General features: G+C 40.1%; 17 protein-coding genes and 2 long non-coding RNA genes across 39 annotated transcripts in view; 10 read left to right on the top strand and 9 right to left on the bottom strand.

Annotated features, from left to right (window-relative positions):
- LOC131140522 (creatine kinase, testis isozyme-like) overlaps positions 1-1,708 on the top strand; it is a 3,335-nt gene extending 1,627 nt beyond the window's left edge. The window contains exons 5-8 of the mRNA XM_058091020.1: positions 59-230; positions 957-1,080; positions 1,147-1,336; positions 1,415-1,708. Of these exons, the coding sequence (XP_057947003.1) occupies positions 59-230; positions 957-1,080; positions 1,147-1,336; positions 1,415-1,593 (665 nt within the window). The 3' untranslated portion in view covers positions 1,594-1,708. The remainder of the gene's footprint in view (positions 1-58; positions 231-956; positions 1,081-1,146; positions 1,337-1,414) is intronic.
- A 2,100-nt stretch (positions 1,709-3,808) lies between these two features.
- On the bottom strand, positions 3,809-32,430 carry LOC131140566 (CAP-Gly domain-containing linker protein 4-like). 2 transcript variants are annotated; one of them, XM_058091107.1, is made up of 15 exons: positions 32,351-32,430; positions 30,051-30,197; positions 29,249-29,388; positions 28,732-28,825; positions 28,367-28,528; positions 27,288-27,406; positions 22,242-22,484; positions 19,592-19,727; positions 17,997-18,119; positions 12,261-12,443; positions 12,038-12,172; positions 10,142-10,265; positions 7,745-7,809; positions 7,544-7,622; positions 3,811-6,381 (listed from the first exon to the last, which is right to left on the bottom strand). In XM_058091107.1, the coding sequence occupies exons 2-15, from the start codon at positions 30,175-30,177 to the stop codon at positions 6,021-6,023; spliced, it is 2,091 nt and encodes a 696-aa protein (XP_057947090.1). In that variant the 5' UTR covers positions 30,178-30,197; positions 32,351-32,430; the 3' UTR covers positions 3,811-6,020. The 2 variants fall into 2 exon arrangements, with proteins under 2 accessions (XP_057947091.1, XP_057947090.1); XM_058091108.1 differs by lacking the exon at positions 32,351-32,430 and having other exon boundaries at positions 3,809-6,381; positions 30,051-30,193.
- c13h2orf50 (chromosome 13 C2orf50 homolog) lies at positions 13,455-35,533 on the top strand. Of its 2 annotated transcripts, XM_058091110.1 has the most exons (4): positions 13,455-13,618; positions 32,740-32,961; positions 33,037-33,076; positions 34,470-35,533. In XM_058091110.1, the coding sequence occupies exons 2-4, from the start codon at positions 32,741-32,743 to the stop codon at positions 34,665-34,667; spliced, it is 459 nt and encodes a 152-aa protein (XP_057947093.1). In that variant the 5' UTR covers positions 13,455-13,618; position 32,740; the 3' UTR covers positions 34,668-35,533. The 2 variants fall into 2 exon arrangements, with proteins under 2 accessions (XP_057947093.1, XP_057947092.1); XM_058091109.1 differs by lacking the exon at positions 13,455-13,618 and having other exon boundaries at positions 32,505-32,961.
- Positions 35,534-35,960: 427 nt separating this feature from the next.
- On the top strand, positions 35,961-40,870 carry slc66a3 (solute carrier family 66 member 3). The gene is made up of 7 exons (XM_058090386.1): positions 35,961-36,182; positions 37,946-38,028; positions 38,288-38,357; positions 38,472-38,529; positions 39,783-39,903; positions 40,064-40,105; positions 40,290-40,870. The coding sequence occupies exons 1-7, from the start codon at positions 36,037-36,039 to the stop codon at positions 40,388-40,390; spliced, it is 621 nt and encodes a 206-aa protein (XP_057946369.1). The 5' UTR covers positions 35,961-36,036; the 3' UTR covers positions 40,391-40,870.
- Positions 39,396-74,683, bottom strand: evla (Enah/Vasp-like a). 4 transcript variants are annotated; one of them, XM_058090381.1, is made up of 14 exons: positions 63,931-68,576; positions 54,352-54,520; positions 53,089-53,269; positions 51,217-51,274; positions 50,070-50,131; positions 48,496-49,347; positions 45,521-45,774; positions 45,333-45,448; positions 45,170-45,197; positions 45,022-45,061; positions 43,759-43,819; positions 43,609-43,666; positions 43,250-43,307; positions 39,396-42,013 (listed from the first exon to the last, which is right to left on the bottom strand). In XM_058090381.1, exons 1-14 carry the CDS (start codon positions 64,017-64,019, stop codon positions 41,976-41,978), a joined length of 2,064 nt encoding a protein of 687 aa, XP_057946364.1. In that variant the 5' UTR covers positions 64,020-68,576; the 3' UTR covers positions 39,396-41,975. The 4 variants fall into 4 exon arrangements, with proteins under 4 accessions (XP_057946364.1, XP_057946365.1, XP_057946366.1 ...); XM_058090382.1 differs by lacking the exon at positions 63,931-68,576 and adding an exon at positions 68,592-68,913 and having other exon boundaries at positions 39,399-42,013; XM_058090383.1 differs by lacking the exon at positions 63,931-68,576 and adding an exon at positions 74,232-74,683 and having other exon boundaries at positions 39,401-42,013.
- Positions 74,684-76,835: 2,152 nt separating this feature from the next.
- eml1 (EMAP like 1) lies at positions 76,836-123,648 on the bottom strand. Of its 8 annotated transcripts, none has more exons than XM_058090194.1 (25): positions 123,514-123,648; positions 92,621-92,803; positions 92,441-92,494; positions 90,830-90,968; positions 89,792-89,839; positions 88,547-88,675; positions 88,390-88,418; positions 87,122-87,148; positions 84,388-84,517; positions 83,625-83,774; positions 83,039-83,108; positions 82,844-82,951; positions 82,668-82,763; positions 81,867-82,001; positions 81,696-81,795; positions 80,723-80,874; positions 79,445-79,570; positions 79,231-79,362; positions 78,976-79,043; positions 78,789-78,877; positions 78,517-78,614; positions 78,318-78,405; positions 77,907-78,002; positions 77,701-77,831; positions 76,836-77,603 (listed from the first exon to the last, which is right to left on the bottom strand). In XM_058090194.1, exons 1-25 carry the CDS (start codon positions 123,539-123,541, stop codon positions 77,478-77,480), a joined length of 2,532 nt encoding a protein of 843 aa, XP_057946177.1. In that variant the 5' UTR covers positions 123,542-123,648; the 3' UTR covers positions 76,836-77,477. The 8 variants fall into 8 exon arrangements, with proteins under 8 accessions (XP_057946177.1, XP_057946180.1, XP_057946175.1 ...); XM_058090197.1 differs by lacking the exon at positions 123,514-123,648 and adding an exon at positions 122,229-122,351; XM_058090192.1 differs by lacking the exon at positions 123,514-123,648 and adding an exon at positions 106,541-107,542.
- Positions 110,074-116,205, top strand: LOC131140092 (uncharacterized). Of its 2 annotated transcripts, XM_058090205.1 has the most exons (11): positions 110,074-110,620; positions 111,243-111,381; positions 111,463-111,625; positions 111,736-111,928; positions 112,145-112,216; positions 112,702-112,776; positions 113,076-113,150; positions 113,545-113,619; positions 114,947-115,052; positions 115,311-115,381; positions 115,456-116,205. In XM_058090205.1, exons 2-11 carry the CDS (start codon positions 111,273-111,275, stop codon positions 116,203-116,205), a joined length of 1,689 nt encoding a protein of 562 aa, XP_057946188.1. In that variant the 5' UTR covers positions 110,074-110,620; positions 111,243-111,272. The 2 variants fall into 2 exon arrangements, with proteins under 2 accessions (XP_057946188.1, XP_057946187.1); XM_058090204.1 differs by having other exon boundaries at positions 110,074-111,381.
- LOC131140091 (uncharacterized) lies at positions 116,220-120,276 on the top strand. Of its 3 annotated transcripts, XM_058090203.1 has the most exons (8): positions 116,225-117,494; positions 117,652-117,738; positions 118,392-118,442; positions 118,543-118,581; positions 118,691-118,741; positions 118,856-118,885; positions 119,138-119,191; positions 119,340-120,226. In XM_058090203.1, exons 1-8 carry the CDS (start codon positions 116,225-116,227, stop codon positions 119,582-119,584), a joined length of 1,827 nt encoding a protein of 608 aa, XP_057946186.1. In that variant the 3' UTR covers positions 119,585-120,226. The 3 variants fall into 3 exon arrangements, with proteins under 3 accessions (XP_057946184.1, XP_057946185.1, XP_057946186.1); XM_058090201.1 differs by lacking the exons at positions 118,543-118,581; positions 118,691-118,741 and having other exon boundaries at positions 116,220-117,494; positions 119,340-120,276; XM_058090202.1 differs by lacking the exons at positions 118,856-118,885; positions 119,138-119,191 and having other exon boundaries at positions 116,220-117,494; positions 118,691-118,796; positions 119,340-119,384.
- Positions 123,649-133,242: 9,594 nt separating the features above from the next.
- Positions 133,243-138,802, top strand: LOC131140153 (uncharacterized). Its single transcript, XR_009132365.1, has 3 exons — positions 133,243-133,557; positions 134,703-134,875; positions 138,529-138,802. It is a non-coding gene; the product is annotated as an uncharacterized LOC131140153 (long non-coding RNA).
- On the bottom strand, positions 135,213-155,415 carry pkdccb (protein kinase domain containing, cytoplasmic b). Of its 2 annotated transcripts, XM_058090317.1 has the most exons (9): positions 155,011-155,415; positions 153,017-153,065; positions 147,917-148,650; positions 145,920-146,033; positions 143,420-143,691; positions 143,073-143,152; positions 141,738-141,845; positions 138,504-138,680; positions 135,213-138,179 (listed from the first exon to the last, which is right to left on the bottom strand). In XM_058090317.1, the coding sequence occupies exons 3-9, from the start codon at positions 148,475-148,477 to the stop codon at positions 138,073-138,075; spliced, it is 1,419 nt and encodes a 472-aa protein (XP_057946300.1). In that variant the 5' UTR covers positions 148,478-148,650; positions 153,017-153,065; positions 155,011-155,415; the 3' UTR covers positions 135,213-138,072. The 2 variants fall into 2 exon arrangements, with proteins under 2 accessions (XP_057946300.1, XP_057946301.1); XM_058090318.1 differs by lacking the exons at positions 153,017-153,065; positions 155,011-155,415 and having other exon boundaries at positions 147,917-151,337.
- Positions 139,028-147,073, top strand: LOC131140151 (uncharacterized). Its single transcript, XR_009132364.1, has 4 exons — positions 139,028-142,634; positions 143,456-143,572; positions 145,616-145,894; positions 146,023-147,073. It is a non-coding gene; the product is annotated as an uncharacterized LOC131140151 (long non-coding RNA).
- On the top strand, positions 150,397-164,641 carry disp2 (dispatched homolog 2 (Drosophila)). 2 transcript variants are annotated; one of them, XM_058090315.1, is made up of 10 exons: positions 150,397-150,946; positions 153,510-153,660; positions 154,609-154,865; positions 154,939-154,968; positions 155,066-155,189; positions 156,769-156,884; positions 158,533-158,633; positions 158,937-159,034; positions 159,196-159,354; positions 159,464-164,641. In XM_058090315.1, the coding sequence occupies exons 1-10, from the start codon at positions 150,852-150,854 to the stop codon at positions 162,716-162,718; spliced, it is 4,386 nt and encodes a 1,461-aa protein (XP_057946298.1). In that variant the 5' UTR covers positions 150,397-150,851; the 3' UTR covers positions 162,719-164,641. The 2 variants fall into 2 exon arrangements, with proteins under 2 accessions (XP_057946298.1, XP_057946297.1); XM_058090314.1 differs by having other exon boundaries at positions 150,398-150,946; positions 158,530-158,633.
- Positions 158,767-167,577, bottom strand: rpusd2 (RNA pseudouridine synthase domain containing 2). Its single transcript, XM_058090316.1, has 4 exons — positions 167,482-167,577; positions 166,846-167,396; positions 166,175-166,471; positions 158,767-166,062 (listed from the first exon to the last, which is right to left on the bottom strand). The coding sequence occupies exons 2-4, from the start codon at positions 167,284-167,286 to the stop codon at positions 165,304-165,306; spliced, it is 1,497 nt and encodes a 498-aa protein (XP_057946299.1). The 5' UTR covers positions 167,287-167,396; positions 167,482-167,577; the 3' UTR covers positions 158,767-165,303.
- A 314-nt stretch (positions 167,578-167,891) lies between these two features.
- pcmtl (l-isoaspartyl protein carboxyl methyltransferase, like) lies at positions 167,892-170,490 on the bottom strand. Of its 3 annotated transcripts, none has more exons than XM_058090240.1 (9): positions 170,417-170,490; positions 170,108-170,291; positions 169,909-170,013; positions 169,800-169,831; positions 169,622-169,726; positions 169,435-169,555; positions 169,257-169,342; positions 168,688-168,857; positions 167,894-168,586 (listed from the first exon to the last, which is right to left on the bottom strand). In XM_058090240.1, the coding sequence occupies exons 2-9, from the start codon at positions 170,223-170,225 to the stop codon at positions 168,574-168,576; spliced, it is 750 nt and encodes a 249-aa protein (XP_057946223.1). In that variant the 5' UTR covers positions 170,226-170,291; positions 170,417-170,490; the 3' UTR covers positions 167,894-168,573. The 3 variants fall into 3 exon arrangements, with proteins under 3 accessions (XP_057946221.1, XP_057946223.1, XP_057946222.1); XM_058090239.1 differs by having other exon boundaries at positions 170,108-170,262; positions 170,417-170,489; XM_058090238.1 differs by lacking the exon at positions 170,417-170,490 and having other exon boundaries at positions 167,892-168,586; positions 170,108-170,401.
- A 76-nt stretch (positions 170,491-170,566) lies between these two features.
- On the top strand, positions 170,567-173,186 carry ccdc32 (coiled-coil domain containing 32). Its single transcript, XM_058090241.1, has 4 exons — positions 170,567-170,698; positions 170,887-171,147; positions 171,231-171,384; positions 171,610-173,186. Exons 2-4 carry the CDS (start codon positions 170,898-170,900, stop codon positions 171,797-171,799), a joined length of 594 nt encoding a protein of 197 aa, XP_057946224.1. The 5' UTR covers positions 170,567-170,698; positions 170,887-170,897; the 3' UTR covers positions 171,800-173,186.
- A 3,526-nt stretch (positions 173,187-176,712) lies between these two features.
- Positions 176,713-215,231, bottom strand: bahd1 (bromo adjacent homology domain containing 1). Of its 2 annotated transcripts, none has more exons than XM_058090235.1 (7): positions 214,897-215,231; positions 183,931-185,618; positions 179,836-180,254; positions 179,437-179,596; positions 178,396-178,475; positions 178,190-178,281; positions 176,713-177,260 (listed from the first exon to the last, which is right to left on the bottom strand). In XM_058090235.1, the coding sequence occupies exons 2-7, from the start codon at positions 185,513-185,515 to the stop codon at positions 177,068-177,070; spliced, it is 2,529 nt and encodes an 842-aa protein (XP_057946218.1). In that variant the 5' UTR covers positions 185,516-185,618; positions 214,897-215,231; the 3' UTR covers positions 176,713-177,067. The 2 variants fall into 2 exon arrangements, with proteins under 2 accessions (XP_057946218.1, XP_057946219.1); XM_058090236.1 differs by lacking the exon at positions 214,897-215,231 and adding an exon at positions 195,830-196,366.
- A 4,396-nt stretch (positions 215,232-219,627) lies between these two features.
- Positions 219,628-231,876, bottom strand: ivd (isovaleryl-CoA dehydrogenase). Its single transcript, XM_058091227.1, has 12 exons — positions 231,613-231,876; positions 229,951-230,040; positions 229,801-229,852; positions 229,562-229,731; positions 229,377-229,470; positions 228,050-228,180; positions 227,846-227,942; positions 227,669-227,762; positions 227,497-227,578; positions 226,659-226,763; positions 226,147-226,219; positions 219,628-221,060 (listed from the first exon to the last, which is right to left on the bottom strand). The coding sequence occupies exons 1-12, from the start codon at positions 231,742-231,744 to the stop codon at positions 220,927-220,929; spliced, it is 1,254 nt and encodes a 417-aa protein (XP_057947210.1). The 5' UTR covers positions 231,745-231,876; the 3' UTR covers positions 219,628-220,926.
- Positions 231,877-232,242: 366 nt separating this feature from the next.
- On the top strand, positions 232,243-245,595 carry itpka (inositol-trisphosphate 3-kinase A). Its single transcript, XM_058090986.1, has 7 exons — positions 232,243-232,726; positions 236,418-236,514; positions 236,600-236,813; positions 237,959-238,163; positions 239,466-239,567; positions 241,829-241,900; positions 242,026-245,595. Exons 1-7 carry the CDS (start codon positions 232,454-232,456, stop codon positions 242,242-242,244), a joined length of 1,182 nt encoding a protein of 393 aa, XP_057946969.1. The 5' UTR covers positions 232,243-232,453; the 3' UTR covers positions 242,245-245,595.
- ltk (leukocyte receptor tyrosine kinase) lies at positions 232,316-286,697 on the bottom strand. The gene is made up of 31 exons (XM_058090985.1): positions 286,522-286,697; positions 275,126-275,224; positions 272,192-272,344; positions 271,735-271,963; positions 268,379-268,515; positions 268,099-268,242; positions 267,461-267,610; positions 266,387-266,487; positions 266,153-266,313; positions 265,985-266,079; positions 265,613-265,684; positions 265,254-265,428; positions 264,554-264,704; positions 264,308-264,427; positions 263,564-263,720; positions 260,472-260,660; positions 260,228-260,326; positions 257,262-257,420; positions 257,070-257,180; positions 254,369-254,555; positions 252,681-252,771; positions 252,475-252,539; positions 250,272-250,401; positions 250,098-250,195; positions 249,927-250,019; positions 249,734-249,835; positions 248,576-248,710; positions 248,405-248,495; positions 245,958-248,283; positions 241,838-241,943; positions 232,316-232,657 (listed from the first exon to the last, which is right to left on the bottom strand). The coding sequence occupies exons 1-29, from the start codon at positions 286,568-286,570 to the stop codon at positions 247,303-247,305; spliced, it is 4,524 nt and encodes a 1,507-aa protein (XP_057946968.1). The 5' UTR covers positions 286,571-286,697; the 3' UTR covers positions 232,316-232,657; positions 241,838-241,943; positions 245,958-247,302.
- Between the last annotated feature and the right edge of the window lie 1,661 nt (positions 286,698-288,358).

The following is a 288,358-nucleotide window of genomic DNA, read 5'->3' as shown; positions in this document are numbered from 1 at the left end:
CTTCCATCATAGATTTGAGAACAATGTCGTGGCAGCAAATGTTTTGATCTTTCTGCAGTTCTGGCATCGCTAACCGGAGACCTGCAGGGGAAATACTACTCATTGAGGGACCTTTCAGAAGCTGAGCAGCAGCAGATGATTGATGACCACTTTATGTTTGACAAGCCGGTGTCCCCTCTGCTGCTGGCCTCCAGGATGGCCCGTGATTGGCCTGATGCCAGAGGCATCTGGTGAGATACACGCTGACATGGAAGGCCAAAAAATGGGGATGTCTAGTATTTATGGGTACTAGTGGTGTGTCGGTCATTAACAAACGGGTCAAAAGAACCAGTTATTTTTTGTGAACGGAATGAACGAGGTCACCACCCCTACAATACCCGTTCAGTCCGTTCAGTTGCAAATGCTTTGTTTTGATTGGTTAGCTGACTGAAAGACCGAGACCGAGAGATTAACCGACACTGTCGGTGACCTCGTTCATTCTGTTCTCAAAAAAGAACTAGTTCTTTTGACCCGTTCGTTCATGGCCGACACACCACTAGTCATCACGTGTTGCTGCGCTGTTGAGTTGGAACGAACATGAACGTGAATGAATGGACTGACTCGACATGATTGACAGGTCTATGCACAGGGGGATATCACAGGCTAACGACCAATTGACCAAAATGGCCGAAATGAACGGATCTTTTTACTGAATTAACCAGAATGCTCTCGGTACCGATAATTATTGGTCCAATATCAGCATAAAAATGTGATATTGGTTGATATTGATATCAGATTTTTTCCCGATCATTAAAACCGATATTAAAAATGCTGTTACATGTGACGAAAGCTCCAGTGAAGAATGCTTCACATGCATTTCTCATATTTAAGACATAATTATGACTCTGGCTATTATGAATCGGGCTTCATATTCCCTCCTGTAGATACATTCAAATGTATATGATCCTCTTTTACAGGCACAATGACAACAAGACGTTCCTGGTGTGGGTGAATGAGGAGGACCATCTGCGAGTGATCTCCATGCAGAAAGGAGGCAACTTGAAAGAAGTGTTCACTCGCTTCTGCACCGGTCTCACCGAGGTTTGGCAGAAGCAAGCTCATTGTGTCCCTGATTTAACGAGTCTTAATACTTCCTGCCCTTTTTAGATTGAGTCGCTGTTCAAGAACAAAGGTTTTTCTTTCATGTGGAATGAGCACCTTGGTTACATCCTGACTTGCCCATCCAACCTCGGCACTGGTCTGCGTGCTGGTGTACATGTGAAGTTACCAAACATGAGCAAGCACCCGGAGTTTGAGGAAGTTCTTAAGAGGCTGAGGCTCCAGAAACGTGGAACTGGTAAACAAAAATTCAATTTGGTCTAAATGCCACTGTTGCAAGTCACCAAAAGTCCCGCTCATGTCAATTGTCCCTTAGGTGGCGTGGACACCGATGCTGTGGACGGAGTCTTTGACATCTCAAACGCTGACAGACTGGGCTTCTCTGAGGTGGAACTAGTGCAGATGGTGGTGGATGGTGTTAAGCTGCTGGTGGACATGGAGAAGAGTCTGGAGAAGGAGGAGTCCATTGATGACCTGATGCCCGACCAGAAGTAGAACCGTACACAACCTCACTTAGAATCTATTGAAATTAATAACTCAGTCCTGCACGGTATACTTCTGTAATGTTGATGGCCTAAAATAAAAATGATTGAGCTTACTGTGAAAATAATGCAGCAAAATAAGTGGAACCCATTAGCGCCAAAAATTACATTTGTCACATGGGAAGTAATTTGTGTGGATTGGTTAAATGTGTGGAAAAAGGTGATTGTGGAAAAGGTGTGTGAGGTCAGTATCAGGGAAAATCTTGGGATGGGGGTCGGCTGTTGGCCAAACGACTTCCAATCAGGAGTTTGACCAATGAGATGCTATCCAGTATGTTCTCTCAGGTAAACAGGAAAATACTTCCCTGAAGTTTAAAAAAAAATAGCTAGGTTTGGTTTCCATTTGTTTACACTAGAACTGGATCAAACATAATGCTTTTTCTCAGAGCCAACATCACCATGCAAGGCAATCTGGTCTCCCTGGATGTGAACATGCCGCTTACTCGTCGCTTTTTCTCCATAGCAATAGTTTGTTTTGCAGCTATTTTCTTTAGTGGGTATGGGGGCAAATAAGTTTGATAAAAGTTGCTGACCCAGTAAAGGTTACCGACCCCACCCCCCACATAGTAACACCAAATTAAATTGATATATTACCCGTCATTGTAAATAGTGTTTTTAACACTACTCCACTGGTTATTACCCATCACATGATCAGTAATTTGACGAAAACAATAAGTCTTTGTCCAAGAGCCACAATGACTACAACTTGATGGTCTGCTGGATGAGATCTATCTGATGCATCCCCTATGAAAAATCGAGTCAAGCAATCATCCAATCATCCTTGAGTCACCTGACAGCAGAAAGAATCGACTGGCGCTCGTCCATGCTGTGTGGCAGAAAAGAACAAAAACAAACTTCCAAAATGGTCTTTCCACATGTCAACTCAAACACAAGAGTAATAACAGGGGGGTTCTAACATGAAGCAGATTTAAACTGCCTGTGTATACCTAATACCCTACATGGACTCTATAATAGAGTTTTGCATATGACATGGCTAATACCACCCTAGTGTGGAAGTGGTCATTAACATTAAGTCAACTCCAAAGCCATAAAATTAGTGTCAATGTCAACATCAAGTGCGGCGTAGCCTGTCCCTGTCCCAATTCCCCATCACCATGTCATAGTTGTTTGGCAGTAACATTGTTTACATAAACACGTTAACATTGGATTAGTTTTCAGCTCTGTGTGTTTTCAGACTCTAAATTGTTGTTGCTGTTTAAATCCCAAGTGATTTCCTTTTTTTTTTTTTTTTTACATTGTATAAGCAGCTAACTGTGAAAATGAGGCAACATTATTTAGGGATTTGAGTACACTTAAAGTAGCAAAGCAAGGCAAATAGAACCTATTTAGTTGAGATTCCTTTTCATGATCTTCACTTTCAAAACACAAGTAGACTCATTAAAGACAAAAACTGACTGCGGTCCTTTCTGACTGCTTTCACAGAAATAGAGTAGAAATGTTAGAACAAAAGGCCAAGAAGAGTCATTTGGGAAGAAAAACACACACAAAAGTTTTCAGAAGCCAAGCTACTTTTCACTGACATTTTCTTTGACCTTAGTTTGACGTCAAGAACAACTAAGTTTCTGAATAACAGCATCCTGAAATGTGCCTGGAAGTAAATGCTGTCAGGGTGTCAGCTTTATTCATTTAGGCCAGGGGTTTTGTAAGTGGGAGGCGCAAATATGCTAAGAAAATATGGAGTAAGTTATTGACCTGCAAAGGTTCATAAATGTTGACATGTTCATATGAACTCATATTAATGTTTTTCTTTAAGTTAAAAATTGCTTAGGAAAAGCAACATTGTAAGGATTAAGCGCATTGAGCTGGCCATTATCGGAACTAAACCATGGCGGGAGACCCCCAGCAGGATTATCTCTGAATTGCAACCATGACTTCCAATTGCTTGTAGAGCGGCCAATACATATATTTGCAAGCGATAAGCAAAGTGTCTTTTTTGGGTGCCAGCTGTGCTGCGCTATTGTCTTAGAAATATCATTTGTCTCCCATCAGGGATCTGTTTTGGAAGATTCTATATAAAGAGCAGATGGTGCAATTTAATGTACTGTGATGCAGTACACCAGAGTTTTGTTTCATTGTTTGCGGAGAAAAACAAAAAAAAATCTCATTTTAAACTAAAGATAACATGACTGTATATAAGTAGGTTATACAGTAATGTTAATTATATGGCAACATAGTTCATGACAAAGCCAGAGTCAAAGAATCATTGACGTTATTGTTGGCTTTATTTCACTTTTTTGCAAATATTATTTTGTAAATTGATATCAAACAGTGCTTCAATGCATTCATGCTTCCATCAAACATTAAAACCTCAACAAAACAAAATGGCAACTGTCATAACTATTGGAGATGGAATTATTTAAGTAAAGCAGTTGATTATGTAGTATAGACTACAGTCAAATAAATGCTTGCTTTAATTAATTCGATTTGTAGCAGTACACAACTTTGTTGCTTCAAAAGAAATATTAAATGGACCTTTCATGGATCAATACAAGCAATGTATTACTGTATGTGCCTTCTTGAAATTGAAGATGTTTGCACTTATTTTTACACATGAAGCTCTTGCATCTTTAGGTAAGAATGTGCCTCATTTGTAGAATTTTAATATGCTTTAAAAAAAAAAAACATGTAAAAGATGAGTCGGCCAATCATTGGTTTTGAAGCCCAATTGTTTTGAATTGCAGTGAGCCAGACCAGACAGATTAATGGCAGAACACAGCTGAAGATTCTCTTGCTACTATTGTGGCCTACACATCCTAATTGGATGATACATGAGCGTTTTACTAAATAGACGATCTGTTGCACACACACAATGGACCACTTGTTCTCTGCAAATATACCCTGACAGCTCTAATAAAAGAGGAAAGTACCCTGTTCAACTTCAAAACTTAACGATTAAGTGTTTCTTCACAAGCTGTTTGACTTATCTAATACAGTTATGCCTCATTCGGTGCTAACATATTGGTATTGTCTATTGCAGGGTGGGAAAACATTTTGACTCGCGTGACATCTATTTCAGAATGCCCGCAAGGCATGTTGGGTAGTCCAGCTGCAACATTAATAAGAATTATGAACAATAAAACACTGGCTATCAAGCGTATGTTAACTCCTATGTGTGTTTTGGATTGCTTTTTTTGTACAAGCTACAGATTGCTTCCAACCCTTCTGGCAACTCAAGCGTGCCACAATAGCGCTGCAAGTCATGTTGCTGGCTACATTTTCGCTCTTAAAGGTTTAAAAAGTTTGGAATTGCCCGGTAGGCCGGATTAAGATGCTTAGTGGGCCTAATGTGGCCCGCGGGCTGCAGTTTGCCCAACCGTGGTCTAATGAAATGCACGCAAGCATTTCCAAATTGGGTATCTTCTTTTTTTTCTGGACTGGTAGTGTAATTCATTCATTCATTTTCTACAGCTTTTCCTCACGAGGGTCGCTGGAGCCTATCCCAGCTGTCTTTGGGCGAGAGGCGGGGTACACCCTTGGCTGGTCGCCAGCCAACCACAGAGCAACATATAGACAAACAACCATTCACACTCACATTCATACCGATGGACAATTTGGAGTGCACGCATGCACGGGGAGAACATGCAAACTCCACACAGAGATGGCCGAGGGTGGAATTGAACCCTGGTCTCCTAGCTGTGAGGTCTGCGTGCTAACCACTCGACCACCGTGCCGCCCTTGGTAGTGTAATATGTAATTGTATAAAAATATGTTATTGTACATAAAGAAATGACGTGTAAAAATATGCATCATTTAAAGAAATGTTACATGTTAGCTGGTTGAATTTGAAAGTGAAATTTCCAAACAAAATGTGAGATTCTATTTTAGTAATCAAAGACGGAGTGCAGAGAACAAAAGCAAAAGCTCTGCCAGCTCGGTCGTTGTTATCGTTGTTTGACAGGTTGAACAATGAACACAATGTTGATATATTTTGTTGGTCTGACGTTATTGGAGTGGAGGAATCGATTGACTTCACACCCACCAATTATGTGTAAAACATAACAGCCGTGGGAAAAAATAATCGAATTACCCTCTTGTATCTATACACTTCTTGTTAGGGGAATGTACTTATATCATCCTACAGTTATCTTTAGTTCAAAACTGCTAAATATAGTATGTTCTAATTATTAAAAGTAGTGCAATCCTTTGTCTCTTATTCCCTCGACCACTTACTGCTGTTGTGTATTCAAAAGGGAATTGAATTGAGTGCATTATTTATGTCTCTGTTTAAACCCACATATTCCACATAAAAGCAGTGCAAAAGGAAAAATCGAGCATCGATAAATGGACAACTTATCGTTTGCTTAAACAGCAGATGTCACTGTACGTGTACCTGGAGTAGTGCTGGAAAAATTAATTTTCTCAACTGTTTTCATCCACCAGACGGGAACCGTTGATGCCACGATAGGTGACACGGCTCGGACGGACAAGCACGCCGTGGCCAGGGCGGCAGGTGAAGTAGCGGCGCCCGCCAACAGAGCCGTCATTCTTTCCCTTGGGGCTTCGGAGCTCTAGACCCAGCCATTGACCGGGGGCAAAGTCAGCCGTGCCCAAGTAACGGATGGAGGCCATCTCATTGGCACTGTTCAACAGGACCTGCATGCCCACATGAAGGCGGACCTGGCTGTCAGAACTGTAGACGGTCCCTGCAGTACTGGCCGTGACGCTGCTGCTGCCGCTACTCAGGGTGTTCCAGCGTCGGCGATGAGGGTTGGAACGACTCCTTTTGAGATGGAATGTGACAGCATGGGGAGAGAATAGCAGTGGGAATTCATTAAACTGCAGTGGGAGGATTAATCCCAAGTACAAGAGACTGGTGCAAACTCGGTACAATGGAACCTCTAAGGTGGGACAATTTGGAAAGCCAACCACAATTTGAGGTGCGACACTCCATGTCACCCAAGACTTTAATTAAAGACGAGAGCAGGGGTGTCCAATGTACAGCCCGGGGGCCCTTTGTGGCCCCTATCTTCTTTTTTTATTGTTCCGTGGCACAGCGTGGAAATAAAATTAAACCAAAATATTCAGCAAAAATGGTGAAAAATAGAGCAAAAAGTCAAACTATAAAGAGAAGAAGCTGACATGTTGACACTAATACACTGAATCCCAATTCTACCCCTTGGCCCTTGTCTTACCCCTTACCCCTCGGTTTTGTGTCTTTTGTTTTGTGCCCAATTCTCCTTAAACCGAGGGGTAAGGGATATGTGCTAAGAGCTACACACCCCTTGAAACCTTAGTATGGTTGGAGACGACACTTGAAGGCAGAGCTGCAACGCTTTCTGAGAAGACAAAGTGTGCAGACCCAAAGAAATGCACAAATGTATGTAATTATGCATAATTTTTAATAAATAAAACTGGTTTTGTTTTTGAATAACGAGCAAATGGAGGAAGGCTTTGCAAAACAGAAAGCTTCGCTACACCCCTTAAAATCAGCTACAGAGGAGCTGTGCTGTACGTTTTATAAACGTTTGTATTCAGTGTCTAGGTTGGCATGATAGCCAGTTAGCGACCATGTGACTGAAATGTTAGCCCTGCAGCTCACAGAGCCATGCTATTATTGACAGTGCGTAATAGTTCTTTTTGGAGCCACACACTCAGTTGGAAGGTATGGACCAACTCCGCTCATTAGAGTCACAGACACCAAAAACATCGCTGTCTAAATTCCAGCCCCAAAGCCACTTGCTAAAAAGTGTCCACAATTGGATTGTGTTCAACCTTGAAGCTTCCACTGTATTTGAGGGCCTGAAATGTAATCTCTACTTCACTTCAAATAACCATCCCAACAGTCATTTAACAAAAGGAATCTCGATATCCATTCCTTTGTGTCTGTGGTGAGCAGGTTAACTGGAGAAATATGAACATAGTGTAAAAAAAATAACACAAACCTGGTAACAGGGTTTCTTTTGCTTGTTTCCTTCGGTGCAGCAATGGTGGATGATGTGCTTAAACTGCGACGGATCGCCCCTGCGTAGCAATCACAGGAATTCAAGTATGCATATTTTTGCAAAAACCTCAAACTCAATTGGCACTTGATGAATGCAGAGACACGTTCCAGACCAGGGCCGCAACACGGACAGCATACTCACCGCTGAAAGGACGATTGAGATGCGATGAGGACAGCTCTGAGAGGCAATCAACAGATCCATGAATCCTTGGGGAGGACAAACCATTAAACAGTTGTAGCCTAAGTAATAAAACATGCACAAATCCACCAAGACACCAAAGACAATATCTGTTGCAAATTTGGTAACAATATAGAATAAAAGACTTCAGATGATTGCTCCTTCCCCTAACCGCAACAGAAAGTGCTGTGATGTGAATTTCTACACTGCGGGAGTAATAAAGGATTATCTTATCTCGCTGCTGCAAAACAAAACCTCTTTGTTGCCCTAATTGTTCGTCTAAAAGAACAGCAGAAACATGGTGCCAGATGGAGATTCTCCCCATGACAGAAGCATGTATGTATGTGAAAAAGAAAAGGACTTCGGTTTAAGTAGGGATGAAATGGAAATAAAAAAGAACAAACACAAGAATCTTTCACTTCATGGACGGCATAAATAGTAGAATGAAAGAAACAATGTGAGGAGACTGATGGAGGCAATGAAGAAAGACTTCCCAGTCTCATAGGGTCTGTGGAGAGTTGTCGTGGTGGAGGAAAATAAAACCAGGAATTTATCTTTGAAATAATACTGCAAGTATATATCTAACAATTTTTTTCAGGCGCTCCATACATATTATATTGCTAAATTTAAATTTCAGATGCATATGGAGTCACTGCTTTGTCTTGAGGCAAACAAGCTAAAACGTTTATACTGATAAAATGTTTTATTAAATTCTAGAAATACACATCCATTCACTGGCCATCGATGGTATGCACTAATAAAACCCTTGCAATGGATTCTGGGAAGGGCTCACTCAAACCTGCCAAGATCCTGGGGTACAATCAGTAAGAGTGTGACGCACTCCAATCTAAAGATGTGGCGTGACAGTAATTCATTCACACAAATCAGGAGCATACTTTTTATCATGATTAAACTCCTTCTCTTCAGTCCAAGACACAGAAGAGCTCAGATGATGGGTAATTCATAATTATATTCGGTTAAGTAACAATTAATTAACAGAAAGATGATATGATTAAGCCTGAACAGTGTGACTTGCGAGCAGTATAATGGAACATACATAAAGTTTGCTGAAAGATGCATATTTCTGACTAATAAAATAGGCCGTATTCAAATTTAAAAAATTATGATTTATTTGTATATTTTATTTATTTATTTTCAACGTGACAGAGTTAAAACGCAAAATTCAATACAATTGAATACATCTATCTAGGAATCATTTTAAATGTTACTATTCTTTTCTCATCCATGTCTACTGGCTGATAACAAATTAATATTAATTGGTAAATTGGGTTTGGTGTGTCCTTTATGACTATTATAGCAGTAACAGCTTAAGGATGTATGAAGTTACAGTTCAGTTATTTTAATCTATGATAATAAATGATAAAACTAACACACAGATAAAGTCACACATGGCACAAGCAGTTTAATGCTGTGAATTATTAATTATTATTAATTATGGCCTTGATTGCCACTGGATCTCGACTTTGAACTAAACACGCACAGACTCAAAACCTTTAAATACAAACCACGGTTATATTAGACATGATCTATGAATGCTGATTAGTGATTAGTGATTAGTGATCAATGTATACTTGGGCAAGCCCGCTAATTGTGGCCCCAAATCTTTACAAATGTGTGATTAATCACAACGAGGAGGCACAACACCTGCAATTAATTTACTGTGGAACCCCTGAAACAATCGAATTTGATAAATTTGACTACTGAAATAAATAAATAGCTTTAACTCTAAACTACATTAAAAAAACACAGTACTCACTCTAGGTTTCAAAAAGAGAAATAATGCTTGCTTACCTAAAGCTTGATGTAGAAAATGTATGCTCATTTTTATGATTTGAGATCATGCATGTCAGCAGCTACCAACCGTATGTTACTGCATAGCATACATAAGCCGCAGAAGAAATACAACATGACAACATTGCAGGGTCACCATGTACCTTATTTTGCTTATCCTGACAATAACTCCCTTTTCCATCTATGATTTAAATAATTGATGTTCACAGTATCCATAAGCCATATTTAAAAGGCAGGGCTGGCAGCAGCTGGCTCATTGGCTGCCACATTAAATTGAGAAGTCATGGTGAGAGGGGGGCCTTGGGCATCTCGACTGACAGGTCTTACTCTTGTTAATTACAAGCATAGACGACGACTGTTTGCCACACAAGGCAAAATCCAATATGTCAACGTTAGCACAAATGACGCTGTCAAAAGAGCTCATTAGTGGCATCAGATGTATTGATGAAGCCAACCTCGGGGTATTCCACAGCATAGTTGGACATAGTCAAGTATGACACAGGTTACGGTTTCTTCTTCCAAATGTAACTACCAAGCATGAGAACTCACCTTTGAACACGAGATGGAGGAGCAAATACTCCGTGTCTTGGTGGGCAGCTAAAGTATCTCACTCCACCCACTGAGCCATCGTTTTTCCCACTGGGTGTGTCAAGTGCAATTCCAAACCAGAACCCTACACGGAGAGACAGAAGGTAAAGTGGATCATCAACAAAACACAGTAGTAGGCTTCGGCTCTGGACTGTTGGCATCAACAAACATCCAGTTGAGTACTGCACCGTACAACGGCGACAACCAAGCTGTAGATGTGACTACTACCCTTGTGAATGAAGCCGTGGGTGATCTTGAAGCCAACATCTCTATGCCTGGCCAGCTGATTCTCTCTCAGTGGCCAATCTCCCCATTAGTCCAGTTTTGGTGTGGTACCCCTCATGGCTTGGCGGGTATATGTGTTCTCTAATATGGCTGGCACTCTGACACCAATATGATTTCCCTTGTTTATATATCTAATTTACATTACCGGGGGCTGCCATTGTGACTGGCATACAACCATTTTTTATTCATTTAAAATGTGTCAACCTCAATACAATTACGGAAAGAAATACCATTTTTGGCCCATGTTGAGATCATTGCAAGTCTGATGTGTGTGGGTCAAATATTTATTGAAGCAGATGGGTCTCTTATTTTCACATACAGTGATAATCAATAATCAATAAAAAGTACTGTACTGTATCAACATTCATTGTCTGAAACTTGACTTGCTGATGGGACTTTAAATCCCCAGCTAACTCAGTCATATCAGGTTAAATATCCTTCAACATGTATACATTTCTTGGTTTGATAACTAGAACAAACAAGAATAATTCCCCTATTCCTTGATCCCTGGACTGAGCTATAGTATTAAACATTTTTGCAATCATCTTCTAATACATTAACTTCTACCTCTGTCTCCAATCTGAGGTTATTCACTGCCATAACTGAATAAAACAATATAAAGACTGCACTCAGAAGCTATATCTGTGGAAAATTACAAAAAAAAAAAGTAAGAAAAAGTTATTAATTTACACCCAAACCGCCTATACGTGATTGTTCATCGCATCCCTTTGGCTAGAACACCAATGCTATGAGAAAAAAAACTGTAAAAGGCATATGTCCTTTATTAATGGGAAAATTAATATTTCAGATGGCCTTTGAATTCTTTGTTTTAGCTATTTTCTACATTAAATAAATTCCAGGTCACAAGTTTTTTTTTAATTGAAAGTAAAGATTATATGACATCATCTCATTTTTTTAAAGGAGAAAGGCAGGGGAAGCAGAGCTTATGGGAGGGTAGAGAGTGTATCTTGCCTACAGCGCACGCCCATATAAGGAAGCCTGCCCATCTGTGACATCACAGACCTCCAGTTTTACAACCCCCGCTAAAACCGAGGGTTTAGATCCATCCCAAACTTCTTTCAGGGCTCACTTCAAAATGCGCATCGTCATTATCTGAAACTATGGCATCGTTTAACACGAGAATACAACATTGTAACTACATTTATAGGGTCAGAAAAGCATAATAGGTCCCCTTTAAATCAACATGGCTGACACTTGGTCCCAATTGGGTGTCCCAACAGAACAATTATTCAAAACACTGGTTTTGGAATGGACAAAGCTTCTGGAATGGACAACATTTGTGGATTATGCTTAAAAGCATGGTCTGTGCCATAAAACCAACCAATTAAAATGAACTTTTTGCTTCCAAAAAGAGCAGTCCAATATTCAGCCAGAATCATACTAAGAGTTCTTTGAGGAGTCAAAAAAACATTATTGTCATTCAAAGAAAATAAATTGCTAGCAGTCAAAAGGAACTGACGAAAAATAAAGAGAAGGGAATAATGGGATATGAGTGAACACATTTTATGGTGCACATAATAAACAGGGAAGACAACAATTGTAAAATCTGACCTGGAGCAAAGCTCGTCTTCCCACCGTAATGGACTATGCCGGTCCTCTGGCCAACGACCAGCACTCTGTCCCCCAGGTGCACATTAGAGCCCCTGCACACAGAGCTACTAGCAGAGGGGGTTCGGCTACGAAGACCTGGGAAGGAAATGGTCAGAGTACCGTTAACATATAACGAGTCCATCATATGAGTCTCTCAGTGCTGCTACAGTAAGATAATGCCCACTTCCTGTTGCAGCCACGCCAGGAGAAGCACGGAGGCTTGGGGACGGTGTGGTACGGGGACTCTGAGAAACATGTTCCCATTGCTGCCTGGCAGAAAGACGCTTCTTGGCATGTGGTCGCATACGTCGTCCATGACGGGAATCAAGCGAGGATGATGAGGAAGACAGTGATTGGGAGACAGTGCCTGTTGTCAAATTATAAAGCAGAATAAATGACAGGAAACGGAAAGGACAACACCAATAACAGACAGACTTTGCCTTCACAAACCATTCAATAAATATACAAATTGTGAGGCCAGTTGTGGGATTCACTACTCTGCTGTCTAAAAGTTCCACGGAAAAAATGCACTTCATTTCTTAATACTGAAAGTAGTATTATTCATCCAAGCCTATATAAGCAAGTATTGTAAACCCGGTGATTGAACAATAAAAACCAGATGGTGTCTGCTATGTAATGTCTTCATGTTTCTTACAGATCCATTTGGATGCATCACTTGATTAAGCTTTAAACTTTCCGACTCAGCCACAGCCAATCAATACCAAGTAAACAACTTGGACACTAACTTATTTAATCTGTGGTAAAGCTCTTTAAGCAAAATGAAGGGTTCCAATTCACTGCTTAAAATAAGTTGATTTTCAACACTAGGCCTTAATTAGAAGCCAGCAGCAATACAATTAAATATATGTTTGAGCTGATGATTCTGTCTGCCTTACAAATGCAAACACGATACTCCTAACACTAATCTACACATTGACCAATTAGGGGTTTGCGTGAAGGACAATTAATTATAAAAAAAATAAATCCAATACCATTCACATTTAATGTATGCAGTGGATGCCCGTAGGAACTAAAACATCACGATCTGCATCTCAATAACCTCCAGATAGATTACTGCATTTCTTTGCTTCAAAGTCAGTTACACAATACGTAAACAAATAAGTTACTAGACTGCATTTGTTAAAGAGGACCTATTTTTGGTTTGTATTGAGTTGTGGATTCCTATAGAGCAGCTACACACAATAACCAGCACACAAAGCTTCATAGTTCTTCCAGAATCCGCACCTATTCAGCTGTATTTCTTTGAAAACGGTCTGTTTAATGTATTCGATCCTTGGCCCGCCTCCAGGTACGCCCAATCCGCTGTGATTGGTCACAGTGCCATGTACATAGAATCACTTCCAATGTGTGCCGCTAACTTTATAGGAGTTGATACATGATATAGGAGTTGTAATAAACATCGATTTATCTTTTTAAAATGTCAGCTTTTAACATGTTGGATCCAAAATCCAATCTGGAAGTAGAGGCTGGACAGTCTGAAATTTCTCAAGAAGAGCGGTTACTTCAAGATGTCTCTCAATGGTAAGTAGCTTTAGCATTTTAGCATTAGGTTTTGTACAGCATCGGTAACTGAATGTGGGAACGAGTTGTGTGGGGAAACGGCTATTCGCTACCCAGCTACCTGTATGAAAGCGCTTTTGCTCCATGACTTACACAAAATAAACACAGTTCGGACACCGATAAATTGTTACTCACAGCTTGCTAAGTCCACATGACCAAGTAAGGTTGGAAAGGCGTCAGCGAAAGGCGTCAGCGAGTTCATCTACATCCTGGCCCATGTTCACAAAACCATCCACTTTGAAATGCCGTGAACAGATTAAAATCCATTTATTTTGCTGGTAGGGAATCAGGAATTCCAACCACTTGTAAACAAATGTGGCTTTGCTAGCAAGTAAACTTGCTTGGGGGATGGCAGAGCGCTTATCTGGCTTACAGACACGCCCATACATGGAAGTCCGCCCCTGTGTGACATCACAAATGGGCAGTTTTACGACGTCTTTTGAAATCAAGCATTTTGAGCCATCACAAACCTCTTTTAAGGCTCACTTCCAAATGCGCAAACCTCATTATATGAAATTTTGGCATTGTTTAACACGGGAATACAACATTTTAACTACATTTGTAGTTCAAAAAGGGGAAAAAAGCATAATAGGTCCCCTTTAAGTGAAGTTTTAAAATAGTTTAATTAATTACCTGGTTCAACAAAGCTGGGCCCCACCAAAAGAACCAAACTGTTCCTGTACGTGTAAATTGTGGGAAATAATTTAACATGCAAGGTTCAATGTGAATTATACATTTGTTCAATTCATTGTAATGTGACGGACAAAGGAAAGTACAATATTAAGCTGACATTTGCTAATTGCCATCGTCAAAGATGCGTCATCTTACTGCTTAGAATATCAAATGTTTCTTGTCACTTGACCTTTAGTTTTCACAATGTCCCACCTGACATTTTGGGGTATTTTTTTCTGCGGTTTCAAAATGACCCAGCCAGTTTATCGACACTACAGCCAAGCTGTCTGCATTGCTGAGCCGGTAAGTCACAAAAAAACACAGGTGGCACTGAGAGACTGTAAATGTCTAATAAAAGCTCTGAGAAAGTTTGGTAATAAATTAGTCTGGTTCCTGGGGTGGAAGGAGGTGCTGACACACACAACCTCACATTCCTTACACGCCACGCATATATAAATACATACACGCACACGCACACACACACACGTAGTGATGAATTGCTGCCAAGACTATTCAGCCTGTCTATGCCCTGGTTATTAAACTCTACTTAATTGGACAATCAATCACAGCATTCCATTGGCTACTTTAAGGTCCACTATTCCAGTCACGTCAAGATCAATCAGCCACCAAAACCTCTGAATATTACCTCTGTACAATAAATCCATAAATCCCAGAGGGCCACAGAGCCACAAATACCCACAGAGACAAGTTTCAACAATATTCTCAGGTCACTAGACTACCGGTAAATTACAGGCCAATAGTACTGTCAGGAAGAGAGGACCTGGATGAAGCACTGGTCTTGTCATCAGTGTTCATCCTTGCATCGCCTTTCAATATCTGACAATGATTAATATGAAGACATATCCATCCACTATATACAATTATGCTGTACAACAAGGGGCTTCCTATAACAAGGCTGTGTGTGACACAGTATTCAGGTGTGGGGATGATTTGGGCTGTAAAAAAACAACCACATACAATCATTCATTCATTCATTTTATATGCAGCTTGTCTTCATTGGGGTTGCAGGGGTATGCTGGAGCCTATCACAGCTGACTTTGAGCAAGATGTGGGGACCAACCTGGACTGGATGCATTTGCATGCTTTTTAACTTGTATTTTTAAATGTTTGTCATTTCTTAAGTACATTTTATGTAAGCGTTTATTGATGTTGGAAATAATATGGGTTATTTTATTTAATAATAGTAGACAATTTATTTTATTCAACTTACTGGGCATGCACACTGTTACTATTGAAAACAAGCTTTCTCATGGGAATTCCCACACTAATGAGGGTCACGGGGAGAATGCATTCATTCATTTTCTACCGCTTTTTCCTCATGAGGGTTGCGGGGGGTGCTGGAGCCTTTTCCCAGCTGTCTTTGGGCGAGAGGCGGGGTACACCCTGGACTGGTCGCCAGCCAATCACAGGGCACATAACAAAACACAAACAACCATTCACACCTATGGACAATTTGGAGTCACCAATTAAACTAGCATGTTTTTGGAATGTGGGAGGAAACCAGAGAACCGGAGTAAACCCACGCATGCACAAGGAGAACATGCAAACTCCACACAGAGATGGCCGAGGGTGGGATTGAACCCTGGTCTCCTAGCTGTGAGGTCTGCGCGCTAACCACTCGACCGCTGTGCAGACGAGGGAGAGTGCAAATTCAACCAAATTATGACAACACCTACTTCAACTATAGTTTCATCAATTCCAGGTATGCTTATGCACCAAGACCCTTTTTGTGTTTATTGTTCTGTCATTTTGGATTAAATATAAAATGATCTATGGTTGACCTATAAGTCAGAAGGTTATAGATTTTCTTATTAAGAATGGGCGTGTAGGGTAACCCCCATACATGAGGGCGGCATCGGGGGAGTGACAAGAATTTCTCCTTTCTATTGTAATGTAATTCATTTGCATGCAATGGAGTATAAGAGTTCCCGCCAAGAGGCCACTTTTGGCCAAACACCTCCAGATCGCCATGCATACTGTTTGTTGTCTGACCCCTTTGTTTTGCAAAGGTAATAAAAACTGGCAAAGTTTTATTTCAGGCATTCTATTTCCTACTTAAGATGATATAAATGTTTTTCCACAACAGTCACTCAAGCACATCAAACCACATTATTATCATCATCTTTCCGGAAAACAAATCCCAGGCTTTGCACTGATGGTGAGTCAGAACCGGATATTCATTTTGTTTGGTTTATCCAGTGTTTTAGTTTTTGCCTGTCCATGAAGCACACTGTCCACTCTGAAGGATAGATTATTATATTTATTCATTCATTCATCTGTTGTCTGTGTAAATGTGTGTGTGTGTGTATAAAGTACAGTAGAACCTCAGTTTACATAAAAAATTGGCCAAAAATGGTGCCTCGGTTTGGGTCCATTTTCCATTTAACACATAATATGGCGTGTCTTGTGTTGTTATATATTCACTGCTTGAGTCAAAATACTGTATGTTATTAATGTATTTTTAATCATAAATGTAATTGTTAGCAACTTATGAGCTTGCATATACTTGCAGATACCAAATAAGAGTGCCGTTTGCCCCATGTCAGCGAGTGTGAAGCAAAATATCTTACATATGCAGTTGGTATTGCATGGGTGACTACATCTTCCTTAATCACAAGCACAGCCATTGCAGTGTGTTGAAGATTTATTAGCAATGTGTGCAAAGGCTGACATCCCATTAGAAAAGTTATCCAGTTTGTTACCAATAAATACATGTGCTTTACAATTTGAGACAAGTGCATTACATTATACTGTTCAAGGTTTGTAGGTTTTTATACTGAATGTAAATGTTGTATCATCCTATCATGATACATCCTAAAAAATATCATGATATACGGTACGCTAAGGTCCATATCACCCAAACCTACTCTGTATTTGTTTCACTACTAGTATGATATATCATGTTCAACTGTGGAGGTTTCACTGTAACACCTCTAAAATGCAACAATTCCTGTGGAAAACCCAATCTGATATGTCTATGTGTGTTGACAACTAAAGAACTGCTTCCTTTGAACACACCATGTTAACAACCTCTCACAGCAAAATGATTCATCAAAGTTATAGCATAAGACAATGCTAATTTACTTATGATACAGCAATGCAAATATGGCTTTTGTAATGATGCATCTTACTGTACATGTCACCAGGGCTATATAACTGTGGGGGAGGATACAGCGGATTACAGAGGATAGAACAAACACAGAGTGGAATGGAGGCTGATTAACAACACCTCTGTCAAGTTGAACACATCACACCACCAAAGTAATGGGGAGGTTGCTGCTGCGGCTGCTGCAGCGGTACTTCAGTTTATTTCTCAAACCGCTCAAGCAGCAGCACTAAAAGAGTTATTTCTTTAACTAACATAAAATATAAGGCCATCGTTTATTGCGCTAATGCAGTTACTCTTGAGATGTTTGTGCATGAGAGGTTTCTTACATAGTGTCATCTCTACTGATCAAAGGTTTTCACCCTCGGAACTCCACAGGCTTTTCATCTTTACAACTGCAGTGTAAATCAAGATTACCTAAAGGAAACCAGTTTTACTGTATGGTATGATAAACCAATCATGAAAACTGACAACAACTGTAAAACTAAACAAGTGTAAAACTCATGATTTATGTAAGATGCATTTTGGAGGCAGACATACCCATCGCTGTGTTAATCTTGGAAGGAATGCGACGATGGAGGCGTACAGGTGTGGAGTCTTTGCTGGTACTTGTTTTACATCTTTCCGCAGGTTTGCTTATCTTGGAGAGAGGAGCAAATACTCCTACAAAAAAAAACATTTTTAAAAATATAAAAATTGATTGATACAGTAGTACAGTAGTCCCTCGTTTATCAAGGTTAATCGGTTCCCGACTCGACCGTGATGCGTGAAGTAGGAATCCCTTTTTTCGTAGTTAGAGCATCGAAAAAATGGCCTTGTAAACAAAGCCCTCGAGAGATGAAATAACATCCTATAGTCTATCATTTTTCCACATATACTACACAAGATAGTAAACATAACGGAAACCTAATATAACATAACAGACTCATGCTTATGTGTGTTGCCGTAAATGTGTTCTGGTGCTACGGGAGCTGAGTGGGGGGCAGATAGGAAGTGATAGCGGTGGTTGAGCGTTGAGAAGGAGCTTGCCATGGTTTACGGATGCAACAGTTGCCCTTGTTAGTGATTATTGTGTGTTTTTATTGTCTGCTTGTGTGTCTTCAAGTGCTCCTTTGAATGTGTTGTCTGAATGCCCTATATTTGCATTTTATTTCATTTAGCCATTCTTCATTCATTCATTTTCTACCGCTTTTTTCCTCACGAGGGTCGCGGGGGGTGCTGGAGCCTATCCCAGCTGTCTTCGGGCGTAAGGCGGGGGACACCCTAGACTGGTCGCCAGCCAATCACAGGGCACATATAGACAAACAACCATTCACACTCACATTCATACCTATGGACAATTTGGAGTGGCCAATTAACCTAGCATGTTTTTGGAATGCGGGAGGAAACCGGAGTACCCGGAAAAAAACCACGCATGCACGGGGAGAACATGCAAACTCTGAGGGTGGAATTGAACGCTGGTCTCCTCACTGTGAGGTCTGCGCGCTAACCACTAGACCGCCGTGCCGCCCATTTAGCCATTCTTACGCTTGAAAATTATTGATTAATTTGGACAACAAATACATAAAATGTACTGAAAAATGCATTTTTTTAAAACTAATAATGGGCTGTATTCAACTATGAAACAGCATGATTTATTAATTAGTATATTTAACATTATTATAAAAACAACTCAAAACCCACCTGTTTAAATCAGTTTTTAGTGTCTAACTTTTTATACCTGACTGCTGCAACCCGCTCCGCTTTTAGCCTTTTTTTTTTTAGCTCTGAATGAATGTTTGGATATTGTATTTTAATGCATCGTTTACTCTGTTTTTACTCTACTCTATTTTTATTTCTTTTTTCTCTACTGTAAAGTGTCTTTGAGTACTCTGAAAAGCGCTATACAAATAAAATGTATTATTATTTTTATTATTATTTGTGTAATTCACAGCTCAAAGTAGCGAGGGATTACTGTACAATACACTAGATATACAATAAATACAATACAATACAATAGATATTCATGGTTAGTTGAATGAATGTGATAATGGCACACAACCCTAATGAAAATTTGACTCAAAACATTTCTCATATCTAATGGAAATGGAAGTGTGAGTGGATATGAATTGCTTAAGGGTTGGATGGTGGCATACCATATTTGATTTGACAGGTAAAATACTGGACGCCTGCTACAGAACCATCATTCTTCCCCTCTGGTTTGTCCAGCTCCACTCCAGCCCAAAGCCCTTCAGAGAACTCTGTGCTACCGCAAAATCGCAGGGTTCCAACCTATAAAATAATCAACATGCATGTTCAATTGAAGGTGAAAACAAGGATAAATGCAGTGGTTTATGTCTACAGTAAAACTAACGACAGCAAACACATTTCTCAAAATAAAAAAGCCTCTAGTGGGTCAATGTGATCTTGTTTGACCAAATTTCATTTCTTACGGACATCGGCCGGTTACTTTGATAAGCAGAAAACGTACTTGTTCTTGGCAGCCATACCAGAACAAAGCCAATATTTTCACAGAGGAGTGACACATGACCTTCAAACAGTCCAGCTAATTTACATTCCACCAGTAGGTCATAAGAAATTTGCATTCCCCAAATGTACTTTACTATTTGTTTGATTTAGTTTTGGAGCAACTGTCACAGGCATACGTTCATTACTTTTTCAATTACTTTAAAAAGGTACGCCAAAGTTTCATCAACCAAGACAACTTTAATAATGACAAACATTTTGATGCTCCTTGCTGCAATAGGTTGTCAAATGGAGTCACAAAAGAAAAAAAGATCAGTCAGAACCAAGATGGAAAATGTACTTTTGATTAGCCAATCTCGGCATGCTACTGTTGAAGCAGTGCAAATAACGATGGCTCCCTGTTTTAGAGAAGAGTTGTACAAGCCCTCAGTATAGGCATAGTTAGGGCTCGAGAACTGACAGTGTGAAAGCCCTAAGTCTCAAGAACCCACAGAACCCAAGAACCCATATTGCAAAACAAACAGGAAGTCAGCCATTTTTGATGGCGGCGGCGATTTTTGGGCCAGAAGTAGAGGTCCTATCTTGACGAACTCCTCCTAGGACCAAATGAGTCCATTGTAGCATCAACGGACACTACACGGATGGCCGACGTTAAATTGTGTAACAATGAAACGAGTTGAAAAAACTGAAAAAAAACGACATACCTTACGTTTTTTGTCAAAAATCACAACATTCAAACTCTGGCATTTTATGCCATTTTTGGGTGCTTCTGGGGCCCCTGTTGAGTGTGTGTGAGGGTTGCACTGTGTTTTTGACCAGAAAAGTGCATTAGAAGCAAACTATTCTAATGCATAAAATTTTATGCATAAAGTTTGAATTTTGTGATTTTTGACAAAAAACGTAAGGTATGTCGTTTTTTTCAGTTTTTTTTTTCAACTTGCTTCTAATGCACTTTTCTGGTCAAAAACACAGTGGAAACCTCACGCACACTCAACAGGGGCCCTAGATGCACCCAAAAATGGCATAAAATGCCAGAGTTTGAATTTTGTGATATTTGACAAAAACGTAAGGGGGGGGCGGGGTGTTTCGTTTTTTTTCAGTTTTTTTCAACTTGCTTCTAATGCACTTTTCTGGTCAAAAACACAGTGGAAACCTCACACACACTCAACAGGGGCCACAGAAGTACCCAAAAATGACATAAAATGCCAGAGTTTGAATTTTGTGATTTTTGACAAAAACGTAAGGGGGGGGTGTATCGTTTTTTTCTGTTTTTTTTTCAACTTGCTTCTAATGCACTTTTCTGGTCAAAAACACAGTGGAAACCTCACACACACTCAACAGGGGCCACAGAAGTACCCAAAAATGGCATAAAATGCCAGAGTTTGAATTTTGTGATTTTTGACAAAAACGTAAGGGGGGTGTTTCGTTTTTTTCAGTTTTTTTCAGTTTTTTTCAACTTGCTTCTAATGCACTTTTCTGGTCAAAAACACAGTGGAAACCTCACACACACTCAACAGGGGCCACAGAAGTACCCAAAAATGACATAAAATGCCAGAGTTTGAATTTTGTGATTTTTGACAAAAACGTAAGGGGGGGGGTGTATCATTTTTTTCTGTTTTTTTTTCAACTTGCTTCTAATGCACTTTTCTGGTCAAAAACACAGTGGAAACCTCACACACACTCAACAGGGGCCACAGAAGTACCCAAAAATGACATAAAATGCCAGAGTTTGAATTTTGTGATTTTTGACAAAAACGTAAGGGGGGGTGTATCGTTTTTTTCTGTTTTTTTTTTCAACTTGCTTCTAATGCACTTTTCTGGTCAAAAACACAGTGGAAACCTCACACACACTCAACAGGGGCCCCAGAAGCACCCAAAAATGGCATAAAATGCCAGAGTTTGAATTTTGTATTGCCTTAAATATCTCTTTTCATAATATGCTCCGGCTTCATAATACATACTCTATTCCATTTTATCTTTAGAACTAAAACAGAATTTCGGGAATTTTATTGCATTTTCATTGTTTTATAGATATATATTTTTCATATTCACACAGTACTCACTCATTACCAATTTACTGTGCATCTCAGATGGTATATATGTACTGTACTTGTTTTATTGGCAAGTTTGTGGTTTAGTTGGGGGATTAGTATTGAATGGTATTTTGTCTATATGTGCCTTGTGATTGGCTGGCGACCAGTCCAGGGTGTACTCCGCCTCTTGCCCAAAGTCCGCTGGGATAGGCTCTGGTGTATCCCCACTACCCTCACGAGGACAAACAGCATAGAAATGAATTGGGTTTTTATATGGACCACATACCTTCTTTCCAGCTATCGTCACACGGTCACCGAGTCGGATTCCCATGGAAGCAAGCTGTGTCCTGGCCTTTTCATGAAGAGGAGGGGGCTGGACTTGCAATGTACATGACAAGAAACTGGGCTGTGGCAATGCCTGTCTGAGTAAAGTGCTGAGCTCTTTGGCCGAGGTGGCAGCATCCGCCATCTCCAAGGGCATGTTGAGCGGGTCAGGAACGACATCAACTGGGTACTGGCCTTTATCGTCCTGTAACACAAGACCAGATGGGAGCTACTACAGTTAGGGCTGTCACACACATTAATAATGAGTTCACTCAAATTCTCTGTAACACATATTGTTGTTGAACTAAAGCTTGAGGAACATGAAGCGATTCAGCTGGAACCAGTTGTTGAAAAACACCCTCTTAGTTTGACAGACATGGCTATACCAAAGAAAAGGGCTTTATGAATGACAATATAGCTTTAAAATCCTGCCAAATCAAAGTTATTTGTATTCATTGTTGCTGCGAGCAGAGTCACAACAAGAGAACATTGAGTCTCTGTGAACAACAGCTTTATTTCTTATTATTTTGTGTTATAATGTTGCTTGTTGGTATATAGTTGGAATTATGGGCTTTTGGGATATCTTTTAATGCAGTAGTCCACTGTTTTAGCATTGTAGAGAACATTCTGGAACACATTCTTCTGGATCAACATTTGTTCAAAGCAAGCAACCGTCTACTCCTGTATTATTGTAATGTGAAAAATATGTCTTCAAAAGGAAATAGAACAATAGGTTTCTGTCTCTTCTTTAATCGTGCATTTATCATGTTTTCTCTTACCATATTTAATCTCTTAATTGAATTATTTTTTTAATTTGTTTATTCTACTTATCATCATGGTTGACTGGTTCCAGAACCAACTATGATACATGAAGTAGGATTCCTTATTTATAAATGGAATATTTTTGAGGTTAGAGCATTAAAAATACAGGTTTTTAGCATTGTTAGAACCTTCTAGACATGAAATAACACCCATATAGTCATCTGTACACTTGCATTACCCAATATCGTAGACATAATAATAGAAGATAAGCCTTTTAAGACATGTATGTGTATGTGTTGTGTAAATGCGTTTGAGTTTTGGACAGGAAGTGACAACCGCAACAGCAGCTTGTGTTTGGGATTATTGTTGCTGTTGTGAGATCATTTAAACCTGTAAAAAAAAGCAATCAAGTCTGGTGCTTGTGTGTCTCATAGAACATTACAGTAATATTAGTGATGTCTAGTGACCAGTGTAGAAGTACTACATGCAGTCTCAGTTGAGCGTCTTTGAGTGAGTCTTCTGAATGCCTGACATTTGTACTTTGTATTTTATATAGCAATTTCTATGCTAGACAATGCTTAATTTAGACAAAGAAAACATAAAATTTGCTTAATTTGCGTATTTTATTTACCAATAATCAGACGTGATTAACCACAAAACAGCCTGATTTATGAATTAATATTTAAATTTAATATCATTATTAATGTAATTATTATTTAATAATTTATTAATTATTATTACAATTTATTATTTTTAAAAATATCTAAAAATATTACAAAAATATATATAAAAACGTGATAGAAGCTGCAAAATTCAATGCGTGAATCGAAGTGTATTTCGTTTCTTCTTTTTTTCTTTTCCTTCATCACCGAATACATAACAATGTTATCTCCTAAACACATGAACACATTTTCAATGACAAAAGGTAAAATATATCGATATAAATAAAAGCATTGCCTTATCACCAAAATAATCAATCCTAAGGATTTGCAATCACAATCTCAGCAAGGAGACAAAGGCACAGTGATTTTAGACAGTGTGTGTTACAGGGAAGTTACTCCACAATTACCACAATAAATTCTCTTTCGAATGCGTGACCACATAATTCAGTGTTCGGCTGCTGATTATACAAGACTTGGCAAAAGGCAAATTTGTGTCAGCTCAACAAGCAGTAAAAACAAACTGTCTGCACTCTCTTGCAAGAAGTCTGCCAAGTGTTTATGTTGTTATTCTGTCTATTGCTGCCCTGGGCAGGGATAAAACATACTGATGGCGCAGGAAATATAATATAACAACTTCTGTGTTGTTTAGACAAGTCAATCATACGTTATGTTTCAAAGTTCAGAGTCGTCAGAAAAATGATGAACAGATGTGTAATCAGTTGTAAGGCATAAACATTATTTGATGCAAATAAGCTGCTGTATTGTTTCTTAATGGTGGTAGATTTCCATAATAATAACTCCAACAAGTGAAATTGTGAAAAAAACATATCAATAAATTTGTTTCAGTAACTGAGGTAGACAGTTTTTTATGATAGATGCATCATCCATCATCTTGATCTTAGCTAACCACTGTTGCCCTAGCAAAAGGTTTCTGCTATTATATGCCAAAATATGCTGTTCATGTTTGTGGCCAAGTGCCATTGTTCCTTGTGTCATTCACACAGAGGATTGGATAAGTGGATAAAAATAATTATAATGTAGGCTACAGCAAGGAAGTGATGCAAGAGGAGAGACAGACAAAGGAGTCAGAATTTGTGCAATGAAGTAATTGGGATTTTTTTTGTTCCCATCCAACCTAATAAGTGAAAAGGCTGTTCTTTTTGTTTTGATATAAAATACAAGGGGTACCTTTTTACCCCAAAACTTTTACCCCAAAATTTTGTACACTATAATACCTACAATATATTGTACTACTGCTGTTGTTTCAATAGTATAATATTAATACTGTTATGATTAATAAAGTACATCCAGCTATTGTGTACTGCCCAGGTTAGGTCTTGTCTAGTCAACTGAGTCGACACAATTAAGATAAAAAACAAAAAGCCATACCAGTGCATAAAGGAGACAGAAAAATAGTAAAAAAAAATATTCAAATCCCTCTCTCTGTGTTTAAAAAGGGGATGTTTTTTAGGACCAAGGACCATTACTTTTCACATTAACCATTGCTTGCTGGGTTTTTAATGATTTGATGCACTAAGTCGTTCAAAAAACTGCAGCTTTTGATGAGAGAGGTGATTGATTAAAGTGCAAAGTGCTTTAGTGCCACCCAGTGGAAAGTCGGTGAATATGTCAGCATTTGTGGATAAAAAGAAAAGCATGAGCAGAGAATTAAACTAATACATTTCTCAGCTCTGGTCAAAGAAACTATTTTATCCAAACTGGAGCTCTGACAGTTGGGATCAGCCATTTCTTTGTTTCTAAAAGTGTACAGTATTTTGCAATAAATATGAGGAAATTGGTTGCAACATTTTAGAACTCTATATGTAAGAGGGAAGACAGTGTATACAGTATATACAAATGATATATTCTAATCATAAACATCCATTTTCTGTGCCGATTGTCCTCATTATGGTCGTGAGGCTATGCTGGAACCTATCCCAGATGACTTTAGGAGAGTGTCAGGGTACACCTTGGACTGGTCACCAGCCAATCACAGGGCACATATAGACAAACAACCATTCACACTCACATTCATACCTATGGACAATTTGGAGTTGCCAATTAACCTAGCATGTTTTTGGAATAGCTGCATGGCGACCGAGTGGTTAGCGCACAGGCTTCACTACTAGGAGACCCAAGTTCGATTCCACCCTTGGGCATCTCTGTGTGGAGTTTGCATGTTCTCCCCGGGTACTCCGGTTTCCTCCCACACTCCAAAAACATGCTAGGTTAATTGGCGACTCCAAATTGTCCATAGGTATAAGTATGAGTGTGAATGGTTGTTTGTCTATATGTGCCCTGTGATTGGCTGGCAACCAGTCCAGGGTGTACCCCGCCTCTCGCCCCAAAAAGACAGCTGGGATAGGCTCCAGCACCCCTGTGACCATCATGAGGATAAGCGGTAGAAAATGAATGAATGAATGGTCTTTCCGATTTTCTGACTGTGTAGCCAAAATGCTAACCACTAAAGTGCAGTCTGAAAGGTCTGATGCAGGACTGTGGCCAAACTACAAAAAAAATCCAATCACGCAGCAGTCGTTACAATTTTTAAATGGCAGAAATTCTTCTTTAAGCTCTACACATCTGACTAAAATGTACAATTAGGGGAAAAATACACCAGCACATGGTGGTGACAGCATCACACGGGAGGTGTTTCTCTACTAAAGAAACCCAAAGACTGGTGAAAGAACAATGATGGAAAAATACAGCGACAACCATAAAAGCTTTGTTAGGAGTGCTCAGGACTCAAGATTGGCTTTCAATTCACCTTTCAATGACAACAATGAGTCAAATCACACAGGCAAAACAATTCAATGGCTTAGGAACAACTCAGCAGAAGCCCTGATTAAAATCGAACTAAACCTCTCTGGACGCAGAGCCTTGAAATTATTTCGAACCGACCAGATCTATCTAAAATAGTAAGATTGATGGATAAAATCTCCAAAGTCCAGGTATTAAAACTTAATGCATAATTACCAAAAAGACTCAAGGTGTTTCTACTGAGCAAAGAATAACATATTTCAAAATAAATTCTGTTTTGCCTTATTCCTTATGGGACATCCTATATTATAAGCAATGTTGCCATATACTCAGCTCACAAGACAAGACCATACACAATATTGTGTTCACAAGACAATGACAAAACTTCTTTACACAAATTTAACAAAAAAGTGAGAAAAGTTAAAATATTGAAGGTAGTTTCTAGCACTAATCATTTATGTTGATGTTATTTTAGTTATTTAAGAACACATGTAGAATAGATGGCAGATTGCAGTAGATTTGCTTCATGTTTACTCTATAGAACTACAGTTCCCATGATGCTTAGAGTGGGTGTACTGGGAAGTAATTGTGGAGTTAGACTCCACAATTACATGTTTTGACAGAAGTCGTATGCAGCAATCATGTTTTGATCTGACAAATCTTAAGTAACTTTCAGCAAATGTAGAAATTGCTAGTTTTCTGCTTGGTCATTAACATGGTGACAGTGTTGTGAGATTTAGTGACACCTAGTGGTAGAGAGGAAAAAATACATAAATTTAATTAATTTATTAATTTAATAAATAAAATTGAAATGACTAGCGTACCTTGAAAGCAGGATTAGCTCCTAGCTCCAAAAGGCATGTGACAGCTGATGTACACAGGTTGGATGCTGCAATGTGCAAGGCGGTGCCAAAGTCAAAGTCACTGCAGGTCGCATCTACATCTACGGCAAAAAGAAATACGGGTTAGTGTGATTGTTGTCGTTTTCATTTACAGAGTCTCTGAAAATTTCTACAAGTCAAGTTTAGAATGGTTTAAAACTTTTTAAGACCATAATGAATACATTTTAACACCTATTTCACATCTATAGTGACAAAAAAGTACAAAAGACCCAGAATTGATGCTCCATTTAAGTGTCACAAATCATTGAACGTACACATACCCACCTTATACAAGTTATTAGGTTTTGCAGTGGGATATCGTTATTTTTTCTCCACTGCTATACCCTGCTGTAACACACCGCAGCACGCACACAACACACTAGCTGGTTGTGTTCCATAATTTTGACCAGGGTGCACTTTAGATCCTTGATCTTTGTATGTTTAATTTTTGTAATATCTTCCTCAAAAATAATTGCCATTCATGCATATGTTTTAAATTTTATGAATTTTGAAGAGAATTTAAGACATTTTAATTCATAAATTCAAAATGATTGGATTTTTTTTACTTTTTGTGATCCCCACCTGTACGATAAATCCTGTACGATAAACGGCATTTTTTTTACACGCTTAAAACTCTGAGGCTTAAACAATTATTTCATTTTTGGAAGTTTTATGCAAGGCCACGGTGACCGAGTTATTAGTATGTTGGCTACACAGTCAGGAGATCTGGAAGATCTGGGATCGTATCACCGTTTTGGCATTGCTGTGTGGAGTTTGCATGTTCTCCCTGTGCTTGGGTTTTCTTCAGGTACTCCACTTTTGCCCCACATTTCCAAAAAAGCATGCCCTCCTTAATTGTCCCTTTGTGAATGTACACACATACAAGGACATGTGCCAGGCCAGCTATATCTGGTCATCCAGCTGTAGTGCATAAATCCACTAGCTCGTATTTATTAGTGTTTGACAAATAGGTATTCATACAAGAATTTGTTTGTTGTTGAAGAAATGCCCAGCATCCTTACCTCCAGGCTGAGACGCCTGTAGTACCACCCGAATAAGCTGGGGCACATCAAAGTAAGCAGCATAATGCAGAGCCCTCATGTTTGTCCAGCGGGAGCGAAGATTAGGATCTGCACCCAGGGCCAGAAGGTGGCGGGCAAAACCAGCTGCTATATATGCATCACCTAAAGTACAGAATAATGATATAGTTAAGTGTTTGTTTTGGTTACAAGCTTGTCATTGATTTGGTAGATACTATTAATACTAATGGTATTAGTTACACACTCATACAGGATTATGTTTATTTGAAATCAAACATGAATGATTTAAAGGTACACTCACTGTTTACACTCACTGTTTTTCTTGACATTCACTTTTCAATACTAACCAATGCCTGGGGCCCCTGCCTTGCAGCAGTAGTGCAGAAGGCTCATGTCTGTCAGACCATCTCGATCATTTACACCACAGCCTCTCTTGATGATCTGGACAAAGGCAAAGATACAGTATGCATTAAACAAATCCGAAACGTGACATCTACTCTTACTATTAATTTGAGTTCAATGGTAGGGTTTCCTAATACTGATCAGTTTTTAGATTTGCAACGTAGATGTAAGCAATAAACAGACAATTTATAAATGTCTATCATCGATTATTCAATGATGTAAGACTGGCAGAGAATAATGTTGGAACGTGCAAGTGCAGCACCAGCAGTAAAATGTCATACTAGTGTAATATCAATGTAATATCATCAAATCGAAACTAGGGATGTGCCATATCATACTATTATCATTTGTGACACAATGCAAAAACCTCACATAGCAACTATCACCGTAGTTCTGTCATGCTAACACATAACAAGAGAGACAACATGAGTGTATCAGTGTAAAAAAAAGGTCTAGAATCACCTCGTTGCCAATCAGGTCGATGTTTTTCTGAACCTGGGGAACCCATTGCCGAAGAACAGCAAACAATTCCGGTATGGTGGTGCTGGGATCTTGCAGAACCTCCTTGCATTGTGGCTCGTTTGGGTCGAAAAAGGAGAATTCTGTACATATTGGGTGAAGTTGAACAAACAATAATATAATAATTCAGAACTTTATAACAGTGTGTCTCGTTTCTACACAGCTCACATTCGCTCTGCAGGCAGGTTCGGCATGTCAGCTCCAAGAAATCTTATAGCCAATATTAAACAATACCGTATAAAACAACTGGCCTCTCAATATCCTTAGTTGGTCAAGAGATACATAAGGGATACATACTATTATTGCAATGTGTCCAGACTTACTTAAAATAGAAAATACTTCATATTGCATGAGATTGGATAACCAAGCATACCCTCATGCTTTTGTTTAATAAATCTATGGTCATGTGTTGAGTATTACTGTCCTTAACCAATGCTGCATGGCTTCATAGGATCTTCAGTTGTTACTGTATATCTGAAAATGTGGCCCCGTGAAAGTGATATTTGTACAACCCTGTCCTATGGGATTAATTAAGTATGTACCTAACCCAAATAAATGTCTGCCTCAATCAAAAGTCAGTATGGGATAACGCAAGGAATGCAAAAAGTTTGTGTATTTAATCTTCCTATTATCTGATAATAAATACAGTATAAACACACAGCAAATTTTGGTGCAAGTTGATGATCAACATCAAATGATCTATTCTGCATTACAAATGTGTGCGTGCATGCAAGCGTGTCCTCACCACAGTCGTTGGGCATGGGTGCAGAGGAAACCTGGTGGATGACTGGCCGCTGATGAGGAGAAACTCTATTGCGGGAACCCAGTGTAGAATCTCCTTCCACGGGCACTGAAACATCCTCTTTTGTCATCTCCCTCTCAAGGCCGGCGGCTGGAATAATATTAGAAACCCTATTCTTAGAAGCTAAGTGGGTCTAATCTCAGTAAAGCAAGAGACTACCCCACTGGCACTGTGAGGGGACATGACCTCATTGAAGCTTTTAGGTAAACTGGCACCAGTCAGGCTCCCAGGTAGAGCAAGGCAATGTATGGTATCAGTGATTAACAATAATATTAACATTTTAGCCATCATTTGAGAAAAAAAAAATTCCATCCATTATGGGTCAACGTGTGGAAAACCACATGCTAGATAAAGCTAAATTTTAAAAAAAAATCAGATTGTCTTACTGAAGCCTTTTGCTTTTGAAGCGGGCAAATAAAGCTGCCAATGTAATCATAAAAATGCACGGGCAAGCGGGTGGTAGGAAAGATGACAGTCGCACAGGAAATACAACTTCCTAAATCCACCCCAACAACACGGACACAGCCAGCTGGCTCTCACTGTCACTTTCAGCTGTATCCTCTTTTCCATTGAAATCCATAGGAGTATCCTGGTAGAGTTAAACTAATTCAAAAGGCACAAACTGGGTCAAGTAAAACATCTAACAACTAAGTAAAACATGGTGAACGCACTAATTAATTATACTCTGCTGATCCCCTGACTGCCTAGTGGATTTACAGTCTGGTCTCGTGCAAGACTTAATACACTCCTAATCAAAATTTAAAGACAAGCTGAAAAATGGCAAGAATTTACATTTTGCAATAACAAAACGGGAACGAGAGAAAAACATTTTTTGAGTACGTAACAACCATTACAGTGAAATCGGATAATGAAATGTTTAAGACCAGAGCCTTTAGAAGCCATAATCATTGCACAAATGTGAATTTAGTGTAATTTTCTGTCAGGTATTCACACTGCAATGATCGCTTGATGGCAAACACACAAAAAAAACTTTCTTATTTTGAATTGCATAAGCATGGCCTCTTGCTATGCACCATTTCTGCCGAGTTTGGACACAGTATGACGTTTTTTTTAACTTCTCCAAAGACCCTGAGTGTTACAGAACACAAAAGTCAAGTGGTGACCCAAGCAAATGTCAATGATCAGATTGGCCGTCCATCAAGACACAGAAAAATAAAAGGGTTTTAAGAACAACAAAGACCTTGTCTTCATCAACACTGCAAAACTGCCAATTTGGAATTTGCACGAGAGCACTAAATATGGGACATTGAAAGGTGGAAAAAAAAAAAGTTTGTTTCTTTGATGAGGAAAAATATGAAACCTTGATAGTCCTGATGGCTTCCAACATTACTGCCATGACAAGGAGATCCCACCTGAGATGCCTTCCTCACAGTACAGTGGAGGAGCATCAGGATGTGCAGGAGCGTGAAACAGCAAATAGCTATGTGGGTATTTTGTAACAGGAATGGCACAGCCATTCATTACTGGGTCCATTTCTTGACCATTTAATTTCTACAACGTTTGATCAGCTGATCAACTGCCTATTGCTGAGTTACATTTTTTCCTCAAGTTCCATCAAGTAGCGTTTGTTTGTTACATACACTGACGTTGCATTTTTTTTCATTTTTTGTGCAGCCCTTTGACAGATGCACCTAAAAAAGCATGACTTTATTTACAGTACTTTAAACCACATGATGAAAACACTGTGTAGTGTAACTCCACCCACTTTGACACATTGCTAATCCTCCACACTTAAGTCCTGTCTGCATCTCATCTCATGACATTACAATAAGCCAATTCCAGTATCAGCCATTAAAATAACAAATATCATATAAATTCTTTCACATGAATGTAACCTAAAAGTATTACTGGAACTCCAATTTAGCGTCTGTTTAGCCTTCATGTTTCATTACCTTACATTAATGTACTTGCAATGTAAATACTCCCATTCAACTGTGGCAATAAGGCGGATGGTGGACGCTAGCTCGCTTGAAATACCGGCTAATGGATGCTATATCATGGAATCCATGCTGCGTAAAAAGAAGGCCTAAGCAACAACGTTTACTTTAATACTACAACAGGACTACCATGATTTTCTAACATCAACGATAATATAAACCATATTCAATAATGCATCTCTCTATTTTAAAATGTTGCGGTCAAACCTCCTCCTGGTGCATTCAAATGGACACAATCAAAATAACCATATCTCTTCCCTATAAAAAATACTATCGTTCCCTTACCTTAATACAGAGAGATGAGATATATGTGATGGGAAATAGAATGTTCATCCATTCCCTCTCATGCTATACAGCTAAGGAAGTGTCTGTTTTAAATTCAGACTTCAGAATAAGAGCATGTATTTTAACGTGTGTTTTTGCGTGAACGTTACATTGGCAATCTTTTGGCGACAGGCATGGAAAAATTCAAACCTTGAACGGAACCCATTTATGTTATTTAATTGTTCTTTTTATTTATTTATTTTTTGGACAACGACCACACTTCTCGTTACCTTGGAAACCTAAACACACGGAAGTGCTGGCAATGATTTCACCCGGTTCTGTTCTAGTTACATAGTGTGTACTGCTGTAAATAAGACATTTCCTGATTGTGCTTGTTTCCTCCCGAGCAGAATGGACTTCGACAATCTTGGACGCGCATCATCTGCAGGCTACCGGTTCCCGGTGCAAGCAGGTAAACCAGTGGCAAAGCAACAATCACCTGCGGCTACAAGTCTGCGCAATACAAGAGACAGAACGTCCACAACGCCGCAAAGTGACGCAAAAGATCCAGTCAAACAAGACCAAGCGTGGAAAGCAGTAGTATGGGGTGAAAGGAGAGCAGTACTGGAATGGTGAGTGCATAAAAGAACTTGCACCATCTTTTTACTAACAGGTATGATACATCTAAGTTTCTAACCATTCACCAGGGAGAAGAATTGGAGTTTCCTCAAGAATTATGATCAGATGGTAAGTCTATCTTATACTCTTAAGATCAATAAATACTCTTAAAAGCAACCAATTTACTTCATTTAACTCAGAAGCCAACATTTGCATAGGGCTGAGTGGATTCCAATATTGATAGTATTGATGTCAAAGGTATTGAACTGATATTGATATGATGAGATTTATATTTTTCAGTTCCCTTCTGTGTTTTTTTTTTCACAAGTAAGAGTATTTTCAGACTGCAATTCTTTTCAGTTGTGTAAAACTGAATTTAAAATGTCCTTAGTAACTGTGCAAGGCATTTTATAGGGTGTTTTATGGGTGTGCGTGGGGTCTTCGAATATAATACCCATGAATAGAGAAAAAACGTGAGAAACAAAATGATATCAGTTCAAGTCAGGCATCGAGGTGTTCTGCTGTGAAATACATTAAACTGTTAAATTTGAACTGTTAAGATTGTTTACACAGGTCAAAAGACACAAGCCAGAATTTTTACCCATCCACTAATAAATGGACAAATGCAAATTAATTATCTTTAAGTACTGAAAATTACACTTGCGTGTGAACAAAGGCCAAAATGCAAAGATAAATGTGCTCTTTAATGACGAATAATGTAAGTCAGGGGTCTCAAACTCAATTTACTTGGCGGCCACTGGAGCTCGGGTCTGGGTGAGACTGGGCCGCATCAGGTTTTCCAAAAAAACAAAAACAAAACGCATTTATTAAAACAAAAAAATTCTAAAAACATCGTTTTGGTTCCAATTTTCTACAAGAAAAGCTCTGATAAAACATTCCACTGTTCTGAAATATCTTACTTTTTATTTTTCTACACAAAATAAGTAAGTATAATAAGTATAAATAAACAAATCAAGAATAAAGAAAATCAATCAATCAGTAATAAATAAATAAATATAATAATAATAATAAAACGGCAAATAATAAAAGCTTAAGAAACCACATAATTTTTTCTGGGTACATGATACCGTACAGCATCCATATCAAACTTGTGCGGGCCGCACTAACATTCAACTTTCATATCAAGGCGGGGGCCTCAAACTAGTGTCCTGCGGGTCACCTTTGGCACACGGGCCGCGTGTTTGAGACCCCTGATGTAAGTGATTTGTGTCTTTTACTCTCCCACAGTTGGTAGTTAAACATAAGAACACCTTAACAGTGATTACCAGTAACAACAACAAGTATTGACTGGAGTTAATGTCTGGCCTCTTTCAAAATAAGACAAAAACGCAAAGAAAAAGTGAAACTTAGATGAGACACAATAAAGTCTTGCCTGGTCTACTGACATTTCATGTGACGCCATGTACTGTATAAAAGCAGTTTTCACTCCAAAGTGCCCTACGATATTAACGCTGCACTAATGACAGCTATATTGTGATTTAAGTTTATTGTGTGTTTGCAGGGAGAGCTGAAGCCAGAGGAGCCTTTACCCAGCAATGCATCACACTTCTCTGATTGTGTCCCCAACACTACAAACAAAATATTTGGAAGCAGATTGTCGACTCCCCTGGGACGTGAACTGGTTCGACTGGACAGACTTTTATTTATGTCTGAAAGCCATCACAAGTGTAAACAGGATCCAGAGATGATACCATGCTAGATGAGTCCCTTATATATTTTAACGCCCTTACTCGGGCGCCATGAGTGCCAGAACTCTGCTTGGTAAGCTTTATTTGTAATGGCATAATTATAACCCTGCATAATAAAATAGCATGCAGTTATGTCAAATACATATTGTAGCGTCGCTGGGAACACTTCCTGGTTCCCAACGTGCTTTGCGGCACCGTCTGTGTAAATAGCTCTTTAGTTTGTAGTTTAAAGTCACATAGTCGTTTGTTATTGTTCTATTGTTCTACTGAACCTTTATTTGTCTGTTACATTACTGAGTGATGTTTTTAGTTTTTTTTGTTGTCACACCATGACTGAAACTGTCACCTGGTGGAATCTGACGGGCTGTGTTGTTGTTTAATGTAAGCTTTCTTAGCTGCTTTCGAAATAAAAGCCTTTCTCTGTTACGAGACCCTAGAGCGCCACAATATATTTTACAAACAGACATATACTTGTCTTGTAAGCCATTTAGTGCTAATTGCGATTCTCTTAATGTCTTCTTTGGATGCTCAAGAAGACTCAATGTTAGACAACACAAAGAAACTCCTAACTGGAGATCTTTAAATTAAATGGATGGATAGAAGAATCGACCATGGAAGAATTATTCTGTATTGTTATGCAAGAACATAAATTACCTGTCTAACTGGTTATTTGTCACAGTTATTCATTCACTTACTAAGGTTTCATTACGTTAAGTGATTTTTTTAGTTTAGATGTCTGTATTTTATTTTTTATTTTTTTGCTTAATTTCATGCTTTTGCAAACGATTGTTCCTTTTTTACATTCTAGCTGGAAAAGTGTGTCTTGTTTCTTCATTGCAGTGTAATTGTGACTTATAAGCCAGTAAATGAATTTAGCATCAACAGTGTAAGAAGTTGCATTGCATCGTGTAAGCATACATGAGATACATTGATACATTTTGCACAATAAAGATTCTAAAACTACTCCAATGTTGTACAATATATGCTAAGATATTAAGAAAAAATATATAGAAAGTGAAATGAAAACAACTTCAAAATAAAAGTTTTTTTTTTCAATTTCGGTCTTGATACACGTCATGGGTTTCATGAAGAAGGTTAGCTTGTTATACTTTGAAACGCGTAACGGAAATGATGCTCAGTCATAGTGATGGGAATTCCAGCTCGTTTAAGAGAGTCGATTATTTTGTCCGAATAACTTCGGCTCCCAATAGGCTCCGGAAAAACCGACGAGAGACAGAGCAAGCCTCGTTTACTGGTAAGATTTGCTTCTACAAGCTGGATCGTTGGCGAATGACCCACACCACTGCTCTGTTGACAGTAACAGCCCATTTTGAGTGTCATACAGATTCCGGAACTGTAGCTGATATTTATCCACACAAGATGACGACGGAGACGTTGTTGCACATTGCTAATGTTTCGACGTTGTTGGTTTGCATGGTGTTGAAATTCCCGCAGATCTTCCTGCTGATGCGAGCCAAATCCACGATTGGAGTTAGTCTCCAAAGTCTTGTGTTCGAACTAGTCGGGTGAGTAGTGATGGAACTGGAGTCCTTAAAAAATTACATAATGTATTTAATGTCTGAATAGAGTCTGTATTTTGCGAAGCCTGATATACTGATCCCGATTGCTTTTTTTGTCTTGAGTAAATCCTGTTTTTATATTTTTTTCCCAAAGGGCGTGTAAACATGACATGATTCATGCAACATATTTAAGGTTTAACATAAATGCAACCGCGGATTTGTTGGTAAATAAAAACATCTTGGTTGAAAACATTGCAGTTTTGGGGATGATTCATCTTTAAAGCTATTATTTCTCAGTACAATTTACACTTCTTCCCAGAGACCTCTACTGTGGTGAGTGATGTCACCTTGCATGCTGTAGTGATAAAGTCAACACTTACTGCAATTCAGACATATAGTGACATATCCTGTACTGTAACTTGGTTATTAATGTTGGGTGCAGTCTGTCATACATTATACTAATGGAATGCCTCATTAGTTTTCTTCTTGCTCCTTTGCTGGTACCACAGGATAGATACTAACGTGAGTAAGTACAACCTGTCATACCACAATGGAGGTGCAGAATGGCCTACATGTCAATGTACTGGACTGTGAAAAAGTCAGAGATAATCATGTTTTTGCAATGCAAACACATTATTTCTCAGTGTATTTCTAACAATAGGAAATATTATGTTAGCACGCAGGCAACACAGCTAAGAGACCCGAGTTCAATTCCACCCTCGGCCATCTCTGTTTGCATGTTCTCCCTGTGCATGCGTGTGTTTTCCGGTTTCCTCCCACATTCCAAAAACATGCTAGGTTAATTGGCAACACCCTGGACTGGTGGCCAGCCAATCACAGGGCACATATAGACAAACAACCATTCACACTCACATTCATACCTATGGACAATTTGGAGTCGCCAATTAACCTAGCATGTTTTTGGAATGTGGGAGGAAACCGGAATACCCGGGCAGAACATGCAAACTCCACACAGAGATGCCTGAGGGTGGAATCGAACTCGGGTGTCCGAGCAGTGAGGCCTGCGCGCTAACCACTCAACTACCGTGCAGCTATTCCAAAAACATGCTAAAATTAATTGGCGACTCCAAATTGTCCATAGGTATGAATGTGAGTGTGAATGGTTGTTTGTCTATATGTGCCCTGTGATTGGCTGGCGACCAGTCCAGGGTGTACACTGCCTCTCGCCCGAGGACAGCTGGGATAGGCTCCAGCACCCCCGCGACCCTCGTTAGGATAAGTGGTAGAAAATTAATGAATGAAGGCAAACTACTGTACTACTGTACCAACAGCTAGTATATGCAGGTTGTTCAAGCTTGCTGAAGTCCTATGGACTACAGTATATTCAATGGCATTGCTGTATCTGTACTTAAATTAAAATAAATAAAATGAGAAATATACAGTAAATACAATTTATAGTTTGAGTTGGTAGCTGCAGGGCTCATTGTACAACAAATAACACAATTATTGTTGACTGTTCATCATCATTGCAGCTTACCTGTGGATCTTGTTTTTGCTATCATTATGTCTGCATATGTCAGTGCATGTTTATGTAGTTGCATGTTGAGATATCAACATTAAAAATGAATGCTTTTAGCTATAGTGCTGTATTTACATTGTGCAGGTATGTCCATGGCGTTTAATAACAGAAGGATCATAATGTTTTACTACATGATACCATTTCCCATCTGCTCGTAAGCTTGATGTGTCACATAATGACATTCTTATCAGTCATTGTCAGTGCTAAACTTTCACCATCTACTTTTCAGATACATTGTGTTTGTTACATACCAGACGTATTATGACTACCCCCCACCTACATACCTGGAATATCCCATTCTCATTGCACAAGGTGAGTTGCATTTTTAAGATGTGCTTCTGAAAATGTTTGCAGTTCTGTGTATATGTCTTGAGGTTACCACCAGCAGCTAAGTCCATATGCCACCCATTGTTTTCATTCAAGTCTATTTTACATAACCCTAACCGTAACGTCAAAGTCAAAGTGAGTGATGGCTAAAGACTTTTGCACTGGAAATTTGTACAAAACATCACTTTTGCTTAAGACAAAATGCTTTGTATATTGAACTATTCTGTTCACATCACCTCCTCAGATGTCGTTCTTCTGCTGTTGATTCTGCTCTACAACAGCAGGCTGCAGGACAGCCTCATCTACACTGTTGCGTATCCTTCTATCGCACCGTTGCTTTTGATTTGACGGCTGAGAATATGAGTGACGCACAAGCCTGTGTTGATACCCCCTCGCCATGCACTACTACCTTAACATCACATATCCAGGTTTGTCGTGGGTTGGAGACTCTTAACGGTGGAGAAATGGGTCATCGATTTTGCAATGGTAAGACATGTCGTTGACATAACGGCTCTCAAATGTTTAGTGTGGATTGACACTGAAAGAGAGTTGGTGCAGTAGTGTGCAACAGCAATGTACTATCATACTCACATAAATAAAATATATTCTAGCTAATTCGCAGTTTGGCATTCGCAACCCAAAATCTAATTAACGGATTTCTTTTCTGCGATTTAAAAATAATGTCATCATTAATGTATTTATTGAAGGAAATCTCGACCTCCCTTACTTCGAGGCGATCTCCTTGTGGGTGTCGAATTGAGGATATGGGAAGACTAAATAACCAAACCGGTATATGAAAACCTTGAGTAACCTGAGTATTTATTCCTGATACAGTAAACCTCGGATATATCGGATTCAATTGTTCCCACTGGTTTTGTCCGATATAAGCGAAATCCGTTATATGCGAATACCGGAAAATGTCCGTTTTACGCATATATCGGATTTATATCCGGTATATGCGTAAATCGGATTTTATCCGTTATAAAAAGGCACTTCCTTGATTATGTTTCCAATGTACCCGGACGCGCAGGCAACGCTGCAAACGCTGCAAATGACGTCGTATAGCGGCCTGTGACGATTCAGCGAATCGGAGCGCCACGATGCGGCCATCCGATATATGCGAGGGAAATTCCACCCTCGGCCATTTCTGTGTGGAGTTTGCATGTTCTCCCCGTGCATGCGTGGGTTTTCTCCGGGTACTCCGGTTTCCTCCCACATTCCAAAAACATGCTAGGTTAATTGGTGACTCCAAATTGTCCATAGGTATGAATGTGAGTGTGAATGGTTGTTTGTCTATATGTGCCCTGTGATTGGCTGGCGACCAATCCAGGGTGTATCCCGCTTCTTGCCCAAAGACAGCTGGGATAGGCTCCAGCACCCCCGTGACCCTTGTGAGGAAAAGCGGTAGAAAATGAATGAATTAATGAATGAATGTTAGCTAGCCAAAATATGAGCAAATACCTTCAGTATTCACAGAATATTAACTGTAGGAATACCAACCAAACTCGAAAAATGCATGTTGAGCTAAAATAGCATTCAAACAAATTGATAATCTGAACAAATATACAAAGGTAACATTTCCTTGAGTGTCAATCACAACCGTATTTTTATCTTCCAAAGGCAGAATTTTGCATACGTATGTGCCAAATGTTGTGACAAGTGACTGTGTGTCTAAAGCACATTCAGTAAGTGTTTAGAAGATGGAAGGTGCGTTTATGTTTTTACTTGTCTTGTTGTAGAGCCTGTGCACATTCATTAGTGCGGCCAGTAAGTTTGCCCAATTGCAATGTCTGTGGAAGTCAAAGGACGCTGGCCAGGTTAGCGCGCTCACCTGGGGGTTGGCCTGCTACACCTGCGCAAGTAAGTAAGCAGTATGCATGTATGTCACACAGCTGTTAAAAATAGCTCCTATTACCTTTATCAGCTATGAGAAAAATGCAAATTAGTAAGTATAGCCACTAATCATTTATTTACTATTCGATGCACTCTTAGCGGTTATAAATGTCTGTTTTTTTTTCAGCACGGATTTATACCACCATTGTGACAACTGGAGACATGCAGGGTAAGTGAAATAAATGTGGGCTGTCACAGACAACGGTGGTTGAATTCTAGCATCGCCATTGGTCCAGTGGTACTGCTAATAACTGTCATTGCTCCTTAGCACGCTTTCCACTTGCAGTTCATGACAAATAAATAAAGGACGCCATCGACTGAATGTGTCTAACAGCAGGTTCTCTTTGGCACAGTTCTGTTGCGCTTCATCACCATGACCTTGCTGAACATTTGGGTGCTTTTTAGCGTGTTCTACTACAGGAGGAACAGCCACAGCTCCATTAAAGACGATTGAGCACTTCGGAGTGGACAAATGCTTTGCCAGCAATGATACACTGTTACAACAAAAAGATGTGTTAAACTGTAAATAACTTTTTTTTTCCTTTGAAATTGTATTTTTCACTCCATTTTGTTGTCATATCATTCCAATGTTTAGCATATGAAAATAATACATCAGTGTTCTACAGTGGAACCCGCTTATGCCGACCGACACATCAAGTCCTCGTCCATCATGTTTGTATTACTAGAAAGCCCCAAAAATTTTATCCAAAGGGTTCTTTTCTATGAAAAATGTCTTTATATTCCCTTTACGTCGACATATACAGTATTGTAGTATTGTCAGCCCCAATCCGTGGGGTGTTGCCTTACAGTAATTGTGTTCCACTGTATTACACATTAGTAGTGTTGTGTAGTAGGGGACTGTTTAAACCTTCCAACTCAGGATAAATAAGCCCGCTTTCCTTTAACATTTAATAAAGCTCACTTTTTACCATCCTGTCATGTAACGATTTTTGTGTGCTGAGAAACAAGTCAGACTTTTAGAGATTTTGACTGAAAACCAGAGCTTTTTTTCCAGTAACTCCAAATTTTTGCCTTTTGGGTTCAACATCCATGCAGATGTAAGCATATGTAACACGTTGCATTCAAGTGTTGCACAAACGTACGACACTGGAGTTTGGTTTGATTGAATTTTTTTACTTCCATTTTTTTTTTGTTGTTAAATGAGGACGTCGCTTGACAGCAAATAATGCGAGTGCAACAATCCAAACTCCTGCAAAGACACACTGAGAGCTACCATCACGTTGGCCTAGCATTCCACCGTCTCTCCACATTCTTCTGATGGATCCAACTTTGCATATTGCCACAAAAACACCTTTTTCCTTCTTTGCTACCATTATCAGCATGGTCTCATACACAGAGAGAAAGGGAGGAAGTTTTCATGGAAACAAAGTACTATCAATCTTTTTTCATATAAGCAAATAAATTAATGGATAGAGATGGGTTGGGGGCTCATGCATCACAAACATAGGATGGATTCAAAACTACCACATTTTCAGCCACTTTTTCCATGACTTTACACTTTGAATTTTGTGGATGAGAAGGCGTCTTTTCAGTGGAAAGTAAAGGTTTTTGCCATACGACACCAGTATGAATCATTTGTGCTTGTTGATGAAGCCAAAAGAGAAAAAAAAAAGGACGTATAAAAGGCTGACATAAAAGGTGCGCAACTTTCCTTTTGTCCTTTGTCGTCGACGACACAGCTTTTAAATAATAAAACAGTACAAACTTAAAAAATATGTTCCTTTTTTTTTAAGACTGAAAAGAAGATAAAGTCGCAACACTTGGGCTGTGTGAGTCTTTCAGGTGCACACTCACACACAACACCAAACATCCATCTTCTCCCTCTTCTTCTTCGCTGTCCAGCAGACTCAAATGTTGGCACAACGTCTCTGCAACGTGGCAACGTGAGAGGTCACAGAAACATTGAGAGAACATTCCGAAGGGGGTCATCACGTGTCTTGTCTTTGCGTCCACCCGTGTCCCTCGTCATCATCATCCTCGTCCTTCAGCTCCTCCTCCAAAATGTCACTCAGGTGAGATTAGGATGTGCTGATTCGGCCAATTTCTTGTCTGATGGCTGAGAGAAAGACAACAGTGTCACATGATCAGTACGTATGAGACAAAAAGTCACATACTAAAATGTTTCAGATCATCAAACTAATTTAAATGTGAGTCAACGACAACAAAATTGAATAAAAATGCAGTTTTTAAATTAAACTTTGTATTATTAAGTGAGGAAGAAATCCAATCCTCATGATTCTGTGTGGAAAAAGTGATATTTATTGACATCTATCCATCTGGAAAAGGTTATAAGGCCATTCTGAAGCATTGGGAACCACAATGAGATCCATTATTCTCAAATGGCAAAAACATGGAACAGCGGTGAACCTTCCCAAAATTACAGCGACGACTCCCAGAGGTCACAAAAGACACCACAACAACAGCCAAAGAACTGCAGGCCTCACTGGTCAGGTCATGACTTCACCATCAGAAAGACATCAAACGTCCTGCATGGAAGAGTTCCAAGACTAAAACCACTAAATCTGAACTTTTTGGAACATGTGTGTCCCATTTACCATCTGGTGGAAAAGTAACACCACATTTTGGAAAAAGGACATGATACCAACAGTAAAATATGGTGGTGGTAGTGTGATGGTCTGGACCTGGAAGACTTGCTGTGATAAATGGAAAAGGAGAATGTCCGGCCATCTGTTTGTGACCTCAAGCTGAAATGAACTTGGCAATGATCCTGAACACACCAGCACAACCACACCTGTGTTCAGTTGTGTTGTCATTGACTAATATTTACATTTGTTTGATGATCTGAAATATGAGGGAAAAAAGAGAAATCAGGAAGGAGGAAAACACTTTTTTACATCACCATAACATGTTTGATAGTTTTTGTTTATGGTATCATACATTACATACTGACAATAATACCAGCAAGTCCTTAAAGAACTCGCTAAGAGCTTTAATGGGACATATTAGTCGAGGGGTGTCCAAAAAAAAGGAAAAATCTGCAGTAAAGAATAAAGTTGTATTGTAATGATGAAAAAAGGCATAATTTTATGAGAATAACATTTTAATATTGTAAGGAAAAACATCATTTGGTAGCATAAAATAGAAATATTATAGAAAAAAGTAGAAAAAATTACTATGAAAAAATGAACAAAACAACAAATAAAGAGAACATTTTATGGGAATAAAGTCAGAACATTTATGAAGACTATTTTCAAAGAAAATAGTATTTTCCTCAAACAAGCAAACAAACAAAGCAGCAATATAACAGTGATATATTACAATAGCGGCTTACCATTAATGATTTCATCCTTCACTTTGTGCAACTCGCGTACGACTTCATCCAAAATTTCCTGTGACAAAACACATCAATGTGTGAGTTTCTACTTGGGGGAGGGGAAAAAAAGCACAACTAGTGAAATGAATAAAGGTAAAACATGCTCCGTTCATTTTAACATTTCAGTCATCATTTGTGTAGCAGCTCCTACTATTTGCACTCACCTGCTTTGCATTCACTGTTACATACAAACTGCATGAAGCAATGCAGCGATGTGAATATAAGCATACACTCCCTAAACTACACATGGAAATATTCTCACACTGACAGTCGGTGTGTTTGTACCCTGCACAAAAAAAGAGAGGAAAGAACCCAACCTGTTTCATTCTGTCAAATTCGGTGTCTGATTCACTGGTGCTGCCAATGGGTCTCACTCTACAACGCAAAACCACCAAGTGTATTAGTACTGAAAGATGCGTACTACTACAGAGACTACAGACTACTACAGTACATGTTTGTGTTCAGACCTGGACACCAGTGAAGATTTTTCTGCAGAGTTGGATCTCTCCCACGGCTTCTTCATAGCATCTAACAAGGAAAGGAGGACTTTTGTGATGCAGGGTTTAAGAAAAAGATGGATGTTATCCAAGAGGAGACTGAGGGCAGCAAAGTGAAGACTGTGGAGTATGATGCTGATTGCTTTGCCTCAGTTTGGACTGAAGACGACCATGTTACTTTGATACCGACATGCTAACAATAATATACTTTATTTATTTATGCAAGAACATGACTTTTATCCAAGAGGAGACTGCAGGCAGGACGAAACATGTGGAGACGGCGGAGTATAATTTGGACCGATTTGGACTTTAGTCGAGTTAGACAACAAAACCCATGTTCCATGAGTTGAGATGCTAACGTCAACTAAAACAAAAGGAGAATGAGGGTGTCCTTTATCAACTTTACAGCTTGTAAGTAAGAATCTTTAGTCTATTCAGGAGGTGACTGAGGACAGCACAAACAAATAATACCCATTTACTACCGCATGTCTCATGTCTCACTGCTTGCTTCGGTTTTCTATTTAAAATAATACTGCAGTAGCAAACACATAGAAGACATTTTATTCACGAGGAGGCTGATGGCAACGAAAAAAAGGAGCACTGCAGCCAAGTGGAGACTGTGGAGCATAATTTCCATTTTTCCTTTGCTTTGGTTTGAACTCAACATTCATGGCCAAATGTCTGATGGGCAATTTAAATTTTATGCTTCAATAACTTTGCTGCATCATTTTGCATTTTTACCATCCCCCACAAAAATTGCTTCTTTTTTCAGTATATAAAGAATACTGAGGTTGCAAAAAATGTAAGTCACTCACAAAACGTTTAGCCATGTTTATAAACAAGCTAAAAAAACATGTTGCTTAGAACATATCAGTTAGATACCAACACACTAACAAACAATGGAGGAGACTGAAGATCAGTAAGTATGAGTAAGACACATTTTATCCAAAAGGAGAATGAGGGCAGCACAAAGACGGACAACTGCAGCAAAGGGAGCCTGTGGAGCATAATCCATAATCCATAATCCACTGCATGTCATAGAGACTGAGAGCAGCAAGAAAAAATTATGTATAATACTGGAAAGTCCAAAGCAGAAACTAATATTAGCAATTGTGTTTATTGTTGTCATTTCTAGATCCATATCCTCAAATGTTACAAAGATATGGAGTATATGGTATGGCTACAATGGCTACAATAAACAGTACTTAGTAAATTCTAAGAACACAATCATACCTGTTGAGTTCTGACCAGGCCCGCGACTACCAGAGTCGTCCTGGAGGTGAAAGAGAGAACATTTTAGTTCCGGTTGACAGTTGAACTACAAATGTCGCCTTGAGGGATTAACAGCAAAACTAAAGTGACAATTTGAGTGACTACTTACTTCATCAGGTTTCTCAGAAGCTTTCCGTCTAAGTGAGGGCAACATGTGCAAACAAGATTAGAGACGTTATTGATAAAAGATCAAGCAGCTTTTAGAAGCGGAACTGCTCTTGTGTTTGTACGTAAGTTACTAGAGGGAAAAAAAAAGTAAGTCATGGTTTTACCTGCGAGCTAATAAGGCGTTCATCTCTTGCATCAGACCCTCTCCACCGCCACCACTACCTCCACTTGATCGGTTCGAGTCACTTTTACCACTTGATCCTGGTGGACTGCTCTCATCCTGAAGAACACAACACTTTTTAGTGTTTTTTTTTGTTGTTGTAAGAGTAGTATACTGTAACCACAAACTCACCCTTTGAACTTTACGCAGTTTGGCCCCAGCCAGCGCGGCTGCCAACCCAGAGGGTTGGTGCTGCATGCCAGGGGGACCCCCGGGAGGCCCGCCGCCGGTGGGCAGTGGAGGAGGCATGGGTGGGGGCACCGCCATTGGGGGTGGCGGGCCTGGAGGCGGCGGCGGGGCTGGGGGCCCGACCATGGGTACCGGTACCACAGCCGGGGGAGGGGCCACGGACAGCATAGCGGGGTGACCTGCAGACACAGGAGGGCCTGGGAGGGGCAAAGTTAGAGTTTTGTTAACGGTGGCTTTTGGACGCCGTTCTGGGAGGTTGCCTCAGGCATCTTGGGTGGGACACACAACCCCTGTGTGGTTTCATTCTAGCAATTCCAGCGCTGTTTGACTAGTTTTAATTACGGTAGCTTGAATATCATAAAAGTGTAAAAATAACATTTACTATTTTCTCATCATGAGAAGTGGTTCTTTTTTGTCCAGCTTATAAATATTTCCACTTACATCATATCTATTTGACATATTGCTGGTTCATTTCCTACTGGCGCCGCTTGAAGACTTCATTTTAAAATGACGCCGTTGGAGCATAGAGCATATACTCAATTAAGGTCGTAAGAGGTAACGCGTTTATTGTGGGGAAGCTTATATTTGACATATAATAATATTACATAATGATAAATAATACTAATAATAATTTATACTGGATTTTTTTTTGTATTAAAAACACAATTTTTGTGTTTAGAATTTTTTTAAAATATTATTGTATTTAAAAAAAATCATAATAATAATACTATCTCTATATACTATAGTATTATTTTCCAATATAGGTAAAAAATATTTTCAATTCATCATTTATTTAATAATATATATATTTAAAATAATCACTTAATTTAAATAATTATTCTTAATGATAAAGCATTTTATGTATCAGAAACTCACTGACAACGCATACCGTCTAAAACGTAACACAAAACAATACATATTCCAATATAGTTTAATGGAAAACTGCACTTCCCATCTTTTTTTTGCCCATAATTCATAATCTTTATGTGAAACATGAACAAACATTTCTTACCCTTTTCTGTGCATTCTATTGAGAAAAAACAAGTTTAAGCTAAGACAATGGACGTCACAGGAGGTACCCATTTTGACAGAACAGAAAAAGCTAAGAAAACAAAAAAGCCAAGTGTGGCATTTACATAACTGACTTGTATATTAACCAAGTTACAGCAATATTTTTATTGAAGCAACTAACACAAAAAAATATATTTATCTGGCGTAACATGATGCCTTGTCCCAGCGTCAATCACAGTAGGAACAGATGAAAGAGTGGATATGAAGCTCTCAATTTTGCTACAAAGACTCAACGAGATGCTAGACTGAAGTCTTGTGCTGGAAGACACAGCCATCCCAATGAGAGCGGGCATTGTAAGTGTTGTAGCTGTTTCTATGCTGCTGTTGTTGACGGAAGTAGGGTAAGCTCCTGGGCTAAATCAATGCGACTAGGAAAGATGATTTGGTTTTAAATCATCAAAATACAGCAATATACTGTAAGTATTACATGTTATCATCAATATACTTGTTAATGCATGACCACAGTACCTATATCGAACAATACAACATTGTTAGAGGTTTTATTAGAAGGCTCTGTAGTTGAAATAGGTACCTTCCAATGATGTGCATTGTTAGCTACCTCATACTAGTTTTCTTTTGTTAGAATGCACAGAAAAGGGAAATAAATGTGTGTTCATGTTTGATATAATGATTGTGAATGAAAATGCAGAGCAACAGTAAGAACCCAAGCAGGCTGAATAGTCAGAACTAATGTGAAAGCAGGTAGGAATAGCTCCACAAAATGTAGATGCATGCAACAGCACGGAGCGAGCACAGAAACTATTTAGGCTTTGGTAGGTGCTGCTGTTTTGGTTCGCAATGGCATTGGAATTAAAGTTGACCTGCACTCAGCTGTAAACTGATGTGGGGAAAAGGGAGGCAACTATTGAGTAAAGAGTCTTGATGATTATCTACTTTGGTGTAGAACAACAGAGTTATCCTACGTCAGTGTACACAAGAGGGACAAACTATAACAGCTCAGTGTAGGATGCAGTGGAGTTGGATAACCACAATAAAAAATTATAAATATTGCTACATTAATATACTGTGACACTGTCAATCAAAAGTGAACATTGTCCTTGTTGTCACTGGCAAATTTAGCTAATTAGTGAATAATACGACAGTGTTATAATCATAATATTTAGAAGCACCTGTGTGAAAAAGAAATTGAACAAAGCTGACATGATTACATGTAACTGCTGCTATTGTTCATGTAGTCCCACTAGCACACCATGTCAACAATGTGCCAAAAGTCTATTAAATAATCTTTCTCACACAGAGGCGCTATTGTCTATTGTTGTGAAGTGGAATGGGCGCCACAGGTGTGTTCAATTATTGACACTTCGAGGTGAGACGGATCACAAAGTCGCTTCACAACCCTTCCGTCCCGTGAGAGGACACACACCTGCGTGAGAATGACTGAATGTAATTGTTTGTGTCGGCTAACCGCTGCACAGAAAGGGGTTGAAATTTGTCCAAACATGCATCCCTACTGTGTTGCCTGTGCTATTCTTTTTCTGAAAAATACAGCACATGGTGCCGCTGTTATTAAACCACAACTTTGGACCCCATAAATCGGACTGACTTGTTTCAAAACAGCCACTGTAACGTTAGGGTGTTTAGCCGAATCGCCACGAACTCTGGTACCCACCTTAAGGGGACTGACAAGCACGTGTGTGTAAAATTTGACCAAGACTGGTTTAAAAAAACAACAAAAAAAACAGATAAACATTTTAGCAACTAATTGCCTAAAAGTGGGCGCCACGCCATGGAGTACTTTGCAGTGAACCTATTTTTGAACACAAACGCACACGTAACATCCTCTCTACTAAAAGAACGACTTCCTCCTCTCTCCTCTTCATACTTACTGCTGTTGGTCATGGGAGCCTGCTGGGGGACGGGGGAGGGGGTCTTCTTGGGGGAACCCCCATCATTGTAAGACGGGGGTGAGGATGGGGCCTGCTGATGGTGCACTTGTTGTTGATGCTGCTGAGGGTGGAAGGTGGACTGGTAGTGGGGCTGGTGGTTGGGGGCAGACCCTGGGGGCAGTTGGCCCATCAGGGGCGGCAGGGGCACGGCCTCGCAGTACTGCGGGGTGAGCGGCAGCTGGTGGGAGTGGGGGGAGTAGGAGTCATCTGACTGGCCGTTGGCTTGAGGATGGGACTGATGCTGGGGGTACTGCTGAGGGCTCGGGTCGAGCGGTGGGGGCTTCATCCTAGTGTTCATGGTCGGGAGGGGGTGAGCCATAGGGAGCGCAGGCTGTGGCGGCGGTAAGCCCTGCCTGGCGGGCATGGCCATCATTACCGGAGGGGAGGCGGCGGGGGGGCACTGGGCGTACATTTGCTGCAAATGCGAAGCGGACCAGGTGCCATGTTTGGGGGGGAGCATGACGTCCTGCTGCTGGTGAAGGTGTCGGGCAGTGGTGGGAGGAGACAGGGGGATCTGACGGACCTGTCGGCCCTGGGTGGTCACTCCCGCTTGGACTGGGGAGAAGGCGGAGGCCAGCGAGGTGGAGAGTTGGGAAGAGAGCTGGGCCTTGTCTCTAGCCGCCCCCGCCTCTTTCTCTTGGGAGGGAGAGGACGAGGAGGAGGGCGGGGAGGAGGAAGAAGCCACACGGACGTAGGACGGGGGCAGTGTGCTAGCTCTGTACTGTCTGTACTCGGGCGGAGTGTCTGGGTGGGCGGGGGGTGCGGACACTTTATATTGGAGAGTGGAAACGACTGTGACGGGGAGCGGGAAGGGAGACAGAAGGAGGAGATGCGGACGGAGGAGGGCAACAAACAAAGGAAAACAGAAAAGAGAAAAAACGTGAGAAGAATGAAAAGCAACCAAGCCGAGATGAAACAATAATAATAAAAAACAAAAGAAAAAACAGGAGCATAATTCAAAAAACAGAAGCTAATCGCAAATAAGAAAGAATCAAAAATATCAAGCAGCAGAATGCAACATGATCAGAAAAAGCATATGACATTTCCCCCCCAACAGCAGCTGGAAGAAAGAGATGGCAGCAGAGCATGTTGCAGGGGCTGGGGTTCGGGGGCAGGGTTGAGAGGTGGGGGGTCGGGGGGTTCACCGATGTCACCGAGTGAAGGATGTTTAAGTGTGTTTGTGTAGCAAGACTTGAACACGTGTGAGTGTGTGAGTGTGTGCCAATGGATGAAAGGGGATAATAGTGGGAATGTGGATTAGTAGTAGGGAGTAGGGAGCAGACACTGCTGTGTTCAACTTCCATTCAAGTGTTTACTCTGCCTGAAACACCACTGATAGTAAAAAAAAACAAAGCAGGGCAAATACATGTTTTTCTTTCATTTATGCGTCCACTTCAGTCTTCAGTCAGCATGTTTGTGTAGTTAAGAGCAGACGCCATTCAAGAGGACATCTATTGATCTTGTGGCTTTCCTAAAGCTGGCGTGTGCGGGTTTGTTTGTTTTTTAAGCCTCACCTGATCCTGATGTCCGCCGCTCCCTCTCCTTGTGCGCTTGCATCTGATGTTGCTCCATCATCCTTTGAATAGCAAGGATGCTTTTTAAAATGCCTTTTTTTTAAAACTTCAGGACCACACTTTAAAGACTCATGGACTATCAATAACATTGCAACATTCTAATTTGATCCACTGCGAGACCAGTACTACTAATTTACTACTACTACTACTAAGGTACTACTAAAGTATATAGCATATAATAATATAGCTTTAATGACTCACCTGCAGTTTACATTGGTGAAGAACTGCAATACATAATACTGATATTGTTTTTAATATTTTGGGTTCCTTATTTAATTAATTTTTTTTTGAGTGGCTCTGGGGTACTGTGCATTTCACTGCATTTCATAATATTAAAATGTATTATATTATACTATTATATGAACTATTCTTAATAATATATTAATAACGTATGTAATAATGTCAATACATTAATTGTTAACATACACTGTATTAACTACTTATATTAAATTAAAAAATGTATCACCTACATTGTTTAGAATGCAGTGAAAAATATAATTATCATTTCACACACATATATATATATATATATATATATATATATATATATATATATATATATATATACATATAATTTCTTACATATTGACATTTATTTGTATAAATATTAATTATCCTTGTCAACAAATCATATTGCAGTAATAAGTATTGATTATATATTAAAATGTAATTTTCTAATAACATTAAATTAATTGTACTGTAAATAACTAATTGTCCTTTATTAGCAAAGTTATATATCAATATTGAATATATATTAAATATTAACACAACAAATTCATTGTAAAAAATTGTAAAATCATCATACTTATCAAAAAACTATATATCCTTCATATTAAATGTATGATATATAAAAATGTTAAGACTAATATTTTTGTTGTTTTTATAATTAATAATAATGTGCTAATAATTTAGCACTTTAAGACTTTTTGGTATTTAATATATGTTATATAAACAGAAAATAGTATGCATAAGTATAATATGCAATGAAATAATAATAATTATGACAAATGATTCTTTTCATATTTGTATTTATTGTGTATGTATGTGTAACTAAGATATGAGTGTATATTGTAGTAGGTGACTGTACCTCCTCTGCGCCTCGCTCTCCTCTGAGGAGGGTCCATTTTGGCGCTGGACAACTGGACCTGAAAAACAGGCCGTAACAACATTTACAATATGTGGAATTTGAAGACTCTTAAGAAGGTGAAGAAGACATAACAAAGAAGAATACGAAGAAAGTAAGAAGCCTGAAACTTCTGCCTGTGTGGGAAAAATCAGAGACTACATTCAACATGTGTGAGCTAAGTGAAAGTGACACAAATTACATTGTGATGAAAATGCATCCCAGCTCCACCACAAGCATCTTGTGTGGACAGCCAACAAGGTCCTTGGATTGTTTACATACAGCAAACACTACAGAAAACACAATACAAAAATATCACAAGGAAATGTACCGGTATAGACCACCCATGCAACTCATTGCTTGCTTTCCAAGCATATGTATATATATTGTACAGTAGAGTCACCATTTAAACCCATGGCATGACATGTGGCACTTTGTTGTTTACTTCAGCAGTAACAGTGTCATTAAAGCATTGAAGTGAAACCTGTAAAAGAGGGCAAACACATGATATAATATTAATAGAGGGGACTCGAGTAAGAAGACAATTGTCACCTTGTGCTGAATGTGCATCTATGCATGTGTGTGTTTGTACTGCTGACATATTATGTGGTGCCAAGTTGTTGCCATGGTGAAGGTCAAAGTGGAGCAGAACGACCAGGGGACGGCCGGATCAGACTTGTTTTTTTATGTATACACTGTATGAGCTCAGGGGAATGATGTAATAAAAAGTAATTACAAATACAGTCTCTTTGTTTTGGTGGGTGGAGGCGGGGTCGGTAGCATACAGACAGAGTGTAGAAGAGTGTAATGTAGTAGAAATGATATGTAGATTGTAATATATTGTCATACTTGTTTTCATTGTACTAATCTTAAAAGTAAAGTTAAAATATTGTCTCGTCTTGTAGACCCAATCTTGAGAAATCTACAGTTTCAATAGTACAAAAAAATAACATAATTAATTAATTTAAGGACTTGTAGTCAAATGACTATCCCTAATTACTGTGCAACACTAAACAAGCAGCACGTAAACAGATACACGCGTCTCATGACCTCGCACCCACAGGGTGGAAAGGCCCGACATTATGTCTCCATATGTGATATTTTAACCACCAATAGGAGAGTCACAAGGATGCCCTGGCATGATGTGGCAGTTAAACGAACTCCCGCGGCCTCTTTTAAATAACCTGTAACCAGAGCTGCTCAGTGGCTTGTTAAATGAGCACAGGGTAACAAACATAGAATATCCAACTAAATATATTTCATATATAAAAGCTATACCATCTTTTACTATAGCAAGTATAAAGATTTCCAGAGTGAAATCTACCAATAAATTATTATCTACCAATAAATCTACCATATATTTCCAGTCAGAGCCTTATCTATAAACCTGTGCCTCTTGAGCTCACGACTGCAGTACATGTTGTCCACCACTAGAGAGCAGTCCAGCTCATATAAGATGGAGATCAACATCTGCACATCAAATGTGAGAATTTAAATAGTATTAAAAAAAAGCATGTGACAGCATCTGAATTGCTTATTAATTTAGAGTCCAAGCATCCAAAGCAACTAGATTGTGGTTGAACGATATTCAACTGAGACAATAAAAGCAAGATGGTTGGAATTTGAGCCCAAATTCCACTTGAAGCGGTTATTCAACACCAACTGCAGACAAAACAACACATTCCTATTCCATTTCTCTGGAGAGGAGCTATTAAATACTAACAAAACATTCCAAAACCACCTTAAATAGCCTGTCAGACAGCCAGGAGTTAAAAGCATAACCTGGCGCTCTTGAGTTTATGTGAACATCATAGAGAGGTCAGAAGTTTGCATTACCTCCACTGTCAGGCGAGCTTAGGACGTTGAGGGCAAACAGCATTGCGTTGGAGAAGGTGGTGGCTTCCTCCTTGCTGGCAAAGTTGAGTCCGTAGACCTGGCGAGCATCACGCCATTGATGGAAGGTTGGCGTGGCCTGATTGTACTTGAGGCCCTTCACTATAGAGTAGTTGATCACCACCTTCGAGGGAAGGAAAGAGCTCAAATTAATGATGATTGATGATTTTAATAAGTATTGAAACAAATAGTTCTGCAATTCAGAGTCAAATACCAAATATAATTGTTTCATTCATTCATTCATTTTCTACCGCTTATCCTCACGAGGGTCGCGGGGGGTCTTCGAGCAAGAGGCGGAGTACACCCTGGACTGGTCGCCAGCCAATCACAGGGCACATATAGACAAACAACCATTCACACTCACATTCATACCTATGGACAATTTGGAGTCGCTAATTAACCTAGCATGTTTTTGGAATGTGGGAGGAAGAAAGCCCACGCATGCATGGGGAGAACATGGACACTCCACACAGAGATGGCCGAGGGTGGAATTGAACCCTGGTCTCCTGGCTGTGAGGTCTGCGCGCTACAATTGTTTCACACAAATAATAATTTTTTGCATAATCTCTTTTTTTTATGGAATTACTTATACAGGTGCTGTTATGCTGTTACGTACACACATAAATGAATTGAAAAATTTATTTTGGCCTGACCCCGCCTCTCGCCCAGAGACAGCTGGGATAGGCTTCAGCATGCCTGCGACCCTCGTGAGAATAAGCGGTATAAAAAATGGATGGATGGATAATTTAGGTGTAAGATCACAGTCTAGGAACGGAATTCGTCCATAACCCAAAGACCATCTGGATAGCATTACCAGATATGCTAAAGTAAAGCGTCACAAAATGAACCTTAATGCTTTATTGACATTGAAAAATGTAGTAAATAACAATTTAAAGGGGATCTATTATGCTTTTTCAACTTTTCTGATTCATAAATGTTGTTACATTGTTGTATTCTTGCAATTTTTCAACTTGTCTTAAAACTTTGATCAGGAATGTGTAAGACAATCCCGAATACAAGGTGACCCCCTTTTTTAGTCAGAGGTGTAGAATTACTATGAAATCTGAACAAATTAGGAGGTTGGCAATGCACTTTAGAGGTTCTGCTATAGTACTTGTAGAGTTGTCATCTGTTACTCACGTGTTAGAAAACTCATGCAGACGACAATTCAACAGGAATCAATTCAACACATTTCTTGCTGCTCACCTGCTGGTCCTGCAGCTTGACACCCACGACCCTGAAGGTGTTGTTGGCAGTGTTGTGGTAGATGTTGATGCGGCTGAAGCCCTGCTGGCCCGGCTTGATGGGCACCCACTTCTTACTGGCATCGTCATAGACCATCACTGAGGCCCGAGCCTGGCAGATGCTCTGCTCGCTGCAACAACAAGAGGTCACAGTGACTCGTACAGATAAGGAGTAGTTGAAAGACGAATGTATCATCATCATTGATTTAGATAATGCAACTGCACTATAAGCTACAAATGCTTGGTTCAAGAAGACAATAATGCATCCCACACTTTATGGTTTTCATGCATTCCAGTTTGTAAGCGATTTAAAGGGGACCTATTATGCTTTTTCCACGCTTCTGACCTATAAATGTAGTAGAAAGTTGTATTGTTGTGTTAAACGATGCCAAAGTTTCAGATAATTTGAGGTTTGCGCATTTAGAAGTGAGCCCTGAAAAAAGTTTGGGATGGCTCAAAACACTCGGTTTCAAAAGGCGTGGTAAAACTGCCCCTTCATGATGTCACAGAGGTTCCTTATATGGGTCATAGTTAGGAAGCACTTGTGCGTGTGACCACTCATAGAGGAGTGGGCATGCCGGGAGGCATTAAAACAGACCCTTTTGGCAGGAAATACAGCTGGAATAGGTGCAGATTCTGCAAAATCTGAAAATGTTTATGTGCTGGTTATTGTGTGTCGCTGCTCAATAGCAGTCCACAATTCAATTCAAAGGGTCGAAAAATTAGCATAATAGGTGGCCTTTAAAAGAGAGATGTACATTTCGATAAAGGGGAAAATTAAACATCAATTAATCAACGTGAACGTCAGTGGATTTCTGAGGTATTTCTCTTTTATTTTTTTGTTTTTTTTTTTCACAAAAACAAACGACACTGATTGAAAAACGGAATTATTGGGATTAAGAAGTTCAATTTTGTCAATTTTAGTGAATTGCAATTTTTGGGTTGGTTTTGTTTTTTCCTTCTTTATTTGTTAATTATGTTTGTTTGATTTATTTTATGTAAAGCTCTTTTTTTTTTTTTTTTTTGTCCCGTCCAGCCATTGGGGCAGATAGTATTGTTGATCTAAATGCCCTTACATGCTAGACAGATTTGCTCTGTGTCAGGAAAGGTGTTGGCTCTCTTATGTAAAGCTCTTGAACATGTCTCAAAAATAATGTTGGCAATAATATCATTAATCTGCAATAAATTATTGGACAATTATCATCCAGCAAAATTTGTTATTGTGACAGGCCTAATGAAATGCAATATGGGACAATCTCTCACGATTTATTATGCAAATTTTTGCCGCTTTGTATTGAGTTGTGGAGCTCCACATTATAACCCACACAGAACCTTTCTAGATCTTCCAGATTCTGCACCTATTTCTACAGTGTTTCCACGGATTTCCTGCCTTCCGCCCAAACGATCAGTTTAATTTACTCCACCTCGGGCTCTCCTCTAGGCACACCCACTCCACTACGATTGGTCATACTCCAAATATTAATAATGACAGTTTGGCAGTGAAAAACATCTAATAGTACTACACAGTTAATCCGCATAAGGAGGACTGTTGCTGTAACAGTGAAACACAATTGCTGTGTAGTTATGGAGTTAGCTGATGGGTCATAAGGGGGACACACCTTATTGCAGCTTCCTCTCCAAGTTCCAACAAAACAATCAAAATGATGTCTCATGTTAAATAAAGCAAGAAGTGGGTGGGTGGTTGGGTGGGTTGCTTTAAAAAGCTAAAAAAAAAAAAAAAAACGAAAACGTGAAGCTTACCCAAACTGAAAATTACCCTTTAGGTGTGTGTAGTATAGCTCATGTGCTTCACCACACACACGGTCAGATCAGTGGTGGAAGAGGGCGTGTGTGTATCTGGTAATGATATGGTGTGTTAAAAGCCCTAAGAGCACATCACCAACTGGGGTTGATCACATGCAGCAGGGAGGGAGGAAACAACCATCTCTGCAGCTCAACAACACAAATACTGCCTTTTTAACACAAAACAAGGTGGTAATGGAAATATTACATATTACATGTTGGGGGTGTCGCTTATGAAGATGCAGCGGTGACATGTTTCTACTAAGACTCCAAAAAATAATATCAGAAAAAAGGTTTTTATGAGAAAAGTTCGCTTTATTTTTTGCAACCACTTTTCCAAAAATGTTCCACTTTTCCATACCTCACAGCAAGCATCCAAGGGGTTATTGCACATGCTTTGCTATTTTGTTGGCATTTGTGGGATTTTTGTGGACCAGACCAAACAAAAATACACACAATATGTGTATCCTAAACATACAGTAGATCCACACTATTCGTTCCGGGCAACCCACGGCAAATGGCAAAAACATACCTACACAAATAATAAACACCCATTATGCCTGTCACAGTTATGAAACAATTACAGGCATACAGTATTCTTACAAAATGTGTAGTTACACAATATCACATCTTGTCAAAGCAGGTTCCTGCTGGAGTGTGTGACTCAATTGAGATATGAGACAGCGCCCTCTGTTGGATTCAGAACTTTTTTTTCCCCTGAAGATAGTGCCGTCAAACCACTTTCTGTTCAAGTTACAACAACAAAATAACCCAAAATAATTAATTACTTTTTACGCCATTTGACAACTTACTATCTAAATATGTTTCCTTGCTTCAGGACTGATGGCAACAGCTTGACTCCATCTTATTTGCATTTGCATTATTTCAAATTGGATAAAAACATAAAACATCTGCGTTAGTACAGCAGAAAGTGATTTTGTTCAGCCTTAGAGATGACACAATATATTTTATTCAATACTAGGCTGAAGAGCGTGAATAAGTGTCAGCCTTACACCCCGCTCTTCTTTTCTTGGCTCTCACACCTCCAATCTGCTAATATCAGCAGCTTTACAGTCCGACTACCACGGAGTACTTCACTCTGGGCGTGTGGCAGTGAAATGAAAACGAGCGTTTAGTGACTTCACAACCTGTGCAAGGAGAGCGTAAACGCCACATCTTTGCCTGCTGTTAAGTGGCTGTGTTCCCACTTCTCTCACTTTCAGCTCATATTTGACACTAACACAGCAGGCAGCTTATTACGTATACCGGCGCAATCTAATGACCCTAGTGAGGATAAGCGGCATAGAAAATAGATGGATGGATATTTAGGAGTGTGACATAATATTAATATATCAAACTAGCTGAAGAAGTACTGAAATTTCAATTTCATACAACATGACAAATGCCGGACAGCACGGCGGTCGAGTGGTTAGCGCGCAGACCTCACAGCTAGGAGACCAGGGTTCAATTCCACCCTCTGCCATCTCTGTGTGGAGTTTGCATGTTCTCCCCGTGCATGCGTGGGTTTTCTCCGGGTACTCCGGTTTCCTCCCACATTCCAAAAACATGCTAGGTTAATTGGCGACTCCAAATTGTCCATAGGTATGAATGTGAGCGTGAATGGTTGTTTGTCTATATGTACCCTGTGATTGGCTGGCGACCAGTCCAGGGTGTACCCCGCCTCTCGCCCAAAGACAGATGGGATAGGCTTCCCCCGCGACTCTCGTGAGGAAAAAGCGGTAGAAAATGAATAAATGAATGAATGAATTTTTGCAGAAGTTGGCAACCTTATCATAATTTGCCAATCGTTATTATTATTGTATATTATTATTACTGCCGTTGAGTTAATTTGCCAACTGACATTAATCCTAAACACACTAACATGTAGCTGAGGAAATGTTTGTAAAGACAGTGGATTGTAACACCACATGACAATCCTTTACCAAGTTATATGTTCAGTGATTGGTCGCAAGTAGAATGTTTTTGCATTCCAAGCACAAATATTTTTGGACAGAAAAAAAGCCTTGTGGTTGTGGTTGCTTTTTTAACTCAACAACTGCACTGGGTTCCAAGCCCTCCGAGCCAACGCCCTCGATGGACAAACTGTACAGGGAGACCATCCGGAGCAGGCGACATTTTAAAGTCAACATTGCATAAAAAAGAAGCAGAATGGATGAAAAAAAGATCTGAATGAGGAGGATGCAGATGTCATACTGACAGACTGACAGACATCGGTTTGTGAGACTCCTGAAATTGCACAGAGAGGCGGCAGAAGTCAATGCAGATGCTCTATTAACAAATGAGAGCTTCTGTGAATATATTCAACGCTAGCACAGAGGGAGTATTGTTAGTGACAGCCTGCTGGATGTGTGAAACTAAATGGCTCTGATGTTAAATCCAAAAACATACAGACATCATGTTCCTGCAACTCATACCCAATCTCCACTTTAGAGAGCCCACAGTCCACCAATTGGGGGAGGAGGAGGGTAACGGTGGTACGTGGTGTGATGGATCTTCTTACAAAAGCAGAAACTATTTCTGGAGCAGTTAGCAGAGGCGCGGACTTGTCGCTTTCATTTCTCTTTTTGGATTTTAAGCGCAGCTCTTTAAGCAAGTCACAAATAAAGAGGCACTCCTGTCGTGTCGACCCAAGCATCTAATTTCGCACACCTCTGTCAGCATGACCTTGTGGGTGGCTGTCATGATGGTATTTTTACAGAAAGCATTCATCTGTTTTGAGGGTTTTTTGCTGATATTTTGGGTGGTTGTGGGCCGTGAGGTGTCGGAGCGTACACGTGCAACATCATGGATGACGTGCGTCACATCAAAAAGGTCATCTGTTGCTGAAATCCCAGTCAGTGACATTAAAATAATATGATGAATCAACAGACGGGTCTCACAACATTAAGTACACTTACTCCATCTAATGAAATGTCATACAAGAGCTGCATCAAACTATACACTACCGAAACGCATTTTCTCTAGACGCTGTGCCTGAATTAACGGTTGCATGCGTTAAAATTTCCTTTCAATGCGTAACCTCCTTGACACAACACAAGGAGATGCCTTTTTACGTGTATTTCAAATGGACAGATGCACGCCGAGATTTTATAAAATGCACTTCTGCCACCTTGAGGTCCTTTTTTGGCCTAAAACTGCATCAAACATCCATCCATTATCTATGCCGCTTATCCAGTTAGGGTCACAAGGTTATGCTGGAGCCAATCCCAACTGACTTTGGGCAAGAGGCGGGGGTAATTGTTAATTGGATTAATGTGGAAAATGTATTCGGTTAGAGTACGTTTTGGTTTGAGCCGAACCTTCTGGACGCTAACCAGGTTCCACTGTATTATTCTCGCAACTTTATGTGTGTTTTGTAGGCCATGGTTACGTTCAATCTAGAATCACCGGAGAAATACAAAATGCACCACATTGTAAATATGATGAGCAAAACAAAGCCTTCTTTCTCTTGTTGAGATAAATAGATTACATGAGTGAGGTTGAAGACGTGAGGAGCGGCGTGAACATGAAAAAGACATGAGAAAGACATGAGAAGATGGAGATCAAAAGTGAAAGAAATGTCAGGGAGGAGGGAGAAAGAACAAACAAAGCACCAACACGATGCCTTCTGCCACACTGAGTGCTTCCTTGTGTCAAATGGGCCTCGGGTGGGGAAAAGGAGGCCACATTCATATGCAGGCTTTTGAATAAAGCAAAGCACTTCCCGCACACATGGTTAGGCATATGTCAGCGCTCCACGCTAACTTAAAAAACTTAAAAAAAAACGCCCCTAACTTGAAAATTTGGGAGTGCAAGCAGAAAATTTAAGGGCGCCCACCGAAATGGACATGCAAAGTAAACATTCACATTTCCGCTCATTTTCAGTGTATACTGATAAAAACAATTAACTTCAATACAGCACTAAGCCCACCTTCTTTGGGTTTTGTCTCCTTTCTTCCTCCTCGGGAGTTAATGTACGTTGGCAAACTACCTCATTTGCACATTTCTGTCAACTACTGGGCTGAAGTGTGGAGTACAAGTTCATCGTTTCATCATATTCAATAATAATACAAATAAAACGGGCAAATTAACTGGTAGGATTCCCATCTTGGCCCCTGCTTCTTGGCCGAAGTCAGCTGGGATAGGCTCCGGCATATCCCCACGACCTTAGTGAGGATAAGCGCCATAAAAAAATGAAGAAGGAATATATATATATATATATATATATATATATATATATATATATATATATATATATATATATATATATATAGTATAGTATATTGAATACAATAAGTGAACGTGAAGTGTCATATAAAAAGGGGTTAGCATTGAATAAGCTCTGCTTCTTCCTACTCTTCTTCCTATGTTGAATTACATTGTATACTCCAATGTAACCTTGTATGCATGTTTGAAATAAACCAGACTAACTGACAGGGAACTAATATTGAATTAATCCCGTGAATCACTTAATTCTTCATTCAAATTAATCATCTTCAATAAATCATAACCTCTTGTACAATCGTCAGCCAGCTGGGTGCAATGACAGCACCCGGGGAGACTTCCTGAGTGGCGTGGGAGGTAATTACAGTTTAATACATCCCTGGTTACTCCTGAAGCTAATAGAGACGTACAATCAGTGTTAGTGAGATGTAAACAATGTCGCTGTCAATGTAAAAAATATATACACCAAACAATACGTTATATTATATATATAAAAAGTCACTGCATATGAATTCATTTAAGTGTCACCATGGGAATTATAGCCCCCAGGGTTCACTGGGCATTTTGGGGGCCACCGCCTATGTGTGGCATGGGTGGGGGAGTGTACAGTTACAGTATGGACGACAATCTTTCTGAGTGTGTGTATGTGTGTGTGTATAGAGGGTGGGGTGGAGTAGGGGTCTATCTAACAGAAGGGAGGAGGTCTGTCTGACAGGCGGGATTAGAGACAGAGCCCGGCAGGCCGATCATTACCTCACTGCAGTCTTAAATCTAAATTAACCAGCACTTAACTCTCATACAAGACCTCTAATCTGCTCAACAGGGAAAGTAGTGCTTCAGGACGCCTGTGGGAGCTAAAAACAGCACAAGCCAACATTATTTCTCAGAAATCAGCCTAAAGCCTTTGTAAGACAACAAAGTGTTTGTGTTTGAGTAATGTAGTGGTGTTGGCACATTTTAGGCTGTTGTAGCGAAGATGATGTGTGATGTGAGGCAGAACACTGATTAAAAGTAACCGAGGATCATCAAGTATATATAAATTCAAGGAATATAAGGAACTCATTGATGCCTTTTCTTGTTCTGTGGCCAGACAATAGCCATAGACCTTTGCTGGTCAAATAGTGTGGTGGACCCCAGTGGGGGGTTGACGGTGAACTGTCGGGGGAACGTGACAGACATGGAGGACTTTCAATATTATCGCAGACCTGCCAACATGTGTGAATTTGCCATTCTCAGCATGTAATTTTGACTCTTGAATACTCAATACATTTTGTTGCATTTATCTGGTTTCAGTTTCGATTTCAGTCTGTACAGTACAGATAAATATATAGATTTCATTCATGTTCTACCGCTTATCCTCACGAGGGTCGCGGGGGTGCTGGAGCCTATCCCAGCTGTCTTTGGGTGAGAGGGAGGATACACCCTGGACAGCCAATCACAGGGCACATATAGACAAACAACCATTCACACTCCCATTCATACCTATGGACAATTAACCTAGCATGTTTTTGGAATGTGGGAGGAAGGCGATGTCCCCGGAGAAAACCCATGCATGCACGGGAAGAACAAGCAAACTCCACACAGATGTTCCACGAGGTTTGGAATTGAACTTGGGTCTCCTAGCTGTGTGGCCTGCGCGCTAACCACTTAAGCGCCGTGCAGCCCTAAATAGATACCAGTTTCTTAATAATATTTCAAATCAGGGGGATGCGAAAACATTTCTCTCTCCAGTTAACAGTCCATGCGGCCGTCAAAATGTGTACTCAGCACGTCTTATATTAAATATCTGCTGGAGGAATAAACACTCTGAGGCTATGTCCGCACCAAAAACGATTTTTAAAAGCAGGGATATTTTTTGGCCTGTCTACATGCAAATGTAGATTTCTGTCCTTAAAAATGAGCTTTTTGAAAACTCCGGCCAAGGTGAAGATTTTGGAAAACTCCTGCTTCAGCGTGTGCGTCGTGATGGTGAAGACAGAACTTTTGGCTTCTACTTTTGATTCTACTAATGCAGTGGTTCCCAAACTTTTTTTGTATTGGGCCCCTTTTGGAGATGAAATTATCAATATCCCACTGTAAATGATGATGCCCATGTTTGCGTGAGAGATGAGGAAGACTGTGACAAGTGGATCAGACATCTTGAATCGAATCATTCTCGTATCGTGGCGGCATGGATCTGACAATTTCCGAGCCTGGTGACATCATAATGCAAATTAGATGAGTAAATTTAGTCCCATCACAAACTTTGGGTCATACTGAGGATTTTTCTCATTTACAGTATGCATCTATCTGTAACCATTTTCAAGCTATAACCATTTGAAATAGTAATATCAAAAGTGAATATTTCATTAACAAAAACTCTGGCGCCCAAGAGGTTAATAATGAAACACGTTCACGGGAACCCCTGTCATAAAGTTGCCTTCCCCCAGGGGGCGCTTCCCCCAGTTTGAAAACCACTGTACTAATGCTTCCTCTAAAAGTACATTACATCCACTGATACAGAGGAGTTTAGCATCCCATAATCTACATATACTGTTGCCAAAGCCTCTGTGTCCCCCACGATGACCAGATTGTGACCACTGAGCTACACTGTTGTGTGTTTATCTAACGGCTGATACATTAAGTGCAGTGTAACCCTGCGGAATGGGCTAAGCAGTGTGTGTGTGTGTGTGTATAAAGTACAGAGCGAGGCCTTAATGGCATTAATGCCAACATTAATGTGCTTATGTTCTTAGCTAAATGTCCTGTTGTGTCGTTTGTGTGTAAAAAAGCTCAGCCATGATGCATCGGTTTGCAACGCTTCCACATTTGCACAGTTATAAAAACGCAGTTACAATATGTGACCTACATACTGTTTTCCCTGCCGGCGTGATTTGCATATATTACAACTCTTGATGTTGGCTCTGCATATTGTGGTGAAGAAGAAGACGAAGGTACACAGAACACAGACATGACTTCCTCTTCCCAAAGCTCTGCAAAGACGTACTTGGCCCAAAATGTAGCCAAACTAGCCGGAAGCCATGCAGTATTTGATTTGTGTGGTTAAAACACGTATGAAGTCACAGATGAAGTCTTCCCGCTATTAAGAGATGCTCTCGTGTTCTCCAATCTCGTTGTACATCTTGTATAATGAAAATAAAGGCCATTCCATTCCATAAATAAGATGCTTCCTGGTGTGGCTCCATTACTGGGATAGCATCTTACAGAAAGGATGCAACTGGACAGTAACAACAAAAATACAAGTTTGCAAGAAAAATATCTGCAGACACAATAGCTAATCCGAAATAACCTCAATTCTTTGGCAGATTAGGACTATAGATTAGTATTTCAGATCTGATTAAATTCAACAGGGAAATATTTACTGTGCAATACTTCCCTTTGCACACAATCGTAGTCTACAACATTTTTGGCTCGAAACCACCGTACATAATCTGGTAACAAAGCGTCCAACCATGTCCCTTTGACTTGGACATCAATCATTAGTCGCAAACACGCAAACAAAGTTGGCACCAACCTGCCGGAGATGTGGTTGTAAAACAGCCCTGAGTCACTGACGCTCTGAGGGAGGCCGTAACGCAGCACTCGCAGTCGCTGGATGTCCATTTTGGTCAACAGCGAAACCTGACACAAAAGCTTGTCTTCTACTTCATTAAAAAACTCATTAGAGTCATGTTAATCCTCCGGTGGAAAAAGCCTCTGATGGAAATAATCCAGTTGCAAACACAAAGAAAATGTTTCAGTGAGGTAGCCACAACAAGAGTGACGAACGTCCATCCAGCAACAAAGAGATGGCACAGATGAAGTCATTGACCAGCCTGATGCCGCGAAAGAACAGATGACTGTGTGTGTGTGTGTGTTTCACTTTTCAAATTGTTAACCCAAGGGAGATTACCTCATATCCATCTCAATCAGCTTTTAACCCACCATGCTCACTAAGGATTGGATTACATCTGCTTTATTGGCTAAGGGGAAAATTCACAACTGACAATTGACGATATTTACGCAACATTGGAGGATCATGTTATTTTCGCAAGTAGATGCACATTCAGCTGTGAAAATACTTTCCTGTCCAACAAAAAGCAGATTGTCCAGTTAAAGGTTTTTCCACTTTTCTGACCTATAAATGTAGTTAGAATGTTCTATTCTCGCATAATGAGGTCAATGCAATCTGAAGTCCTCGGGAGCGCTTGGGAGTGTAACCAATCACAGTGGTGTGGGCGTACCTACAGGAGGGCAGGGGGTGGAGTATATTAAACAGATAATTCGGGTCGGAAGCAAGAAGTCCATGGAAACACTGCAGAAAGAGGTGCAGATTCTGGAAGATCTGGAAAGCTTTCTGTGCAGGTTATCGTGTGTATTGGAATCCACAGCTCAATACAATGACTAATATAAAATAACTCATAACACGTTCCTCTTCCTCTGAAAAAAAATCGAATCTTATCATTCTGTTCAAAGAACAACAACTCTTTTGTCGTAACGTTATTACGATGTCAGTGCAAAAATCAGTTGAAGCAGAATCAACTAGTCGCAAACAATTTATGAACTCCTTTTGAATTCTTCACAGGTATTGGTTACACCCATCCACTATCACGCATTCAGTCATGTCCTAAAAGTGAGAGCCAAATCCTCCACTTGACTTGAGCCACTGTTGCCAAAGCCACCCTCTATTACGCACATTCCAAATGAGCTGCTATTGAATGTGATGCCCTAGACCTCTGAGGCCATAGAGGGTGTGTACTAACTGTCCATTAACATGCAGTGATAATTGATTACCTCTCAGGGTCAATTAGGGTTTCTTACACTTGGGGAATTTTAGGGCGGACTCATGATTGTCTGATTAAAACACAGAAGCAGGACATGTTTAACAACAATATCCAATATTATCTTTTTTTTTTAGGTCATGGTTCAGACAGCGTCAAGCTACCATTGGGCTCATCAGGCACCCGAAGAGGTTCCAACTAGCCTGGGGAACTTTTTGTGTGACAGGTGAGGTAAATGTTTACAAGCTCTGTCCATTGCTGACGAGGCTGTGCCACGAGGAAAGACACAGGCACAGAGGGCTAACTAACATTTAAAGAATAATCACAGCTAAACTGCTTCAGGGAGCGTTGAGTCACACTGACTGTTAAATATGGGATGACATACTGTTGTTTTAATTATATACAGTATGCTAGAGAAATACTGCATGGGCATACGGTATATATCCCATGTTTAGTCCAGTTTCCGTACTTCACAATTCAATAATGAATGGACTAATAGATATGACAATGTTCCCGCTACATCAGGGGTCTCAAACAGCCATATGTGGCCCGCAGGACACTAGTTTGAGGCCCCCGCCTTGATATGAAGTGCGGCCTGCGCAATGGATGCTGTATGGTATCATGTACCCAGAAAAAATTAATACGTTTGATTAATGTTCATGTTAAAGGTTAAATAACTGTTGTTATCCTCCCTATCCATGTGGAAATGGTAAGGTTTTGGCTATTTAAGTTTAAAGGAAATAACTTGAAGGCTACCGTTTAGGTCCCTAGCTCTCTAGTTTGCGAGTTAGCATGTGTCCCAAGACCCTGCAGTTGCGCAATATGTTGTAAATAAAGTTGTGTTAAACTATAGTCGTGTTTTGTCATGTCTGCAGGGCTCTAATAATGCTTTGTTAATTTTAATGTGAAAAAAATAATTTGTCTACCCACCAACTATATGTGGTTTCTTAGGTTTTTATTATTTGCCATTTTATTATTATATTATATTTATTTATTTATTACTGATTGATTTTCTTTATTCTTGATTTGTTGATTTATTTTTCATCTTATTTTGTGTAGAAAAAGTTTTGAGTGAACCTGAGCTTTATTTTTTTTTTATCAGCAGGTTCAAGGAAAGTGTCATATACATAGATGATGTACTGTAAATAATATTCCAATCTATTGGAATTTGTGTTTCAGCCTTCAAGAAACAAAAAAAAAATGCCACGATGCCCAGTGTAAGATATTTATGAACTAGCGTCCTTCACACTCGTGGACTTTGTGCCCCAATTAACTGCCGGGTGCTCTGTCAAAAAACCGCCACACCTCCAATAGACTGCTCTTTTCCCTCAAGGAACAAAATAACAGGTGGATGTAAGTACGTTTACTGTGACAGATGACTAACACTATGTGTCAAGCTACAGCTGACATGGCATCTGTAAAGCTGATGTTTTTGACCGTATGAAAGCATGCCACAAGGGAAGGGAGAAAGAATGTTATGGAGGAGTTGGAAAGCTTTTACCGTGGGTTTAGTCCATGTGGGATTAACACAAGGAGTGTCCTGAAAAATGATATTCCTCCCCCTGCAACTCGGATAAATGAATGTATGGATAAAAGAGTATTTGTAGAAACTGAGACGCCGACCCCTAATAAATGCCGATGGTCTTAGTGTTTGTACAAGCAGCCAACCCAGCCGTGAACGCTAACACATGGCAACCATAGAAATACTGACCAAAATATCAAAAAAGTCTGAAAAAGACTGGTCGTCTTACATTTATGGTCTACAGATTTATACATGCAAAACAACAAGTAGTGCCATACGACTTTTCACCAAGCATGTCAGAGCTTTTCTTCCTGTCACACTCGCGACCTGGAGAGATGCAGCCAAAGACAAAGAGACCCACGGGGAAGAGAGTGTCTCAAAGGTTGTTAGCAAACAACAGAGGAGGAGTTCCAGAAGATGGACATTCCTTTCTTTCTTTACTGTATGATTAAGGATGTTGGTTGTGAACATTTATCTCACATACTTTTTATGTTATCTACCGTTGTTATTCTTGTTCTGTACTTATCATTGACTAACAAAATACACACATATAATTTTTGGACTATTCAAATGGGACTACAAAACTGAAGTTTACTGATCGGTACAACTCTAAATAGAACATTGTGACACTTACGACAGGTAGGTTTTTATTATAGCTATAATGCTTTGTTGATCTTGAATTTCCACAAAGTAGGATTCCTTATTTATAAATCAAATATTTCCACAGAGCATAGAAAACCAGTTTACGACCTTCCAAATTCATTATTACAGCCCTCCAGACATGAATTCAAACCAGTGGCGAGGGACGACTGTACCTAAAATTATTGGCTTATGTCATCTTCCATATGTTTAATTTGTCTTCTAGTGAACGTAAACAGTCCCCATCCTTCTAGCTTCATCTTCTTCGCTTGTGAATTTAATGTTAAAAGCATCGCCATCACCCTCCACAGAGACTGGCGCATGCGTAGAAGGCTGATGATCAATCAAAATCAGATTTATAAAAAGTCAACCACAATAATATTAAAGGTGTGCCTTTTAAAAAGAAAACAAATCATGCAATATATATATATTTAAATGCATATAAACACACTGACTGATGCCTATTGGCTCAATGTTATGGACACATACTATAGAGACACTAGCATCCCTCCCCCTCCTCCTCCAATGGCACACTAATCCTGATCCTTAAAGGGATATGCCGGCAATAAAAGCCTTCCCGGGTAATGTCCTTTTGAAATGTTAATGAAGTGACAGTTTACATTTCACAATTACAAAAGTATATGACCTGTTGTTTAAAATAAGATATTGATGATGACACCATCATCTGTGTGTGTGTGTGTGTGTGTGTGTGTGCACTGCTAGGTTTGACAGTGGATTACTAGAGTGCACGCAGCCAAGCACAAAGTCAGGATGTCATCACTTCTTACACATGTGTGTTTCAGCACCAATCCAATCAGCCCGCCCCGCCGCAATCTGCCAATGTCCCGCTATCATTCTGTCATCTGGCTCCTGATATTCCCACTCATTCCGCCACCGAGCGATTAGCGTGCTATATCCCGTATTTCCTGTTGGACTTTCTCACACTCACATGCAAACTCAGATGGGAGCAATCCACTGAGGCTCTTTCAGAACAGCTGACGGAGGTAACTCATTCCTTCTACTCAGGAAAAGACTGAAGCAATAAAAAAAAAAAAAAACGTTGGAGCTGCAAACAGCTTGGCTGGAGAAAAAAAACACATTCGAGCAAGCTTGGAAGAAAAGGGAGGAAAAACAAGACGGATTTTCCAGTTGCATCCAAGGGACATTTTGTGGTCATGCAGCTTAAATAAAGAGAAGCCAAAATAAGCATTCCAAAGCCATCTTCTATCACACTCACAAAAAAGAAAGACCTACCCGAAATCATCCAAAGAATACATCGCTGACCGCCCAGTCCTTCAAGCAACGTATGAACTGAGGTGTGAAGGAGGAGATTATGGAGCAGAGGCTGAGACGCTAATCTGAAAGAAGAGAGCAACACGCATTGCTAGTCAACACGGCTGCTATCAACTCAAACCTTCCTTTTCTTCACATCTTCCAAAAAGCAGAGCCCGAGACGCTGCAAGCAAGCAAGACGGGGAGGAGGATGAGGGCGCTTGCAACAAGAGTAACGGAACGCCAGCCACAGTAACAGAGAGAGGGGGGTAGAGATAGAGAGAACATGTGACCGGCATAGACCAGTCACCTCACTCTGTTTCTTTGAGAGGAGTACCGTCTTCCAGCCTCCAGGGAATCATTTCCACCGGATACACATAACCTCTACAGAGCTTGCATGCATCTCACACACACACTTTTCTATAGCATATAAATAGGTTAACCAGATTCTACACTCGTCACATGCAGCACAGCTTCCTTTGACAGCAGACTATCACTGTGGGATGTTTATGCTGGTGTCGTCAATTTTTCCACTCACTGAATAATCTATAAACAAAAAGATATAAAGCAATTAACAGCAATCATATGGCAGCTGTGCTCCATAGATTTTTCCCCTGCATGTTACCAAGGCTGCCTGTTTTCCACAAAAAAGTAACGAAGGAAACTGCTTGTATTTACTCAGCATGTAAGCAAGTTAAAGGAATTTTATCCAAGAGGAGACACAAGAGGGGGCGACACAGCGGTCGAGTGGTTAGCGCGCAGACCTCACAGCCAGGAGACCAGGGTTCAATTCCAACCTCGGCCATCTCTGTGTGGAGTTTGCATGTTCTCCCCGTGCATGCGTGGGTTTTCTCCGGGTACTCCGGTTTCCTCCCACATTCCAAAAACATGCTAGGTTAATTGGCCACTCCAAATTGTCCATAGGTATGAATGTGAGTGTGAATGGTTGTTTGTCTATATGTGCCCTGTGATTTGGCTGACGACCAGTCCAGGGTGTACCCTGCCTCTCACCCGAAGACTGCTAGGATAGGCTCCAGCACCCCCCGCGACCCTTGTGAGGAAAAGCAGTAGAAAATGAATGAATGAGACACAAGAGGGCAGCAAGAAAAAGGCCCACTGTGGAAATGTGGAGTTTAATACTGAAGCATCCAGAGATAAGGCACAGCATGAAGGTAAGCTGTGTGTTTAGTTTTTATCATTTCTAGCTATGCATTCTCAAAGAATAATACGTTTATCCAAGAGGAGACAATTAAAACGGACCGCTGCAGCAAAAGTGGAGGCTGTGGAGTATAATACTGAAGCATTCAGAGGTAAGGCACAACAACAGGGTTAGCTTGTCATTTCTAGCAGTCTATCTATCACACATTTGGTATCCGCTTGTATCAGGTAATAGAAAAAGTACCTCATATTGCCTGGTTTTGCTAGTGGACAAAAACGACGCTGTGGAGAAACGAGTGGGTACAGTGCCACAAGTTGCTGTAATGCAACATTTAGAGTTTAGTGGCTTTATCAGGTGTCAGCAGGGGTCCATCTGTCTGAGGCAAACTTAAACTACTAAGCTTCTTTGCTGGTGAGCTGAAGTGTGTATACAAACAATGGAGTTCACTACAGGATTATGAGAATTTAGATAATTGAACATATTTTGGAAATCTTTACACAAGTGGAGTTGGTGACAATGCATTTCATATTTAACGCAGAGCAGTTCTGAAATTAATGTGTATGCATAACCTGCTGTTTTTGGAGTGAGCCTAATTTACTTGGCGTACTGTATGTCTGCTCATGAGCCCCTAGTTTGGCATTAAATCAGCTGGGTGAGCAACACTGACATGCCAAATTCTGCATCGTCCACACCAACATGCGTGTGCCCTATAACTCATTTGCGACCAATGACGTATTTATACGTTTTTTTTCCAACCCGGTCGCTCGCCAAACATATATTTGTACATCTTTGACATTTTTTTTTGCACAAGAGACACAAAGAGGTGATGATGCAACTACACAATAGAAGAGAGCATGTTTGGTGCGGTTTTAAGCTGAAAATAATGCAAATGCTGATTACTAAAAAACGAAAAAAATGTAGGAACACATGAAAGATGAGAATCTAATCTTTCTTTTGGTATCTACCATGTCTATATAGTCCAACAACATAATATTTTTGTCTTGAAAAAACTGTCAAAATCATCACAACTGGAAGGCACCAAGAGGGAAGGCTTTAGAAAAATGGATGGGATTGAATGAGACACTTCCCCACACACACCTATAAATGACCACATGACCATGGCCTCCACACCTCTACAGACAGCGACCTATACCTGTCTCCCCGTCTCATACAGCTGGGGTGGGACCAGATCGAAATAATTTTATTCTGTTAATCGCATCTGCTACAGAGCTAAACTTCTATTTTAGACAATACTGTGCACATAAATGCATTGACAATCATTTTTAAATTTATATTACTTGCAATAGAATGACAATGTTCTGAACTCCTGTTTCCACACCAGAGTCACATTGACTAATGTTGCATGGATGTCGTGGAGGTATGCCTAGATTAGAGCCAAACAACTTCCCATAGCTGATATCATGTGAGCCTTCTTTTAAGCAGAAACTGAATCAACAGTACCTCTTCTGGTTGTAGCTAGGTAACATTACTTCTTAGTTGAAGTTACTTCAAGTTACTCTAAATGCAAATAATCATCAATTCAACCATATGCATCAATTCTTGTCATTTCATAGTAAAATGGGCTTTAAATGGAAATTAATTAGAACACTTGTTTCTATTTCAGAATTACTTAAGTCAAATTCACGTTTAAAATGCATTCCTTTCCTTTTGAAATTCAGAACGACTAATGAATCAGTCAATGAAAGCGTGGTGGGTGGGGTGGTTGTGTTTATGTACAGCATCCTGCAGTGAGATGCACGAGTCAGCGTTTTACCTCCCACTGGCTTCATTGGCTGCTCCTACCTTTCCTACTGTGAGTCACCGCAGCGGTCATCCTGCATTAATAGAACAGGATGGACGCCTCGCTTTTGTAGCCTTCTTGCACCGTTTTACTCACACACACACACACACACACACACACACACACACACACACACACACACACTCATGTACGTATCCAAGCGAATGAAAGCGGCCAGTCTGACAAGAACAGAGAATCACCACAGCACAATAAAAGCACTCTCATCAGCAGACTAAAAATAACACTTGCATTGATGCTACAAAGGAGGCGGTCATGTCGAACAAATGATCTCACTGACTCAAATTGTTCCTGTGGAGACTCACTTACTCTACCTTTACTTTTCTCGAGGCAAAGGTGAGAGCAAATAGGAATATGAATGTTTTGGGGGCCTTTTCAACTCTCAAGCTACTTGGTTGTGACATGCAGGAGGTTGTAGGATGTGTGTGTCATCTAGGTCAGAATATGTAATACAGCGGGAACCTCAGAGGTCAGTCTGGGACGCTATTCAATTAGTTTAGGTTTAAACATTGCTCCCTCACTTTGTCACATTTTTTTTCTAATTAATTAATTAATTAATGTTGGCTGTTTCTTGGTTGACTATGGCCTATTATTAGTCAATATTGAAAGACAAGTCATATATGGTATTGTGGTCACCAGATGTCTGTTATGTTACATTGATTAAAAAAATTAATGTTACATTGATGAGACAAAGATTACATCACCTTAACACTCTGCATGGAGTCAGCAATGACTCCCATTCAGTGTGGAAGTGGTACTTTTTTTTACTTCTTAACTTGTCCTTCTTCCCCACACTGTTTGAAACACTTTTTTACATTTAGAACAAATAAATTAACTACTTAGCTTGGTACCGTGCTATATGCTATGAGCAGAAGCCGTTCTTCTGTCCTTGGAATGATCCCGTAGCCTGCACGAGTGTTGCACAATACATGTGTACACAAAGAATAGAATTCTAAAGCCGACTTTAGGGGTGTTATTTCAAATCTACAGAGCTCTAGTAATGGTAAAAACTGTATTTAGACAGACAGAAACTGGTTTTCTATTATCTATCTAAGAAACTATACTGTTTATTAATTTATTAGAATTTTATTCTACTTTTTTTATTATTGGATTCTACTTTGCGGAAATTCACTTAGCAAATTCACATTTGGCTTAGTGCCAACTTTACTGGGAGTGCCAATTACAAGAAGTTACTAATGCCTGAAGTTACTAGCAGAAAGGCATACTCCGGTTTCCTCCCACATTCCAAAAACATGCTAGGTTAATTGGCGACTCCAAATTGTCCATAGGTATGAATGTGAGTGTGAATGGTTGTTTGTCTATATGTGCCCTGTGATTGGCTGGCGACCAGTCCAGGGTGTACACCGCCTCTCGCCCCATATCAGCTGGGATTTCCTGATAGTGGGTTAAGATAATTGGAAATTTCGTAATGTCCATCCAGAGTGACTAATTTGCACAGGAGAGCAAGCTAACTTCGCATTTCTGAACAAAACCCAGTAAGGCAAATGGCTAAGGTAAAACAACCACAATGGGGTCTGATTACTGTACATCAAAAACTGAAAATAGCCTTATTATCATTACTAAATGGTACAAAGCAGTCAGGAGAGATAGTTTATTGCCATTTTACCACTACACTGTCACAAAAAATTCTATTTCCTGTTCTATGGTCATCATCACATTGGTACCATTCTGTGGTGTCATCCCAAAAACAAGCAAATATAGGGCAAACCACAGTTTTACTTCAAGTTATTTTGCAAACATTTTGGTCAGCTTAAAAATTGGATGACCTTTGGTGTTCACCGTCCACACTTCAGTATCCCCTTGAAGCGTCACCAATACAAACCCAGACACACACACACACACACTGCAATCTACAATAAAAGCACTACATCTAAGCTGTCAGAACGAATCTGAAGCCATATAAGCGTGAAGTACAAGCTGCATGTACGGCGACACAGAGGGGTCAAACTACTAGGCGGGAGGGAAATATAAATAGACGCACTGGAGCTTTGGGGGCCGGCTTCACTGCCATACCAACATAAGCAAGAAGAGCTCATATGCACAAATATAGAATGCGGATTTATGGGGGGGCAGACATATTGTGTCAACTAGAAGATGAGCTTAAGTATGAGAGTGTGTCACAGGAAAGGAAAAGCAAAGTGGGGGGGCTACCTAACCTGCCTGGCAACCACCAGAATAAACACACTCCTCCTTCTCTGCTTGCATTGCATGCCTCTCCTGTTTCTTCTCCCTCCACTTCCTGCCGCCGCCACCACCACCACCGTACCACCTGGTGCATCGTCAGTGCAGAAAGAAATGATGCTGTCGTTTCCATGACAACCCGAGCCTGGCTATAAACCTGCATCCGCCACAATGGGCGGGGTCCGGCTTTAGAACACAATAGAACGTTGCTTTTAAAAAAAAAAGAAGAATCTGTACATCCATAGACGTTATTAGACGTATTGGTGTCGTACGGATAGGCCTCCTGGGTAGGTGCACCCCAACCCCAAAACCCAGTGGACACCCTACAGATGTTGATACTTAAGTTGTTTATTGTTATTGTAATACATGCAGGATACAGCTGATGTAAATGAAGATATACGATATCATGACGCGTCAAATAGGGCGCCTGGGATTAGCTTACCTCATGTTGCCGTCTTTTCTTCACACGACGACGCTGCTAAGGAGGCTAATCGACGTGACTCCGCTGTTTATTCTGAAAAAAATGTAAATTCAAAAAGTCAAACAGGCGGGATCCGGCTAGCCTTGTGGATGTATGAGACGTCTTTTTCACAAGGATTGTCTATCAGGCTGGAAGATGATGAGGCGTGCGGCAAGCTAGGCTTTCTCTCCCATCCGCTTTGTGCTCCGGCGTCTCGGCTCTAAACGTGCGCCGCTGCGTGTCCTAACATCCATGTTTTTATCTTGCTTTTCACACAGGATAGAAGAAGGGGAACGAAGGGGAACGGTGGTAGTCAGCGGCCGCCTCCTTCACGCCATATTTTTCTTCCCATTCCGAGTGTTGTTGGTGGAGCGAGGCGGAGAGATTGGACAACGTTCTATTGCGGCGCGCGGAGGAGGCGGCTCGATGCTGCCAACCTGTGGCGAAAAGCCGTACCTTCATAACCTACAGTGTTGCCTGTGTTCTTTTAGTGACAAATACACCACACGGTGGCGCTGTCAATAAACCCCATGAGTAAAATTGACTTGAATCTTTTCATAGTCCCAAAAAAAGACCTATTGTAACTTTAAGGTGTTTGGCTAAATCAGCATGAAATTTGGTACACACCTTTAAAGGGACTGACAAGCACTTGTGTATAAAATGTGAGCAAGCGTGTTTGGAAAATATGGCCTAATTCAAGCAAAATGTCTGTTCATAGACATGGACAGGACTTAGCAAATTGGCAGGGGTGGGGACTTGAGTGACAATTTTGATGACTTTAGTGTTGATTTGGCTATATCATTAAATACTTGGCTTGAACTTTGACATTAATGACTAGGGACTTGACTCAGACTTTTTTCCGATGACTTGAAAATACTTGATATTTACATTGAATGTGTTGAGTAAAATGTGGTCAACCAACATGATTGTTATATAATTGGCAACAAGGCAACATATTTTCCCGATTAAGATCCATGTGTGGAATGTGTGGATTACATAAATCCCTGTTCACACTCTTGTTCTGTCACACAAGTCTTATTTTACTTAAAAAAATAAAACACTTCAAATTCATTCATTGTATTTGTCAAATTCAATAGATTGTTAAATTGTTAAAATACATTTTATTTGTGAGACACTAAACACTGCATATGACTTTTAAGGATTTTGGATTTGATCTGTCTGGGCATGAGACTTTACTGCGGATTTGAGATTAAATACCAGAGACTTGCAAAACACAATCACCCACCTCTGCTAATTGGTTATAAACCATTGACCATTTGTCTGATGATTCATTTTTAGATTAAATATTATTTGCAGTGCCCTAATTTTTTCACAGAGTTGCAAATGGTCAAATGTGTGGAGATACACCAATCAATTTATCAAAACACAACTTCTGGAATTGCTTTGAATCTCAGATTACGGTGGTATATACCAAGTGTATATACAGTTAAGCCCAACATTATTCACACCCTAACCATAATTTAGTTCATATTGTTTTTGTTTTTAATCAGTTGAATGGCTGACTTGATGTAATTATTAACCATTTTCATACATGACAGATTTTGGAGATGACTTTTTCATATCCGCTATCAATCTAAATGTATGATTTTGGCAACTTTAGCATTATCTCAACCTGTGGTTTTGAAAGTATGAGGTGAAGAGAACTTGTGCTTGTGAGAAATAAAGAAAAACCCGTCGAAGCGAACTTCAGTCATGTCATAATCAACTGAATATTAGCTCCTATGATGGGAGAGAAAACAGGTTCTGGGGTAACTGTATTCGATTCTCTACAAGAAGGTTTAGTAACTCCTGATCAAGATTATTCTATAGACAACTTAAACATTGGATATGTTCACCAAAAAAGAAAAACACTTATGACGACTGTTGTGTTTAACTGTACATGTGCAAATTTATACATTATACAAGTAAATGAGAGTGAATGTATGCCTGCATGTCAAACCATCCCGACAGTGTTGATCCTATTTCAGTACCGAGTAAGATCTCAACAAAACATGAGCCAAAAGAGGGTTGACAATTTTGACGCAGAATCTTAGGAGTTTTATTTGGTTTTACTGCCAGACAAATGTTAAATGTTCATTGGTAATTGTAAGCAAAGACAAATTCCAGTTCACAGCATTAGCCTCACAATCTTTACTCCAATCAGACAAACTTTCATGTGTGAAATGTTACCTTGCAGTAGATGATTTAGCAGATCGGAGGGTTGAATGGAAACATTAGCGATTCGCGAAAAGCTCAATGGAGTACCACCCTTCATAAATAGATCCAATGTGTACTTATCAATTATTTGTACTGTTAAAGAATAAAAAAAGTCAAAGATGAATTAAATCTCTTGCCCTGACTGATGGTGCACATCAGACATTACAGTGATACGGTCTCATCCTTGAACTTTATGGCTGCAATAGAAAGATAATATTCATTGAAGAACTCAACAAAACAAGCCCAATATGACAAAAACCTCTCAAACCAAACAGTGGGAATAATTCAACCCTTGAATTAGTTTAAAGCCTCTCTACCACTCTCTGCATTTTGTTTAGCAATAAAGTGTTTTATTCATGACATAAAGTGTTTTGTTTTTTTTTTTCAAGAAACGCAACCAACCATGCAATTAATTCATCATAATTGCCTGTTGTACAAGGTTGGGTTGTAATTGCCAATATATTATGTGCATTTCAGTAAAAGGTTTTATGGGAATGTGTCATATTTATGTCATGATTTCATGATAAAGGGGGAATCGTACTATTCCAGAGGTTTCCTGAGTGTTTAGAAATTATTACTTCACATTCCAATACAGTACCCCTCTTCTGGCTTGATTATCATCAGTCCAAGAAACCTTCAATTCCTAAGCTGTGGCACAAAGAACTGTACAATTTCTGCCAAAAGAGTAAGCCTTTGGCTCTTTTTGTTACATTTGTTCCACTTATAGTGTGAATGGGCTACAGTGTAGGTCAGGGTTTGTTTAAGTGTTTTTTTTTATCTGTAGTGTGATTGAATGAAGAAAAAAAAGGAGAAACACTAAAACACTTCACCAGTTCACCTCATCAAGGGACCTGAAAGCAGACCTGCTAAAGAAAACGTCTTTAAATTCACCTCAGTCCAGAGCCATATTTTAGGCATTTCATTTGAAGTTTGGTTCAGTCTTCTTGTAGTGCAGCTTCAGCTGAAAGTCAGCGTCAGAGGGAAGTTTTTCCAACCTTCTCGTCTGGTCACTCAGACTATCCTCCATTGCATCACACTCATGTCCTTCCCTCCCGTTGACACCAGGCAGCTGTCGTTACACAGGAAGGTCACATTGGTCACGTGACTGCTATGGCATCCGTAAACATGGCTGGGAGCCTGAAACGAACAAATAAATGTATTATTTACAGTACATAAGCCACCTTTGAAATTGACTGGTACTAACACTGTAACACAGAAGAGGACAGAGCATTACCTTGAACTGAGAACAAGGATATGAGAAGAGATGAACCTTCCCAAAGTCATCCCCCGTAGCGAGAAGGCTCTTATTATTGGACCTGCTGGCAGCATTGATGTCAGTGCCGTCCGAACCATCAGACCACATACCTGAAGGAAGAGCATTCGTGTGGGCTCGTGACTGACAGGAAAAAATAAAAAAAAGGAGTGCAAGAAGCCACGTACCGAAAACCTGAAAGCCAAGAGTGCAGGTGTGTGTGGCCCATTCAATATCTCTGATGGTCTCCATGCTGACCACCTGTTTACACACGGATGGGATCCCTGGGAAAACACACAACATCCTTATTTGACTCGAACTGCAGCTCCCCAGTGCCGACAGCACTTATGTAGACCCATAACATGACGCTACTATTACCATGGTTTACTGCAGCAAAAGGTGTGTCCACATATTTGATCATATACTTTAGGATCAAAATTAAACAGTATAATATTCAATAATCATCTTAAAAAATAAAAATGTACATATCTACAGGAGTAACTGTTTTTTTTCGTGTTAGCCCCCTTCATTGCATGTGCATGATTCATTTTGAGTGAACACTAGCATGTTTATGGTCAACTGTATGATAATGCACTTACAGTACAGTATCTCATAGTCTCCTGAGTTTGACACCAGGTACTGGGAGTCCACTGACCAGTCTAGGTGGGTGATGAAACTTGAGTGACCCTGAAACAAAATTTGACAAAAAAAAAAACAATATAAACTTGATATTTGATATGATATCGTAATACAAAGTAGAAACATGGAATATCTAATTGCAAAGTAAACACCACTGACCGAGCACTTCCCCACTCTGCTGTACTTCCTGCCATTTTCTGCCACAGCATAGATGTAAATGTAGTTGTCATGAGAGCCGATGGCTAAGAAGTTACCATCTAAAACATGAAGAAATATCAGCAATAAATACCAAGCATAGCTGTCAGAAATGTAAAACTTTAAAAACTGGACTAGTTTCCGAGGCACCTGAAGCCTAGTATTTGTAGCATTCTTCTTGCACAGTACATGCATCACATTTAATTTTCTATTACAACATGGCAAAAAGTGCAAACCTGGCCCAAAGCTCATAACAGAAATTTGTTCATTTCCATCTGTGTGCACAGTGACTAAATCCTTTGAGTCAGTGTCCAGTACCAGCCACCTAAAGGGTCAACCATACAAAAAAATCATCATAAATTAATTTAAGGGTGACATATATTAAACATGGTGTCTCTTTCAAGTAGGGCTTCCCCTACCTACCTGCCAGTCTGGGTTCCTACGGCAACCACAGCTCCAGATGGATGGAAGTCTGCTGACTGGGCAGAGTCCTGTTACAGTTAGGAAACACGTTGAAACAATTAAACAACAGAAACAACAATGTAATGATACAGACTTTACACACACATGCTGTACATTTCAAATACACTAGAAAAGGTCCAACTAGGAGATGGAGTAGCCTTAATTAAGATGTGATTCTTACAAAGATCGCCAGGGGGCAGTGTCGACTCTACTTACGTCCATGTTTTTACTCCAGATGAGCTGATGTGAACTGGAGTCCCACAGACAAACTTGCCTGTCATACCCACAGGTGATAAAGTGAGGCTTACACGGGTGAACGGCCAAACCCCACAATTCATCAGTATGACCCTAAAAAGGAAAAGGCAGGAAGAAACAAGATAATTAAAACAGTTTTACAGAAAGGTTAAATGAGTTAGTTACCCTGCATTACCTGTGTAATAGGCAGAAACTCTCCATCTAAGGTGCCTTGTAACACAAAATTCTTTGTGGTTCCGAGGAGAACAGTCTCTCCTCTGCCCTCTGCTACAGTCCGGATGGGACCAAAAAATTCAGGCACCTGCAGCCACAAGTAAAATATGAATGAGTTAAACTTTAGTGATTTAATGCACAGCTTCCTTTACTTTTATCAGAATCAGAAAAGGTTTATTGCCATGTATGATCAAACACATACTAGAAATTTGTTTTGGTGTAGTAGGTGCATACACATCTATTAAAAAAGAATGAGGATACAAAATATGAAATACAAAATATGAAAATACAAAATATACAGAATAACAGTATAAATATATGTACACAGTCTGTTTTTGTTTGTTATTCCGGAAGTGCAGTCTGATTGTTTTTTCTAAGAGTCCAAACTGAGCGTTAATGTAACGTATACAATGAAAGTGTCAAAGTGTCAAAGTGGCAGGATGAGGCAGAGGTGGGGTGTGAAGAGTGTCAGGTGGGGTTCCGGGCCTTGTTGATGAGGCTGACAGCAGACGGGAAGAAACTGTTCTTGTGGCGTGAGGTTTTGGTCCTGATGGACCGCAGCCTCCTGCCAGAGGGGAGCGTCTCGCCATCCATTTTCTTATCCTAACTATATTAACTATAAAAGAGCGTCAGATTCAGTGTGACTGTGTGTTGATTCTAAACTATGCTTCCATCTGCTGTCATAACAGAGAGGTGGGGCTTGACATGGTGCACATGCATTTATTATGTGATTATGGCAACGACGGGTGAGTTACACCATCATATGTTAATGTATTGTGGATGCTTGGGTATCTGGTTTAACTATTGTTCGAGCTTTGGCGAAGCCAGCATTATTGCTGAATGTGACAACGAGACTGACTCCGACAATGACAAGAGGGAACCCGGAGTTTGATTGACAACTGTTCAGTTCGGATACAGAAGATGAGGACTTTGATTGATTGCCTTTTTTTGAAGAACACATGTTTTAACATGCGCGTTATGTATGTGTTAAGTACAGAAATAGACCCCGTAATTGGGACTGCGTCTTATGGTGCGGAAAACACAGTACATATATACAGACTGCAAACTCCGCTGCAGGCAGTAGGGCAGCTTCTTGCTACACAACAAAGAGTAAATGTTGGTAATCAAAGCATGCTGATTGGGCCAAGAATATGATGAGCTGCTCAGAAGTAATTTGCACACACTCATACAGTACATGCTTATATGTAGACACTGAATGATCAAGCAGTTGATATCGCACCTCCAATGTTTGGATCTGCTGGTAGCTGCTGTCCCAAGAGATGAGCCGGCAGTCTTTACCTCCAGACACCAGCATCCCGTTCCTCAGCATGCACAGGGCAAAGATGCTGCCCTCGTGAGCCCCTTGGATGACATGACTGATGCGATTAGTGCCTGCGTGACAGAGATGAGATAAGACGCAATGAGACGTTTTCAGCCCAGAGAAAGTCTGACTGCTGGAGGCTGGGTGGGATAATGGCCAAAAGACAGGCAGGTGGATCAATAAGACTGGATCAGTGAGAGATTATGTTGGAAGGAGAGGGACACGGAGAAGTGTGTCTTTTCTTCTAAATGTACTCAGGATGACTCTGTTCTGTTAGCTGTGGAGCTAATAATGAGTTTATAGCAGGGGTGTCACCAGATCTTGTCTCAGAAGATCTCGCAAGATTAAAATGTGACAAGATTTCTCTCATAAAAATAATGAATTAATTATTCACACAATAAATGAAAATGAACTTGATAATTTTTTTGCCAGCCTCCATATATTGCATGTCTCTCGCCTCCAAACAGGCAGGAAGAGCATTCACTATATGCATTGGCTGGCATTCCTAGATGCTTTATAGAACAACAGAGTGAGACCTCTTGTCAGTCATACAGTTGCTTCATACATATGGGGGGAGTGACGCTAGCATACACACACACACACACACACACACAAAGAGTGCAGCACAGGAGCAATACAAGGTAATGTCGAAAAAACTAGGAGGGAAAAAAAATGATTACAAAGCCAAATGCCACAGCCCGCGGATTGGAATATTATGAGCATCAACAGGAACAAGCCAGTATGCTCAATGTGTTCAAATTAATGTTAAAATCTTGTCTTGTCCTTGTGGAACAATCTTGTGAATTGTCTCATGAGTTGCGTCATCAGTTGCGACACTTCTAGTTGATAGGCACATTGATCATCTACCTGAAAGTCTAAAACTGTTATTTACCTTTACCCCACACCAAGATGTTACCACTAGAGTCTCCTGTGATGGTGTCTCCATTTTCTGCAAATGTCACACATAAAACAAACTTGGGCTTCTCCTGTTTCTGTAAAACACAAACAAGCACACACCAGTTGAATGTAAAGTATGACACAGCTATAAGACGGGATGTTTTACCTCAAAAAGTCCTTGTTTTTTGACCAGGATGCCTTTCTCCAAACTCCAAAAATGGAGATGGGACTTGCCGCAGGTCACCAGAATGTTGCTGTCAGTCGGATGAAAATCCGCAGCAAAGACGGTCTCGTTGGAACTCTGAACACACGAGACAATTTTAGTTTTAATGGACTGCTGAAAAGATACATGATATAGTAACATTATGTGTGGAGTAGTGGTTCTGGACTATGGAGTGGACGCCCCTGGTTCGAATCTTCACGAGTAAGCATCATCAGTATTCATCAGGAAGGGCATCCGGAATATAAAGGGTTCAAGCCAAATCACAATGCGGATCAACAAAGATCCACTGTGGCAACTCCGTAATCAGGAAAAAGCCGAAAGAAACAAACAATGTGTTTGTTTTATTGGAAATTATACATCCGTTGCAACATTTTGAAGAGGATGAACGATTGTGGGTTGTAGTTAGATACATACAGGAACGTGCAGGCTGTAGTTGCAACTATGTTATTGATTAGGCTTGCTGAGACACAGAAATAAATGTAAATGACAATGTAAGTGTCATAAAGCATGACATGCTTTAAACATCACTAACATTAGCAGATTTGGGGGAAAATTGTTCTTTTGTATTTTTCTCAACTGACTGGGCATCCCAGCAAAGAAGTAAGGCTTCCTCCATTCCAGTTTTTCAGCAAATTATGACACATTTTAGATCAAAATCAAGAAAACAATACTAATACTAATTTCAAAATAAAGGTAAACCTGACTACAGAGAGAGAGAGAGAGTAGCAAACACACAAAACTCACCTTAACCTCAGCCAGTCTGTCTTCTCGCTGCCAGTCCCAAACAGATAACACATGGTCACTCGAGTCATCGACAACGCACAGCGTGTTTCCTCCATTCTAGAATGTAAACAATAGACAGTATAAGCCGACTTTTAGACAAAAAATCAAATGCTGCCATGTTTGTAAGGTTTCCTCACCGACTTGGAAAAAGCCAGGCAAACAAGGGCTCGCTCAAAGTAAGCTGCCCCCAGAACATGGAGGGTGTTGAGGCTGACAGAGTCCCATACACGAATATGTGGAGCCAACTGACGGGGGAGGGAAAAAAATCATCTATCATAACAAAGTAAAACATATGTAAACATAAAACATTACAAAAGCGAGACTCAACTTACTTTACCCTCTGAGGAGGTGCCAGCCACCTGTCCGGTTGCTATGGTGATTTTATCTGGGTGGACTGCCAAACTGATGAAGGTGTGAAAACAGATATGAAAACAGTGAGGAAGCTTGTCTGCATCAATTCATCAAGAGAAATGCTTGTAAAAAATGAAAAAAACAAAATATGAAAGCACCATGAATAAGTGTGTGGACAAAATGTAAAATTCACAGTTGGGGGGGGGGGGTGATTGGAGCAACTTCAAAGACTGCTCCTCTTCATTGAACTCTAGTTACCCCTGGAGCGTAATGATAACAAAATCATGGTTGAGCGTTCATTATACAATATGAATTAGGCCAAAGACAGCTTGATTCAGTCAGTCTGCATGAGGAAATAGGGATAAGCAAGGGCTATCAAGCTACTTTCTGTGATTAGAATACTTTAGGGTATAGAATTCTCACTAAGAACCTGTATATTGGGGACAAAAGTCACATGTCTTGGCTGGATATCTCAGAAATGACTGTGAGAAAGGGTAATGCCACCATAATGTGTGTATGTTTAAGCCACCAAGTACTTTGCAAGAAGGTACTGTGTATTGTGTTCACCATTTGATGTCGTCTGTGTGTCCAGTGTAGTGTCTCTGCAGCCGCTCATCCACATTGAACAAGACCACCACTGAGGCTATGAAATACACAGTTTCGCCAGTCGGCAACAAGTAAAGATTTGAGCGGCAGTCTCGACCGCGATAACCGTATCTGGATAAGGGTCAAGGAGAAAAAACAACAATATCGTCTATAAAATAATATCCACAAGCAGTGTGGGGCATGTCCATCCATCCATTTTCTATGCCACTTATCCTCACTAGGGTATGCTGGAGCATATCACACTCACATTCATATCTATGGACAATTTAGAGTCTCCAACTAACATGCATGTTTTTGGAATGTGGGAGGAAACGGGACTACCCAGAAAAACACACACACACACACACACACATGGGGAGAACATGCAAACTCCACATAGAAATGGCAGTGTGGGGTACAGATTAATTTAAATCACATTACACACAGCTCACAAAAAGCTAGAAATATTAAGCTTTCAGGTGAAATTTCAGGGTGAACCTAAAAGATGAATAAAATGCATTTTTATAAAGCCTTCAAGCAATTGTCGTCCCATTAACTATTTGTTGACTTTACCCGCCCCTTGGGATTTTCCCCAGTTGAACAACACACAGCTTTATCTCTTTATCATAAATAAGACAAAATGACAATCACCAGCTGTGTCCCTTTAGATGACAACATTGGGTGCAACCACATAATTTTCTTCTCCCTCTTGCTTACAGAGAAAGAAGCTGTTAAAAAAGGATACACCCAGTCCAGTTTAAGCTTGTTGAGTGGAAGGTCAGCTCTCGCCTCCAGACAGTAGCCTTCCACTTGGTCCTTGGGCATGAACATGGTGATGGGGCGGCCCTTTAAATACATTTTCACATAACCTTCCTCTGGAAAAAGAAACAAGAGAAGATCAGTTAGATGAAAAAAACATCAGGTGGTATTACAGTATTATTTTAATGATTGATGGTTTGGTTATTGTCATGTAGTATGAAAATGAGTGATGGTGATGAATTATGAGGAAAAGGATTTGATTTTCCCAACTACGTATTGTTATATGTCTTTATCTAAGGGAATGACTGACAAATGATCTTTTAAAATGACTTTATTAGTCACTTCAAACACTCTTGGAACAACAAAAAAACACACATTTGGCTCACAGCACAGGTTAAACAACATAAAATGCAAAAAATAAAATAAAACTGAAAAAAGCAACGCATGCATTAAACAGCAGAGCAAAACAATGTAAACAACAAGGACAAACTATTAGCCATCTTCTTTAAGAGCAGTTGGTAATTGGTATATTATGTACATACATATCTGCTATAATTGTGTGTATCACAACTGTATTTCAGAGCTATTTCAATAACATATCTGGAAGTACTGGCTGGAAGACTTTAAGGGCCTGCGGTAACTTGGTGTATTGAGGGCCGAGTGCATTGACTGACTTTCAGTGTTCCTCAACTGGAACCTAACACTTGGAGTCTTTCTGACTGGTGACACCTTGGCAGCACTTCTCTTTCTGGCCACACTGGCCTTGGTGCCGTCTGGGGTTTGGCGTGGGGTTGTTCCTGCACGTGTCATAATGGCAGAATCTGCAGGACCGCCACTCCTGGTCCTCGGAATGGCAGAGCGGCTGAGGTATATCTGTACTGTGACTAGTGGATGGTGGAGGAGATCATGGAGAGGGGTGTGTGAAGGTTGCCATGGGCCAAACAGGGACCAAGAGGGGTTGGAGGAAGTCAGTAAAATAAGTTAGAAACTTTCTGTCATCGTGGGGCTAAATAAAGCAATATGAAACGTCTAAATACAATAGGAAAGTTGAGGAAGGAGCTACAATAAACACATACACTTTTAATCGCCACTATCCAATAATGGGGCACAGATAGAGAAAGGCACTCTCAGAAACTGAACAGTAACAGCTTGTACAGTTGTATAAATGCACTAATAATTGAAAATAACTCAGCAAGCCCATTATTGTCCAAATAGTTGGCAACACAAATGAGCACCAAGACAATTGTGGCTTGCCTACGGTCAAGCATGATGAGGGTTTTAGGGTTGCATGAGTGCTGCAGGCCCTGGGCAGCTGTGGTTCCTCTGTGGTTCTAGTGAATATACAAATTTTAAAAATTGGACTTTATAGTAAAATTGGGCAAATTTTAGTCATCTTCCGCCTTGGTAGATACTCATTGCACAGTTCCAAGTGAAATATCTGATTTGATCTGATATGCCGCTTATCCTTGCTCAGGTTGCGGGTATGCTGGAGCCTATCCCAGCTGACTTAGGACGAGAGGCGGGGTACACCCTGAATTGGTCGACCAGCCAAGCGCAGGGCACACACAAACACTCATAATCATACCTATGGATAATTAAAAGTCATCAATTAACCTAGCTAGCGTGTTTTTGGAATGTGGGAGGAAAGTTAGTACCCGGAGAAAACCCACAGGGACAACATGAAGAAAACTCCAGAGCAGTCCAAGTGGAGATTCCCCAGGTCTTCCCTATGTGTTGACAATATGCTAACCACTTAGATGTGGCGATGTGGATAACACTGCGACCCATGTTATATGGTACAATTATGATATTTAATTTAATTTTAATCATGTTGACCCTATTTTCCTTAATAAAGTCCCTTAATACAGTCCTCTAACATGCATATTGGACATTTAATTATGTGTATTAATATGCACAAATATGGCATGAGCAAAAAAACATAATGCTTGGTGGGTTCCAATGAATGACCACTGGAAAATGTGGGCCCCGGGTTGAGAGTATTTGAGAATCTACAGTATACTGCTATATAGATTGTACACCGACTACTCTAAGGTAAAATCAAGTTTCATTTGCTGTCCCTTGAAAAGATACAAGATTAAGATCTCACAAAGATCTGTATCTGTAATGAAATGCATTTGGTTTTAGAATGCATTTAAAATAACACATTCATCATTGTGAGTACTTAACTGCAGGGACCTTCAAATAAAAATACTTAAAAAAACACAAGACAAAAAATGAGCTTGTTTGCAATGCAAATAACTAGGGCAGTGGGAGATCTAAAATCTTCAAACTGCAGCGTGATCACAAAGCTCAACAGCGAGGGAGCGCGTGCGGGTGGAATATTTGTGTCATTACTATGGCAACGAAGGGATGGCGAGGAAGGCAGACACTCTGAAGGAATATCGTCTGAAGTGGAGTTGAAGTGAGGCTCACGTGTGAAGTATAGTCACAGTGGGGGTGTCGGTGAGCTAGTTTGTCTGCATGTGGATGTGTGTCTGTTAATATACTCCCAAAACAATAAAGCAAACACACTGACAGCTTAGTAAGCCACTCCTGCTCCTGTCTTCACAGTTCTCTGATCATTTAAGGACACAATTTTGGATGCAGTGGAGCATCTATCCTGATTGAAATAAAATGATCAGTAGTGTCCAAAGAGCTATGAAGCCTGGGAGATGGAGTGATGGGAAGGCAAAAGCGGGTGTAATAGGGGAGGGGCATACCTTTGCAGTGGGTCACACGTCGCATCCCTTTGTACACAGAGAGACACAAGCACCAGGTGAGGGGTCTGAAGGTTCCCTCACTTCCTGGCTTGTCACAACATGTGAGTGCGTGTTCTGACTCCATGTGGTAATCAAAACATGTTTCCTTAATGTTACTAACGTCATGTGTATGGATCACTTCTCATTTTATAGCGCCTGAACATAGTCTATGCTGTGTCAAAGCCAATACAATTCATGATACCAATACATACAATACACACTAAATTGGTAAAATTGTTAATAATTGCAATCTTGCCTGTGATAACCCAAAGACAAATGTAATCAACCTAAAGTAGAACTTTGCTACAAATCTTAAAATAAAGCCTGCTGGAGCATTATCAACTTCCCATCCATCAGCTACAGACATGGGAGCTGTCAGTTTGATCTTTTTTTTTTTTTTTTTTAGCCACTGGGCTAACCGAGTATTATGATGTTCAAATGCGATTGCAATAAGCACTGAAGCTCACATTGATAAACACTATGTAATGAGATTCAACACTGTATCGTACATGATAACAGAATTGGATGTGTTGGTATGCCTAATGCTGTGGCCAAGTGTGGCCAAGCACCATTGTCCCTTCTGGAAATATAACTAATATATAATGTCACTACCACTAGAGTCCTCCTTGAAGCTACACAAATAATGTCATTTAAAAATATTGTGCAATTCGATTATCTATTTTAATGATAGTATGGCATTGCAATTTTGGAGTCGATGGATGCTTTGCAAAAAGGTACTGCCTCATCTGGAGCTATGTTCACCAAAATTAAATTAGCAGTTCAATTTACACAAAAATCAATAGCACACTGACATTGGAAGTGCAATCAATGCTCTTCTTATTTGGTATTCAGGACCATTTGTCTGGTTTTCCGGTATTGTTTAGAGGTTATTACAGCATATGAGATTTTGCTGTTATTCTCGTAATGAGAATAGCTACTATGAGAGGCCAAACCTGCACAACAACATCAAGTCTTTGAAAACAAAAAAACTTTTTTGTCCACATCAGAATGTTTAATTGAAACAATGTAAAAAAAAATTGTCCAAAATACAACATGAATGAAAATGATGAAAGTGATGAATGAAGTTCATAAAAGAGAATGACGGAAGAAGAAATTCCACAATAATGAGATTTTTCACCTAAAACTACATTGACATGCGACTAACAGGCCTACATTAAATTTGATTGTGGTGCTATAAAATAGCACAGCCACGAGGCTTCAGCTCTTACCTGTATTGAACACTGGGTCCCTCTGCTTGCTGTAAAGTAAATGAGCAAACCGTCAATCAGCACATCCCCCATGCACATCTCCAGCATGGACATTTTTGTTCGATTTGGTGGGCATTCATTAAAAAGAGCTTGCTCATCTGTCTCAGACATTTGTTACCTGTCACTTCTTTTGCCACTGGAATTGCTTCCAGTGGATCCGGCGCGAGTTCTGTTGCCTTTGGAGTCGCCAGAATCTTTCCGTGTGAGGGAACCCACATGCTCGTTGGAGTTGGCTCTCCTCACGGTGCTGAGGGGAGACAGCAGATAGACAGTGAATAGTTGGATACTGTAGATCAGGTTTGATGGCAAAATTGACACAATGACAGTGGTGCTGCTGGGAGGACTACATCACGACGAATGACTCCGACAATGATGAGAGAGAACCCGCTTGTTAGATGGCGAATCTGACGTGAACACGGAGGAAAGCAGGGGAGCTAGAGCTGAGGTACAGTACCTGCTTTAATTGTATTGTATTGTTATATAGTAGAACAAAGTTCAACTAAACTCACAAAAACTCATGGTTTTGCTTCAGTTGCCTTTTTTTGTAGAGCATCTAGTGCTATTCAAGTTGAGGGTGTTGGCACCCGAACGATTCAGGCAGTGGGAAGAACCATTTTGTTGTGGTTTTTGGTCTCTCTTTTTGCTGCAGTTAAGAGTGTGAGTTCATGTTGAACAAGAAAATAAAGTTTGTTTGCTGCATTCTTCACTCCACCTCAGTCATTCTTCGGCACTTCAACCGTATGTATGTTTTAGCATGCGTCTTATAACACGGTACACCTTATGTATGTGTTAAGTAAAGAAATAGACCCCCGTAATTGAGACTATAGGCCTTATAACGCAGAAAATACGGTATACTGTTTTGAATACTACATAGTAAAATATTGCTCCAAAGCCAGAATATAATAAGGTTAATTATGTTTTCCCCTCTTTGTGACTATGCACCTGTAAACCTGATCAAGTTTGCATATTGGGCTACTTGACAGCCGTCCTATTTATCACAATGAAAGGCCTCCATCAGCAATCCACTTGCCTGTCGACTCATTCAGTCACATAATCCCCTCTGTGAAAGAGAGAACTATTCAAATTCTAAAATGGTTAGTTGGCTGCAGTCCCTTCAGGAGTTGCTTGCTACCAAACAGAACTAAAAATAGATGGAAAGAAACTGTTGTTTACCGAGTTAGTCCTGGAGGTATGATACAAACGAGACTGCAAGCATAGTGATGAGTATGCATTTTAAATACAATCTTGACACTGATTAAACAGTGAGTGAAAAGCAACATATTAAAATCATGACTGATGACCGTATTAGGTTACAGCAGCTAGTAATGTTAGATTAGGACATGGAACATGGTGACATGCTCACCTGAGCAGTGGAGAAAGAATTCTGGTTGGTAGAGACAAAGGAGACAAACTGCACATCTCATTATAAGCTGACAAGATGTGCAAAGGCTTTATCAGATTTACGGGAAAAGATTGGAATAAAGGGAATATATCGCTAATAATAAATACTAATATTTCACACATCTGTTAATTAAAGCTCCTGTCTTGTAAGTCCGATTCCCTCAAGAGAAACAAACTTCCTCCAAAGCACATTTTAGACATTCCCAAAGCCTACATAGGTTTTATACACAGAAATATAAATAATTCAAAAAAAATTTTAATCCCAGAGGGGTTTGCATTGGTGAAAGCGCCCAGTGAAGTAGTTTTTGCATAATCCTGCAAACTTGTAAATGACTAAACAATTTTTAGGTGGAAATAAAAAGCAATACGGTGCCAATTTACACATTTTCCATTGCCAATTAAACTAATATGTATGTTTTTTGGAATGTGGGGGGACCAGCGGCCAACAGGCTAACATTTAATTTTATTTTCATTTCTTACAAATACAGTTTTTATTAATCTCCTGTAATTTTTTAGACCTTGAAGTAAGTTCAGCACAACTCAGTTATCCCCTACTTAACTCAGCCACAGAAATGATAGGTCCACGGATAAAAACAATAGGAAAGCATTGTAGGCTTGCTAGGGATGAGTCATTGCATTGCGCTGGGATTCATCTCATTATGGAAATGTCATCCAGGGACAGGAGGTGGTTATTGTTCCCCTGATAACATTTGCACCCCAGTTATGCATGAACAGAAAAGCAGGTTGTTTATGAGTCTGGATACAGGTCAGTGGCTACTGGTGACAAAGCAATAGATGTGAAGATTTATGTTAGAAATTATCAGACATCACGGTGGTGTGACAAGACCTATAAATGTCTGAAGACAAATAAAATGTCTGGAGGGTGTAAAAATACTGTACATGACCTTATGTCCTGGCAAAGGGGCATGTGTAAGTGGCCGATAAAATTTGGCATTACAATTCCCTGGTGAATTTGATTAATTTCGTTTAATCTGCTTACCTTCTGCTGGATGCGGTGCTGGTGTCCTTCCTGGATCCAGATCCAGATGGGGAGGGCAGAGTGCCGCCGCCTTTCTTTGGTAGAATGGTGCCGTTGTTCACTGAGGGTCGTAACGGCAACGTGGCAATCATTGGCCGGGCTGGCAAAAATATGACAATAAAAAGGAACATTAGAACATATTTCTAGTTTTTACTCAAGTACTGATATCTTACTACATTAAGACAGAAAAAGGGGTTAAATGCTTCCTTTGTTTGTTATCGAATAAGATCATAAAACAGACAGATCCTTCATCATTTCTTAACAGTGTTCTGTTTTAATCAATTGCAACATATGATCCATGCAAAAAGCATGGGTCATTAACACTAACGGCGCATGCACACACAAATACATGTGCCAGAAGCCAAGGCAAGCATATAAAAACACAAAGATGCAGGTTCTTTCTGCGGTGATAAATATTTAATACACAGTTTCATTGGGCAGACAGGCACCGCTCACAACACTCTTGTCTTTCATGTAATAATTACGCAGCAGAGGGTAAACGGGTTGTAATTGTCTGTTGTTGTTTGTTAAAGTAACTGTGTCTTTGTCTTTTAGGAGGATTCCAGGCTGTGTTCCGGGCAGCCTGCTGTCTTGCTGCACCAGTCATGATAAAAAAATAAAAAATCCAGAGTCACCCAACAGCTCTCAACACAAATGTCAGAGGGCAAAATCTAACTCTTAATCGCAGTGCTATTTTTTTTTTTTTTTTCGTAACAAAGACTGCCGGACTGCTTCTTTCACAAGTTGACATAATAATATAACTCAGCAACAATCAATGCTCCGGAGCTTGTTCCTATTTAGCTCTGAGCCTCACCTTTTTTTTCCTATAGTGTGAGCTTGGGAGGTAATGTTTTATGTTTTATATTTTTGACTGTTAGTATTGACCAGGATATAAACGGCACTTTACTATATATTGTAGGTTGTAGACATGTTTACATGCAAACCAACAAGTGCTGATGAGCACCTTAGTGACTGACAGTTTTTCTTGCTGTTTTGTGACTTCTTGTGAGAGATGACCGGCTTGGAGACCCAAAAATTGCACAATAGAGATGTCCCGATACAAATTTTTTGGCTTCCAGATCGATCCAATTGTTTATTTTGTTTTTTTTTAATAACAAGCTTTTGTTAAAAAATACATTTGTGGAATTTAGTATGGTTATGAAATAGCATAAAAGTACAACAATGCAACCAAAGTATATTGCTGTATTTACCTTTTTATTACACAGCATGACCAACAATATTGACCAACCTTTTTGGGTAGGGCTAATCATTTGACAGTGTTATTTGTGTTGTGATTTACAATGTGTCACTTGTTTTTTTTTGTTTTTTTTTTTAAACAAACTAGTCTCTTCAACACATAGTAATTTATTGACCGTCCGTATTATGAACCAGCAGTTAAAGCATGACAGATGGGCATGACAGAACTAAGTCAGGTGTGCTAACGACAGTGTGATAACAAAAGTAACTGTGTGTATCAAAGTGAAGACAATGTGACACAACTGCAGGCAGTGACAGAAATGTGCTCGCTCACACAAACGCCACCAGGCCTCGTCGGTGCGGACATCAGCCTACCTGACCTCCCAACATGGCTGTCTGCTGAAGGAGACTTTCTCATCAAAGTAGGCTCTACGCACATGACGTACAATACATACAACAAAACCCAGTCCAGGAGAAGGAGATCAACCTTCCAGCTAACAGGCAAATTTACAGCAAAAGTCAAGCGGTGTCTGTTCAGCCTGTGCAACTATTCACCTTTAGTGGGCCCTCGGCGTGAGCTCATGGCCTGCTGCTCCTCAGATAGGTTGAGCCTACGGACCACGTCGGCCAGAGCAGACTTCAGCAACTGGATCTCATCTTCCTGCATCTGGACCCTCTGCTCCAGGGAGGCAATGCGGTCGGTGACCTCCATGTTGCTGGATGCAGATGCACTATCATCTGAGGAAACACAGTTAGATGAGTCTACACAGTAATGTAATAAAATATTTGCATGTTACATTTACTTTCTGAAGATAAAAACAAGAACACAAACACTATACACACACACTTCATGGAGACTGCCACAGTCACTTGATAAAATATAAATGTAAATCGCTGCTGTGTTTTTTTCCAGTAGACTTGCAATAACAATCAGATGAATTATGCATTAGATGGCAAACATCTGGTGATTAAGCAGATCTTTTGTGTGTGCTCCCACTGAAGAGTGAAGTGCCTTTAAACCAGACCGCCTGCCAAGATTATGGAAATACGGTGGGGGAAGCGTTTGACTTGCCTATATAATACTGTTAACAGTTAAGTATAACAGTGGTTTATACAGACAAGATGGTGAAAATGACAACAAACAAATGTATTTCATCAGACACCCATTTGAATACATCAATTTGAAGGACCAACATCAAATTGATTTCAATTGTAAATTATTTTTGTAAGGATAGAGGCCAAGTTGGTGCATTTCCAGCTTATGGAGGCCACAAATTGAGAACTGGCCAGATACTAAAATGTAAAAATTATGTTAATTAAGGTGCAGAAAAACCCTTTTTAGATCTGTTGGATTTTTTTTGACTGACTCTCAAAAGTACAAACTGCCTCCATATGTAGACTGAACCAATCAACATTATGACGCTGCATCTTTAGTGCCTCCAATCACCGCCTTTATTCAATTGCCTTTATTCAATTGCCTTTATTCAATTGCCTTTATTCATGCTCTACAAAAGCAAATAACTCCAGGGTCTCTACTTAGCACCAAAAAACATCTGTGGCGTTATGCAACCTCAAATTTGTATTAACTCCACCAGATGTCAGTACCTGCATCTGAAGTATCATGAGTGGTTAGCATCCAGCATCATTATCTACCTCTGCATGCACTGTATAATGTTAGTTGTGTTACTCAGTTATTAGCGTGAAACTAACTTGTCATACTGTTTACAATTAACTCATCATTTGCAAACTACAATAACAATAGACACATTGTTACATTAATACCTCTCTGCCAAAACTGAATATTTTTTTACAGGGTTAACTTCCAAGTTGTCTAAAAAATATCTGCTCACCTGAGGTGCATTGTTTGAAGCAGTGCTTCTTCATGTTGACTATCCCAAGCTAAAGCTACTACGACAGTATCTAATCAGCATCTGTCCCTCATCTGCTTTCAGGCAAAACACAATGGCTGCATAATAGTATCACTGGTCTGAGGGGTACAAAGATGGATTGTTATTGGCCCATTCATTACACAGCTCTGTGCGAGCATCAATGCTTCGCACCTAAAACATTTGAAGGAAGTCTAAATTTTTCACAGTAATGTGACAGAAGTGAATGTAAAGCTTATCAGGTCAGATGTTCACCAAAAGTCACTATCAGTGTGTTGTTACTACATTCACCAACAAAGCCATTAGCATGCACGCCATGGGACAACAGTCTCTGTGGTTCAAACCAATAAATGCACACTATTAAACGAAATGAGCAAAAATTTTGAATGCATTACCTATAGCATTATTATAATCACAATTCACCAAATACTGCATTATAAGGTGTCTCATGGATCCAGTAATGGATGAAAATGAGGATGAGCATTTCCCATTTCCCATCTCTGAAGAACAAAGAGGCACTTTTCTGAGTCATGCACAATCACTGACATCAATAATTTATTGTAGAGAGTGCATACATGTTCTGATCCATTTTCCCTTTAAGTTCTCTCATGCACAACAGTTATCAACGTATTAAAGGATGTCAAATGCGTAGCTGAGTGGGTGATGGCTGTGACTGCATAGGGGAAATCACGTCACATCTTGGTCTATGCTATTATTTTACCCATATTATAGACAAAGCCTGACTTTTAGAAGAGGTTTGAGGTCCTTTTTGTTTCTTCAGTCAAAAGAGTGAGATTTTTGGTGGGGTTGTGGTCAGGGTTCTTCACGTTCTTCCACTTGAAGCTCATCCACACATGCCCTTGCTTTATGCGCTTGAGCACGGTCATGCTGGAAAAAAAGAGCCTTTTTCAAACAATCCCCATAAGTTAGAAGCTTGTAATTGTCAAAAAATGTCTCATTAAGGCCATGGGAAACAGCCTGTCACAAAACCGTGACAGTAGGGAACCAATATCCAACTGCTGGCTCGTTTATCTTGTTGCAGAAGGTTTTCATTCTGCACTAGCTCAGCAGATGCTTTGTATAATGCAACCAGGAAAAACATTTCTCCCAAGATCAATGAGTCATTAGTCAAATAACATTACGCAAGCTTCACTAATGGAAATCTGGACTCCATTAAATACAAGTGGTGTACAAATGTTACGGTTTTCATAAGAAAGCAACCCGGAGAAGATGCAGTTGGAGGATTGAATGTCATTGTTGGTCAAGTTTCAACCCACTGATTTAATCAAACCACATGCATGGCTCATCAGAACACTGAACTGAAAAAACAAAAACAAACTGAATTTAAGGATGTTAGTGTGCCATCAATCAGACAAGTGTATTAAATCAACCTGCCGAGATTAGGCTGACAGACGTTGGTTTTCAAGTCGCCTGACAGCTCCTGCTGGACAGAGGCTTAAAGAGCTATGAATAGGCTCGAGGTGGCAGAAAGGAAGGGGAGCCATCCAACGTGACCACCTCAGTTGATATTAAAGAGTAAGACAACAGCATAATGGCTTGGATCTTGGTCTCATGTCAAAAACAGACTCTGAGATATGAAGAGAAGTGGATGGAGAGGTCATAAAGAGATGGAGCAAGATGGGAGGCCAAATGACTCTCATGTGGGATGCTATACGGTGATTCTATGAGCCTGTTTCACCCGCCCTTCCTCCCACAGGCTACATCCTTCCTGAGGTCACACGGAGGTCAAACTGAACACAACTCCCCCACTTTGCAGCTGCCAGAAACACTTTCTGCAAGCATATACTCAGTGGACTAAAATATTGGGACACTTGGACATTGACGGTAAGACAAGATGGAATGCATACAACTGTAAATTCAATGGTCACCTCCATATAGTGTAGCCTGTTGGAAGCCACTTAAGGACCATTTGTACATATTTGAAAGATGAAGAGGAGGTTCATTTAATGCATCTAATGCTCTAATCTTTGTTGTTCTTCCTTGGATCTTTTGAAATTGAGACAGCTTAAAGTGAATTTTGATGCTATAATTGTCTTAAGATAGTGCAAACAAGACCATATTGACAAGTACTTCTTGTGTGGATTTCTTTAAGACCATAGTTAACATACTTACAAGCTACATAACCTTTCAATTTAGAGCTTGTTGACGTAACTGAAACGGCACTCAGAAGCACCGCTTTCTGCCAAGGTTGAAATGTTAACAAAAATTCCCATAATCCTTGAGAATCCTTGAGCAACATATTTGTATTCTTTTATCTGTGAGTACTATATGTTCACAGGCCATTGCCTGGTTTACATTGCTGCAAGACGAGGCGGGCAAAAATAGATAAATTCCTTAAAGAGATTAAAGAAAATTGAAAGGCTAATTCCTGGTGCATTCTCGGGCCAGGCGGACAGTTTCATAATCGCTCAAAGACAAATGTCTCTTTTTATTGTATTTACAACAAAACTGAATTTTCCTTGGGGAAACGTTCTTTCCTTGCACAAAAATCTGTAGAAATTGGTTGTGTAGTTTTTTGGGGGGTTGTATTATGTTGCTAACAACCAGCATGCAAAACTCTTCTACCTTTTAATTGGTACTTTTCCATAAAGGGATTACATTAAACCTTCAGTTTAAATGCTCCAGACTTAACTTAAAACGACAGCTTATATTACAATGTAGCCAATTCAGAGTGACAAAGTAGCAATAAGAATAGACACTTACTGCGTTTGCCTACATGATTTACTGCTGCATGATTTTAACAGCAGAACTAGACCACAGAGGCACCAAGGCAAGCTTGGCAGCGGCCGCAGGCACCAACACAAACGTCTCTGTCAATCTCAACCTTTCCTGACATGAAACAAGCCTTTGTCCCTCAGTAACAAACAACCAGCAAGAAAGACAGGGATGAGACATTTGTTCCAGCCAGTGAGCGTGTGTTGTTCCGTCCACTTCACGCTGTTGTTATGGGAACCCGTGTTTGCAAGTGCCAGACACTGTCAGCAAACTGAACAACATCAGCCAACAGTAGCACCACCATCTGGAGGGTCGACACTATACAGCTGTGCTTCTGGATGGAGATGACATTGTTACACAACGGAACTGTCAGTTTTGCTCTCATCTGGGAATATACTGTTCTCGTTGACTGTTGGCTTGTCGGAAAATGAGGAGAAAACTGGTTACGTTTGACCAAAGTTTGATCCTAGTCAATTAAAGTTAGTTATTTGTTTCATCCAACGCAGGCATAATTCCCTTGTGTTCTGCTGCGATTACCAGAGGAGGTTCAAATCTCAGAAAATGTATCATTGGAAGTAGGGACAATGAAGACTGATTGTGTTGTGAAGGATATAAAATGTTACAGATGTTGCAGCCATATTGCAATCATCATCCAGTGATGCTACAGAGATGCTAGCTCCACATTCACATATTTGCCTTGACATTTGCATAGATGTCAAATTAGTTAAAAAGTAAATAAAACTGGCCACACAGACGTTTTGCAAAAACAGTTTTTGCTTTCAAAATTGTATCCCCTCACATGTCCCTCACATCCCTGCACCTGTTTTCTTGATTAATCTATATTTAATGAACTTTCTAATGGAACCATTCCATTTACCCCCCACTCCATATGTTACTGACAGGCTGAACACATGCAATCAGACACGCACTTGGGCCGGACGTTTCCCTCGATTCTCCCATTAAAGGCAGATGTAAGAGACCAATTAGGGTGCTGGAGCAGCCTCTGGGAACTGCACCATGGGCACAGGGAGGTTAATAGTATCTGTTTGCATTACAACTGATCTGCTGGCTAGAACCTGGAGAAGGTGCAGCAAGCAAATCAATGAGCCACGTATTTAACCTCAACAGACATAATATGCTGATGAGAAGGATTAGCATAAATTGAATTAAGCTAACTCTTGCTGGGTCATTGTGACTGTATCTTTCATTTCTCTTAAATGGTTTGGTGAATAACTTAAGGAGTAACGTTTTGTAGCCATTTCAACAGAAGAATTAATGCAGAAGTAATGTTTTTACGTACAAGTGCATAAAGTGCTCATCTTAGAAAGTCCTATTCAAAACACGTTTTTTCAATACCCAGTAAGGTATGTATTGTTTTAGTATTTTCCATTTGCATGGGTTTACCCTGTACCCTATTGAGTTTGCATGCAAACCAATGGCCGAAACAACAAAATCAGTACCCATTCTAAGGTATAAAAACAGCCCTTAAGAGACCAATATAGATGTAATAATTCAGACATGTGAATGAAAAGTGTATGATAAAAATAATTCCATTACTATTTCAAAGTGCTGGAATTGATTTATTCACATTTATAACACCATAATTTTACCCCTGTTTTGTATGGACAGCACTGATGACACTGTGCGCAGTGACTAAAAATAATGGGTTTTTGTCAAGTGGTATGATTTATGACTAGTAGCCCTCCCCCACAGGTAAAAGTCGACATTGTGGTGAGCACATCTTGCGTTTCCATGTAGAGTGGAAACATCCTGCTTTCTGTTTCTGGCTATTTTGTGGTATTTTTATACACGCTCAAGGACTAGTGAGCTTGCTGACCTACACAGGCGCACACACATGCACGCACACACACACACACACACACAGAAGTTGAAGCTGGACACTATGACAAGCTTGGTTACCCACACACACACATTCACAGTTGGTACATTTAAAACGCAGGAGCTTGCACATTCCCTACTTTGCATGCATAATTGTTTTAGTGGGTCAGAGGATGAGGCTGCACGGATGTGTGCCAGTGCAGGAAAAGATCAGAGAAAGAGGGAAAGCTCTTCTGCTAAGCTTCTGTTCACAGGGAAATGCTTTAATGACAATGTGGACACCATTTTGCCAATTAACAGCTAGTTGCATCAAGATGGTAGAGATGGTAGCGTGGAGGGGTCAAGCGTTAGTAAGGTCATGTCATAAAAACGCTGGATAGCTTCCACCTGACCTTGGACATGCATAGTGTTACTGTAATGCACCACAAGCTGTATCATGTGCACATTTAATGGTCACACTTTGTCTAAGCGTTAACAGTTTGACACCCTAACATGAATGACAAAGCAAAAGGTAAACCTTTAGCAAAAAAAAAAAAATAAGGTAAGATAAGAGGAGACAGGAACAAGTATCACCGGTCAACTTTTTCATCTTTAGATTTCTGAAGGTATTAAAAATAAAGAAGTACTCTAAAGTAGAGCATTCTCACAAGATCAAACAGTCCAGAGGAGATGAGAAGGAGGGAAAAATAGCTGGGAGCTAAAACAAATGAAGGGCTGATAAGAAAAGAAATTATGAAAAATTGACAGAAGCATGGGGAATTGTGAGAGTGGGGGTAGCTGCAGAGAGACAAAACTAAATGGAGAGCGCATAGATAGAGCACTCACTGATTCTGAACTGCAGGAAATCGATCTCAGACGTTAAATGAATCAGCATTAGTAGAGGAGATACCCAGGTTCAAGTCAATACATTCATCAGACGGCTGCTCTGGTACCTGTTGCAGATGAATAATGTCAGAGACACTTGTACGTTTCCATTTGATCACCTTTATTTGAGTGGCGACCTTGGGATGTATGAGCATGGTGCATGAGTCAGTTCGTCAGTTCAATTTATAAATAAAAGAAATGTGTAGAATGGCATGACCCTTTGGATGCAAATTCAGGGCTTGAAGTAAAAAAAAAAATGCTGATGCTGAACTTTTTTCCCGTGGAAAAAAAAACAAAATTGTGAAAGATAATCGTCTTCAGCGATGAAAGAGCAAACATGTTTCTTCAAATCACAAACACGATCGGTCTGAACCAAAAACTACTAAAATATCATTGTGAACATGAACCCCCCACACTAACTGTACCAAATACCACCTAGAAGTGCATACAATTCTGCATACGTTCCCAAGCCTTACTTACTTAACCATTTAAAGCCAACGTGAACGTTACACTGTCAACAGCCTTAACGTTAGCGAGCTAATGCTAACTGGCACAACAGGAGAACACAGAAGTAAATAGCAACTAAATGCAGCGCAACAGAATAATCTCCCGGTCAAACGCCGCTATTACTGAAAACAGCATATGACACTCAGTTGAGGTGAAAGGTAGTACGTTTACAAAGCAAAATACGGCTGCAACTAATTTCAGCCTCCTTTTCCGCCGCAGCGACTTGTGAGGCGCTGGCAGACTGCTCTGTCTCCACCCCCGACTGCTGAACACCAGTCACTCATTGGCTGACCCGGGCATGCACTGCGGTCTCACGAAGAAACACAGCTTTCTGATATGTTTTAATTGTTCCTGAATACAAACATTTTAAAAGTATTTGTTCAAATTAATTATTTGTAAAAAAAAAAAAAAAAAGCCATTATTCGTGCCGTTCCGAATACCGTATTCAGCACAGTACACAAAAACATATACCTTTCCCCGAGTTGTCTTGAACGAAATAGCGGTTTGGGGGGCACGGGCTTGGCAATAGCTGCATTCAGAGCCTTACCGCATGGCTACAATGAGTTTGTGTTTGTCTGGGTCAGGCAGATTATTATTATAATTTTATTTTCGTTGGTCTTATTGAAACGCCGGAGATCAGTCATGATGCTGGAATACTTTAAACCCTGCAAATTGTGTAAATTATAAGCGAATGGGATGCTCAACTTGGCCGTTCTACTCTGTGCTGGAACAATATCCAGTCCGCTTCCTCCTCCTCCCTTCTACACTCAATTGGCTACCGTGTGGGGGGGATTTAATCCTAATCCATGTACACGTGCCATCATCAGACATGCTCGTTGGACAGAAGCCTAAGAAGGGGTGCAAGATGGAGTTGTGTCACCCCCAACCACAGTGTGTCAAACCATCTCTGTGGTGCTAGAGTATAATTTGGGAGAGGGAGCGGGGGTTGTGCCACTGGGGGCTGTGCCAGTGTGCTTGCGGGTGAACTACATGGAGGGCAGAGATAAAAGGATGTCTGATCCACATTTGGGAGAGATTATGAGCTGAAAAGGTGAATGGATGAATGTGGATGCATGAGTGTCATCTAGATAAGCATGAGTGTATGTGAGCATCGGTTTAAGAGGTGCTTTAAATCAATTCAACTCAATGAAATTAAATTCAATTCATTTACACAGCGCCAAAAATCACAGTTATCTCATGGAACCAACTGAAACCCCATATGAGCAAGCACCTGGTGATGGAGGCGAGGAAAAACTTTCTCCCCTCTGGGGAACAAACCAAGGCTCTGTGGGGCGGCTGTCTGTCTCAACCGGTTGGGTTGAGATAGAAAAATAGAGTAGAGGGATCAGAAAAGAGTCTTCATCTTAGTCAAAGAGGGGTATTTCATAGAAGGGTATCTCTGATACATATCAGTTTATCAGGGGCCAGCTCTAACTACTATATGCTTTAGCAAAAAGGTGGGTTTGGAGATTATTTTTAAATAGAGAGCGGGTGTCTGCCCGCCCACATTGAGTCTGGGAGATGGTTCCATAACAAAGGAGCCTGATAACTAAAGGCTCTGCCTTCCATTCTACTTCTAAAATTTGTATGAGTAGCAAGTAAGTGTAAATTCTGGGAGTGCAGTGGTCTACTAGGTTCATAGGGTAATAAGAGCTCTTTAAGATATACTGGTGCCTAACCGTGTAGTGCTTTGTATATATGTATATACTTCTTACAGTATTGTAATCCACAGTCCGCGTTTTACCCACGCCCGTTGTTCGCGATCAACCAATCAGCGATCGTTTGACTACGAAAACATCCGTCATGGCGGCGCTGCCAACATCGTCTAATTCTGAAGGAAACAGCAAAAAGTGATGAACCAGTGCCTCCTAAACAAGTATTTTATTAGCGGCAGCAAATCAAATGATGGCACAGGTGAGTGAATCACATTGCTGTGACAATTTGAAGTGGTCACAATGAAACACCACCCATTAGATCCAATACCAAGTGCTGATTTTGCACAAGCTACAAAACCTAGCGGTTTCATTTCTCTGTGTATTTTTCTCACCTTTGCTTCACAAATTATTGTTTGACCATTGAGCTTTTTTTCTGGATTAAAAACACTTTACTAGTACACAAATGTGTCTATTCAATAATGTTTCATTGTGGTGCACAACTTATAAATATCACTGCTTACTACGACTACCATGTGTAAAGTATTATTTATTTCATTATTTTATTTATTTGAGATTCTCATGTGATGCCACAAAAAATTACATGATATCATTATGGCAGTCTTTTCATTTTACATGGGGCAAGTTCGGGCAAGTAGTTCTCACCTTAAGGATTCCCTATGGGCAAGTCATTTTGGTTTTTAATGTAGAGCCCTGCAGGGAGTACATTTGTCTCCAACAGGATACCAAATGTACATTGAGCAGATTACACTGGAACTACAAAGGAGTTGTAACACAGGTAAACAAGCTTAATGAATATGTGTGCTCATTTCAATGGGACAATTAGAGATGAAGGAATTCATGATTCAAAATGATCTCTGTTATGAAATATTGGGTCTAGAATGTTTTATTTATTATCATAGACATGCTACAGGGACTTTAGAAGGCACTGGTTATCTTCATATTGATTGATTTATTCTAAACTTAAGGAGCCAAAAAGATACCACTTCCACACAGAATGGGAGGACAACATTTTTTTTATATAGTTTTAAGGTAATGTAATGTCTCAATATTTTGTGTGATTACTTCCACCTAGAGTGACCAGAATACTACATATCACTTGTATTCCAATATGCTTTGACTGATAATAGACCAATTATTGTTATCTACTAATTGTGATAATTTCATCATTAATTTCTGAAAAACACTAAATATAGCAAACAATAGACAATCAAACTGTGATTTTCAAGAGACAACTGTACTGCTAATCCAACAGGGGAAAAGTGGTAAATTCTGTAAAAGACCAGTTAAACATATCCTTACAACCGGGTGTTCCACATAGCCTAATTCAAGACAATACTCTCTCTTGAGTAGCACATCTAAAAAAAGACAATCCTTAAATGACTAACTATGTTCACTGGATGAAATCAGTGTGTGTGCCTGAGTGTGTAATGAGGCTAATTTTCCCTTAGCGTAAGTTAGCCAGCTAGCTCTGATCTCCTGAGGACAAAACGTGCAGCCTGCGTGTGTTCCTGCAGTTTAGCTGACCTAGTCTCTGAACATTAGTCTGGTTGGATGCTCCACAACACATGGAGCCTGAGAGGGGAGTGGATGACATCATTGCATTTTGGCCGGGCCCAACTGGACGGCGGCATGATGTCACTTTTGCTTGGAGGCCCGGCACTGACAGACACACACTGACTCAAACAAATCTGCAATAAATTAAGTAGGGTTATTTTTAATAACTGATGAATTGGTCGATTAATCAATTAATCAGATTTTTAAGAAACATGTGTTTAATTTCCATCTCTTTATTCCAAAATGGAAGATTTGAACTAACAGAGTAAATAAGTGCACAAACACCAAGTTGCCGCTTGAATATTCTGTTAAAAATAATGTTAAATTAGTAGTTGGGTCCGGAAAATATCAGAAAAGAGCAAAAAGGAAAAAAAAGTTCAAGCTGATACTGTATGTGTGAATATCTTGGTTTAGCTAAAACCCAAAGATAATAGGTCTGCTTTCCTGGATGACTAAGAAAATAAAAAATATTCACAATTTGAGAGGCTGAAATCTGAAAACAACTAATGGATTAGTGGGCTGCATGGCGGTCGAGCGGTTAGTGTGCAGGCCTCACAGCTAGGAGACCTGACTTCAATTCCACCCTCGGCCATCTCTGTGTGGAGTTTGCATGTTATCCCTGTGCATGCGTGGGTTTTCTCTGGGGACTTAGACTTCCTCCCACATTCCAAAAACATGCTAGGTTAATTAGCGACTCCAAATTGTCCATAGGTATGAATGTGAGTGTGAATTGTTGTTTGTCTATATGTGCCCTGTGATTGGCTGGCGACCAGTCCAGGGTGTACCCCGCCTCTCGCCCGAACACACCTGGGATAGGCTCCAGCACCCCCGCGACCTTCTTGAGGATAAGTGGTAGAAAATGAATTAATGAATTACCAAAATAGTTGTCGATTAATTGGGCAATCGATTAAACATTGATTTATTGATAATATTTGCCGCCCTAAAATTCAGAAGTACAGTAAACATGACATTAGGATAACTGTACATTACAGCTAGAGAACACCTTCCACTCTTTTGAATTGCATTTCATCCCAAACTTGTTTAATGGAGCTGAGGTTAGGGCTCTCAGGTTCTTCCACAAAGCACTCGTCACAGCATGCCTTTATGAACCCAAACTGTTCCCTAAAAGTTGGAAGCATAGAATTGGCCAAAATCTGTAGGACAATAGATCAACTTTGGCAGCCAAACCTTTTCACCTGTCATCAAAGCACTGACCAAATTACAGTGCATAATTATAATGCTAAAAACTGAAAGTACTTCCTGCACTTACTTAATTAGCAAAAAGGTTAAATGTTAGCAATTTCCTTACAGCTAGACGTAAAACTATACTAACTCAGCATGGGAGTGCTACACCCGTTTTGCAGGTCAACTAAAAGGCTTTAGATGCTGTACTTGGCAATGTCCTTAAAGTTCAAAGTTTGGACACCCTTTCTCATTCATTAGCATGCTCCAGACTTTTGACTTGTAGTGTAAATATCATGAACAGAGGATGAACATAGACATGTCTGAGTTGCTTCGATTATGGCATGCATCCCATTTAACTGTTCAATAAATACTATGAACAAAAAAAAAACACTTTATGGGCACATGAGGCAAATCAAATGGGGTCCGCTTATGTTAAGCCCTTTCCTTAAAAGCTGAATACGGTGTTGGATACCATTAGATTGTGCAGGACGATGAGCTTATTGTTGTGGCCAGTGAGGATTACTACCCCTTCCCGTCAGTGCAGGAGCTTAGTACTGTGTAGTAAACATTACTGATGTTTACATTATTCAGAAATGCCAATTGCATTACCCCAGACGGATTGTGTACACTCATACAAATGCTGCTGCGGCGTGATAGGACATTACCATAACAACCATTCATAGTATTACAGGGCTCGACAATAACGTTGTACCGATGGCCCGGGGCAAGTTAAAACAAAATTCGGGCAAGTAAATCCAATCATTAATATTCCCGTCGGGCAAGTGCACTTTAGCATGCCGTACTGCCAAGAGTTTTTTTTAAAGCGGTTCTTGTTGGGTGTTGGTAAAACACGGACTGCGTAATTCCGGTGGTAATTTGCAAACCAATCCTTGCAAATCTTGAAATGGACCAATCAGAATCGTTTATTTAGACCGCGGTCCGTAATCCACAATCCGCGTTTTACCCACACCCGTTCTTGTTCGCGATCAACCAATCAGCGATCGTTTTACTAGGAAAACATCTATCATGGCGTCCCTGCCAACATCGTCTAATTCTTCAACAACTTCTGAAGGAAAACACCAAAAAGTGATGAAACAGTGCCTCCTAAACAAGTATTTTATTAGCGGCAGCAAATCAAATGATGGCAAAGGTGAGTGAATCACGTTGCTGTGACAATTTGAATTGGTCACAATGAAACACCACCCATTAGATCCAATACCAAGTGCTGATTTTGCACAAGCTACAAAACCTAGCGGTTTCATTTCTCTGTGTATTTTTCTCACCTTTGCTTCACAAATTATTGTTTGACCATTGAGCATTTTTTCTGGATTAAAAACACTTTACTAGTACACAAATGTGTCAAATGTTTCATTGAGGTACACAACTTATAAATATCACTGCTTACTACGACTACCATGTGTAAGGTAGCATGGCTTGCCATGTTAACATACATCTCCACAAATTTTCAGACATTCCTCCAAATACAATGCATCAGTACTATTATCTGATGAATTATCAGCATATATTGATATATGATATCATTATGGCAGTCTTTTCATTTTACATGGGGCAAGTTCGGGCAAGTAGTTCTCACCTTAAGGATTCCCCATGGGCAGGTAATTTTTGTTTTTAACGTAGAGCCCTGTATTAATTTAAATGTCGTAGGTGGACCTACAGTAATTAGCAACTATGAAATCTGCTACTCTAAAGGAAAAAAGTGGGGCCTCTACATACAAAGGATGAAGATATAAGAAGAAGAATGAGTCATCATCATCACAAGAGCAGGTTTCAGTCTGTTACAAAAGTCACTCAGTTTGTTGGAGTATGATCTCTTTGTGCAGCATTCCAAAAACTACTTGACTGTGTCGTATTTTGAAGCCACATTTGAAGCTCAACTTTTTAGAACTTGCAACTTGCTGGGAAAGAAATCATTTAGAGGAATGATGTCATATTGATGTGTCATGCTGCTTAGTCACCCAGCAAACTGAAATATTGTTGCTCTCCCTGCCAGTAAATGGAGTACTGCGGCACAAATGGACACATCATCGCCATTCCAACACACCCATCATCACATCAATCAAGGCGAGTTTGTTGACATGATCGCGGCCTTCAGAAAAGTCTCTCATAGAAGTCAAGTTCATCTATGTATACGCACCCTAGCTATGACACGCCAAGCTCAGAGAAACAGCATGCAGCTGTGGGAGGTACAAAAAGAGGGAGATGTTTACCATTGCAGAACTGAAGCAGCGACGAGGTGTCATACAAGCTGCTGTAGCTGGAAAAGCCGTCCTCCATTCTGAGACTCCACGTTCCACTTATTTTGCTTAGCCTGGCCCCTCTTTCTCCGGTGACTCCCTTTTGATTAGTTTATCGTGTCACTTGGTGTCCAGGGTGCTCCCTCCATTCACTCTGCACAGGTCAGGCTCCCTGGGTGTGTAACCATGGCAACCCATTCACTCCCAAGTATGTTGCTTGAACTCCAGATCGGTCTTCTATCTTCTTCTTTGTCGTCGTTGTCCACCTTGTGTCACATAGGAAAAGAAACCAAGAGAACGTTCCCCTCACTGGACGCAAATGGACTGCTGGAGTCACAGACCCAGAAGTTCAAGAGGCATTTGGTGTTTTTCCTCTTTTCCTCCTCCTCCTCCTCTTCTCCCGTCCCTCTGTTCCTCTTGTCTGTCCTCAGCAGAGGCAGCTGTTCTTCTCGATGATCTCCAGCAGAAAAACTGCTTTAGGAGGGTTTGAGTAGGCAGAGGCGTTGCTGCGTGGTTGTGTGCTTAGGTGTGTGTGTGTGATAGGCTGCGTGTGCGTGTGCGTATGTGTGTGTGTGTGTGTGTGTGTTCAGATAGTGCTGGGGAGAGCCCAACCTTCCGACTGTCACACAGCAGAGGAGAGTCAGAGCTCAGAGGGCGGGGCCTGTGGGATGGCTCCTCCTCTGCTTGGTGGTTAAGGACAAGGTAGGAAGGAAAGAAAGGGAGATGAGAGGATACATTAGATTAGAAGAGGAGAATTGAAGCTAGATGATGGGATGCTACAGGGAGGATGAGAGACAATGTGAAATATACACACTAAAAGGGATTGGGAGGCACATGAGGACACCACAACAAGCCTACGTCACGTCACATCCATTTGGCAGCTAAACGTTCAAGCGGAACATTTCCAGGGTCGGCAGCTCAGTCTCAACACGATTATCATTCTGTTCTCCGTCTGTCTTATCAGCTGCTGCAGAAGCCTCAAACACTGAGGAATCCTTAAAACAAGGACAAGAGGTGGGTGGGTTGGGAGAGGGATATGTTGAGCGAAGGATAGAAGAAAGAAATAAATAAATGGGAAAGGAGGGGGAGGGTAGTGCGGAGCAGGAATACAGAAAGAGTGCTTGAGGGGGGAGCAGGGTAGGGGGAAGACACAAATTAAGAAGTAAGCAGAGAGTGAGTTTATTGAGAGGAAAAGGGGGGCAAAGAAAAAAGATTGCTTCTTTATTTTGATTGGAGGTTTGTATGTGTAAGTGAGCGGCGGCTCTGCATTATTTATAATCAAGCTAGAAAGAAAAATAATAAATTAGACACGGTCTTTGCCCTACATTCTGCTCCATCTAGGGCCCAAGGAAATCTGTTTTTTTTCTGTTTACATTTTTTTTTTACTTTTCACGCTTATTTTGTCACCATATAATGCATGTTTGACAAATAAATGCAAAAATCTTTACATTTATTGATGCAATACACCAAATGACAATTTTGCCCAGAAGTGAAACAAAATTTTTGATTGCTACAAAATCCTTAACAAATAATCATATCAGTGTTTGTGGCTAAAGAACACATACTTCACGTGCAGATACAATTGTAATAGCTTATATATTAAATATAAATATGACGCAGAATGTGCGGCACTCTTATTTTAAAGTGTGATGCGTGTTAAAAATGTGTTTTGACAATGGCGAAGTGCAACAGTGACTGGGGTGCCTCTTGAAGCCATCGTCCCTATTTCAGAGAAAACTTGCACGAAGTCAGTGGGTAACCTGAAGTACTAACGCTAAAGTACTAAAGCACAGCTCATACAGTCTGTGTGGTGCATACACCAAGCCGCTAATCCAAGCTAACCCTGCTAGCTTACACTGGCTATTGCTGAGAAGCTCATGATCACGCTCGGTGACTAGTAAGAGCATCAATAATTTTTTTTTTTTCGTTGACTTAGTCGAGGTTTACCGGTTGCAGCCTCAGTGTTTGTGAGGACATAAATGGCTATAAATGAGCATGCAGTGGGTGGGATAAATATTTCCCCACACTAATGTTCCTTCCTGCACAGTTACATTTCATTCACACTGTAAATTTCCGCGAGATTCTGCATTTGATAGGAGATTAAATTATGATTTGCCAATTCTGTCCGCAATTCCATTATCAAAGGGCCCTAGCTCCCTCTCAAGATACGACTGATAGATGAGAAGAGATGCTCTAATGACAGCAAAGAGTGACAGTGTCTCACTTGTCTATGTCGCTTATCCTCATTAGGGTCGTGGGGGTATGCAGGAGCCTATCCCAGCGGAGAAAAATCCCAGAGGAGAAAACCCACGCACACACCCGGAAAACATGATAACTCCACATGAAATGCCCAAGCAAAGATTCAAACCCAGATCTTCTCAATCTCTCGACTGTGTGAGTGACTGCTGCGTCTGCAATTTTGACAAATTATTTTTAAGACTTATTAACTTATAACAGAACATGATCTGAGAACATTGCAAAACTGTTACTTTAATGGCAAAATTGCTGAGAGCACTTAAAGTGAGAGTTTAAAATAGAGCCTCCTTTTGTCACCTGACCTATTTAGTCCATTTATGCAGGCGACCAGACAATGTGGTTATACTTTGCAGTGGTGTCTAACTGCACTGCATAAAATATTTTTATTTCCTCATTAGCTAAGTGTTAACATGTTAAACACTGTTAACAAAAGGGGGGCAGCAATCACAGTTGATCATTATTATACTTGAAAAGGCATTTCTTTTTAGAATAAATGTAGCTCAAACTGCCAGGTTTGACTGGTAGCCAGTCAGTGTATTATCATACAATCTCATCCAGACATGCACCAGCAGATCTATTCAGCTGTGCAATAGAGAGGATTCTGACAAACAAGGTATCCTTTGTGACCAATGTTGCATTTGGTTGTGGGAATTCAGAATTCAGAGTGTTGCATTTGGAAACCCACTTGAAGCAGTATTAAATCATCATCTTTGGACAATGCTCCTTTTAGGCAACAATGGCCAAATGTAGAAATGTAAAAATACTTAACATTTGCTTTCAAGCTTCTAAAAAAGGCAATAGAGAGATATGCCTTTATTAGACCCACAGTTTTCCTTTTCATCCGTCTATACAAATACAACATTGCAACAAGGGGGAGACAAGACAGGATGATTGGGGCGATGAAATAGGGGGAAGAAGGGGAACAAGAAGAGGAGAGAAGAGGGGAAACAAATACAAATTCCAAACTAAACTCCTTATAGAGGAGCAGAGTGTGGGACTGTTAAAAAAAAAAAACTCAGCATACATTTGCAGAAGTATAGCGACTGGCATATAGTATTTTGATTCATATATAGCAGACACAGAACATGCTTATATCGCCACAGTTCAAAACACAGCAATGCAAACACCCTATTGTGTTTTGTTCTCAGCAATGTAGGTGTTATGTCTAAAGAGGCTCAGATTATTGTAAATCTCATTCTGGAGCACATTTGGGATCAGGATAAGCATCTGGTGTGTGTGTGTGTGTGTGTGTGTGTGTGTGTGTTTGTTTTTGTGAATTATGAGGACATTTGACAAGAATACACGCAACACTGTGAGGACATTTTGAATTATGAGGACAGGGTCGGTGTCCTCATAATTCTGCCAACGTAGAAGTGTTTCTATGGGTCTAAAAAGCTGAAAACCAAATTTTCTCCAAAAGTCCTCACAATACACATATACCAGAATTTGTGTAAAATCTGTGTATCGCTCTAGCACCCCTGTAGCCAGGTCCTGGTATTGCACCCCTGATGAATTATTCACACTTGTGTAAATTTTAAAGCTTCTGATTGGCTGCCGGGCGGAAGGTACCCACAATTACGGATTGTGACAGAAAAGTTGTGTATTTACTTCGTCCTGATTGGCTGACTGGTAGAGGGTCCTCATAATGTAGGATTTTGTCAATTGTGTGTATTTAAATTCTCAACACCGATGAGGTGACCGCTAATCAGCCAATGAGCTGCAGCCCCAAGCTTCCTGGCTTCCTGCTACAGCGTGAACACGTTGCCATTTAATTGTCTACTGCACTGGAGACACGAGGTAAGAATGAAAGCACACTACTATGTTTCAAGTCCATAAAGTTTGCAATCCCAGTAAGGAGAACACTGTATGTCAACAGCATGTAAACCAGCTAGTACTATCTTAACATACTAACTGGTTAATTTATGTTAGCACGACATGGTATGCTAGCCTAGCTTAAAGAGCTATTTAAAGAGCTAGGTACATGTTAGGTACACAAGCACATGTTAGCATTAAGCATATAAGTTTTCATTTAGTCTTTGAAACAAATATATTATACCTAACAGCACAAGTAGATATTGTGCCTTGTGTTTTTTAACCTGCTAAATTCACTTTTAATACAAACTAAAAGACATGACTTCCTATGCTTGTTCTTTTGTCACAAAGTAAGTGGTATGTATTAAAATATAATGTAGGTGACAATGCATGCACCTGATGTAAATTTCAGATGGTCTTAATCTAGTTTAGTGTAGTTAAACAGAAACAGCAAGTGAGTTGATGTTTCTGTCTTGATCCTTGACTTAAGGGGGAACAGTGTTTAAAATGTTTTACTTGCACTATTGCACTATGACAAAAAGTTAGATGTAAAATGTTTGGTAACAGGTAAAACTGACATACTTAAGTTCTTATTTATTGATCAAAGGCATCATCTTTATTGAAACAAAGCGAGGCAATGAGGCCGCAGAGGGTGAAAGTAAAACCAAAAGAAGAGGCTGCATACTTTGCATCCTTAGGAAAGGACAAGGATGGATTTGATATCCGTTTTATAAATTCATTCAAAGGTGAGTTACAAGATGGTTTAGCATGAATTAAATCTTGTGCTAATCTCAAAACTTTGACCCTTTGTCTTTTTTATTTTTTAGGTCGAGGAGTATTCAGCAAGCGGCATTTTGAGAAAGGAGAGTTCCTCATCGAATATCGAGGACAGGTCATATCTAAACAAGAACATGAAAACAGGCTACATATATACCATGATGCCCTCAAGGTGTTCATGTTTGAATTTCGGTATAATGGAAAGAATTTGTGGTATGTATATTGTCACACATAACTTGCAGTATGTCGTTTTACACAGAAAAACTATTCAACAAAAATAACAATAACAGAGTTATTCATTTTGTCATTTTTTGTAATTTTAGTGTTGATGCTGCTCAAGAGGATGACTCCCTCGGCCGACTTGTAAACGATGATAATGTGAGCCCAAATAGCAAAATGAAGACGATCACTGTCAATGGGCAGCCTCATTTGTGTCTATTTGCAACAACGGACATCAAGCCTGGTGAAGAGATAACATACAATTACGGAGACTCTGACTGGCCATGGAGGTTAAAGGTACAGATGGAATTTGACAAAATACTAACACATTCCTGTGTGGATCTTCTATAATTTTACAGTTTACTATGCACAGGAGAAAACAAGTGTGCCATGTCATATTACAAAATGAATATGGTATATCAATACTTTTATTGTATTTCTATTCCTTCTACTAAACCATTTGACAATGTTATCACAGGTACACAGCTAATTGCTTCCTTGTATTATTTTCAGTGTCCCACAGTGAAGGAGCCGGTTTGTTCTGGGGATTTGGTCAGCCATGGAAAAATAATTGCAACTGACAAGGTAAATGTTGCTGATGGTAAAAGATTTTACAGTAAAAGAGCGATCTTGGCGACATTAGATGAGTCCAATACATTGTGGAATTAGGAATGTTGTATCCAACCATTTAATTAAACTAAAAATATACTGAAGTCAGACCAATTGTTCCTAGATATATATTTGTTTTCTTTGCTCACTACTTGTGTGCTATAACAGGTATGCAAAATGTATTATTGAATTATAATTATAATATATATATATATATATATATATATATATATATATATATATATATATATATATATATATATATATATATATATATATATATATATATATATATAATTAAATCATTAATCAGATGTGTTTTGACAAGATCACAACTGAAGGAGATCCACAACCTGCTGTTGCAACCATGTCATCGGACTCCTTCACAGATGACTTGAATCATATTGCGATCATGCTGTCCAAAATAAGTATTTGATAAGATGTCACCCCTTATTTTTCAGGAGAACATAACTGAGGCAGATCCACAACATGCTTCTGTGACCATGACATCTAACTCCTTGATCGATGACAAACAGGTGACTTACTCATATTCTGAATGTTGATCAATGTTGATAAAACTTTGTTGGCTGGATGTACTTACTGTATGTGACTTTGCTCGATGTGTCCGTCCTGTTTACACATACTGAGGACTCATTATGGATACTGCTAAGTGTTAAATTTGTCTACATCACATCATCTATGTTCACACTAACAGTTACCACTGCACCATATTACAGTCATCAATATGATACAGAATTGTGTTTTGAACTCTGATATTAGCAGTTACTGTCTGTTGTGCTAAAATGATGTAAGCCTTTTGTTTTTCTGTCACAAGGTATCAGCTGCCACAGATGGTTACCATGCAGAAGAGGCCAAGATGTGTGTTTCCCCGAGTGAAACCAACGAACAGGTAAATTCATTTCCACTGATTTTAGGTATAGTTTTTCTCTCAGATTAGCTGGATGTAAAGGTCAGACTTGTACATGTGACAAATATTTGTGTGTGTCTGAATTATTTAACGACAATGGCTGATATTCCTGACTTGTTTAATTTAATTATTGCTATTGTTGTTGTCAATCTGTTGTGATTGTGGATTGATGTATGGCTGGTGAGCTACAAATGAATTGCCCCTTTGGGGATAAATAAAGTTTCCTGAATCTGAAACATCAAACTAAACTGCTTACATGAATGAGTGTACAACAACTTTTTTGAACATTATCCCTCTTATGGTAACTCACTACATACAACTGGTGCTCTTGTTCATACCTGGTTATTTAATGTGATTTTTATCCCTTATTCTTCAGGACAACCAAACTGAGACAGATCCACAACCTGCTGATGCAAACAAGACATCTGACTGCTTGACCGATGATAAACAGGTGATTTACTCTATATTCTGAATGCTAATCTAGGTCTGATGTTATGCAGGGACAAAATACTGTTGGCTGGATAATGTCAATATTGAACAGACCGAGTCAGGTATAGACATAAAGAGGACTATGTTTGGACCCTATACACTTTTTTAATAATTGAGATGGGTTTCTAACATTAAATGTTACACACACACAGTCCTCCTTCTGTCCCTCCTTGTCAGGTATAGACATTATGAAGACTATATCTGGGCCCTATACACAGGAATATTATTGAGATGGGTTTCTAACATTAAATGTTACACACACGCAGTCCTCAGTATGTGTCCTAGTCAGGTATAGACATTATGAAGACTATATTTGGACCCTATACACAGGAATATTATTGAGATGGGTTTCTAACATTAAATGTTACACACACACAGTCCTCAGTATGTGTCCTAGTCAGGTATAGACATTATGAAGACTATATTTGGGCCCTATACACAGGAATATTATTGAGATGGGTTTCTAACATTAAATGTGACACATACACAGTCCTCCTTGTGTCCCTCCTAGTCAGGAATAGACATTATGAAGACTATATTTGGACCCTATACACAGGAATATTATTGAGATGGGTTTCTAACATTAAATGTTACACACACACAGTCCTCCTTGTGTCTGTCCTAGTCAGGTATAGACATTATGAAGACTATATTTGGACCCTATACACAGGAATATTATTGAGATGGGTTTCTAACATTAAATGTGACACATACACAGTCCTCAGTATGTGTCCTAGTCAGGTATAGACATTATGAAGACTATATTTGGACCCTATACACAGGAATATTATTGAGATGGGTTTCTAACATTAAATGTTACACACACACAGTCCTCAGTATGTGTCCTAGTCAGGTATAGACATTATGAAGACTATATTTGGGCCCTATACACAGGAATATTATTGAGATGGGTTTCTAACATTAAATGTTACACACACACAGTCCTCCTTGTGTCCCTCCTTGTCAGGTATAGACATTATGAAGACTATATTTGGACCCTATACACACAAGAATATTACTGAGATGGGTTCTAACATTAAATGCTACACACACGCAGTTTTCGGTATGTGTCCTAGTCAGGTATAGACATTATGAAGACTATATTTGGGCCCTATACACACAGAATTAATGCAACTGTATTTACATTTTAATTCATTGGAGCTAACGGAATACATTTCATTAATTTTTATCTTCAATCAGGTGGTAATACTTATTGTTGTACTTATTTGAATCTTTTAAAATTTGTGATGCAATTTTAAAGTCACTGTTTTTGTTGTTGGGTTCAACAGGGCTGTAAGCATGACTTGGTCTCCACAGTAGTACCGAGCTTGGAAAAATGTGCCCTGTGTACTGGACCCTTTTCTGCCTTGAAATGGATTGGTGTGAGATGTAAAGGTTGGTATTACGTCTTCATGAGGAAAATGCATGTGAAAATGCAAGTGCATGTATAGATACACTATGTATCTATTACTAAACCACAATTACTGCAACTGACTGAATAGACTGCAGTTCTACAACTGCTAGACTGTAGAAAAAAGGATAATTTGTATGAACAACATGATTTAGAAAGACAATCAGTGCAGAGGGCAAAAAGTGCATTGTAAAATCCACAGTATATGCACTGACGTACATCTGTCTGTATTACCTGTTTAGTTTGCTCCTGCTTCTGGCACAAATCCTGCTATGTCAAGAGGATGAAGACTGACTCTGAATTCCCGCCATTTGTAAGTGTATTTAAGAAATTGTATTGTTTAATTCTTAAAAGGTCAGTGCAGTGATCTTTCCCCCCCACTATCAGGTTACTGAAGGAGCAAGTTCAAGTGAAGAGATATCAGATGAGGAATATGTACCTGACTCTTCCAGTGACTCAGAGAATTCCGGAGATATTTCATTAGGGCCTTCAAAATCTTTTCAAGAAGTGCCTGATATTGAAGTGGTCTGCACTGAGCTTCCCTCTGAAAATCTGGAAAACACACCTTCCCAAGAACACCTCTTAGATGAAGTGACATTACCTGATGTTAGAGAAGCAGACACTACATTGCAGCTTGAGAAAACTTGTGATGACTCCAAGCAAGCCTCAGGAGGGGTTCAGCCTGAAGTTCAGAAAGGCAGTGTTGAAGATACATTTCAGACCACTGAAGAAACTGGAGAAGACCACCATGTACAGTCTTCAGGCATATCCTCTTCTGCAAGCAAGATAAATTATTGCTACATTTGTGGCAAACCACAGTCAAAAATTACTCGTCACCTGAAAACCCATGAGAAGACAAATGTGGAAGTTGCTCGAGTTTTAGCATTCCCAAAACACTCCAAAGAACGACAAAGACAGCTGAACATACTACGGAACAAAGGAAATCATAAACATAATACAGATGTTTTAACAAGTGGGACTGGAGTGCTGAAAATGAAACGAAAACCCAAGAAAGTGCAAGACGTTAAACAGTATGTGCATTGTACGTATTGCCATGCTTTGTATCTTCGGAGGCATCTGTGGCGACATCTTCAAAAATGTCTCTCAAAACCAGGAGAAACCAAAGGAAGGAACTAGAGTCTTGTCCTTGGCCACAATGTCAGAGTCAGGCCTACCTCAACAGATATCCCAAGGTGTGTGGAAGCTGTTAACTGTCATGAAAGATGATGACATTTCTGCTGCTGTGCGAAGTGACTTCTGCATTCTTCAGCTGGCGCAGTCATTTTTCAACAAACATGGTCAAGATCCCACCAAATATGAATATATTCGGCAGAAGCTTCGTGAAGTTGGAAGACTTCTACTAATACTGTGTAAAGAATTTTCCATATATAATCTTGAGGATGCTGTAAGACCTGTAAATTTCCATTCAGTTATCCAAGCAGTCAAGAAGGTGTCTGGGTTTGATGAAGAAAAGCATTGCTACAAAACGCCAAGCCTCGCACTTAAGTTGGGTCATTCATTGCAAAAGATTAGTGACATCATCCATTGCAGAGCTTTAATGACAGGAGACAATGAGCTGAAAAAGTCAACCCAGACTTTCAAAAAGCTTTACACCTCAAAGTGGTCTGAACTTGTCTCTCATACTGCTTTGACCACCTTGAATGAGGCGCACTTCAACAAGCCATCCACCCTGCCTTTTACTGAAGATGTGCAACGTCTTCATCAGCATCTTGAAAAGACAGCAGATTTGGCATCTGAGAACCTGGGAAAGATGCCTTCACCACAAGTGTATGGTGAACTTTGCAGAGCAACTTTGGCAAAGATCATATTATTCAACCGAAGACGTGGAGGTGAAGTTGCAAAAATGCAATTACACAGCTTCATCGGAAGAGACACAACACCCCTCCATAAGGATGTTGCTCTTGGCCTCACAAAGTTTGAACAAAAACTCTGTGAACATTTCAGCCGGGTGGAAATTAGGGGTAAAAGAGGACGAAAAGTTGCTGTGTTGCTATCACCGGACGTGGTTGATTCATTGACACTCCTCTTGAAAAAAAGGAAGGAATGTGGAGTTCCAGAGGAGAACATTTTTTTGTTTGGAAGGCCCCACTGTTTAACTTCATACAGAGGACAGGATTGTTTAAGGACGTATGCAAATGAGTGTGGTGCTCAGAACCCAGAACTCCTGAGGTCAACCCAGTTACGCAAACATGTTGCAACGTTGTCCCAGGTCCTGAACCTCAAAAACCATGAACTGGACCAGGTTGCGGACTTCCTCGGCCATGATATTCGTGTCCACAGAGAATACTACAGGCTTCCAGAGGCGACAACACAGCTGGCCAAAATATCCAAGCTACTGCTTGCCATGGAGAAGGGGTCCATCACAAACCTTCAGGGCAAAACTCTTGAAGAGATTGAGATAGAAGGTATTGTTTAAACTAGATTAACATTTCATACATTTTACAGGCAATTATTCCTTGATGATATTTAGCAAAACATGACTTGTCTACAGACTACAATTTAGTGACTTTATTATAAAAATAAGTTAATGTTAAAAAGTAATTGATCTTTTTTGTTTGTCAGATAACCTTGACTTCACTGCTTCTGAAGCAAGTGAAGAAAGTGAAGCTGACGGAGAGGATCAGCCCTCAGATCCACAAACAGACATGGGTAGGTGTAGCTAAATGTAGACAACCCATGTCCAGTAGTCAAATTGCCTACTATAGCACTTCCTATTATCTAAATGACCAAGAATCTTCAAACGTTCAGCTAGATGAATGAAAAGATGGAATATATGTGAAATTATATAAATCCACATGTAGAGCGTTCTATGATGCTCTCTCGTGAAGCAGAGTATATACACAAAGGTTTATTTGGAAATTGATGCCCAGTAGTCACACTGAAAACGAATGAAACATGATGAATGTTAACATCTTCCATAGTTTCATAGTGTTTGGGCAATATGAAAGTGTAGCCAGCATTAAACCATCTGAAGCGCAAAGACTGTGCCTCCCGTTTGCTCTTTACTCAGTTGTTTCCTATTTCATTGAACTTCTTGATTGTACTTTGTCCATGGAAGATGTGAAAACCTAATACATACACGCAGTCAATGGCTAACCAGTTAATACATTTTTGTCAGTGGCACTTCTACTAAATAAAGACTTTTTTAATTAAACAATGAGGATCTGCACTTATTATAGTGGCATTGTCCGATTTGCATATCAAATATTGACATGTGCTACTGATAGTTTTTTAATATTATCTGTGCACCTTGCCTGCATGAAGTACATTACCCATTTTAAACTGTGATGTATATTTTACAGGACAGGAGAGAGCTGTGCTACCTGTCAACAACCCTTCAGCTGCCTCAGATGGTATGATCCTGTGTCAGTCCACCAAGCATTGTTTCGTACATTGTAAGTACAATCAAAAAGTGTGGAGGGTTATCGTAAATCGGTGTTTCATATTCCACAGACTTCAGAGATGACTCTGCCCTTCTAAAGACTTCTAGTGGTATGATCAGAGATATAATTGATTAACCATCAAGAGATGTGCTGTGTTGCCAGGTTAAAATATTATGTAAAAAGGTGACTTAAAGTGAACTGTGATGTATATTTTACAGGACAGGAGAGAACTGTACAACCTGTTGACAACCCTTCAGCTGCCTCTGATGGTATGATCCTGTGTCAGTCCACCAAGCATGCACATTTCTGATCCACTACTTGCAGGTCAGCTGGTGCTGCTGTTATGGTCTATTCTAATCATTTGTTTGATATTCCATTCATAGGTGACACTGCTCTTGAAGGGACATCTAAAGGTCTTTTAAAAATATAATTTTTAAAAGCAATTAGGAAGCATTAGTAGCATCCCCACATTTTAAAACTAAAATCAGTGTGCTGTTTTTTTTTAATTCTATTATATTTGATTGAATAATTGTCATTGCACACAATTTGACCTTTATTTATTTTTTTATTGGAGTTTTGGCTTTATTACCTATAATCAAGCTACATAACAACACAATTTTAACTCTATAAACACTAATACTGTTTTATTTGCTGGGTTTTTTTAGAGGATAATGGGAAGAAAAAGTCCAGCAGGAAAAAAAAACGTCATGAACAAAGTGGTAAATCACACCTGTACAGACACAATTGAATAACCTGTATTCAAATGTAAAAAGGAACATGATGTAGAGGGTGCATGAGAAATGCAAAGGAAATAATTGTTCATCAAGGGTTTAGTTTCTTGTTTACAACGTACTTTCTTTTTTATAGCGATTACCAAAAATGCTGGAGTGGACGATCCCAGGAGGAAAATAAAGCATCCATGGTCTCCAGCTGAGGTTGCAGCTGTGATGAGACATTTTAAAGATCACATCAACAATGGTAAACTCGTCACTATGATTCAGTGCCAGCAGTGCAAGACCGCTGAGCATCATGTTCTTGCCGACCGCACTCTTCAAAATATAAGAGATTTTGTTAGAAATCGTGGCATAACACTGAAGAGGAAGAACCAATAAGTACAGAGAGAGATGATGTTTTGTTTTTATGTGTTAAAAGATAAGAGCTGAGCTCTGTTAAGTGGCGACAAAGCCACAAAAAATAAAGTTGGTTCTTTAACAACTTTAACAACTGGTTATACCTGGTGTAATGTCTTTGTCTATCAGATATGTATTAATAGGTTTTACCCGAGGTGGATAATGACTATTGTATACTGAGGATGTCTTACACACATGCCACAGATCAGGTATGTCTTTAAATTTCACAATGGTATTGTGTTCATCTATTTGTCCTCATATACTGGTTGTGACCTATTAATGCACATTACTTTCATTTTTGTGTTTGTGTGAATCCATGTTCCAGCAAGTCACCTGTGACCCTCCAAGTCACATTAGTGTCAGTGTTTGTGTGTTGTATAACAACAGTCCTTATTAATCAAGTTGGTTCTTATAATTCTCCTTTTTGTCATGGGCGGGGTTTAGCAGCTCATTAACTTTGTCCTTACAAGTCGTCGTAGTGTCAGGTTGTTGTAACTTGCGTTGCTTTTTGTGTTTCTGACTTTTGAAGTGAGATTTGCAGAGTACAGCCCAAACCAAATTTTTTGATATATGCCACACCTCTGGGAAACAAGCGGAAAGGGGTGCCACCCTAATACACCAAAAAACTTGTTTGGCGAGAGGTGTCCTTGTAGTTCACAAAAACCCGTATGTGTGTGTGTGTGTGTGTGTGTGTGTGTGTGTGTGTGTGTACATAAGTGCAGACCTCACTGCGTCCTCCCAACCACCACCACACGGCGGGTCCCCCAAACTGCACTAACAACACAATGGGTGGCAGCTGGTACGACTGCTACAGGCCCTCCTCTTCAAAGGCCTCCCTCCTTACTGTTCACACACACCATTAGAAAATAAACAGTATGAGATCTCACTTATAATGGAAGCGCCTTATCCATATGTGTAATAAACACAAACAACCTATAAGACCAAGAGGGCAAGAACAACCAAATCAATTCATTTCTAATCACGAATGACTCAGGATTCATTTGACGAATTACTACACAGTATGATTACTTACAATCCAATTTAGAATTATTAAATTATTACACCGAATATAGGTATATAGGTATAGGAGGTTGTTCAGTACTTCAACAAGCACTATCAATGTTTCATTTAGAGACATTTTACATTATTCAAGGAAAAAACACCATAAAGTTATCACTGACTTAGTTCTTTCCTTTGCAAAAAGGAAAAAATGGTTTAGTTCCAAGTATCCCCAGATGATCAGTCAGTCTGCCAGTGGGTTGGGATTAAACACAATCACATCCAGAACGAAGGAGCAAACAGGGTCAATCCTTTGGATGATCCAGCCACCATCTGTGTGCTGTCCTGGTTATTGGGCTGGTTTACTCTTTACACCATGAATTAATCTAACCTGTGGCCTCAATGATTGATATAAACACTGAATTTAGACAAAGCCTGAGGACTGAGGACAGACTTTGTGACTAAATGATAATAATAAAAAGGCAAACACTGCCAAAAATTAGCAAAGTCACAGAAAAAATTGAGCAGTTATAAACAATAACCCAAATTATGTCATTTATTTATAGTCTGATATGTCACAACAGGAGTTGCAAACATTCACTTTCAAATAGGATAGAGACATGCGGTAATCAACCAATCATATAGCAAGGGCTTAAAAAGAGAAGACATAGAGATGTGATACAGCCAGAGAAATTGATTAAAATTGGAGCGATGAGTAAATAAAAAGAGGTGAAAAGCACAGGAAAGTGAGGCCAAACAAGAAGCCTGATGTATTATTCTGCGGAAATAAATCACATTCCTACCACCATCTTTAAACCGTAATAAGTACTACACAAGCCATCATTGTGTTAGACCACACTGTCAACCTTTAATACCTTTCAACCTGACACAAATAAGGTATATAAACTACATTAGGGCTCTGTGTGTAATCTATATGTTAATGAGCTACAACCTGGACATTGGAAATTGCATACATTGTTGACTATATCCACACAAACTACATGGCAAAAATAGACATTGTGTTCTGTGAACTGTATAGAGTGGACACACACACATGTATATGCTAGAGTGTACACGACTGTGTTCTCTGAAGCAGTGACAACATTAATCACATCTGACTTGGCTGCTGAAACATCCATGCTCACCCTCACCCTCCACCCCCCACCCCGCTTCCTGAACAGCCAAGAACGCCATTTTCTGTCCCTGCAAACGCTGAAACAGGCATCTGTACAAATCTGCAATCTGTACAATCCTCACAACACTCACATCCACACAACACTCATAAATAGGCATTGCTTGTTTTTCTTTCTGCACCCTGCCTTGTTCATCCTCCTTTCAAAGTCACAGCAATCCAACCGGTGACTCAAAAAAGTCAAAAATAAATTGCAAGTGTGCACAAGGGGAGTTGTTTTCATATGCAGGGTATAGAATAGCAAAGGCATCCGCATCACATAATCTGCCTCCGTCAATAACATCTATTTAACACAGTATCATGTGGATGCTAATGACTGTCACTGGTGCTTTTATATGTGGATATATATTTCATGACAAACTTTAGCCAATGCTGCTTTGAGCCAAAGTAGCACGCTCTTCATCAGATTAGCCGGCAAACGTGATATATCCTTACCCATTTTCCTCCTCTTATGTACGCCAACGGGTCCATCATCTATTTGTGTCGTTTTTTAAATATGGCTGCTCACTCTTCCGTCGCGCTGCAGTCCTCCTGAAGTTCCCGCTCTTCTTGAACCCTTCCTCGCTGGGCGTATTTACACACAAGATGAGGTTACACTGCCACCCGCAGGAGAACTCATAAACTGCTGCCGAAACTTTGATTCAACTATGAAATGTTGGCTACATTCAGTCCCCTAAAAATGGGTCCAAAATCTGGTGGTGAATAAGAATTTCATTTGTCAGAATGTTATATTTCGGGGGGGCAAAAAACACTGATAAATGGAGATGGATGGGGAAATAAAGGAAATTAGTAATAGAAGGATACATGAGTCTGAAAGAGGTTGAGAAAGGGAAACTTTCTATTCCCACAAGATTGTTCCTGCTAATCTGTCAATTGGGGGCGTACAGAGATTTAGGTCTTGTTGCAACTTGGCTACTAATATTGAGATTTATCCTTTTCTTATGGTTGACTGAAAAACACACAGGGAATTACATATACACAAGTACAAGTCGTCTTTCTCACATCTACACTGACAGCATGCAATGAACCCTTCTGTAAATGTTTACTTTCTTCCCCTCACCCATCCATGCATCTATTTTAGTTCTAGTGCATGGGTCTGGTTTAAAGTGGGATTCCCACAAAGTTCCCATATAAGGACCTAAACCAAACCAGCACCATTTTGAATTGGGGTGGACGATACTGCAAATTGTTGTATCAATATGATACAAAGTAGATACTTGGTCAGTGTTGCCAATGCCAATATTTATTTTTGTTGATCATATTATAATCACAAAAAAGTACAGGGAAATGATTTTCACCAAACACATTTTTTTGTATTTATCACAATTTTTTTTAGCAAAACAAAATCAACAGTGCAAACCAATTAAACAGAAATCAATCATCTATTCCCTGTGTTTTAAACAATATAACAACAGAAAAAAGTACATACAGACACAAACTTAACATTTTCAATCTCATGTTAGTATCAATCCGGTACTAATATCCCAGTTGGTATCGATTGGATCAATACTTGGATCGATCCGCACACCCCTATTTTGAATACTTACTAGGTGACAGATGCGTAAAACAGAAAGGGTCCACTACAAGCCCCTCCCCTTCCACTCAAACACGTACTCACAATAGCTGAAAACTTGCACAAGTGTCAGCAGTAAACACATGCACAGATACACACGTCATATCTGTTAAATGGCCTTGTATGTACACTTCCATAAAAACTTACCCAGTGGAAGCCCCTCATAGTCGGACATGATCACAAACAGGAGAAGACCAACAGAGGCCTTTGATTAGTATAATATATCCAGTTGACTGTTATAATATGTCCCAACACTGTTTGGTGTAACTTTACTTTCAGTTCTCCCCCTCCTTCTGTTTTGCTTCCTGTACAGTGTCCACATTGGTCTGTGGACATGCCAGTCAAATATCCCACTCTAATCCTATTGGACGGTAAATGTGTAACCAACAGCCCCCTCCCTTGGATACTGTTTCCCTTAAGATATGATAGGCCTTTCATGTGATTTCACAGCACCAATAAGATCAAATGAAAACACATTTGCATTGCACTCTCTCCGTAGAAACCTTATTCAAGATGTTTTTGCAAGGAATACATTAGACATAAACTGTCCCAAAACTTGAATAGTGCTATAAAATTCTAAGTGTAATAACATACATGTCCTGTAAGCGGCGCCAGAATCTCAGAAACAAGTGACTCCAGCCAGTTCACTGGAGTGGCCTACATACCAGCAACTACCAATGCTAAGAGACATTTGAACCAATACTCCCAGTGGTGTTGTTAGTTTATAATAAATAAACCAAAGTTCATATGTGGCATTCAGATTCCAGGCTCAGGCAAGGCTCGGAAACACCGGTGTTTAAACTACATCATTTATCATCTAGTAAAGGAGTTTGACACAAAGGAGAAAGGCAATTGCAGGACACGTCATGATTATCTGCAGATTACTGCCCCACTCCAGTACACAAAAGTTCCATAGAACATGCTTATGCGATGCAGCTTTCACTAAACTCCATTCACTCTTGAGGGACTTTTCAGCATACTCAGCTGACCCTTTGTCACTTGACTGAGAGGATTATGGCGAGAGAAAGGTCCGGCATGTGACTGAAGAGGGGTCATAAGGTAAACATGTCCGAGCACTAACGCCGTGTCGCAGGGGTTAGGTTTTAAGTGCCGGCAAGCACGTTAATCTGGAGCCCGAAAGTCGAAAGAGACCACAGAGAATAAGATGTGTAGGTGGAGTGCTATTATCTGTGCACCAGACCGCCCCCCCCCCCCCCCCCCCCCAAGCCTGGATGTAACACAGCACCCCAGCCTTCACACCGGGACAGGCTTTGGATGTTTGATCTGCAGGTCTTGTTTGCAGAGGAGCTGGAGGGTCTTTGCAAACGTGACCCCAACCTTCACCCTGTCAAAACCTTTCAAACCCCTCTCAAACAGATACTACTCCGAGTATGTTCTCTATTAAATGCATTATTTAAGATGAAGGGGTGCCCACGTTGTTCTAGGTCAGGGATGGGCAACTTCTGTGATGGAGGGGGGCAATCAAATTTCACTGTCCCTATTCAAGGACCATGCAGGGACCCCTTGCATCCAACAAAAATACACTGAATGGACTAATTTTGTGTATTAACTGGTTGTTTAATGAGACCTAATTAATTTTCTTACCGGAACAGCACAAAAAAATCACTTTATGAATCATTCATTCATCTTCTACCACTTATCATCATAAGGGTTGCGGGAGTACCCAGAGAAAACCCACGTATCCTTCACTTTGTGAACACTTGACACTTTTTATTATGGAATGGAATGGCCTTTATTGTCATTATACAAGATGTACAACGAGATTGGAGAGCTTCCCCTTTCAGTGCAGTAGTCAAGTTAAAAAAAAACAGTATATAAAAGTAGAGTAAAAAAGACAATTTAACAAGATATATACAAGATATCCAAAATAATAATTTTAATTTTAGTGCAATGATAAATGGGTCATAGTGCAAATAATGACTGGTGTCATATTATATCATATTAATTTCAGACAAGACCAATAAGTACCTTTCCCCTACTTTCACACAGGAAAACATGCCTTTTGATGACATATATACCGTAATTTCTGATGTATAACCAGGCTAATTTTTTCTTAAACTTTGAACCCTGTGGCTTATACAGCGCTATGGCTAATTTATGACTATGTTGTAATCTTGTGGCATCTCCTTTACTTCAGAACTACTACTAATCATTTAAATACTGTACCACTCGCAAGTCAGTGAAGAAAAGCTCTTTCTTTGGGAGGTGCCAATCATGACGAGCTTGGCCACCCATTGGAAATAGCAAGAGGTCATCACACAGTCTGACTGAATTGAACAATGCCGTCTTACAAAGAACGCTAAACTCATCACACAGCAGCTTAACACTCAAAGGTAGCTCTGAAATAAATATACAAGTACCAATACGAGTTGAAAATGTAAAAAAAAACAATAGCTATTATAATTTCTTCAAGTAAAAGTTATCTGGTCATCTGAAAATTATTTTAAAAAGTGTCAGTGAAATTGCTAGTGTCAATGAATAACAATTACGAAAACAAGATGAATAGGCGCATCTGCAAGGCGACATCTGTTAAGACTGCTAAAAGTGTGTTTTTACTTTTCCCTTCAACAGTGATTAACTTCTTTTTAAGGTTCTCCTGTAGTTCTGTAGTGGAGTTATGATACAGATCTTCAAGTTCATGTGAAAGTAGGTCAGTTTAAGGCAGGAGGCGCAAAATTGAGTGGAAAATTAACCGTAAAAATGAGGTCATGACAAAGTGGCAGAAATTAGCTTCCTCTGTTTGTTGCTCCCTAGTGACGATAGAATGGTGCTTTGTTGTTCTGCAAAAAAAAAAAAACATAAAGAAGCTTTAATGGTTATTGCTAACCAACCAGGTCCTCTATATAAGACTGTTAATCTGTTTCTGAGCTCCGTGTCAATGTTTAAACCTGCAGTCTGTGTTAAGTGGACATCAAATAACTCTTGTGGTAGTACATGTAAAAGCTGAAATGTGCGCGTGTAAAATAAAACATAATTCCCATCGACTTTTACAGATGATAGCCAAAGGGGACTCAATTCATGTGAGTGAAAGTCGATGGTTTAATGGCTCTATGTTAATGACCTTCCCATGGCAGCAGCACTAGTGAATGCAGGTACTAATGAACTCTTAATAGTGTTAAATCTAACAGCCTCTGAATGAATCCACTAACTGTTTTATGACGGTGTGGGCAGAACCCTAATTGGGGACTTGTGGCAAAGAGCTAAATTGCAGCGTTCCACATGTTTAACAACCTGAACGGGGTGACTGTTGTTGCTGCACTGCATTGTTCCAAACAGTGCATACAAACAATTGTAGCGAGCCATTAAGTTCATTTCTAGCACTTAGCCATTCAGGAAATTCAACCATTTGCTTGCAGCAGATAACAAGGCCATGTTAAGGTACAACTATGCAAGTAGAGTGCATGTAATTACTCTTTTTATGGAGCTTAGCTTTAAATAAACAGGAGTGCTTTGAGCGAGTTTTAGTATGTAGGATGAAATGAGCAAACAATAATACAGTAAACCTCGGATATATCGGATTCAATTGTTCCCACTGGTTTTGTCCGATATAAGCGAAATCCGTTATATGCGTATACCGGAAAATGTCCGTTTCGGATTTTATCCGTTATAAAAAGGCACTTCCTTGACTATGTTTCCAATATACCTGGACTGGGCAATGAAATTTCCGATATATCCGAGTCCGATATATCCGAGGTTTACTGTACATATACTCAAATAAATATGCCCAAATTAAGCAAATCACACCTACACAATTATTATTGGAGTAGATTAAACAACACTTGATATCTTGTTCAATATTTGTATTGGTATTATTCAATGTTGTCATCATGAAACATATCCCATCCCGGCTTTTTGTTGGGGGTATGATCCGCAACCACCAGCGAAAAAAAATAATATAAAAATGGCTATTTTGTCTCACTCCAAACCCACCTACCAGCTCAACTTGAATTTCCATTACATTTCCGATGAACATTTGCAACAAAAGTGACTGTAAATGTAATTATTAGATTGGATTCAGTTCTCAAATCCATCCCTTCTCTCTTCAATTGCCATTGCCTGTTCAAGACACAATCCAGGTTTAAGCCCACATTTAGCAGTTCCAGTTACAGTGGTGCATTACTATGGTGTGTTCAGGGACAGCCGAATAAAGTGCAAAATACTTGACAAAAAAACATCATCAGTGAAGCATAAAGAGATAAACATTTTTTTCAAATTGCAGATGTTCTTACACTGGTACAATACCGGTATTATATTGACTAGCTAGTGTGATGATAATGCTAGTGCTGCTTGCTCTTCAGCTATGGTCACATTGACATAAGCCCCCAAATACCTGTCCTCGGCCATGCCTGCCATTAACTGGGAGATAATAGCAAATTTTAGCTTGCAGTTCAATGCAAAAATCAGTTGAGAGACGGCTGACACATAAAAAAACAACAACAAAAAAACACTTGTTAGCTGGGACACTGGGACATTAGCTATGCCAAGATGTCTGTATTAATCACAATAAAAAAAATACCGGCAGTGCTTTCGTAACTTTTCCCAATTTTTATGTCTACTACTCTACTGTCTGATTATCGCTCCCCCACTGCATAGCAGCAGCTTGGCTTGACTCTATTTTCCAGTTCATAGCGTGGGAAACTGTGAAAACCACACCGCATTGAATGCATCAGTTGGAACAAGACACGCCGCAAATAAACAAACATGGATGAGAATGTCTTCTATTTTTACACCGTAAGATATGGTAAGGAGGCAAGTTCATCCAAGAGGAGACTGATGTGAGCAAGAAAGCAGTGGAGACTGTGGAGCAAAATATTGTCCTAAGTGAAGGCACAGCTCCAAAGTAAGCTAACGTTTTTTCTATTGGATTCTCAAATGTTGCAATGACCATTTTGCTTGACCGATGAGCAACCCACTATTAACAGTGATGTAGAATCAATGTAGAATAAAAAAGTATTAATAATTACTAACTACCATGTAATGCAAAGTTTTTTTATTTTGAAATTGAAAACGACCGCAACTTAAATCAAACCTCATTTTATGTGTAATTCCGTAACTCCAAGGGGGTGACAGGATGTATTTCTAGTAGATTAACTGTGGAGGAGGAAGTCTCCCTCTGGCTGGGGGCAAGAGTCCCACCCCCCAACCCCCCTCTGAGGAACGGCCGAGGTGTGACGGAGGGGATTCCAGAGCACGCAACAAAAGGCACTTTGATTTGAACAGCAGTGGTAGGGCTCTCTCTCTCTCTCTCTCTCTCTCTCTCTCTCTCTTTCTCTCTCACACACACACACACACACACACACTGCATACTCTTGATCCTCAACAGGCCCTGCCCTCAGGTCCCAGCCAGTTGAAAGAGGGGGGAAACTCCAGATGCTCCACAGAAGTTGTGGGTTGTTGCGAGAAGAAGAAAAAAAATGTGGATGAGAGAACAGCAGCAGAGTGAGGAAGAGGACACTGGTGGAAGGGTGAAATTATGTATGAAATGGAAACATTTAACAGCAGTGGTGAAGGCTTAAATTAATAGTAAGGCTATTGAGGCTTTGGCCTGCAGGGGAGGACAGTGGCGGGGAACAGAGGAGCGTGGGCGGGGTGAACAGACAATCCTGGGTATGATGGATGGGCTGCTGAGCAACAGGGCTTCAAAAGAAACCAAAAAAAGCTGTGATGGAGTGAGGGAATGCAAGGCAGAAAATCACATATGGGAATCTCATAACCAGAAATGTTTTGCTCTAACACCACAGTGAGGCTGCAAGTCCAATTCAAATAAACAAAGTCACAGAACAGAGACTAAACACATAAGTTGACTATTTTTAGGCTTTTTTTTTAAGTCAAACTTGCAAACCTTCAGCCTGAAGCATCTGGGTAAACATTCTTCTAAATACACTCTAAAAAGTAATTCAGAGTATCTGTTGACACCACTTGATTTAATACATAAATGCAATGTAAAAAATGTAATTCATTGATTTAGATAAACTTTCTAAGTTGCTAACTTTATTTTTTAAGTTGTGTTCAAATAATAATGTTGGCTATTACATGAACTTAATTTAGCATGTCATATACACTCAAATTTTATTGTTGGTAAGCTTACAACAAAATTCAAGTTGCCATGACATAATAAAATTAGCTTGGTAACATAATATACACACACACACACACATATATATTAAGTTACTGCTACTTAAAAAGCTGTGTGCATTGTTATTATAATTAAGTACACAACAAAACTACTTTGAATAAAATGATTAAGTCAGTTGACTTAACATTTTTTTTTCGAGTTACGAACTTAAAAACGTGTCCCTATGGCAACAATTATTCAGTAAGCATTACTTAAAATAAGCTTTGAGTGAAGAGGAAAAGCTAATTTGTGCAATGCAATATTGTTTGTTGGTTCAAAGCAATTTCAAATTAAGTTGTCCTAACTAAGAAAGACTAATGGAAACTGTTGCGTTGATTTTTTTTTGTTGAGGCTAAACGTTTATTTTTTGAGTGTAGAGCAGGAGCTCTGATATTGTAAAAAAAAATGCCTCTGAAGTTGCACAAAACCCGGATTGTGGTTCTTCGTTAATTCCATAATGATCACCGTCATTAATGACATAAATGCTAATTTACTCTGTTGTTGTGCCGGAGTCTCCACCTTGTAGTAGCGCTCTGCTTTTGTGTTGCCCTCCATCCATTTTCTGTACCGCTTGTCCTCACAACAAGATTCATTCATTCATTCATTCATTCATTCATTTTCTACCGCTATTCCTCACGAGGGTCGCGGGGGGTGCTGGAGCCTATCCCAGCTGTCTTCGGGCAAGAGTCTTTGGGCGACAGGCGGGGTACACCCTGGACTGGTCGCCAGCCAATCACAGGGCACATATAGACAAACAACCATTCACACTCACATTCATACCTATGGACAATTTGGAGTTGCCAATTAACCTAGCATGTTTTTGGAATGTGGGAGGAAACCGGAGTACCCGGAGAAAACCCTCGCATGCACGGGGAGAACATGCAAACTTCACACAGAGATGGCCGAGAGTGGAATTGAACCCTGGTCTCCTAGCTGTGAGGTCTGCGCGCTAACCACTACAACGCCGTGCCGCCCCACAACAAGATTACTACTGTTTAAATGATTTCTGATTGGTATATTGTTTAGAATTCTGAATGAAAACAGGGGTTGACAAGCGTCCTGGAAATTTTACTGTATTTGGTAAAGTGATCCGTTGGTAACTGTTGATGCAGCAGTTTCATGGCATTGTCATCGGATACACCACTGTGCTCTTACACCTTTGAAAATGTCTCTGTGGCTTTAGTGGTAGGCATAAACCTTTTCCACTGGGGTTAACTTGGGGGCTTTTAAAACATGATCCAACCACCAAGCACAACCCAGCCTCCTCACTCTCACCCTCCATGTAGACAAAGCTCTCGTCACACACTACTTGCTCCCCTCCTTCAGGGGCCTGCTAAAGCCATTATGGCTTTAAAGGAGATTGTATGGGCTCCAGGCAGACTGACAAATAGTTAGTTAGATATACAGACATTGACCTGCATGTGCACTAAGAGGGCGTCTGTGCTCGTGGACACAGCAAGCGGCTAAATGTCTCGCTGCTCTTCAGAACCTCTCAGGTGTGACCGGGCCGACCTCCCGTGTGAGGCAGACAGGCGAGGAATTGTTTCGTAAGCCCGGAGTTGAGTGAATATCTGCTCTATCTGTGCGCTCACAAGCCCCCCCCCCCCAAACACAAGCCAGATCTGCTTTCCTCGCTGAACTGAACCAGCTTTCACTGCATATTTTTAGCCTGAGCCAAGGTTCAAGCGTTTGCCAAAGACCTGCCTGACACATCATTTCTCCTTGCATCTCCTCTTCCAAACTTTTCATGACTAACTTTGCATTGGAATCAAATAATTTAGTTAGGAAACGATGCTTACTCAGAGGATGCTATGCTTATTAGCTTATTTGTCAAATGTCTATCTGTATGGAGAGTGAAACCTCCAAAAAACAACATTTTCTGTAAAAATATGGTGACAATTAAGAATGCAAGCACATCTGTGATGCTAAATACAGTGACACATTTTGTTTTGTTTAAGCTCAATCAAATTTTTGGGAGAGTATTGTCAAGTATTGTGTCATTATAATATGCTTTGACTAATAATAGACCATAGTCTAGCACAAAGCTCACTTATTAGATCACTTAGATCACTTATTAATTTCTGAAAAAAACGCAATATAGCAATAGTGATAATCAATCTGTGATATTGCGAGGAATCACTGTATATATGAAGGACGATAACTGAATGTTTAAGGTTACTTTTACCTTCATTAAAGACATGTTGTTGGTAAGGACACAATGGGAGCGCAAGATCAACACACACACCACCTTTGTGTTTTGCTATGAGTTATTTCTTGAACTTAGTGGTGTTTCTCACATTCTCTATCAAAATGCTGGCACTTGCAGCTTTCTTTGGCTCCACTCTGGATTATTTACTCTTATTCAACAACTATTGACTGTGTATTCAATTGGAAATTGTGCTAAATATAGGCAGCTTAGACTTATTCATTTGTCTCAGACATTGAGACATATACTAAGACATTTGCAGTTTGATTAAATGAATGAAAATTTCAATTGTGTTGTGAACAACTGCCAAGGAGTTTGGAGGTTTGCCCATGTCATTTTGAGATGGTCATTTCTGTTTCAAGAAATGAGCCAAACCAATGGAAAACTGCCGTATTTTTAAGCTTATTTTGCACTGAACAGGAATTCGGATTCAGCTTGAGGTAGTTGACCCCTTTGGACCTCAAATTTTATGTTGACAAATAAGGTCGATGGTGAATGTAGACGTAAAAATAATAGTAATAAAAAGAACACAGTGGACGGGGTTGTTGTAAACAGGACCGACTTAAGCTGTAAAGGTTTTATGACGGCAACAGTTTTGACTACGGAAGGGATGAATTCAATTATAGAAAAAAAATGGCTTTGAAGGAGTGTTCAGGTTTGGAGGTTCTACTATCCTAACAATGTTACATTGGTGGCTCCTGAGAGGAGGCCCTAATGTCCCTTTTCTGCGCACACACACGCACACACATGCCGCTCTTCCCTAAAATTGCTGATGGCTTGTTTTCATGAACATATATTATTTCCAGATGGAGGTCATGAATAAAACCCGACGGAAAGAAGTCGGCTGAAACTGGAAACCTAAAAAAAACAGAAACGTAGAGCGATGGTGCTGAGTGAAAGACTTTCTCCTCCCCCCTGCTCAAGTTGTCAGTTCCACGGTTAGAAAAAGAGAGGAACCCTGTGGCACAGAAACATGTTCAGTTGAAAGCTTTCAGCAGCGTGTAAAAATGAAAACTTCCCTCTGTACAAGAGTGACATTCATATCAAAACAGAGAAGGGTTTAGAGCAGCTGAAGCGTAAAAAGAAGTCCACATTTACAACTAAATAAACACGGTCAGCACGGGGGTAAAAAGGCGCACTTTCAGCTTCTTTGGAACCGCTATGAAGTACTACTAATACATCTATGGTAAAAAAAAAAAAAGCTGTTTTGAGGTTCTAGCATATGAGAACAAGATGAAACAAACACAGAACATCCATGAACTCTGTCCAAAACAAACCAGACGCCAGACTTTTTTTTCTTCTCTCTGCTGATGTGGAGGAGGATGAACCACAGCTGTATGCTTCAATAAATCACCACTTATTACTGCAAGAAGAAATATTAGCAAGACGTTAAAAGGAATGGAGAACATGAACACTAGCCCATCGAGACAAAAGCTCCTCTGCTAGCTTTAAGTGTACACATCTAGTACCAATTAACTCTGCTAATATGTACACATCATGTGGATTTACGTTAAGGTATATATTATACGATTAAACTTTAAACATTTACTGTATTTTTGGAGAAACTCCTGTTCCTTGTCTTATTGCTACGTTAACTAGCTGTTGGCTGTAACCTCATAATGCAACTAACTGGTGAATATACAGTGTACAGCTTCATATGCTACATTAAGCTAACTAGCCGTTTCATTGCTGTCAACCCTCCCGTTTCAAAAAAAAAAAATACTGTATCGTGCCCTCTTTTCAGGTGCCCTTCTGTTTTAGTTCCTTTTACTTTAGCTGTGATAGGCTCCAGCATACCCCCGTCACATTACTGAGGCTAAGCGGCATAGAAGATGGATGGATGGATGTTGTGAGCTTCATTTCTTGGACTATGCTAATTAGCTATAACTAGCCATAGGTTCATAAGCTAACTAGCAAATTACCTTTTGGCTACAGCTTCATTTGTTATAACTAATGCTAGTACCAGCTTTAGCTTCATATCATGCTATATCAAGCTAACTAACTGTTGGCTGAAGCTTCATTTGTTTGACTAAGCTAAGTGGCTTGTACTAGCGTCATATCATGCTATATGAAGCTAACTAGTTAGCTATTTGGTTTGCACTACATTCTAGTTACTAGTTGCTTGCTGTAGCTTAAATGTTAACTATTGTTTCATGTACACTGGCATAACAAACCACTGAAGCGTTATTTGCTAAAATTAGCTCACATTTGTAACGTCATAATTATGTTACATTGAGGTAATTGTCCAATCATTATTACATCAAGTACACCACTATGTTAATAACCTACTGTCTGTACCTTCATATGGTATATTGCGCTAACAAGCTGTCAATTAGCTTCTGGCTGTAGATTCCTTATGCTACATTAAGGTAACTAACTGATGGTCACACTTGAATTTACGATGTTGTGTTAATTAACTACTGTGTTTAGCTTTCTACGGTACATTAAGCTATCTATCTGGTGGCTGTTGAGTCATTATCTTATGCCAAGCTAAATTAACATAGAGCTAGTGGCTAAAGCATGGTATGCTACGCTAGCTAGTTAGTAGTTATACTGTAAGTTCATGTTTAAACTTTTAAATAGATAAAATGACTTTCATTTAATGTTTTTCATTCTAAATTCTCCAAAAAGACTGGTTTCAAGTCCTTGTTTAGAATAACAATGAGGGGGGAAAACCACCAATCTTGTTAATCTCTTTCTCCCATTTAACCAGTCCTTCTAGTCCATTTTATCTAATCAAATGTCTTTATCTTAGTAATGTGATTGTAATCATCTGTCTTTGTCCAGACAACAAGGGGCCAACATGAGGCCAAGAAGACCCCAAGGCCTTCCAACCATAAAAGTGTAATTTGTGGACTGGACAAGTCACTTCTAAAGATATTTTATATCTCAATGTGTCCTTATTGCAGTGCTTTATTTTTAAATTGTGCCGAGAGGACCATAAGTAATTATTTTTGACATTGCAATTATTTTTGTATGTCTTTGCTACTCCAGAGGAAGATGAGACTTCCCGAATCCCACCGCCTGCCACCCTGAGGTCCTGCCCTTATCTTATGTCCGTCCTAGCAGGCCCAGATGGCAAGCCCTTTCTTGTGCAAAGATTGTCCAGATAGCTGCTTCCGCCTTACCGCTTTACTCATCTTCTCACCATGAGAAAGAGCCAGCAGGTATGCTTATTTACATGTATTAATTAAGCCTTATAATGAGCTCAGCATGACGTGGCATTTGAATGCATTCCTGATGTATTGTGAAAACTCGGCGGAGCTCCGTAGCTTGGTGGCCCGACCCATTCAAATGGCCCACATGCGGATAAAGGACTTAAACACACAAAATCAACTCAGTATAGATATGCGATCTTCCCCATCCCCCGTGGACACACACACAGGTGCTAATGAGGAATAAAACAGTTACAGTTACTTATTGTTAAAGCTCATACAATAAAAATGCAAATGAGAACAAGAGTCAGTGATGAAAAAATGATACATTTATAAAATAAGACTGCAGATACAATTGGCATAGTGTAAAAAAAAACATTTTTTCATTGAAAAATATTGCTTTCACCCACAAGGTGCACTTAAGAACAATTACATTTGATCATGATACCAATTAAATTCATTTACAAAAAGGTACACAAAACAAACTGGAATGGTTTTAGTTATGTTTGACCTTTTTAAGGCGTAGTTTTAGACTGCTTATTTGTATGACAGGAGTAATTTATTTAGGCCCCCTGGGTTCTGGCTAGTAAGTCAACTTTGTCATTTCCTGTTGCCACTGGGTGGCGTTGTGACTAATTCAGGAAGTGACCAATGCATAAATTCAGGGTGTTATCTTCATCAAGCACACTAATTATGTGAAGATCTGACCTTGTGAATTTGAGTTATTGATGTGGTGAAAATTTGTCACCATGACCTCCCTTTCTCACGTTCTATGATGTTGGCAAAAATGCTTTAGAATTTGTCATCATCCATCTGTCGAGTACACATGATTTTAATTTGGGCTCATTTAGCAAAAGTTCCGAGGAAGAGTTTGTCAAAATATAAAAATATAAAAATGTCTATCTTCCTGTTTGCTTGCGAAAACTGGTTCTTGAGGCTTCTGGCCGCATCGTGTCATGACGGATGTCGCCAACTAGTGGTACGAGATCATTTTTACACAATTAATAGGGGGCGCTAAATGAGTGTTCGAAAACCTGACGTGCTTGCATACTTTGGTGAGTTTTCACCCAAAAAAGCGAGAAAAGTAGCGGAATAGGAATAAATATAGACAGATCCACTTCACACACATCCGAACAGAAGTCTCAAAGTAGACGTTTTACAAAATGATTGCCTTGCATGTTCCGATCTTAACGCAAAAAAACACTCTCGTCATGGTAAATGGAGTCAAAACATAGTCACAGTCAAAACAACAATGTCGGAATGTTGTGGAATTACGTAGCGCTTGTCCAGCAAAGTGTACATTCATTGCACCGCTAAATATGCATTACTGAGCATTCACATTCACATTCTTCATTCACGTATAAAAGTAGACAAAATAAAGATGATTTTTCTAAGGACAAGCAAAAACCCCAAAGTACACTTTTTGCTAGGCAGCCATGAAAACAACAACACAGAACCCCATTTGTATAGAGCTGCAAAAAAAAGGCAGTAATATGCATGCCAGGCCATTATTTGTACAGAAACACAAGAATATCAGGTTCTTGCAGGAAAGTTTGGGGTTATTACCTGAGCTTTGTGTAAATAGTTTTTTTACCATTATTAGAAGATGAAATAACACCCATATTGTCCCCTTTGCATGTGTTATTCTTTGTTTACACTACATTGCAACACTCATGTGCAGGCTATGGTATCACTACAGGGGCTTAAGAGACGACCGCCGCTCTTAGCATACAGCAAGAAAAGCCGCGATCGAGTGAGGGAGTTTTAATTGTGATGTAATCGGGGCGCGACTGTAACTGTTAAAATAACGAATTTTGACAATATCATTCCAAATATGAGGCACCCACAGATGGATGAATTTACAGCATTTTAAATACAATTAGCATTTACAGTCAAACCTCAGTTTCGGCCCTAGTTTTCATCTTACTGAGTTTTTGGCGTAATTTTGGACCAGTTTTTGAACACTGTGTCTGTTTTCCTACAGCCAAACATTGTGTAGTTCATTTTCCGGCATATAATTTCACAGAATGGAGTGCTTTAACAGAGCATTCCATTGCCAAATAACCCACCATGTGGCCAAAGACAGTTGCAAGTGCATACATTTAGGTTTTCATCAGACTTTTTGGAACAAAACCCGTAGTTCCACTCTATAATGGTTTAGAATTGGGTGTGTTGATGCATTTAAGTAATAGAACTCCTTAGATAAATGTGCACTTCATTGGAGAAGCATTATAAGGACATTTGTGGACACGCTACCATTTAAACAATTACAATATTTGAAAACTACAACTCAGACCACATACTGTACTGGACACACACATGGATATTTACAAAATTGCATATTTTTGGAAAGCTTGTTAGCGTCATACATGGGATTTTGTGCAAAAAAACTGATGCAAGTGCAATTATGGCACACATGAATGATAATATTCATGCATGTTGCTGTATAAAAGAACATTGATTTGAAATATAATCTACTACATCCAGTACAGAGGCATGGCTATTCACAACCAAGTCAGCTGATGTCTGATTGAGCAAAATGTGCTTTCCTGTGGAAGATTCTTTAGGTAGGAAAATATACGTTTTCAAAAACATCCGTGGATATGTGGTCCTCATCCATTGTCTTTGAAACAAATGGTTGTTATTATCAGTTAATAACTGCCCTGTAAAGGTCTTTTAGCTCAGAACATCAACATGAGCGTGTATTTTTGGAAGAGCTTGTTTTCTTTCCCTGTCCTAAGGCATCAAACACTAAGCTGCTGCGGCTCTACTTATTACCTCCTCGCCTTAAAAAAAAATCCTACCACAGGGGAGCTGGCTTCACAACAATAAGCAGCAAATAAAATCAAGGTAGAAACACTTAAAAAAGTGAAATAAAAGCTCAAGGTTCTCCCTCCTTAATTGTACCTGAAGGGAAATCCCTTTAAATAGCAGTTGGCAGAGGCAGTTAGCTGGCAGAGACATCAAACAGTCACTGAGCAGAAGCTCTATAAATACATCACATTCACTTGCCTCACTGCTCAGAGGAGCCTCGACTTTCCTCCCGCTAAGCCTGGCGCCGTTCAACATGGAGCGCAGGACGCCGCAGGACTCTTTTTAAGCGCAACACGTTGCTTTGCTTCACATCGCCGGGAGGTTTTTATCTCTCAAAACCCTAAAATTATAAGTCCCAACCTTAACTGGAGGGCAGTTTGGTTTGTGCCTTATGTTTATAAGGCAGGAGTTTCAAGGGCTTTGCTTTTCTTCACATACACCTCAGATGTTTGCTCAGGTACCAGCTGACTGAAGCTGCTCCTGAAAGAGGCCAGGAGGCGACCTAGACCAGGGGAGTAAGAAAAAACATGGCGGCTACATCAGCAGTCTCTCTTAACAAAGGCCCAAATAATCTCCAAATTATGTAAAAACAATATGACTGCAATCTACTGTTACAATACACATTGGACTTCATTGGCAAAAGTTTTTGCAGAAATATGCAACCATTAAGTCCCTCATAGATCACCTGGAGATCCTAATTTGACAAACACTAGTAAATATTACACAACATTAACTACACCCTATATCTGTAGGTATGCTTTGAAGAAGTAAATTATGATTTCAAAGATTAAGGACTTGTCCAATTGTGTACTAATTGTGGACTAACCTGTCCATGTCTTTTGTCCACTCAGAGTGAAGCTGCTGCATTGTGAGTGGGAGTTACAGATGTACGCTGCCTCTCGTGCACTGTGCACAGACAGCACACAGCCATGTTGACTGTAGGACGGCCAGCAGCGATACTCCGCGTTCCCTGACGTCGTCATGTTTGACATCACGCTGTAATCTGAACACAAAAGAAGGTCATGTCATGTAAGTACACAATATCATGAAGGATGTGTATGCGCTAGTATGTCACCATGGCCTTCTTATTTTTTAACAAAACATTTTCTTTGAAAACAAACACATTGTGGCCTATAAGTAAAAGATGCATGTCTGTGTGTAGTTTGCATGTTCTCCCCGTGTGTGTGTGGGTTTTCTCCGGGTACTCCGGTTTCCTCCCACATTCCAAAAACATGCATGTTAGGTTAATCGGCGACTCCAAATTGTCCGTAGGTATGAATGTGAGTGTGAATGATTTGTCTATATGTGCCCTGTGATTGGCTGGGGACAGCTGGGATAGGCTCCAGCATACCCGCGACCCTAGTGAGGATAAGCGGTACATAAAAAGGATGGATGGATGGAAGTACAAGATGTTTCAGACTTCCAGACATTTTTGAACGTTTTAATGTGGGTCAAAATGTACAGGACCAAAGGCAAATGTACAGTATTGCAAAAATTTGCATTTTTTTGCTGCAATTTCCCGCAAAATAATTAGTGAAACCACAACTTTCTAGTGTCTTAAAAGTTAAATTGTGTGAAATAAGTGAAATTCCATTCTATTCTCTTATCCGGAGAATATCCTTTCAGTGACCTGCTTATCCGGGTCCAGGTCACGTGGGAGCAGGCTCAGTAGGTAAGCCCAGACTTCCCGGTTCCCAGCCCAACTCCTCCTGCTCCACTGGGAGGACACCAAGGCGTTCCCAGGCCAGCCAAGGAGGTGTCCAGACTAGATGCCCGAGACACCTCAACTGGCTCCTCTCAATGTGAAGGAGGAGCGGCTCTACTCTGAGCCCCTCCCGGATGACTGAGGTCCTCACCCTATCTCTTAAAGTGAGTCCAGCTACACTGCGGAGGAAACTCATTTCAGCTGAGGAGTGTGATCCCCTATAGTGGGAACACGCCCTCCGGTCACCCTTCTTGAAAAGGGGGACCACCACTGCAGTCTGCCAATCCAAAAGGTACTGCTGTATTTGTTTGTGAAATGAAAAACATTCATTTCAATGGGGAAAAAAACTAGGAGGTTTCCCACTGCAATTTATTTAGTTAGCATGTAGGAAACTACAATCCAAATAGTAGCTAGTGTTCTGTCCTTTTTAGTGGCCATTTTTCAATTCCTTTACTCAACATATTGTTAGCCGACCACAAGTTTGTAATTGCACGATGGTTTTCCAAAACATCTTGAGCTCCTCTCTCGGCATGCTGCGCCACACTAAACGCATCACCCCTCCGCGACCCAAACATTTGCCTTACATTAATCATTATAATTCTTCCAGTCAGGCGTCCTGTCTTAAATCATCTGCTCCACATTAGCCATGAGAAAGAAGCACATACACACACACACACACACAAAAGGCTAGTTCATCGAGAGGAGGGCGCTCCGTTACAAACTGTTAACCTTCTTAAATGGTGTGAGCTGGTTTGTACGTGTACGTGTGTGGAGGGGTTTGTATTGCTGAAAAAAAAGGCACGAGGATCTGCCTTGTGGGGATGAAGAGACAAGAAGAACAAGGAGTGTTTTAGAGGATCTTTCGCCTTGCGGGAAAGTGAGGCCTGGTGTGGAGCGAAAGGGTGGCCGACCTCAGCTGTTTGGGGACATATGCATGAAAGCTCTCTTTGTATTTCACATGTGGGCGGGAAATAGTTAAACATTTTGTCAAATTCCTACTTCACTTGAAATGAATCATCTCCAAAAAATAATAATCCGGCTTCCCTCTGTCACTGATCTCAACTGTGGAGAATGTACACCAAAAGAATTGACATCTGTGAGCCATTTCAAAATAAGACTTATTACCTGTTGAGTCTTTCTGACACACACACACTATTACACTGACATCATCATGGCCTCTTTTCTGCTGAGTTGCGTCTTTACTCGCAACAGTTGGGCATGATTAACTGAGTTGGGCATTATTAACTTCATCATTACTTGAAGCATTTGAGGCAAAATTGAGTGCACTACTTGATGGCAACCAGCAGAGGTGCTCTTACACTTCTGCTTGCCATCCACTCTAAGTCATTTGTTGGCAGCCTAAAAGGAAAAAAGGCAATAAGATGCAAAATGGACAAGAAATCACAATTAGCTGCTGTAGGATGTTTTTTTCCAAATGTAGATTTTAAAGAAGCAGCGGCAACAAAAGAGAATATAACATTATTGTTAAGTCAGAGTGACCAACTGGGGGCTCAGACAGCAGTCAGTCATTTGACTGCTTGTGACCTTCTCACCTTACCCGTGGAAACAACCCGCTCCACACATTCTCCCGACTTGCTTGTTATTTGACGTGAAATAAAACCTGAACTAAGCCCACATATTAAGCCAGACCCTATGCATTTTCAGCTGCTCTTATCTCACGCACCATCAGCCATGCAGAGGCTTGACTTTTGTGGCACCTCCTTGCGAAGCTGAAACATTCCCTGCTGGTGTTAGCTTCGGCGCCCATGGACTCTTTCCCCTCAATCTGTGATTAAATTCACAAAGAGCTGCTATATAAACAGTCCGGCATCTGGGGGACGGAAAAATCTCTCGCCACAGGAACGTGGCTGAGTCTTTCTGTTATTAATATTTCATACGAGTGCAGGCGGACGGCGAGAAGGAGGGAGTGAGGCGGGGTCACGGAAGAGTCAATACTTTTTTTGTATAGTGAAAGAATACAGCTTTGCACTTTATGTGGCAAAAGAATGTCAGGCTGTAGAGTAGTTCTTATTTATAAGGAAAAAAAATCTTTCCTTGTATCCAATATTTTCTTTGAAAACATAGACTTTCTGAGCCGGAGACATGCAGGATTAATCCCACTCTGTTGGTTTTGTCCTTTCATTCCAGCTGCCTAATAACCTGTCAAAACAGCTCGAGCAAGAGACCCCCCAACCCCCGTCTCTCTCCACACACACACACACACACACACACACAAACTCCCAGACCTCATTTTTTTAAAGAAAGAAAATGAAGTGTAGCCTGTCCTCCATTAGCCAGAGAGAAGGCTAAGCATTGTGTCAGTGGAAGGTCACAAGAGGGCCCTGTGTTCATTACCTGCCAGTAAAGATGGAGGCATGTTGTCCAGGTGCAGGCCAGACTGGTAGAGGTGCAGGATATGTTCAAATGTCTCCAGAGTCTCATTCATGTTGGCTTTCAGTTCACCTGGACACAACACGCATGCAATGTATTCAGAATACAGTGAGAGAAAATCTCACCATGTCTACGTGCACTATATATGGAAGCTGATCAGGAAGTGAACCTGGAAGAAAGTAAGTTCCACTCTCCTGGGAAGACATTCAACAAGAATCTGGAGTGTGTCTGTGTGGAATTTTTGGCTCCATTCATCCAGAAAAGCATTTGTGAGGTCAGAGGTCACAGACAGACGAGGGGGGGCCTGCTGGTCTTTGGGAGCATTTGGAAGTTGGAAGCGTTGGATAGTCCAAAATGTCTTGGGGAATTAAGGCATCTATGTCAGCTCCTTATTGATTAACTGGAAAAAAGCATCCTTGTAGATGACTACAGTGCATTCCACCAGGCATTCCTCAATTGATCAAGGTATTGGATATGTACACTATACTGTAATAACTGGTGTCTTAGAATATTCAACTATTTGAATCGGAGGAGTCTCATTCGACTATCAATCTCACCATTGACTCATATGAAAATGTTATGTGATCAAGATTGTACCATTCTGACTACATCGGGGGTTCCCACGGCCACGGGTGAGCATACATTTTTACATGGAATGACTTTGTTTTTGTTATAAAATAGCAAAGAAAACCTATGCTTATGCAAGATAGAGGCATGTTTTTTTGTATTTTGTAGTTCATTCATTCATTAATTTTCTACCGCTTATCCTCACAGGGGTCACGGTGGTGCTGGAGCCTATACCAGCTCTCTTTGGGCGATAGGCGGGGTACACCGTGGATTATATCCTGCCTCTTCCTGCTTGTAAGCTACACTTGACACAGCACACACGCACTAGTTCTGTTTGTTGTCATCTAATTATCGCAATTTGGCAAAGCGTACCTATATTAGCTATTATTGAACATAAACACAAAATGAAACAGTTACGTGTGTTAAATCCCACAGCTTCATCAAAATTAAAGAGATATAATTTTCATATCAAAATCTGAACATGATCCAAATAAGACGAGCAAAAAACCCAAATCCACTATGAATCCAATATAGCCCCCAATAGAACCCTAGTAATGAATTGAGGTGTGTTTAGTTCATATGGTGTATTCATGACAAGTTGGATTCATTATCTTGTCAGCGTATTAAATGAAGCATTTAAAGACGGGGCAAGTCATCACAAGACGACGATAACACAATGATTGACTTCACTCTGATGTTCACAAGTCATGTCGAGACGCCGCTCTTCCTCACCTGTGGCATTCATGATGTGGTCCACCAGGTGTGTGAGGCCGGGTGGGGCCTGGTGAGGCAGCAAATAGGTGAAAAAATACCTGGAGCCGTACAGGGAAACAGAAAGATGGATCATTGAACATGACTTGTGTGACGGAGCTGTTACAAGCAGCACATAAAACTGTCAACAATCCGTAGACGGTTCAAAAGCGACAAGACTCGCTTTTAGCCTCAAACTACCCATTTATGAATCACACCTCTCCTGTTAAAACCACAAATCCCCAGCTCCTGTACGCTTTGACTGACAACATTTTGTCAACATGGCGTCTGTTTAAACACATGCATCCATCTTCATCCATCGTCTTTACCTGTAGGCATTGTAAATGTTCATCTTCTCATTCAAGCCCTCACATACGCCGCGAGACGAGCAGCTCAGGGTGAAATTTCGGTGTGGAAACTGGAGGGAGCAGTCGGCATCGGACCGGCAGGTGGTTTCGGCTGCGCTGGCATCATCGAGATCGGTGAGTTTTAGCTCGCCTGACACCATGACAAACTGACGGGGTTGAAAGTCCAGCAGAGCCACGGAACCCAGAGGAGATTGAGACAGGAAGTGAATAAGGCGGACCAGGTCCAGACACACCTGGAGGGACACAAGACAATTGTTAAAGGGCGCCTATTATGCTCATTTTTGGCCCTTTGTATTGAGTTGTGGACTCCGATAGAGCAGCTATTTGCAATAACCTGCAAGGAAAGCTTTCTAGATCTTCCAGAATCTGCACCTATTCCAGCTGTATTTATATGGATTTCCAAAACGGTCTGTTTTAATTTATTCCACCCACACCCACTCCACTGTGACAGGTCACACACAGCAGGTACAGTGAGCTGCTTGTACACGGGCACGCCATTATAAAGAAGTCGTGAGGAAGGTGTTGGAAAAACTCTGAAATTGATTGTTCAGAGCCATCCCAAAATTCTTTCAGGGCTTACTTCCAAATGCGCAAACCTCATTATCTGAAATTTTGGCATTATTAAACACGCAAATACAACATTTATAGGTCAGAAAAGTGAAATTTTTTTTGCCTGGAAATCCAAAAAAAAAGCCAAAAAATTCAGGCTGGTAAACTATACAACAAACTCCTGATTATTTTCACCAGTGAGTTAGCCAAGCTACTCGGGTTTTATACACTCAAACATCATTAGCATCAACATAAAACTCCTCTTTCTTTTAAAGACATCCACATTTCCAAGCCATTTCCTCATGCTACAGAAACAGGAAGAAAGAAGGCATCAGCTGCACACTGACAGAGTATATAATGTGTGTGTGTGTGTGACAGTACAGAACAAGCATACTGCAGTTAGTGTTGGGTAAAACTCTTTGGACGTCACTGGCACAGTAAAAACAGCAGTCCATGAAACCAGACACCCCTGGATTACTGTAGCCCTCACAGATGTACTGTAGCTGAGCAAGGCTGAGCACGACAACAGTCTGATTTTTTTTTTCGAGCAGCTATTTAGCTGAGATACCACTTTATGTTTTGGGGGATCATGTAGGCTACAGATATAAATAACTTTTAGACCTTTAAACACTTGAAAATACTACCGTATGTGTACCAGGCCTGTCACTTTTAATCGCGCAAAACCTTATTTATTACTAGTTTGCAGTTGTTGGCCAAATTATGCTGGTTTTACACTTTTTTATACTGTATGTATTTTATGTAAGGTGAAAATATTTTGATGACTGAAAACCAGGACACTCGGTCGAACATTTTCAACAAAATTTTGCCTCTGTTTTTGTACACAGTTTTGGTTTTCATACAATATTGCTGGAAAACAAACTAGTCAGTTTGCCCTGTACTGTATCGTTGTACTCACCATATCTGGGCATTTTTTTATCGAGCGTAACTGGCAATTAACCCGCAATGGGGCTGAAGAACGTCCAGCAATTTCATAAAGAAGGTGAAAAAGACTATTGAATTAGATTTTGCCAGAATGTAATGACTTGTAATTATTTGACAGTTTTCTGCATGTAATATAATTATACTCCATAAAATTTATTTTTGTTCATATTGCAGGGTGTGACAGAAAAATGACAGAAGGACGGAAAAAATTGGAGAAGTCCTGCTATAACCAAATATAAATTCTAAAGGAAGAACGTTTAAAAGCTGTTTCTAGATCTGGATCGGATGTTAAATTTTGGAATGGACCCAAACTTTTTTGGGAAAAACACGCTCTCTAAAGTCGTAAAAACTTAAGAATCCGAATCGTCCCCGATTTCACAAGAGGATTAACTCATGTGTTTTGCTTATTCTTTGGCAATACTGATTCAATAAACCACCCACATGGCAACCTCTAACGGATTACATCACATGTAGCATAACACCGCTCACTTTAATGTTCCAATGAAAAACAATAAAAACAAGCACATTTTCACCATCTTCTTAAAAAAAAAAAAAAATCAGACAGACAGGAAAGGATGTGTCCAGAGAAAACAGGATGTATGGTCACCCTTATTTTATGCTGCGTATGTGCTCTTCACTCTTTCACTCTCTCCTATTATTTCAAAGCCCAGCAAGCCACGCTCGGATCCCTGCAGTGTCAGCTGGGCTTCTGTTGACTCCCACACTGTGAGTATACCTGCCATGGGGGGTTGAGCTAAAGCTATGTGTGTGTGTGTGTGTGTGTGTGTATGCTGAAATGACATTCCTAGCCTGCAGTGGATTAACTCTTGGTCCCATCTCCATTCCAACCGGGGCCTGATCAAATACACTGAGGGGCAGATGTCAGACCTCCTAAAGTTTCACGGTTCCACCTCTCATCCCACATGCCTTACCATGCAAAAACAGGTATGGAACCACATTAAGATCTTACCCTGAAGCGGTCCTCCCAGGGGCTCTGCAGCAGCTGGATCATCTGGAGAGGGTTCCCTTGTTCCAGAATGACAGTAACTTTTCCCGCTGCTTCTCCCACGCAGTGACCTTTGAACTGAGTGACAGCACAGCAAGGCAGAATGAGACTTTGGGAAGGTGTGAAGACATGAAATGATGCGGCACACGGTCACGCGGCCGCCGGATGTGAGAAAGCTGTCAGTTTGGCGGTGATAGCTGCACCATGTGGTTTCAGACGGATAGTAAAAGGAGACACGTTGTCTGTTCCGGAAAAAGTGCCCCCAAAAGGTCAGGAGGGGGTCAACAGATTTAATGTAATTAGAAGGGAAGGTGCAGGATTTGCAGCGAGTGTGAGACAAAGGGAACATGTGACAAAAAAAATCGAACACAATATGGAGTTCATATTGTGAAAAATATGTGAGGATGTTTTTTCTACACCAAACTCATCCAAGAATACCTTTATGAGCATCATACTGTTCCGACAAAGTCCCCAAATGATGACCAATTAAGATTTAAGGGCAAAAAAAGGAGGTTTGAGCGTTGAAAAGGAACAATTATGCTCAAAAAAACAAAATCAAATCTCTCATCCTAACAGCAAAGTAAAATATTATTAAGTAAATAAAAATTCCAGTCTTGTGTGTATAAGTGTATATTGTCTACTCAGCGTTTCCTTAAAGATATCTGTTAATATTTGGTATTTTATCTTAGTATTTATTCTCATTGCATTGTACTGATGTCAGAAGGCTTCCTTGAAAGACATTTATCTATGAAATAGATCTTTTTACAAATATTTTAGCCATGTAAAAGTGAAGGACGATGTGTAAGTCATTTCTCATTCACTAAAGTAATGGTTTTATTTCATTTGAACGTGCATCAGATTACAAGTGAATGCATCACATAATCAGTTCACAGTTCCACATGTCCAAAAGGAGTCGGAAGAAGCAAAGCTTATTAAATCCTACCCCTCCATATGGTACTTTTACAATCAGTAACTGTTACATTTGTTCACTTCCTGCTTTCCTAATATAATTTGAATTTTTTTAATTACATTTTTTTATAATTTAGTTCTTCCCTGATATCATATTTCTCCTCTCTTGTAGAGAAGTATTGGATGACATTTTTAGGTATTTGGTTATTTTTAGCAGTAGTAGTTTTTCAATGTTTTTGTTATTTGTATTACATTTCTCTTCATATTTAAATCACTTGCTGACTGTAAAAGTGCTATAACTAACTGCTATAACTGCTATAGCTAACTTGTGAAAAGTTTCATATTTATATGCTTTCACATAATTTGGGGCCACTTTAAGGGGAGAAGGTGGTGTCATTTTCCATTCTATGAAAAGATCACACAAAAATCTGTTCCTGCCAACTATACACAGTTTTTTGTATATATATATATATATATATATGAATACATTCCAGTCAAGTACTTCATAACTGAATTTATGCCATATAACCATACATGTTTGTAAGAAGCAATACGTGGTACCTAAAGCATGCATTTCTTCACAGCCTTTAAATTGAATCCTCATTTTAATCATTACATTTGGCCAAAATATGATGAATATATTCCTGCATTGACTCTTTTATGCATTTCATTATTTTTGATACAAGTGTCTATATTGTACAGGACATTGAGACCACAGTCTGTGAAAGAAGCAACATACATAAATAACCACGTTAACTATTCACCGACAGCATTTCACCAATATTTGTGTTTACTTCATGCATGTTTTTGCATAATTCGGGGTAATTTAAGGCGAGGGTTGTTTTTTTAAAGTTACAAAAGATACAAAATTCCAATTATCTTGGGTTGGTTGTAGTTTTCCGAGGTTTTATCCATTATTTTGCAGTGTGTGTGATGTTTTGATTTTTACTTTTGGAAAAAGTTTCCTTTCAAGACTTTTCCCTAAGGGCTCTTAAAGGGAAAGGATGCTGTCTAAGACACTTGTCATTTATTCAAGCAGCAACAAATGATACCTTGATGACGTTTGGATGCTGCAGTCTGTGCAAGAGGGCAACTTCCTTGCTGAGCTTGTAGGAGACCAGCTGTCGGCAGCCATGAGGGTCTTTAAAGTCCTCCACGCACTTGCCCATGTCAATGCCTTGCTCGTTGACCATCTTGAGGGCCACGGCCTCTCCTCCCGCCAGAGTCACTTTCACCACCAGCTTGGTGTATCCAGAACCCAGCACCTCCACCGCCTGCATGTCCTGCAGAGCTCCACAGCCCATTGGGTACCCGGAACCACGCGTGATCTCCCTCCACATGTTCAAATCCCAGCTAGATCCATGTGCTGGGAAAATGCTCTTTTTGTCTTCTGGTCGAAAAATCAAAGGAATGATTTCTTGGCGTCTTTGCATGAGTTGGTAGTTCAACGCCAGCTCTTCGTCATAGTCATCACCTTCACCGCAGCTGGAAGGTTTGGACATGTTGGCTCCAAAGTGGTGCACGCTGCTAATGAGGAGCGACACCAGAATGGACAACACCACGAAAGACAGCAGGGCAGCCGCGCGTAAAGACTTGCCCACGGTGGAGGACATTGTCCACGCTCACGTACAAAAGCTCCACTGTGGACGGTAGTGGAGGAGTGTGAAGAAGAAGACTTTCAGCAGATCCTTGCTGGGAGGGAACTCCCTCTGGAGGTGTGTCCTGCCCACATGTAACTTTACACCCAGCTAGCAGAGCCTGCAGGAGGCCTCACGTCATCATCTACCTTTTCAAATGGAAAATATGTTCAATCACTTAGCAACATGGAAACACACACGTGCCCTCACAATAAAGTGCTGTTAATGACAAACAAAATTTTTTTTTTAATTTTATTTTTAAAATATTATTCAGATTAAATCTTCTGGAATTCGGATTAAATTTTAGCCGGGCAGCCACTTGTTAGCAAAACTTTGTCGGAATTAAAAAATTGCTACATTTCTCAATTTGACCAACAGAGGGCAACAGAGCTCGTCTTGTCCTCAAAAGTATGGTCACAACATTAGGTACACGTACACACGAATGCAGTGGTGTTAAAACTTATTAAACTAAATAATTTCATACATTTTGTCTTTATTTTTCTCAATCTTCTCAAGCCTTCTGCTTCCTCACAGGGTTAAGCTTGCCTCAACCTTGGAGAACAGTATTATGTGTTTATATTATTTGTATCCATGGTGTTGCCAGCACATTATTATTCATTTTGAGCATTATTTCCCTAACGACATCTTCTCACTACTAATTCATTCTAATGTCATTTATTAATGGCCGCATTGTTCCCATTTGTTTTCACAGCTCATCACACTGTTTGTTTTAGTGCCACATGCAAATGACCACAACGTGTGTGTGTGTGTGTGTGTGGTGATAAGTTAATGAGTGTCTGAGGTCAACAAGACATTAGCTATGTTTCAGGAGCAAACAACACTAACTTTATCAAGGTGAGTAGACTATGGTCTCCAAGCGTCAGTATATGTAGATTGTAAAAAAACAAAACATTAAAAAGATATATATAATATTTAGAAATGAGGCCAATAAGAGAACCTATAAGAGAACCCCTGTTTCGTTCTAACGAGACTTTGATCTCTGCTTCCTTTACTGTTCCCACTCTTGTTAGTGGTTGTGACGGCCCAGTGCCATGATTCATATTTAGAACCAGACCAACATCCTGCCAGCCACCTCATTAGCGCCCGCTTGCATGCATCAGGGGGTTCTGTTGCTGTCTCACACTTTTCTTTTAAAGCCACATGCCACCCAAAAACATTCATTCATTCATTTTCTACCGCTTATCCTCACAAGGGTCATGGGTATGCATGAGCCTATCCCAGCTGTCTTCAGGCGAGAGGCGCGGTACACACTGGACTGGTCGCCAGCCAATCACAGGGCACATATAGACAAACAACCATTCACACTCACATTCATACCTAACCATATTACCAATCATAGTAAAGATACAATCATCATAAACAGCAAAACAAAAACAGAAGGACACAGGTAGAAAATGAATGATTGGACACCATATGGTAACCCCGTGTTCCCACTAGGGGGCGTGCCCCCCAGTTTTAAAACCACTAATGTTTCATTAAAAACTGCCTAATTTTTTTTCTTTGCTAGTGTGATCGAAGCAAAACAGAAGGCGCTCAAAACATTTTCCAGCAAGTAACACGAAAAGCAACAATTGTTATTCCCAAAATGATTGTGTGCATATTTTGAAAAATCCCCAAAATTAGCATACCTCTCTGACAGTCACAAAGTGGATAATAATGCATTTCCTGTTAGGGGTGTCACAATGTTTGTCACATGATCTCGCGAGATTAAAACGTTACAAGCGTTCTCACTGAGAGGAAAAACTGTCTCGTGGCACGAGGCCAGGGACGATAATCAATAAATGAATTCATGTTTTGCAGGCCTCAGTACGTTGCTATGCGCATGCGTCTGTTTTCTACTGTAAATATGTTAAGACTTTTTACAAAATAAAATACATTAAAAAAATCAAAGTGGTCCACGCATCATTTTGATTTTCAGAGAAAGTTTGGACAACCATCACAATATGTTTCGTATTGAGCAACTGTACCCGATATTATGTCCAGTGACGTCATCATCAATTAGGTTATTATGTTACTGTAGCATCCTCCATCAACGCGGAAGCTGCGTATTATTTTCTCCGATTCCTCTCGGACCGATGTGTTGCATTGTATCCGCCATGGGCGCGCCAGTACCGGCGTACTGATGGACAGAACCAGGCAGCCTTTTCAGCATCATCGAGTCTCCGCCAATCAGCGGTCAGCTCCGGGCAGATTAACCCGCAGAGCCCCGGTGATGCTCCGTATAGTAGAGCCACAAACAAGCCTGTCTGGCACAGCAGCAAAACGGGGACCTTTTGATCAAAGCGGTGTTTTTTTTATGCATCGGTAACTGGATGTAAAGGAGCAGGAGATGGAGGCTGACTCGACTAAAGGAGACAGCACGGATGCGATAGTGATGGATGATGGTTGTGCAGAAGAAAGGAGCATCCATGATACCTATCGCAGGTGGGTTTTCTATCGACGTGCATGTGTTCAAAATAAGGAGTGTCACGGTGCTGCTGCTGCTTATTCCCAACGATATCATCACCATCATCACTAGGATTACTGCACAGGACACTTCATTAGGAACACTCCACTATTACAAACACATGCTTTCATACTCTTGGTGGAAGTTTGGAGTATTTTACCTCTCTCATATTAAAACTATACCTTTTACACTTTATGTATATGTATTATTCTCTTTCAGTCACTTTCACTTTCTTATTTTCACTACATTGTATGGCATGGTTTCATGTTTGTTTGTCTTCTAAATCACCATAAATATACTTGGAATTTATGTAGCCCAGGGTTGTCCAATATGTGGCCCGGGAGGTCATTTACAGCCCATTGCTGTTTTTTTTTTGGCCCTCAGCAATTCTAAAAATACAATAAAAACTGCAAAAATGGTACAATGAGCAGTAATTTTGCAAGACTGAAGGCAAAATATTAACAGAAAATAATAGCATAAAGTTGAAATATTAATGACTGAAAATGCGTAATATTATGAAAAAAGAATGAAATTGCAATTCTAACAAAATATGGTGGGGTAAAAGTTATAATTACATTGATAAAATGAAAATATTATGAGATTAAAGACAATTAAAAAAAGGTACAGGAAGAAAGTAAATAAAATACGCAATGTTTCTAAAAACATTGTTAAAAAAGCAAAAAAGTAATGTGAGGAGAAAAAGTTCCTATAACAAAACAAATAAATCCAATAAATCCCAGATAACGCAAAGCTGAAATGTACACTGTTTTTTCTTTGAATATATTTATTTTTATTATATTTGGCGTGGATTATCTTTATTTTTTAAATCTAGATGGGTTGGTTTACTACATTTAAAGCTGACCCCTGCATCCTCTGATTTTCCAGCATTTGGCCCTCAGTGGAGAAAGTTTGGACATCTCTCATTAATACCTCTAATTAACTCAAAAAGAAAACAGTAGGGGCATCTGGACAATCTAATTAGATCTAGCTACCCTGACAGGGAAAACATCACACTTAAAGGGGACCTATTATGCATTTTCCACTTTTTTAACCTATAAATGTAGTTGGAATGTTCTATTCTCATGTTAAACGACACCAACATTTCATGTAATGAGGTTTGTGCATTTGGAAGCGATCAGTGGAAAAAAGTTTGGGATGGGTCAAAACACTCAGAAGGTGTGGTAAAACTGCCTGTTTATGATGTCACAGAGGGACGGACTACTTTATATGGGCGTAGCTGTAAGCCAGATAAGCTCTCTGTCCTCCCCAAAGCTCTACTCCTCTGTTTACTTTACGGGAAAGCCACATTTGTTTACAACAGACGGGGACCACAAAATCCAAAGAAGTACAGCTGAATAGGTGCAGATGCTGGGAGATCTATAAAGCTTTGTGTGCTGGTTATTGTGTGTAGCTGCTCTATTGGAGTCCACAACTCAATACAAAGAGTAAAAAAAATAGCATAATAGGTTCCCTTTCAAGCCAAAATAAGAGTATTAAATAGCAAAACATTCAATAATTATAATGTATGTCCCATTCTTAGCTAAATAAAAACAAATGCTAGCTATGTAAATAAGCACCATCTGGGAGTGATGTACCCAATCATTTGGTTAGCATTCAATTTCACTACAACTTTAGTTTTATTGTGTTCTTGCATATTTTTCAAGTAAAATTGTTCCCAGGGCGGTTCCCCAGATGACAAAGAACAATAATTTAGTCATGGTGCAGGGCCAAGCTTGCCGACACCTCCCTTGGGTTATTTTTGTATTCACACAGTGAAATATTGATGTGATGCGCCAGTTGCCCCGCTGTGTCTGTTCCTATCATCCAGCTCTTGGTACAATAGCTAAATTAATAAATCTGCCTTTAGCATGTACTGTAAAATATGAAGCCAAATCCTTTGACTATTTGTTGGCTAACATTAAATTTAGTTTATCAATCCAAAGCACCGTCATCACTTCTGCTACTGTGCACCGCTGACAACATCCATCACTGTGCCTGATGCACATAAAAAAAACCCCTGTAAGGTCATATTGCCTGTGTTGACTTACTGCGTTGCCATGGTGACAATGACAGGAAGTGCGGTCGCATCCAGTGGCACTGTGGAAAAACAAGCATGTGTTACACAGACTGCGCACTCTCTCCCTCTACTTGAGTCACCACACCATCTCGTTACAGAATCCTGGAAATAAGAGCAATGTTTCCTCGTTCAAAAAAACATCGATTGCCGGAGGAAACCAACACTTAAATCCGACACAACCGACACTAAATGTTTTATTTTGATTAACATTCTTAAAGGAAAACTGCATTTATTTTTATTTTTCCCGTCATCCACTATCCTGATTAGCATGTTTTTTTCTATTTTCTGTGCAAATGTATTAAAAACACAAAACTAGGGCTGTCAATCATTATGATGTCCTTCTGTCTGCCGTCATAACAGGGAGGCGTGCTTGCTCCGCTGCGCATGTGTTAATTACACACACAAAAAAAATTAAAGTAATGAATAAATGTGGAAATGTTCTTCCTTTCATCCGTCCTCCACAGTGGAATCCCGGCTGTGTCGCTATGCCCACCCGATACACCCAGCGTGTATCCTGGCCAAGCCCATTCGAGCGCCATCCAAGCTGAGCGAGAGTTATGTGATAGCTGCAGCAGCCTCGATGGACCCTCTTCCTCCACTCAGCTTTATCACAAAGTATGTTTGAGTGACGGCGGCATGGTGTCATGACATATAGTCTGGCCAATGCATGACGTCAGGCAGAGACCATACACTTTTCAGGTCAACCAAACTTGTGAGTGTTAGCTTTCATTCATTCATTCATTTTCTACCGCTTATCCTCATGAGGGTCGCGGGGGGTGCTGGAGCCTATCCCAGCTGTCTTCGGGCGAGAGGCGGGGTACACCCTGGCCAGCCAATCACAGACAAACAACCATTCACACTCACATTCATACCTATGGACAATTTGGAGTTGCCAATTAACCTAGCATGTTTTTGGAATGTGGGAGGAAACCGGAGTACCCGGAGAAAACCCACGCATGCACGGGGAGAACATGCAAACTCCACACAGAGATGGCCGAGGGTGGAATTGAACCCTGGTCTCCTAGCTGTGAGGTCTGCGCGCTAACCATTTGATCGCCGTGCCGCCCAGTGTTAGCTTTCCAAAAACATGCTAGATTAATTGGCCACTCCAAATTATCCATAGGTATGAATGTGAGTGTGAATGGTTGTTTGTCTATATGTGCCCTGTGATTGGCTGGCGACCAGTCCAGGGTGTACCCCGCCTCTCGCCCGAAGACAGCTGGGATAGGCTCCAGCACGCCCATAACCCTTGTGAGGATAATCAGTAGAAAATGAATGAATGAATATCCAACCGAGTTTCTGTAGAGGACCATGAGGTGGACTTTCAAGTCAAATTACACTTGAGGGGTGTGGCTTTTTAAATCTGTGTATTTGCATGCTCATCGGGTCAAGTTGTAAATTTTTTTTAAGGGCTATATTCATTTTCATAAGGGAAATGTATCAATTAAATCAATTAAACCACTCTGACAGCTCTTGCATTGGGTGTTAATATTGTACATGTGTATCTAATACTGTATTATGCCAAGTGATTGCATAACGACTATGATCCCCCCCCAACTTCAGCTCCCCAGGGGTTCAGCACAACTCCAAAAATGTCCCCACTGCAGTCCTTACAATGCTCTCAATCCAAACAAATGCGGAGACCCAAACAACACGGTTGGCTCGAATGCAGAGGGGGGTGAGCTGGTGAAAGTGGGACACAGCTGTGGTTCAGCCCATCAGGCGTCTCGCCAGGATGAAGCGGCGAGATGTCACTGGCTGCATGGGTCAAGAGGAGGCGACGCGCAGAAACGGATGCAGAGACACGTGGTGACAGCCGGGTGGGTTTCCTGACATGCACGTGTATCGATAACTACTATATCTTGTAAAAAATGTATTTGTTGTTACCGACAGAGACGGAGGACTTCACTGCTTTGTGAGAAGGTAAGAACAGACTTTGAAAGTGTCAATCAAAAATACACTTACTGTGTCTTTGACAGCTTCTCCTTTTGTGGTCTTCCTTTCTCCTTCCACTTGACAGTTACTCCCAGGTGCTGGTGGACTACCCACTAGAGATTCTTGTGGGGTGTGGCTTACTGCTTCTTGGATGTTCTCTGGCTGGCCTCTTCATTGGTCCACTGCCAGACTTCTCTGAGCCTCTGCTGGTTAGTTTGCATGTGAAGTACCACTGCCGTTCATGTTTGTTAACATGGACTGCAATGCAAGTGTAAAAAGAAGTTAGCAGATGTCAGTAGTGAATTGTAAAAACTATAAAATGTGTACTTACCTGAGCTTCAGAGACAGTGTAGGATCATTCTGCCAAACCTTTTACAGCACACATTATGTTATTGTTTTATTACTGTTGTTGCCATGTTGTACTGAGCAGCCAGGATAGCAACACTGATCTAAGCTCACTGAGCCGGAGTCTTGCAGTTTATGCCTAGATCTCATTTAAAAAATGTACGTGACTTTAGAGCAGGGGTCTCAAACTCAATTTACCTGGGGGCCACTGGAGCTAGGGTCTGGGCAAGGCTGGGCCACATCAGGTTTTCAAAAAAAAAAAAAAAAAACGCATTTATTAAAAACAGAAAAATATACAAACTTTTTCAGTGCTTTGGTTCCGATTTTCTACAAGAAAAGCTCTGATAAAACATTCCACTGTTCTCAAATATCTTAATTTTTATTTTTCTGCACAAAATAAGATGAAAAATAAATAAACAAATCAAGAATAAAGAAAATCAATCAGTAATAAATAAATATAATAATAATAATAAAATGGCAAATAATAAAAACTTAAGAAACCACATATAGTTGGTGGGTAGACAAATTATTTTTTTTCAGATTAAAATGAACAAAGCATTATTAGAGCCCTGTAGACATGACAAAACACAACTATAGTCACATTTATACTCTTTTTATTTACAACATATTGCGCAACTGCAGGGTCTTGAGACACATGCTAACTCGCAAACTAGAGAGCTAGCGACCTAAACGGTAGCCTTCAAGTTATTTCCTTTAAACTTAAATAGCCAAAAACTTACCACTTCCACACGGATAGGAAGGATAACTATTAACAGTTATTTAACCTTTAACATGAACATTAATCAAACGTAATAATTTTTTCTGGGTACATGATACCATACAGCATCCATATCAAACTTGCGCGGGCCGCACTAACATTAAACTTTCGTATCAAGGCGGGGGCCTCAAACTAGTGTCCTGCGGGCCATATTAGGCCGTGTTTGAGACCCCTGCTTTAGAGGCATATTTGTATGAATTGTACCACATCAGGAACAATGGACACCGGAACCACAGATTGTCAGTTGTGTCTATAACAAGCTTTCCTTGAGAAACTTGAAGCCTTTCATAAACATTTTAAATGATGACAAAAATAATACACACAATGTTTGTGAAAATTTAACTCTGCTTTGGTGGAACACATACGGCGGGAACCGGTTTGGAATTAAAAATAGAACCACGCTACACCCAGTGTTAATTAACATTCCCATAATGAATTCAACCACATCATAAACTGCACTGAATTAGATCAGATTATACTCACTGTTATCTTGATTCATTTCATTATTTTTTGAAAAATTCCTACAGGAGGCTAATTAATCATCCCAGTATGTACGAGTAGGATTTTTGGAGACAAACCATAGTTGGACTGCTTTTCATGTCTTAATATAAAAGGCACTAGCATCCACACAGTCTTTTAGATTTTTGTGCATGTGGTCTCCTCAGGGCTTTGAGCCACGAGGGACAAACATCGGGATTCGCCAGTCCAGCTTGTCCAAGCTGCAGGAGAACACCGGCCCAGGGAAAGCCTTGTCTCTGTTGCCGCAGCAGCTCACTAAAAGGTCAGTGGAGAGTTCGGGTGGAAGGAACGCTTTTGACATCAGTACTGTACAAAAGTCTGAGGTCATCACTTTGGTAATGGTAATGGTTTTATTTCATTTGAACATGCATCAGATTACAATTGAATGCATCACATAATCAGTTCACAGTTCCACATGTCCAAAAGGAGTAGGAAGAAGCAAAGCTTATTAAATCCTACCCCTCCATCTGGTACTTTTACAATCAGTAACTGTTACATTTGTTCACTTCCTGCTTTCCTAATATAGTTTGGTTTTTTTATTTTTTGTCACGTACCGAAGTACCAGGTATATGACCATCCAATGACATAATGGGTACCATAGTAAGTGTCAATATAGTGACATATATAGCACATCATGACTGGTTCAAGACTCTTCATCCTTGTATTTAGCAAACATCAACTGCTTGTATTGTTTCTTGAATTGGCTCATCGTTGTGCATTGTTTGAGGTCCTTACTCAATCCATTCCATAGTTTGATTCCACATACTGAAATGCTATGGCTTTTTAACGTAGTCCTAGCATAGAAGTGTTTCAAATGTAGTTCTTCCCTGAGATCATATTTCTCCTCTCTTGTAGAGAAAGTATCGGATGACATTTGTAGGTAATTGGTTATTTTTAGCCTTATGCATTATTTTAGCTGTTTGAAGATTAACTATATCAGTATTTGTGATTTTAGAAATAAGGAGTTAGTATGTTCTCTGTAGGCGGCATTATGAATTATCCTTACTGACCTTTTTTGCAGTACATTTAGTGAGTGAAGATTGCTTTTATAGTTATTACCCCATATTTCCACACAATAAGTAAGATATGGTAGAACCAGAGAGCAATAATATTGCTTTGTTCAATATTGAAATATTTCTGGTCACCTTATGTTGTATATTTGTTATATGAGGTTTAAATAATCTTTTTTCCCACATCATTTTGACACTATCACCTATACCAGAGGTAGGGAACCTTTTGATGACTGTATCTGGCTCTTAAGCGTTTCTTACCACAATAAAAATGTATTTTTGCTAACATTTTAAAGTAAACATCACAGAAATGACTGTTAAAAATAATCAACAACTTTCTTATGCATTTTAATCCGTCCATCTCTTTTCTACTGCAATACGGCCAACCATATCCATCTTTCCTGATGATATTTTCCAGGTCAAACACCAAAACTCGATTATTACTGGGTAATGCGGTAGTCTACCTCGGTCATTGAGATGTCAACATGTAAATGCAAACTTTCCTCCTTTAGTCAAATAGTCACCTAGGTAAAGCTGCAGAACCAAGCCTTCTGACGAAGATGGCCAAAAGAATGAAATATGTGTACGGAGTACGGTGCAAAACCATGCAGCAGCAGAAGTTGCATTAATGGCAGCAAGTATTTGATTTATTATTGGACAGTGTGCTGGCCACACCCCATTGGCGTGGGGTAGTGTGCCTGGTCTACGTAATTAGAGCCCAATATATCTAAAACTGTTGGTCTTACATAAAAATGCACACATTTTATTGCATTCAATGTTAAAAAAAATGTATATGGCTCTCACAGATATACATTTTAAAATATTCGGTCTTCATGGCTCTCTTAGCCAAAAAGGTTCCCGACCCCTGACCTATACGGTTTTATCTGTTACTTGCAGCAGTGCTTCTAACGAAGACGGCATCCACAACACCTCAGGACTACGATTAAAGAGGATGTTAGCCAGAGACTCCACTTCAGAGTCATTCCTATGCGACGCCCCAGGTAAGTCCATCACATTGACTATGGCCAAAATTAACAAAGTTTAAGGATTAAACACAACACTATATTAGGATTATATTTATATATATATATATATATATATATATATATATATATAATATTTATTATATTAGGATATACTTATAGTCATCTTTTTCATAATGTTCTGAATTGTTGTTTCAAAGGCAGTAAAATCATGGTTGACGTTATGTTCAAATACGTTATGAGTTGTTTTACATGCTAGAAGAAAGGATGATTCACAGGTGGCCTTATTGTGTGCTGAGTCCATCTGTCTCCTCTGCACAGGCCAGCATTTAGCCCAGCTGGTGTTTCGCTCAGAAAACTCAGCCAGCCTCTGGAGCCTGAAGGCCATCCACGCCATGTGCGAGATGGAACAATCTAGAGTACGCTCTGATCTATACTCATGCTTTCATGTCACCTTTTAGTCCTCGCCCATCTGCTCGCTTCTTTAGCTCCTTCGTGTTGAAACGTTGGCCTCCGATGCAGCGTAATTGGGTAATTTGTTTGGGAATGTGTTGAAAAACATTTCCCTTGTCTGTCGCAGATACGCTCCCAGGCTCAGTTCCAGGATGTGTGCCAGCAGCATGTGAGAGCTGAGGCTGAAGCGGTGTCCAGAAGTGGCTGCTGTCCAAGCTGGTCTATAGGAAATTACTTAGCGGTCCTGACTAATGCCTCCTGCTGCCTAAGCCTAACCTCACACCAGGTAGCTTTTACAAAAAGGAATATTGAGTTCCCCATTCCCAACAATACTTTTCAAAAGGTTTAAAAGCTGTTTTTACCATTTCCTTTATGGTTATTTTTCTTCACCTCAGGTCTCCGAGGCTCTTAATCTTCTCCGGAGGTGTGCTCCTTACTACCATGAGGGACACCTAGTGGACGCCTGTTTTCAGAGACACAAATATGGCAGCTGTTCTTCTGTCCCATCTCACTGCAAGCAATCTCGCATAGTTTTCCAAATTCTGCACTTCCTGGTTGATAAAGACTTCCTCAGCCCACAGACAGCGGAGTATCAGATCCCAACCCTCAAGTACAGTCTTCTATTTCTACCGGTCGATAAAGGGGAACGCATGATGGAGATCTACATGAGGAGCCTGAAGGGAAGAGATCTAACATACAAGAATACAACGGTCACCGGCATGGATCTTGGAATCAAGCAAGCACTGTTCAAGTATTATCTGGCAAGAGACTCGGTATTCCCGGTCCTTGCAGTCATTTCGCTTCTCTTCACAATGGCGCTTTATCTCCACTCTCTCTTCGTGGTGGCGTTATCTGTGCTAGCAATCGCAGGCTCCCTCCTCACTTCCTATTTCCTCTACAAAGTAGCATTTCGTTTGACTTTCTTCCCTTTGGTTAACCTCTCAGCAGCGCTTATTCTCCTGGGAAGTTGCTCCAATCAAGTTTTTATCTTTGCCGACTTCTGGAATCTGCAGTTGTCCCAGAAGCCCTCGACCTCCCTGGAGAAGAGAGTGCACAGGGTTTTGCAGGAAATGGGCTATTTGATTCTAGCGTCAGGATTGACTTCCAGTGCGGCTTTTTTCTCCGGTTATCTCAGCAGCATCACAGCTATCAGATGTTTCGCCGTTTATCTCGGCACGGCCTCCTTGGTCAGCTCTCTTTTAGCGCTGGTGTGGCTGCCGTGCGCGTTCATCCTGCGTGAGCGCTATACAGCATCCTCTGCATCCGTACCGCTGCAGGAGTGGAAGCCCTGTTGCAGTAAAAACCCCCTCGGATTCTGGGATGCGAGCTCACGCAAGAGATGCCTCTTCACATTTGGGCAGAAGCTGAGAGAACTGAAACGAGGTCTTGCCGACACGTCTAATTTAGTGTTCCTCAAAATCCTGCCTTGTGGAGTGGTAAAGTTCCGCTACATCTGGGTGTGCTGGTTCGCAGTGCTAGCTGCAGGTGGTACGTACATGTCCTGCTTTGACCCGGGAATGAAGCTCCCCACCCTTGACAGCACGGTCACACAGCTTTTCCGCTCCAGTCACCCATTTGAAAGATACGATGCCGAATATCGTCACATGTTTATGTTTGAACGACAAACAAACGGAGAAGATAGGCCCGTGACGTTGACGCTTGTTTGGGGAGTCAAACCGACTGACAACGGAAATCACTTTAACCCAAAAAGCAATGGTTCTTTGGTTCTAGATCCAGACTTTACAATGAGTCAACGTGATGCTCAGGTCTGGTTGAGGGACCTGTGCGGACGGGTTCAAAACCAAAGTTTTTACTCTGCCCCATCCCCTACGGACAAAGAGTCGATGATAGATAATGTCTGTCTTGTGGACCAGCTTATCCATTGGGTATCTCTTAGAAGGTGCTCACAAAGCCATGATGCACTTCATCTTTGCTGCAACGACATCACCTTCCCGTTCCCCCCGAGCGTCTTTGAGAGCTGCCTGAGCATGATGCTGGCAGAGAAGTCCAACGAAGGCCATATGAGCAAAGTGGGCGGGCCTTACTTCCATCCAGATGGCCGCATCGCCGCCTTGGTGCTGGCATTCAAAACCACATACAGCTACAGCTTCAACTTCAGCCAAACAAGCGTTTTCTACAGAGAAACCCTGGCGTGGTTCAACAAGGAAATATCAGGAGCACCAAAAGGGTTGGAGAAAGGTTGGTTCGTCAGCCAGCTGTCTCTTTTTGACCTTCAACAAGCCTTGAGCTCAGAGACATTAGCAGTAGCTGGCACTTCCGTGTCGCTTACATTTATTTTGCTTCTCATAACCACCTGGAATATTCCATTAAGTCTTTACGGGACCGTAGCTGTGGGTGGTAGTGTCTTTGTTACCGTTGGACTACTGGTCCTCCTCGAGTGGCAGCTTAGTGGCATTGAGGCTTTGTTCATCTCATCCGCAGCGGGGCTATGTGTTGATTTTGTGGCCAACTACTGTATTTCTTACTGCTTTGCTCCTCATTCAGATCAAATAGGAAAAGTAGCACACGCTACAAAGAGGATGGGATGTCCTGTAGCAATCATTTCTGGGGCTTTTTTCTGCACTGGGCTCATTATGTCGCCTTCGACTGTGTTGCTCTTCAGGAAATTGGGGATTTTCTTATTTTTGGTTAAATGTGTAGCATGTGGATTTGCAACTTTCTTTTTCCAGTCCCTGTGCTGCTTCTTTGGCCCTCAGAGGAACTGTGGCAGGATTCCACTCCCCTGTATGTCAGATCCGTCTGGCGGGACGATGTCATCTTGCTCAGGGTCAGAAGAAGGCGCCTTGTCCACTAACGGTGCTTTTGACAGAGCCAGATTGAGAAGGACTTATGACAAAGAAGCAGGTGGTTACCTCTACTCCAATCAGCAGAGGGGGAGACAGTTGGGAACAGGAGGCGGGGCCAGAGGGCCGGAACAGTACGAGCTGCAACCATTGGCCTATCGACTGAGTGACAGCTTTGAGAACAGCACCTGCACCAGTAAACTGTCCAACAGGCCTTCTGTGCTGTCTGATGAGATCGAGTACTGCGGGAGCGATGCGGCCTCGGCGGGGGAAGGTGGGCAGATGTGCCAAGCACCTGTAGCTCTGCAGACTTCTTCTCCATACAAAGAGAACCCGAGACGATCTGTAGATCTTGCAAAGGATGACATGACTCTCGGCAAGAAGTTGTGTAAATCTTGTCAGGATCCTTCCAGCACGCTGCAACACTGGACCAATAAAACATTCTCCTCGTCTTCTAGCATGGATGAGACCATAATAAGCCACACCCTTGAGACCACCGACCAGACGTGTCTGTGCACAGATGAGCAAACCACAGATGAGAGACTCCTTCAGGCCTCCTCTCGGTCCATTAGCTCCTGTGAGTTCCTGGATGATTCCAATGAAACGTGTTTGAGCGACATTGAAGCAGGGCCTTCAAACGCCCAGAGTGATGGAGAAGCTCAGTTACAACCGGGACACCTGAATGGAAAAAGAGACACATTGCGTCTCTCACTCCGGGAGACCGTTTATGAAACGTGTGGGAAAGGTCGCAGCAGTCAGACTGGGGACATTGTCATTTTACCCAACAGCAAGCCGGACTTACCAGACATTTGGATTAAAAGAGATGGACGAGAAGACACGCTATAAGCAGTTTTATCGTAATATCTTTCACATGGACATTAGCCTAACATATTTGCATTACAAGCATTGACTTCAATAGGACAGTTTTCTGTCCTAACGACATTGCACATAAACAAATGTGCAACCACAGTCTTTGTTTACACTTAATATCAAGATTATGCAATAGTTTTACTTTAAAGTGAATTAATTTAATAGCTGCTTCTTTATTTTCCACTAATCTCTGAAACACAGAGAAAAGGATTCTTTAAGGTGTGAGGTGCCAGAAAAATAATTATTTTTAAAGCTAACTTCTGTTATATATCAATGCAAAATGAACCCATTTTACTTCTCACACTGAGACTAAATAAGACTACTGAAGTTCAGTTTTTTGGAGAGTTTCATTTTTGAGTAATTATTGTTAAAAGTCTGTTTTTTTTTACCTTATAATTAAACTAAAGGCTGAGGTCCAGCGGCACCCACCCTATTGCAAAACTTGCTTGGGTTCATCCACATCACGTGGTGGACGTTTGATCATGTTTGGGGGCGTGAGTATCACGCCTGTAGATGGCGCCCGATTTGGCGAGCCTTGAGAATTAGTAAATGCATTTTTTCCCTTTCCCCCTCCCCGGCACCCCCTGGAGAATGTCACCCAATTGGACATATGGCCCACATCGAGAACCGCTACTGCCCCTTGCAACCTTTAATGGACTACTCTGACCTCAATTTGACTTCTTGGTTCAAACTAAATACAAAGAAGTGAATCAATGAAAGGGAAATGTAAGACCAGAAATCCACTGTTATTAAACAACATACATTTTATGTGCTAAATATTGTATTGTAAATGTCAGCTATGAGGATGGTTGTTATGGCAAATGTGTGACACACAATGTCGCTTACACTTTGTCAGCAGAGGATGCAGTTGGCCAACAAACATTCAGATTTCAAGAAAAGGGCCCTCCGAAATACACAAGTACAAATACAACGCATCCACTATATTTTGCGTTATTTGTTTTATGTAGCCATTAAGGAAGCCAGAAGCCAGTTAACTGTGTATCATGACTTGTGAAAACTGAATAGTTTATTCTCGTGTCCGTGACCAAATTATTACATTGGCTGTAAAGGCAAATGAGTGTAAAGCAAATTAAGTATGTGTGTGTGTGTCTGTGTAGATCAAAGTGTGCTTTAATGAAACGAGTAATTGTTTACTTTGTTGAAAAACAGAAAACTATCTTTTGAACAGAAAGCTTTTATCCAGACTCAATCTCAGTGTCTCGTCATTGCCATGTAAAACAATCTTGAACAAAAATGTGCCAAATGTCTATTGACTGCAGAAACACCTGTTTTGTGTGTCGTGTGTTTGTGTGCTAAAAAGGTGACATAGAAATGTTCATCTTGCTTATGAAGTGTACCTTTTCTCATTATACAGAAGCAACAAGGCTCCACAATAAATGGATAGTCTGCCTTAGAAAGGAGTCATTTATTCCAGACTTCCCAGAAGAAAAATGAGGGAATTTCCAAGGTTATTTCCAAACCGCTGATAATGAAATATTTTCTTGCATAATGGGAATTATTGGCTTTTTGTAAAGGGACTCAACACATATGAAACTAAAATCATATACAGTAGAAAACAAATGACCAGATATCGCCACTGTGGATGATAACCTCTCTGATTCTCAGACTTGGAAAACATGATGGAAACATGATTTAAAAAAACATGGTTTTAAAGTGTTTTAATACAAAGAAGGATTCTCAACACCAGATAACCAAGTCGACCTTCAATAATGAGAAAATTATTTCATTAAAGGGACAGGCTATTCCCACACCCAAGTCCGACTGGTGTATGCTGTTCAAATCATGCTATTCCTAATGTCAAATAAAAATGTAAGTATCCATTCATTATAGGAACAAATTATACCATTAAATATATGTTCCTGCCAAACATTGGCCCCAGACAGCAATGATTTGTTCAGAGAAACTCATCTTTCTTGAAAAAAGTGACTGTACCACAGCATCATAGCAGAGTCCACCTTAGAGCCAGAATGGAGAGCGATTTTGAGAGCACCATCAAGTAGGGATGTCCTGATCCATTCGTCAGGATCAGGATTGGTTGCTGATCAGCTGTATTTTTAAAAAGTCGGATAACATCGGGTTTTGCTACGTGATCGGGTGGATTCGGTGGCCGTATCACATTTGTAACACCCGCAAGAAGAAGAAAACACATCAAGGTGGATATTCGGCTCCTTAGCTGTAGCAGTAGTTCCCCCTCACTGTGCCCGGACTGCTGTGTCATGTTGCAGAGTTTGCACGGAAAGTGCTGCTGTGACCACTGGTTGTTTATACTAAGGGTCGTGAATTCATTATTAAATTGCGTTGAAGGGAGTTTAAAACAAAAAAGTCTGATTAGTCCGACTACTAGTCCTACTTGGTTATGCCCGGTAATAAAAAAGTAAATTCAGCAATACTCTGATTGCATTATTTTGAAGAGCTATTTTCATAACCATATTCAATTCCACTAATTTATGTTTGTAGTCTATGTAAAAAAAAATCAGATTGGATGCCAAAAAATGTGGATCGGGACATCCTGAACGGCAAATGGGGGTGGGGGGTTGGCATCAGTCCACATACACCCAGTCCTCTTGGGCCCAGTCAGGTAACTGTGTTGAATATTCAAAGTCTGGTCCTTTGTAGCGTAAAGCATGTAGGTACATGATGAGTTCCTTCTCTGTGGGGTCGGCTCGCAGTAGTTTGCACTCACTACAAAGGTGGTCTCTGGTGGTCGTTTGTTTTCCATTCAATTGGTCTTGAGCTTCTTGGATTGAGGTCTTGTTACCGCTAACGGTGCTCTGTTTTACCTCCGTCGAGATGGACTGCGGCGTCACTTCCCCACAATGCTGAGTTTCTCCACTTTTCTCAGTTTCACATGACCCATCATTCAATTTCTTGTCCATCTGTCTCTCTTTGGAAAAAATGTTCCCATTGTCAGATAAATCCAGCAGATGTAGGCTTTCCTGACCCTGATGTTCCTCGACAAGAGCCTTCAGAATCTCCTCGTCACTCTTTCCCATCAGCCCACCTTTCCCCCTGTGAGGACCCCAGGCTGATGAACCGTAGATGGGATCATTGAGGATAGGGAAACCCAGGTACTGGAGGTGCACCCGAATCTGATGGGTACGGCCCGTAAGTGGTAAACAGCGCACTACACTGGTCTTCCCGTTGAAGCTAAGCCTTTGGAACACTGTCCGACATTCCTTTCCCTTCGGGTCAACGCGGCAGAGTCCGATTTTAAAGGACACAACCAGGATGGGCTCCTCGCAGATCAGTTCACCTTGTGGAAACTCCCCTTCCACTCGGCAAACATACTCCTTTTCAAGCTGTTAGAAGGACATATGCTCTATTTACAATAAAATTCGGAATCCTGTCTAATGTGCGAGTAACGGGAAACAGGCAATAGTCCCCCCCAGGAGCCTTAAAGAAAGAACTTACCTTCCTGTCTCTCACCAGCTGGTCCAGTTTCTTTGACGTCTCCAGTGTCCTGGCAAAGAGCAGCACTCCTGAGGTGAGTCGGTCCAGTCTGTGAACCGTGTGCAGCTCAGAGATGCCCCGCTCTTTTCCCAAGATGAAAATCACTGTGTTGTGTCGGAAGCGGCCGCAGGGATGGACGGGGATGGAAGCGGGCTTGTCAACTACGAGGACTTCACCGTCGTCCACCAGAACCTCCAGGGGCTTGCCAACCACGGGGGGCTCGTGACGGTGGACGGTATTCCTCATGTGGTCATTGTTCTGTCACAGGGACAAAGGAGAAGATTAAACATATGTGCTTTTTACATCAAATAAATGCACTTTTTTTACTTGCAATTTTACTTACGGAGTTGATTAAGGCTTGTAATGTCAATTCTAAGCAAGAAAATTATAAGTGATAAATTGTGCTATATTTTCCCAACCAGCTAAGTGAGCTACATTTGATTATATCAGTGCGGAAATAAACAGATTTTTATTTCCTACATTATGCTGTTTTGGGTGGATGACAGGCTCTCTAACGGGAGTTCCACACTTTGAAAAAACCCCAGCTTTAAACGTGACATTTCATATTCAGTTTTGTGTTATTTACACAACACAAACTTAAGACACATGAAGTATTTTATGACGTCACTGACCTTGAGGACCACAGAGAGATCCTCCACAGGAGTTTCATTCAGGCGGATGCGACCCTCTCGAGCAGCCCTTTGGTAATATTCAATGGACTCGGCTCGGAACTCACTCTCGAACACTTCCAAAAGGCTCTTCCCTACCCAGCGACCTTTGCAGTAGGTCTTGAAGTCAAAGAAATACGGGTGTACTTTACGAAGACCGCCTTCAAAGTAGTACGAGGTCTCGTCGAAATGTGCCTGACTGAAACTGACACCCGGGTTACGCTTCTGCGGAGGAGGCACGTATCTCTCACCCGGCCGGAGGTTCTTACCCCCGGCTCCTCTTCGCCTCTTTCCCCGGCCACTCGCTTCAGACAGCTCGTCGCTTTTCCGTTTGCCGGTTACGTTGGCCTTGTCCACCGTGGTTCCCTCCGTCTGCACAGTCTTACTTTCTTCCACCAGCTCCATGGAAACCGTCACGTTATAAGGTGTAAAAATACAGAAACTACACAAATCTACTTTAGAGCCCAGCCGTGTCTTCTGTTGAGAGTCACCGAGTAACAACTCCAACTTGTCGCCTGAAGGGTTATTACGACACAAAAAAGCGCTGTTGTGGAAGTTATATTTGACAGAACTGTGAAGAACACCTAAACTATTGTTTACCGACTGCCTTGTAGATTCGAAACGAGTTAAAGATGACACATATGAGGTTATCTGGCCAACATTTCTGACAGACAAACCAGCGTGCATCGTCGAGGTCCTTCTGATACAGTGGTCGCATACATGACGTCACTTTGTAGTCTTAACATGAATGTCTTTTACTCTATTTGCGCTTGAATACATGTATTGTTGTATATTTACTATTCAGGTATTGCCATTTTATTTTATATCCTTTATAAATTTCCACAGGAAAACCATGTCTTAAAATAAAATATTGTATAAAATATACATTTTACTGCTGCCTTTTAAAAAGCCCATTTAATTTAATGTCATTAAAAATCATTTTTCTTCACTGATTAAAAAAAAACATTAGTAAAAATAAATATTTTACAACAACACAAAATACAAACAAAAAGCCACAAGGACCATTTACAGAATTAATATTTAATCATAAAATTAAACATGGTTGACTAAAACACTCATTTGCAAGGTACGTAACATATATCAATAATCATATTTATGGAGTAGTAACCTTAACGGTCACAATATTGTCCCTTTATAGTGTGAATGAGGTGTAACATATTTGAATTTTGTTTTAGATTTGTAAATATGTAACATATTCAATATCAAGAGTTTTTTTTTTCATCAGTCCGATAAAGAAAACATTTCTCTCATGAACTAAACATGTTTGGCACAAACAGCATATTTCACATAGTAATATGTCATATGAAATAACACTTGCTAGCAGAATATAATTTAATTTAAGCTGCTGTAGTTTTAATTCTAGTCTTGTCTTTGTGCTTGTCCTTATGGCTGGATTTAAAACTAAACTACTAACTTGCTTGTGTGCAAAGTGTACATTTCCAGGTCAACATCACAAGCTTTTTCCCATAAATCCTACTAACAACATTCCCAGATGTGCACGCATTCAACCATGCACTGTTATTGCGCTCAGTTAGGCAAAGAGCCAGATCCTACTTGTGCAAGTTGCTAGGTGACAAATGGGCAGGGAAGCCTTGGAAACCAACAAGGGCGCTATAGGGCTGAAGGCATGCAGCACCAGTGCCACCTCCTGCAGGGGCAGCCACACTGCAGTCAGAGCTCGCCTCTGGAGAGAGACAATAACAGTGTCTGTGTAGTTCCACTCATACTTATTGTTACAACTACATCTCATCAAGGTGATTATAGGTAATTAGTGTTGTAATATACCCAGGCCACTGTCGTCTCTTGTCTGTCAAGGGAACGTAAACCACTCCCATCAAAGCTCTTTTGAGAAAGGTCCCATCGGTCTGACGATCGTACTGTTCTAGGACCTGACTGCCGCCATCAGGGCCTACTGGAAGCACCAACCGCCCGCCAGGCTTCAGCTGCTCCAAGAGCTTTGCAATGGAAGAACAGGAAACAAACATGTTCTCTGCTTTAAATGGTAAATAGTGAGGTATTTGACTTAAATAGAAAGTGGTTTGATGGCGCTATCTGCAGGGGGCAAAAAAAAAGAGTGCTGCAGGTACGAATGCAGCAGAGGGCGCTTTCTCACAAGTAAATTCTCCAAAACATTTTCCAGTAGGAAGATGCTTTGACAAGATGCATTGTTGTGTAGGTACAATGCCAAATGTCTGTAATTGTTTATTTATGTATAAAATTAACGTTAACATCCACAAATAGTAAAGATCTACTAAGTAGCCTACTGGAAAAAAAATATATAAATATAAATAAGTTAGCGGTTGAGCAGTTTCCTGAAATGGATATTGTGTATTTCATTTAAAATGCATACATACAGCTTTCGGAACAATAGCTGCAGCTGCACCAACGTGAATGGCATCATATGGAGCTCCCTCTGGGTATCCAAGCCTTCCATCTCCCACTGTGGATACATACACACACATATTGCATGCACTGTTATTAGTATTAAGACATTATTCTGTATAATTTCAATACACAGGAGTGGTAACTTACCAACAAGTCGAACGCGTCCAGAGGAAATAAGTTCTGGGTCATCAGCTTGGATGTTTTTTATTGAACTTTGTACCAGTTCATCAATGTGTTCAACACCCACCACTCTGCCAGTCTTACCTGTCTGCACACAATAGAGGAAGGCAGCCAGTGAGTGACAGTCAGGACACTATGTGGCAATGTCACTTACCATCCGTGCAAAACAGGCAGTGAGGTATCCGCTCCCTGAGCCCACATCCATAGCTGATGCCCCTTCTTTGAGTTTGTCACTCAACAACTCCAAAGCATGGGCGTGCTGTCAGAACGAGATGAATAATGAGAAGACTTGAGAGAAATGTGTGCTTAACCAACTTATCACAACTGCTTACCATGTGTGGTGCACTGATGGTGGCTCGAAAGCCTGCAATAGGAAACAAACTTTCACTTTCACTGACACAAGTATACAGTAAAGTGTAAAGAAAAATTTAATTGTCAGACCTATGGACTGTGGAGAGTCTGCATATGGATAATCTCTGGAATAGATTCCTCTGTCTGTGGTCAGCATGGCATCAAACACTCTGTCACTGTGGATCACGCCATGATCTGAAGGAGCAAACAGATGATGTGACTATTGACATTAGATGGTGGTGTATTTGATAACTAAGATTAATGACAAAAACACTAACAAATGCATTACCCCTCAGTCTGGTTATGAGCTCTTGATGTGTTTTGCCACTGGACATCCAGGCCATGGTCCGGGACAGCAGCACCCCCATTGGGACCGCCACTACTACCAGACGCAACACAGCTCGCATCTCCTACACCGGATCTCCCAGCAGTGACATGACACACCTGGGGAACGGACACCCAAGGTACTGTAACTTCACACAAAAAGTCTGTTTCTATCCCTGACAAAATCTCTTTTCAATCATCTCAAACAACAACAGATAAATCGTATTTCAAACTACGCATTATTAATTAAAATAACCCTGGAGCGTTTGTTTACCTGAGCTGCGACGAGTCGGACAAGGGAATTTACTTCCGGATTGGTAAGTCGTTAGCCAATCTGCTGCAGAGCTCATAACCGGAAGTCACAATGAGCCAATCATTGACAAACATATTTGACCGACATATTTTATATCCAATCATTAGTCACATAACACGGAAGTGCGCTGTTTACTGAAGCAAGTAGATCATGGAGAACGTAAGCTAGTGAGGCTGATGCTGTTTTAGTTAAACATAATATAAGCAGAGAAAAGCAGTCCACCTATTCAGTGTTCCCAAACAGGTAAGTCCCTTATTAGTTATCAGTGGTCGAGTTCAAATGCTTGGGTTGATGTAATACTGTATCTAATAATGTTCTATCTGCAAATGGCGATACATTAATAGAGTTTAGCTGAGCCGTTTGTCTTGTTTTATATTTCTGATCGTTAACAAAATAAAGATAGCTGATACTGACGTGTGTTCACGTCACAGTCTGCAACAGAATGATCGACGATTTCGAGAAACAGGAAGTTCGCACCAGCGGGGAGCTGTGGTCCCAAATATGTGGTCCCAGTCAGCCGGAGATGCAGACTGAGACCTCCTCAGACCACAACACTGAATTTCAAGACTCCTTCCAGCCAGAAGCACCAGTACGAGCACACGTTAACGGCCAGTCTAATGGAACCAGCAACACCAATACCAGTACTAAATGGGAGCCCATGGAAGACTCTGAGACTTACATTGCCAGTTTAGGTTTGCACGTTTTATAACCAAATGCCATTTTGCCACATATTTTCAGAGATGTCATTACAATGATTTGTTGTTTTTTACTTCAGAGAACCGACTGAAGAAACTGAAGGGTCAATCCAGTGACGTCACCTCTAGGGACATGCTACGCTCCTTGTCTCAAGCCAAGAAGGAATGCTGGGATAGATTCCTGCACGATGCACAGACCTCTGAGCTTTTCCAAAGCAGTGACATGGATGAGAGGTATGATGGAATAATATTGTTTTATTGTTGTAATACCCTGGACTGATTGGGTGAAAATCAAAAGTTAATAAATCAATAAACAGCTAATTTAATAGTGAAGAAGCCACAAAAGCCAAAGAAAAAGCATATTCACAGATTGAATTGTCTCCCCTTATGTGTCCCATCCGCGATTTTCAAAACATGTCATGTGACAAACCTTTATTTTGTTTTGTTCTTCCGTCACAGCGCCCTTGAACACTTCAAGAGGTGGTTGGTTCCAGACAAGGTGGCCATCAGTGCAGAGGAGCTGGAGTTTCTACTGAGACCGTCTCAGACGAAGGAGCACGGCCAAGTGGACCAGCAGCAACAAGAGGCAGAGGAGAAGGGGGAGGAGCATCACCATGATGAAGATGACCCTCAGAGCCCTGAGAAATAAGACTGAAATGCAACACTAACAAAACAAACAATATGGTGTTATGTTACTTTTCATGTCTGTGCTATTCAACCTTTTTTTTTTTAACATCACAGGAGTTGTTGCCGTATAACATCACATTTCCACTGCTATCATGCCGTCAATCATCTCCCTGTAAGTCACGTTGTAAAAAAAAAAAAAAAAAAAGATTCAAAGGAGCATCAGCGTTGTGTCATGTGACAAACGCTTTAGCACTTTCTGCGGCAGCTGTGACATTTGATGCATGTTGCACTTGTATGCCAAAGCCGCGGTGGGCTTAAATGTCAGCGGCAGTCAAACACCGTTGGCGACGCATGTAAAATGATGGGAAAATATGCTCTGCAGTACTGTGAATAAAATTGGATTCATTTGCGTCTGCCACACCGGTGACTGGATCATGTTTGATGTGTTTCTGCCTCATCCAAGAGAGGAGAAATATTTTTAAATGACAAAACTGTAATTTGGGCTGACTTTTTACAAACCTGGAGGCCTCTTGGGCTAAAGCTGTGTGGACAAAAGCTGATCGGTCAACTTTAGCTAAGTTAACTATACAAATTTTCAAATTATATAAATTGTAATATAAATTATATCATATCCTTTATCATTAACTAGCACAATATAAACAGTGATTAAGCTATATTACAAATTTTGATACTTTATATCAGATACTTTATCATTAATTAGCACAATGTAAACAGTGATTAAGCTATATTACACATTTTGATACTTTATATCATATACTTTATCATTAACACAATATTAACAGTGATTAAGCTATATTACAAATTTTTATACTTTATATCATATACTGTATCATTAATTAGCACAATATAAACAGCGATTAAGCTATATTAATGTTTTTTGTGGTAATTCTGAGCTAAATTATTGGCCTTATTGAAAATTGACAACACAAGTTATTATAGGCTAAACAAGAGGGTGATACAGTATGTGTACTTTTTGGCTACAGGGCCCCCTTGTGGACAAGTGTGTTCACTCACCACAAAAATTTTGTTATATATTATATGTGAAATTAAATTCAATGATTTGACAGAAAACTATCAGTAAATGTAATATATCTGTTATAGTTTTCTTAATAGTGAGAAGCTAGAATGAAGACCTTTTGACTAGGGAGCCCCTTGTGGACAACAGCAGATTCTATACCTGGCAACCTCTCGAGCATAAACTATAAAAATCAATTTACTTCAATCACACAGGCTTGATTGCAAACTTTTTTTTTGCTCTCTTAATAATAAAAAGTTACATTTAAAAACGGCATTTTGTGTTTGACTAATCTTTAAACCTGTTTGTTGACCTGAAACACTGAAGTGTGACAAATATGCAATAAATAAATAAATAATTATAATACTCAGGACTCTCTCTCTCTCTCTCTCACACACACACACACACACACACACACACACACACACACACGTCAAACTCATATATTATTTATTACAATTAAATATTTTTCTTATATTACAGAGGTCCATTGGAATCAATACAAATAAACTGTCCTGTGATTAATATTTCCAAGATACTTCCGAAATGCCATGCAGAGAATATGAACATAAGCTCACACCAGAAAAACCAACATTTAGGTATAACATTCTTCTACACCTATATAGGAATGATATTCAGTTCATGTTTCCATACCTTTTTTTGGTGCAATTCAACATCAGACCAGTGTCATCTGACTCAAATGAAAGAAAGGCATTTGGAAGTAAAAAATAAAAAATAAACAACTCACATTTCTCATTCTGGAAAAACACTTGGAATATGCTTTTTTTTTTTCTTTTTTAAATATGGGCTTACAGGAACAGGCACAGAGGACCGATTAAGACATCTAGTATCACATGTTGATTAATGAGAGGAGCTGAGTGACTTCTAAGGCCATACTGCACATATTGTACTGTACTGTAAGAACACCCAGTGGGACTTTTCATTGATTGCTGAGCAGTTGAACCTCTGAACTGCTGTTCATGGGGATTTACATCATCATCTACCAGTGTGCATTCATATCAATCAGTCAGAGCGGACCACAAAGCAACACATTCTCACTAGAATTTAGTACTACTGCTAAGTACTGCTAAAGTAGTGTCCAAATGTGCAAAAAAAAAAGCAAATCAATGCACTCAATAATAAAATAAGTGGACATGGTGCAAACATTTTGTGCACAGGATGCTATATTTTGCTACAAAACCACAAATTTTCTGTCATTTCATATTGTTTAACAATTACTAATATTGTTTTACTAAACAAATGCAGGTTAATGATAAGAACACAATGATTTTTAAAGATAATCTCTGCCAATCACCACCCAAAACTTAGTTTAGTACAAATTACTTGATATTAAAAATAACATTTCCCTTATCGTGCAATAATAATAATAATAAACATCTTTGTTCTTCTCTATTAAATTCTAAAAAAAAAAAACAAAGTTTAAAACCATAAATACTTTTTAAAAGTAAAATAAATAACATCTGTTTTATATTGTTACTGTCCAATAAAGCGCATCTCCCATCAAATTTAGTATTTTTTTTCCTTTTTGCTACAACCCAAGAAAAGCCAAACCAATATTTCTACAAGACACCTTGGACACGTTTCGCTTTGCAGTTCGACTAAATTCTTGTGAGAACTGGCTTAAGCCTTACTTATTTTGTAGCTGTCCAAAACAGAGCATATTTCTCCACTTTTTTCTATTTCTTTCCGTCAATCCTACAACAACAACAAAATATTTGTAGAAATAAATAACATCTGCTTGGCAATTATATATTTGGGGGGAATTTGTGCTCACTTTTATGTCGATGTTTGTTTTGTGTCCACTAGGGAAGATTTAAAAGAAACTCTCATTCTTGTGTAATTTGAATAATAAAAAGGTGCACCAAGCCAACCAATAGGCTAATATTTCTGCAGAAAAACACACAAAAATATTTTTATAGCCATGTGTCATTTCTTAATTGCATGTTAAATATGTTTAATTCTCAAGCTCTTCTTTGTCCAGTCAATGAATGTGCATGTTTTGGATGTTAACATGTTAAGTTCAGGCCTTCAAACATCACATGAAGGAGACGTGTGTGTGTATGTGAAATCTAAAGCATCATCTAAAGCCTCATAAAGCCAACACATTTCCATATAAATGTCTGGGAATGTTCTCTAAGGCAGCAAGCTGAAGGGCACAAATCATTGTCTGTAGTATAAAGTGAGGAGGCAAAGCTGAGAAGAAGGAGGGTGAAGAACTGGCCAAACTAGTTCAAACTGCATCTTGCCCAAAAGCAAATATGTGATGAAACCTGCTGGGAGGACTCACCACACCGTCTACTAGGCTCTTACCAGTCACACAAATACTAATATTGCAAATGTAACGCATCGCACAGTGCAGCTACAACGGGAGACGACTCTCTCTAGTCTAAAAATCTTTCTCTTGAAAATAAATTATAGATTTTCTCCATACAGAAATAAATACATGATCTTCTCTTCAAAGATAGAGGAATGAATCATTATCATCATCATCATCTACAGGCTACCACCGAATACATTATCGATTCACTCACAGCGTGCCAGCGGTTAAGGAAACAAGAATATGGCCGACTAACTGACGCCATCTGCAGTCCACGGAAATACAACGCAAATATACAGTCGGCCATGACATCGCTACAGGATACAATATAGTCCCCATTCTCAGTAACTCCGCTTCTTTTTCACATTGCAAACTAACTCAATTGGACTTTGAGTGCGTGAACGGTGGGAAAATCTCCTCTCGGAGGTCACGTTAAAATGTGACATTTTTCACCGTTCACAAACAAACAATGAAGCTACTATCACGTGACAATGTAGGAAAATTACCGTACTGCCTCCAATAGAGGACCATCCCCTTTTGCGATACATACTTCAGAAAACAATATTTATTATATTCTCTTAAGATAAAGATTAGGATTTTTTTTTTTAAATACATGTGAAATCTTATGTCATTTATCATATTTGCATCATAGCATCTGTGCCTCAGCAGGAGTCTACTGTCAGGTTACTGGGATGTGTGTGCGAGAGTGACAGGAAGAAAAGCTCTGATTCGCTACCACCTATTGATTTGTATGTATAAATCTCTCTCATACAGTAATCCCTCGTTTATCACGGTTGGTTGAGTGAATTTCTGCGAAGTAGGATTCCTTATTTAGAAATGAAATATTTTTGTAGTTAGAGCATAGAAAACCTGTTCACAAAAATACCTTCATATTTTAACATTAGAGCCCTCTACACATTAAATAACACCCCTATAGTCGCCTTTACCCCTGTATGACCCGATCTGATGAGACATGAAAAGAGTTAATAAGCCAAGCGGGTGTACAGGAAGTGACGTTGGGGATTCAGAGTTCAATATCCTGTGTTTTTATTGGGGATTACTGTGCCTGTGAGATAATTCACACCTGCAATAAAAGCCTGTTGTTCTGGTGATCAATTCCGGTGTTTATGTGTCTCACCGATTACAGTAACATTACTGACACATAGATACCAGTGTCTCTAAATGCCACATTTTTATATTATATTTAATTCAGACGTTTTTTTGGCTTGAAAATGCGCAGTTTAGGCAAATAATATGCACAAATTACTTCAATATGCATATTTCTTGACTAAACATCATGGTTAATTGAAAATCGAACCATGAAGTGCAGAGGGACAACTGTATAAGATGAAAATACAGTGTAATATTGATGATTTTTATTGCATCTGATTTAATTACATTTATTTTAACTTATTTCAATATAATTTAATATGATGATGTCATTTATTGAAATACGTATCTCTGCTTGGTTGACAGATGTGTCCATCAAATGTCAAAAGTCTTGCTAAAAATATTAATTGACATTTTGTGGCACTTATATTGTGTTTTTTTATAACTATTCAAGCTATTTTGCTTGTTGATGCTTGGGTCGGAATATCGTTCCATGTGTCCATGAATTGGCACATTTCTAAGACCTGTAGGAGAATGTTCAACGACGACGATGCTCAGTGGCAACAACGGAAAGCCATGTAGGATTCAACTCAGGTAAATGTGTCAGACTTTTTACGCTTACTTCATAAGTGTGTGTCAGTGTGAAAACAACACAATCTCGCTATCCTTCATTCCAAAACATCCCGTCTCTCCTTCAGCAGGATCGGCGCTAATTAAAGCAGAGGCGGATGAATCAGGCGTAATCTTATCTAAACGTCTCTGGTACTAGCTCGCTGGATGTGTTGTTCTGTCGTCATCCTCGGACGCTACTGCAGGTTCTTGAGGAGGCGTCCATAGCGGAAGTCGTAGACATGTCGACAGAAAAACACCAGCGCCGGATCGACATCGTCGGGAACGCAGCGGTGGCTGGGTGTGGCGTGACCAACAATGGGCGGCACCAGAAGAGAGGCAGCGCTGTCGGGTACGCCCTCCCCTCGGCGTTTTACCAAGGCACAAAATCTGAAATAGTCACATTGTTTTTTTTCCCCACAATGTTTCCCTCCTAACCCTAAACGCACGGCATACATTTGGAATATATGTACGTAAATAGACAGGCATTTAGCTGCATTTACATTGTGTGTGTGTATTGAAAGAAATATGGTAACATGTCAGTGAATGGATGTACAGTTTACTTTGGTTAACGTCCATTAACGGTAGCCATGTTATTCGGTTAACATAAAATTTTGCCTTAGCTTGCGCTGTTGCAGTTTCACATTTTCTATATTAAATCTTTATTGGTTCTATAATGTTTAGTTTGATATATTTTTGACATGTTTGCAAATTGTGGTTGCAGCAGAGTAATGTGTTTCTTTTGTGCTGTTTTGTTAACTGACAGGTTCGGTAAAAGTGATAATAAATGTTAAGCCATCTATCCGTTTGTCATTTGTAGTAATTGCTAAATCATATTCTGCATGTAAAACTACAATTAGTATCTATAAAATGTGTTTTGCTGCAAAATTTTTGGGTGTCTGGAAGGGATTCATTGGATTTAGTACATTATTTTCAATGACATTTTTTTTTGGTTAAGAGTCTGTTTTGGTTTGAGTTGGACCTCTGGTATGGAATTATGACATTAACCAAGGCACCGCTTTATATGGTTACATTATGCATGCTAATGAACAGACGTAAATGTACATGTACCGATGTGAATGGACAGACGTTTGATGGTTTTTTGATTGTTTAGGTGTACGCGAATATACAAACATGGATAAATTAAGTGTGTGAAAGACATATTTTACAGTGTGCGTGTGAATGAATACAATGTGAAAAACGAATAGGTTATATCAGTATGACCACTTCTCAATACAGTACATATAGTAGCTGTAGTTGGGACATTTTTCTAAGTAATGACTAACATCAAATATATGAGAAAATGATCCATTTCTTACCGACAATACTGTGCCAGTGTTAGGACATAGCATTTGTCTTCAATACAGGCCACACTGTTCACATCCTGGTGACGAGATGCAAAGATCTCATTCTAGAAATAAAGGAAAAGATTGATCAGTGTAATGACAATACTGAGGTTTGTAGATTGTGTACTTATGTTCATCCTTTCACTGGAACAAAACTGAAAGTAAAAATGGCTTCTCACCTGACAATGCACATTAAGACTGCGTCCCCCCTGTGTGTGTTCTGGACGGTAGTACCAAAACAAACTCATCATCAACTCTCCTGAAATGAAAAAAAAAGTACATGAACTCATTCACTCCCCTAATATTTATATATGTATGTTTTTTTTCAACCCAAAAGCCCGATCATATAGATCAGGGGTGCTCACACTTTTTCAGCATGCGAGCTACTTTTAAAATGACCGAGTCAAAATGATCTACCCACTACAAAAATGCAAAACATCTATTTATTTTCAAATGTATTGAGGATTATTTGTACGTACAATGTATGTTGATGTACCTTACATAACCAAATGAGCCAATATTGCAAAACACACATAATTAACTATTAACATTTTTTGTAATTACCTGAGTTTACTTTGATGACTTGCACTGAATTGAACCAGCCAGGGATGCATAGTCCGGACAGTAGCTGCTGATAGCCAGCCTCAAGCACACTTCCAAATGTTTATCAGTCATGGATAATATCCGTATCACAATATCCGTATAATATTCCATATCCGTATGGAAGTGATATGTTTTTTGCCTTTTTACTTGGTCCAGTTTTTGCCTTTTTACTTGGTCCAGCTCCTTCACACACTCTGATATAGATGTATTTATATATGTTGTTTTGAGTTTTTTGCGCTAGAAGCAAAATGAGGTGATGACTAAACTGCACAATAGAAGAGATCATGTTTAAAAAAAAATGGCCACAAGTTGTTGCTGTTTTTTTGTAGCAGAAATTCATTTTACAGAGCACTCCACAGCAAGCAGGAAGTCAAAAAGCATGTTGTCGTGTACAAGGTTATGCCTTGAAGGGAAATTTTCACTTCCATATGTGAAAAGTGTAAGTAGTTCTTTGTGTGTTCTTTTTGTAGTTGTTCTCATGTGTGCCTTGAAAAATCAGTCAATATTGTCAAAAATGACCAGTACTGTGAGGGATGTCTTTTGAAAAATTGCTGTGATTGAATGAGTTAAACACAAATTATTCCTGAGATGTACGTGAAATATATTATGTCTCCTACCTGTCTCAGGCTCCTCCCAAAGAGCTGAGATCTTAGCCACATAAGGCAGTGACTTTTTCCTCGGTCCAGATTTCAGCAAGACAGTGTCCCTGACCCGAATCAGCTCGCCATCCCTCTGGACTCCCTGGAAGCACTTCCTCGGCACCAGAGTTTCCTCTCCCTGTGGGACACATGCGTCAGGAAATGGCTGAGTCGACTTGCAACAACAGACTGATAGACTGGCCAGTAAAAAGCTGCATGCTTAAATAGAGCGGACCCACAGAAGGCAAATTGTTCAGCAGTCATAATTTGTTTTTCAACTAAAATTGTAAAGAAAAATTTGGTTAAGAACCTGGACAAAAAACGTTTAGATGACACAGTGGTGCTTCACAAGCCAGCAGCATGACTTTGTCTACGCACCAGACAGAAAACCTCTTTTTCAAAGGGGATGCCGACGGGTCGCCAGCCGTTGGTACTCTTTTGGCGGCCGTTCTTCTGCTGCTTGGCAACCGCTTGGCCCCTGGCGCCGGCAGAACCGAGCTTCTGTTTCTTTTCCTTTTTGAGAGGGAACACAACCGAGCTGATGCCGCCACCGCCGCTGCTGCGTGCGCCAGACCTAGACCCGCTGGGCGGCTTGGCACTCTGTGGACACTCCTTGGCCACCTGCAGGGGTGGTTGCTGCGGTTGGCTGGGGTCGGACAGCGGCGTCTGAACTGGGGGCACTGATTGGCCGGCTGGAGGCACAGCGGGAATGGGGCAGCCAGTGAGGATTCTTGGGCTGGGACAGATGGGGATGGAGGACGGGCTGTGATGGTCATTGAGGGTTGATGAGTAGTCGTCTGTGGAAGTAACAGAGAAGGCACTGAGACAGTCAAGTGTTGAGTGGACTCTTTGTTCGGTACATCTGCATAATGAAATGAGATCCGACACACAAACTGACTGGAAAATCGTAAACATCTTTGTTTCGTGGAAAAAAAACACAAACCAAATGATACTGTATATTACACAGTACTACATAAGAATGTCATGCAACTGCTAAGCTTGTTTTCACCACAACTCTATCTACTGTGGGTCACGGCATTGCTTGGCCCCAATTAGGGCTGGGTGATTCTGGCAAAAATCAATCTCCAACCTCGATTTCGGTTAATGTACGATAATTTATTCTGTAAATATCTGTGTAATTTTGAAACAAGTGAAATATGCACAGATGAACATTTTATTTATTGGTGGAAATACTGCAACTGAAAAGGCACAACTAGAATGAAAATCTTTTGTGAAAAGAAATTCACATTTAATTTTCCTACAAAAGGAGAATAAAATAAAATAAATGTATTTCTTCATATCAGAGGGGTAACGAGCGTTAAGTACAAGGACACAACCGGCACGGCTGTGAATAATGGACACACACATAAAAAGCCATAAATGTGCCTATTTTTGATACTTCTTACTACTTATACTATTACTTATAATAATAAGAAAAAAACAGCAGCAGAAATGTTCAAATCATCAGTATTTTTTATAAGAATAAAGTCAAAATATTGACAAAAAAGTGGGTGTGAGAATAACATTGTAATGATATGAAGAAAATATAACTTAATAGAATAAAGTTGAAATGTTAAGGAAAAAAGTTCTATTCTAAGAAGCATTTTAGAATAAAAAAATAAATGTATTATGAAAAATGTAATTTTAGTAGAATAGAGTTTCAATATTAAATATAAGAAATATATTATTTTTAAAAAGTCATAGTTAGTGTGGATCAATATATTGACAGTTTTGTAGCACCACGAAACCCCTTTCTATTCAAGTTAACATAACAGAAAAGAAATCTGCAAAGACTGAATGTGGAACCGTGAACAGACGGGGTTCAACTATAAAGCATGATGTATAAAATTAGATATATAGAAAAAATTAGATATATAGAAATATATATCACAGCTGTATATATATATATATATATATATATATATATATATATATATATATATATATATATATATATATATATATATATATATATATATATATATATATATATATATATATATATATATATATACATATAACAGCTGTCTCCTTGTTGAACTCTGCCCCCCATTGCCCACCCCTTCCACTACTTACATCCCCCCGCTGATCTATGCCCCCCAATCACTTCATTGAACTATTGTACATATTGCACTATTGTACATATTACTGTAATATCTTGTTGCATTCATAGATAATACTGTGTATAATTTATATAATCTGCAATAGCCATACTCTAGTCACTTCATTGCAATATTGTACATATTACTGTTATTATATATTGTCACATCCATACTGTGCATACTACTAAGGTACTTATAAAATTGCACTTCTGGTTGGATGCTAACTGCATTTTGTTGCCCTGCACCAGTGATATGAGCAATAACAATAAAGTTGAATCTAATCTAATCTATTGAACTATAAATACAGTATACTGAGCGGCAATAGAATAGTCAAATGATACACATGTTGCTACGGTTGTTGCATTGTATTGCTTAGCAGTTGGCCCAAATGTGATGACTCTTGATTGCATGCATCACTGCGGGCCAAACAATTAGACATCCCCATAAATCCGAAGCACACTTCGTCCTACTGATAGCTGACAGCATGGTCCAGTCATTCATTGGAAATCAATGTCCTTGCACGCTGAGCCACAAAGCTTTCAAGATGAGGGCCTGTTTTTTCCTTTTTTTTTAAACCTTTTTAAACCTTGGCAGCTACATTTATTTGGCACATTTTGGTGTAAAGTACATTCAATAGTCCAGTTCACCACCTTTTTATGTGAGAATGTGCGGCTGAAATGTTTGCTATTGAGATAAGTCTGAGGTAAAGAAGTGCTGTCATGACACTGATACAGTAGTACAAGCAGGTCTCAGTGTGCGTACAGCACATAGCAAGTGTGTTTTAATGCATAGCTTGCGTTGTATTCATGCACACATATAAGTAGTTCACATATCAGAAGAGTAAACCGATGACACTAGTTCACTAGACACAGAAGCCTCTTTAGTCACATGGTGTCTACTTAAATGCAGACTTGTTCTTCTGCCGCCTTTAACTGAAGTGATATAGTGCTGCTTTGGCATTTGGATTAGAGAGAAGCTGCCTAATAACTACACTGTGCTTGTTAAAACGTGCTTAACTAAACTGTGGCGGTAATCCTCTTGTCTTAATTACGCACTTAGTTTCTGCACAGTGCATATTTGCACAAAGCAAACAACATTATTTTTCTCCAGTGGTGTACATTGAGGTTATTACAGAAAATTTTTTGCTGATTGTTATATGCAAACTACCAAACATTCAGCAATAGAGACACAATGTGGACAAAAGCAGCCAGGATAAGAAGCACAGCCAGAGAATAACTGGAGAAGCTGTTAAGAATTTGCAGAGCTGTTAGACATTTCATTAGCGGTGTTTTTCGACAATAACTTCAAATTGTCTTAATGGCACAACAAGACGTAATCTGAAATGTGTAATAAATAATAGGGCCATGTAGCATTTTTCATGGTACAGTCTATAAAGATTATAAAATTCAATAGCTAGGGTTACATTACTGTTATTTTAAAAATACATAGCAGCGCAGTTTCTTGAAAAGTGGCCAACACAACTCCGATGTCACCTCTGTTGACCATGGCAGTAGTTTGGAACTTGTTGATTTGCACTTTTGAAGGATGTTTACAGCTTTCAGGCATGTTGTTATTCTCATGCTTGCTTGGCGGAGTCTTCACCTTTGTTGATATATTTAATTGCCGACACAAGCATCACTATTATGCATGCCATTACTCACTTAATATTCTGTGTATGAAGTGTGTTTGCTCTCACGATACAGCTCTTCTCCAAGGGAGAAATCTCATCACATTTTAATATTGCGAGTAGGGATCGACCGATATGTTTTTTTTTTGGGGCCGATGCCGATACCGGTTTACCCTTAGCCGATGGCCGATTTTGCTTGGGCCGATATTTGTGGCCGATACTGCTTTTGATCCCTCAATTTAAATGAAATGACCATGATAACAAATATTACAGGTCTCATGTTTAAACAAATATTTATTGAAATGTAAACACTGAACACAGTAGGATTCAGCTTTCTTAAACACACATTTAAACGGCATTATCAACTTTAAAAGGAATAAATATTCAACCATGTGCAAAACATTTCTGTCGTAGTTTAAATTTATCTAGAATCGATATGATGACTGCTCCTCCACAGCTTGACGCGCTGCCTGACTGTAAATCATGCGGTGGAAAAATACATCGGCGAACCCACGCGCGTATCGGCCGATAACGATACAAGGAAAAAACGTAAATATCGGCCGGCTGATGTATTGGTCGATCCTTAATTGCGAGATCTTACCAGCATGTTAATATTTTGGGTCTTGAATGGTTTAATTACATTTACATTATTTCTCATGTGAAAAAATAATTCAGCTTTTTACGTTTTGGTTTTTGTCTGACCTTTTGGAATGGATTAATGACAAAAACTGTGTGTGCACTGACCTCTGTTAACGCTGTGGCTGCATTTGCTGCAACCTCCTCTGGCAATGGCAGGAATGACACTGCCGTAGGCGGAATAGCTGTTGATCCTGCAGGGCTCTCCATAGCACGCTTCCACGGAGGTGCAGCAGTAGACTGGGTGAGAAATCCCTGAGGGCTGTGTGCTAGAGCTGGGTAGCAGTTTGGGTCTCTTGCTGCTCTTTGGACATAAAGCGAGGGGTGTCATGGAGGAAGGCGAGGCATCAGGGTGGCTGAAGTGAACACAGTAGCTGGGGAAACAGGTGTATGTGTGCGGCGTGATGGTTATGGCTGTCGGGTGGCTGGTCTGGAGGTGGTGGTGGTGGTGATGATGATGGTGGTGGTGATGGTGGTGGTGGTGAAAGACTTCAGAGAGCGAGACTTCATCGTCAGGCTCCTTGAGGGCCTTGTCCTTAAGGAAGAGGGCTAGTCTGTGACAGTACTCGACACATCTCTCTTGTGTACAGCAATAGCAGGTTGACACTTCAGTCTCTTCCTGCTCCTCTTTGATTGTTTTTAAGGAGAATCCTAGTGTGGAGCCGCAGTGGAGTGCTTTTAAACACTCCTGTCCACCTGACTTCCACTCTGAGTCCAAAGCCTCCGTCTTACAAAGACTACAACATCCCTGGACAGGAGAGCCCGGTTGGGAATGAGCTGGAATCTCTTTACCCTGTTTAATGTGCTTTAGCTGCTCATTGTGTTTTGGATTTGTTCTTCTTTTGGTCTGCAGTGTTGCTCCACTTAAAGGCTTACCACTAATCTCAACCTCAATTGAATCCTTAGCTTTACTTTCGCTTGCAGGCTTGGACTCCTGCTTCTTTTGCCGTTTGTTTCCATAGAGGGAACTGGTGAGTTTGAGCAGTGTCGCAGCAGTGAGGCCTGCCTGACGCCGAGGGGTCGGGGCAAACAAACTCAACCAGTCGACTGGCGGAGTCTTCCCCGTGGATCGCTTCGTTTTTTTATGACTTTCCTTGAGGTCTGTTTTCCCTCCTGGGAGAACCTTTTTGGCTTTATGAGGTCTCCTTTCACCTTTAGGCAGAGCGTCATTTGAAGGCTGCTCTTTCTTCGTCAGATTGGATGCGAGGGAATCGGCTCTATAGAGCAGCAAACTGTTGACAGCCTCTGCATTGAGAGAGGCCATTCTCCTCCTGCGAGGCTCAGGAGAAAGCGGGGGCCGCACAAGTAAGGCGTCAGATTTGCCACTTTTTGGTTCCAGTGCTTGTTGAGAAGCTGATTTCTTTAACTTGTGACATGTGATTCTGCTTCCAGAGGTGTCTTGCTTCTTTCTGACATGCACTCTTGGTTCTTTGCGAATTTTCCGCATGTCCTTATCTATAGCTACCTTCTCGTCCAAACGTGTGAGCAGGACACAACAATCCAGTGCATCTCTCACGCTCTCAGCAAAGACCTTCTTCTTAAATCGGTGTGACTCTGTCATCTCCTGCTTCTTTCCTTTCTGTTCCTTCATTCTCTCTCTGCCTTTTCTCATTCCATTTCCCTTTTCTTTGCCGCCCTTCTCCCTGTGGGACTTCCCACCTTTCGGTTGCTGACTTCGCTGAACTTTCACCATGGTCTCCTCCTGGAGCAGATACTCCGTCTACAACAGTGGTAGGAGCTCAGAGCGGCCCGTCAGCAGGAACCATCATGGATCATCAACTGTGGCCATCCACTCTCTGGGGAGAGACACAAGTAGTATCTTACAGATTATTCCACTCTTTGGAATCTTTCCCTGACATTAATGTAACAGACATTCATCATTTAGCAATACGTTTGACGTAATTTGCGGCCAATTTCCAGGTCCCAAAGGATACGACCACTTGCCTTGGAATGTAAATGCACTGCATACAAGATAAAGTTATTGCATTAGGGTAGAGTTTAACTCTTGAGGCCATATGCCCCTTTTTTCCACTGCTGTAGTAGTTAATGTGACATTTATTCACATGATACACAATCTCTAAACCAAAACTTGTTAATCTTTTTTGCTTTTTTAATCTAATATGTCGTGAAAAATATTTTTATGTGTGCTGGAATATTGACACATTTACAACACATAAAACAATAACCGGTCACGGGGCTGTACGCTTAGCTTTTTCACTGGGAGCACAGGTGCTCCAAAATGACAAAATTTAGGAGCACAGAAAAAAAAAATACAAGATATGTTAAATTTCAGAAATAACTCAAAGCAAAGTACACATGTGCACTCATCATAAGGCCTAAATGTCCCTGGCCCATGTATCACAGGGTAGCATACTGAGTATACTAAATATAAGCATACTACATCCGGTACACACATGTACTAAGCTACACATTCAGTCACATACCATGAATGACATCATGTCACATTCAATTACATTACTAATGGTTTTTTTTTCCTGTGTCTTTCCTACATTTCGCTGGTGTCAGATTTGGACAAAATGTATATTTTTGGAACTCCTATGTGTCCGCACTTTGTTTTGTCTTGTTCCATTTTGCTTTTTGTTGTATTTTTCCAGTTTTATATTATTATTATATTATACATTATGTTTCTACAATGTACTGTTGATAGGACCATAAAAAAATATGGTCCGCAAATGGCCGTGGGCCATACTTTGGACATACCTAGTTTACATATTTGACAAGGAGCGAGAAATGTTAACAAATGAGTGTGTCCATGCTGTGTTTTGGTGGCACACACCGGGCGGGTGGAAGCGTGCTCCAGCCTCTTGTGACTGCCTGATGAGTAAATGCATGACGAAAGAAACACCTCCTCGCTTTATTTTTTAATGTGCGCTGCACAGGAATTTGAAGCAGAATTATGATGCAAACAAACAAAAAAAAACATGTTTTTCCGGCAACCCTCCAGTATCAATCTGATAACATAGCTACATAGTTACGTCTCCGTCAGCGAATGCAGCTGAATTCATGAATTCATTTTCTACCGCTTATCCCCACAAGGGCGTGCTGGAGCCTATCCCAGCTGTCTTCAGTACACCCTGGTCTGGTCAAACAAAGACCAGACAAACAACCATTCACATTCACATTCATACCTATGGACAATTTGGAGTCACCAATTAACCTAGCATGTTTTTGGAACCGGGAGGACACCGGAGTACCCGGAGAAAACCCACGCAAACTCCACACAGTGATGCTCGAGGGTGGAATCAAACTCAGGTCTCCTAGCTGTGTGGCCTGTGGGCTAACCACTCATCTACCATGCAGCCCTGAGTGGAAACAGTGTTTTCATATTGCTGAGGTGCATTTGTTGCTCGTTTTCTGTTTCTTGTCTGCTCGTTGCGTGACAGGCTTTTGCTCGACCACTTGAGGAGTAAGCCTATTCACATTTCCAAAAGATGACATTCTTACAGTACAGTTGTTTTGATAAAGTGCCTCAGGTAAAGGAAAGTTTAATGAGACTGTGTGCCAAATTTCAAGGCTAGCTTAACAGGGACCGGTGTCAATAGACTTGTATCCTGCAGTCTCTACATAGATCTGTCACTGTCAACGATTGGCAGTCAAACAACAACCCCGTTGTGGCCCATTTTCTCTATGTGTGTTATACCAAATGTTCAATGAACTGCCGTGTCAACAAGCAAGGTAGCCAAAACTGATGTAGCGCAAGCCAACAGTGCTTATTTTGTAAATGTTGAAAAACTTATACCGGGCTCACACTCACTATGATGCAGCTCTGGTCCTGATGCAGTCCAGCTTGCCACAAAGTGCCACTCACACTGACTCCGCACAGTGTCCACTCCGGCTAAAGAAACCACACTCGTGACATTTTCATGCGATAATTAGATTTGTATACAGGAAGTTCTCCCTTACAAAATGCTGTGGGTTTTCCACTTCCAAGATAAGCCTTTCGTCCTGATGTGATGGCCTGCCACACACTGATAATGATATCATGTTTACATTTCCGACGTAACTCAAATCACAACATCCAATATATTTACATTCTATTTTCATAGTGAAAAAATACAAGTGGCTCAGGAAGGTCACATCATAAATATAAAAAAAACTTGTAATGTAATGAAACTTGAAAATGACTATGTCTTCTGTGTACAGTTTGTACAGCAGTATAGATATACTGTCCTATGAAAAGAAGTCAACATAAAGCCACAGGTTAGCACGCAGACCTCTCAGCTAGGAGACCAGGGTTCAATTCCACCCTCAGCCATCTCTGTGTGGAGTTTGCATGTTCTCCCTGTGCATGCGTGGGTTTTCTCCGGGTACTCCGGTTTCCTCACACATTCCAAAAACATGCTAGGTTAATTGGCGACTCCAAATTGTCCATAGGTATGAATGTGAGTGTGAATGGTTGTTTGTCTATATGTGCCCTGTGATTGGCTGGCGACCAGTCCAGGGTGTACCCCGCCTCTCGCCCGAAGACAGCTGGGATAGGCTCCAGCACCCCCCACGACCCTCGTGAGGAAAAACGGTAGAGAATGAATGAATGAATGAATAAAGCCACAGGAAAAGTCCAAATTGTGTCCAATGTTTCAGTGTTTGGTGTGAGCACCATTTTATATAGCACAGCCTTAACCCTCTTGGATATGCAATTCACCAGAGTCTGAATCATTGCTTCAATGCCACACTGATTTAACTGACGTCACATCAACAGCCTGCAGCTGAAGCTCATTTCATGTAAGTAGCTTCTCAAAGAGTGACTCCTGAGTTAAATTATAAAAAGACGGCATTGAACTTGAAGGACTAAGGGGTCCATGTGTTAAAATTGTACATATTCAAATCAGTTAGGCCATGTTGTCATATGAGATAAAAGATTTGTCATGCGTCCATCCAAGCAACTACAAAATCACAGCAGTAAGAACTAACTCAGAAGATGCACAATTCTGAAATCAATCACAATTTTCTAGAAAATACGCCTCTAAAGTCTCAGGAGTTTGAACGGCTGTCATGCATGACATCACACAAAGCATAAGCATGCCATGCAAGTCCTCAGCCAATAATTACCTTTTCCCACAACTTATTTCAACAGAAAAAAACAAGGAGAAAGAACAATGTAAGAAGCAATAAAGACTATACGGTAAAACCTTGTCTGTGGCAGTTCACTGGTTCCAGACCCGAACGTAATAAGCGAATTTCCGTGAAATTGGATTAAATTAAATATATTGTTAGTTATGGCATACAGAACCAGTTCCTGATCACATAAATTCAGTTTTTCAGTCTGGACATGAAGTAAAACACCCATAAAGTCACCTTTACATTCGTATTCGGACAATTGACTTCCTCATCCAAGTTTGCTATTGTTTCCTAATGTTTACAGCGTTAAAATGTCACTTAATTGTCTATTCAGTTAATAAACGTTTTATGACGAGGACAGTCGGCCCTTGCAACGGACCACTGCAATTTTCTTTATTTTTCTCTGGACTGTGTTTCAGATATAGACACTAGTCTCTTTAGGACAGGCTAATTTACCATCCAAATGATTTTGAAGCTCATGGAAAACACGCTGCGGTTCAGTTTGTTAGAGACCTTTATGTAATACCACTTTTGAGTAAAAGATGCTGCTGTCCTGAAACACAATTATGTCATCTTGTGGGTCTTTTTTTATATGACAGGAGTCACTAAACCATTGAGCTTAACTTAAAAAAATATACTACTCCTGGTGACAATCAGATTGAATCACATGAGGTGTACAACGTTATGATTTCATTGCTTCCACACATAATTAATCAACAATCAATTATACAAAAATGACAGTTCTTAACCATGAATGAGTCACTTAATCAATTGTTACAGCAATCTATAGTAACAACAATAAGTAATTTTCCTGCCATTATTTAACAGGATGGCATCCATTTCTGTTGTAATCAGCAGCAGCCTTTCGCGTCTTTAACCACGATTGTTGGAATTGCCAAAGTTGATAAAATATTGAAAGAAACGTTGACTCGGGAGTGGCCAGAAGCCTCCGGTTCGACTGTTTTGCAACCATGTAATGGCTCAAATTGCTCTTATTGTCGAACGACTCAGTGAACCGTGAAATGCAATTCATCAGTAAGAAATTTAATTTGAAGATAAAAAAAAGAGCATAGAAGGAGCCACACATTGGGTTTCTGTCTGTGGATATCAAATCAAGACGCTTCGTTTGAATGAGACAGACATGCACAATGCAAGGACAGGAGCTCATTGACAAGTATCGTTTATCTCCTGAAGGAGAGAGGTCTACACCACAGGGAGCACGAGCAATAGACATGGTAGTTGGACAGTCACTGGATATTAAGGTCAACACATCCCTGTTTCATGCTAATGCAAAACCACCTGTACAATTCATCGGCAGAACAGTATAGGCGAAGAGACATTTTTTTTCTTCTTCAATAACGTGGTGTCACATCTGCCCACCTTCAAACTAATACTTTCTGGAAGCACATATGGATTTAATGACACTGTCTTTTAGTGGGGGAGTACACCTACTAGTCTATCATTGTCTAACCTTTTAATGCAAAAAAGTGCTGGACATCTATCAGATGGTGAGGTGCAACTGGATTTAGGTCTGATTGGTTGAAAAGTAATAGTAATAGTAAATAAATAGTAAATTAGAATATAACAGAAATCATACAATTATCCTCTATCTTTTTAGCTGAGTTTGTTCCATCACTTAACAAAAAGTGGATTTATCGAACGTTAATATGGTGGCTAAAAAGTCTACACAAACCTGCTAAAATGCCAGATTATTGTGGTGGAAAATAATATGAATCAGTCCAGACCTTTTAATGTGAAGTATAATTCCATTGAAAGGAAAATTATACGGCCCTCTGCAGAGACTACTGTGTGAATATTTATACATTAATGACTTTATTCTCTTTATTATGAGCTCGTTAAATTAAAGAGATAGTTCGGATGTTTTGACATGAAGTCCGTCCACAGCGACTCACTCCCCACTTCGTGTCCTGAGCCAAGTTCTGGTCGGATTTCGGTGTGGAGGAAAGCAGTTCTAGCTACGCTAAAAGTAACGAGTTTGGTTTCTCAAAACAATATGCGTTCAAAAGCATAACACATTTGCATCACAAAAATGCCTAATCTAAAAAAATCCGACTCCATCCAACCGGTGACTTCGACACAGCGGCAGCAGTCCACCGCCACAGCTTCCAAATCCTCAGGGAAACCCTCTCTAGGCTCAGCAACTGCTGATTTGCAGTTGCTAGTTTGGTCTTCCGTGTTGAGCCTTGCCTTGCCATTCTTGTCTACATTAGACAGCTGGACTCTAGTAAGTTTAGTGCATTAGCTAGCCTTTTGCTACTGTTCTCTTTTTGTTTGTTTTTCGGGTTTCTTGTGACTTTGCTCAGCCTAGCTGCATACTCTTGCGTTGTTTTTCCTTCAGGCTTTTGACCTTCCTGTGCCCTGTGGGCTTTTTGTTGGTTAAATAAAGTATTGCTATCTCGACCATCACCTCTTCTCTGCATTCCGAGTCCACCCTTCAAACTGAACACGGCAATTTGGCTGCTAAAAACTAAAATTCCTAAAGCTTCTTCAGCTTTCTTGCAGACACCTGATAGTTTGAAGCTAAAATTTCATGCAGTAGATCCCTGCTTTTTGCGGCGGTTAGGTGACCACCAATGAATGGGATCAACATTTGCAGTACGAGTGATACTAGATTACACTCAGCTCCATAAAGGCAGACGTTTACCAACGTACACTTGCTCAGCCTAGCTGGCATACGTTTACAGTCGTACCTGTATTATCACGTATTTAGACATTACTACCGATTTAAGGTGAATGAGCTGTGTTTTTCTGAGGGGAAAAATGCACATTTGTAAGGTTGTGAATGCTGAATCCCAAGTGTGTGGGAGATCCACTGTACTATAAACCCTGAGTGTGACAGTTCCACCACCAAATATACACCATGGGCCGCACCTTTGTCACTGCCACTTTTGTGGATCTTTGTCGGGATCAGGCGTGTGGTGTGGGCTCTATGAGCACACTACAACATGTCAACCTTAGCGAGCTGCGACTATATTTGTGCCTTCTTTTTTGAGGTAGCAAATTAGATTTTGAAACATATTAACTTGCGCTCTGTCACTCTCTTTTTCTTTCGCTTGTCCCTGAAGGTTGCCGTTTGGGGGGGGGGGGCACTGTTATCTCCGGACGGGTTTTGGGAATGGCTCCTGGCTGGAGCTTGCGGGTTGCGTGCCTGGAGGGCGGTGAGGCGTACGGGCATGTTCAGTGGTCAAAATGCGTTAGTTGCTCTCCAGGAGGGGAGAGCACTGATATAATACTACATTTTTCCCAAATATTCTCTGCATCGGCCGACAAAGTCCCAAAGATGGACTAATAATAGGTCACAATCGACGGGTTGGTGACCCCTGCACTACAGGCTTATTGGTGACTTTCTGGAGTATGTTTTGGAAAGATGTTTCCCCCCCTCCCAAGTCTACCATCTTAGCTCATGGTCAGCCATATGGTGCATAGAAGGGATTGTTATCACATGCAGCACACAACCAGTACTTGCCAGAAATTCCGACAGTTCCTTTTATGTTGCTGGAGGCATGTTGGCATCCCTGCGACCTGTTTTTTTGGAGGGATGTCCAATTCTCTCTGGTGTCACTGTTGCTGCCATATTTTTTCACACATTGGAAAAAAGTTCCTCATAGAAGAATGAAATATAGATACATATAATTCATTGAAGGTAATCCCTATTGCAACAGTGCCCATTGTGCCCATTATGAGTTCTTAAAAAGTGAGCTACTGCCAATTTTTCACATAAATGCGAAGAAAATGATTTATCTTGGTCTCATCAGACATCACACATCATTGTCATACATCACAAAACCCTGATACTTTTTAGCGCTGCAGTCATCTTTGGGTCATGTTTAGTTTTTTCCCTTCAAGAAAACATTTGCTTCTTGATGTCTACAATTCCAGTTGTGGATTTTTGTAATGCCACCATAAAAAGTGTACTGGTGATGGCAACAAGGGGAAATGTGATGATAACCATAAAACAATAATTTACTGTAACATAGGAAAGCAGAAAAGACAACATTGTCCTGGCTGCTCAGTAAAATATATTAGCTAAGTTGCCAATAAGAGCACATTTTACACTTGCATGACAGTTAAAGTGAAATAATCCTGCTCTTCCGTGTATGCTATGTATCGTGGATCGTGGAGTGGTTTAGCATTGTGTGGTTAACTTCTTTTTACACTTGTGTGACGATTAAGCATGTTAAAACACATCATGCATTAGGGTGACTTGCTTACACTTCCTTCTTTTCCCAAACAATCCATACCATTAATCATAAATGTTACCTAAAGCATACACTGTACATTTATTTGAGGTTTTGTGATGGCAACATTTTCATTTTGAAGAGGAGTTATCAAATTGTCATTATTTGCGATGGACAAAAATATCCTAAATGGGAGGTTGACCAACATCTTGCTAAGCAGCGTTATCCAAAGTGCAGCCCAACATTAAATGATTATTAATGAGAAATAGTATTAGGTATTACAATAAATTGCATTGTCACCTTAACAAAGCTATGTTAAGAAAGCTTAGCATATATGGACATCGGATTGCTATTAGCATCTGTAATACACAAAATGTATCAAAGTGGCCCCCTGCATCCACCAGTTTTACTGTATAGGCCCTCACTGGAAAATGAAATCATTTTTGTATTTGCTATGCATACACATACCACTTCAGGGTGAATTTAAAAGCAATTTCACTGTTAAATTACTATGTTCAGATGTAAGGTGGAATGGAAAGTACAGTGAAGAAAATAAGTATTTGAACACCCTGCTATTTTGCTATTTCTCCCACTTAGAAATCATGGAGGGGTCTGAAATTTTCATCGTAGGTGCATGTCCACTGTGAGAGAGATAAACTAAAAAGAAAAATCCAGAAATCACAATGCATGATTTTTTAACAATTTATTTGTGTGATACAGCTGCAAATAAGTATTTGAACACCTGAGAAAATGAATGTTAATATTTGGTACAGTAGCCTTTGTTTGCTATTACAGAGGTCAAACGTTTCCTGTAGTTTTTCACCAGGTTTGCACACACTGCAGGAGGGATCTTGGCCCACTCCTCCACACAGATCTTCTCTAGATCAGTCAGGTTTCTGGGCTGTCGCTGAGAAACACGGAGTTTGAGCTCCCTCCAAAGATTTTCGATTGGGTTCAGGTCTGGAGACTGGCTGGGCCATGCTAGAACCTTGATATGCTTCTTACGGAGCCACTCCTTGGTTTTCCTGGCTGTGTGCTTCGGGTCGTTGTCGTGTTGGAAGACCCAGCCACGACCCATCTTCAATGCTCTGACAGAGGGAAGGAGGTTGTTCCCCAAAATCTCACAATACACGGCCCCAGTCATCCTCTCTTTAATGCAGTGCACTCGTCCTGTCCCATGTGCAGAAAAACACCCCCAAAGCATGATGCTACCACCCCCATGCTTCACAGTAGGGATGGTGTTCTTCGGATTGTACTCTTCATTCTTCTTCCTCCAAACACGCTTATTGGAATTATGACCAAAAAGTTCTATTTTGGTCTCATCTGACCATAAAACTTTCTCCCATGACTCCTCTGTATCATCCAAATGGTCATATGCAAACTTAAGACGGGCCTTGACATGTGCTGGTTTAAGCAGGGGAACCTTTCGTGCCATGCATGATTTCACATCATGACGTCTTAGTGTATTACCTACAGTAACCTTGGAAACGGTGGTCCCAGCTCTTTTCAGGTCATTGACCAAGTCCTGTCGTGTAGTTCTGGGCTGATTCCTCACCTTTCTTAGAATCATTGAGACCCCACGAGGTGATATCTTGCATGGGGCTCCACTCCGATTGAGATTGACCGTCATATTTAGCTTCTTCCATTTTCTAATGATAGCTCCAACAGTGGACCTTTTTTCACCAAGCTGCTTGGTAATTGCTCCGTAGCCCTTTCCAGCCTTGTGGAGGTGTACAATTTTGTCTCTGGTGTCTTTGGACAGCTCTTTGGTCTTCGCCATGTTACAAGTTAAAGTCTTACTGATTGTATGGGGTGGACAGGTGTCTTTATGCAGCTAACGACCTCAAACAGGTGCATCTGATTCAGGATGATACATGGAGTGCAGGTGGACTTCTAATGGGCAGACTAACAGGTCTTTCAGGGTCAGAATTCTAGATGATACACAGGTGTTCAAATACTTATTTGCAGCTGTATCACACAAATAAATTGTTAAAAAATCATGCATTGTGATTTCTGGATTTTTCTTTTTAGTTTATCTCTCTCACAGTGGACATGCACCTACGATGAAAATTTCAGACCCCTCCATGATTTCTAAGTGGGAGAAATAGCAAAATAGCAGGGTGTTCAAATACTTATTTTCTTCACTGTATGTGAGGGTACTTGTGAGAAAGTTTATGTCAGCTGCATTGAAAGATGGGGAAGTGTAAGAAAAATATTGCCCCTTTATATTGGAACACCTGTCAGAAGAACCCCTGCAGGGGGTCTCAGATTACTTTAAGTGTTGGCAAAAAAAATGCAAGGCTAAAAGGATGCCAGGACTGACATAAAACCTTATTAGAAGTAAACCTGTCATACTGCATATGTGTCCCCTCCTGGTGAGGCGATTGTCACTAAGGAGGAGGAAGAGCAGGAGGTTGCAGTGTGGAGCTGCTGTCATTATGAGGAGGAGAAAAAAAACCCACGGAGCTGTGGGCATCGCAGCTGGTGTGCAGCTAAGATCCACTTTTCCTGGAGCCATCCATTGCATTGGCTCTCCACCATTATCCCCATCATCACCATCATCACCCACCCTCACCTCCATGTAGGTCGATGCAAAAGCAAAAAACACACATCCACTCTTCTATGCGAATGATATTATTAAAAGCAAATAGAATGGGAGGGAGAAAAAAAAGAGCATGCGTGTATACTGTATTGTCATCTGTGTGTGGAAAAAAGACTCGCCTACTTACTTGGCCGCGGTCAGTGTGACAGCATGCCGGGGCAGGAGCGCCGAGATCCGAAGTGAAAAAAAGAAAAAAACGACTCCAAAACACCCGGTGATCGATCAATCCATCGCGGAGGTTCGGAGCAGTCCGCGCAAGAGCTTCGAATCACGGGCGAGTTGAAGAGAAGCTTCGAAGCGGAGACGGAGCGATCATCTCCGCCTGGAACCACCGCCGCGGTTCATCGTGTAGCTTCCGTGTCCCGTCGGGATTTTAAACTAGACCACACACACATACATACATACACGCACACACATACACAACAACCCCCTTTTTTTTAAATCGCTGCTGGTTAGTTTCGTTTCAGTCGGACTGCTTGTGTCGAGTCGTGGAGCGATCGGCGAGCAGTCGCCGAAGACATGGTGAACAAATCGGCGAGCGGTGACCTACTTCCGAAGTGGCACACTGGAGATGATATTCATGCGCTCAGTGGCTGCGTGCATGCGCCGGGACATCTCGGTCTTTCCAACGCCTAATCACTCATACACCACAACGACATTAACACTACACACACACACACACACACACAACCACTAATTGTGCTCATGCTGAGAGTGCACGAAAGGTGTTATGTGAACACTGTGAAGCAAGTATACACTAGTGACAGTGTGCATCACAGATATGTGAATATCTGTCATTTAAGCTTTTGGACTTTTTTTCATTCCGAAATACAACATGAATGCAGATCATGACTGACAACAGTGTCAGTAATGCATATTCATGCTGAGAGCCCAGCATTAAAACAAATAAGTGGACTCAAACGTCCACATTTAAGCTTGCGTATAAAACATATGAATCAAATATATTATGTGAATAATGAGAGTCAAGTATTCATACTAATTACCCATTACACAGTCGGCCCTTATTCATCTTGGTTTATTAGTTCCAGACTCGACTGTGACAAATTCATTTCCGCGAAGTAGGATTCAATATTACTAAATTGAATACTCATGCACTTATGGCATAGAAAACCTGTTTACAATCTTCTAAATACACATTTTCAACATTATTGAGCCCTCTAGACATAGAACAACACCCATGTAGTCACCCTTTCATTTTATTACCCAATATAGTAGTTATCATCATCAAAATAAGACAACAGAATGTTTTTTTTTTACTGCTAATCACTGAATCATAAACGTGAAAGCTGAGAGTCAATCATACAAAATTATGATAGCATGCATCAATTACGGTATTCATTCATTCATTAAATTTCTACCGCTTTTCCTCACAAGGGTCGCGGGGGGTGCTGGAGCCTATCCCAGCTGTCTTCGGGCGAGAGCGGGGTACACCCTGGACTGGTGGCCGGCCAATCACAGGGCACATATAGACAAACAACCATTCACACTCACATTCATACCTATGGACACCAATTAACCTACCATGTTTTTTGGAATGTGGGAGGAAACCAGAGTACACAGAGATGGCCGAGGGTGGAATTGAACCCTGGTCTCCTAGCTGTGAGGTCTGCGCGCTAACCACTCAACTGCCATTGAGTGTATAATCTATCAATTATATATGTTGTAGTAGTTATTATGTGAATGCTACAATTCAAACATTTGTTCTCATCGGACAATGCGCAATCGAATATGTGGATTCTTTAGTTACATAAAAAAAATGCAGAATCACTGCAGAATGCCGAGTTCAACATTCCAACTGGTGATACTGCACACCAAAAATATGTCAAGGTTGAGGGAGTCAAGCATTCACACTACTGAAACAATACAATTCACCAGAGCTGCATATAACTAAAATAAACAACTGACCCCAAAAAATAGTTTGCATAATGACAATAAGTAATGATAACATCTACTGAAATTATGTTCAATCAAGTTTCTGTATGGCTCACATAAGCAACATAAGCAACATAAACTAATGTAGTATAATAAGTAATAAGTATAGTATAGTACAGTACATAGTATAATATAACATAGAATATTTCTCTTGAAACAATGCTTTTAACGAAGTGGTGATATTACTGTGATGCTTTGCTTTTGTTGTTTTGTTGTATTTACATTTAGGTTAGAATCCTCCTCCACCCCCACCGGGTGGAGACATACCTGCCCTCCCCAATCACCTTCACTTTCAGCTTCCCAACAGAAAAGCGTTTGCCGTTTGGTTTGCTTGAGCTCCTTATCATATCGGAAAACTGCCATTCGGACAAGTTTACAAAGGAAGGGGATCATTCTCTGCTTCAGAATCTCACAGTAAATGTTAGAATTCATGTTTCCCTCAATGAACCGCAGTGCTTGGCAGCACTCATGTAGCCCATACCTTGACACAGCCACCACACCACCATGCTTGACAGCAGGCAAGACCCACTTATCTTGAACTGTCAGATATTTAGACAACACTGACTGTGTTGAGTCATATATCTTAGTTTCATTTCTCTAGCATTGTCCTTTGAAAAGATATAAAACGGTTGCTGAAATGTGAGTGGTATACTCACTTTTATGAGCTACTGTAATTTTTAATAGGCGACTTCTAAAACAGGGTTATGCTTTTATTATTTTCACCTGCACACATGATGGAAGAGATGATGCAAACACTGCAATGTAACATGGAAAAAAAAGCTTTGTCATGCAGGAAAAATAAAATTGGTTTTCCCCTTAAAAGATACCCACTTTAAAGACTCTGTATTTGATCAAGCCCATAATGACACGATGCAACATCAAATGAGGTTCAAGCAAGGTGACAACTCACAGTAACCTGAGCCTTATTATTTCATCTACATACGTAATTTAACCAATGTAGGATTTAATCTTTCACGCTTAACAACAATTAAACATTTTTATTTTGTTGCATTACATATATTAAAACATCACAGCCTCCAAACAAGCTGTAAAAGCTGAAAAAGGGATCAACTGAGACACTACAATAATCAATAACGTCAATAATACCTCCAGGCCACGACTAACACAACACAATAAAAATTGTGATTACGTAACACATCATCACCAATAAGGCCCCTCTGATAATATCATAAAATATGAGACCGCTGCCCGCAATCTCTTAATTAACAACTACACAGCGATTGTCAGCTGGATGACAGCCCATAATAAACAAACACACACTCTTTATTGGCCTCATTGACTTTATATCCTTTTAATGACACAAGAGTATCTTATAATAAGTGACATATCAAACTTGTACAAGCACGTGCATGCGCTACACAGTGATACTTATGAGCTGTAGAGTCAAAAATCAAGCTTCATTGACATGAAAGTGGAGCAACCTCATCAATGTCAGCTTTACAGTGCACAATGAGCAGCTGTAACAGAGCTGAGTGTGTAGGGTTAATGAGGCGTGGACACGGGGGTGAGAGGGCGACTGCTGAGTGCTGACCTCAACTGTAAGAACTAATAGACACCAACCAGGACAATTACCAAGAGCCTAACTGGAAGGTGAAATGTGATTTAACAGTACAGTGGAAAGTCTAAGGTCAAACACAAACAATTCTAGGATGCTGATTGGCCTGTGATTTGGTCATATTTTCAAAACAAATTGTCATGTAGGAAATAGTGGAAATAAAATTCTTCTGCCATTATAAAATTTGAACATTTTTAAAATTTTAATAAGCGAGTGTGTCTTGTGTCTTGAAGCAACTGCCCAAAAACAGAGCGTACTATCTGGTTGCTACCAGCAGAGACACTATTGATTCAGTTTTCTGCCTGTCTCGAAAGTGGTAGCTCCCACTTTGCGGTGAGAATTTCACAGCTTTACTTTCATTCATTTTCTACCGCTTATCCCCACGAGGGTCGTGGGGAGGGTGCTGGAGCCTATCCCAGCTGAGATGGGGCGAGAGGCGGGGTACACTCTGGACCGGTCGCCAGCCAATCACAGGGCACATATAGACAAACAACCATTCACACTCACATTCATACCTATGGACAATTTGGAGTCACCAATTAACCTAGCATGTTTTTTGAATGTGGGAGGAAACCGGAGTACCCGGAGAAAACCCACGCATGCACGGGGAGAACATGCAAACTCCACACAGAGATGGCAAAGGGTGGAATTGAACCCTGGTCTCCTTGCTGTGAGGTCTGCGCGCTAACCACTCGACCGCTGTGCCACCACAGCTTTACTTTACACAATTAAAAAAATAAATAAATCAATAAATCATGCTGTTCTGTTTTCTTGGTTGAATGCTGTTTATTGTTAAACAAATATGCATGCTGAAAAAAATACATATTTTTGGCCTAAATGAACAATTTTCAAACATAAAAATGGCAAAATTAACTAAAATAGAACAATGTGGCATTCACAAGATGCATTCAAAGATGCTGTGAATGATATGTAGTATTCTCGGCTGGTCAACAGGTGTCAGTAATGGTCATTAGTGAGCCTGTAACGATATATTGATTTATCGAACGATAAAAAAAAAAAAACAGATCGGTAATTAGTCTCTCTGTGCTACACCGCCTGGATGACAAGATGGTTCACTCTGCATGTGCATTGGCTATATATGAAATGAACACAGAAGAGAGTGATCATCATCTCAGTTAATAATATGTCATATCCATTATTTTACACAGCTAAATTTTTTACCCCTACGATTGAGTTGAATTCAAAATAGTCTTGATTGTGTGATGAAATACCAAATTTGAGTCTGTGAACTGCTGGAATGGCATACAAGCTGTCCAATATTTTGGAGTTATTGTGTGTTTTTTAGGCTGTACAGTAGTAGCTAAACCTAGCCACATCGCTCTTATGAGCTGACAACAAAGATAGCTACTGCTTGTGTGTGTGTAATGGCTAACGTAATCAAATATAATGCTATTGGTAGGTTCAAATGTTGCGCTGGAAACAGTCCAGTTAACTATGATTATGCACATTAAACAGTAATGTACATCAAATCTTGTTAATGTATTGTTCAGTTAGCCATGTTGTACTGAGCAGCCTGCACAAAGCTGTGTGTACTTACTTTTGTAATAACTGTGGCAGGCAGACTCATTTCCTTTCTTAACTGCTGGTTTGGTGTTGGGTGCCGGGTGTGTCACTAAGGCTGACATCTTGAGGTGTTGTGTGATGTGGTTTGAAGTTTAGTGGTGCTTTTTTTTTTTACAAATCTTTCAACTGAACTCCAAATTGTTCAACCTCAAGGGGGATTCGACTTTTGAGGTTGCACGTACAAACAATTATTTGTTTTGTGCATTTATGTCAAGACTGCAGAGTGAGATTCCCTTTCATATTTATTTTAGACTTACATGAGCCACAGAGAAGCTGCTGGCATTCATTTTTAATGCCAGTCATGTCTGGATCTCCTTGTTTCCTCTGCACTGCTTTCTCATGCATGCTCACCAGCTAACCTCCAATGTGTTGTGGCCGCGTGGGATTTTAGAGCTTTATTTGTTTCAAATGGTTGCAAACTGATTGAAAACATTGAGGAATGATGATGTCAGTCAGTTCAGAGTACAGACCAGTCAAGTACAGACCTCCACTCCAACAGCAAAAAAAAAGATATTTGTGTTTTTTGGTATTTTGTTTGTCAGTGGCTTCCTGGTTTCTGGAGATGTTACAAATGGACAAATTGTCTCAACTATATACGCCACATTTTAATACAAAAGCACACCAAAAACTGAAATGGTCAGCTTTGCTGTTGCACTACCCATTTACAGTGTCATCAGAATAAATGTTTGCTCAGGGTTTTTGTGTATTTCTGCCAATAAACTACATATACCACCTGTCTTGTACATTGCAGTTTGCTGCAATTTCGTAGACCAGGCACAGTCAACCAATGGGTTGTGGCCAGCGCACTTTGCAATTTACGTGAGCAGCCCCGTCTGGCGCAGCGTGGCGCACGGATGCCGCCGATCCTCCAAAAGAGGGAGGAGAGTGTAATCTTAACCAATTAAATTAACGCCTCAACAATGCACATCATGCACCATGTATGCTACTTTTGTGTGTTTATTTGTTGTTAATTATTAGTTGTTCAATGGGTCACTTTGTTTCCACATAGTCTGTGCTACGTGTTGGCTCATTTGTATACAAACAGTGATTGGATGGTTACTGAGGGGAGGGATGGGAGGGGTGATCTGGGCTATGAAAAAGCATCCAGCACAGCCACAGATATGAGCAATGAGTGGATCTGCTCTTGTGTTGGGGGGCGGCCATTTATTTAGGGAGACTTTGATAACAATAACAATAAGACCTCGTATTTATAAATACTATGAATTTATAAACGAAAGCCATGGAATGTCATTCTGCTATGAGTGTAAGTAGGCAATGTTCATTTTGAAGCCACCTTATCTCCACCTCAGAAATCATCACCTGTCTATCCTTTGACGCTGGTTTGTTTTGTCGCATCATGCAACTAGTTACGTGACAGAGACAGCTGTTTCTGCAGGTTATTTTTTTAGAGCAAAATGTGAATGAAAGACATGAAATCCATACTCGCACGGGTGCTCCCTTTTTATTTTTCACACTCATGCAATCTATTTTTAGGTGCATGTGAGTGAAGTGTTCACACTGTACAGCCTTGATTTGTTGACTAATAATAGGCCATAGTCAACCACGAAACAGAGAATTAAAAGTAATTAAGTAATTAAGTGAGTGTAGCTGTGTAATTCATAACGTTCTGTGGTTTGTTTGTTTAACTTGTTACTCTTGTATTTTTTACAATGACTCATGTTGCTTATATTTACTTCCACCTGTTTTGTGTTCAAAATAACTCGAAAAGCTCTGAATGGATTTGGATGAAATTTTCAAGAATTGTCGGAAATGGGATATGGAGGAACTGATTCAATTTTGGAGATCAATATTTTTGAAGGGCTGCACGGTGGAGAGAGTGGTTAGCGCGCAGGCCTCACAGCCAGGAGACCTGAGTTTAATTCCACCCTCGGCCATCTCTGTGCAGAGTTTGCATGTTCTCCCTGTGCATGCGTGGGTTTTCTCTGGGAATTCCGGCTTCCTCCCACATTCCAAAAACATGCTAGGTTAAGTGGCGACTCCAAATTGTCCATAGGTATGAATGTGAGTGTGAATGGTTGTTTGTCTATTTGTGCCCTGTGATTGGCTGGCGACCCTCATGAGGATAAGCGGTAGAAAATAAAAGAATTTTTTGGAAAGCAGAGGTCTGCACTCTCAAGTGCTTTTTCTCGTTTTGTATATTTCTTATTGGAAAAATTCATTCATACTAATAAAACCTTCTTTATAATGAATGAGTGGCACTCCAACCACCTGTCAATGAGATCTATTGAACCAGTCAGAGCTTAGCAGAGAACAGCTGGTCATCATCATCATCATAACTGAAAATGGACTGGCATCCCTAATGAACACGAGCATGGCTGTTTAATGTCAGTATCACCAAACAGTGGGAGAGGAAGTGATGTGTGCACCGTGACATTAAACACACGCACAATTTCAGCGCTATGATTCAGTCATTACTCAGCATATTGAAAGGAGTTGAGTCACTCGCCGGCATTTATCTCTCTTTAACATTTTAGTAACCTGCCTAATTGCCACTTCTCAAACTGTAAGCGCTCGTAGCAATGTGATCCGTTTTGTTTGTGCGTGCTTACTCACACGCGAGATGAATGGAAGCTAATCAAATGTGATGCATTTAGTTGGAGTCAGCAATTAAATCGTGCAAATACATCCTCACAGTCCATCGGCGAGTTGTTTCACAAGTGCACAGAGACAAGAATTCTGTGGCATCAATCCCTTCATGTCCTCACCCTGGAGGAATGAACACTTGGTATAGTAATAAGATATAAATAATATACGAGATATTACACTGCCAGCTTGCTATGGCAGATATCTCCTTCTGTGCCTTGGAGTTACATGTATTTCCAAGTGTAACATTTTTTGTCAATATCCTGAAATGTTGACTTTGCTGCAGGGTAATGCTATGTTTTTGGTAAACTTTGTATAATTCCAACCAGGTCCACAGCTCGTGGGGATTGTGCACTACTTTTAGACAAACAGTGCTGTATGTGACAGTAACTCAATATTGGAAAAACCTTCTTGGATTCAACCTTGAAAACAAATTTCGAAAAGTGGATGAAACAAAAAGTCTGTCACCACCTGTAGCCTGCCTCTTTTCAATGTTTGCTGGCTTTGAACGTCTTTATTTGTGCCTTCATTTCTCTACCTGTCTGGAGGCCAATAGACAGAAATGAGCAATTTTCCCATTCATTCATTCATTCATTCATTTTCTACCGCTTTTTCCTCAAGAGGGTCGCGGGGGTGCTGGAGCCTATCCCAGCTGTCTTCGGGCGAGAGGCGGGGGACACCCTGGACTGGTCGCCAGCCAATCACAGGGCACATATAGACAAACAACCATTCACACTCACATTCATACCGATGGACAATTTGGAGTCACCAATTAACCTAGCATGTTTTTGGAATGTGGGAGGAAACCGGAGTACCCGGAGAAAACCCACGCATGCACAGGAAGAACATACAAACTCCACACAGAGATGGCCAAGGGTGGAATTGAACCCTGGTCTCCTAGCTGTGAGGTCTGCGCACCACTCGACCGCCGTGCCGCCCCAATTTTCACATACTCATTACATTTTACATACATACAAAACATAAATTTTTTTTTGCAGCGTATGAATATGTATTGTGTTCTGTGTCCTGATAGGCAAAGGGACTGTAGACAATTGTCAATCAATCTCCACACTCACATTCATACCTATGGACCATTTACTGTAGAGTCACCAATTAACCTAACATGGATACTTTTGGAATGTGGAAGGGAACTGGAGTACCTGGAGAAAACCCACACACCGCGAGAACATGCAATCTCCACATAGAGATACCCAAACAGAGATTCAAACCCAGAAATTCTCAATCTCCAGACAGTGTGGCCAACATGCAAACCACTGTCTGTCTGTCTGTCTGTCTGTTTGAAACCAGTTATATAAAAACACATGACAGAATGGGCGTTCTCAGTTCTCAGGTTTTAGACAGGTGTGACACTACAGTGTGGATACTACAGTGTGTACGTCTGATGCAAATGTACCGAGGTCCAATGAATGCTCTGGTTGTTTATCTGTGTATGCTCAGATACTTGAAAAATCACTGTAAGTTATCGTAATAACATACGACAAGCATGAATCCATGAAAGAATGAAGAACGTCTTATTAGATAATTGAAACAAGTGCAGCAAGACAAGCTCAATATCGGCAAAAGAAAAAAAAGGAACATAGAGCGTGCGGTGGGGAGGAACATGAGGCTTTCTGTCCGGGTTGACATCCAGAGAGGGGAAATGAAGGGGTGGACTAGTACAAGAGGAACCTTGCGGTGCAAATCAATAAACGCTAAATTCGACTCCCCCCAACACTGACACTCTCTCTTCAGGACGGGACAGAGGACACTGTTCTTCCAAAAGAAATGTCGATTCTTCTGCTAGTTTAGATTCAGATTCTAAAAATACACAACATTGTGGACTTTATAGTAGATTGAACATCAGCTGTAGAAAGTGCACATAGTATCAATCAGCCTTTCGAACAAATTCAGCACATTGGCTCGTTTGTGTAGATGGGCTCACTTTGCTCATTGCTCATACCCCCACACGGGGGCTGGGGCATCTGACTTTGAAAGCATCTTTTTCCCTCCTAACTTCTACTATGTTACCTTGCAGAGTTAGTTCAGAGGCTACTCTGCTTTTCTGCATATATGAGAATGTCTTTATTTTTATATATATTGTGTCTACATATATCGTATATTGATTCAACCTAAATACTGTAGCTTTGTATAGGACTTTTAGTTATTTAATCTTTGTATTACTGTATTTTATATGGTCTTAATTTGTTCAGTGTACAGTGTGAGTGACGTGATAATTTAGGTACAAGTTCCAACTTACAACACTACTATAGGAACTTAAATCATACTGTATGTAGACACATTGCCTCCTGTACTTCCTTGTGTACTTCCAGTGTATTCGTTTCTTGAACAGTCATGTTGACGAACAAAGTGCGGACCTCTGCAACCAATCTTGATTTGGATAAGCTCCTTCAACCGAATCGTCACCAACAAGTAATGTGATTCTTCTTTTGCATGTATCACCGTCTATAATGCTCTCTGTGAACTGAATAGTCCTGCAATAAGAATATACTGTATATACAGATGAAGATGTAATATACTTGGCAGAGGTAATAAAATCTGAGGCAATATAGAGTTGGAATGAGAAGGGCCAAGTCAGAGTGATTCTAAAAGCCTGGATGGGATGATGAGGTGCTCACGGCAAGGATGTAAGTACTTGAAATGATCATTTACTGAGAAACAGAGACAGAACGACACATAAAGCTGTGCTGCTGCTCCTCCTTAGCTTCAGCATGTAACCCGCAGACGTAGACACGATCTTCTCAGAGAGGCCTCACAACATCCGAGGCAGTCTGACCGGCAATGGAGGGGAGATATAGATGAAGACTACATTCCGACAGCAGAGCGCCAGGGAAGAGCGGAGAGGGAATCACACATCTCATTCGGGAGGAGGGGAAAAAAGCAAGGGAAGGCTCATTGTGAATCAGGGGGGCCATTTCTCACGTTCAGCCTCTTGGTTTTCTTTGCTTGACAGCCCCTCTGAGATACACGTAGACATCGGGAGCGAAGGCAAGCGTAGAACAAGGGTGGAAGAAAAATTAGGAGAATGCGCGGGGAGCTGCTGGAGGAAAGGACAAGAGTGATGGATTGAGATAGCACCGCAAGTGGAGACAGCGAGAGATTGTCATCATCATGGTGAACAATGAGTCCCTGATAGAAGAGGCCTGTCGCCGTGTTTTCCAATCCAGCTGAGTGAGAAGCGAGGAGTCAGGGGGGCCATCGGCCGCCTGTCCGCTCCGTCCGCCCACCTGCCATGGTCTCAGTCATGCTTTTAGCATCTGCCAAACTGAAGGACGCTTAGTGCCATGTGCTTTTTTCACTGTGACGTTTGTCAGTCACAGAGAGAGCTTCTGTTCCATTCCTCCAGCCAAACAGGGTTTAATGCCCCCCAAACCCCCCCACACACACTCCTGTAAACAATCCCAGTGTGTGTGATAAGTGAGCGACACCCTGGCTCCGTAAGCCCCCCCACATCCACTGCAGCTGTGGGTCGGCTGACAGCTGACGCCGAGCTGTGGATGTGAGCGAGCCCCCCGTTCTTATTTCCTTCCCCGCCGGGCCAGCCTTGCCTTCTTCTGGGTTTCCAAGAAGCAGACCTGTAATTTTCACAGCTGTGTCTTAGGCGTGGTGCCAGGGCAGGCCAGGCAAAGGAAGGCTGAGCAGAGCAAGAGTGGTAATAGCTAATGGCCTTGAGAGACTCCAGCACAGCTTTCGAACCACTCAAGGTACACCACTCACTCAAGCTGCACCAGTCGTTCAAATCAAGAAACCGATCAGTAAAATGTGGTGGTTAAGCCACAGACTCGGTTTGGTTTGCCTCTGTGTCAACAGTGCTGCCTTTTGATAATCCAAACCAAGGAAGCACAGTCTGATCAGGCCCTGGTTATGCAACATTTTGAGGTAAAAATGTAAACATTTTGTTTCTTTGAATAGCGTTTCAGTGCCTAAAAACAGACTCCACAGTGGCAAGATTTGAAAACACCGGCTTCAGTAATTATATAACACATTCAAGTACCCTTGCATTTTGCTTTGTGGATTCAGTTTCCTTTCTGTGGATTTCTATTATGAAAGGTGGAGGTTTATGTACAGCTGGTCACTGAAAAAATGCTGCACGCCTTCATATGTGTGTGTGTGTGTCAATGTTCATCAGTCACAAATGACTGTCTTATCTGCTTTAGGAAACATTGTTTATCATTGATATTTGAATACAGTGGAAACTTGGTAGGCATGCACTCCTGCTCCCTGGTTAGTGGTTTTTGGGTTTATAATATGACACGGGGCGGCATGGCGGTCAAGTGGTTAGCGCGCAGACCTCACAGCTAGGAGACCAGGGTTCAATTCCACCCTCGGGCATCTCTGTGTGGAGTTTGCATGTTCTCCCCGTGCATGCATGGGTTTTCTCCGGGTACTCTGGTTTCCTCCCACATTCCAAAAACATGCTAGGTTAATTGGCGACTCCAAATTGTCCATAGGTATGAATGTGAGTGTGAATGGTTGTTTGTCTATATGTGCCCTGTGATTGGCTGGCGACCAGTCCAGGGTGTACCCCCCGCCTCTCGCCCAAAGACAGCACCCCCGCAACCCTTGTGAGGAAAAGCGGTAGAAAATGAATGAATGAATGAATGAATATAACACGGGTCTTGTTGTGTGTGATTGGACTCATGCTGATTGCACCATCACCAGTTGCCTCTGTAGTTATTTGGCAACTCATACAGTTATGCCACAAGTCTGCAAAGCCGAAACAAGTTGCAAGTCCCAGCATTTTGCTGAAGTCGATGACCATCACCATCAAACACCATTGAACTTCAGAAATAACTCAATGAAGATGTCATAGAGGTGGATCGCTCTTCTGCTTCTCCCTTGCTGCACATCATCAGCGTCTTTGTCAACAAAGATGTTCGATCCAAGTAACAGATGAATTGGATCTGAATTATTTTTATGGAAAAAATTCATTCAGCTAACGTAGATTTCGGACATTCTGGGATGGATTGACGCTGACCCAGGTTCCACTGTAAATTGCTATTTGCTTCATGACATATTGCATCTTGCTATTTTTGTTATGACTGATATAAAATCAGTGGTTTTAATGTATATAATAGTATATAATATAGTTTTAGTTACAAGGAAGAGGAATGTATGACAACACAGGTGGTCCTTGGTTTACAAATCTTCACGTTCCCCGTTTCTGAACGTGCTCCCATAAATTAATTAACCACTTTGGTCGTAAACACAAGACTTGCTTGAGAACTAGTTAGAGCAAGAATGGCAAGAATGCACTGTGTGTCTCGAGCGCTTGGGGCAGGAATACAGTGTGTGCCTGCACAGCTACACATTACATTGACATAGATTATTAGTTTACTTTTTGCACTCCGTTATGTCTCCCAAGCCACAGTTTGCCAAAGCCGTCGACATTGAAGTGTAAATGAACCTCATAAAAAGCTGAGACAGAAAAAACACCCGTCAACAATGGTCGCTCTTATGGTCTTAACTGCTCGACTGTCGTGACCATCATTAAGGATAAAGATTATTGAATTAAGGGTAATCCATATGGAAACATTTTGAGATTAAAAAGGCAAAGTATTGTATAATTTCAGCCCAATATCCAGTCAAAAACAAGCATTCTGAGTACCCTGGAACAGTATTTTTTCAAAACGGCCTCTAGAATGGGATAATCTAAAAACGACGGCTCGTCGTTTACATATAGCCGCGCAGTGTGCTGATTTTTTTTGAATGATGTCAGCGACCAGTCGTCGTTGTAAGCTTTGATGGCAAGCCAACATAGCAAGTGTCATGACTCACCGCAGTCAACATTTTCCCGTATTTATATTGTTACAATATGTTTAGAAGGTGGGACAACCACAGGAATAAAAATAGGGAGTTTCATTGAATTAATCTTCATGAATTAATCGATTAATGCTTTTATCACTGTATTTTTTATGTTCTTCATGCGTTCTGTGTACAGTGTAAGTGGCTTAGGAGTTCATTTAATGATAATTTCGGTACAATTTCCTACTTACACTCAAACTCGACTGACATTATCGTCTTGGAAAACAACTCATTAGGAACCTGAAGTCCACCTATGATTTCCGCATTAACGGAGTTGCAGAATTGGCCGATAAAAAAAAAAAAGTGAGCCAAGCTACGTCCCTTTCTGAAATACTGAGCAATGTATTGATTGATGTATTGATGTATTGCGTAAATAAATGAATACTGTCAGCAAAGTACACATTATATGCTGGTAAAATAAATATAAAAAGGTAAAAAACTTAATTATAGAAAACGGAAAAAAACTAAAAAATAAAATTTCATAGGGTTCTACACATTATTGTTTCTTTACTGTAATCCATTGTATTATCTTTTGTGTTTGTTTCTATTATAACAGAGAAATGATGGTTATTCTTCATCCATTGGGCTGATTATTTAACTTTTATCACAGGAAATATTTCAAATAATCAGTTGCATACCATACTGACTTTGGTTGAAATGAGGCTAAAACTCGCTGGCATTAAAATGAGAACAAAGTCTTGGCAGTCACAAAGGATAATCCTACTATATTACGGCCGAGTCCATATTTGTATGCTTCCTGAAACCTTTAAGGCTCACGACTGTTATGTCAGCTCAAGTTATAGAAGAGGGTGTATTTATTCTCCTAAGTATATGTTGAGGTCAGGGAGATGTGTTGACATCACGGACGGCAGGCGTTAATTAGTGAGCAAACAGGTTATAAAGATGTCATCTTATGTAATATTACTTCATGGATCATAAAACTATAGAAGGCACTGGGCATGTTGGAACTGTGAGTGGTGCAAATTGTTCAAATGGATATGACTGATTTGAGGCAGTTTGGAACCACCTGGACTCTTAGTCTTATGCAAGGGTACTAATGACGTTACAGAGATGATATTGTTTCTTTGTGCTTTTTTGTGAAATCTCACATGCTTCATTGACGACACTGTGGCTATTTTTTTTATTACAAGATGCATTGTTTTTGTATAAGCTCAGTGTGAGAACAGAGTTGCATGCAGCCAATAACGCCAAGCTCACACTGACTACAGTGCAGCTCCTGTCCTGATCTAGCCCAGATTGCCAAAGTGCCACTCACATTGACTCCGGTAGACGCAGAACCCACAGCTTAACCAGAAAGTGCTCCGCTGTCTAAAGAAATAGTCAGATCCCAAATGGATTCTTTCTGTTGTGCCGTACGGTCGTCAAAGACGGAGCTAGTTTGAGCCTACAATTGAGTTTCAATCTTGTGGAATACTTTCGGCGGACGCAACGGAAGCCCAGAGTTGTACTAGAGGTCGCCATGGTGTATTCGTTAGTGTTCTGGACTTTGGAGTGGACGCCCCAGGTTCGACTCTCCACTAATAAGCATCATCGGTATTCGTCAGGCAGGGTATCTGGAATATAAAGGGCTCAAGCTGAAAATCAGTATGCGGATCAAGGTCCACTGTGGCAACTCCATAATCAGGAAAAAGCCGAAAAACAAACAAGTCCAGAGTTGTACTTACTTAGCAAATTATTGTGTTTTGTTTTTAAAAATAATGAGGTAAATTTTCCTTTAATGCCACTAGTATCAAATTATTTTATATTTTATTTATTGTTTTTATTCTCATTTATACAGTGGTACCTTTGCATATAGTGTCCCAACTAAGGTTTTTGTTTTTTTTTTTAGATATGAGCCAACTCTCAGATGATTTTTTGCTTTGAACTGCAAGCTAAAATTTGGGTTACGAGCTGCTAGGTACCGGCAGGCATAGGCAAAGGCAGCTATATGAAGCTCACTTCTAGTCTTGTGTCACCTTAGTATGAACAAAGGAGGAAGTGAGCGAGCACACATTCAATGCTCAATTAAATTGAGCTCAATGAAATACAGCTGAAATAGGTGGAGATTCTGGAAGATCTAGAAGTCATGTGTAGCTACTCTAAAGGAGTCCACCACTTAATACAAAGGGTGTAAAATGAGCATAAAAGGTCCCCGTTAATGCGCGCTGTGCAGGAATTCGGAGCGGACGTCCGTATACAAACAAAAAAAACAAAAGTATTTTTAGCACATCAGTGGGACAGCACTTGTCACAGAGCAGTCATATTTCCTGCAACGCTCCAGCATCCATCTGATAACAACTAGTTAGTTCTACGTCAGCGAGTGCAGCTGCACTCTCTCAGCTGCATAAGTTAGCTTGTATGAACGACTGGGACGTCATCAAGTGTCAACGCGAGAATTGCTGATGAAAAGTTGTAGGAGACTTTTGCCCCCTTTTTTATTTTTTCTACTCGCATAGTCGAATTTATAGGTGCATATAGGAGAGAAAAACACTGCACTGTACAGCCCTGCCCTATGGTATACATGATGGTCATCATTGTGGTTTCCATAAGTGTTTGCTTATATGACTTCCTCTTCCTGCTGCCCTTAATAAGAAATTCAAAACATCCTAGTCGACTATGAATGGTAGATGCCTGTATTTTTATTGGGCTTTTGGGTACCAATGAGTCTGCCTAGTAACAAAAAATAAGAGGGAAAAATGAAAAGAAAAAAGATGAAAGGAAATGAGGATTCTGGATGTGTCATGTCGATGTTGCCTGAGTGTTGCCTTTGTGAAAGACTATTTAAATTTTTTTATTTTTATATTAAAGTAAAATTCTGGAAACTGTTAAAATGGGAGGCACAAACTAATATAAACCAATTTGAAAAAACAAGAGTTTGAACACCGCGTTTGCACCAGAATAAAACCAAAAAGGGGGGGGTGTGCCAGTTTGTTTTTTATGGCACTTGATAAACAAAAGGTCATTGATGCATGGTGGCATGTTGTTTTCACTTTCTGAATGCCAACTGTTTGTTTGCCATTCAGGCGAGACAACAATGGCACACTGATGTTTTAACTGCTCTCTGGTGTGCATGCATCATCTGGTTTACATTCTCTATTATTCTACTGTCTTCCATCACATTTGGTGTGTGTGTGTGTGTGTGTGAAAGCAGGAAGTGCGTGTGTGCGTGTGTCCCACCGGGACAGCAAGGAGGATGGTGTGTTTGGGGTGACAGGAGGCACCTAAAAGCCCTCCCTTCAACCGTCCCCTCCCCTGTTTAATGGCCACAACAGGACGCTTCTTGGGAAATAATGGGATTACGAGCAGGATTGATCTCCAGCTTTATAGCTCACATGTGGCCACTGCCTGTCGGAACAACACGCCATGACAGGCCTGTCAAGAATGGACCAGAGCGACACAAAGCTCTATTGTCAGCCACATACAGCTTTACACACAACATTTATACACAGGAACAGGACAGGCAGCTTACGCACGTGTGTGTGTGTGTGTGTGTGTGTGTGTGTGTGTGTGTGTGTGTGTGTGTAAAGCCACACTTTGCATCATCAACATTTCATCTATGAGGAACTCACAACATCAATCAATGTGATGATCATAGCCTCCTGATTTATATCAAAGTCAATGCTCTAATATGCCTTCTATAACAGAAATTTACTTTTCTTTCATAGTTTTTCTGCAAAATCACAACCTGTAATGTCCGCACCTCCACAAGCCTGGCGTGTGTGCACCGCTTTGGAAGCCTGTCGCCAGCCTCTGCTTAATCGTGCCACAAAAACACAGCATGGACACACTCATTTGTTAACCCTGTGAAATATGTAAACCAGGGATGTCCAAAGTACAGCCAATGGCTCATTTGTGAAACACATTTTATTATGGGCCCGTGAACGTCACATTGTTGAAACAAAATATAAATATAAACTATAACTGGAAAAAAAATCCAAAACAACCACAACTATTCAACTGCAACATGTACACTGTGCAACCTCCAGCATTACCACTATGTTAAGCAACAATTACTTACATCTAATGACGAATAATATATATTTTTTTAGTGTGGCAGTCGTTAGCAGCAGTGAATGCTCAAAAAATATTCCCAGGGACAAAAACTTCCAAAAATATATAATATATTACAATAACACTGACATATGGAGGGATACTTCAGAAAGTTGGCAAATTTAACCAAAATTTTCAGGTAAAAATGCCTCAAAAGTAATATCCAGGATGTCCATCACGTAGATTGCAAGCAGTATCTCACCACAGTAGGTTTACAGTATCATAAACATTTAGAGATCTCATATTTGAATGACTAATTATCACCAAAAACATGTCACATTCAGTGTTTTTTTATAAGTAAACACCAGTCATGTAAGTAAACCACATGGCTCTCAACCACTTTCATTTTATCAAACCAGATCTCATCCTGTAAAAAGTTGCAGAGCCTCGTTTATGCAGTGTTTTATTGTTTTTACTGTCATCTATAATGATTAACCTCATTTTACACTTGTATGAGAGTTTAGAGTGCTACTTAAAACACTGCCTGTACAGTTACTACAGGTTTGATGACGGTGACAGCTTGACACTGGAACAGATGAATTCAATTTGCACTACTTTTTCTATGGGAATATTTTGCAAACACAAAGTTGATGTCAAGCAATGACTAGCAATAAAAAGTCATAGACACTTAAAAGTAGCTTTACTGTAAAACTGTCAAAAGAGTAAGAATATGTTGACTGTTGTGGTTGTTGGTTTACCATAATGCCATAGTATTTGGGTGGCCCGAGGCCATTTACACATAATATGACATAACGTATGTATTGTAGTTTTTGGAAACTCTTTGTGCTTTTTTTGAGGTCCTCAAACAAACAAACAAATCAAAGGATATTTTTCACTTTGATGTAAACGTTATTTATTAAAAAAAATTTGTGTTATTTAACCGGTCCATCTTTCTCTTTACATTGCCTTTTTTTTTGGGAATGTTACATTTTTCCTATCAGGTAAAAGCATCAAAAGACCTATATATATATTAAGTAATTCCGACCCAGAATAATGGTATGTCTCAGCACTGACAATCAGATGTCGGTCATCATCCTTCATGTTCTATGTTGTGATCCTTCTGTTTGAAAATGTTGAACTTGAGCTTTCTTTGTCATCTCATGATCCTTATGATTTAAGTCTTTGTATATAAGTATCTAGTACTAGTCAAAAGTATAAAAATGCATACAAGAAGGGGGAAAAAAACAGGACACATGCACACACGTTGACAGGAACTCTTTGCCTTTTTGCTGGTTTTCATTTAATTTTAATATCTACAAATCTATGCTTCTAATCCTCACTAGGAAATCTGCAGAGGGCCAAAAAAATACGAAGCCCAGACCACAAACTGCCCCAGGGCTACACTTTGGTCACCACTGGAAAGCAGCTTGAGTTAGCTCAACTGCAAAAGCCGTAAAACTAAGCCGACTCGATGCTGCACATATTAAACATCTCTATGAAAACTCTTGGTGGAAGAGAAAGAAGCAAGAAAACACAAGTGTGTGTTTAAAAAAAAAAAAGTTGCTAGCTACAAGCATCGCTACATCGGCGTGTAGCTGCCACACGACCCCGGGCTTGCACTCACCGTGCCCGGACACTTTCAGCTTGACGGCTCGGTGTCTTACCGTTTGGACGGGCGATGAAATCGGTGCGGAGGGGAATCACTTCCACACGGTAGGAGAGGGATGTGTCAGGTGTACACTTCCCGCAAGTGAAGCAGGAAAAGAGCGTGTACGGCGACTCATGCTCACTTGAAGAAGAAGAAGAAGAAGAAAAAAGTCCAAACTGCCAAAGCGGCGAGTCGTTTCTCTTCCAAAGTAGACACACGATGGAAGAGACAGTCGAGGGATAAATGTCCGTCCAATGTGCAGGACATGAAAGACAACAAGTACGGCTCACTTGTGCGTGTTTTTACATAACAGCATCATCCGCTTTTTATGTTGACGCATCACGAAGAGAAAACATGGAGTTTCTTAAAGGGCCCACACTTTGACAACACACTTTACGACACCTTGCCCCGGACACGGACTACATCATGGTGCATTTACGTGTACACATCTTTCACGTTATTTTAATAACTCATTTTCTTCTTCTCTATGGGCTTCTGTTCAAGAGGGGTGGGCGATACTGCGACGTGCGGTATCGATCCGATACCAATTAATATGGGATCAATACGTCGATATGTTTAAATGTTTTTAAGATCCTTGCAAAATTTGTCGTTAACTTCTCAATCGTCATAATCAAATAAAACACGGACAATTTAACAATGTAATATGTCAACAAATATAACTATAAAGTATTAAACATGTTAGACATGGTATTCAAAATGAGAGAAACTCAAATTAATTTGACCTGTAAAAGTTAGACAGTAGTACATTAAGGTTTTAGAAGTGTATCTGAAATAATGCAAATGTGCAATATTTCCATCACTGCCTGTTATTACCTCAAACATATTTATTTATTTAACAACCCAATACTCATATGTGACCTTTACTCATCTGTATACACCAGTCATTATTTGCACTAAGACCCATTTATCATTGCACTAAAATTAATATATGTGCAATATGTCTGCTCGTGCATATGCTTCTGTGCAATATTATATGTATATTTTGGATATCTTGTATATATCTTGTTAAATTGTCTTTTTTTACTCTACTTTTTTTTAACTTGACTACTGCACTGAAAGGAGAAGCTCTCCAATCTTGTTGTACATCTTGTATAATGACAATAAAGGCCATTCCATTCCATTCTTGTACCTTATATAACACAATTCTGCTTTTTTTTTTACAATATAACATCATATAAATCATATAATATCATACAAAATGATATGAACATAAAACACTTATTTATAAAAATAAATAAAACTGAAAAATATCAAAAACATATCCAATCACGAAAGTAGCAATTAATTGTTGCGTAATAAACACATAAACGGCTTCGTTATGATGACAGAGGGAAGCACAGTGCCCTCCCTACAGTCTAACATTCTTTTTATAACTTTATTCTGACCTGAACACATCATTCATTCATTCATTTTCTACGAGGGTCGCGGAGGGTGCTGGAGCCTATCCCAGCTGTCTTCGGGTGAGAGGCAGGGTACACCCTGGACTGGTCGCCAGCCAATCACAGGGCACATATAGACAAACAACCATTCACACTCACATTCATACCTATGGACAATTTGGAGTCACCAATTAACCTAGCATGTTTTTGGAGGAAACCGGAGTACCCGGAGAAAACCCACGCATCCACACAGAGATGGCCGAGGGTGGAATTGAACCCTGGTCTCCTAGCTGTGAGGTCTGCGTGCTAACCACTTGTCCACCGTGCCGCCCATGAACACATCATCATCAGTGCAATTCCAACACCAAAACAAACACATCTCTAGGCTATTGGTTGTGGCGTCTAGAAACGATAGACCCTACACGGATTCTTACGGTTGTGCCGTACGGCCACGGTAAACGGAGCTGCACCGCGCTGAGCTAATGTGAGCCTACAACAGTGATTTCAATCTTACTGAATGCTTCCTGGGGTTCCTCATTGTCTCCAGACAGACGGCGAGATGCGAGACATTCCCAACATCACAATGTCAGAGAAAAGGGAAGTGTTTCCTGGCCAAGGACCTGAGATGTTGATGTTTTTGATCACTTTTGCCCGATGGCAAGGGGCAGCATCATGCTGGAAAAAGCACTGGTTGTCACCAAAACTGTTCTTGGATGGTTGGGAAAAGTTGCTCTCGGAGCGTGTATTGGTCCCATTCTTTATTCATGGCTGTGTTCCTTGGCAAAAAAAAAGTGAGTGAGCCCACCCCCTTGGCTGAGAAGCAACCCCCGCACGTGAATGACTTTAGGATGCTTTACTGTTGGCATGACACAGGAGTGAGAAAGGAGATTCATCAGGAAAAAAAAGACTTAACCCCAGTCTTCAGGAGTCCAATCCCTCTCTATTTTTTGGCAATGCCGATCTGTCCTCTATGTTTTTTTTTCTTGGAGAGAAATATTTTGCTGCCCTTCTTGACACCAGGCCATCTTCCAAAAGTCTTCGCTGTACGTGCAGATGCACTCACACCTGCCTGCTATCATTTCCGAGAAAGCACTGCACTGGTTGTGCTCCAATCCTGAAGCTAAATCAACCATCGCAGATAGTCCAGACAGTTTAGCCTCTCTCCTCGAAGTTCTTGATGATCCTTGCCTTGGAAGACATTTTTATGCAAAGCAATAATGACTGCATGTGTTCCTTTGCAGAAAAACTAACATAGTGACAGTTGGTGTTTTTGTGGCAAGGCTGAAATGCAGTGGAAATGTTTTGGGGGATTTTCATGACTAAGAGGGACTTTGCTATCATTGTCATTCATCTTATCACTTTTCACCACACTCTGGAAGATATGCAAAATGGCACTATATAAACTCAGGCAGCAGACTTTATGGAAATGAATATTCTTTAAACTTTTGGCCATGGCTGTGGATGGAGACAGAACACTGCCATTACGTTTTGGCATTGTAGAAATTCATGAATGGGCACTGAAACAACTAATATTGTCTATTTTTTTTTTGTCTTTTCAATGTTAAATTCTGTATTCTTTTTATCAACTCTTCATGCAACAACAATAACACAAAAATGAAAACGATAATGTACATATGTACATGTAACATGAAAGAGGAGTGATCTCAGTAAGTAAGCGATTCCTCCGGTATAAACTACTCTGGTATTTTGATTTGAAATAAATATTATACATAGCACAAAATTCCCAACCGTTCTTCATAAGAGTACCAGATTCAGATCAAAAGTTAGTTAAATTATAGTTCTAGTTAAATTATATATATATATTGTTTTTCATTCATTCATTCTTTTTCTACCGCTTTTTCCTCATGAGGGTCGCGGGGGTGCTGGAGCCTATCCCAGCTGTCTTCGGGCGAGAGGTGGGGTACACCCTGGACTGGTGGCCAGCCAATCACAGGGCACATACATATATACAAACAACCATTCACACTCACATTCATACCTATGGACAATTTGGAGTCGCCAATTAACATTAAACATAGTGTTAATTATTGTGCTTTGAAGCGGTGTTGTCTAATATTGTCCTTGCCATGCAGCTAAATAAGCAGAAAGTAAATGATGCAGTATGCAGTGCAGTTGTACTGTGTGACCACAGTCATCAAACCCTCTATTTGCATTATCATCACTATACAGGCACAATTATGACACAGCTCTCATATTGTTGTGTTAAGCAATTTTTTTTTATTTCATGTTAACAGCAAATGCAGATTTGTCCGATGAAGGTCAAAACGTTGATTAAGTTAAGAGAAGACTGCAAGTCTTTTGGCAATCTTACTTAAAATAATCAAATACCGATGGCAGTTAAACGGCTTTTTGACCTTTATGAGAGTACTTTACATCTTAGATTGGAATATAATATAGCAGATCTTAAAATATGCCCGTTATTCATGCATTTCCTGAATAAGGTTATGAAAAATGTCACATGAGGTCAAGCTATTATGTATGCTGCTCCATTATATCTGATTGAGTCATGAATTAAGCAGATCAGTACTATAATACATGGCTCAATACTTGGCTTAAAAGGTTAACTTCGGTGCTTTAAAATTTCTGATATGGCAGAGGGGCTGGAATAAAAAATTAGGTTCCATTCAAGCGGGAGTGAAAGTAAAATAAAAACAACCACATACGAGTGTTGATCCATGAATTCCCATCATTGTTAGTTTAGTAATGAGTTCTGCAGATAAATCTGGCCTTCAGCTCAGCCTGGTCCAAAAAGGACAGCGGAAAAAATGAGTGTGTTCCGCTGTAGCATATTTATATTATATATCCTTCACTTGGGAATTGACTGTATTGATTAAAACTAAAGTACTAACACCACTATTTATGTCATAAAGATTACGATGAAGCCAGCATTACTTTGTAAAACTAATTCATTTATTGGAAGGATTTACTTGAGTTCCCACTTAAATCTAATTCCACTTCAGTAGAACTCCTGCACATATTTACTTAGAATTTGTTTTTAACAGGATTTTTTATCAATTTAATGGCGTTTATTATTTACACTGCAGGTGAACCAATCAGGTAATTGATCTAGCCCTCCTATAATTTATGTTGCATTCACATAATGTGCTGCAGCATCAATAAATAATGACATTAAAAAAAAAATAATTAAATGAAATAAACATAAATGTCATTTATTAAAAAGGTCATGAAATTTATGAATTGATCATGAAATAATAACTCACTATATGCACTTTTAAAAATGTATTTAATGGACATTTTGATAAATTTCTTTTTTTCTTACTTTATATTTAATTCTACCACAAAAAAAATATCGTAGTATCGTCACAGCCAAAAATGCATAATTCGGTAGAAAAAAACATACATATAAGTCGCACTGGACAATAAAAGAATAGAGAACAGGCTGAATGGATGTAAGATATGCTAATGTAACATAAACAGTTTTTTCATTTATAAGTCGCTCTGGAGTATAATCGCAGGAACAGCCAACCTATGAAAAAAAGTGCGACTTATAGTCCGGAAAATACGGTATATTGTTTAAGTTCTTTTTATACTTGTGTGACCATTATGTCAAAATAATGGCAAATCAGGCTAAAATAGAACCCAAGACTCTACTGCATGCCAGTTAATATCAGTAATTAGGGAGTGTGTCATGTGACACGTCACTGTTTTCCTCTCTTTATAGGTGCAATGCGTGTGTGTGCGCGCACATTTGAAAGCAGGAAAAAGCCACAGTGTAGTTCCATTATTCATGAATGCATTCCATTTTGGGTGCAAGCTCCTCTTTAGCATCATGGCCCCCTCCACAGCACTTAATAGAATGGAGCCTTCGCTAATGTGACTGCTGGCTAAAATAATGCGGCAATAATATTTAGGTTTGAAAATGTATTTATTATACTGTTCTGTATAACTACTTTAAGTTGCATCTATGTAAATAACACAAAGATTTTATTGCAAACAATTTTCATACATATTGTACATCTACATATTTCCAATCCATCAAGAAATATGTCAACATAATTGGTTTAAAGTGAGACTCTTCAAGATTAACTATTCTTTAAGTGGTTTCCTACCAAAAAAAAAAAAAAGCCAAACGAGTGTTGCATTGGAGTTTGCATTGCATGGTAGAAGGCGGACTTGTCAACAAAGTACAATCGTAATTGGTTAAGTGTGGCGATAAATGTCTGGAAGGCTGGAGAAAGTCAATATTGGTGTTCTGGGTTTGAATCCAGCAGCGCAACTAAACACAAAATGTCCTCCATCCTCAGTCTGTGCTATTTTAGTCTCATACCAATGGATCAGGAATAACTTGTCCTTATTGGTTTTTGCAAGTAGTAGTAGTTAATGTATGTACGTATGTATTACAAACATTGGGTGAAAAGGTTCAACATTAATTCCATTTCATTGCAGAAATGTAATGTAACAGGACAATATAACAACTTTTAACATTACAGCATTTTGGTAATAACAGCAAATGCTTGATATGGAAAATGAATAAGATTTATTTATTCCAACTATGGACATTTACACTGCATAATTACATCTGCTGTACATAAACAGATTCTCCAACATGATGAGTCAGCAATAAGTCAAACAAGTTAAGGCCGTAAGGATACGAAGAGGTGTTCCTACTTGAACATGGCGTTGAAGGATCGTCCGATAATAAGACGACGGATTTCGCTCGTGCCCGCGCCGATCTCGTACAGCTTGGCGTCCCGCAGAAAGCGTCCCATGGGGTAATCGTTGATGTAGCCGTTACCGCCTGGTGATAGAATAGGTGACAAAGTCGATGACAAGTTGTCTGAAGCTAACTTTTGATGTTTGTTTGGTTATCCGCTATTACACTGCAAACATCCAGCCGCAGTGAAAGCATCGCTTGGAATGAGAATGAGTACTGCAGCAAAGTGGATACTGGAGTATATGCGCCTGATCAAAATTTTAAGATCAGTTGAAAAACTGCAAGAATTGGCATTTTGTACTGTTGAAGTTATAAGTAGAGCTTCAAAATGCATGAAAAGAACTGGGAGTGAGACCAAAAAACTTCAATCAGTTACCAATAAAGTGAAATAGGCTGGTTCATAGCTCATAGACCATAGACCAAGACCATAGCTCAACAAAACCTGGACCTGACCTTGTTGTATAACCCTCAGCATCTTTAAGAAGTTCCAAGTGACTCCGTCTAGCCACCAAAAACATGTTTCGTATCACTCACTTCATATAAAAACACTGAAACCAAGTACATTCACCTCATATTACGTGATGTCTTTAAATGCAACCCCTCACTGTTCATAACAACATGCTTTAAAATGTGATTGAAATATTCTGCTATTATTAAAAGAGACTAGTGTTGGACTAATACATTTTTAGATGTGGATGATTGACATGTTCAGTTCAGTTGAGTTGGAGCCGTTAATACATACAAATTTACATGTCCTGTCATTTATCTTTCCGTTCATTACGCTCTGGGTCCGAATCATCATTGGTATTTGTCAGGAAGGGCATCCGGAATATAAAGTGCTCAAGCCAAAACCAGTACATACGGATCAAAAGATTCGCTGTGGCGACTCCGAAATCAGGAAAAAGCCAAAACAAACATTACTTATAGTAAAATGGGCATATTTCAGACAGGGTTGTTAATGGTGATCAATCATGATTAATCAGATTAACATTTTTAATCGTTTGACAGCCCTAATGTTTACACATGGGAATGGTTTTGTCTAGCATAGGTTTGCCTACAAATGATAACCACTTCAGCAAAATGGATATACTATAACTATGGAAAAATTAGTCCTTCTCCATTTATTGCGATTAATTGGTTCCAGACTGCTAAACATGAATTTCCAACAAGGAATCGATATTAAAATTGAATATTTTATAAGTTAGAGCATAGAAAGCCTGTATGTATTTTTTTTACATTAATAGAGCCCTGCAAATCCAAAACAACCATGCCTCTTCAGAAGTGACATTCTTGTTCTTGTTTTTAGATTAAAAAAAAACCCACAACATCTTTGCTCTAATGTTTCGATTAGTTACGGCTGAATTAATCATACACTGAAGCAGTCAAGTGTATGCTATACACATATCAAACCAATTGTTCCCCCCATTCATAAACACGTAATAACGGAACCCTACCATTGGCTAGCACATGTTACCATTAGTGGTTTGAGAGAACAGATCATTCATCCATTTTCTATGCCACTTGTCCTCAGGGTTGCGTGGGTATGCTGGAGCCTATCCCAGACTTTGGGCAAGAGGTGGGGTACACCTTGGACTGATCATCAGCCAATCACAATGTTCTGTTGTTGTACACATTACACACATTTCTAGTGAAACAAATAGAAAACCTTTTTTTTTTTTTACCCCTACATACACACAAACACTGAATAACTGTTTTTGAAAATCTCCACTCTGGCCAGAGTTTTGTGTCAATGTCAATCATGGAAATTAAACAATTACGTCTAACACGCCTGTGCAACCCAACACCACAGATAGATTGCAGACCTGAGAGAAACACTGCATGAACAATAAATGAATCAAATTTGGCATGATTGACACCATTTGTCAAAATGATCTCTTACTTTCACACAGTTCTAGTCGAGAACACACGTGGTATGACGAGTGCATGCTGGCTAAATGTCACCCTTTAATCAGAATGCATGAATTAAACTGAAACGCTATCGTTTAAGTTCCTGTGAAAGCTCAGCTTCTCCTTTAAGACGTGTCCAAATGTCAGCAGTGAAATGTCACATTCATTTTTCTTTTTTTCCCGCACTCATTTATTACTTGCTTAAAACCACACCTCCCACCTTAAGTGCGTACTCAGGTCTCTCCATAATCACTGTCGTTTCAACTGTTCCTTAATGTGTGCAAAAATGTATGAGGACAATCCGGAAGAAGCCAAAACAAGCTTGGAAAAAAATATTTAACTGTATCTTTAGTCCCCATAACAGACTCTTGGGAATATTGCAGACAGCCTGATATGGTTACCGTTGTAGTTTTTTGTCCTTATGGATGACAATTGTATTTTGTTTACATTATATTCAAGTCTGGTCTATGACCGACCAGCTAACAATGACACTAATGAGAACAAGCGGTGTAGAACATGGGTGGCTATATTCGAGGGTGATAATCATTGGACTGGTAGAGAGTTGATTTTATTTTGAACATGGGTTATTATTATTATTTGGGTTGGATTGGAATACATCACATATAATTCACAATTCCCCATGTCCAGGAATAGTAAGAAGAAAAGCCTATTTAACCCTCTCCGTTTCATATCAATTGCGAATATATTTCTCCACTTCCTGTACTCAACCGTTGACCAATTTAGAAATAACAGAAAATGATAACAATCCCTTTGTCATCCATGGCTGGTTTCTCTTCTTTTGCTCATGAGACAATTATCTTAATGGACAGTGCTTGTCGTAGAGCTTTATATAAATATGTGTTCACTGTGTACACACTCCCAATTTTGTTCTTCACAAGCGTTTAATGCTTTTCTGCATAATCTTAGAAATGTCTTTTTGCCTTCATTGTAATTTTTAAACACTGGAAGATGGTTGCTGGTGTCATAAATTAGCAGACCACTAGTTGTGTTGTTGTCAAAATCATTAGTGAATATATTATCAACTAGCACAGCACAGTGAGTGATTGATTCATTTTTTGAATCTGTGATGGTGAGCTGGCATAGGATGGCCGACTGCTGCTGCGTCTGTGTTTTTGTTTTTTTTGTAATGAAAAATATAATTTTTTATGACTTATTAACTTATTTATCTTAATCATCAAATCAATAACCAGCAGAGCTTGAACTGAGAACATTGCAAAACGGTTTACTTAATGGCAAAGTTGCTGAGAGCACTTAAAGTGAGTCTAAAATGTAGAGCCTCCTATTAGTATTATGTGACTAGTACAAAAGTACAACATGTTGTACTATTTGACACATTTGATATAGATAAATAATATGTAATATGTATATATTATAATATATAATAATAATATTAATAATAATAAAACAATGTTATATATTAATATGTAATATGTAATAATAATAAATAAACGAGTTCCTAATTCCAGTCCTTCTTGTCAAGCAGTCCCTTGGAACATGCCGGTTATCAATGTTAATAAATGTAATCCTGCCAACTACTTCCTGTGAGTTGTGTTCTCCATTTTCCTTGTTGTCATGGTGATGTGATCTTTAGTATTTATCCAAAGTCCTTGATGTCTTAGACAACAAGCACTCTGCCCTCTTCTGGTCCACCGCTTATATTGATGTAGATTTTGTAGTTGGCGCTCCAAGTACCTTGACTCTGGACCTTTCCCTGCTTCCTCAAGTGGCATACTTTCTTAGGGAGGTCAGTATCAGATGCTCTTTTATTTAGACATTTGTACTTTTTAGCTTCTTTCCCGGGTTCAGCAGTGCAATCTTGTATTTCCTGTTGGGGTGTGGAGTTGTTTCTGCCATACAGTAGAGCGCATGTATCAATGGTGTTGATATCTACATCCACCTCCTTTGATTAGTTGCTCTTTCACGCAAACAGCCATTTCATCTGGTTCTCCTCTGTTCTCAACGTCCCTGGGATATGACCTGGGTTTAATTCGGAGCCCTGTCAAGATCACATGGTTCATTCTTGCGTTCTCATCCACCTCATCCATTGTGCTCTTCATTTGCTCGGTTATTTTTTTTCCTTTGCTTCTTTATCTTCCTTAAGAGTGGAGCGCAAGGCACCATTATATTAGCGTGTAGTACCTTGATTTCATTCTGCAGTGGTCTATTTTGTACCAAGAGGTTTTTGACCTGATCATGGATTTCATATAAGCTCACCTTGAGTCTGTGCACTTAGGTAATAATAATAATAAATTTAATTCATAACGCACTTAACAGTTACAATAAAATAATAAAAGTTAACAAGTGTCACAATAACACAATAAGAGCATCCAAAATATGTAGAGCAGTGGAGGTGGAAATTACCAAAGTCAAGCTACCGCAACACAGTGAACCAAAGACATTAAATATGCATTACAATAGGCAAGCTATGTAAAAGCTTTTCTAAAAAGATATGTTTTTAATCCTTTTTTGAAACAGTCTAATGTCTGTGGCGCCCTCAGATGATCGGGGAGTCCGTTTCACAGACTTGGGTCTCGCTGTATCTCCTGTTGCTCAGAGAAGCTCCCCTTGAGGTTGTCAATGTGTGCATTCAAATCTCACTGTATTCACTTCTGTCACCCTTTCATTTGCATTGCTTCGTTTAAGATATTAAATAAGTTCCAGTGGCTTAAATGGACTGGCTTCCTTTACTTCCCTGCCATCCGGTGGCTTGGGAGGTTCCCAGTCGTCCAGCAATTTGTATGATTCCCTGTCCGAAGTTTCGTCTCGACCTGAAGCTTCCGTGGGTGAATCATATAGCTTTTTGCACGACATTGTTACTAAGCAACCCCCGTGAGCTTCAGCAGTTCGCTGATCACCTTAACTTGCCAACGGTTGTCTGCACTTTTAATTTGTTTATTTCAATGAATCAGTACCTCTCGCTGGTCATGTTTAAATCAGGGTTGTCAGACGTCAGGAAGACGGCAAAATAGTTAAAAACTCAGGTAGCAAAAGCGGAACTCTTGCCATGAGCATACTTTTGGATCAACAGGAAACAAGACCAAGTTTTTCAGGACTAACTCTTTTTGATGCTCCTTAGTCTTGGGAGTTATGGCGCCACCTGTTGCTTTGGCATGTGCATAAAGTTTCAAAATGTATGAGCACAAAGAATCGCATTGTGGACTGGGAGTGTACTTGTGTACAAATGTTCTTCTACTGATTCGTTGATTGTTAATGATACAGCAGCAGAGGCCTTTTGACTCACCCAAACACTGAATGCCATCCAGCGCCACCTGGGTGGCGTTCTCAGCACAGTACAGGATCACTCCAGCACAGTCCTGCAGTGATACCACAAAGCAACAATTATTATGGGCTGATGTGAGATTAAGCATCAGGTGGTGTTGTCAGATTGTGACTTTGTTATTAGGAGCAAGACCAATTCCGACTCGCAGAACTAGTTCAAACAACTACATAGATTTTATTTACTATATGCATAGCACTAATTTCAAGAGTTTAAATTTTGATTTTTTTTTAATTATAAAATTCAAATCTATTAGGAGTTTACGTAACTTTTAATCATTTTGCAATAAAATGCAATCAATCTCAATATCCACAGAGTCTAATGAGTTTGACCTTTGATAAGATAATTCCCAATTTGGAGGAAGTAGAAGACAATAATTCAACAGTTTAGTATTGTGATTGAAGCATGCAGTGGTGCAGAAACTCATAATATTGTGTTAATATTTCAGAAACATATCAAGTAGATGAGAGGCTGACCATGGCGTTGAAGTGTCCTCTGTCGCAGGCCCGGGCCACGTTGTACAAATATTGCCTACAGGAGCTCATCCTGGTGTACATGTCAGCCATCTTGCCTTGCATCAGCTGTGAGAAACAAAAAGGCATGAAGCATTTAGGTTCATTTTTGAAGTGTTTTTGTGGAATAGGGCTGTCAAAAGATTAAAAATTGGAATCAAATTAATCAGTTTTCAAATTCATTAATTATGACTAATCCCTATTTACCACTGGGTGAAATATGCCCAAAAAGATAAACGACAGGACAGGATTACATATATAGTATATATTAACAATGGATTAAATCCATAAATGTATTTGCATAACCTTTGAATCAGATTAACCGTGTTATTATGAGCCATGAAGGGTTGCATTCAAAGACACCACATTGAATTCAACTTCACTTGAGTGTAGATTTTATTTTCTGGGATTTCCATTAAATGCGGTAAAGAGTTACGCTAGTGAGAGATAAGAATATCTACTTACTGTCTGTTTTTCTTTGTCTTTTTGTTTATTTAGACCACACATACCTGTACATGTATAGGAAAAATGTTGTTATTGTCGGAGTGTCAGTGAATGCATCTTCCTGGTCCCGGTCGCAACCCACTGTACTTGCAACTTTGGCCAAAATTTACCGCCTCAGTACGGATTTGGGAGCATGCAGACTCTTTGTAGCAGTTTTAGTGCAGGAGGAACTTTCGATGTATGCGCGGCTGTGTTGGGCTACAAATGACATGCTACGTGTGTGTCCTCTGCTACAACTTCTGACTCTGAGCACGCACCCGGTGGGTGACAGCCCTAAAAAAGAACGAAAAGAGCAAACCTGGAAGTGTCCAATCTTCTGCCCAAAAGCTTCTCTGACGTGCAGATAGGGGACAGCGTGGTCCAAAACTGCCTGCATGATGCTGAATCATAGTAATTATGTTAAAATCTGCATACCTATTTCTACATGTGATGTAAAAATACAAGAAAGAGCAATCACAGTATTTTCTCACCCGACAGGTCCAGCGGCGAGTACCAGCCTCTCCAGATCCAGACCACTCATCATCACATAAACGCCCTTGTTCAATGAACCCAGGATGTTCTCCTCTAAAACAAGGCAGAAACATGGAATCAGAATACTACAAAAAGAGGCTTTGTTCACTCTTTTTCAGTCTGCGTTTAGGACACACCAGGTATTTTGCAGTCTTCAAAAATCAGCTCACAAGTGTTCGAACCCCTCATGCCCAGTTTGTCCAGCTTTTGTGCTGTGGAGAAACCCGGCATCCCCTACGGAACAAACCCACAAGAAAGTGTGTAGTGCAGACAGTCCACATGATAGCAACGACAATAGAAACATCCAAACCAAAGCCTCATCTGAGCCGCTCTTATCTCACCTTCTCAACAATGAAAGCTGAAATGCCTCTCTGATAGGCCCCTGGGTTAGTCTTGGCATACACAATGAGGACATCAGCATCTGGTCCGTTTGTAATCCAGAACTTGTTGCCATTGAGAATATAGTAGTCACCTTTGGAACACACACGCGGAAATGGTGCAGAACATAAAAGAAAAATAGATCAGAAATAGAGCAGGCTTGTACAATGACCAAGTGACTTTAAAACAATGCGCATTTGAGCTGTTTCAGGCAGTAAATCACTCCTCAGACTATTTTCCATGTACCTGGCTACAATGTATTCAGACGTGATAGGAATATAACACGTCTCTATAACACGGTGGCGGAGTAATGATTTATGTTAAGGATAAGTCCCAGTGTAAATGATTGAACATCTTAGTGATTCATCAGAATGTGTTGGACTTATTGCCTACTCTCACTCGGAATGGCTTTTGCGGTTGTTGTAATGCACATGCCAACAACATCTAGGGATATTTTCCTTTCCAACATCTCACACAAATGCTTTAAAAATTTGGTAATAAAGAATCGATCCTGATAGGTGATTCTGAACATGAACTGGCTATAAAAGAGTACCAAGTAAAAAAAATAAAATAGAAGGTTCCTTATGACATAATGGATTGAAAATGCAACCCAAACAACAAAACCGTACCAAACAATTGATTACATTTTTACTAAAAGAGTTGAACGTACCACAAAATACCAAGCTGTCAACAACTCAAGCTTGTAATATGGGTGTCCAACAAGGCTCAGTCTTTGGACCATTATTGTTCACGCTCTACATAAATGATCTCCCTTCGGTGTGAGGTGGACGTACTAATGTACGCGGATAACATCTACGTCCATGCCATGGATGCTTTAGTGTAGCTAACAAACTAACTAAAGTTATGGACAATATTGCAGACTGGCTTACTTCATCCTGTCTAACATCGAATTTGAGTAAGATTGTTTCAATTTATTTAAAAAAAAAAAACTGGAAAACTAAAGCCTGTACCACATGCTAAGAGATCACAAAGTTGACATTGTGAAGGAGTATCTTGGTCTTATTTTTTACTGTTTCGGATTTTAGACACATTCAGAATATGCTCACTTAAGATGCTGCACAAATTTAATTAAATTAAATGATTGCCTAATTGTTCTACTTGTGTGACAGTGTTAAAATGCTACTTAAAACATGCACAACGAATAAAGCTTTCATGATGGCGACAGTTTGACCTTGAACTGATTATTTCAACTTCCATTATTTCTTTACGGGGAAGATAGTTTCAAACAGACAGTGCTTGACATTAGACATTCGTGAGATGACGGTCTACCTTTCTTCTCTGCTTTGAGTTTCATGGACACAACATCAGAGCCAGAGTTGTTTTCGCTCATGGCCAAAGCGCCCACATGTTCTCCTGTGATTAACTGTAAATAATAAAAAAAAAAGAGATCCTGATAGAGAACCCAGGTTTCTTCTGATTGGCCATTATTCAAAGATACAAGACGATGTACTGACTTTTGGCATGTACTTCTCCATCTGCTTCTCATTGGCATGTCGCACCATCTGATTGACGCAGAGGTTGGAGTGGGCACCATAACTGAGAGCGATACCCGCTGACACTCGAGAGATTTCCTCCATAACGATGACGTGATCCAGGTAGCCCAATCCAGTGCCTCCGAATTCCACTATAAGAAACACAGAGAGGAACATTCACAAGCTAAATGAAAAACATGAATGTCAAAGAATATCTTTACCTGGAGCAGTAATGCCGAGCAGTCCCATCTCACCCATATCTTTCCAGAATTCCTGTCACACATACAACATGATGAGCATCATCTCAGTGTATCAACCTTTTGTGACATTCTCACCATTGCTATTCAAAAAACATTTAAAGAGCCACTCACCCGCATTCCTCCAAAGTCATTCTTCCTGTCTATCTCGTCAGCATGGGGTGCAAGTTTTTCTGCACAGAATTTACGAACAGTCTGCCTGAGCTGCGCCAAAAAAGACAGTAGGAAGGCATCATTTGAAAGAAATGATCAAATATCCATATTTCTTCATACAGTAGCTTGGGATGTTTATTTAATGAATAGTAATGAGTTTCTGGGGTCTATTATGAGGCACAGCTTTTATTAGGGTAGGAGCGTAAATTAACAATGCCATTTTTATGATAAGGAGGAAAAGGTGGTGTGTATGATAGGTGTGGCAGTTATTTTATCAGTCAAAGCGTGTAAACATTGGGCAGTGTTTCCCATACATTCATTTATTTGTAGCGGATTGCCACAAATAATGTATAGACCGCCACCAACGGGTTTGGCGCTACTGGTTAGGTCAGGTGTCGGCAAACTTTACTATCAAAACCTTTACTATCAAGCTCACTACAGGAAAATAGACTGGAGCCGCAAAACATAATTTAAAACAATATCTTATAAACAACACTATAATTTGTTGTGGCTTTTGTTTACAGGGTGTGGAGAAAAACATGCATAGGCTAAAAAGCCTAAGTAACAGGACACCACTTTATATTAGACGTCCACTATGACAACACATAATAGTAAACCGTGAACATTTTTAGGTGGTGATGGGTGTCATAGTTTTCTTTAAAAAAAAAAGATGTCAGTCTTTTATTCTTACTTTTCACCAAAAAAGTGGTTAACACGCAGGCCACACAGCTAGGAGACCGAAGTTCGATTCCACCCTCAGCCATCTCTGTGTGGAGTTTGCATGTTCCCCCCGTGCATGTGTGGGTTTTCTCCGGGTACTCTGATTTCCTCCCACATTCCAAAAACATGCTAGGTTAATTGGCGACTCCAAATTGTCCATCGGTATGAATGTGAGTGTGAATGGTTGTTTGTCTATATGTGCCCTGTGATTAGGTGGCGACCAGTCCAGGGTGTACCCCGCCTCTCGCCCTAAGATAGCTGGGATAGGCTCCAGCACGCCCGCGACCCTCGTGAGGATAAGCAGTAGAAAATGAATGAATGAACTTTGAGCAAGTTTAAAATAAAAATGGTGAACTATTAATACTGTGTGAAATGAACGTTGAACTATTCCATGAGAACTATGAACACTGATTATGGCTACAGTATCTCATGTATGGGATATATCATAATGAAAAAATATAAGATATTCAGTTGTATTTTTTCACTTTTTAAATGTCAAGCACAAGGAGAGTGTCAGCCAATGAAATGTTTGTTATGAAGCCCACCCACTTCCCTGCTCACAACTACGGTCCAATTGTACTTGACGTCAAAATACCTTCGCCGTGTCACCTTGCAATATATATTAACATGCATGAGCAGTGACAGCAGCTGGGAATTTAAGTTGGAAAACTAGTAATGGTGTTTAGCTAGCTAGACTACTAGTAATGTTTTATGTGCTACTCTGCCTCTTAGCTAACATAATTGGTTATATTTCCACGAATAAGCCACCCCGTGTCCATACAAGTAAAACCACGCAGTGACTAAGTTGTGAAAGGTGAATGTGGCCCTTTTACAACAGTTTGGCAGCGTATGAAGGGGCGAACTTTGAGTGTGTTGTCATGTTAGCTGCCCGCTGTGGCTAACCTGAATCTGTTCGTCCGTGAGTCCGTTCACCACGTCGTCCACCGGGATAGCAGCTCCAGCACATCCTCGCCTCGCCAACGCAGGGATGGACAACTTGGTACCGAGGCGGAGAGCACTTCTGATAGCAAACATGGTGTTGTTACCAGGAAAAATTAATAAAAAAATAAAGAAGCCAAGAGGTGCCGCGTCCAACTTGGAGAACACTAGAGGTCTCACTCTGACACTTTACTCTGCACTCCAGTCATTTGACTGGGTTGCTTTTCTTCTACGGTGGATGTTGTCACGTTAACAAGGAAGTAACTCCATCATCGCCACTTACAGGTTGAAACGGGTATAGCATATGCTGCTTCAAAGATTTAAACAGTTATTGCGACGTACAAGTACACAATAAATAAAGACACAATCGTAAACATAGTTTACATGCACTGTAAAGTATTGTCCTGTATATAATAATAATACTAATAATACATTAATAAAGATTATTATGAGTAGCAGTAGTAATAGTAGTAGTACAGTATTTTTAACCAAACAACTTAGTGAATGCAACTGACTCAGCATTCACCTAACAAAATAGTGTTGTGGACTAACTGCGCAGGCGTGGAGCACGAGGCGCGTCGTGCACCAACGCAGGTCTCAGTGGCAGCAATGTGCACATCGAGTCCTTAGTGCACACTGCACACAGAGGCAACGAGGAAGTCCTGTTTGGACCGTTTGAACACTTTAAAAAAAAGTCTCCACAACCCTGCGGCGGTATCGCGTGCTATGTCACGACGCGTTTAATGCCCCGAAGGAGCGTAGGAAAGACTTCGGTCCAACTTTGACAGGTGATGGCAGAGTTGCGATGAGCTCCCCTGGTGGGTTCACTGCTATGATGGAAGCTCACCGGGTACCGCAGGTAACCATCACTCCGGAGGGAGGCGGGTCGGCGCGAGAGATGCAGCAAGAGGACTGGGGTGATAATGCAATGGACGGTGCTTTGCGAAGAAAACTATCCACCTCCTCTGTGTCCTCCACGGGATCCTCGGCAGTGGAGTCTGAGGATGATCTGCTCAGCGACAGTGAGAGCAAAAGTAAAGGCATCGTCACTTTGGAACATCTAGTGGACACTGTAGAGGTAAGTCCACATTACCTTCCTCTGTATTACCTTTGCCTATTTATTGAATTGGATTGAATTTAATTGAATTTGAAGGCAACGGAAATGAATAAAATCCATGACCTGCAGAGATTGCTCATACTACAGAGGCTTTAATTGGTGAGGCTAAAACAAGAATAAAGTGAAGCACACAGCAGAAAGGCAAACACCCCCCCCCCCGAGGACCTCTTCACTACAAACGAGGTGCAATTACACAGTGATAAAAGTGTGTTTGCCTACTTGATTTTCAAGTGCTATAAAATGTGACATCATGTGGGAAATAAGCCACTTCCAAATGTCAGACATCATTTGCAGCACATGCTTAATTACATTTATTAGGGCATTTGAGGCCCTAATAAAGACATATTTGACTAAGGCAGAGATAATGTTTCCCATAATAAAGGATAATTGTCTGGCAAAGTCATTAAGCCCTTTGAAGTCTGGTTATTTCTCCTTATGGTACCCTGACAGTGTGCATGAACTGAAACCAACAAACTCTACTGACGTCAGTAAACTATGCAAAACATAACCTTTTAATGTATTTTGGAAGATTTCCCTTAAAAGTCACAAAGTCTGCATACTTTGCGAGTGATTCCACCTTTGGCTTTTTCTTTGGATTTCTTTGTGATACCATCACAAAAGCCGGAAAATGTGATGACAAATCCAAACCTAAATGGGAATTACTGCAACATAGGAAAGCAGTGCATCAGCACATCACTAACATGGCTACTCTGTATTGTATGGCTCAAGAGACAATAAGCTACCAATAATGAATAAGAAGAATATTTAATGTGAAGCACCTCAGCTAACTCAAACCCATCTGTAGGATGCTAATGGTGATTTTTATTTCATTATTTACCAATTGTAAATTATATACGACCATGAATCAGATGCCATGAGCATTTTTTTGATGTTTAAATAACCACCTTGAAGTGTCCCTCCTTAAGCACACATGCTGCCGGTGTAGAGGGAGCCGCCTGAAGCTCAACAGTAGCCCAGGGTGGAAGTTTGTTTATGTTAGCACACACTAGTCAGTCCTCTGCTTTCTCCATAAATGGCGTGCACTTGTCACTTTAGCTTAAACAAAGAGAACACTAACGACATGCATGTTTCTACCATCCACCATCCACCAAAGCTTATATACAACTGTTGCTTCTATGCCAGCCTACACCTCCGCCCACACACACACATTCGCATTAAAACTGGCTAACATATCATTGTGTAATAATGCTTGACATTTAACAAGGAGCCACCACAGGAAGTGCAAAACATTCGCACATCAGTATTAAGTCGTATTTCACAAGTAAGAACGTTCCAAAAGAGGCCCCGTCATTGCAAGGTGATAATCGGGTTCACTCTGCCTCTGGAAAGGTGCCAGGTATTTGTCGTAGAGTGTCTGGTGCATGTTCACTTTTCTGCTTAGAAGGGAATTCTGCAGCCTGTGCTTGCAGCGTTGCTGTTGACAACCACTTGGATCAGCTTGGTTTGTCAGGCCTGGGGTCCCACACACAAAGAGAATCTCAAAAAGAGGCCCGCAGAGCTGAGGAAACATGGCAAACACACCTCGTGGAACAATCAATTGCTTGTAAACAAGAGAAAATATCGTCCACCCGACACTTTTGGCTTTTGTCGTTGAATTTCAGGGCACGTTTGCCTCACAGCCACATGGTTCTGGGTAGGAGTGGGGCCGAATCGGTATTGGGTTCCGATACCAGCGTAATTCAAGTATCGGAAATCCGACTCTCTATGAAGCTGTTATGTGTCAAGTGGAATGCTTAGTGGGTGCTGCATGTTTGCTGATTTTATTCCAGCTACATTTGCTGATATTCTTTTGGTGTGGTTGCGTACTAATGCGACCAGAGAATTGTATCGTGTTTGGATTGGATCGGAAGTGAAAAAAATGTGGGTTTGAGTTTGAGTGTTCTCATCGTGCGTAAATGGGTTTCCTCCCACATTCCAAAAATATGTTCATTCATTCATTTTCTACCGCTTTTTCCTCATGAGGGTCACGGGGGTGCTGGAGCCTATCCCAGCTGTCTTTGGGCGCCGTGCTGCCCTCCAAAAATATGTATATTGGGTTAATTGAAGACTACTTTTCTCAAAGTATTTCACTAGGCAAGTTGGTGAAAACACCCCAGTCCCTCACAAAAAATACATTTTAGTATAAAATAAAATCTAGTTTTGAATGTACACTAGTTATCTCCTCAAACCTTACACAAAGTCACCAAAAATGTCATAAACGTGTCAAAACTGCATCAGTTTTATCTGCTAGGGCGTGTTATGTTTTATAGAAGCGTGATAATGTAATTACTGTTTAAATGTATACAGTTGGGCTCTAATCTCTTTTATGGGAGGAAAAAAAAACCCTGTCAGTTCCTTGTGTGAAGTGTGAAGCACCACTGTGTGTCTGTGAAATATGCAAGCTGTCACTTTGTTTTTCTTGTATGTGTGTGTGTGTGTGTGTGTGTGTTTGCATATCGGTATGTTGTGAGAAAGAGAGGAAGGAGAAAACAACGGCGAATAAGCGAGAAGCCCTTAAACAACCAACTAGTCATGTAAAATAAACACTTCTGACAAGAAAGACAGTAATTCACCCTGCAGTCATGTTCTTTTGAGCTCAATTCTGCCAACAGTTCCTAAAGAATATTCAGCCTCAAATGAAAGGTTGCCACACACAATGTTGCCAGTTGTCCATTTTATACTTATACTCCCGGACGCTTCACTAGTAGGGTTGTGGGATGTTTTTAATATACCAGTATAATGGTTTAGATTCTTCCAATGACAAGAAAATGACTGATACCGCTCTAATTGATAAAGCCGAGTGAATGAGGAGTTAGTTGTGTTGTTGTGTGTGAGCGACTTGTGCTCGATGAGTATACATATTTTCCCCATGTTGTGTTTTACGGCTTTAATGTAAGAATCAGATAATAATATTCATTCATTCATTTATTTCCTACCGCTTTTTCCTCACGAGGGTCGCGGGGAGCGCTGGAGCCTATCCCAGCTGTCTTCAGGCGAGAGGCGGGGTACACCCTGGACTGGTGGCCAGCCAAATCACAGGGCACATATAGACAAACAACCATTCACACTCACATTCATACCTATGGACAATTTGGAGTCACCTAGCATGTTTTTGGAATCTGGGAGGAAACCGGAGTACCCAGAGAAAATCCACGCATGCACGGGGAGAACATGCAAACTCCACACAGAGATGGCTGAGGGTGGAATTGAACCCTAGTCTCCTAGCTGTGAGGTCTGCGCGCTAACCACTCGACTGCCTTGCTGCCCGATAATAATATTAAGAATCAGAAAATACACACTATTCACTGTTCTTAATCACACAATATAATTTATATTTCTATGGTTTGCGCAAAAGCCACACAACTAGGAGATCTGGGTTCGATTCCCCCCTTGGGCATCTTTGCATGGGTGGGTTTCTCCACATTCCAAAATCATGTTAGGCTAATTGGCGACTCCAAATTGTCCATAGGTATGAATGTGAGTGTGAATGGTTGTTTGTCTATATGTGCCCTCTGATTGGCTGGCCACCAGTCCAAGGTGTGCCCCGCCTCTCGCCCGAAGACAGCTAGGATAGGCTCCCTCGTGAGAATAAGCGGTATAGAAAATGGATGGATGAATGACTTCATTTGATTTATATGTAATTGTTCTTCAGATCAAGCCCTGGTGGAAGTTGAAGACAATCGTCCAATGGCCTTTTAGCGCCACCCAGAGAAGAAAACTAAACTGGGTACAGCTTGCCGGTCATAAAGGTAGCGCTCACCATCCATTCACCCTGTCTTCTACTGACCAAACCATAAAACCAAGCTGAATGAAAGTGTTGATGTCTTACCTCAGGTAATTTTAAAGCAGCAGACGAGGGAAGCATTTTAAAGAAGTACTCTGAAAATGAGATGTGGTGTTTCGAGAGACTGAGAGACGACGCTCTGCTCCCGTTTGTTCCTGTGTACCACGGCGTTGTGGAAAAAGATGGAGAGTCTTTTCTGCACATGGCTGACCTGCTGGCAACCTTTGACCTCCCAAATGTCATGGACTGCAAGATGGGTGTGAGGTAAAGTTAAATTGCCTTCCATCTAAATTACTGTGAATGTTTTAATGGTAGGCGTGGTGTTTATTGGAAGCAGGCCGTCATTGGTTATCATCATCATATATACCGCATTTTCCATTTTGGCTGGTCCTTATATGGACTTATACTCCAGAGCGATAGTCCATGATTATCAGTGTGGGCATCTGTTCTTTCTTCTTCTATGGTTTGTGGTATCTCATGGTTCTATCCGCATGCCTTTTTTAGATGTTTTTTAATGGCCTAAATCAGGGGTGGCAACCTCAATAGTACAGGGGGCCATAACTGAAAGCCTACCTTTGGTTGTAGGCCGAAATAGACATTACCCACACCCACGTGGATATTTATTTTTTTACATCAGAGTGGGGGAAATGTCATTCATTTCTGCTTGAAATTTCGACTTTCCAATAGTTTGTGAGTGTACGACTGTGTTTTTTTTTGGTGTAGTTGTTGCTTTCCATAAAGTCATTATTATTAATCGACCGCGGCAAGCACTTTGTTTCAACAATATGTAAAATAGAGTTTCTTGACAAGGGAACACCTGTTCTAAGCGCACCCTTTGTGCATGACTTCCTGTCACATCATCATGAACTCTAACAAATGCGCACATGCATACGCAATAACCCCCCCTCCATACACACACACACACATTGACATTCACCCCTCTTACTTCCCTTTTCGAAAAAATAAACCAAAACACCTGTCCACCCATGCACAATTTTGTGTGCACATTTCTGAGGTTACACATTCGAACACAGTCGGGGGGTGTCCCAGGAGACCCCCCCTCCCCATTTTGTTTGTTAACCACGTAGCTGCAAAACCGCAAACTTGCACAAACACACACTGTTGAATACAACACGCCGGAGTTTCCTCTCAGCTTCTCTCCTCAAAACAGAGGAAGTGCTGCTCGACAAAACTGAAACTGAAAAGCCACATCTGCTTTGTATTGAGCTGTCTCGTAGGAATAAACTGCACTTTTTGCCAACCAATAAAGCCTCTGTTAAAAACAAACTAAGTCAAAAGTGTGTGAAAACAAGACAAACCCTGAAAGTCAACAGTGATTCTCACTTGTTGACTTTTTTTTCCATAAAATGCCAACGGCATGTAAACATCCTCCTGCGGCTGGCTTTTAGAACCTACTTGGAGGAAGAACTGGTTCGAGCACGGGAGCGGCCTAAACCGAGGGAGGACCTGTACAACAAGATGGTGGAGGTGGACAGCGAAGGGCCCACTCCCCAGGAACATTCCCAACGTGGCGTCACCAAGCCTCGCTACATGCAGTGGAGGGAGAGCATGAGCTCCAGCAACTCCATGGGCTTCAGAATAGAAGGCATCAAGGTAAAGAGGTCTGTTCAGGTGAATGGGCCCCCTAAAATTGGTCATAATTAAAAATATGAAAAATTGAACCATAAAATCATCTTCATTTAGAAAATCATGATTTACCTTTTCAAGAAAAGATATTCATTCATTCATTTTCTACCGCTTTTTCCTCACGAGGGTCGCTGGAGCCTATCCCAGCTGTCTTTGGGCGGGAGGCGGGGTACACCCTGGACTGGTGGCCAGCCAATCACAGGGCACATATAGACAAACAACCATTCACACTCACATTCATTCCTATGGACAATTTGGAGTCGCCAATTAACCTAGCATGTTTTTGGAATGTGGGAGGAAACCGGAGTACCCGGAGAAATCCCATGCACGGGGAGAACATGCAAACTCCACACAGAGATGCCCGAGGATGGAATTGAACCCTGCTCTCCTAGCTGTGAGGTCTGCGCGCTAGCCACTCGACCGCCGTGCCGCCCAAGGTCAAACATAGTATTAGCAAAAAAATATTTTTTTTCCTTGAGATGCTATAATAAATTGAAACCTTGGTTAGGGCGTGCCCTAGTTAGCATGTTTTTCAGTTAACACTGAAAAGTTCTGCCAAAATGTGTCCTCCGTTTGCGTACATTTTCCAGTTAGCGTACACTGCCCGAGTCCAACTGTTCTTAAGGTATTGTTATCACAAAACATCCATGGTAGCAGACTGTTATCTTCCTAATACATGCAAACAAGAATCGCAAGATACCATCTATGATGTCATCAGCAGGTGACTAAGTCGTTTTTTAACTAACAGAGTTACGCCACCAGCCTCTGATTTTGTTTTGATCACGACTGCAAAATAACCCACAATGGATAAATGTCAGCATGGCCGACACGTCATGGCAAAACATGAAGGTGGTTGGTTCCCTGTGGATCTTGTTGCCACATTGCCGTCTTTGTCAACAGTTATGTCTTCAATTCAGGTAAAAGTGACGTTCAGTGTATATTCATTTATATAAGTGTCAAAAACTAGAATTGTTAAACTATAAAAATATGTTTTGTGTTAACATTTTTGGCTTTCTGGAATGGATTCATGACGCTAACCAAGGTTCTATTCTGAAATGGTTGTTGAAATCCATTTTATCAGTTGTTGTACTGTTGACCTCATTAGCTTGCTCATATTTACCGAATACTGTGACCAAAAAGTCTATCTGAAGACTACATTTGCAAACAAATGAAAGTTGAATTGAACCGCAAATGCTACTTTGCCCCCTTGAGCGAGTGGTCAAATTGCATCGTTCCTGACCTTATCCTTTCATTTTCTTGTGTCGCTAGAAAAGTGACGGCACGTGTCGAACCGACTTCAAGAGAACCAGATCGGAGCAGGATGTCATGGTGGTGTTCAAGGACTTTGTCGGAGGGAACGTCAACATTATAGTATGTGGCAGCCATAAAATGTACAATAGATGACACGACATTGTGTAGTCAGTCATGCATGGACAAACACACACTCACTGGATATTACATTATCATATCCAAAATGATAATAATAAACCATATGACCTCCCATCCATCCTAACCATGCCCTGTCTCTTACGTACCTCAAAATATGCTCCCCAATTACCGCCACCAGTGGCCAAATGATATACAATCCACCAAACATAAACACGAGGACCAAAATGAACCAAATCAACTTGAGCAAAGCCAAGCATTAATGCTTCCTACAATAAATATTAATAATATTATATGAAAATTAGCATCTTGACACCTCCTCGGTTATCCAGCTGTCGAGCGGCTGAATCTCTCCAGACCGTGAATGATGAACGGAGAAAAAGCTATGAGTGCATTGTGTGTGGAAATCTGTAGACAGTCAGTCAGTCAGTCGTTTTCTACCACTTGTCCTCACGAGGGTCACGGGGGGTGCTGGAGCCTATCCCAGCTTTCTTCGGTACACCCTGGACTGGTTGCCAGCCAATCACAGGGCACATATAGACAAACAACCATTCACCGGAGTACCCGGAGAAAACCAAAGAGGGTGAAATTGAACTCGGGTCTCCTAGCTGTGAGGCCTGTGCGCTAACCATTCAGTCGCGTGCAGCCAATCTGTAGGTCAGACAGGTCATCTTATATTTATGTAACTGTAGTAGTATTCTACACTTTTAAAAAAAGGCAGAAATTAAATGTCAATTTCATTTGTATTAATTTGGGTGATGGATTAAATTATAATATGTTGTTCTTATGCAAAACAGTTTGTATTAATTCCACAAAAATGTCAACTGGAAGGGGACAATAAAAACCATTACTTAAATTCCTGAAATTGTTGAGTAAGTTTAGTTTGTGGGTTTTTAATATTTATTTATTTGACAAAATATGCTCCTGAAGGTAAAAAGTTATTTTGAGAGAGCGCAATATCTGTCATACAATACTAATATAATAAGAATTAAAAAATAAATAAATAATATAAATATTATATAATATCAAAAAAGTAAACAGTTCTTGTACTTGCAAGTGTTTATTTGTGCAGGATGTGGTTGCACATCTGCAAACATCTGTCTGGCTGCAGTGGGCATTCATTTAGGAAACTGTGCAGGGCTCTACATTAAAAACAAAAATGACTTGCCCATGGGGAATCCTTAAGGTGAGAACTACTTGCCCGAACTTGCCCCATGTAAAATGAAAAGACTGCCATAATGATATCATATATCAATATATGCTGATAATTCATCAGATAATAGTACTGATGCATTGTATTTGGAGGAATGTCTGAAAATTTGTGGAGATGTATGTTAACATGGCAAGCCATGCTACCTTACACATGGTAGTCGTAGTAAGCAGTGATATTTATAAGTTGTGCACCACAATGAAACATTTGACACATTTGTGTACTAGTAAAGTGTTTTTAATCCAGAAAAAAATGCTCAATGGTCAAACAATAATTTGTGAAGCAAAGGTGAGAAAAATACACAGAGAAATGAAACCGCTAGGTTTTGTAGCTTGTGCAAAATCAGCACTTGGTATTGGATCTAATCGGTGGTGTTTCATTGTGACCAATTCAAATTGTCACAGCAACGTGATTCACTCACCTGTGCCATCATTTGATTTGCTGCCGCTAATAAAATACTTGTTTAGGAGGCACTGTTTCATCACTTTTTGGTGTTTTCCTTCACAAGTTGTTGAAGAATTAGACGATGTTGGCAGGGACGCCATGATAGATGTTTTCCTAGTAAAACGATCGCTGATTGGTTGATCGCGAACAAGAACGGGTGTGGGTAAAACGCGGATTGTGGATTACGGACCGCGGTCTAAAAAAACGATTCTGATTGGTCCATTTCAAGATTTGCAAGGATTGGTTTGAAAATTACCACCGGAATTACGCAGTCCGTGTTTTACCAACACCCAACAAGAACCGCTTTAAAAAAAACTCTTGGCAGTACGGCATGCTAAAGTGCACTTGCCCGACGGGAATATTAATGATTGGATTTACTTGCCCGAATTTTGTTTTAACTTGCCCCGGGCCATCGGTACAACGTTATTGTCGAGCCCTGCTGTGGGATCAAGTAAATAAAAGATAACACTGTTTGAACTGCATCAGCCAAGCACTGTGCTGGGGTCCATCCCATAATTATCTTTAAAAGAACAGAGTAATCACAGACATCCAAGTTAAAGCAAATCTAACATCTCATCTTGTTCAAACACAGAAGTCCTACCTGAGAAGGCTGATGGAGATCCAACAGGCTCTTACAGCATCGGCGTTCTTCAAGCAGCATGAGGTAAAGATGATGATGATGATGATGATGGGTACTCCTCCACCATCTATGAATCAATACAAGATCTGTATTATGCATTCTATTCCTACAAACTAAATAGAGAGGTGTCATGTTGCCCCCCCCCTCAGGTCATTGGCAGCTCTCTGCTCTTCATCCACGACCACACAGGCAACGCTCAGGTGTGGATTATTGACTTTGGAAAGACCACGGCATTACCGGAGGGCCATGTGTTGAAACACAACATTCCGTGGCGAGAGGGCAACCGTGAGGACGGATACCTGTGGGGGCTGCAAAACCTCATCCACACCCTAGAGGCCGTAAGCAGTGAAGGGAGCAGCCGTGAATGAAGCTGACCAAACTCTAAACATGGAGAGGAAGTGGGTGAAAGGTCACCTTCAGTGCAGGCGTTTGCTGTGGGGTTTTAATAGGATTATGGAAGTGGAACTGTTCCACAAGAAAGGAAGAAAGTATTGGGACAAACAATGAGACCTGAAGGAAGTTTTGGATGGCTTTGTTTTGTGATCCGGACGTCCTTATATGGGCAGATTACCTGCACTCAGTAAATGCAGACAGAGTATCTGGAAGTCCTCGGGAGTGCAACCAATCATAGTGGAGTGGGCAGACCTAGAGGAGGGCTGAGGGTGGAGTAAGTCTAGGAAGTCCATGGAGACACCTGACAGAATCTGGAAGATCTAGAAAGCTTTCTGTGCAGGTTATTGTGTGTAGTTGCTCTTTCGGAGTTCACACAAAATGTCTTGGTATGATAAATATATCATATTCAAGCAATAACTAAAAGGTTCTAGTCACACCATTGATTGATTAAGAGGGGAAAAAAGCAAAAATATATAGTCAATACATATACGTATATAGTAAATATATAGTCAATACAGCAAAAAGTCAGAAAGTAAAGAGAAAACGCTGAAATGTCAATACTAATAATGCAAAGTTTTGTCTTTAAATATATATATATATATAATAATATATACGACTCCAATAAATGACTATAAATAAATAAATATAATATAAATAGATAAATACTGTACAAAATAATACGCGGTCGCCACTTTAGTAAATATTTCAACTTGATCCTCTGTTATGTAACAATATCTTAAGTTTTCTGTGTTCTGTGTGAGCGAGTTCTGACTTACACTAAATCTTAATGCCGTTGTAGGACTGGAACTCATACATAAACCGAGGACCTCCTGTTTATAGCGTTTTTATTTATTTATTTTTTTAAATAAATGTTTGGAGAATTGAAATATCAAAATGACCTAGCTAAGCTGTTAGCTAACCTATGCCATGAAGCACACCTCGTTACTGAGTCAACAAACTGACATCAATTAAACCGTTCTCAACAATAAGGACAGCATTGCGAAACTATGCTTACTTCGAAAGTCATTATCTTTAATAATGTTGGCTCGTCATTGTGACTTGTTTGCCTCCATCATATTCTTTTTTTTTTTAATTATTAATCTTATTTACTTTTCCCAATTAGAATGGTGGACACCAGAAGCTTAATATACAGTAATTCCTCATTTATTATCATAGTTTTTTCCATTTCCGGATTACTTATTTATAAATTGAATATTTTCATAGGTTTAGCTTCTAAATATGTTTTTTGACAAGAAGTAACATAAGAGAAACATAAGAGAAAATAAGATATAATATAGACTCACGAATGTTAGCATTGGGAGAGTTCCTGGAGCCTATCCCAGCTGACTTCGGGCAGGGTACACCCTGGGCTGGTCGCCAGCCACAGGGCACATATAGACAAACAACCATTCACACTCACATTCATACCTATGGACAATTTGGAATACTTTTTTTCTTTTTTTTTTAAACTTTTTTCTCTTCAACGACATCATATGGTGGCTAATGTAACATTACTGACACCTAGTGGGTGGTGGAGAATACTACATAACATGTCTTTCAATGTTTTTTTCAAAATGTGTTATATTTGTACTTTACGTCATTTAGTCATTTTAATGCTTGAACTTGCTTAATTTAGGCCAAAAATATGTAAGATTTGCCTAATCGCACATATTTATGACTAATAATAGGCCATAGTCAATGACAGAGATTTATTAGTTTGTAGGGCTGGGCGATATATCGATATATTGATATTTATAAAATATTGATATTTCTGTTAAGCACGACATCAAAACAAGCATATCGTTCATATCGATATAGACTGGATTTGATGTGGAATTGTCATGTTTCAAGATGGTGCCGCCCTGAGTGACAGCTGGTTACGACAGCTTTGTATCTTCCGCTACGTTTTTAATGTATAATAGTGCTTTAATCGTATGTCCTTATTGTTTTAAATGCCGTATCGACCTCTTAAGCAAGCGTGCATCTATTGATGTTCATCTTGTTCCATCTGTAGCTTGTTGCAGGAAACACATTCATTCGCAGCTCCATTGTTTACACTCAAGAGCAGCTGTTAATTTTGAGCCACACACCCCTTTCGCTACACCGAGCGACCGGAGATCCCTGCGGCGATACGGAGGAGGACAGACTGCACAGTGGGAGTGAAGTACTGGGAAAGTGAGATCTCTTCCCAAACTGGATGGAAGAGCTAACGGTGCTAACTGGACTCCTATGAGTGTAGCCTGATTAAGATTGAAGACTCGGGCGATTGATTTATTTATCCATTTATTCCAGCGACTATTTTTCCAAGATTTAATTTTATATATATATATATATATATATATATATATAAAAAACAGCTTTACACTAATATTTGACTTTCTCTAAACTCACTTTGTGCAAAAATGAAGTGATAAAAAATAAAGAGTATATAAAGAGTATATCGTATATGAATATTCAAACTAAATATATTGAGATATGAATTTTGGATCATATCGCCCAGCCCTCTTTGTTTGTATTTTTTTGGAGTGAAGCCGCAAAATTGGGATAGTGATGTGGCGAGGGAAACTTGAATTGAAAATGTATTAATGTTACTTTATCACAATACTAACATTTATTTAGATGCACCTGTATTGAAAAGATGCCTGTCAGGTTACATTGTGGTTACAGCCATGCCTTTCTCTATGCTGACAGCGGAATTGTTAGTGGACAAATGATCACTTCCTAGAATTGATAATTTTTACTACTCTTTCACACCTTCATTTTGGAAAATTGTGTTGTAATAAATGATTAAATTAAGGAAAATGCTGTCTATTTGATTACTGTTAACAGTAAACACTATTTATATTTATGGGTTTCTGAGAAGTTATTTTTAAAGATGAATAATTATACACAAAAATATTAATGGTTGGTTGTGTTTATTTCCTTTAGGTGCATTTTGGTTAGTTGCAAATGTGAAAGACATTACATTGCATAGAGTTCACACTCAAATAACCCAACCCAATGGAATAAAAGCAGTGTTAGACAATGTTAAAACACACATTTTGTTTGTTTCATTCAAATATCAGCAGGTTTGAAAAGAAAATGATCAAAAAAGTGTGATTGATGAGGAACAATCCACAAGAATAAATCCTAAAAACCGAATACATATGATCTCATTTTACTGCAATATGATTAGCACAAAGACTGAGATCAATGGAGCAGCGTGCTTGGTATGTCACAGCTGAATACCCCCCTCTGCTGATTAAACCTTAGTACTACAACACCGTTGTCGTAATATGGCAGTGATTGACAATGCGATATTTATATGGCTAAAAATGACGAGGAAAAAAAAATGTACAAATGTTAGTCCAGTGTATAGATGTGAGTATAAAAATAGCAAATATTTCACAGCTGCATGGTCGTCATCAACATTGTTTACTGTCAATATTTGTACATTGAGAAGTAAAAACAACACGATCCTCAGCTACATGCTACTCTGAATTAAAATAAAAATACACACAAAGTTGACCATAAAAACACCCAGCTCCTTGAAGTTGAAATTCAGCATTTTGTAAAATATATTCACTTATAAGATTGACACCACCTGAGTTCCGTACAGACGTAGCTTAGCTTAGCTTCGCTTAGTTTAGCTTAGTTTAGCTTAGCTTAGCGAATGAAGGACCACAAAAAGTTTTTTTAAAGAGCTCACCTGCTTTTATCCGACAAGTCCCTTCTAAAAACTCAGCAATAAACACGTTACATTGTGTTTTAGTCCGTAACAACACAATGAACCCCCACAGAGGGCAGCTGTCAATCAGTTGGGGGGCGGGTGATCCATCGATACTAAGGTAGTATCATTTCTTTGTCGATATCAGCATAATGACATCGATGTTTTCCATGTATGTTTTTTTGTTGTTGTTGTGTTGTTCAAATATATTGTAAACAAAGTGTAAATAGTCTTTGTTTTGGTTGACTTATGTTGCTCAAACAATAAAAACAAAACAGAATATTTACGGTATATATTGTTCAATTAGTCACAAGGAAATAAACATTTTCGGTTAACTCAAATCTTTTTTCCTGTGATTTGTTCTGGTTATTATCATGATTGACAAATTAAAAATAAGATATAAGGTATCGCCCATCCTGCCTCTGCAGCCACCAGCTGTGGGCTGTGATGGCGTGTTGTCTCCATGACAACAAGATTTGTCTATGATGTTACTTGTTATTATTATTATTATTTCTTCAGGGTAGAAAAATAGATTTTATTGCAGTAGTTAGTACGTGCGGGGGCAGGGGGGAGTCGTTTCACATTATCTCCAAAATGAGTATAAAAACTCATCCTTTTGCTCGGTAAATACAAACGTCCATTAAAGTAAATTGTTCGGCCATTTTCCTTCTAGTGTTTGTTTTCACGTCTTTTGGTCAGCTGCCAAAATTTTTAGGAAAGAAAAAAAAATAGTTAAGACAACATTTCAGCGTTTTGGAGACAATGACTGGAAAGTGAAGCAAATGAAATACTTCCAGCTAAAAGAGTCCAGCTCAGAGGTGTATGTGAGGGTTTCTTCCACAATAGTTCTGTTAAAATAGTCTTTTCTAGTTGAAAACAATGACACATCAATATCATGGGATTTTCCAAGCTAAGTAATTCATAATTTATTTCTTATCTTAAACCAAAAATCTACCACTTCCACATGGAATGGGAGGAGAAGTTTTTTTTCCACTCTATCATGTTGGACATGCCATAGCTGAGTTCATGCAGTGTTATGTAAAGTCATGTCTCAATGTTTTCTGTCATTATTGCCGCCTTGTGACCAGAATAGTACTTTTGCAAAAAAAACACCCCACAATAATAGTCAAATATTTAAGTCAAAATATTATTATGCTTTTTCCACTTTTCTGACCAATAAATGTAGTTAGGATGTTGTATTCTCGTGTTAAACGATGTCAAAGTTTCAGATAATTCGGTTTGTGCATTTGGAAGTGAGCCTTGAATTCGCTCATTTGTGAATTTATGGTGATGACCCACAAAACTAGTACCTGGTAGACTTTTGTTCCTAGATTGGGGTGACGCTCAGGTCTTCAGACAGAGAGAAACCAGAGTCTCGGTCTCGCGTGGGCTTCTCAGCTTTGGTGTGTCTTCTCATGTCCTCGTGTCCATAGCTAGCATGCCGCTTGAGCAGCAGCTTGGGCATGCAGGAGGAGGAGGACGTGTAGAGGCCCAGAGAAATCCCCAAGCCTGAGGAGACGCTGGGGGCGGAGATGGTGCTTTTTATGACATCCGGGGCTTTTGTCTGGCCCACCAAGGGCAAGCTCTCCGCCTCGTAGCTTTGCTCGTCATAGGCGTAGTTGACGTTGCCGCAAGGGAAACTCTGGAGCTTAGCCAGGTCCATGCCACCCTTTGAGTGTCCGCCGCTGCTTTGGCTCTTATTGGAGGCCACGCTCTGTGTGACTGGACTCTGGCAGAACGGCAGTAAAGAAGAGCAGACGCTGGGAGCTTTGGAGCACTCCGAGGCTGCAGTATAGGACTGAACTGCTGGTGCATTGCAGGAAGTGGATGGAGGACTTGAGAGGGGCATGGACTGAGTGTGAGCGAGGGTCTTCTTGACTTTGAAGCTATCCAAAACCCACGAACCATATGTGGGGTTCCACAAATTCTTGGTTTTATTCTTCAGCCGCTGGTTCCCTGTGGGACAAGGTCGCTGGATGAGAGGCTCGGGATGGAGCCATGGGCCTCCTACGCACGCAGGAGCCGGCGGGATCGGCTCGGCCCACGAGGGCTCGAGGAGAACCTCCCCGCAGGATGTCACCTCGTGCTGGACAGGGTGGCTTTTTTGGAGGAGAATGCGAGGTTTGTTGGGCTGCGGGCAAAGAGCCGAGGGTGCCAAGAGGCCCAGTTGGGAGGAGGAGTCCAAGGAGACCGAGAGGGGAGTAAGGTTGGTGGGCGTGTGATCTGAGGGGTGGATCATTGCACTGCCATCCTCGTCTGCGGTAGGCCGATATTCCACTGGAAGGGGTGTGTTGATCACGTCTGGGTCCTGAATAGAGAACTCAATATTAAACAATAATGTAAATATGAAATACATATTTCCAGCCGAGGAGAATGCAAACAGCGCCGCTTTTAGTAGTAGTACTGTAGTAGTACTGTATAGACCATACCTGAGTGCAGTATTTGATTCTCTCCAGTATCGTGGAGAAGTTGGGCCGGTGTTCAGGACAATGTTGCCAACATTGGGTCATGATCCGATAGCTAAACACACACAGAATTCGATGCTGTGTTATTTAAATACACAGTCCAGTACAGTATAGTACAGTACATACAGTACTTACACAGGGCCTGGGCATCCCTCGGGAGGGTCCATCCTGCCCCCACTGGTGACAAATTCCAACACTTCCTGGTTGGTCTTACATGGATAGGGCATGTAACCCAGAGAGAGGATCTCCCACAGCAGTACTCCAAATGACCTGAAGGGGGCGACAAAGACCAATGAGTAAACCGTATAAAACTATATTGTTTACATATAAATCCTGGCTTTATTTGTGTCCTATCTAGCAAAAGAAGTTTGCACTAATTTTACGATAATATATTAGATATAATCTGATAAAATAACCCATTTAAGTCATGAATGAGACTCTTGCTCGTGTGTGTCAATAATTGTCTTCCGGATGTGTGGATAGGAAGTGACGTCAGTTGAGTTTTAGCTTGAGTTTGGCCACAACAGTTGCCTGTGTTATTATTATGACGATGATGACTATTATTATTATGTTATTACTGTGCCTGATGCGAATATATTAAATATAATCAGATAAAATAACCCATTTAAGACATGAATGAGACTCTTGCTCGTGTGTGTCAATAATTGTCTTCCGGATGTGTGGATAGGAAGTGACGTCAGTTGGGTTTTAGCTTGAGTTTGGCCACAATAGTAGCCTGTGTAATTATTATGACGATGATCACTATTATTATTATGTTATTACTGTACCTGATGTTAAAAAAAATAACTATATCATAATAAAAGCCAGTCGTTGCCAATCAAGTCTGGTGTTATAGTGACACCTAGTGGCCAGTATAGATTACAGGTCAGAAAGTTGCCTTAAACTGTATTTGTATTTTAGTTCAAATGGAACATTTTTATGCAGGAAGATGCAACATTTGAATTTTTTGACTAATAATAGACTGTAGTCAACCCACAAAACAGTGATTTTATTTAAGGTAGCCATGTTTTAATGGTGTGAGGGACGACTGTAATGACCTACAATGGATTACGTTTAGAATCTTACTGTACAAAATGAGTAAAGAGTGCTTGTATCCTTAATACTTCATCCATGAACATGATGCCTTCCTGTGATGGCTCATTAAGAAACATCCTGTTCCATTTCTGATTGTGTCAATCAAAACTGGGCCCTGTTAGGGGCTTCAGTTCTTGTATTGGAGCTCATTATATTGCACAGGTGTTATCGCTGATTATATATGGGGTTTGTGTTCACCATGTATCGGTCTTGCAGGTGAAGATCCCCTCCATGAACGCCTCAGGTGGCATCCACTTGACAGGCAGCATGGCACGGCCCCCTTTCCTGTAGTAGCTGGCTCTGAACACCAACAAACAGACATTTAGGGAGCACTTATGCTTGCACTGAATTTGGCATTTCTCTGCACTCATTTGCTCATTAGTATAGAAACCTGTAAATGTCTCGCGCCATGCCAAAGTCTCCAATTTTGGCCACCCTTTCCGGTCCAGGGCAGGTGAGAAGGCAATTTCTAGCCGCAATATCTCTGAAATATGAACACAAACACATAACAAATTAAAGTGATGCGTTTATTTATCTCTAGTGTGCCAGTAAGAATCAGCACCTGTGTATGAAGTGGTTCTCCTCCAAGTAACGGCACCCACATGCAATGTCTCTTGCCATATGCAGCAGCTCGTGCATGCTGAGAGAAGGAGCTTGACCCTGGAACCCACATAGCTCATTTTAAACAACACATACATCAGCATTTAAAAAAAAACAAAGTGCGGGTGACACGTACACGTTGAGGTCTGTTCTTCCTCAGGAAGGTCTTCATGTCTCCTCCAGTCATGAGTTCCAGCAGGATGAAACGTGGCAGGATGTTGAGGCTGACGCCAATGCAGCGTACGATGTTCTCATGGTTGAACTTGCTACAGGGACACACATCCACAATTAATTACAACCTGCACTTTTACAGCTTGTTTAACTTAAGATAATATCAGAATTAGTGGTTGACACGATTATTTACACAATTCTTATTTGAGAGAAGGCCTTTATTTGTGTTGAGAATTGTGAACAGCCGTGCGACCACACAGATGTTTATCTGTGTTTCCTATGTTTTATTAATGAAGTCAAAACCGCAAAGTAACCACTAAAACCCCTCTACCTTCCCACATGCATAACCAAAACTTTAAATTATTGTTATTTATTCTAAATTATTTGTACAAATTACAGTTTATGCTGTACATTGTTCATATTTGAAGTAATCTATTTATTCTGCACATTATTATTTATTATTTATTATTTATTATTTATTATTTATTATTTATTATTTATTATTTATTATTTATTATTTATTATTTATTATTTATTATTTATTATTTATTATTTATTATTTATTATTTATTATTTATTATTTATTATTTATTTTATTTATTATTTATTATTACACGGGAGCCAGGCAACAACATTTCGTTGGCAATTTCACTGCTGTGTTATTGTGCAATGACAATAAAGAAAGTCTATGTCTATGTCTAAAACAGGTAAGTTTTAACAAAGTTTTTCCATACTGGTGCTTTAAAGTGGCGCTGAAAGAAGCAGCTGAAGAAATTCAGACATATCTTTCTCTCTGCATAACATCTTTGAGGAAAAAGAAGAAGCTAATGCATAATACAATACAAAAAAAATGTAATTGTCTAGGGTTTAAAGTTGAATTTCTGACCCTGAGCAGAATCATTCATAATTTTTTTGGCACCATTGTTGTTATAGTGGTGAAGCACTTTCTTACTGTATGCCTACAGTATAGCGAACACACATGCATGTATGCAAATATCAATGAGTGATGGGTGATACCAATGATTTCCTTTTCCTTTTCCACTATCAGCATTTCTGTTAACGATATCCAGCATTACATCATATAAGTATTGTCATTTTGATTGGAGTATCGATTTTAGAGCCTAAAGATCTGATATCTGAGGTATCGATATTTCAGTATCGATCGGCACATCACTAATATTGATAGTATCACCAACCAAGTAACGTATCATCAGTATCGGAGTGACATCAAGGTGATAAAATAAATATTTTTCAACTCTATTCTATGCTATGTTGGTATATTGTTTACAAGGAATACATTATTGGGGGCAAACATCAGGATTTGAATGAGAGCCAATAGTAGTTTAGGCATTTGTTTCATTATTTTGCACCAGTGACTTTATTACAACTGTATGTAATAAAAAGGAATAAGAGAATAGGTTAGACAATAACTGAAACTGAAGCAATTCTTTCCATATGACATAATAATATGAATCCAATGACGTTGTTCCAGACACCCACACATATGAACAAAAACACATTTTATAGGCAATAATTATAACCTCTGCAGATGGTGCAGAAAACAATGTGAAATATATATAAAGGAGAAATTATGTATTCAATGAAAACAGAGGGTTGTGAATTGCAATGTGAATTGTCCATGTCATTTGATAAATGGTAGCAGACCAGAGCAGAGCACCACAGTAGACATGGATGTCCTTATCCAGAAGATAGAACATAGTAAGTAACGATCAGATCAACAAAGGGTTTTTGAGCTGCCACGAATGTGTGGACATGAAATGACCCTAAAAGGTTCGCGTTGAGGTCGACCTCTCTGGAATTTGAAAGTGATGGATGTGCAGGGCAAATAAAAACACAACAGTGCACTAATTGATGAGGCAAAGCGAGGACAGAGGCTGTGATGGAAGCCAGAAGCATGTGATGAGATAAATGCATGACAGATGTTTGGAGAGGGGAACAGTTGCTAAGTGAACTGATATACCGTTGCTATGTTGTTATTTGTATATGTTTTGCAGATATATATAGGGGCTAGAAATGGATAATGGATAACAACAGTCCTGTATTTAATCATGATGTCGTAGTATACATTTACCAGATGCAGAAGAAGACTATACTCTCATCATGTGTTCTTTGTGTCAGTGATTATGTGGTGGATGCTGGAAATGTACCTCATGATCAGCGCCTCCATGAGAAAATCCATTTCATCCTGCTCTGAGCAGATTTCAGGAAGGGTCTGTGGAGCAGGAAAAACCATCTTCAGGAACAGTAATTACATGCGTTCTTCACGCGTGACATTTGCATCAGCGTTAGGAAGAGCACTGCAGATTGTATGATGAACATGACTCTTGCACATTGTCATCAAATGCTAACTGACCTTTATGGCCACCTGCATGGGGCCGTTCTCTGCACTCATTCCGAGAACCTGACCCTCATACACTTCACCAAAGGCACCGTGGCCGAGAGCTCTGCAAATAAAAATGGAAAAAAAATGCAAATATATATACGTATGTTATCAATATTATCATATATTATGATGCCCAGAAATGTATTTTTTTCACCATGTCAATGTCCACACCATATATTTGTATTTGGGCATATGTATCCTTTTTGCTATTACCAAATAGCCTTATTTTAGTTTCACTTTGGTTCATTGATAGTCATATTTTGTATTATAGTCATATAATTTATCTGTAATACTAGCTTTAGTTTTTTTGTGACTTTACAGATAAACATTAGACATAAAGGTTGAACTGTTTTGGTCCCAGTATTGACCCCTGGGGTACACCACACAATATATTTAAGCTCACAATTGGCTGTCCGCAGGCAATTCATTCTTATTTATGAATTTGTCCTGTTGATGAATAACAGTTCAATGAATTTAGAAAACTAAATTTTTTAAAAAGTGGTACTAAAGTAGTTATTTTAATTATGTTTGGAAATGTACCAGACTGAAATGACAAATTACTGATGTACGTCAGTAGTTGTCATTAATGACCCTTTTTATCGTTCCCATTTCAATCGGTTAATATTTTAGTTTTACATTTATTGACAATGATTTCCTTTTTTCTTCAGTGAGGAACATGGAGTTGGGGTTTCTCTTCCTCCACTGACAGAAAGTTTGAATATTTTCTTGTAGGTTTTGGTATCACCACTACTTGTGCTGTTATCAAAATCATCAGTGAATATATTATCAATTATTTTGGCACAATGATCTGGATCTGGGATATAGACTAATGCTGTACATTATATCTGTGAAGTCCTCTCCTATCCTTATTTGGATTCAGAAGATTAATGTTAACATATGAACATTATGTTTTGGCTGATGTTTGTGAATGTTGCTATGATCCAGTCCTTGAACATTTTAATAGTTGACTTAGGTGTTATATAAACAACATAATACATTTTTTTTAACAGGTTTCAATTGCTATGACATGTTCTTCACCAAGGGGCTGCACGGCGGTCGTGTGGTTAGCGCGCAGACCTCACAGCTAGGAGACCTGGGTTCAATTCCACCTCGGCCGGGTACTCCGGTTTCCTCCCACATTCCAAAAACATGCTAGGTTAATTGGTGACTCCAAATAGGTATGAATGTGAGTGTGAATGGTTGTTTGTCTATATGTGCCATGTGATTGGCTGGCGACCAGTCCAGGGTGTACCCCGCCTCTGGCCCGAAGACAGCTGGGATAGGCTCCAGCACCCCCAGCGACCCTTGTGAGGATAAGCGGTTGAAAATGAATGAATGTTCTTCACCACTTGTTCAGATGTTTGTCCACATCCACAGCCACTCCTCCTCCATTTGTGTTATTCCTGTTCATGCATTCCTATTCCTGTTCATTTCAACATCCATGCCCTTGTCAGCGTCAATCCAAGTTTTTGAGATTGCAAAATTTATTCCAGATTGATTTTTGAAAAACTGAAGTGAAGCCGAGAAATCCGAGGTGCTAATTGACGAGGGTCAACTGTACAGTAATCGCCTCTCGCCCAATAGTGAGCAGGAATGGTCTCTATCTTACCCGCGACCCTAAACAGGATACTAAATAATACATATATACACTACTATACCTGAGAAGTGTAATGTTTTTGCGTGGCACTTCCTTCAGTTCGCTGAGCCCTGTGGCTTTCCCAACGAAGCAGTAGTTTGGGTTGTAGTCCGTCATGATGGTGGAGGAGCGGATCTTGCTCAGCTTGTATTCCGGACTCTGGAGGCGACCCCTCACTGCCTGTAGATCATTCTTCCAACGGTGCCACACTGGGGACAAAAAAATTTGAAATTTTTTACCTCCAAGACCAGCAGCAAAAGCAACACGCACTCACCAAATTCCCCCACATGGAATTTATATAAGCCTAACAGGAGCAGTAACACAAGGAGCGTCCATGCAACCCTTGAATACATTTCCAATGCAACGTCTTCTCATTGGCTACTAATCCTCCAGCTGGGACTCACCCGCCGCGGCCCCCGATGCAGGTTGGTAGTCTGCCAGGGAGGGGCACGTTGCATGCAGGTAAGAGGTGCCGTCGAGCCACCGCAGATGCAGATGCGAAGGGTCTCGGGTAGGGGTGTTCGGGATGAGGGAAGGGGTTGAGACGGGGGGGATGGATGTTGAGGAAAAGGATGAGGTTGGGGGGGGGTAGGGTGGAGGACATGGGATGGGGACGCCCAGGGAACAGACTACCTCCCTGCATGGGGAGAGCTCAGGTGAAGAGACACCATTAACCTGTGGAGCTTTGCTTTGTATTCATTTTTTTTAATCCTATTATATAAAATAGACAACGCATATTGTATTTGTTGGTGTATTTTTATTCAAGTCCCACAATAACACAAAAATGTCATTAGTAGTGGGAAAAGCTACAATGGTGTGAATGTTGTGTATGTAAGTCAGACAACAATCTGTCATCGTCACATTAACCTAGCACACCAACATATCCTCAATGGACACATCATTAGGTACATTAGGTATCTAATATAAGAGTTGCATAAACACAGTACTGTATATACAAAGTTGATATTTCATATCACGGCTACATAATTTATCCCCATGCAAATCAAATAAAGAGTATTTACGACGTGGTGGCTGCTTACTTGTTTGTTGACATTTCCTGTCTCCTGAGAGTTTAACGGCATCAGCCATGCATATTAGATTACAGAATAATTTTATTTTTTGAAATACAAGAATAAGCATGAAACTATTTGCTGCTTGTGTATAATTTGTGCTGTGTTTAAACCTTTGTTATGTAATCCTATATGAGGATGAAAATGATTTAATAGCGGGTGTTGCTGAAGCTGGCGACCTTGTCATGGTAGGTTTGTTCGTGCGAGACTTCTTCAAACCAAGCCAGCCTCAGTTATTGCTCACTGGAAGCAGTTATGAAGTTGAAAAATATGAAATGTTGAAAGTGCTTCATTTCGGCAAAAAACACCTGGAACATTAATTTAAATATCCAGATTGTATGTTTTGGCCGTAATCAACGACAGCACGATTTATTAATTGATATATTTTTTAAAAACTGTGATGGAGGAAGCCGTGGCTATGGACTGACAATTATACTGTACTAGTATATACCTCAGGGCAACTTAGTATACATGATAATGCCTCATTAGAAATCTCAACTAATTTTATCTAAAGCAGAGATTTTCAAAGTGTGAGGTGGGCCTTCCCCGGGACTTCAGGGGAGGCATAGCAGCTTGAGAAAAATAAAGAAAAACAATTTTCAAAAAAGTTAAACTAAGGCATTGAATTGATTGTTACTTCTTAATGTGCATTAGGTAAAAAATAGAAAATATAGTCCAGAAAATAAGTAGAATTATTTTATAGTCACCGTAGCCACACTTTGAAAATTACGTTATTTTTAATGACTGTCTTCTTCTTTCTCTTTGGGCTTTTGCCATAGCAATCAATCTCCTCCATCCAACCCTGTCTTCTGCATCTGTTTCTCTCACACCAACTACTCTCATGTCCTCCTTCATTACATCCATAAACCTCCTCTTTGGTCTTCCTCTACGCCTCCTACCTGGCAGCATCCTTCTACCAATATATTCACTATCTCTCCTCTGGACATGTCCGAACCATCTCAGTCTGGCCTCTCTGACTTTATCTCCAAGGCCTCTAACATGTAATGTCCCTCTGATGTACTCCTTCCTGATCCTATCCATCCTGGTCACTCCCAATGAGAACGTCAGCATCCTCATCTCTGCTACCTTTTTTAATGACTGTAAAGTCTTTACATATTACAAATGTTAAGTATTTTCCAGACAAGAAACATGAGTAAAATATTATAGCAATATATAGCAATGTGACTCTGATTTTTGCAGCATGGAATGGTTGTGCTCTACAGTTTATTAGAGAAAAGAAATGCCCATATGTGCATGCATTCAAGACACGTTCGCAAAATAAAACGTCATAAAAAGTCATAACTGACATTTTACTTTTTCATCATAGAGTGAATGACTTTTTAATGAATCACTAAAGCTAACATTCAGCAGCAAAAATAAATCTTTATATTAATGTACACAAAGTCTATGGTGCTGTAAGTGTGTCGCTTTTTTGAGGATTTTAATGGCTATCACTTAAATGGACTCACTTTTCAAGTTGTCAGTGTGTCAATGCACACATACGTATTTGTCATACTTTGCAGTTTGCAGTGGAGAACCCTTTGAGTGACACTTGGTCAAAGGGTGCATCATGTGTACGTCTCTGTACGACACCTCACAGCCGATGAAAGGTAGATGGCACAGATTGGGCGCAAAACCGGACGAGTGTCTTACTGAGGATGACGCTGGCGCAGATCAACGCCACACCGCTGACGACGATGGAGGTGACAATAGCCAGGATCAACGTCGTCGACATGTGGCCCTGAGTAGGCGGGACTTGAGGAGCTGTGTGGCGGAGAAGATGTGCTGTATGTTAGTTTATTGAAGAAAAGAAGGTTTTTGTAAATATGTTCTCACCTACTGTACCAATGCAGGTGACGTTATCGCCGGCCAGGATCTCGTTGTCGTGGCACAGGCAGAGGATGACGTGCGTATCTTCATCTACGTCTCGCCTGCAGCTTTGTGATTGACAGTGGCTGCAGTTGAGCTGCACCTTGATCTCACACTCACCGTGACTCTCCATGGCTTAAAAAAATAAATACATTCTGTATTAGTGTTTTCAGTTTTACATGTGTTCAGTGTTCCATACTTGTACAGACCGGCTCGCCATAAGTACATTTGGACCGCCACATATATCCATACTTGGCGCGACCTGTTGGAGCTTGGTCATAAACACATTATAACTGGACATACTACCAAGTGCATGCTACATGCTACATGCTACAGCTTCACTACACTGCTGAATTTTAAGACCATTTGTCAATGTAAATAACCACAGCCACAGAACTTGACATTGAACGTATCGCGCAGTATATGTGCATACACATATCTCTGTCCTGGCTGCTCAGTACACCATGGCAAGGACTTGAGCCGTGAGAAGTCTTTATGTGAGAGACTAACAAACTCAAGGCTGACTTTTTGTATAATTTTTGCAGCGTTAATTTCTTAAATTACCTAATATACCTAAAAAAAATATATATGTGTTACTTCAAAGTAGTAATGCTCAATGTCCCAACTTGAAAATGCTATAATTTTTTCCTTTACAATGATTTATGACAGTAATCCCCCATTTATTGCGATGAACTGGCATGGTAGACATAAAAAGAGAAAGTCAGCCATTTAAGACACAAATAAGATTTGTGTGTGTTGCAATAAATGTGCTCTGGACGTGTAGAGGACAGGAAGTAAAACCCCCAATGTCATTTCACCTTGAGACAAAAACAAGCTTCGGACAAACAATATTGCTTGTTTGTTCGAATATATCACTATGGTAAAAAATCACATTTGGAGCCTGAAGACCAGAAGCTAACTCTCGCTAGCTGCCGCAAATGTAAAGTACAGTCTGAAATCGGCCAATATTGATCAGTGGCCGATCCCTACTAATAACTACTAATAATATTGTTATACATTACTCTGTTATATATATTATAGACTGTGTTACATACCGCTATGTACCTAATACTGTTGCCAGTGAATGAACAGAAAACTTATTACTTGAAGACGTTTGTCCATTTCCTATTTCTGCCTGAAATCATATTACCATAATTGAAAGCTGATTTATGGCTTGATTTTCCCTTAGATCTAACTTTTAATATCTTCCATGCAGTCATTGTCTGGGAAAACAAAAAAAAATGAAAAACGGCTGCTTGGAGATGCTTGATTGTAGCGAGGACAAGTGGCTGCACGAGGCTGTGAATTAGTCCTGTGCCTCCCACTCGGTAATCAGAGTCAGATGGCGTGTCGTTTCAAGAAGACAAAGACAAAGCCTTGAAACACCCACAAGCAAAAATGAGAGTGAAGGGATCAATTTTGTGGCGTGCTCAGATATGCCACAGGGATCGGGATTTAATATTCACACTTGTATGATGGGTGTTCATTAACTATTTCCCCTGATGCACTTGTAGTTATTGCAAGGGTCTGAAATTGCACTTTTATAATTATACATATCGCTATTGCGCCTTTGGTAATTTGGGACGCCGATGACACAAAAGAGACTTTTTGTGGGACAGCAAGTGATGTATCAGAGGCCTCTATTCAATTAACACATTCTCCTATAGTTGAAGGGCACATGGTCTACATAAGCAAAAGGCCGCAAGGAAACTAAATAAAAACAGCAAATATGGAAAAGTCAGCTGTACAAAATATAGTAAAAATATCAACAAAAAAGTAATAATTTTACAAAAATAACATAAAAAACAATGATATGTTAGTAGTGTAAAGTCAAATTAATAAAGAAAAAGATGTTTTTTCGAAGTCATAATGTTATGAGAAAGAACAAAATGAAATAAAGTTGTAATTTTTACAAAAAAAAATAATATCATGGGTAATGTAGGTAATAAAGTCAAAGTATTACCGGATTGAAGTAAATATTGCGAGTATAAAGACAAAAGAAAGTTAGTCTAATACGAAAAAAAATCAAAATTTTATGAGAATAAACTAAAAATAATTTCACGTCTACCACATTTTATTGAGTTGAAATATTATTAAAAATAATATAAACAGTATATGCTATTAAAGTTGCAATATCATGACAAACAAACTGAAGTTGTAATTCTTGGAAAATGTTATATTATGGGAATGAAGTCAAAACATGATGGGAATAAAGACGTAATATTAGTAATAATATAAGAACATTTAATTTACAAAGATTATTGAGGCAGAAAGTTTAAATATTTTGATGTTATAATAAACAACAGCAAAAAGAGTTCATACTAACTTTTCCACCTATATCACACAGCTGAGATGCAGTTTTTTTGTGAAATATACTGTATATAACTTATTAGTTAGGGCTGTCAAATTAGCTTTCTTTTACGGCGGTAACTTTGATTAATTACATATATTGTAATTGTAATTAATGCATGCCCATCATGGCACATTATGACAGCTGATGGAGCCACAGTGTAGCATCACCACAGTCACACTGAGTCTGACGTTCTTTCTATTCCGACCTGACCAAATCAACAACAGTTCAATTCCAACACCATTCCTTAAACAGCTTGTCCTGGGAACGACTGTACGAACGATTGTATCTAGACGACCGCGAGGTGCATTCAAGGACACTTCAAACAACACAACAATGTCTTATGTGTGGTCTTAATTATCAGAAAGACAAAGAAAAACACTAAGTGGATATTCTTATCACTCACTAACAAAAGTCTTACTACAGAAGTAACTTAAATTACGTGGTGTCTTTGAACGCAACACCACATTGCTTATTATAACAGGGGACACTGACGTCAATGCGATCCGGACTTCCTTATATGGGTTGCAGATTGCCTGCTCTCAGCAACCTCTGACACTAAATTGAATTGACATTCAGCATTAGAACTCACCTGCCAGAGGCTGCAGGTATATCTCGCCAATTGGGTTAATGAAGGAGATGCCATCGCGACCATCAACTGTGATGTCATCCATCAATGCAGCATCACCTCCTGTCAAATGATTGGAAATGCAAGGGTGGATTATAGCCTTCAATATGTGTTGGCATCCCCCCCACATTTTATGCTAGTCTGTGCTACATAAGCTGTTACAAAATGTTCATATTACGGAATATTCAGGATTCATGAATATTGTCACCTCTGTACCCGCCTCCGCCTCCTCCGGAAGTGCAGGCACCACCTCCGCCTCCAAACCCCCCGTAGGTGGACCAGCCCAGTTTGGACTGGGCCAAAAGACACGCTGCACCCCCCTTGGCACCCTCCGCCAGGGACCCGCCAGCCATAGGGTGAGACACGGGACTTATGTCTTTCCAGCCTCCACCGCCACCTTGGGAGGACACACACTTATTGTTACATCATAGTAAGAAATGTATGTAGTAATGCTATGTTTTATACACAGAGAATGGAACCCAGGTCTTCCCGAGCTAACCACTCAACCACCACGCAGCCCGGTTGAGAACATGTTTTCACATGATTAGCTTCTTGTACACTCATTTTGTCATGGTAACAGTTCCACTGTTTTATTAGGAAAATGTCTAAATCCAAACAAATAAGAAGCAGACCGACTTTCTGTGTACCAGACTTAAACAAAGCAGGCCTGGGGCCTTGTACACGTCCGTGTGATCAAGGATTTAAAGGTACAGAGTGTTGTTGTGGAGACAGGACTACCCTCGAGTCTAGCTGTTTTATAGCCTCCAGCAGCCAGAAGGTGGCGTATGTCCTATGATGTAGCCAGCCTCATGCTAAATGTTCAAATTAAGAACATTGCAACATGTTTTGTTGAGTGTTTGGCTCCGGTTGCCACTTGCCCGCTGTTATCGGCGTTCTGTTTAGCAGATTTAGCAGGTTAAACCGGCGCCACCGGCATTCATTGAGACAGACCGCTTTGACCCAGGTCCCTGTGCACGTATAAGACTTGGGATTTATGTTTCAATTATGTTTGCAGGGAAATTTACTTCCATTCTGGTGTAATTAGCAGAATCACATGGCGTCAGTGTATAATGGGAAAATCCACATGAGAGCTGGATATACACATACACATACATTCACATGTCCATGTTGTTAATGCAGGAATGTATGCACAAACATTTACAACAATATGCAAGTCATCAATAGCATATTCTGGCATACAGCCCTGACCACTGCACAGCTGGTATTGCACACATTAAAACCCCACTTCCATGTAAATAAGCCAAGGAGCAACAAATATGTTCAGAAGATATAGAGAATTTAAGTTGCATGCTGAGGTGCTCATTTTCATTATTTCCATGGTTGAAGGAAATTGAAACAACATGTGCAGCAATAAATCAATACATCTGTGCAGCTGAAGAAACGTCAGGGTTCCAATTTGAGGCTGCTCCATTTCACTTATTTTCCATCTCAAACAACAATTGATCCCACATTGAGAAAAAGCCAAAACCAATAATAGGCATGAATGTGGAAAAATACTGACATTAAAGCTGCAGAAAATTGATAATTGAGGTGATTGGCTTTTTCTCTTAAGATAAAAAACAATTAAAATTCCTAAATATTCCCTAAAAAAATGTTACCTGTAGAATCCTGGTTTATATTTGATCAAGTTCCAGATAGGTTCTTCCATTTGATACAGCAGACACCCTGGCCACATCCACACACTCGACACTTTCTTAGGTACATTGCACAAGGTAACGAGATCCACGATAAGAGCGATATGAAATATCTTAAGATAAGAACTTAAGAAAAATTGAACTTAAGATTAGTTGCAACTGAGTATAGTAACTTAAAGGGAAGCTATTATGCTTTTTTCTACTTTTCTTACCTATAAATGTAGTTAGAATGTTGTATTCTCATGCTAAACGATACCAACACATCAGATAATGAGGTTTGCACATTTGGAAGTGAGCCCTGAAAGGACGAAAAATGCTCGATTTCAAAACGTGTCATAAAACTGTGCTTTTGTGATGTCACAAAGGGGTGGACTTCCTTATATGGGCATGTCTGTCAGCCGGATAAGCTGCCCTTATCTGCCCTGACCCAAGCTCTGCTCCTCTGTTTACATGCTAGCAAAGCCACATTTGTTTACAATTCCTAATGACGCCACCATCAGGCACAAGTTGGAGTTCCTGATTCCCTAACAGCTAAAGAAATACATTTTAATCTGTCAACGGCAGGTAAAAAAAGAAAAACGCTAAAATGCTAAAGTATTTACCATATTTACACGTCTTGAAGTAACCTCTTTTCTTGAGGACTTCGGACTGTCCAGTTGCTACTTCCAGATCAGATTCGGGATCCAGCACATATGTTATGTTTTATGTTAAAAGCCGACATATACCATTTATCAACTCCAATAAAGTTAGCGGCACAAACCAGAAGTGTTTCTATGCATGCGGGAGTGGGCGTGCCTGGATGCCAGCCGTGGGTCACATACATTAAAACAGACCGTTTTCACAGGAACCATGAAATCCAAAGAAATACAGCTGAATAGGTGCAGATTCTGGAAGAACTACAAAGGTTTATGTGCTGGTTATTGTGTGTAGCTGCTCTATAGGAGTTCACAACTCAATACACAGTGAGTAATAGGTCCCCTTTAAGTGACATGGGCCAGCACCACTGATTCTGAAGGCCTTACATTGACATGGCAACACATAGAAGCTGAAATCTGATTGTGAAGTGGTTAGCACGCAGACCTCACAGCGAGTTCAATTCCACCCTCGCCCATCTCGTTTTGCATGTTCTCCTCGTGCATGCGTGGGTTTTCTCCAGGTACTCCGGTTTCCTCCCACATTCCAAAAACATGCTAGGTTAATTGGTGACTCCAAATTGTCCATAGGTATGAGTGTGAGTGGTTGTTTGTCTATATGTGCCCTGTGATTGGCTGGCCACCAGTCCAGGGTCCAGCTGGGATAGGCTCCAGCACCCCCACGACCCTCGTGAGGATAAGCAGTAGAAAATGAATGAATGAATGAATGAATGGACCCGGTGTCACAAGCATTCTTAGATATTACATCTCATTTATACATCACAATGTGTAAGTCCTTATTAGTATGTGAAATGACAGTAAAACAACACAACGGATGCGACTGTGAATAAAAAGGAGCCCCGGTGAAAACCCAATTTGATTTCTATTGATTGTACTGCTGGGCAAGGAGGAATACATGACGGCTAAAGTAATACAAGCAGACATCTGATCCGAGTGTACATGGTGCAACATCACCTTCTAAACCAGCACTTGCAAGGTCATCATGTCTATACCTGCAGCTCCAGATCGGCCGTTGGTACTGGGGGCTGTGGTGCTGTTCTCAAACTGCTCCAGAGGCATTTGATCCAGACTGGATTCTGGGTCCTCCATATAGGCGTTTCCTCCTCCACCCGCCGCAATCATCAAGGGAACCAGCACGTCGCCCTCCATCTGATTGGAGAGTATGTTAGTTTGCTGCACAATCTAATACAATTCAACACAAGAGCTACGTATATCATGATATAGTGTATAGAAAATAGCCTCAGAGGGGTATTAATTTCACAATGTGTTTATTATTGTGTTTAATGTATTTAGGCCCTGTCATGTAGCTAAATAAAGTCTTATTTTTTTTTAAAATAATATTATGAAATAATTTACATTCATTCATTTTCTACCGCTTTTTCCTCACGAGGGTCGCGGGGGGTGCTGGAGCCTATCCCAGCTGTCTTCAGGAGAGAGGCGGGGTACACCCTGGACTGGTCGCCAGCCAATCACAGGGCACATATAGACAAACAACCATTCACACTCACATTCATACCTATGGACATTTGGAGTCGCCAATTAACCTAGCATGTTTTTGGAATGTGGGAGGAAACCGGAGTACCCGGAAAAAACCTGCAAACTCCACACAGAGATGACCGAGGGTGGAATTGAACCCTGGTCTCCTAGCTGTGAGGTCTGCGCGCTAACCACTAGACCACTGTGCTGCGAAATAATTTATATAAATAAGCATAAGGTATTACTGTATACATAATGACCTTAAAGACATAAGTGGCTCCTCCTCCTCCACCTCCTCCACCAGCCCACTCCTCCCCCTGGAGGCCATCTTCAATCACAGAAGACTCTCCAAGGCAAATCTTCTGGGTTTGGGAATTTCTCTGCAGCAAAAGATGAGAAAGAGAGTCAAACGCCACAAAAAGATGAATCAAATCAGTGGAAACATTTATTTGAATCTCGGTCTTGACTAGGGGATTAAATATATTCACTCATTTGGCCGTACTTACCCCCGGGCATGCGTCCTCTCCTTGATGGCCCACTAAGATGTGAAGTAAATCTCCTTTCTCCAGAGGGAACACAGCTGATATGAAAATGCCGTGGTTGCGTTTGTTGTGGTTTTTGGCTCCTTTCCCTCCTGCAGCCCCGTAGGCGGAGATCCTGAACAAGCAACGGGGATGATGGATCACACACAGACATAAAATGCTTACTGCTGGCAATTCTTAGCAATAGGGGTCATAATATTAGGTACACCCGCACAAGAGCTGTATTAAAAATTCATTTATGAAGGTATTAGTTTAAGCTAATAAAAGCTTTTACCATAAAAGCTCTAATTATAGCGGTAATGAGCACACTGCAATATTATTATCATCATCATTATAGTACTCCGTAGTCATATATTAGCAATATCTCTCTGTAAGAAGGGAATGGATATCATTTTCATATTATGAACTTAAATGAGAAGAAACTTCCACTTTGTTTGTATTATGTTAGAAAAACAGAGCTTCTTGTGTTGTGGTTCAAGCACAAGATCTACTCTGCTGCCTTCCGTAACATTTATTATGATGACCTGTGGTAGCCTGAGATGTGAGATGCTGAGATCACATCACTCAAAACTGCTTATAGTCCCTTAAAATGTACATATGCATGTTACAGGATGAGGGTAACCCTGTTAAAACGAGAATAAAGCACCACCAAAGCATCACATACTGGTATCTGTTGGTGGCAGGAACCTTCCACATTTGGACTCCTTTCAAGGTCCCTTCCTTCCCCACAGTCACGCTGACATTTTTATTCCTGTAGGTGCTGTCACACTGGGCTTGGGTCGGCCCGTAGGGTCCGCTTGCGCCGCATGAGTTAAAAAACCAGGTCATCAGAGACACCTCTAGAAGACAAAGACATAAAAAGAAGTCCTGTTGAGTTTCAGTGCAGGATGAATGGATTAATGGATTAAAACTCAGGTGTTTCCAGCGGCTTTGGACAGCATGATAAAACAATCTGTTACAGAAAGATTTGCCATTCATAATGGATTAGAAAATGACACAGCAAGGGAGCAAGGAGAAATGTACCGGATGATGAAGGCTCTGCGAGGGGGCTAAAGAAATCCCTCAGGTCAGCCATGGGCAGGAAAGACTTGAGATCTGAGATGAGAGAGGGGTGGAGAATGACTGGTTTAATCAACTTTTGAAAGAAAATGGGAACATTAAACTGAACGAATGGCGCTTCAAGCCAGACGGGACAAACTATTAGAAACAATTCTCAGTATCACCACTGCCAACTCACACCCCAATTTACATTGAGTGTCATTACATTGCTAATATTGCGGCCATTAAACCTTCTCAGGTAATGGATGGTGATTAAAAACCAATGCCTGAAGTTGTGTTGCATGGGCCATTATCAGCAATTAGTGTTCAGGTGATTAAAACGTCTATGAATCTCACCTGTGTCAAAACAGGTTGCACCGATTGCAATGTCATCCATGGCAACATCAGCATTGGAGCCTTGGAACCAAACGGCTGTCACCTTAACACTGAAGCTGCAGAGAAACACATCATTAATGTGTGTTTATTGGTTAAAATGGCACACAATATGATATATGCTGTTAGTACCCGTGATGAAGTCCAGTCAGCAGCAGGACAACATCCTCCCAATCATCCTTTGAAGAACTCTTTCTCTCCCAAACCAGATGTGTAGACGCGGTGCTATTTTCCTCTAAAGCCACTGACAAGGAGCCATTGAAGTTCCCAAACAGGTAAAAAGAAAAACGCATCTGTACAAATACATGCAAGGAAGTCGTTAATAAGGTCAATAACAGAGTTTATTCTGACAGTGAGTGAGCTTACCTGGCAAGTCTTATTGGACACAGGAGGAGGGAAAATGTGGCTGTGAACAGACGCCTCTTGTAGGGAATTTCTCTGTCTTATCTCCAGAAACAAGAAGTGCCCTATGAACAACAGCAAAGTTTATTGTTAATATACACTGTAAATGTACAAAATAAAAAGTACAGTGTAAAAAAATAAAAAGTAAAAAACAGGCTTCGCTACATATCTTCAAATACATAATGGAGCCAACTACCCTCAAGTCACCAAATACCCTCATGTCCTCCTTCACTACATCCATAAACCTCCTCTTTGGTCTTCCTCTATGCCTCCTACCTGGCAGCATCCTTCTACCAATATATTCACTATCTCTCCTCTGGACATGTCCGAACCATCTCAGTATGGCCTCTCTGACTTTATCTCCAAGGCCTCTAACATGTAATGTCCCTCTGATGTACTCCTTCCTGATCCTATCCATCCTGGTCACTCCCAATGTGAACTTCAGCATCCGCATCACTGCTACCTCCTGTTTTGCTTCCTGTCTTTTTCTCAGTGGTACTGTCTGTAGACCAAACAACATGGCGGTCTCACCACAGTTCTGCGATCAAAAATGGCCATGACTTATTTACACCCTGTCAAGTACTATTTCATTCTAGTGCACAACAATAGTACACGCAAAATGCATTGTTCCCACATGGGTATGCATTGTCACTATAAATTCCTGCATCTGTGAAGCAGTTGTGTCATTATTTGGTCCTGCTGTGTCACAACAGCAGACACCCCCCCCCCCCCCCCCCACACACGCTTCAGAAATTCCTCTATATGCAAAGGACCTACCAGATGTTGCCCTTGAGAGAACAAGCTCTCGGGTGTGGGAGCTGGAATTGCTGGCTAGAAGATATCGCATTGGGCAGTATAATCACTCATTAACATAAACTTACAGAAATGACTTGAGAATTCCCGCCCCATTGCATTGTTAGCTAGCTCATATTAACTCATTTTCTCACGTTATAATGCACAGAAAAGAGAAAGAAGTATGGATTGTGAATGATGGGCAAGTTCCTCATTAATATGTCCCTTCCACCACAAGGGTATTACCTGGAGTACTCTTCAGGGTTAGACCCTGCATGTCTTCTTTCTGTAGCAACTCATCCCCGGCCACTCTCCTCCAGGCAGAGTGCTGCTTGGACACGGACCAAGCACAAGCATCCTGCTCAAATGAGCAGTGTGATCCAAATGGAAGTGCACCTGAGGAAGACAGCGGGATTGTTGTGTGAAACCCCATCTGGTACGACTACCATCTCATCTCTCGGAATCTTAATTTCCCCATGGAGAGTGGGTTGTGAATTTAAAATAAGGACATGTGCAAAGCTTCAAAAAAGGCTGTGTTATTGACATGTAGAGTTATGATCTTGCGTGGATACAAAACCACAGTGAATTTGTAATAAAACAATGGAGACGTAATTAAAGTAGCTAAACATCTCTAGGGAGGAAAGTCAGAAATTTGAAAGGCATTTCTTGTCATTCAACATTTACAAATAAGTGGGTGCTGATACTTGGATGGAAAGCATCCAAAACCAAAATCTGAAGACAAGTTAACGCTTAAGACGTTCATCTTTGCTATATGTAGTCCGTAGGCTGTCGGAATTATCTGAGGCTAATGTTCAAAGGGAGAACATTTTCACAAGGATCATCAACAGGTCATAAAAAGGCATTACTGCCAAATAAATCCTCACCGCAGATGACACCCTCATCGTCTCCTAAAGGGCAGTCTGTGTGGAAATCACACACTTGCTTATGGTCGATGCAATATGCAGAGTTTTCACAGTAGAAATCATCGCCACAGTCCATGTCTGGTTTGATCACTTCATCCTCTTCATCTGAGAAAGAAAGCAGAACAGGAATCTTATATCCCTCGGACAGCAGTCAGAGGATGAAACTAATCCACCGGCTTTGACTTTCTGCTCTGTATGGTAAAATGTGAGAGATGCTCCACGTGAAACATTTTCAACTCACCTGATTCACAATTTATGAACTGCAGAGAGTCAAGAGCCACAATGTCTCCGTCCTCCACACACCCGGTGTAGCTCAGGGTGACTTGGAAGGGCTCGTCCACTTGGCCTATCAACGTCTCCACAGCTTCCCACTCCGCTCTGCATCAACCAAATTAGATGCAGTTTTAACATTCATTCATTCATTTTCTATCGCTGGGGTGCTGGAGCCTATCCCAGCTGTCTTCAGGCGAGAGGCGGGGTACACCCTGGACTGGTCGCCAGCCAATCACAGGGCACATATAGACAAACAACCATTCACACTCACATTCATACCTATGGACAATTTGGAGTCACCAATTAACCTAGCATGTTTTTGGAATGTGGGAGGAAACCGGAGTACCCGGAGAAAAAACACGCAAGCACGGGGAGAACATGCAAACTCCACACAGAGATGGCCGAGGGTGGAAGTGAACCCTGGTCCCACTCGACCGCCGCGCTGCCCCATTCAAAAGTTGAGAGGTCAATTTAAGTTCATTCATTCATTCATTTTCTACCGCTTTTCCTGCTGGAGCCTATCCCAGCTGTCTTCGGGCGAGAGTCGGGGTAGTCAATTTAAGTTAACCAATTCAATATTGTGCTTTTCAATATTAGCTTCACCCTGAAATTACACCCCTTTTTGTGTAGTAGTATGTTTATTATTTATATTTATATTGCACTTTTGTAATGAATTTTGTAATGCCGTGCCGCCCGCAGTCGAGTCGAGTGCAAAACCACTACAAAAGTATAGAAAGGACTGCCGGCATTGGCCTTCAATCTGCATCCCACAGGCCACATCAGGCCTGCTTAAGCTTTTCATAACACGACCACAAAAATGTAAAAGATAATGTACACATTTGCATCTAATATCTCACAATACTTTAGTTGGTTGGAGTGGTTCCAGGTTCCCAACATGAACTGCAGTGCTTGCTTGTTATGTTGTTGTTTGTCATTCCCAGTGGTATTAGCAGAGGCCTTGTTTGTGTTACTTTCTTGTTGTGTGTTCGCCTTTTATCTACTTTTTTTTGACACTGTAATGCGGTTAGTGTGCTGTGCGGTAATACCACCCCCCTGCGGTTTGATTGTGTTGTTAAGATCAGTTTTGTCTCATTCATGCAGGTCATTGTATTCTCAGTGCTTTCTGTTTTGTTTCTGCTTGCCTTCATAAAAGTGCAACTACCTGCCAAGAAGCCTTTGGCTGTCTTTCCCACTATGAAGAAACAAAGGTTATATAACACATGAGCAAGTAAGCTGTGGTTGCTTTTTCAGACTTCTGATTAGTTATGACGGCCAGTGAATGTGTTTTATATGGACAGACTCAATTTTTTTCAACTCCATTTGTGTGGATAAACAGTTTTTTTAACACCCAAGTGGGGCAACTGTCAAGACTTTGTGTGAACATAGTCTAAGTTTATATTTTTCTTTGGAAGAGTGAACATTTTGCCACATTATGCCACAAAATGTTTTGTGTTCACTCACAATTTGACATCAGGTGCCCAAAGTTATGATTGCATGACAAGCTGCCAGGGATTAGATCATCTGGATGGATTTGGTTATGGGAACATCCATCCATGCATTTTCTATGCCGCTTATCCTCACTTGCTGGAGCCTATCCCAGCTGTCTTCAGGCGAGAGGCGTACACCCTGGACTGGTCACGAGCCAATTACAGGGCACATATAGACAACAACCATTCACACTCACATTCATACCTATGGACAATTTGGAGTCGCCAATTAACCTAGCATGTTTTTGGAATGTGGAAATCGAAGAACCCGGAGAAAAGCCACCTATGCACAGGGAGAACATGCAAACTCCACACAAAGATGGCCGAGGGTGGAATTGAACTCTGGTCCCCTTAGGTGTTTTTTTTGTTTGCTATGCAATTTAATGCTCCTTACTTGGATTCTTTGTGTATCAGACCTTAAGTGTATGTAAATTTGAGTAACTGCAGAAGACGTCAATCCGCCCTTAATTTGATCTCACGTTACACAGACGTATGTACTCAACTTAAAAACTTCTCTATCTTACATAGAAAATGTCATTTGGAAAGAAATGAAAAAAAATAGAAAGAACTTCAGGTACTTTTAGCAAGTTTACCCTGTAAAAATCCCAAACATACCGTGACTCATAGAACGACTAACTTTGCCGTCCATGCCCACATCTGTTGTGATTAAAGTGCTTTGCAATTTGATGTGCACACTATAAAGAGGGAAAAAAGTTATCTTTAATGGAGTGAACGAGGCCAAACAAGACCACACAGACTAATACCTTTTACTTCAGCGGTTCTAAACTATATGAAAAACATCCAAGATGCTTTGTGGAACAAAATGGCGTATGAGCAAACAGTCCCAGGAGTATTGTTTGGGAATACAAGGACAGGTATTTTATATTGATTTAATACAGACGTCTCTAGTGGAACTAAAAGCACTCGTGGCTTCTGACGGAGGCTGTGGAAGTGAATTTATATCATCTGTCAGGACAGAAGAAGGATGGGTGGGCATGTGCAATAAGGCGGCATGGTGGATGGTGTCTTTGCACTGATAGGCTCAGCAATTCCTTTATGCTACGCAGACAGATGCACCCTATGCTGTACAGTAGGTGCTCTGCTTTGCACAAATGTGGCATAATAATTCACTACATGTCATTCAGCAAACAAGAAGCTGATAACCAGCACCAATTCTTGACACTTCCTCTAAGGTATATTTGTATATATATGTCCCACATTCCAAATACATGCTAGGTTAATTGGCGACTCCAAATTGTCCATAGGTATGAATGTGAGTGTGAATGGTTGTTTGTCTATATGTGCCCTGTGATTGGCTGGCGACCAGTCCAGGGTGTACCCCGCCTCTCTGGGACAGCTGGGATAGGCTCCAGCACCCCTTGCGACCCTTGTGAGGATAAGCGGTAGAAAATGACTGAATTAGTGGATTCTGTTGTAGGTGATTTACTATGATTGCTTGTGCAATTTCTAACAGGTGCAAAAGTGGTGCAGACTATTTAAATAAGGATTTAGCAACACACTCACACATGCACATGCTGCCCAAAGTAGGTGATATTTACCAAAGCAACAACTTTTTGCTCATACAACAACAAGACAATGTTACAAAATGTTCGACTGATAACAGATATCAATGATGAAATGAATATGCAGACTTAAACCATAGTCATCCTCAGTGGATAAAAAAGTAAAGCTCAAATTAAATGGACTCAAAGGGATGCCAACATCAGAGTGGATTAAAAGATATGTAGGATGATAATTTATCTATTTATTCCTATGGCAAGTGTAAACAAGATAGTTTTAGCCTATTTCATGACATATATTTGTCGCATTTGCTGACCTGATGTCCTTTCGTCTCTCAGGCTGGACAGCGATGACATCAGCGAATGAACTTGAGTGCAGTGGCTTGATCAGGACCAAGAGGTCCCCCGCCGTTGGTGATGTTTCATACAGAGCCAGATGCAAAACACACTGGTGCTCACTTCTGTGTATGACTGGGCTGGTTAAATGGTACTCACAACTCTCTGGAGCTTTAGAACCTCGGAAGGGGTTTAGAAGAAGAAAAAGACCTTAAAAAAAAAAAAAAAAGATGAGTTGTTTCTTATTTGAATGTTTTGTAGACGTTTTATAATTTTTTTTCTCCATGCTTCAAAGAAACATATCAGATATGGATATCAGAAATGAAGGGAACACAGAGAAAGATGTATTTTTTCTTCAAACTGCGTCTGAAGATCTCTCCCTATGAATATTTTATACCTACAAGTACATGAGAGCACGGACTTGTGTGAGCCTCTCACCATCAGAGCTCCCTTCCGAGTGGTCCGCCTCAGGCTTGGAACCTTCCCGCTGCGTTTTCTCCGGTTGCCGTGCTGACACAACCGACCAGTCACTTTGGTCGCTGTGATTTGATAAAGTCCAGAAGCACGGTGTCTCAAAATCACAGGAGGAAACTGCGAGACATGATGCATGTATGATTCACTATCATGGTCAAAATACTGTATGTTGAAAGTGGAATTCAAAACCAGACTGGATCTCATTAGCGTAGTGCTTCTGAGGGGGCTAGGGGGTGGGCGGTGAACTGTCAGGGAGGCAAGAAGGACTTTCAATATTAGTGCAGACCTGCCAACATGTATGAATTTGTCGTTCTCAGCATGCAATTTCACTCCTGAATATGCGTGTATGCTTCACTGCGCTCCATTTTGTTCCATTTTGAAGGATTCAAGTTCAGTCTATACAGTAGAGAAAAATACATACATATACATCAGTTTATTAATACCATTTGGAATGGTAACTTTACGACAAACCGGTTTCGTTGGAACATCCGGTACGGAACTGAAGAAAAAAATGATGTCAAAACAAGAAGGTGGCAGTGGAAGAGTTACACCAAGAATGACGTCTTCAACCTTAAATACCATATCTTACTTATATTGTGTGGAAATATGGGGTAATAACTATAAAAGCAATCTTCACTCGCTAAATGTACTGCAAAAAAGGTCAGTAAGGATAATTCATAATAATAAAATAATAAATAATAAATAAATAATAAATAACAATAAAATCACATAAATAAATAATAAAATCACAAATATTTAAACTTGCTGATATTAGCTCATCTTCAAACAGCTAAAATAATGCATAAGGCTAAAAATAACCAATTACCTAAAAATGTCATCCAAAACTTTACAAGAAAGCAGAAATATGATCTCAGGGAAGAACTAAATTTGAAACACGTACGTGCTAGGACTACGTTAAAAAGCCATAGCATTTCCGTATGTGGAATCAAACTATGGAATGGATTGAGTAAGGACCTCAAACAATGCACAACGATGAGCCAATTCAAGAAACAATACAAGCAGTTGATGTTTGCTAAATACAAGGATGAAGAGTCTTGAACCAGTCATGATGTGCTATATATATCACTATATTGACACTTACTATGGTGTACCCATTATGTCATTGGATGGTCATATCACCTCGTACTTCGGTACAAGGTGCATTATTAAAAAAAAAAAAAACTGTATTATGGAAAGCAGGAAGTGAACAAATTTAACAGTTACTGATTGTAAAAGTACCAGATGGAGGGGTAGGATTTAATAAGCTTTGCTCCTCCCCAGTCCTTTTGGACATGTGGAACTGTGAACTGATTATGTGATGCATTCAATTGTAATCTGATGCATGTTCAATTGAAATAAAACCATTACCATTACCAAATGTTCATTTATTCCTTTCATTCATCATTTATATGTGTTTATATGCATTTTTAATTACTTTTGGCTTTCCGGAACGGATTCATTGGATTGACATGATTTCTTATGGGAAAAATGGATTTGGCTTGAGTCAAACCTTCCTAGAACCAATTGATGACGCTAAGCAAGGTTCCACTCCATTCTTAACTGGCATTGGGTAAAATCAGGTATGTAACAGATGGAGGCTCTGTTCATTTGGAGTGACAGTGTGTCTGCCCATCGTGTTGTAGGCATACACAGAAAAAAACACCATGTGACAGCTGCAGAGGAAACTGGCACTTCAGCTAATTCCCTATGGGGCTAATACGAGCACAAGGGCCCCTATTAAACTGTTATCTATAAAAAAAAGTCATAATTTTACTACAGCGAATACTTTGTTGACAAAAAGGACCTAAAACTAGTCAAGTTTTTTGTCAAACTGCTTTTTTGCCAATAGCAAAACAGTTGTGTGCAACTTTTGTTCTTTTGGTTACGCTTCCTGAAGTTTTTGACGGGCTAGTTTTTCTATGAATGAAATCTTTTGATAGACAATAACCCTCAGGCAAGACAACCTGAACCCAAATTACATTACAAACAACATTTGTCATTCATTCATTCATTTTCTACCGCTTATCCTCACGAGGGTCGCGGGGGTTGCTGGAGCCTACCCAAGCTGACTTGGGACGAGAGGCGGGGTACACCCTGGACTGGTCGCCAGCCAATCACAGGTCACATATAGACAAACAACCATTCACACTCACATTCATACCTATGGACAATTTGGAGTCGCCAACATGTTTTTGGAATGTGGGAGGAAGTCTGAGTCCGCAGAGAAAACCCACGCATGCACGGGGAGAACATGCAAACTCCACACAGAGAGGGTGGAATTGAACTTGGGTCTCCTAGCTGTGAGGCCTGTGTGCTAACCACTCAACCAACATGTCATTCAGATGAATCAATTATTATTTGAAAAACAAATACATGCTTTGTCCGCCACGTATCCCTGTGGGCATCCTTGTTAAGGATGCAGTATCACACAATTGCTATAATTATAGCTTTTATTTATGGAAAATGCAAAGGGAAGGGGCGGTAAATGGAGAGTGAATAACAATTAAAAACAATTAGAACGCCTCAGGGCACCTGCACGGCGCAAATAGCACGGAGCAGAAAGGAAAGAGAGAGAGCATGATGTTGCTCTGTATACGTTATAACTTTCCCTTTTAGGTTTTCCCATTCCTCAAAACAGAAGGATCCCAATACCAGACCAGATGAAGCAGGACGATTATATTATATCCATTCATCAGTGCTCATGAGAAACTTGATCAAATCTGACCATAGAAAATACCATTATTTGATGCAGAATTACGTAAAAAAACTTCAATCAATGATGTTCAATGTTTGAAGTTAATTAAAAGGTATATATTTAGTAAGTGTAAAGGGTACACGGCATCAGGCCAAATAAACTAACAATGTATAGTTGTGTGTAATGTCATGTGTAAAACTTACATTGATTGTCACCTTCTGAGATGAGGTGATGAGCAAAAAGCGGATGTGACATGTTGTCTTCCAGATGACTGGCCAGAAGTGCGTTGCAATAGCTGATGACTGAAAAGAGACAGAACAAACCATCACCAAAAATACTGACATTCTCCTTTATTTTATCCGTGATTCTGAACAAATGTCTCATGAAGTTTCATAAAATGAAATGTCACAGTTTTAAAACTGCAACTGCAAAGATTTCCATTCTCCACAACATCTTAATGAGGTTTCTTCAAAATTTAAGAAGAAATGGCAGTGAGACAAAAAAATAACCAGGTAAACAATTTATTACAAACAACCCATGCATCCATCCATTTTCTATATGCCGGTTATCCTCACAAGAGTCAAGGGTGTATGCTGGCACCAACCCAAACCGACTTGGGACAAGAGGTGGGGTACACCCTGGACTGGTGGCCAGCCAATCACAGGGCACATATAGACAAACAACCATTCACACTCACATTCATACCTATGGACAATTTGGAGTCGCCAATTAACCTAGCATGTTTTTGGAATGTGGGAGAAAACCCACGCATGCACGGGGAGAACACCCAAGAATAGGGTTTTAAGAAGAAAAGAATGCCATCAACATGTAAAACACTTAATGATACATTTTATGTATGAAAAGTGCTCTACAAATAAAGTTTGATTGATTGATTGATTCAAAGGTTTCGTGTTCTTCAATGCCACTAAATATGGAATTCGTACAGGCTAACACAGGCTACTGTTGCAACCCCAACATTACTTCCTATCCGTCCTGACACTAAAAGGCTGTTTAGAAGTCGCTCAGAAGTTAGAAGGTGGTAAAAAGGTTCTCCACACTCTCACTACAAAAATATTAAAAAATTAAAAAAAAAATATATTAAAATAAATATCATATATATATATATATATATATATATATTATATATAAATAATATATAAATAACGATGACTACTTTGTGGGAATTTACTTATGGACAGTTCTGGATAGACAAGAAATAAACACTGTACACACAAGTATATCGCAAATCAGATAGCAAATGATAGCAAGTTAGATAACATCAACATGTTAAATGGTATTTCCCATGTTAATGTTAATTACACATGCTGACCATGCCGAGTCTACCAAATCCGATTTGACTGATGTGCGGCTGCTGCTGTTAAATGAAAGGATATTATAGACATTTTGACATCCCTTCAAGCGGGAAATCATAAAAGAAGTTCCACATCCAAAGCCAAAGGTTTGCACGGACAATTTCCGTGGAAGCAGCAACGAGTGACACTGTACGGCAACAAACATGTTATTGCCTAGGGGTGGAGGGGTTACACGTGACGAGTGGCGTTTTACGACCGAACAAGCATGACCAACAAACAGCAAGGAAGACGGGAAGACGACAGTTATCTTCATTGCAATTCTTGAACAGACTTTCTACTGTGCCGGGACGGCCCTAAGGCAAGGTCAGTAAAGGTCCAGTGTGACGAATCAAAGAATTATAGAGACACTTTCATAAAAGCAGCCATAGAGCTAACAAGCCAGTTGGACTATTAACACAGAACCAGTTAAATGTCATTGTTAAAAATTCACTAACCTATAAAAAAACATTAACGGGATATTGTTATCATTAAATGGCATTTGGAACCCCCTGTAAATATCTAATCAACACCCACAAAATGGAAAAACAATAAACAGATTTGCCAGTAAATGTCAAAACTTGCCTAAAATGCCTAAAACCTTCAGTCCATCATTCCAACACAGAATAAGATGATGTGTTAGGGTAAAAAGCTGCATGTGAAAAGGTGTTTTGGGGGGGGATTGGTTTCATGCGTTCATGCGGTTTCATTTAGTTCAAGGCTACAACTCCTACATAATTAGCATGTCTCTTCTTCGTCTTCTTTTCATTTCCCCACAGAGAATCATGTTCCATTGCGCAGACATCTGAGCTCCATTTTTATGTGGCCCATTGCCAGCCATCAAATAGAACGCAAAGCTCAATCATGTTTGGCAATATACGTACGTACCTCTCCAAGACGTGTTTTGGATTTGATATCCTCCTGAGCCACGGCATTTTTGCATTAAATACTTGGGTGCAAACAATATAGCACAATAGTTTGTTATAAAATCTGTTCATGTTTTTCACAATAGTCCTTTGTCATGGAGAATGGGATTTTGTGATTTAAATTTTTTTTTTGTCAACCATCATCTTTTCTACTATTTTGAGGATTGAAGAAAGACTTTTTAAAATATGAACTCACAAAATTCTACTTGCCTATTTAGAAAATAAACATTTTCACTATGATACTGATAGTAAAATCATTCTCAATCATTGATTAAACTTAAATTTCCATATTTAGAACATCAATATCGAATTGGCAGCCATTTACAAGAATAAAGTCAAAATGATAAGAGTTAAAAGTTGTCATCTAATGAGAAAATATTGTAATTCTACAAGAATAACATTTTAATATTACACAGGAAAATCATGTCATCATGTCACACACCAAAATACAACATTCATTGGTTAATACACATTAAAAAAAACGGGGCGGGGCACAGCAGTCAGATATAAAAGGTTAGACATTAAAAACGGATTTAAAGAGGTGGGTTTTGAGTTGTTTGTTTTATAATTATGACAAGACAATTTACATGAAGAAAGTTTAAATAATTGGAAACAAAAACAACAACAGTAGAAACTAAAATAAATATTGTCAAATAAAAATAAAAATTTTAACATCATCATTATTATCATTTCCGCAATCATTTTCACAATATTAGCAACTAAACAAAGACTAAAATTGCACTGAAAAATAAGTTATAAAAATAATAAAATAATATTATTTTAATAATGTAATATATCTGTTGATATGGGAATAAAATTACACTGTTGTGAAAAAAATGACATGAAGTCAGTTGAACTATAAAAAGTCAAAGTGAAAAACAACAACAAAATTGAAAAAATGAGCAGCACAAAAAAGTAATACACCTTTTCACAGCTTTTACATAAGTATAAATATTATACCATGTATATATATATGTATATGTATCAAGTGTACATATATTTATATATAATACACTGCATATTTTTGTTTGAGTTGTTTACAAATATACTACAAATATACTGTATTTCTAGCTACCTTGTACATGACTGACATTTTCTACTGCTTTAGAGATGATAACTTGTCCCTGCAGATAATAACTAATATAGACGTTTATTACAAATGAAATGCAAAATAAACCACTATTACTTTTCATTTCAACTACAACACTTTCATAGGGACACTAATTTACCAGTATTAGGACACAAATGGCAATGCGTGACGACCATTCACTCAAGTAAGAATGTGACTAAAATATCCATGTTTGACTGATAGTACATATGTCGTGCAAAGGCCATGTGGTAAGCTAGCCTGAGGGGGTTTAGTTTTGTATTGCTGGTTGCAACAAAGGGCATAGAATGACATCAATATATTTTGAAGAAGATATTAGCCTGGGGGCCACTTGTTGAACAACTCAACATACAGGGGGGATTTGTATGGAACCCAAATACATCTGATAACATCTCTTCAAAGATCCTCTTGCAGGCCCCAAATCGCCAGCCTATTTTGGTACAACCCAGTGAGAAATCAAAAGATTTGCGTTCCCAAATTTGGCTGTGGGTTTTCCAAAAAGCGTTTATTTATATTTGTAAACATCGCTTGCTTTTATTCCAATGTAATATTTCACCAAAGCAAGTGGCTAATTTGCATGCAACTGCTGAGTGCCTGTTTTCCTTTAAAACACAGTGAGCTATTAAACTGTCAAATTTTATTTTATGGTGTTTTGTCAAATGCACTGTGGATACAAGTATCGGGACACCTTCAGGTAGTCAAACTGGAGGAAAATACAATAATCAATCATAATTAATTAGTTAAAGACACAACCACGATTAGTAAATTTCCACAAATTGGATTTCTTATATTTAAATGGAGTATTTTCGTAGTTATAGCACAGAAAACCCGTTTACGACACTTAATACAATGTTTAACATTATTAGAGCCCTCTAGACATGAAATAACACCCCTATAGTGACTTTTACATTCATATTGCCCAATATAGTAGACTAAATAAGAGTGCATACGCCATTTAAGACATTAATAAGACTGACAGCACACTGAAAGAGAGGCAGACAGGAAGTGATGTCAGGATTTCAGAGATGAGTTTCAGCTCGGCGTTAGAAATTGTCTCAAAAGTAGCCTGTGTTTTTATTAGGGACACTTCTTTTTGTACAAGTACTGGTACTGGTCTTGCAGAATCCAACTTAGCACAACAAACATTTGCAAAAATTGGCAATCAATGCAACAAAAATGAGCTGCAGTAAAAAAAAAAACACCAATAAAACCACACTACAGTCGTCCCTGGCTGTGTCCCGGGTTGAACAATGTGATCGCTCGCCCGGTTTTCCAAATATGAATTAATAAAAGACTTGATTGCTGTTTTGATGGTTGACTATGGCCCATTATTAATCAAAAAAACACTGAAAGACAAGTCATATATCATATTCCGGTTACTAGGTGTCAGTAACCTTCAGCCAAATGTGAAAAAAAGTTTTCCTCACATTCAGTGTGGAAGAGGTATGTTTTTGGCTTCTTACTTTGTCCTTTTTTTCCCATACTCGTTTGGAAACATTTTCTTAAGGTTAGAATTAATAAATCGGATGCTAAATAGTTAGCTAGCTAGCATGCTAACCTTAAAGCCATGACTGTCTCTTGTGTGCCTGCATCCCTCTGCCTGCATATTGGTAATGTGGTGTAAACAAAGAATAATAGTGTGACTATAGAGTGTAAAGGTGACTATAGGGGTGTTATTTCATGTCTACAGGGCTCTAATAATGATTTAAAAATCCTACTTTGCGGAAATTCACAGTGTGGTGTTTTTAACCCACCAAAGGTGAAATATATCTCGTTTTTGGTCAGTCTAGTTTCCCTCCCAAGAGGACCTCATGAGATTTTTGAGGAGAATTTAGTGCAGACTTCTTTAGATTTCTTTCCCATTTCTCCATTCCACTTAATATAGCTTAAGCAAAAAGGAAGGCTAAGTATAGTGGGCATGTATAGACTGTATTTGTCTGTGCACTGACTTCTTTAACTTGTATGTGAAAACGTCTCCTACAAATATTGTGTTTCCGAAGTAATGAAGTCCCATGACTCGATTTATGAACAAATTGGCTGCAGCTTGGCTCGAGTTAACAGTTCAAATGTACCGCTATGCACTCTTCTTTCTGGTCATGCTGCGTCTGGGTGTGCACGTGTGTTCTATGACAATCAGCTATGATGAGAAATGGCAGCACAACTTAAACTAATATACATTTAATTCAAGGTGACTCAGGGCAAGTACTGTAAGCTGACATGTTGATGTGATTAGAAATGTGACTAAAAGCTTTGAGGCATGGTGACGTACTCTCGTTAGGATAATGTGATGGGATTTTTTGGGGGGGCATTTTCATCTATTTGGGTTATATTTATGATACAAGACAGACTGAATGTCAGGATTCAGGATGATGAAACGTCAGGAGAGCAGAATATAATAGGTAGGCTACATAGCAGAAAAACTACAATACTCATCATGCCTTCGTTTGTCATCTAGTTATCGAGTTATATCGTCACTTTAAACATTTTCAAGTACAGTTAAAGGTTTTGTGATGGCAGCACTCTGGAACATTCATTCATTGATTTATTCATTTTCTACCGCTTTGAAAAGCGGGGGTGCTGGAGCCTATCCCAGCTGTCTTCGGGCGAGAGGCGGGGTACACCCTGGACTGGTCGCCAGCCAATCACAGGGCACATATAGACAAACAACCATTCACACTCACATTCATACCTATGGACAATTTGGAGTCGCCAATTAACCTAGCATGTTTTTGGAATGTGGGAGGAAACCGGAGTACCCGGAGAAAACCCACGCATGCACAGGGAGAACATGCAAACTCCACACAGAGATGGCCGAGGGTGGAATTGAACCCTGGTCTCCTAGCTGTGAGGTCTGTGAGGTAACCACTCGATCGCTGTGCCGCCCCAATCTGGAACATATTATTCAAAATTGGATTGCGTTAAATCTTACAAGGCCGACTGATTGATAAGCTATGGCATGGCATGACAAAACTACAGCAATGACATGAATTTCTTAAAAATATTTGCAGGGTTGTTGCAGGACATGTGTTTGTGTCATAGTAAGGCAACTGTCCTCACAGGAAGAGCCACAACAAAAGCTCTTTGTTGAAGCCACCTCCATTGGTTAGTAATGCTTTTCAGACCTCTTGTGACTCATAAAATGAGGAGCGTCCATTAGCTGAAGAGAATATATAAGCTTGGGTATGTCTGTGTAGAGGATTCTTCTTTTGGCGGAAAGCTCCTAAGCGGCTCCTTATTGTTCATTCATTCATTCATTCATGATTTTATTTTCTCCCGCTGGAGCCTATCCCAGCTGTCTTTATTCATACCTATGGACAAGTTGAAGTCGCCAATTAACCTAGAATGTAACATGTAAACTCCACACGGAGATGGCCGAGATTGGAATCAAACTCGGGTCTTCAAGCTGTATGGCCTGACTGTTAACCACTTTACAACCGTGCAGCCATTATGGGTATTGTGTAAAATGAAATACTAATGTAAAAATACATAATGGCAAATGTTTACCACATCAAAGAACAGTTATAAAAATGTATTACAATTCATTCATTTTCTACAGCTTATCCTCACAAGAGGAGCCTATCCCAGCTGTCTTTGGGCGAGAGGCGGGGTACACCCTGGACTGGTCGCCAGCCAATCACAGGGCACATATAGACAAACAACCATTCACACTCACATTCATACCTATGGACAATTTGGAGTCACCAATTAACCTAGCATGTTTTTGGAATGTGGGAGGAAGTCTGAGTCCGCGGAGAAAACCCACGCATGCACGGGGAGAACATGCAAACTCCACACAGAGATGGCCAAGGGTGGGATTGAACTCGGGGCTCCTAGCTGTGAGGTCTGCGCGGTAACCACTGGACCACCATGCAGCCCTATTATAATACAATGGTATATAATAAAATCGTGGCACAAAATCATTATAAACACCGGCAATGGTGATAAACGCCGGCAAAAAGAAAGACACAAATAGGACAAAAATGTACCGATTATGGACAGAGAAGACAGATAGTTTGAAAGAGGGCTGAGGTAGGCCATCAAGGTTGAGAAACCATCTCTGACCAGAGACGGTAGTCTATGACACCACCTACGTATCTACCACATACAATACTATTACTATCCAAAACAACAAATTCACATGACACAGCCATCTTTGGTCTTAGCTGAATGAAATTCCAACAAGGGTGATTCCACTCAAACGACTGTCGTTGTCTCCAATGTAATCTTAACGACTCTCGGTTTTCACCAGAAAAATTGAAACTATTTTTTTGGGGGGGTGCCTCGAGCTGAAAAAATAAATACTTTGGATCTTCCACCATCCCTTCAGACTACAGTAGAGCAGTCTTAATGTGATCAAGCCCTGAGAATACAATGACCTGCATGAATGAGAACATCCGCAGACAGCGCTGTAGCAGCTTTACATGCATCAATTGTGACAGCCAACAGCTGCCTGCAGAGTAGAAGCCCCTCATCCATCCATCCATGTCAATCACCCACTGAGCTGACACCACCCACACCAGCAGCATCCACGGACAGTGTGCATACTCTTCCAACAAATTTCGATGGCATGTCTTTGTTTTTCAGATAAATCAGTATTTGCCGACTTCATAATAAAACCCACAATCCTCCAACTTGGAGACCTTCTGATGCAGCAGTCCAGTTGAAGAAACAAATGTCCGAAGAGTTCAAGCACTCAAGTCTTGTGACACATCATCATCATGTGACCACGGAGTCTTTATTATCGTCTCGAGGACATGTGGATGACAACATTTCATTTTACATCGTATTAAATTAGAAACATTTCATGTGCATAAATGTTGAAAATTCATTAGAAATAAGGTCAGCTGAAAAATATGAATAATAAATAACAATCCTCTCTCAAATTGCCAGCAAAGCAACGTATTGAAGACAATAACTGATCCATCATATGCAGCGGAACTTTGTCTTCAACAAAGAAACCACGACACACAGCCACAAACCAAGTTGCGTAAAAATCAACACTCTAGACATAATTGGGACATTTGGAGCAAAACCGAAAGTGTTTCCTCAAGTGTTCTTGTCTGCCATCCAATTCATTTTCTGTTACGCTTTGTTCTTCATGACCAGAATGGCTAAGGGTCCTTAAAGTGCATTGCTCCTATACTCCACACCCCTGCCAGATCATGCTTTGCTTTGAGTCGCCTGCCGAGCGAAACATCGCTTTCATCTGCAACACAGAGTGGGCTCTCGTCCAGCCACTTAGGAGTTGGATCTAAAGCAATGCAGAGTACAAAAAAAACACAAAAAGAGGGAAGGGGGGGGGGGGTGTTGTAACATCTCAGAAGGCAGCCGGTTTGGGATGCATGTTGCTCGGAAAAGCTCCAAATCGGTGATGTAAGGAAGTGGCAGCATGGGTGATACACATGGAATGGACACCTCTGTGTTGAATAATAGCTTAACTAAAACAATATGCATTAATTTGGTGCAAATTTCATCTTTATTCATTTTAATAGCGTAGAGGGTTATTACTGGATTTGTGTTGATCAGAGGTGCTGAGAGCTGCACAATGTCTTCTGATTTAGCGAACGCACATCCAGTTAATGTTCTTCATTGATCACAGATGATAGCGTCTGGACCAACAAGACCTCTGAGAAATAGCAACAGAGATTTATACAAAGGAAATTTAGCTTAGAGGCAATTAGTTTGGATGCTCAGCAACCAGAAGCTTCTAGAAAATTGGTCTCAGTTAAAATAATTCACTAAGGACCGAGAGATTGACATTTAAATTAGTTATTATTATTCATTCATAATTTGGAATTCATCCACCTTACAAGTGTGGTATATCAACACGCTGATTAAACAGCATGATTATTGCACAAGTGTGCTTTAGGATGGTCACAATTTTTTTATGCTATTTCTACCATAAATGCACCTGTACAAAGGTGCATTTTATGGAATTATGAACAATATTTGTGAGACATGGGCCTTGTGTGTACATCTTTCAGTTCAGCTCATGAAAAATAGAAGCAAAAACATGTTTCTGTTTATATATTGTTAAGTAGCGTTGCATCCAAATCAAAGATTCATAGCCATATGTGCACTGCCTGCTATAGTGAGAGTCACACTCATCAGCTTGTTTGCAGACAAGAATGTCCCTTTGATTCATTTCTGGACACTAAATAAGCACAGATGATTGGCTCCACTGTCAGTGCTGTTGAGTATATTAACAACATGCTGAACAAACGTGAAATACCCAGTTTCCCCTCAGCTACTATCTCACATATAGTCATATCAGGTAATATCCACACCTCTGGTAATATGGATATATATATATATATATATATATATATATATATATATATATATATATATATATATATATATATATATATATATATATATATATATATATAACCAAAACTAGGTTATGTCAGCCTTTTTCAATCTTTCTTCCTCAAAAAAATGCACATTCATGCCTAGTTGGAATGCCAAAGAAACATCACAGTATATCATAACAGGTTTCCAGCTACTAGGAATGGACATTTGAATATATTTTTGACCAGGGTAACACTTTAAAGCAATCTTATTTATGATGTATTGTGTAAAACTATGACAGGAACCACATCCAATTAAAAGCAAAAAACGTATACAGACCCACTGTTCAGCAAGTGACCAGTGTAGAATACTACATTTCTTTGAATGCCTTATATTTAGCAATTTAGTTTTTATGCTTGAAAATGTGTAAATTGGACCAAAAATGTGAAATATATGCTTTTTTTTTTTTTTACTAATAATAAGCTGGGCTGCACAGCGGACGAGTGGTAAGCGTGCAGGCCTCACAGCTAGGAGACCCGAGTTTAATTCCACCCTCAGCCATCTCTGTGTGGCGTTTGCATGTTCTCCCCGTGCATGCGTGGGTTTTCTCCGGGTACTCCGGTTTCCTCCCACATTCCAAAAACATGCTAGGTTAATTGGCCACTCCAAATTGTCCATAGGTATGAATGTGAGTGTGAATGGTTGTTTGTCTATATGTGCCCTGTGATTGGCTGGCGACCACTCGTCCGAAGACAGCTGGGATAGGCTCCAGCACGCTTATAACCCTTGTGAGGATAAGTGGTAGAAAATGAATGAATGAATGACTGTATTCAACCACAAAACAGCATGTGAATCGGCAAAATTCAAAATTCAAACCGTGACATGGCAGTGATGACTGTATAATCCAAAAACTGTCTGTGAGGATTGCAATCAAAGGATGATGAGACTCCTTCAGAAAGCTCTCAACTTATTTTCCGATTGTCAAATCATAGTGCCTTAAAATATCCATGACTGGCTAGCTCTTGCAACAAAACTCGAAACTTGAGACGAAATGTAAACCACCCTCTGCTGCTTTTCTACCAAGTAGTGCACCACATTTCACATGCTTTGCTACAAAACAAAACATATAAAGTCTAAGCAGACATTATGAGCATCCTACTGTTACTGAAGGCTAACAGGAAGCTGCAGTTCTGACACAAGTATTTCTTAATTTGTATGAAAATCCAAATATTAAGCAGCTCAACTACAAGAGGAGACACGCTGGATTCACCTCAGGACAACAAGAGGAAGAGCTACTGGGACTGTTGGCACAAATCAATCAATGCTGGGTCCTGACTGCGGTATAGCAATTATGGACACTAAATGCAATGAGTGGCTCCTGCATCTGCTGCTTTGTGCCTTCATTACATTAAAGATGCAAAGTTTGCAGTACCATGAAAGAAGCTACATGAAGCATGTATAAGCATACACTGATTAGAGAGCTGTATGAAGAATTGTTTGGAGAGCAAAATGAGCTGCAGCCCTCCAAATTTGGCAACCCACTCAGGAAGAAAAACACTTTAAAAGCCACTTTAAATCAGCAGTACTAATAAATCAATATATGGAAGTTATCACCATGTTATAAGAGAACACTGAACTGGGAAATGAGCTAACTCAGTTGGCAAGGGAGCAAAAATAATAATCATTTTAATACTTATTTATCTTTTAGGACGCTCAATTTCCTGCCAAGTGTTGCTGTTCTCAAATATACAGTAAATGAATTATGGTTTGATGATCAAAATCAAACACATTTGACGGTATATATTAAAATGAGATAACTACAAAATGTGCAGTACAAAACAACAAGATCAATTTCGGTGTGCATGGCAGCCTCTAACTTATTCAGACACCAAAACAATTAAAGTTTGATAAAAGTCACTTACTTATTAAAATGACGACGGGCAGGAAAAGACGCCTTTCCGTAACGTCCATGGCTCCCGTGTTTGTCAACTCCGTTCCCCGGGAAGTGGGTGTTCTTTGGCGTCTTTAGATCCTCATGTAGCCGTCACTAAGACGCTCTCAAGCGGTCTCGAGAGACCGAGTCGGCACGCCGGTTGGTTGCTTGCTTGTTTGGGCAAGTTGCGCACTGAGCGATGTGAGTGATGCTGATGCTGCTGCAGTGACGTCATCAGATACGCCTCCGCCCTCACGTGTTTGGCGCTTTCCCCCCCTCAATGACGATCTTTTCTTCCCCTTTGAAGTCTATATTTATTTCATTATATTTTTTCAACAGAAAAACATATAGAATTCATTACAATAGTGGAATATAAATATAAATAATAAACATACTACTACACAAAAAGGGGTGTAATTTCAGGGTGAAGCTAACATGCTAACAAGCTAACTTAAATTGACCTCTCAGCTTTTGAATGCAGTTCTGTAACAAGGAGTTTTCTACCACTTATCTTCACGAGGGTCGCAGGGGGTGCTGGAGCCATTCCCAGCTGTCTTCGGACAAAAAGCAGAGTACACCCTGGACTGGTGGCCAGCCAATCACAGAGCACATATAGACAAACAACCATTCACACTCACATTCATGCGTACCTATGGACAATTTGGAGTCACCAATTAACCTTGAGAGGAAACCGGAGTACCCGGAGAAAACCCACGCATGCACAGGGAGAACATGCAAACTCCACACAGAGATAGCCGAGGGTGGAATTGAACTCGGGTCTCCTAGCTGTGAGGCCTTACCAAGGAGTAAAACAGCAAAATTCACAATGAATCGACTAAACAAGTGTGAGTCTGTATTTAGTATGTCTAATTGATGTCCAAAATGTCTTATCATAACTACTATATTAGGTAATGTGAATGTAAAGGTGACTATACAGTTGGGTTGTTATTTTATGTCTATATAGAGGGCTCAAATAATGTAAAAAAAACTATTTACAAGGCCGCAAACACGTTTTCTATGCTCCAATTATGCTCAATTTATATATTAGGAATCCCACTGTGTTGAAATTTGTGTCAGGAACCAATTAACCATGACAAATGGGTTGTGTTGTCGCTATGGGTGATTTACTGTATGGACTCACACACAGCCTGGAAGCAATTTGATGGGTTCCTATGTGAAATGCAAAAAAAAAACATATAAAGCACACCATTGTGTCTCCAAACCACATTGTTTTGAATGCATTGTTGTTTGTTTGTTGTAAAATGATCGGGTCTGGGTAAACTGCAGTAAATGAGGAATTCATTCATTTTCTACCGCTTATCCTTATGAGGGTCGTGGGGGTGCTGGAGGGCACATATAGACAAACAACCATTCACACTCACATTCATACCTATGGACAATTTGGAGTCGCCAATTAACCTAGCATGTTTTTGGAATGTGGGAGGAAACCGGAGTACCCGGAGAAAACTCCACACAGAGATGCCCAAGGGTGGAATCGAACTCGGGTCTCCTAGCAGTGAGGCCTACGCACTAACCACTTGTGCTTGTGCAGCCTAAATGAGGTATTACTCTATATATTTAAAGACACAGCAGCTGTAAGGTACTTGTCATTGGTATCATCATTTTATCAACTTCAACTATCAACAAGGTTATGTGTTTAGCCCCAGTTACCATGGTGATACAGCTGCTTTAGTCCAGTTTTCCACTCAACACACCTCCCTATGCCACTAAACTCCCTAACCCCCAACTCTTGCATATAGTGTATCTACATAATATTCATGTGGGGCTCCCTGGCTACTCTCACCTAACATGGCCCCTACCTGCAC

This window comes from Doryrhamphus excisus, chromosome 13 (genome assembly GCF_030265055.1).
Source record: "Doryrhamphus excisus isolate RoL2022-K1 chromosome 13, RoL_Dexc_1.0, whole genome shotgun sequence".
Lineage (NCBI taxonomy): Eukaryota > Metazoa > Chordata > Actinopteri > Syngnathiformes > Syngnathidae > Doryrhamphus > Doryrhamphus excisus.
The sequence above is the reverse complement of the archived record's forward strand: the minus strand, read 5'-3'. Positions and strand labels throughout refer to the sequence as shown.

Coding starts and splice junctions, on each gene's coding strand:
- rpusd2 (XM_058090316.1), bottom strand. CDS start 167,286: ATGGAGCTGGTGGAAGAAAGTAAGACTGTGCAGACGGAGGGAACCACG. Junction 166,472..166,845: donor ATCTCTCTGTGGTCCTCAAG/GTCAGTGACGTC, acceptor TCCCTGTGACAG/AACAATGACCACATGAGGAA. Junction 166,063..166,174: donor AGCTGGTGAGAGACAGGAAG/GTAAGTTCTTTC, acceptor TCCTTCTAACAG/CTTGAAAAGGAGTATGTTTG.
- ivd (XM_058091227.1), bottom strand. CDS start 231,744: ATGTTTGCTATCAGAAGTGCTCTCCGCCTCGGTACCAAGTTGTCCATC. Junction 227,943..228,049: donor CAGCTTTCATTGTTGAGAAG/GTGAGATAAGAG, acceptor TTTGTTCCGTAG/GGGATGCCGGGTTTCTCCAC. Junction 226,764..227,496: donor AGAAGATTGGACACTTCCAG/GTTTGCTCTTTT, acceptor TGTTTCTCACAG/CTGATGCAAGGCAAGATGGC.
- LOC131140566 (XM_058091107.1), bottom strand. CDS start 30,177: ATGACAAAAGAGGATGTTTCAGTGCCCGTGGAAGGAGATTCTACACTG. Junction 29,389..30,050: donor ACCCATGCCCAACGACTGTG/GTGAGGACACGC, acceptor CAATATGTACAG/AATTCTCCTTTTTCGACCCA. Junction 6,382..7,543: donor AAAAGAAACCCTGTTACCAG/GTTTGTGTTATT, acceptor CCATCTCAAAAG/GAGTCGTTCCAACCCTCATC.
- c13h2orf50 (XM_058091110.1), top strand. CDS start 32,741: ATGGACTTCGACAATCTTGGACGCGCATCATCTGCAGGCTACCGGTTC. Junction 32,962..33,036: donor AGGAGAGCAGTACTGGAATG/GTGAGTGCATAA, acceptor ACCATTCACCAG/GGAGAAGAATTGGAGTTTCC. Junction 33,077..34,469: donor TCAAGAATTATGATCAGATG/GTAAGTCTATCT, acceptor GTGTGTTTGCAG/GGAGAGCTGAAGCCAGAGGA.
- ltk (XM_058090985.1), bottom strand. CDS start 286,570: ATGGACGTTACGGAAAGGCGTCTTTTCCTGCCCGTCGTCATTTTAATA. Junction 271,964..272,191: donor CTCGGAAGGGAGCTCTGATG/GTGAGAGGCTCA, acceptor TTTTTTTTTAAG/GTCTTTTTCTTCTTCTAAAC. Junction 252,540..252,680: donor CCATGCAGGTGGCCATAAAG/GTCAGTTAGCAT, acceptor CCTGCTCCACAG/ACCCTTCCTGAAATCTGCTC.
- pkdccb (XM_058090317.1), bottom strand. CDS start 148,477: ATGTCCTCCACCGTGGGCAAGTCTTTACGCGCGGCTGCCCTGCTGTCT. Junction 143,692..145,919: donor CCTGGGAGGACCGCTTCAGG/GTAAGATCTTAA, acceptor GTGTCCCTCCAG/GTGTGTCTGGACCTGGTCCG. Junction 138,681..141,737: donor GCCTCCATCTTTACTGGCAG/GTAATGAACACA, acceptor TTTTGTGTTCAG/ATTACAGCGTGATGTCAAAC.
- eml1 (XM_058090192.1), bottom strand. CDS start 106,607: ATGGAGGACGGCTTTTCCAGCTACAGCAGCTTGTATGACACCTCGTCG. Junction 92,804..106,540: donor GCTGCTTCAGTTCTGCAATG/GTAAACATCTCC, acceptor GTGTTTCCTCAG/ATGATAGTGCATCTGCATCC. Junction 82,952..83,038: donor GCACCTCCTCAGAGGGTAAA/GTAAGTTGAGTC, acceptor CTCCCCCGTCAG/TTGGCTCCACATATTCGTGT.
- itpka (XM_058090986.1), top strand. CDS start 232,454: ATGAGCTCCCCTGGTGGGTTCACTGCTATGATGGAAGCTCACCGGGTA. Junction 232,727..236,417: donor ATCTAGTGGACACTGTAGAG/GTAAGTCCACAT, acceptor ATTGTTCTTCAG/ATCAAGCCCTGGTGGAAGTT. Junction 239,568..241,828: donor GAGGGAACGTCAACATTATA/GTATGTGGCAGC, acceptor GTTCAAACACAG/AAGTCCTACCTGAGAAGGCT.
- pcmtl (XM_058090240.1), bottom strand. CDS start 170,225: ATGCGAGCTGTGTTGCGTCTGGTAGTAGTGGCGGTCCCAATGGGGGTG. Junction 170,014..170,107: donor GCTCATAACCAGACTGAGGG/GTAATGCATTTG, acceptor TTGCTCCTTCAG/ATCATGGCGTGATCCACAGT. Junction 169,556..169,621: donor CTGCCTGTTTTGCACGGATG/GTAAGTGACATT, acceptor TATTGTGTGCAG/ACAGGTAAGACTGGCAGAGT.
- LOC131140091 (XM_058090203.1), top strand. CDS start 116,225: ATGTCAGAGTCAGGCCTACCTCAACAGATATCCCAAGGTGTGTGGAAG. Junction 117,495..117,651: donor TGAAGAGATTGAGATAGAAG/GTATTGTTTAAA, acceptor TTTGTTTGTCAG/ATAACCTTGACTTCACTGCT. Junction 118,742..118,855: donor CCCTTCAGCTGCCTCTGATG/GTATGATCCTGT, acceptor TTCCATTCATAG/GTGACACTGCTCTTGAAGGG.
- bahd1 (XM_058090235.1), bottom strand. CDS start 185,515: ATGGTGAAAGTTCAGCGAAGTCAGCAACCGAAAGGTGGGAAGTCCCAC. Junction 179,597..179,835: donor AAAAAGAGGTTTTCTGTCTG/GTGCGTAGACAA, acceptor TGTGTCCCACAG/GGAGAGGAAACTCTGGTGCC. Junction 178,282..178,395: donor GTCTTAATGTGCATTGTCAG/GTGAGAAGCCAT, acceptor CTTTATTTCTAG/AATGAGATCTTTGCATCTCG.
- evla (XM_058090381.1), bottom strand. CDS start 64,019: ATGGACATCCAGCGACTGCGAGTGCTGCGTTACGGCCTCCCTCAGAGC. Junction 45,775..48,495: donor GGCTCCCATGACCAACAGCA/GTAAGTATGAAG, acceptor TGCCCCTCCCAG/GCCCTCCTGTGTCTGCAGGT. Junction 43,667..43,758: donor AAATCTTCACTGGTGTCCAG/GTCTGAACACAA, acceptor TTTGCGTTGTAG/AGTGAGACCCATTGGCAGCA.
- slc66a3 (XM_058090386.1), top strand. CDS start 36,037: ATGACGACGGAGACGTTGTTGCACATTGCTAATGTTTCGACGTTGTTG. Junction 36,183..37,945: donor CTTGTGTTCGAACTAGTCGG/GTGAGTAGTGAT, acceptor TCTACTTTTCAG/ATACATTGTGTTTGTTACAT. Junction 39,904..40,063: donor GGCCTGCTACACCTGCGCAA/GTAAGTAAGCAG, acceptor TTTTTTTTTCAG/CACGGATTTATACCACCATT.
- LOC131140092 (XM_058090205.1), top strand. CDS start 111,273: ATGAGGCCGCAGAGGGTGAAAGTAAAACCAAAAGAAGAGGCTGCATAC. Junction 111,382..111,462: donor TTTTATAAATTCATTCAAAG/GTGAGTTACAAG, acceptor TTTATTTTTTAG/GTCGAGGAGTATTCAGCAAG. Junction 112,217..112,701: donor AAATAATTGCAACTGACAAG/GTAAATGTTGCT, acceptor CTTATTTTTCAG/GAGAACATAACTGAGGCAGA.
- ccdc32 (XM_058090241.1), top strand. CDS start 170,898: ATGATCGACGATTTCGAGAAACAGGAAGTTCGCACCAGCGGGGAGCTG. Junction 171,148..171,230: donor GACTTACATTGCCAGTTTAG/GTTTGCACGTTT, acceptor TTTTTACTTCAG/AGAACCGACTGAAGAAACTG. Junction 171,385..171,609: donor AGCAGTGACATGGATGAGAG/GTATGATGGAAT, acceptor CTTCCGTCACAG/CGCCCTTGAACACTTCAAGA.
- disp2 (XM_058090314.1), top strand. CDS start 150,852: ATGGAGGCTGACTCGACTAAAGGAGACAGCACGGATGCGATAGTGATG. Junction 150,947..153,509: donor ATCCATGATACCTATCGCAG/GTGGGTTTTCTA, acceptor CGTCCTCCACAG/TGGAATCCCGGCTGTGTCGC. Junction 154,969..155,065: donor CTTCACTGCTTTGTGAGAAG/GTAAGAACAGAC, acceptor TCCACTTGACAG/TTACTCCCAGGTGCTGGTGG.